Below are 262,635 nucleotides of genomic sequence, written 5' to 3' on the forward strand. Positions count from 1 at the left end.
GAAGAAAAATGAGATTTGGAATGGTATGTGTTTCGTGCACGCATTCAACAGCCTGGTGAGAGTTTTGATGCATTTTTGACGGACTTAAAATTGAAAGCTAAAACGTGCAACTTTGGTGTCCTGCAAGATTCATTAATCCGGGACCAAGTTGTATTTGGGATCAGTGACAAAAAAGTGAGAGAGAGGTTGCTAAGAGAGACTGAACTAACCTTAGCTGGGACCTTGAAGATATGCCACCCCAGTGAATTAGCCCTGCAGCATGCTAAAACATTCAGCGACGGTGTGAGGGATGCTGCAGCAGTTGCTGCAGTATATCCTCGGACGGATAAGCGGAGAAAATGGCAGCCTAAAGGGCCGAAGGAAGCTGAGACTTTTAACTGTAAAAGATGTGGCACCCGGCATGCGCCAAAACAATGTCCAGCTTATGGTAAAGTGTGCAACAAGTACAAAGGACAAAATCACTTTGCAAAACAATGTTTTTCTAAAGGCAAACAAAGCAGAGGGAGGAAACCGCCCTCTGTGACACTTTTTTTGTGGGCATGGTAATGCAGGAGGAGGTCATGTTGAAGAAGGATGAAAATCAAGTGTAAACATGGTGGAGCAGGACAAGTGGACAGTGCCACTGCTTGTAAATGGAACTGTTATTCCTCTCAAACTTGATACAGGAGCCAAGGCTAATTTAATAAGCAACCGGGACATCAGTGCCATGAAGGTAAAGCCATGCATTCATCCAGAGGCCAGCTCACTTAAAGCCTACAATGGACAGCCCATCACCACCAAAGGCAAGTGCAAACTTAAAGTGAGTGTTAAAGGAAAAGAACACAGTCTCATGTTTGTAGTTGTTCCGAGGAACCATGATTCACTGTTAGGTGATGAGGCATGTGAAAAGTTGGGCCTGGTCAAAAGGGTTTACTGCATTAATATAAATCCACGTGACAAGGTAGAGACAATAGTGGATCATTATCCGGACAATGGAGCACATTATAGAGGGCATTGAAGGTGTACGTGTGTATGTGGACGACATCATGCTCTGGGGATCCACACTGGAGCAGCATAATGAGCGGCTCATCAGAGTACTACAGAGGATCCAGAGGTATGGACTGAAGTTGAACAGAGCAAAATGCCAGTTTGGTGTGAATGAAATCATATATACTGTTTTTAATTGTTTGATGATTTGTTTAAAGCACCTTGAGATGCATTTCATGTATGAAAGGCGCTATATAAATAAAATTATTATTATTATTATTATTATTATCTTTTTGGGGGATAAGCTGTCGGCTGGAGGTGTGGGGCCGGACAAGAGCAAAGTCAAAGCAATTCTGGAGATGCCTCGTCCTGCAGATAAAAAAGGTGTGCTGCGAGCTCTAGGTATGATTAATTTCATTGGGAAGTTCATACCAAACCTGTCCTCAAAAACATTGCACCTGCGGCAGCTGTTACAAGAGAAAGGTGAATTCAAGTGGAGTGGTGACCATGAAGAGGAATGGGCTTAACTCAAAACCACTCTCACAAATGAACCAGTGTTGGTGTTCTTTGACCCGTCCAGAGAGACAAAGATATCCACTGATTCATCAAAGAATGGGATTGGAGCAGTGCTTCTACAGTCTGATGGAGAAGATTGGAGGCCGGTTGCATATGCCTCAAGGACAATGACCTCAGCTGAATGTCGGTACGCACAAATTGAAAAGGAGTGCTTGGGACTTGTGTATGGATTCGAGAAATTCCACAGCTATGTTTTTGGTCTACCGAGGTTTGTGGCAGAAAGAGACCAGAGGTGTAGTCCAGGGTATACGCGGGTATACGGCGTATACCCACTTATTTTTCAGTCAGCATTGCGTATACCCACTTCTAAATCCCCCCTGTGTTTCCCCTACCGTTGTATAGGGGGGGGCGCCCCGCCCACCGGGACCCCCCTGAAAGTCAAGTTAATTTCATTTCCACGTTTTTAACGCACTCAAAGTGATTATGGCGAGGCAAACGTTAGCTCTGCTGCTAGTAGTAGCAGCATGGCAGTACGATTGTGAGATCAATGTAGATCTGAGGAAAACTGTTGGCTGATGTTTATCGACAGATTGTCACACTCTACAGCCAATGGTATCGTTAACAGTGTGTGCTCGCCTGACCAATGACAGTGTAGAGACCCACACGGGGTGGGATCTCAACACGGAGCGGCGCTAAAGTTTAGCTGCTTAGCTAGCAAGGACTCGTCGCGCTGCTACGTTATCAGCTGAGTTTAGTCAGCACGTGAGAAGTCGTCTGACACGGAGAGTCTCCTGTTGTGTGCTACATGTGTGAAACAACAACTATAGTCTGGACTTTGTCTGCAGTGTATCTGTGTAAACGGCTTCATTCAGCATCTCTCCCTCCCTCTGGCACCGTGAGTTACCATGGTTACAGGACCGCCCTGAAACTTTATAATGATGATCAATAAGAAGTGTTTGGTTAGTTTGACTGTACGGAGTCATGAATGTTGCCTGATTGTAGCTCAATGCTGAAATCTTGTATTATAAAGTACAGAGCAAAGCCTCAGAGCTTCTTTGATTATTAACATGTTAGTGATGACAGAAAGTGATAACTCGCCATCAGACTGACAAGGCTGCAAAAGTTACTGTTTGTATGATGTATTTTTCTGTTAAACGACAAGAGGCTCACTTTAAACAATATTATTTTTTTATAATAATAATGATGATGAGAAGAAGTAGAAAAATAGCTACTGGAAAGCTCTGTAGATGGTTGATTATTTGAAAGAGTGAAACTTGAGAGAAGCTTGGCAAAAATAAAGAAACAGATTGATTTCATAGATTGAAAATTTCATTGAAAAGACAAAAAACATTTTAAGTGCAAATAGAACAGCTGTTCAGATCATCCTCCTGGCTGAAGACGTCAACTACCTTCCTTGTGTGGATGGACTAAGGAATAAGGAATAGTTCACTCAAAATGCATAGTTGTCTCTCACTAGTCTGTGGGCCAGTATTGGTTAAGTAATTTCATAATCCTTCCTCCCTGAGATCAAGCAGCAGAAATTGTGACAATAAGCAAATACTACTGATGGATTTTGGGGTAAACTAAATAGAGTAGTCTTACATGTCACTGTTGCTAAAACAGGCCGTTTTTCTGGGCTGCGTTAAAAAAAGGGAAAAAATTGAGAGTATACCCACTTCTCCAGTGACCTCTACACCACTGAAAGAGACCAATAAGCAATTAATAGCCATCATCAAGAAAAACCTCAGCGAGATGTCACCTCGAATTCAGAGACTGATGATGAAGCTACAACGCTATGATTTTGACCTGATCTATATACTAGGCAAGTACATTGTGCTGGCTGATGGTTTGTCCAGAGCGACAACATTGACTGAAACATGCAGCCAAAGCTCCACGGAGGCTGATGTGAAACTCCATGTGAATCTGGTAAAGGAGGCACTGCCAGTGTCAGACATGAAATTCAAGCAGATCACAGTGGAAACAGCAAAAGACACGGTCCTGCAGGGCATAATAAAAAATCTACAGGAAGGCTGGCCCAGAGGGGACTATCAACAGTATGACAGCATCAGAGCAGAGCTGAGTGTAGTCAACGGCCTTCTACTCAGAGGGAGTAGAATCATCATCCCACAGTCCCTGCGACCAGAACTGCTGAAAAGGCTGCACGAGGGGAACCTTGGGATGGAGAAATGCAAGAGGAGGGCCAGAACAGCCATCTACTGGCCAGGGATTAATGCAGATATTGAAAAGATGGTGTCGAGATGTGAGACTGAGGTCTGAGTGTCTGAGGTATCAAGTGAATCAACAAAAAGAGCCTATGGTGATCATGGAGTTACCTGAAGAGCCATGGCAGAAGGTTGGGACAGACCTGTTTCATTTGGAAGGCAAGAATTACTTGCTGGTGATTGATTATTTGTCAAACTATCCTGAAATAGCACTTTTACCGAGCATGTCTGCATCCTGTGTGATAGGACATATGAAATCCATCTTTGCCAGACATGGTATTCCGCAGACAGTCTGCAGTGATAATGGACCATGTTACAGCTGCAGAGAGTTCCAGGGCTTTGCTGATGAGTATGGCTTTCAACATGTGACTTCAAGCCCCCTGTATGCCCAGTCGAATGGTAAGGCAGAGAAAGGAGTTCACATTGTTAAACAGCTGCTTAGGAAAGCACAAGACAGCAACTCAGACCTGTATCTGTCCCTGCTAAGTTACAGAGCTTCGCCGCTGGAACACGGAATGTCTCCTGCTGAGTTTCTGATGGGGCGGAAACTGCGCACCACTCTGCCTCACATGGTAGAGCCAGAGAAGTACAAGCAGGTGAGACAGAAACAAAAGCATCTTCAGAGGAGACAAAAAATCAATTCTGATAAGTCATCTAGGAGTCTTGTACCACTAGCACCACATGACATTGTGAGACTTGAGGACTCAAATAGCTGGAGCAGGAAAGCCACTGTCATGGAGGAAGTGATTCCAAGATCCTACACCATCAGGACAGAGGATGGACAAATCCTGAGGAGAAATCGTCGGAGTTTATTGAAAACAAATGAGACACTTCAGGAGCAGGTGGAGGATGAAAGTCATCAGCAGATGTTACATCAGCAGCTGAAGCACCGCCAGTGCTTGAGGATAGCGGAGCCGCTGAGCAGTTGCACATAACACCCCATGCAGCACCCGTGCTGAGGAGATCCACACGTAACATCAAAGCACCTGGCAGGCTTAATCTGTGAAGCCAATACAGGTAGCCTTGATTGGAAGAACTGGACACTTTAGGGTGTTAGGGCTAAAGTGCATTAACAGTTTTGTGTTGTGTTCTAGTAATGTGTGTTTTTATCTTAAGGAAAGGGGGATGTGGTGATCGGTGCAACCTCCCGCCACCAGAGGGCAGCTACATGGGTAAAAGGGGTTTGGCACAGTGAGGAAGTAGATATTCACGTTGGTGTGCTTAGTCAGTGACTGTGTTTTGTATAATGCATCGATGCAGGAATAAAGTTGCTTACAGTGAACCCAGGTTTCTTCATTGGATTAACAAAGTCTTCATAACCCTTTTAGTCATGTCATTGAACACTAGGTCTTTGTGATAAAGTGAAGTCTTCTCACTCTGTGATTGGGTGGAGATTCTACAATCAGCCATTGACTAAATAAACATTATCTGAAATATGGAGATAAATTAGTGTTCTGTTACCCTCCCTGACTGCCTGCCTGAGGCAGCGCTTATCAATGGATATCTTCCATCTCGCACACGTTGTTACCAAGATCAGTTTCCATAATTGTGCAACTTGTATGGCTCCTCTTCAATCTGAAAACGAACATGACTTTTGCCCCTCTTGTCTTGGCCTCAAGCATTTGAGGGAGGTCCTCTCGATGGACCAGTGCATGAATTGTAGCTCATGCCCCGCAGAGGAAGGGCTGCTAGGCTGGCCAATGTGGAGGGCCGCCTCTTCTCAGAGCAACTGACTTCAGCCCAACCTGTCCAACCCAGGCACCGTGCAGCGGAGGCTGCAGGTTCTCTCTCCAGAACGAAGGCGACGTCTGACAAGCTGTCTTCTAAGGTGGATTGGCTAACCGCTGAGCTGACCCAGATGAAGTCTCTCCTCCTGTCCCTCCATCATGGTGCTGCTGCAGGGGATGCTGGTTCGTCCACTCCACCCATGCCTGAGCTGGTGCTGGACAAAAATGTCAGGTCATTAGCACCTTCAGCAGCCCCTGCCGCTGAACCTGGTTCACGTTCTTGGGGTTCTACAGAAGGTTCAGAGGATGGCTCTATGGACTGTCATTCGCAATGCACTGGCTCAACTGCAGCTCGATTTGCAACAGCCAGCACCTGCTAGTGTTTTTTTCACTTCGGCCCTTGCTACTTTTCCCATTCCTCCTTTTGAAGAATATCTGAAGGAGCTGCATGCATGCTGGAGGGACACTAAGGCGCTCTCCTGCCCTGGACAGCATGGACAGCCATGCAGGATGCTGCAAAGTTTGGCCTTGGTTGCATGCCAGCTATTGAACCTACCATCGCTTCCCTAATAATTTCCCCAGATGTGGCTCTGAGGCCAGATGCCAGGTGTCCTTGACCCCAATGTTGGGTCACAGATGACCTCCTCTCTAAGGCACATGATGCAGGGCCATATTGGCAAATCCCTCTCTCACCTCATGTATACCCTCTCAGCTTCCTTGCAGCAGACAGTAGTTAAAGCATCCGCCATTAGCCTGAGTGATGCCTCATTGCAGGCCTTTGCTCTTATGTTGAGGCGTCTAATGTCCAATCTGGTTCAGACTTGCCGCCAGGTTTGAGCACAGCAGAGGTCCTTTGTGCCTTTGCTGAGGGGGAATGGTTCATGTCCATAGATTTGAAGGATGCTTATTTTCATGTACCAATTGTGCCTCAGCACAGATGCTTTCTTCGCTTTGACTTCCAGGGCTGCCATTTTCAGGTCAGAGTGCTCCCGTTTGGACTCCTTGCTCTGTCCCCATGGGGGTAGAGGTTGCTTCTTTTAAGAGGCATGCCCATGGGCGGATGCCTGCCTCTCAGGATGGGATGCAGTATGGCAGAACATGACGGCTCAGGGGCAGTGGTCTGCCCAGGACAGCACAGAGCACATCAAGAACAAAAAGACTTGGTTAGGTTTATGAAAACATGATTTAAGTTAATGTAAAATCTTTCAAAATGTTCAACATGTGTAAGAAAGGGTAACGTCTCCTATTTGCATATTTTTCTGGCAAATGAGTGCTGACGAAGATGAAACTGAATAAAAAAGAGCAGGTCAGCTCACCAGTATGACTATTCTTATATATTATTTCTTAAGTATTTCTTATTAATTTGTGTGTTTTTCATTGTTGTGTTAACATAATTATAACCTGTGTGCACTCTTTAAAAATGATAAAAATAGGACAGGTCGTACAGCCCGATCACCCAGGCCTACCCACACCTAAGAGAGGGTTCATATGACATCTGACGTTACCCATTTTTTTTCCTTTTTCACACTGGAAGTATCACCCATCATTTCCCTAGTAACCTGCCCAGGAAAGTCTTGGATATGAGGTTAGAGCAAAAAGTAGCAGCTGGTGCCTCATTGATTCTCAACACATTCATTTGACATGTGAGCATAAAACTGAAATAATGACAGCAGCGAAACCTGGTTTTGACAGAGACCTTTAAACAGGGCTCACTTTCTGGTCTGTATAGTGTCAGTTGATATTGCACTTCAGTGGTGTATAACCCCTAACCCTAAACAGAATTTGAAGTAAATTAGCCTAAACCAGCTGACACACAGCTTGCCCAGAGCTTCGTGGGCTCTTGGAATTCCGGGGCCCCAGCTGGTAATCCAGCCTTTCTAAATTCTATTTTAATTAGATGTACTCTTTCCTTCTAACACAGTTGGCTCAGAGCAAGAAGGTCCTGGGTTCAAATCCCGCTGAGGCACGACCTTTCTGTGCGGAGTTTGCATGTTCTTCTCGTGCTTGCGCGGGTTTGCTCCGGGTGCTCTGGTTTCCCCCACCATCAAAACATGCACAGTAGGTTGATTCTCCAGTCAGTGCCCTTGACCAAAGGCACTGGCTAGGATCTGGAGTTGGTTCCTAGGTGTGAGGGTTAATCCGTGCCCACTGCTCCCTCGGGATGGGTTAAACATAAAGAATGTCACTATGTTGTACATTGTATGATATGTCATCAAATAAATGTTATTCTTCTTCTGGACTACAATGTTTCTTTCTCCTGATTTGAATCCCTGTTGCTCTTTGCCAAACCTTTCATCCTTTAATCATTTCCTCATTTCCTCATTTCCTCTTTCTCCAGACACACAAGCAGAGACATGACCAGGTGCAAACTGAGACGACAGGTTTAATATCAAACTTTTATTTTGTTACAGAGACACCACTGGCAAACAGATACTTTAGGATGTCTGTCATTATCAGTACACTGTCACTGTTGTACGTGTTCACAGAGTCAGTTCAAATGGAACAGTTCAGTCTATTAGTCACACAGTTCACACTGCAGTTAGCCCTCAACACAGTCCTGCCAGCCCACATATAATGGCACTCTGAAAAAATCCTTGTCCAAGTCAACAGTTCTGTTGTCCACACCTTTGTCCGCTTTGGGAAAGAGGAGTTGACTGTGTGTTCATGTAGTGTAGAGTGTTACAGTCACAGGATGGACTCCTTCTCAGTAGCTATCTTTACATGTACACATTATTTGGATACAGACTTCCATTCCCACTTACAGTAAGGTCTTCGTGTCATGTTAAAGCACAGACTGCATGTTCTGACGGTCACTTACATGGTGATGTGATTTATCTAGCTCGCATGAGATTACCGAGCAGAGGAAATGTAAAAACAACACTAAAAACTGATTGGACAAAAGAATTTTAAGGGATTTTTCTAGCTGGCTCATGCTGAGCGGAGTCACTGATTTTGGTTGGTCGACTGTGTCGCCAGTAAGTACACACCAGATGTGATCATTTTTGGAGCATGGTGTCACCCTGAATGCTTCCTGGAATGACTACTAGGATACAGTGGGTACAGTGTTTGATAGAATCAGTTCTGTATAATATGTTGTAGACACTCATTTTGAATCTTACTGGACTTAAATGACATAAATCTATAATAGCACTGTTGGTTACAGTCTGGACTGTAAGACTGTTATGTTGTGTTGAGAGTCATGGCAATCGACCTGTTCAGTGGTTCAGGTGTGAGGATGTCTTGCTCTAATAGGATATGGTGTGTATGTACAGGCCAACAATTCAAGTGTGAGTATTCAAGTAAATGTACATGTAAACTTAACCACCAAGAGTGAGCACACACATACTGAGTTCTATCAACACTCACTGAATAAAGTTGTGACATCGTTTCCTCTCTGCTTTTTGCCTCTTTTACCGATCATGCTAATCGCTGCAGAAAACATTAAAACCGACATAAATTGAAATTGAAACCATTGAGTCATTTCTTAGTCTTGCAGCAGGCAGACCAGATGTCAGCTCTATTGAAGATGATAACAGCAGTTTGTGCAGATGTTAATTTTTCTCACAACTATCAGCATGACCTGTAACTGAACTGTCAGCTCTGTCAACATCCCAAACTTCATACTTCCAAAAAATAGAACTTCTCAGGACTAAAGTAGACAGCTGGCCTTCTGGATCAAAAGGTGGGCTTTTATACAAAAAGACATTTTCAAATTAAACACAGTGAAAAATTACAACTACGCTGGAGCTCCAAGGTATTCACGTGACAAGCTTTTTTCATAACCACTCTATTCAAATGTCTTGTAGTGTGCCCAACAGACAATCTGTTCAGATCTAGAAATTAAGTTTAAAATGTAATTACAGTAACATTCTGGCACCAGACGGTCTTCCAGCCAGTACAAGACGATCATTGGGCTGTAGACTGAACCCGGGGGTCTGGTCAGATTGTGAATTGGCTCCAGGCCTGGTTGTCTTTCAGTCTATGCTAAACATTAGCATTTCCAATGAGCTAACAACCCAAAGCATCAGTCTGGGTTCATACACAGGATATACTGATGAGTATAAAGATACAAATGTCTATTTACAGCAATAGAAACAGCTAAACGTTACTGTTGTTGATGTTATAAACAGCTAGTAGCTCAAGTCAACTGATTACTGTATAAATCTGATAGAAAAACAACAAACCGAAAACCCAGACCAACAATCCAACAGTCCAACAGAATCACTGCTGGGTCTTGTTGGACTGACGGACAGAATATAATAGCATTGTCTTACATTTCAGTTATACCGTCACAGTCTTCACTGCCTGGATCATAGTGAAGAAATACTTCAACATTGTGGAAAATATGCTTTCTTTGTTCAAGCAAGAACCTCTCACAAAGACTATGTTAACATTTGTGTTTGTGTTAAGTCAGGTCGTCAGCTTTACAGGTGCCCATAGGTCTTTATTTAAAGGTAGGGTAATCACCACCTGACTTCAGCTCTGAGAGAGATCATCAGTCTCCTTTCTCAAACAGAAAGCAAAGAGTATCTCTCAAAATCTTTAACAATTCTGTCATTTTATTTACATATACAGTACAGACCAAAAGTTTGGACACACCTTCTCATTCAATGAGTTTCCTTTCTTTTCATGACTATTGACATTGTAGATTCACACTGAAGGCATCAAAACTATGAATTAACACATGTGGAAATATGTACTTAACAAAAAAGTGTAAAACAACTGAAAATACGCCTTATATTCTAGTTTCTTCAAAGTAGCCACCTTTTGCTCTGATTACTGCTTTGCACACACTCTGCATTCTCTTGATGAGCTTCAAGAGGAAGTCACCTGAAATGGTTTTCACTTCACAGGTGTGCCCTGTCAGGTTTAATAAGTGGGATTTCTTGCCTTATAAATGGGGTTGGGACCATCAGTTGTGTTGTGCAGAAGTCAGGTGGATACACAGCTGATAGTCCTAGTGAATAGACTGTTAGAATTTGTACTATGGCAAGAAAAAAGCAGCTAAGTAAAGAAAAACGAGTGGCCATCATTACTTTAAGAAATGAAGGTCAGTCAGTCCGAAAAATTGGGAAAACTTTGAAAGTGTCCCCAAGTGCAGTCGCAAAAACCATCAAGCGCTACAAAGAAACTGGCTCACATGAGGACCGCCCCAGGAAAGGAAGACCAAGAGTCACCTCTGCTGCGGAGGATAAGTTCATCCGAGTCACCAGCCTCAGAAATCGCAGGTTAACAGCAGCTCAGATTAGAGACCAGGTCAGTGCCACACAGAGTTCTAGCAGCAGACACATCTCTAGAACAACTGTTAAGAGGAGACTGTGTGAATCAGGCCTTCATGGTAGAATAGCTGCTAGGAAACCACTGCTAAGGACAGGCAACAAGCAGAAGAGACTTGTTTGGGCTAAAGAACACAAGGAATGGACATCAGACCAGTGGAAATCTGTGCTTTGGTCTGATGAGTCCAAATTTGAGATCTTTGGTTCCAACCACCGTGTCTTTGTGCGACGCAGAAAAGGTGAACGGATGGACTCTACATGCCTGGTTCCCACCGTGAAGCATGGAGGAGGAGGTGTGATGGTGTGGGGGTGCTTTGCTGGTGACACTGTTGGGGATTTATTCAAAATTGAAGGCATACTGAACCAGCATGGCTACCACAGCATCTTGCAGCGGCATGCTATTCCATCCAGTTTGCGTTTAGTTGGACCATCATTTATTTTTCAACAGGACAATGACCCCAAACACACCTCCAGGCTGTGTAAGGGCTATTTGACCAAGAAGGAGAGTGATGGGGTGCTGCGCCAGATGACCTGGCCTCCACAGTCACCGGACCTGAACCCAATCGAGATGGTTTGGGGTGAGCTGGACCGCAGAGTGAAGGCAAAAGGGCCAACAAGTGCTAAGCATCTCTGGGAACTCCTTCAAGACTGTTGGAAGACCATTTCAGGTGACTACCTCTTGAAGCTCATCAAGAGAATGCCAAGAGTGTGCGAAGCAGTAATCAAAGCAAAAGGTGGCTACTTTGAAGAACCTAGAATATAAGACATATTTTCAGTTGTTTCACACTTTTTTGTTAAGTATATAATTCCACATGTGTTAATTCATAGTTTTGATGCCTTCAGTGTGAATCTACAATTTTCATAGTCATGAAAATAAAGAAAACTCTTTGAATGAGAAGGTGTGTCCAAACTTTTGGTCTGTACTGTATCTTATTCTGTTATTGAGTGAGCAGTCAGTCCACTCACAGTCATTTCATTGCGTCTTTTGTCTGATGATGGATACGAACTGCTTCCTGTTGTTGTCACAGAGACACTGACCTGACCTGACCTGACCTGACCTGTCTGCCCTCTGAGTCACAGAGAGTCAAAGAAAATGACCTGAAGCCCAGCAGCTGCTCCAAGTGACAGTAACACTTTATAATAACCATAAATGGTACATTTACAGTTCATTAAACGTTAGTTATTTCACTGTTGCTGAACAATGTAAAGCTTTATTAACCATCTATTAAACATATTTTTCGTAAAGTTACACCTGATGTTTAAATGGTTAATAAAGACTGTGTAGTTCATCTATAAACATTAACAAACAAGTTTCATTTTATAACAGCCACACAAATAATAACTATTAAGTAAAGTTTATTTAACTCTATGTTTACCATATATTAATAATGGTTATTATGAAGTGTTACCCAGTGTCATATCTGACTGCCTCCAGGATCCTCATGTGACGGCACAGAACACTACCATCAGTATTAGTATAAGATTTCCCCTTGGCTGGCTATATATGTATATATAAGGTGTAGTAACCATACACTCATGAGTGCAGACAGTTGCCATGGCAATTAGCAACATATTTGACAAGCAGGTATAAAACGTTCTCTTTCACATTGACTAATCAAAAATATCTATCTATCTATATATATATCATATTAATATCCAAGATCCAATGAAAGAATAGACAAAAATAACATATTATTAGAAGCTCATTAGTTCTCATTCACATTCACCAGCTGGTTCAATCTCTGAAGTATAAGTGCTGTAACCAGGAGGCCATTCATTGTGTAACATTAGGTAGTATAAGGGCTATCCCTGTAGCTGCTAGCATAACACCAACCTAGCTATCCTTTGTGTGCAAGTAAGCTGGCAAACTAACTGTAGCCCACATTTGAACTAGTTTATTACTGATCCTCCCCAAACCTAAGGCTCAGCTACGTCTACCTGTTTTTATATACCAATAGTAATTTCATATCATAGAATGAAGGGCTAAAACAAAATCTGATTGTTAAGACAAGTTAAGCTCGAGTGTTTCAGGGTTTACAGTCTGAAGTGAATACAGCAGCCAGCTGACGGCGACGTGAGAAGCGCTTCAGCGATGTCTAAATATCATCCAACTTACTTCTGCAAATCATACAACTAAAGCATCTCATCACTATACAGTCAAAAGCCAAAGTTACACAATGCATAAAGAGAAAGCAGCTTCAGCTCTGACTGCAGCTGTTGGGCCCTACTGTCACAGCAGTAATGATTAGGTGCACTGACATTCATCCACAAAATGCTCATTCACTCATTCACCATGACAAAGTAGGCAGATTAAAGGGGAGTGTCAATGTAATGACTTGGCAAAACTCCACTGAGGTGTCCACAGATTACTTGGACACTGGAATTAAAACGTACATCCTGTAATTCAAACAGACTTCAGAACAGATCCAGGCCGACTGGCTTCAGTTCCCATTCTCTTCAATCTCATCACAATACTTTTCAGTTGGAAATGGAAACATAATCAGTATGTCAGAATGCTAAATTCAGATGAGAACCACTTAAGAAGTTTAGATGTGAACATAAACTTGCTGTGAGGTTTCTCTGCCAATGCTATGACTATTGATTAATCCCAACATTTCAAACACAAGTCACTACTTTTTCGTTTCCAGTACACCTTCTCTGACAGAGCTCACTGAACGCTCTGATCCTTTCAATCAAAACATATTTCTTGCTAAAAGAACACAAAACTATACTCAAATGTACATTTTTGAAACTATATATTCACCTTAAATATTTGTACTGTACGTTGAAATGAACTCCATTGACATGCCTTTTACATCAGATTAAAACACTTTGTGTTTGATTATTAAATCACATTCCACAACATCTATATCAAAATATACTTCTCTGTCTCCAGGACTATATACAGGAATAACAAATTAATATTTGTGATTAGTCACTTTTTTAGGGACTGTATTCAGTATTCATGTTAGAGACATACTCAGTAAAATTAATGAAGTGAGCATGCCAGAAATCTGTAATTTAAACCAACAAATGTATGCAAAAATAATGAACAATTTAGTACATTCCATCTACAATAACAACACAAGTGTATCCTGTCATTGACGTGTGGTTGTCAGGAGAGAATATTTGTAAAGCAGCATTGGTGAGGGGGGTGGATGATGTGTAAAACGGTTTCATGGTTAAATAATAATAACAATAATAATAGTAATTATTATTATTATAAAGACTTCCTCTCTGTACAGGAAAACAAAACAACGATACTCTTACTCAGCAAGTTTGCATTCCTGTGCTAAACTCCTGCCTAGATGTGCTTCCTCTTCACATCTATCAACGATTTGTTGATGAAGGTTCTCAGTCATCCAGGTCATGGTAACTCGTATTGTAGGAAACTAGACATTTCACCTCTCATCCAAGAGGCTTCTTCAGTTCTAACTAACCGGAGGGGAGTTGGCAGGCTTTTAAACTCTGTCTGGGAGTGTCCTTACAGAGTTGTTAAGGACACGTGTGAGATCTGAGTTTCAGAGTCGTTAAGAACATCTGAGAAACTCAGGAGGATCTTTAATAAACATCATATCCCGGTTCACTTTAAACCTACCAACACACTGAGGCAGAAACTTGTCCGTCCTAAGGACAAAACACCCAGGCATAAACAGAGTAATGTAGTTGATGCTGTTCAATGCAGCCAGGACTGCACAGATTTGTACATTGGGGAGACAAAACAACCTCTCCATAAACGAATGGCACAACACAGGAGGGCCAACTCCTCAGGTCAAGACTCTGCTGTCGACTTACATCTGAAGGAGACAAATTGTTCCTTTGAGGACAACAATGTAAACATCTTGTCCAGAGAAGACAGATGGTTTGAAAGAGGAGTAAAAGAATCCATCTATGTCAAAGTGGAACATCTGTCTTTGAACAGAGGAGGAGGCCTAAGACATTACTTATCACCTACGTACAATGCTGTACTGAGTTCCCTCCCCAGACAGTTTAACAACCATTCATACCTGGGCTCACCTAGCCCTAGAAACCCACATGAAGGCCGGTTAGGTCAATGACCCACAAGAGGCCCTAAAGAGTCTAAAACTCAGAGCTCACACGTGTCCTTAATGACTCTGTGAGGACACTCCCATACTTTGTAAGGACACTCCCACACATAGTTTAAAAACCTGCAACTGTGATTCAAATTTCAGACATAATCATAAACATATCTTGTGTTGACATGATAATAAGCAGATAATACGAGGCTCCTTCAGCTTCTAAATTAAATTTGCTCGTTTTCTGGAAAGATTTAGCTCATATTTAAAAAGATATGACATTGTCTACTAATCATTCTGGCAAACTGCTGTCACATCTCACAGCGTTACTAAAAGTATACAGATATATAGCAAGCAAGCTGCTAGCTACCTTTCTGAAAATGAAATGAAGAGACTGTCGTGTGACAGACACAACACTGTGTTGGTCCTTTAAACAGCAATTAGTCACACTGCAGCCTTTTCAACAGCAAACTGGGAGCGCTGTGCATATTAACCAGGAAACAGACGGAAATGTCATTTATGTAGCTGAGTACAGGCTGAGTAAATCCTGCTTTACAAAGAACCATTTCTGCTTTACCTCACAGGTGCTGTGGCATCAAACTCATAATCAAAAGGAGTCTTTTGTAATAAATGGGCAGAAATTCGAAGGTAGTTCTAGAACTATAGGGGGCAGCATAACCACTAACTGCTGCACACTGCACACTCTGTGCTGGAGCTAATTCTGACTGTAGCAACTAGCTGCTGTGAACAAGTAACTCAGTTAGCCTTGGAGCTAAGCAGCACTATGAGCTTGCAGGAGTCTGTCCACACTGTAACCACGGATGACAGAGGAGTCACTGTGGTCAACAGGGCTCAGCTCGACACTGTGAACACATCTGGACGGCAGACTGAACACAGCCTCTGAGAAACGGCATGTGGAGCCGGAATATTTCACCATCTTACTCTGAATTTAGGATTTATTTGGACCAAACCAGAGGTGATTGTGGAAGGAAGGTAAATTCAGACTGTGTATGGTTGTATTTTTCGGTTTAGTACAGAAAATAGGAGTTTATTTTGACTTATTAGACTAAGTAGTGAACTGGCTACTTTTACATCTCCCAGCTGAAACTACAGGAGCTGTCGGACTATCACCTCTTAAGCTACAGAGTGCTGTTAGCATGCTAGCCAGCTAGCCCCGGCCTGTCCTGTCTCCTAACTTCAGTAGACATCTCTGTAATACAGAACAGAGACGTCTCTGACAGAACGTCAACACTGTTGTTTCTTCACTCTGTTCATAATGTTTGTTCCTTTTGAAAATGTTTACCATTTCTTACAAATTGTCCCTTTAAGCTACTTCAGTCTTAGGATTGATCAACAATAGCTCCCTTCTGTTATGAAAGATTTTTTATCTCTAGTTCAATTTTACTTTACTAAAACAGCTTTTAATAGAAGTAAAATGTTACATCGACAAAACTAAACATCTTTTTCATGAAATTCTTATAATATATATTCTGTTTATAGAAGCCAGCAGTGTATACAGGTGACGTGATGATGTGGCTCAAACCCTCACAAACTCTTAAATAACTCTTGATGGTCACACCCTCTATTGCCTGTTCGACCCAAACATCTGGCTAAACTGATTCATGACAGCAACAAAGACCCAACCAAAGTGGATCACTGGTTACCGTGACAACTGGCACAGAACCCCTAAATCTTTTCATCAAACTGTGTTCTTGTTAACAAAATAGGTTATGATAGCAAATAGTAAAATCTACATCTCATTTAACTGCCCATTCTTTACTGTTCAGTGGAAAAGAGTCTAAACACACAAACACATGTAAAGGAGTGGAGCAGCAATTCAAAAGCAACTATCACATACAACCACACACTCCATCCATCCATGTACTGTATCAGTGTGTTTAACTACAATAGTTCCTGGTGCAATAAGAGAAGTCCATCAACACATGAGTCCATCAACACATGAAAAGCTCTTTACAACGCCATCAGCAGCAGCAGCTGCATCATCAACTAAACCTTCATCAAGGCCCTGCATCTACAAATGCAATAAGCAAAGAGATATGTGAGCACAAGTGACATACATATGTACAAAGCTTTAAATACACACTCTTATCCAACTGCAGTAATTGTGCTTTTCAAACTTATTTCCAAAGGTTCTTTGTGTTCCAGGCAGATTTCCATCCAAATACTCACCTGTCCTGTAATCCAAACACTTACCTGTCCTGTAATCCAAACACTCACCTGTCCTGTAATCTAAACACTCACCTGTCCTGTAATCCAAACACTCACCTGTCCTTTAATCTAAACACTTGCCTGTCCTGTAATCTAAACACTCACCTGTCCTGTAATCCAAACACTCACCTGTCCTGTTATCCAAACACTACATGTATGTGACTTTTCTTTGGATGTCACTTGGTCAGTCAGTGAAATACAGAATGTAAACACTGGGCTAAATGATCATAATTCATGTGTCCAAATGTTGTATTGTGTCTGGTAATCAGTACAGAACATTTGAAAGGTCATTTTTCTAGAAAGTATGAAATATCAGAATGTTTTCTACTTTATGAAAATAACCCCACTGCTCAGCAGGAAATAACTCATTTCACAAAGAAAGGAGTATAAAGAAAAGTCATGATGCGATAAGAAGAAAGTTTGAGCGTACAAGAACAAAGCCAGTGACACTTTTTAATGACCAAACTTTAGTTAATAGTTATTTAACTGTTAATCAACAATAAAATGCTTCATAAACCACTTATTAATCAAGTGCTTTTAAACAGTTGCAGCTGATGTTTCTATACCTCTACGTTCACTTAATAAATTATTTATAAAGCATTTCACTGTTAACAATGAAACAACTATTAACTAACTAAAATGAATTATAAATGTACCATTTAATTAATTATAAAGTTAATTATAAAGTGTTACCAAAAGTCCTAACAGTACGAGCATTACGTTGTAATTTCATGAAAAAGCTCAAACATTCGAATAAAGTGGAAGTTTCACTAGAAAAGAATAAAAATTCTTATTAAAATAAGGCTGTAATTTTCTACATGGTAATATTTACAGAAAAAAAATGTTAAATTCTTTGTTACATTTTTATGGATACTGTACTGTGTTGAGATCAGCCTGTCAGCCTGCATGTCAGAAGGGAGCTGTTTGTTATTATAGATTTTAGGACGGATAATTCTTCTGAAACTGTATGCACAGCTGGACGATACTGAAACTTGCAAACAGCATTTTGTTGCTTTCATTTCTTTAAATTATGACTTTCTTGTATATGATTGAGCTTCTTGTGCAATTACAACTTTGTTCTTGCAATATTATGACTTCTTCTGGTAATATTAAGACATTAATCTTGTGATATTATGACTTTTTATTGTAAAATTAGAACTTAGATTAGTAATACTTTCTTGTATAATTACACTCTACTCTCATAAATTTATTCAAAATTGTTATTAAAATGAAAACTGTTTTCCCGTCATGTTAATATGGTCTTGTAAAATTGTACTGTGTTGTAAATTCCTGTAAAAATGTTGGATTTAATCTCAGAATCACAATGTTTTTGTAATGTAATGACCTTTTATAAATGTAGGACTTTATTATTTTAATATAGTACTTTTACATTCTACTCTTGTGAATTATACGATTTTCTTTCTTGTAGCGTTAATACTGTTTTTACAATTGTATTTAAAATTCTTTACAAAAAATGTAACTTTAATCTCAAAATGCTAACCTTTTTACATTGAATAATCTTTTTGTAATGTAGGACTTTATTATTTTAATATTGCACTCACTTTTACAAATGCAATTTATATTCTAATATTATGCCCTTGTCTCTTAAAATTACAGACCTTCTCGCTGACTTTGATATTGTAAAATGACAACTTTCTTAACTATTCTTAACCGTGTATTGTGTTGTTAATTGATTTATTATTGTAATTTTCCCCCTTTCTTGTAATCTTTTTCTCCAAAAATTCTGACTTTGTTCTTGAAATATCAGATTTCTTTGCCCCAACAGCTGCCCTTAAACTCAACTGTAATCACAAGCACACTGGGAGCCATGATGAGATTATAAGATGAACCAAAGAAAACCAAATGTTTGACTTCCTTCTATCTTAGGACTAGTATCTGAGTTTTGAGATGATTTACAGGCTGCATGTGTACAGTACAGCTACTACACAGTAAGATAATTTAGATACTGCACATCATTAAAACACAGCATGTTAAAAAGAAAATATATATTTAAACACGATGTTTGCCCCATCATATTGTTCTTATCCAACACAAACACAATACCACCATGAACTAAGAGATGCTGTTATTGCCCCAGAGGGACTCGGTGTAGCCCAGACACAATGAAGAGCCACTGTGGCCACCCACATTCATATGTACAAACACAGCAGAGTTATGGGCTCTGAATGCAAATGTATACACCATTACGTTTATTTACCATTACCTGTGTTTGACCACAGAATGAGAATATACTGTATGTATAAATATTGTGATAAGAGTGTGAACCCATTTACAGCTGACCCAGCAGTCAGAGGACAGGGAGCTGTGGGACATATTGAGGAGACTGAGTCTCTCCCTCTGATTGCGTCAGCAGTTTATTTAGCCTATTATCTTTGTGCGCTCAGTTTATTACATTTACAAAAAAATGACTGGTGTATCCAGCAGAACAAGATAATAAAAAAAAACAAGGAAAAAAGTTGAATCAAACTCACCCTCACATGCTGGACCATGACTATAGTCCTTTCTTATTGACCAGTTGGAGGTGGTGGGGCAGGGCTAGTTGTGTTTGTACTCTCTATGGCTTGTGACCCAAAGTGGATCATGAACCTATTGCTGGTAGGTTTTAAAAAGCCTACAGTACGCCTCTTAATAAGACACAATATTTATCTGGTTGGTAACTAAACCAGCTGGGATGCTCTGGATACACAGTTAGCTATATTGTGTCAGGGCTGTCTGTGGCCATCCTCTAATTACTGACCCTGGGTGGTAGACAGATTTTCCTTTCATTTTTGTCCCTGTCTGATGTTCTGTTTGGACCAAGCAGCATCTCCAGTGAAGGTAGCGGACATTTGTACCACAGGTGTTGATGGATGAACTGAACACCAAGTGCATCATTCTTTATAGGCCAACCCAAGAGTAGGAGGTGGAGTGTGAGTCAGGATGGGGCGGGGTAAGGTAGGGGGAGGGGTTGGGCTGGGACGGCCAAACATCACCTGCCTGTTGGGGTGCATGGGGTGGATGGGGTTTTCTTGAAAACTTCGAAGGTTTTCGTGGAAGCGGTTGCTGCTTTCATTGTCGAGGCGGTTGCTGTCGTCACACAGGCGGTGGTTGTTGTCGAGCTCAGGGGTGGGCCCTCGATCGGGGATGTGGACCATGTGGGAGCCACTCTTCCTCCTTAGCGTTGACTCACGGCTGGACGAGGCGACAGACTGGCAGTCTGAGCCGCCATCACTGCTGGCAGCTGTTCCCTCTACTGGCGTGACCCTTATGGTGGTAATGGCCTGAGGGTGGGGGTGGAAGGGAGGAGCAAAGGTGACAGTGGGGGCGAATGGCATGTTGGAGTTAGCAGAGTTGGGGTTGAAGTTAACATGAGCGTTGTTAAAGTTGGGGTTATTGGGATTGTTGGGGTTAAAGTTGGGGTGCTGGAAGTTGTTGGGGTTAAAGTTGGGGTGCTGGAAGTTGTTAGGGTTATTGGGATTGTTGGGGTTAAGGTTGGGATGCTGGAAGTTGTTGGGGTTATTGGGATTGTTGGGGTTAAAGTTGGGGTGCTGGAAGTTGTTGGGGTTATTGGGATGTAAGGGATGTAAAGGGTGTATAACATGTGGATGGTTTGTGTATACACCCCCCCCTCCCCCTCCCATTCCTCCACCCCCTCCATCTCCCCCTTCACTCTCTGTTTCGGTCCCTGTCACGCTCCTCCGCCCATCCACTGAACCTCCATCCCTCAGCGAATCACAGCTGTCTGTGTGTCTGTTCAGGTCGTTGAGGGTGAAAGTTGACTGTCGGAGTGAAGCTCGTTGATCTGGTGGTTTCCATCTCCAGGAGCCGCTCCCGTCGGTGCTAGGAGGTTTCACCACAGGTTTATGTGATCTGGACTCTGGGTGGGCTTCAACACGGACTATACTGCCACTTCTCTCCAAACCTCCTTTCAAAAGACCAAGACAAAGGAATGACTCAATAATCGCCTTCTCCTCACAATTATAATCATAACCTAAAATGTGTAAATCCATAAAAATCAATCTCAAATCTTCCCATCCTTCATACTGTCCACACTAGAGCTGTATAATCAAAATCACCATATGGCCAAGTGCAATATCCAAAACACAAGAGGCTGTAATTATTTGATAAAGGTCAACTGTGTGACCAACAGCATTATAATGAAGTAGCTGCAGAGATGTCTACAGATCTTCTTCTGCAGATGTAAGAAAACATGTTTGTTTGGTTCAGACCCCAACAAATGTCACATCATCAGGATTTTTTCAGAGAAAATGAAAATTGTGATGCAAAAATGATCATTCCTACTCATCATGAATCGCATCCCAATATCTGTCAAAATAACCATAAAATGAATTTTGACCATATGGCACAGCCCACGTCCAAACTGTATACAGTTTGATACTAGGAAGGATGTAAGCCAGCTTGTTTCCCATCTCCCAGTCTGATATATATCTATTTTAGAGGTACAGACCTCCTCCCACGACTCCAGTGGTGGAGGCCGGTGGTGAAGGATCCTGGTCTGTGAGAGCTCGGTACCGAATGGATCCCGTGCAGCTGACAGTGCTGCCACCATCCTCTGACCGAGGAGAGTGAAGCAAACCCTGCTGTTTGGATAAGGCTATCACCTGCAACAGGAGAAAAACAGTGAAATGTGAGTTATTCCAAATGTTGGTGCTGAGATACTTACTCATTTACAAGTAAACCTGCCCTTTCACCACCCTGATTTAAAAAAGCACAGAAAAGGCACTATTTCCTACAGAAAATTAGGAAGGCTAAACTCTGGTGCCAAGTTCTGGTCAACTTTTACAGAGAAGCAATAGAAAGCATCCTGATGGGAAACATCACAAACTGGCATGGTCCATCACGGCCCAGGACAGGAAGGCTCTACAGCAGGTGATTAAAACCACCAGAACATCACTGGTACCATCTACAGAGCATCAGTGTCATCAGTGAAGTGAGACATCTGCACAGAGCCCAAAGATACTAATACTTTGAAACTATTGATCTCATCAACTCTCCATCATGAAATAAAGTTTTCTTGTGTAGCATAAAGGGACTACAGCTTGCATTTAGTTGTAAAACCCTGTGTTGTTGAATGACAATAAAATGAACCTCGACAGGCTGAGACGGCAGCTGTCCACAAAAGTCTCCATTGAAATTATCTGATCACAATACACGATTGTTGGATAAGCTTGTGAAGCAAATTGATTCCAGTGGTTCAAGAATCTGGGTGATATCTTGAGTCACTTCAGCACTAAAGCCCTTTGTTTTCTTGCACTAGTCCGTTTGGAGCAAACTCAGACCATCACAGTGAGATCAGAGCATTAGCAACACTCAATCTTCCATGTATTTAGCCCTGTAAATATCTTTGTATCAGTTTTCACACGTTTCTGTTTCTCATTTAAGCACAATGGGCTTATTTTTCTCAAGTCTTTTCAAATATGTTTTAACTACTGTGCATTACTGAGGACAGCTTCAAAATGAGTTATAGCTTTTAACTCATGTGTTTGTTTGCAAGATCAAGTTTTGCTCATGGCTGTGCACTTGGTGTAACTAACATTTATTTTTATATCAACTGAAGTCGCCGGTTCAGTGACTGAGCAAAACTGTGAAGCTGTTTTTAAAAGTTCACCTTTAGTTGAGATTATCTGGTAACACTTGAAGACCTCATGAAGACCACAGCAATATAGCATTATGGGGGCCTTCATAATAAACTATAATGTATTAATAATGCTGACTCATTTACACACATAATGCATTCGGATACACTACATCAACAGTCATAAAACATATGTGTGACTTTTTTTCTTGACTTTTAATACATTATGAATACCTTTCTTCCATTTACCTCGCTCCAACACTCTTCATGCTTTATTGCAGTTCTATGAATAAAGTTTATTATCATTACACATTTTTTACTTTTGTTTTTAGCTTTTAGGGCTCACACACACCAAAGAACCAGCAGCGATGAAAGCCAGTAATTGAGCTGGTGGTATGACAGTGAGTTGGACTGGTGTAAAATGGAGTCCCTCTCCTGCCACACCTCTTCACTTGTGGCTCTGACATGCTCCCCTTTGCCACTTTCAGTTTCAAATTATACCTCAAATCCTGTAATCTTGTCAACTTTGAAAATATGGACTCAGTTTCGCAAACATCTCAAGCTAAACAATCTTGTCCTTCTAGGTCCGTTATGCAATAATCATATTTTTTTACCTTCTAAACTTGACTCTGCATTTACACTTTGGAAAGAGAAAGGTATCATATTATTCCGAGACCCGTTTTTAGATGGTACATTCGTTGATTTTGAAAGTCTGTCCCATAAGCATGACTTGCCCCGGACCAGCTTCTTTCGTTACCTCCAGGTTCGCAGTTTTATTAAAGATCATTGCAGTACATTTCCACGTTTACCGGCAGATTTACCTAAAATTCTTGACAAACCAGAAACTTGGATAAAAATGATATCAAAGCTGTATACAGGTATTCTCCAGGCTAACCCCTCTCCACAGATCCCAGCAAAACAGGGGTGGGAAAAAGAACTAGGAATCCAACTCCAGGATCCTTGGTGGGAGAGAGCCAAATTACAAGTGAATAGCTCCTCATCCTGTGCCCGTCTTAACTTAATACAATTCAAAGTACTGCATAGAATGCATTTCAGCAAAGCAAAACTAGCAAAGATTTTTCCTGGCAGTAGTGAAGCTTGCAATAGATGTGCCTTTGTCCCAGCTGACTTAGCCCATACTTTCTGGTCATGCTCGAAGCTAACAGGGTTCTGGAAGAGCTTTTTCAAGATTATGTCAGAGGTTCTAGGTATAGCTATTACTCCCTGTCCACTCATTGCTATTTTTGGAGTTCCCTCAAATTATTCAGAATTCAGTAAGCAGACATTAAATGTTTTAGCATTTGCCTCTCTGATTGTCCGCAGGCGTATCCTTCTACACTGGAAGTTACCTAAACCCCCAGCAGAACAATCTTGGCAGACTGACCTAATGTCATTCCTTAAATTAGAAAAAATCAAATTTTCACTCCGAGGGTCAACTGAGAAATTCTATACTACATGGCAGCCTCTTATCTCACATTTCGATAATATAGCTACAACTCCTACGGTGTAGGAGTGAACAATACATTGTTGTTGTTTTTTTTGTGTGTGTGTTTGTTTTTTCTGTCCAGCTGTGCACTTACATCAATATGAATGTACAAATGTAAGGTGGTTGATGAGATATTCTGTTTGAAAAGGGAAGACCAACTGAGGTGGGGGGTGGGATAATGCTTTGTATGTTTTTTTACTTGTTTGTTTGTTTGTATGTTTGTTTATTTGAAAAAAAATAAAATAATCACACATCTATTTGTAAAGGTCATGTAACATGATGTGATGTGTTTCAATAAACAGATTTATGAAAAAAAAAAGAAAGCCAATAATTGAGTCGCCACACGTTGCCTGTGTCTCAGACAAAAAGTTGCACTTAAACACACCGCAAAGACTACAGCCGACAGACAACTAGCTTGTTCGTTCTGCAGCTGTGTGACAGGAAAAACTCTGCATACCACCAGGTGGCGGCAGTCTGTGTTCGTTATAAAGAGGGAACTGGAGGACTGAGGACTGCAGCTATACAAACTGGTGTTATGATAGAACAGCCTTTGCTTGTCATTCTCACACCACTCTTGCTTATATAGCCACTTCAGATCAAGACCTTCTCTGATCAAAAGTTGCTAACGGCACTTCTGAATATGCAGAGGTGAAAAATAAGAAACCACACTAAATGGGCGAAATCGTGGATTCTACAGCAACAGGCTCGAAGGGCTTTCCCTTATTTTTTCGCTTTGTCTTCTCATACACTGATTTGCTTAGCTGAACAGCCAATCAGAGCGATCCCTCCCACCGGGACCAGTGCCAACGGTGCAGGAAACAACTAAATCCACAGACGCTCACCGACCGCCCCAACATTAGATGACAGCCAACTGCCAGCCTGGTGTGTCAGGGTCCTCGGTGGAGAGCTGCTAGGACAAAGACAGACATAACAACGAGGCGAGACGGAGAGGTCTAACATCAAACAAGAATCCCCCGGCAGAACTGAAGTAGGACGCAGTTGTGTGATATTCATCCTAACCTGCATCAGTCGGGGCTGTCCTCCTGCACTGAGCGGCCTGCAGGGGATGGTCGTCTTCTCAGCCACTCTCAGCCACTTTTCTCTCACTGACCCGCCCCCGTCCATAATGCTGTCCTCTGATTCGCTCTCCTGATCCCTGCTGGTGAGGTTCTCCTCCTCAGGAATGTGAACCAGCTGGGAGGATCCAGGCCGGGATTGGATAGACACTCTGGCCCCACCAGCCAATCCGGTGCTGCCATTAAGGGCCAGGTGATTAAGACTGGCCATGGGAACAGAGCTTGCTGCCAGCTTCATGTACTGAACTGGGATGGGGACCCCAGAACGCAGCTCTGTTTCCTGACAGGTGACTGAAGGCAGATGTGTTCCTCCGCGGAGCTCTACCTCCAGGCCCATTGCAGAAGGCTCAGAGGAGCAGCGCAGCTCCATGTTCCTCTGCGGAGATGAGGAAGACGTTGGTCTTATTCCATCCATCACCTGCAGGGACAGCTTCCTGTTGTCATTCTTATTCTTCCATTGGCTGAGCAGCTGTTTGGATCGGGTTGAGTCCATTGATGCGTGGATGGAGGCGTGACGCCGCGGAATTCGGCCCTCGTCAAATGATGAGCCTCCGTGGGACCTAAAGTAAGAGGCAACCACAATGTGTTTAGCTGAAATTAACAAAAAGCACAACAGAAGATTAGTACAGAGCCAAGCGGGTGTCATGGGGAAAACTTAATCAATCATTTGTGCACATATATTAATAGTGGAACTATCAAATAAATAATATGTTCTCTCAGGTTCATGATCTGAGAGCACAAATGACTCATTTGATGACTCAAATAAACAAATTGCTTCTTAAGTTGATAAACTGTGCACACAAATAACCATTTTGTGAACTCCTTCGAAGCAGAGGAGGGCTTTCAGGCACAACTTTTACCAAAGTGCATGGAGGAAAGAAACAGACTTCACTGTTCACCTCACTGGCCTTCATCATGGTCATCATTAAACACATCAACAGGATAAATATTAAAAAAAGGTGAAAAAAAGAATAAATACGACAACCAATCATACACATCCACACACATATCAGCCAGTACAGATGTGGTGAGGCCAATTGTTGTCCTGGACTGACAGAGAGCGTCAGATAAGTTACATGTTATTTATGATGTTCTTTATACTGTAAGTGTTGCTGGAGTTTTGACCTCTTTAGACCTTTATTTCCTGAAACATATGAGAAATTGTTAAAAATACTGATTAAAGTTATGTTATTGGAATTACTGGGCTTAATAATCTAATTTTCTGAATCTTTACTGACTACTGGCAATTTTGAAGCTAATGGTAATTATAACACAGGCATACGGAGCCCGTAAAGGGACATGGGGAAAGAAAAAAAAAAGTTAAACGTTTCTTAGGCTCACGAGAAAAGTTTCTTGTGCTCACAGGATACTTTCTTGTGAGCACGAGAAAGTATCTTGTGCGCACCAGAAAGTTTCCCATGCGCACAAGAAATGTTTACGTTTTTTTTTTTCCCCCCATGTCCCTTTACGGGCTCCGTACAGGCAGAACGAGGAAGACAAATCAGTCTCCTGGCCTCTCTTTCAAAAGCACTTCAGACTTGGTGAGGGAGAAAATGGGCATTTTCCTCTTATTACATTCTCTCTAAAGAACAGAGTCACTTTGAGCTAATGAAAAGTTTTATGATTAAATTAGAGCCCAGATTCCCAAAAAGTTGAGACACTGCAAAACAAATAAAACACAATGCAATCGTTTGCAAACAAACATGTGTTTACTGACAACAGTTTAAGTTCATACAATCGTGTTCGCAAAGTGGTGAACCTCGCCTCATCCTTGCTTGTGAATGACTGTCTTCCATGGATGCTCCTTTCATACCCCATCATGATACTCTCACCCAGGGCCAGTTCTTGGCATCAGCCATATAAGTGGTCGCCTAGAGCGCCACATGCTGGATTAACGCATTAACACATTAACGCCCTTCCCTCATGTTCTGCCTTGAAAAAAACAAATGCACAAAGAAAGAAAGAAAGAAAGAAAGAAAGAAAGATGGAATAATAAACTTTGCATCCCCGTTGTTCCTCATCATTTGACCTGGCCATGACCCTGGCCTGCACTTGGGATGCCGTGTCAAGTGAGCACTGACTGTGCTGCACATTGAAAGTGGGGGATGGGTTACCAATGCCCATCTCAGGTCAGAGTGAGAGAGCGACAGGCCTGACTGACAGATCACAAGAGGCAGGTTACAGGCTATTTTTACATTTCATTTTTTTCATTGTGAAAAGGTCCAAGCTGTCAGGTGCACAATTTAGAAAACGGAAAAAAGAGGGGGAGGCAAAAAAAATGTCAATATAGAGGTATGTTGTCTTTTAAATAATTTTAAAAAAAGCTGCGTTGAATAAAGATGTTTCATTTGTACTGGCCAACATAAATTAAAATAAAGCAAAACTAGCTAATAATGCTAGATAATGAAGCTATGGTAGCTGCTAAGGATATTTATGAATCATCTGAATGTCAACCCTGTTAACTTATTTAGCTGCTGCTGCTGCTGCTGCTGGCTGTTCAAATTAAATAAATCTTATTTGTACAGTGCCTACGTTATTTGAAGTAGAATGACAAAACAGACTTAATGCAGCGGTAACAGTATGTATGGATGTACTGTATATTTGAATACAGCTGCAGGTCAGGCAACAAGCAACAAGCAGCAGCAGCACCACATCCAGCATGCCACCTACCTCCAGCGAAACCTTCACTGGACCTTTTATATTCTATTTTCATTGCACTGTTTTGTATTGTTTGACCATAACTTTTTAATGCATGTTGTGGAAGCTGTCAATAGGACGTTTTAAATAGTTGTGTAAAACCTGCACTGGTACTTTGATTTGACATCGTATTGTTAGGTTCCAGATCCTAATCTGGCCTAGGCCACCAAAATGGCTAGAGCCGGCCCTGCTGTCACCTGGTACCAGTGAACCTGTTTACCTATAATCTGTAGGGGTTTTTGGAGCATTCCATCACTTCCACAGCCTTTTGTTGCTTCTGTCACAACTTGTTTGAAAAGTGATGCTGACATCAACTCACAATATGAATATATTTACAAAAATTTATTTAAGTTGATGAGGCTGTTTTCTATCGAGTGCAGGTCAGAAAAGGTCAGTAAATTGTCAGATTCTGTTTTATTTATGTTTTCCACAGCGACCCACCTTCACCTGGCTTGGTGAATAGTTAATATGTTTGTTTTCTGTGCAGCTCTTTCCCATTTCAACTCTATTTTAAAAAAAAAAAGAATTGGACGAGGAGCCAAACAGGACCATGGGACAATTAGTCAGACATGACCTCCACCCACCAGTCACCACTGACATGTCAGGCAGGTTTCAAGGATCAAGCCACTTGAACAACTCTCATTTTACAATATGTGTAATAGCACATACAATCATTACTTATATCCCCTTTTGTCCTGTTTTGTACCACAGACACAGACGACAGGTGAGCAGACAGATTGCTCACTGTGATAGAAGCGCTGAAAATGATGGAGGTTAAACACAGGCAGTAATATTTTCTCCATGATTTGACCACAGAGTGACAGACAGCCGTGATGAGACTTGTTAAGAGACAAACATGAACTAAACCTGTCAGTCACACTTTCTAACTCTGCTGGAGCCGATACTGGTTGACTCAGACACTGTGTGGGATATTGCTACTAAATGAAGGGGTGGGCTGAAGGACTCATCATCAGTTAGCTTGTCACATGTCACACTACTTTCTCTACAACACCTGCAGTGGTTTTGTCTACTTACTTTTCATGCTAAAATGTCATCCACAAGGTAAAATAGAGCAGTTAGCCTGAAAGCAAAGCAGCATTCAACAGCACCTTGTTTTCTCTCCCAAACCAAACCTGTGAATGAAGTCTGTATCAGAGAAATCTACCTGGGCAGTGTGCTGCTGCTGAAGGTCATGTTGTCATGGTTACCCAGAGGACTGGATGGAGTTATCGCCTCCACCTCAGCACTGGCTCTCTTCATAGACATAGAGGGCTCTCGGTAGGAGGAGCTTCGCGTCAGTATGGGCTCTGGTCGGTTGGGGGAGAGGGTGTGAGAGGAGGTCCTCGTGATGATGGGCTCTGGTTGGCTGGGAGCCAGGGTGTGGTGACCTATAATTGGACAAAAGGGAGAGGTCAAACTAATAATCCATCCATCCATCCATCCATCCATCCATCCATCCACCCTCTCACGTATCCATCCATCCATCCATTTTTCCACTGATTCAGCATAGGTTTAGCAAGGCAGTCCAGACATCCCTCTCCTCAGCAACTTTTTCCAGCTCTTCCTGGGGGATCCTGAGGTGTTCCCAGGTCCAGTGAGATATATAAACCCTCTAAGGTCTTTACTGGGGTCTCTTGGGCATGCCCAGAAAACCTCGAAAGGAAGGTGCCCACAGCACATCCTGATCAGATGCACAAACCACCTTAACTGGCTCATTTCAGCGCAAAGCAGCAGTGACTCTACTCTGAGCTCCTCACCCTCCTCAAACTCCTCCTCTCTAAGGATGAGCCCAGCCACCCTGTGGAAGAAACTCATTTCAGCCACTTCTATCCCCGATCTCATTCTTAATATCTGTTTGAATTCTGAAAAGGTGGTTTCATTCAAGTATTCTTCTTATGCAACAAGGTATATTTAGTTACAAGTTAAAGCGGTACTGCACTACTTGTACACCTCAGAATCAGTATAGTATGACTCAACATGACAGTCGGGTCATGACTTCTGTGGCTCTGGAGGAGCTTTCGAAAAGTAATCCTGAACATGTCATCAGGTCCTCGTTTGGAGATTACAATTTTTCTACAAACAAAAAGCCTGCCTTACAAACTGAGGATGTGGAATTTAGACATACCAAGTGTGGAGTGTCAAAGAAAGACACTATTTGATTTGCATTGTGGGAAATGCAGGATCCACCAGTTTTAGAGCCTGATCCTTAAGGGACTAAAAGTCAGGATATTTTGGCCTCTACTGCTTCGATTTAGACTATTCTTTTTTTTGTTGTAACATAAATCTTCAGATGCACTGGGACACATCATCACTGAAGAAACTTGATGTCAATAGGTGATACGGGTCTCAGACATCCTATACGACCACCTGCACTCCATAGCTCGCTTTGTTTGATCCATAGTCATCTGGACGATCTTTGTCTACCTGTGTACCACATCTGACAGCTTTTGTTTTCATAGTCATCCCCAGTAGACTGAGCACTTTGCTAAGGGACTAGCCACCTTCCACCAGCGAGCACTGGGCACTCCACCCCTGCCCTGGTTTTCATACTTGGCCCCGTTCCTCACATTGCCATTTTCCATCCAGTCTTGGTCTAGGAACACTGATCTCCAGCATGACCTTATTTAACTTTAACCACAGGACAATGCCAGGTCAGGACATCAAAGGCTGCAGGATGCCATATTGACAGGTCCAGGCTTTGAACTTTCCAGGTAAATTTTTTTTTTCCAACCAATTTTGTTTTACTTACTTTATCTTACTTATTGTTTTACCATCTAGCTATGATCAGTGGTCATATTGAGTGAAATGTATTACAAATAATGTCATAGTCCATCTCAAAAAGACATCATTGCCTTTTTCCAAAAATCACAACCCCCTCTTTTTTGATGGATGTGGTCTCTTCCGCCCTGACGCACACACACGCACGTTGCCTGCATCAGTCTGCGCTTGGGGAGGGGAGCTGTACCTTCCATGGATATGTGAGAGCAGTGTAACATTAAACGGTGAGTAGAGAGAGAAATCCTCTTTCAAACATATGAAATAAGTTTTTTGAAGTGCATCCACCTTATTGTTTGACATTGTTAGCCAAGATAACGTTTCTGAAATTCAGTTTACCAACTTTTCGGTCCCCAGCACTAGCGTTAGCTAGCTAACAAGGTTTAGATGCGTTAAGTGTGTGTGTCCGGACGGAAGTGCCCAAAATAAGTGATTTGAGGTCATCCCCAAAAAAATGTTTGCGCATGCTATGTGCGCAATAGCACATTCATATTCACTGTGCCCCCTCCGATTTTTGAGTTGCATGACGCCCCTGATCCTGTTGCACTGAAAATAAATATGGCCAATAAGCATAGTTTAAAATGAGCAGTTCAACACTAAATGAGCCAACCTCTGTGGATGTTGACATTATTCTCTTACCAGCGGCACAGCAAGCGAGAGACAACAGTTTAACTATTGTCAAGTGTGTCATACTTTTCTAGCCCACTCCTGCCATGACTGGCTGTTTGTTTTAGTCAGAATAAATGATTCAAATGTCTGAGGTCGTGGATTAATACAAAACAATTTTGTCCCACAGAAAGGACCCACAATTTTATGTCCTGCTCTCTGTGTAGATTAATGACAGGACAAATGTATTTTCTCCTTTGATTTGGTAATTACGACACTTTATTTCCTTGCTTAAAGTCAAATCGGTACACAGTGTGACTGTGCTCATGAGCATTAGTGAAGCTGACCAGTAAGGGTGATGTCTAGCATTTTTTCTGAAAATGAATTTTAGTGGTTGACATGTCAGGGTGATGTAATCTGTAACTCAAAGAATCATCTGGCAGGCAGGCTTTTACCTTGGTGACTGTTGCTAATTGCTGATTGGCTGACATTGGGTAGGGAGGAGAGGGGGGGCTCTCTCAGGGTTGGGGGAGGTGGTCGACTTCTGGACCGATCCTCACTGGGCTGGAAATTCCCCACTGCATACACACCCTGCATATAAACACACACAAAAACACACACACACAGTGAAACACAGAGGAACACACAGCAAAGGCACAAGCATAAAAAGAGTTAGGCAAATCCAGTTTCAGGTGGCAGCCATGTCAGCCAGGAAGTCCTGCACCAATGCCTTTTTAACGTCACAGTGAAATGGCTGTTAAAGCATCTTTATGTTCAGTCATGAGATGTACGTCCATGTGAAATAGAATATGTGGGCAGATTTAAATCATATCCCTTTGGAATTAGACCTCAACAACATTCTTTGTTTTCAGTTTTACAAGCTGAAATCCAAACAGTCGCCTCCTCCTACTATGTTGATGAAGGTCGTGGTAATTCTAGGTGCTATATCGTAGTCAACTGGACGTGTTTCAGTTTCTTGAAGACATTTCACCTCTCATCCAAGAGGCTCCTTCAGTTCTAACTAACAGGAGGAGTTGCGGGCTTTTAAACTATGTGTGGGAGTGTCCTTACATGGGGCGGGAGTGTCCTTACATAGTGTGGGACTGTCCTTAAAGAGTTGTTAAGGATACGTGTGAGCTCTGAGTTTCAGACTCGTTAGGGCCACTTGTGTGTCGTTGACCCAACCGGCCTTCATGTGGGTTTCTTAAGGCTAGGTGAGCCCAGGCTTAACAACCATTCACACCTGGTGTTACGGACCCTCTATTAGGAAAAACTCGTAAAGAGTGTGCAGCATTTTCAAAGGGGTACTTGGACAAACAAATCAATATATAAGCCAAATTTTATTCATAAACCAAGAAAAAGTAAAACTACGTACCAACAGAAAAGGTTGGAGAACCCAGCCAAAATAAACAAAAAGGGGAAAATCGCTGGGCAGGCCACGCATTGGGCCATTGCACCCAGCTTTCCCCTCTAAACTAAACAAAAAGGAGGAAATTATCCTAACCCTAAATTAACCAAAGAAGAAACGAAAAAACTGGACGGCTGGTGATCTCCAAAACAAAACTACAAATTGATTAACAAACAAAAACCCCCAACACTAAAAACATTTGGGGAAAAGTAACAAAGGAGACAAAGTGAAAAGATCTCCTTTTGATGTCAGGTGGGCATTGACTTCCGTCCCGTGGCTTCCACTCGCTCCTCCTTAAATGCCCTCAGGTTAATTGACCCTCCCTGAAAGAAAAATAGACACAAACAGGAAAGGAGGGTGCCAGAGTGCACCAGAGAGAGAGAGAGAGAGAGAGAGAGAGAGAGAGGACGCAACCAGTCGGGCACCTGGGCTCATCTAGCCTTAGCTTACTTCAGCAAGCAATCAGCTGTTCTTACTGTATCATAGGCATACAGTATTTGACGTGTGAGAGAGTGTGATTCCCACACAGAGCATATTTAATAATTAATAGGCTGCCATATTATGAGGTCATCAATATTATGCTTCACCTTTTAGTTGTTCAACAGTACTGCATGAAAGTGAAAGTAATATGCATTTAGATTTACCATGACCTGGATGACTGAGAACCTTCATCAACATTGTCTGTATAATTTTTCTGATATTTTTATCAGAATGCAGTGGCGGATAATAAAAGAAATGCAATGAGTTCATAAAAGTGTGTTCACAAACATCCTCTGCTTATCTTGGGAGGTGACAGAGGCCAAACACATCATTAGCATTACAGTGCATCTCTTTGTTCTTATTCAATAGACAACAACAGGTCTCCCAGCCCCCACGCTCACCTGGTGGCTGCAGGGCTGTACAGAATTTTGTCACACGTTTTGTCAGCGTGCTTCCACAGACACAAAGAGCTCAGGAAGATCTCGAGAGCAAGAGCTGCCACACTCTCTAAACTCGGTTCAAACTGTCTAACCTTGGCTGTGCTGATAACACATAAAGCAAGAATCTGTTACTACACGGCTTTTTAATCCCCTAATATGCTATGAGGGACATTTTTCATCTAGTACTTAGCTAAATAGAGAAAGCTTGTGAACTGGAAGTTCCCACCATTTTTTTTATGAAACAAAGGGCTAAAAAAACTGATGAAACTGTAAAACAAGTCGGTGGGGGAAGATATGTTTCACTTCTCTTGGCGGAGCAGCTTGGGAGATGATGGGAGGAAGGGTGATAATACGCAGCAAAAGACCACAGGTCTTTGTCAGGCTGTCTGTACAGAGGTTGCACACTCTACCAACTGAGCTACTGGGGTGCATCAATGAGAGACACTTTAATCAGAACAGAAAGATCTTCATTGACTGATTTCATGTGCTTAAACACACTTAATAAACACACGGTCTTCAGTTTCATGACTGAAAAAAACTGAATAAACAAATGGTCCATTTCAGAATAACATACATATAGTATATTCTCGAATTATAACTATTTTTTTGTGATCAATTTTTTATTGAAAAATGTACAATATATATATATTCACATCATATAGAAAGTTTTTTTTTTTTCACTTGTACAAGTCACTTGTACATTTTCAGGGAGATAACAATATTAGAACCCCTATATATATTATATATAGAATAACGCCTTCTGGGGGTGAGGTACATCCTATGAACATACTTATAGAGTATTAACTGATGATGGCGGTTTTTGGATGTACCACTGAGATTTTTCCACACTGTGTCCCAGCAAATCTCTCTATCATTTACTTCATTTAAATCTCTATTCGAAATACCCTCTACAGGTAAGGGTTTATAGGGTCCAGAAATGAATTTGTAAAGTTTAGAAACCATCCCCCGTGTCGGTCCTACTGAGGCAAGTAACTTACGTAGAGGGTGTGTGGGTAGAGCTGTTCCCCAAGGGACCCCGTATGCCTGCATAGCTGAACTTAACTGCATAAAGAAGAAAAAAGATGAACTTGGAAGATCAAGTTCAGCTTGTAGATTCTTAAAAGCTCGTAAACCATGGGCACTATACAGATCTTTTAGTACATTCACTCCCCTATTCTACAATGTGGAAACGAAAAGGGCATATTACCAGTAAGAAGTGAGCTATTTATAATCTGTGCCAACATGCTTCATTACAGTACAGTAAGATGTGAGTAGAAATGAAATAACAGGGCCTAAACATAATTTGGCTTTTTTCAATGGTATATTAGCATACACCAGGTCTTGCAACCTGTGAGGTAGTGCAATATTCTCCTCAATTGGTCTCCAAGAAACAGAGGAACTAGGGTTGAACCATGTAGATAGAGGACGTAGCACATAAGACCAGAAGTAGATTTTAAAATCTGGCAGAGCTAGCCCCCCTAACGTCTTGTCTCGCTGGAGAGGGGGTCATGCCTATGTTCCCACAGCCCAATGGTCCCACAGCCCTATGTTCCCACACTTCTAAGAATTTTGGGTTAGGGAAGGGGAAGAGGTTAGAGTTAGGGTTAGAGAAAGGGTAGGGTTGGGTTTAGGGAATGGGGAAGAGGTTAAGTTTAGGGTTAGAGAAAGGGAAGGCTTGGGTTTAGGGAAGGGGAAGTGGTTGGGGTGAGGGAAGGGGAAGTGGTTAGGGTAGCAACATAGGGCTGTGGGAACATACGCATGCTCCCGCTGGAGAGTTGTGAGTTTTAGGCGCGGTCTCTTTCCTTTCCATATGAATTTAGAAACTAATGACTGAAGTTTATCCCAATATCCCAAAGGGGAGCAAGAGCGATAGTAGAAGAGTAAAAATTAACATGAGGAAGTATATCCATTTTAACTATTGCTATCCGGGCTTGAGGTGAATTTGGAAGATTCGACCAGCGCTCAAAGTCCTTCTCTATCTGACTGTATATACCTTGAAAATGTTTTATTGCAATGGACGACGTGGAGGGAAAAATTTCAACTCCAAAATATCTAAAGCTTTTATCTACTGGTATATGGGAGGGCAGGGGAACTTGAAGTGCTGAGTTTAAATGCATCAGCGCTGCCTTTGTCCAGTTAATTTTGTATCCAGAGAGTGAGCTGAATGTATCAAATGAGGAAAGCAAATGTGGGATTGAGGAACCAGCACTGCCTACATAAAGAAGGATGTCATCAGTGTACAAGGATATACGATGCTCCATGTTACAGAAAGTGATGGGATGTACTGATGGGATGTTGTCTTACTTTCTGCGCCAGTGGCTCAAGGGAAAGAGCAAAAAGTAGGGGTGAAAGGGGGCAGCCCTGGCGAGTGCCCCTTGAAATTGGAAACTGGGCAGAGCAGATGTGGCCTGTGCAGACCATTGCTGAGGGATTTGCGTATAAAACCTTAATCATATTAATTAAATGCATACCTAGCCCAAATTTGTCCAACGTTGTCCAGAGATATTCCCATTCTAACTGGTCAAATGCTTTTTCAGCGTCCAACGATAGAACCGAGCAAGGGGGATCAATACTACTAGCTGCATGAATGATGTGTAACAGACAACGCACATTATCAGATGCTAGGCAAGTTCTAATAAAACCAGTTTGGTAAGATGTATGGATGTATGTAAGATGTATCTCCAACCGGGTTGCAAGTACTTTAGCATATAGTTTAACATCCCCATTCAGGAGGGAGAGAGGTCTTTAATTAGCACATTTAGTTAAATCTTTATTTGGTTTGGGCAGGACTGTAATTATAGCTGTGTTAGTGCAAGAATTAAATGCACCCTTATCAATGGCTGTATTAATCATATCCAATAGTGGCTTGCCCAGTACATCCCAGAAAATAAGGTATAGCTCAGGTACAATTCCATCCCACCCTGGGGATTTGCCCTTTTTCATATTAACAAGAGCCTTCCTCAACTCTTCTAGAGAAATGGGGGTATTGAGTAATTCTGATTCGTTGTCAGACAGAGAAGGTAGATTGAGATCCTGAAAAAAATCTGCACACGCCTCTGTATCAAAGGAAATTTCAGAGTTGTAAAGAGATGAGTAGAAAGATTTAAATTCAGAATTGATATCAAGTGGATTGCTCAGGGTGCGAAGATGTGTTTTAATGGCTGTAATATTTGAATATTTTTCATGGTTTTTCAGTCTTACAGCTAAAAGATGACTTGGTCTGGCGCCATTGAAATAATATGTTCTTCTGGTCCTGTGCATTAAGAACTCCGCCCTACAACTTAACAAAGAGTTAAACTCAGTTCTTGTCACAGCTATTCTGCCTTGTAATGCCTCAGAATATTTGGCTTGCTGTTGCGCCTCTAGCTGAGTGAGAGTATTCACCACTTCGGTTATCTTATTTAGTCTACTCTTATTAAGGTGGGATGAGAATGAGATTGAGGAGTCCCTAATACAACCCTTTATAGCATCCCATAAAAATCTAGGATCATCTACTGAGCCTGCGTTAACGTCTATAAGAGTGTTTAACTTTTCTTTGAGAAAAGTGCAAAAATCTCCATTTTTGAAAAGTTAGGCATTGAACCGCCAATGTGGAGCACTAATGGATGTACCTAGGAGTGTGAAGTGTGCTGCGACAATGCTATGATCTGATAAAGAACAAGGCTTGATAACAACATCATGTATTTCAGAAAGGGAAGTAGCTGAAGTTAATATATAATCTATTCTGGAGAAGCTCTGATGTCTTGCTGAATAAAAAGTGTATTGTTTAGATGTGGGGTTGATAGTGCGGTAAAGGTCTGTTAAGCTAAGTACTGACAGAAAGTTCTGAAAGTCTTTTGATGCTTGCTAGCTGTGTGGCCGTGGAGCGCTGAGCAGATTTGTCCAATATCACATTTACATTACAGTTCATGTCTGCACCAAGGATAAGCGAGAAGTCCAGGTGCAATAAGACTTCTGTTAAGCTGGGAAAGAACTCTGGTTCATATTGGGATGGAGCATAAACTGAAATAAAAGCAAATTTGCATCCAGATATAATAGTCTTAATATAAGAAATCCTACCATCCTCACTACCAAATTGTCCAAGTATAGTTATTGCGAGGTTACGTCTCAGTACTACTAGTGACCCCCTAGTTTTGGTGTCCAGTGATGCTGAAGTGGCCACATAATAGTGTCTGTTTGAAAATCGGCGGACATCTATAGTTCTTAAGTGGGACTCCTGTATAAAGGCAATGTCCCCATTTTGTCTGCGTTGGAGGTCTAAGCAGGCTATATGCTTAATTTGACCATTCAGCCCATTTACATTCCGGCTGATTACATGCATACTACTCATAATAACTAATAGAGGCTAGTATTGTGATACATACAAGATGCAGGGTGGAGAACCAACTTACAGTGCAGTTGACCAACCAAAATGTGAAATTAAAGTGCTGAGAGAGATTGATTAAATCCTTTACCTCCCGTGGGGTGTTGAAAAGATGGTTCACTCCTCCTCGCGTCACCTTAAGTTTTGCAGAAAAGAGGAGAAAGGTGTGAAAAGGTCTGCAGAGCGTCCATTGCCTCGGAGAAGGCCAGCCTTCACTTGAAAGTGTGCGGGCCGTAGTCCGGGGTGAAGCAGATGGTCCTTCCCTCCAACTCCATGGCCGCACACTTGGCCAAAATGGACAAAATGGCCTCACTGCGCGCCGCTTTCAGGATCTTATCTCTGTCAGTGAAGTGCAGCAGCTTGAATATGATGGTGCGAAGCACAGGTCTGCCATTTGTGTCTTCTTTCGGGGCGCCTACGCAGTGTGTGCGCATAATTTCAACAGAGCCCAGGTTAGGAAACCACCGTGGTATGGCATCCGGCAAGAAAGCAAGAACATGCATTGTCTCTGCATTTTCAGGGACTGTGCGACCTGTCCTCCATGTCGGCAATTCTGTCCTCCAGCTGGACGTGCTTTGTTGCCAGTTTACTCACCGATGAAGAGAGACGGCTGCCCACCTCCGCTAACGGTTCTCGTCCTTCTTCATATAGTCCATACACTTAGAAATATCAGCCTGCGTGGCAACTATCTCACCACGGAATACTGCGACCTGTGCATCCACCAGAGCCTGTGTCTTGTTTGTCAGCTGAGAGACCACATCCTCCACGAGTGCGGGGATAGCCTGCTTGATAGCTTCTGCAACTGCTAGCTTAACTAGCTTGGCGAGCTCCATGTTGTCAGCTAAACGAGCTGTTGTCTGCTGTTTGTTTGTCATTTTTTTCGAACTTGCTGCCATCTCGGTATGCACAAAGCTTCCACAAAAAAATTAACCGAGAGCTTAAAAAGTGGCGTTGGGTATGAAAGTAATGCTTAAATATTGGGGGGTTCTGAGAAGCATCTACATCTACATCCCTCGCGACGGTCATGTGACTCTCGAATTATAACTATTGATACATTAATGTGTTCAGAACTTTCAGGCTGCAGCAGGTAAAGGATGAACTAATTATATAACTGTATATACTGCTGGCTGGCTTAACCGGAAATAATACAACCTAGCTAGAAATTTTAATTATTGATAAAATATAAATAAAAAAGTAAGTAAAGTAACCCATTGGGCTAATGCTAACTAAACTAAACTAAATAAAGTTTTAAAATAAATGTAGTGGGATAAAAGTGTAATATTTGCTACTGAGATGTAATGGGGTATGAACTTCGAAGATACCATGGACTATGCAAAGGTGAAGAGTGCAATTTTGGACAAACTTGAGATAAGCAGAGAGACATACCGATTAAGGTTCCGCACCACTTCAGCAGAGGAAGAGGAGAGCCCCAAAGAGGTCCAAACATGCCTAAAAGACCTGTATGACTAGGGTGCCAAAATAAAAAACAAAGGAGCAAATCCATCCACATCAAAACAAGCTGCAGAGTTGACAGAAGCCTTCCTCACTGCTCGTCGCCAAATTAAAAGCTCCCCCGCTCTCAGACCAAGTCCACCCTCTCCATCATTTGGTAAGACAGTGGATTGGAAGGGGTATACTGTCAGGAATTGAATGCAAGGCCCCCCTAATACGACCAGTAGCTGAGCTAGATAATTTAAGCACAGAGGTCCCTTATCTTGTCACTCATGTGGTTGAACAGGTCATCTTTGGACCAGAGTCCGTTGAGGGTCATCACGAGGAAGATGAAATGTTAGCACCCCCTAGCAAACGAGAGCACACCACTTGCATTTTTATAGGGGGAAACCCTTACGTTGCCCTCATAGATTCAGGTAGCACCCACTCTGTCATCAGAGAGGAATATCTTCCTAGGGAGATGGCAGTTACCAAGTCTGACCGCAGCGGACACCACTCTGAGCCGAGTCTAGGTTGGAGTGAATTACCTTTTGTAGACAGCGAAGGTCCTGATGTTGAGGGATCTAGACAGGGCTTTGCAAGGAAGAGCAGAGCTCAGAAGAGACAGGACAAAGTGAGAGGAACTAATAGGATTGTTAAGCCAGTACCAGAGCCACAATGTGATGAGGTAATGGTAATTACAAAGGACATTGCCAAGCTTAAAAGACAGGACCCCTCTCTAGCAGCCCTATTTTCAAAGTGTGTCCCTAACTCAACTGAGGTCACAGACAGGGTCAGAGAGGCCTTTCTCTTAAAGGGTGAGCAACTCTATCGTCGCAGCAAGGTGGGAGACCAGTTGGTTGTTACTGAGAGCTTGAGGCTGATAGCTTGTCAGCTGTAAGCTCCCGGTAGAAAGAGTGACAGAGCTCCACTTATCACCATGCCAGTGATAGACACTCCTTTCTCCTGCATCACCATGGACATTGCGGGCCAACTGGAGAGGAGCAGTGCAGGTCACAGGTATATTTAGGTAGTGTGTGACTATGCTACAAGATTTCCTGAGGCATTTCCCATATGAAAGATTAAGTCTCGCCGGATTGTAAACTGACTGGTACATGGGTTCGAGGGTTGGGATCCCAAAAGAGATCATCACGGACCAGAGTTCCAACTTCACCTCAAACTTCTTGAAAGATGCATACAAATTGCTAGGAAGCAGAGGAATCAAAACCAGCCCCTATCACCCACAACGGCCTGGTGGAACGCTTCAACAAAACCCTCATATTGAGTGTCGTTTTGAGTGCCTCAAAAGTTTGACGAAGTCTCAGGGGTGGGCTGGGATCAATGGCTTCCCTTTCTGCTTTTTGTATACAGAGAGGTGCCTCAAGCATCAACGGGATTTTCTCCATTGCAACTCCTTTATGGTCATGCAGTACGAGGACCACTGGATGTTCTTAAAGGATAAGTACCGTTTTTTACAACCTGGACCTTATTTCTGGCAAAAGATATGGTCATTTACTCACCCAGATAACTTTGGTGTCATTCGGCGTCGTTCGGACGAAATTAGATCCAGTGTAGCGGCGATATATCCATATAATGGGAGAGACGGGGCAGCGACACACAGCCTCTATATAACACATTATCTGCCACGAAACTAGTTAATTTCATCAATATTTTGTTACGATATGCTCAGAGACGACATCTTCCAGGTCAGAGGTAGTAGATCAGCCTACAGACCCCGGATGTTGACAATAGACGAGCCCGGACTCAGAGGCTAATAGCGCTAGCATTTCATAACAAAATATTGATGAAATGAACTAGTTTCGTGGCAGATAATGTGTTATATAGAGGCTGTGTGTCGCTGCCCCGTTACTCCCATTATATGGATATATCGCCGCTACACTGGATCTAATTTCGTCCGAACGACGCCGAATGACACCAAAGTTATCTGGGTGAGTAAATGACCATATCTTTTGCCAGAAATAAGGTCCAGGTTGTAAAAAACGGTACTTATCCTTTAAGGGGGCTTGGGAGGGACCCTCTCTTATGTATTGAAGATGACAGACAAGCTTGAACAGTTCCAGGAGCTGGCCAACACTCATCTGGTCAGTGCTCAGCTGCATCAAAATCAGGAGGTTCTTCCAAGAGGGCCAGAAAGTTCTGCTTCTTCTTCCAACATCAGAGAGTGGGCTTGTAGCATGGGCCCTATGCGATCAACAGAAAAGTAGGTCCCGTTAACTATGAACTGGTCATGCCAGATCGCCGCAGGAAGCATCAGGTATGTCATGTTAACTTGTTAAAGGAATGGCTGGACAGACCTACATCATCGCTACAGTTGTGGGCTCAGGCTGTGACTAAAAAAGAGGAACCACTAGAGCAGTTTTTTCCTTCTGCAAATGAAATGCAGTCAGTCCCTGACCTGAGTCATTTGGCAGCAGGCCAGCAGGAGAAGCTAATGGTCATCATGCCTATGGAGATCTTTGACACCAAGCCAGGTTGAACACATCTCATACAGCATGAAATTCGGCTCCGTTGTCCCAACCAGCAAACCAACAGAGGGGCTAAGCCTAACCCTATCCCGGGTTTGTCTGCAGTAGCATTATGTTACAGTCTACATCAAAGCACACGAGTAAGTTAAAGTAAACACATAGCCATAAGTTAGTTTAATTTATTTTTATTGTGTTGCAAGTTTGAATACTGTTAATTGTTTGTTGCTTTGTTCATACTTACATTTGTTTGTTCCTTTGTTTAGAGCCACCATGCAGGAAAAGGGAGGGCTGCACGCATTTCCTGGGATATATGGGGTTGGTGATGTCATCAATGACATCATTGAGTTCAAGTGAAGGGGTTTCTATTTAGCAGGATTTTATAATAATTAAATAATTTGGTAGTTTATTATATGTCGACACAATGTGTGAAGATTCTTCTTCTTCTGTAGAGCTTATTAGTAATGTAATGAGCTGGAAAGTAGTTAAAAACACGATAGGTAATTTCCCTGAAATATAGGGTTTTGATTATAGCCTCCCTCAGGAATCATGGTAGGGACTGAAGCAGTCTACGTGTTAATTGGGACTGAAGCAGTCTATGTGTTAATTGAACACCCTATATAAGCAGACTGGTTTTGGTTAACCCATTTTCAAAATTACAGCATGATTGTACTTGTGTGTCATCATCCACAATGTGCCTGGCATTTTGAAGTCTGGATTCTCAAATGACAATAATTATACTGTGTATGATGGACTGGTGCTAATTAGAATTAAGTAGATCAACTGTAATGTACTAGCACATTCTTCCTTTTAAAAATAAAAAGCTGAATTAATACAAGATAAAATACACCCTTACTTACTTTGTTGCTACAGCCTTACTTGGCCTGGTATTACCAGGAACGTATCGGGGTTAAAGGAGGCTAATGGTAACCAACATATACAATATAAAAATGTAAGAAGCTAAAATCATATACATCATATATTGTATGTTAAATAATATGATATGCAATACTTAATGTTGGCTAGCATTATATACAATATTAAATGTTAGCAACAACATTATATAAAATATCAAATCTTAGTTAGCATTATATAAAATATTAAAAGGTTAGCTAGCATTATATACAATATTAAATATTAGCTAGCATTATATACAATATTAAATATTAGCTAACAACATTATATACATTGTCAAATCTTAGCTAGCATTATATACAATATTAAATGTTAGCTAATAATTATTCTCTACTTGTCCAAATATTTGACTATGTTTTAACATGCACCTGTACATTACTTCATTATTTCAAGTAGATTTTATACTTCTACTGTGTTTATTTCACAGCTAGTAACATAATATGAGAAAGACCATTCTGCCTTTGGCACATCTACATAATTTCAATTGTCTTACCAATTCCCTCCTCACTCTTCCCTACCTCATCACAGCCAGAGCAGAAACACAACCAACATTATAAGATTTACATGTAGTTTTAAACATGCTATTGGAACAGTGTAACTGCAAAAACAACAACTTCTTTACTCACAGAGAAGAAAGTAAGTATATAAGTCCAGTACTGATGCACTGCAGCACAGAAACAAGTTTGTGCCGACAATCTGCCGCAATATATCTAGTTTTCTTTTCATATCTTCTCTGATGATTGATGATACAATTCCAAACAAAGAGCCTTAAAATAGCCCAATGAGGCATGTACTGTGAAAAATGATTGCCTTGAGAACAAATCTGAGTGATCATCCTCTCTACAAACTACATAAAGGGATGATAAAAATCTTGTAACTTCAGGGTTTGACAGGGATCATTTCCCAGGTCAAACATTCTCTATTTTCATTGAAATAAGGCTGGTGAGATGTACCTAGTTTAAACTGTGTTAAGTAACTGGTGATTGTGAATTGTTGGGACCCACAGATGAAGTCATTCATTGCGGATTTCAAAATGGACTCTGAACTGAACTCAGTGTCCCAGAATTCCCCTTTCTTCACACCTAGGTGCAAAATTCAGCTTTGAGCTAATATTGGTCAGGGTGACAGACCCCCCTCTGATCAGAGAGTCAAAACTCCAGCGCCTTCCTTTGTTCTCTCTCTTCTCCTCAAGCCTCTCTTCTCCTCCAACTTCTTATCCTCAAGGGCTCCTCTCCATCTCCCCCCCCCCCAAGGCCCAAAGAACTTCTCCTCACTGCAGAGGCACCAGGTCCTGCCAGTATTCCTGATCAGTTAGCACCTGCAGCTGCGACGCAAAGCTTGCCAGCTAACTTCACAATCTAAGGAACACCAAGCAAGTTAGCACTGAGCTGCTATCCCTGCAAAGGAACGGAGCGAACCGTTTCCTCCTCTGCCGACTTTCATCAGTCCTTGCACAGCAAGAACAGCATTCAACATTGGAATCCCAACGTTCTCCTGCAACCACCAGCACCTTTTCTTCAAAGACTGGTAACGTTGAACTGGGCTTAGATAGCATAGCATAGCACGGCTAAGCACAGGACTTTAAACTCTGGTTGATGTAATGCATATGTGTTCAATTTATGTGTGTCCACTGTTTGAGTGTTATTGTGATCTCAGGTCAGGTTATTGGTAGTTTGCTTTCCTAGATGGCTTATACGACGTTAGTCAAATGATGCTTCACACAGACTCAGGGTCTTTGCATGCAACCAACCATCTTCTATAACCTGGCATCACGTCACACACACACACACACACACACACACACACACACACACACAGTCCTTAAGCCTGGAGCATATCACACCCACATGTGATATCAGTGACCACCATTGTTTCTTTGTTCTGCCAGACACACTCACACACACACACACATACACATACACACACCTGTATATAGTACATGTTAGTTAGTGTGTTTTCATCTTTGTGTTGAATAAAATACTTTTTAACCCACATGTTGTCTATTTAATATTGTACAAGAACGAATGTTGCCAACCTCTACTCTGTCAAGAGCTCCAAAATCCTTCGACCATTACTAGCTGTTATGGTAATATTGGTTGTAGTTATTAAGTTAATTATTAATCAGAGTTACAAACAGTTTAGTACCTTTCCTGAGACTGATTTGGTGAATTGGCTATATTTTCCCTTCTTCAAGGGTGGTGCCCCAAGGTGATCTAATGTAAATTGGATCTTATTAGTAATCAGAATTAATAATTATCCCTGATAATCATTAATTATTATTGATAGCCAAATTTAACCCAAAACTCTTGCATGAAGCACTACATTATGGTGCCTCGTGTGATGTGAGCACAACAGAATCATGTGATGGAGAGTTGATGTTTCAGAGCACAACCGCACATCTGTAGCCGACATTTCTTCCTGTGAGAGAAGGCAGAACAACCAAAGTGTAGGCAGTTGAAGAGGACTGTGTTGGTGTGTCTGCCTTCCTGCTCATCTCTGTGTGTGTGTGCTGGACATGTCTATACGAGTGTCTGTGGGCTGGAGGGTGATGGTGTGTGGGAGGTATTCTGTGCGAATATCCACCAGTTTGGAGAATTGAACGTCCATGTCTTCTTTCAGCCCTTTAGACTGTACTGAATGTTATACTGAACCACATGTACCACACTGTATAGTACATATCATCTGCCAGTAGGTTGTCTGCCTCATCCATGCAAGGTAAATGTACACTATAGAGAACTGTAGCAGCTGAAGACACAGTATCACTGCTGAGATTATGAGTTAAACTGACTACAAACAAATGGTTCATAGTTAAACATACTCTAGCCTTTCTGTTTTCTCATGCTGGTATGTGGCCATCATTTGAGAGTAAGATGAGTGTGCCATTATAGAAAATAACAGACTAACTTTCTTTAACACACATACCTTTTCATTCATCACACTTGAAGCATCTGTTTGGGTTATTTATTGTACATTTTTGACTTTTGAAGCAAAATATCACAACGCAGTCAATGACAAAATGGACCAATCTTAAGCCTTCCACTCTTCTTCTATTACAGCTGGCATGTGTCATGGCCAAGAAAGCTGGCGGTGTTTAAATGTCTTGTGTCAATGTTGTCTTGTGGTTTCCTGTTTTATTTTGAAATTCTACTATTCTAGTCTGATTGTCTGATTGTCTTCCCTGCCCTGATTGTTTCCACCTGTTCCCCATTACCCTGTGTATATATGGTCTGCGTCTCCCTTTGTCTGTTGCCAGTTCGTCTTGTCTTTGTGCCAGTGAACCAGCGCCATACCATCATTGCGTCAAGAATTGTCAGCCTTTGTTCCATGCCCGTCTTGTCAGGTTTTGTACTTTTATTTGCTACTTTGTCAAGCCTTTGGTTTTGTTAGTAGATTTCCTGTTTATTAGCTGTCTTAGTGACTTTTCCTCCTTGTGAGTGATTTTCTGTTGTACTTTAATAGTGACTTTTTTCCTCCTTGTGAGTGATTTTCTGTTGCACTTTAAATAATAAAAGATGTGTTTATTTTTTAACTTTGCCTCCTGAGTCGTGCATTTGGGTTCAAGTCCTTGTTCAGTTGTGACAGCATGAGCTTGAACAACTAAAACTTTTCTATCCTAGCCGAATGCCTCTGTGCAGTGTGCCACAGTTAGCATAATATTAAAAAAAAAAAAAAAAGAAGCCAAGTGAGTTTGACATATTTAGTTAACACTAGTAGCATGCTAGCTGTGTAACCTGAAATGAACATACTTCTTCTCACTCCAAGTGTTCCCCATTAAGTACCTCGACTGTGGCAGGCCACTCAAGTCTAACTTCTCCTGCTTCCTCTTTCTCCTGTTTCTTAATGATCCCAAAATATTTTTCATTTCTCATAATAGCAATGAAGAGCTCTAACGTTTTGCATCGTCTTTCACACTAAGTCATTCAAGCCCCCCTTCTCTCTCTCTCTCTCTCTCTCTCTCTCTCTCTCTCATTAGCCCTTTTCACACAGAGATTCTACATTTTCACCACCACGAAGGCTCGCCTTCACACCACCTTTGTTTGTTCACAGTGAACCAAGCAGCGCTGGCATAAAGCCGCTCCAGTGTGTCATTTCATCAGTCTGTGTTTTATTTGTCATCCACTTCCAGCACTGCCTTAAAAACGTGACACTGAAACACATCACGTTATGTCTTAGGTTTGATACACGCATATACGGCAGGCAGCTGTGTTTATGAACTGCAGCTCAGCAAGATAATGGGTCACACGAGAACAACGGTTCATCTGTGTGTGCACAATCGAAACTTGTGTTTTCCAGCAGCAACCTGATGTGAACCTGATATAGATGTGAGGGTAGTTCTCACATACCTTTAAAACAAGACATGATTATCTGGTCTCTCAGTCAAGATTTAGTTCCAACTCTGGACTATAGTACGATGGAAAGCAATGGATTTATATTCACTATTGACAATGGGCTTCAGCTGACATTGTGTATAGCTGTATAGTTTAGATAATTGTGAGGACTGGACTAATCACCAGGCTGCAGAGCCAAAGCTTAGCATAATATTTCATCATTTTCTACAGTTTATATTTTCTACAGTTTCTTATTAATGTTCATGTTAATTATCATATAGCCTCTTATCTCGTGCACCAGATTCATGCAGTTAGTTTCAAAATGTGCAAAATGTTCTTCAGGGATGCATGCTCTCAGACCCTCCAAGAGGGTCCAAGTCCTGCCTACCATATTCTCACGAAATCCTGTGGGAAACACTGACTTGACGGGTCAAACTCCTCACTTATCTTTCACCATTGTTGGTCCTGTTTTTGTCTCGATAATGCTCATTGCACATATAAGAACAAAGAAAATTTGCTTCTCTCTTGTGTTAGCGGTGTATCCATAAAGTAGTGCATTTCCTTGTGTTGAACACTACACCTGTACACCTGTACACCTGTTATTATGGACAGCCATAAAATAAGACATAAAACTGTAGCGAAACCCACAGATTTTATGTTCAATGAATATTGAGGTGAAATGTACTGCAATGTGCCTGAGGGTTGGGAAGCTAAGATGGTTATCCAGAAACATTAACAAAAATGTCTACTTCTATATCTTTGCCACAATAAAAAAACTTAGACAGAAGCAGACAGGTTTTACCCGAGCTACAAGAGTGTTCAAGCCCCTGTGTGACTCTGAAATAACAACTTTTCATGGCATGATGATTTCAATTTGGTGATAAAGGGACAGATCCAGGAGTTTTTTCTCACTTTCTTTAACTTTGCAAGATTTTTTATTCTTGTCTAAGGTAATAACACCTGGATGTTGATGAAAGACATCAGGTTGCTGGTGTCTGTGAGTGAGTACAGTTTGATGCAGATCTAAGATCTGCTGACTTTAAATTCTAGTTAATCAGTTATGGCTGCTTTAAATGTCCAGTGGTACAGGGCTAACCACTTTGATACTGGATTAGACTTCATTTAATTAAAGGACTGTTGGGCCCTGGTGAAGGTATGCACTCTACTGAGTGCCACTCTAGTTCACAATTGGATATTCCTCTGTTTCCTCAGCATGACATTACAAGCTACACAAGAAACTTTCAAGAATAGGAAAATGCTTGTGACTGGTTGACTATGTTACCAGATAAATGGCGATGGCAGCTCCCAGTAACCATCCACAGTAGACGTCAACAGGATGGTTTCTGAACTGAATGATCCTGGTTAACCCAGCCAGGATGGCCAGCATGACAAAAGAGAAGACCAGGAGAGGTTTCAGCAGCTTGGCCGAGTCTGTCAGCACTGTGTTGAAGTACATCTGAAACACACAATGTCACATGAGCCAATATAAAAACAGATAATCCCTCACCTGTGGTAGTCAGCCCAGATAAGTAATAACAGAATCAATTCACACATGTGATTCTATTCTTTTTGTTTTAGTATTTAACTGTCTACAACTACAACTGCCAACAACTTTAGTTTCTGTGGCAAGATTTTAGGTGACATCTTCAGCTACAAGTCTCATTCAACATGTGAGTGTGTACATCATCCACTTACTGAGATGTAGACAGCAGCAAAGGCAGCCAGAGTTGCATGCTGGGAGGGGAAAGACTTCCTGTAAAGACAGAAAGAAAGACTGAGTGTTCTTTGTGCTAACTATCATGTTCAGACCAAAAGGACAATGTTGAATATTCATCAGCTTGTTGTTGATGAATATTCAACATTGTCCTTTTTGTGGGTGACTTTCAAAGAAACTTGGATTAGTGTGTGTGTGTGTATGTGTGTGTGTATCTGGTGGTAGATTCTCTGGCAGGTGTTTAATCAATGCAGTATATGAAGCAGACAGGGAGGCGGACACCACAGGATCTCTGTGAGAAGAAGAACAAGTCATGTTACCTTGTCTAAAATCTGATGCCTTAAAACAGACAGTAATTCATTCCCCCGCTGTATACTGTACATCAATCTAATAATCCTCATTCAAATACCATATAAGAATGCATTACTCAGCAGCTGGTGCACAGTCCAGTGTTGGTCATGTAGTGTCTGTCCTTGTTCCTATGAAACCTAACTAGTCCAGAGATCCCCGAGGGGATTCTGTGACTGATGCTTTCAGTCACTGGGTAAGAAGAGTTAGATTTGGATGCTAGAATGAATGTTTGAAGTAAATTCTGTAATAATATTTTGATGTACCACAATCATGATGAATACAATGTAACACAATGTTACAATGTTCATTGTAAATAGGATGTACAGCCAGTACATCCTATTTACACCCCAGGAAGACCAGCTGGTGCCAAGGGCATTCAGCTAATGGGGTTCCTTTTAAATAAATAAATGCATTGATCGAATTATTAATGATAATAAGGCATGAATTAATAGCAGATTATACATTTCAATATGGGCTTTTTTGAGAGAACTACCACAACAAACAGTAGTAATGAAACTCATACAGTAACCAGTTAATTAGGTATCTGTACAGTGCAATACAATACACTGTGGTACAAAATGACGGAACAACCGAGGCAACTGTCCACCTCCAAAGGTTTTCAACACACGACAATCACCATATGGATGAACAGAGGACACTGTCAGTGTTCCACTGAAAGTAAGCCGAATCAGGTCTTAGTAGTTCCTGTTGGCAATGTATCCATGGGTGTACAGACAACTACACATAAACTAAAAAACAGGATTATTCTAAAGTAAGTTCTGTAGCATCGTCTGTCTTCGATTTCTTAACTGATTAACGGGTGTTGACTCACAATGGACATGGGCCATAATGACATCCTCAGGGATTTTAAGTCACACTGAATTAAAAAATATGTTTATCATGTCACTGTGTTGTGACGTGAGATTTTTGACACAAATAGCAGCAAACAGATGCAGAATTTCCTTTTGCAAATGTTATTATAATATTACAGCTATATGTCACAGGTCTGTGTGCATGTTTAATCCCTTGGTGCACATTTGCAAAGGATGGTAGACTGAAAACCTCCATTTGGTGGTATTTCTACTTGGCTTTCCAGTTTAGCCTTAAACACACAGTATGTCATTCTTGCTGCTAACCCTAACCCTGGCAATCAAAACAAAGCAAAATACATGAGAAGTTGGAGTCTTAATTGTTAATCACCACCATTACTGATGAAAATCTATCTTGGTGAGTCAGACAGAAATGTTTACGGACAAGCTAATGTATCAAAGTTTTATTCATGTTATTTTTAGTGTCATTTGCCATCGTTTTTACTCTCTGATGTATCATCTGATGTTTTCCCGAAAGTGATGGCAACAGGCAACCAAATGTTAGAAACATTTGGGGTAGTGTAAGCACAAAAATCCACATAATATATAACAAGTTGTTTTGAGGTACTTTAATGCAGAAACGTTTCATATTATATCGTTAACATTGCAACAACAAGAAGTGAATTTCTCATTTCTTGTTTCAAGAGTCTAGTCTTCACCTTGGACAAACTGTTCTTCTCTTGGAGGTGCCATTAATTTGTCCTCATATACTCAGATAACCTTGCAATCGTTGACATAATCAACAAAGGTTGCTCCAACGTTCATCAATCATGCCAGTCATGCGACGTCTGACCTGGCTAACCTTGCCTTCTAGTCTCAGCGCAGCTCACGTTCCAGATAATCTTAATGCCATCGCTGACTCTCTTTCTTGCTTCTTTCCAGCAGTTCAGAGGCTTGGCCCCTCTTGGAGACACTGACACCATTTCTTCCATATTCAGCTCTGACATTCAATCTGTAAACGCTGCTCTAAAACCTCTGGAACGGCTTTCGCTACTTCCATGACCAGCACAACATTACCTTTCTATTGTTCAATCTTGTCACCATGACTTGCTTCATCATCTACGCCCATTCAGCTATGGGCAATTAAAACCCATACTATTAAAGTCTACCTCGGTGGTGTTAGCTTATTTCCCAAACTCATGACTGGCAGCCTAGGCCCAGTTCACAGTCATCCTCAGATATCCTCACTCCTCAGTGGCCTTACACACCAGCCCAAAATCCTCGCTGCCTTCCAATTACCGCAGACCTGCTGTCAGTCTGTGTCTGTACCATCCACTCCAGATAAAGCAACCCTAACATTGCTCGAACCTCAGACGAGGCTTTTTTCCCAGATGACACCATGGTCTAATACTCAAAACGAAGAAAAAACAACCAATCTGGTCCCCCCACTCCTGTCTTCTTCTTTAACGTCCAATCATTACTGAACTCTTTCATGACCTATGACTACCTGCAGTTCTGGAAATCTCAGAGTATAACCTTGGAAGATCCTCTCTTCATTTCTGAGATGGACAGGTGGTTACTCATTTCTGGTTCCTCTGACACTTCCTCCATGTTCTCTCCTTGTCTGGCATCTCTCCTGTCCCTTATTGTGGACATTCCTTCAGAATCGCAGCCACTACCTTGGCCCGCAATGGCATCCCAGAACACTTAATACAAATCATGGGCCAATGGTCCTCTCAAGCATATCACCATTACATCCGTTCAGATCTCAAAGAGCTCAAATCGTGTCTTATAAAATGTGCATTTTTGGGGGTCCGTCATGCAACACAACAGAGTTGCAACAATACAACTCCATCATCAGAAACTACAATCACCCAGCCTCACTCACATCAAGCATACGCTGGTGTACTACCAGTCTACAGAGCAGCTTCTTTCCTCTGACTGTGAGACCCCTGATCCTCCCATCCTCAACACACCATAAAAATAGTTTTTATAGCATAAAGGGACTACAACTTGCAATTTGTTGTGCAATCCTGTGTTGTAAAATGCAGGACACACAGACAAGTTACTTTGGAAGACAAGGATAGGTTTAGTTAGGCTACGAGTACAGTAACTTGTATCGCAATAACGAAATGATTAAATAGGTAACATTTAGTCAGTCATATTAATGATATGTGCACAATAATGTCACAACTGCAAACAGCAAATATTGAGAGAAAAGAACTGCAATCTGTTTACATTTGCAGAAATAGAGCTCCCCCTCATAATACCATTTACATGGCAAAGTAATACTTATAATTATGGAGAGGACATAAATTTGAGACTTAAAGGATAACTACCGTTTTTTACAACCTGGACCTTATTTCTAGCAAAATATATGATCATTTACTCACCCAGATAACTTTGGTGTCATTTGGCGTCGTTCGGACGAAATTAGATCCAGTGTAGCGCCGATATATCCATATAATGCGAGTGACGGGGCATCGACACACAGCCTCTATATAACACATTATCTGCCACGAAACTAGTTCATTTCACCAATATTTTGTAACGATATGCTAGTGCTATTCCCCTCTGAGTCCGGGCTCGTCTATTGTCAACATCCGGGGTCTGTAGGTTGACCTACTACCTCTGACCTGGAAGATGTCGTCTCTGAGCTGCGCGCTCACCCGCGACAGCCCGGCTTGTTTACCTGTAGCTGCTACTGCTAGTTTGACCCCGGATGTTGATAACAGATGAGCCCGGACTCAGAGGGGAATAGCACTAGCATATCGTAACAAAATATTGGTGAAATGAACTAGTTTCGTGGCAGATAATGTGTTATATAGAGGCTGTGTGTCGATGCCCCGTCACTTGCATTATATGGATATATCGGCGCTACACTGGATCTAATTTCGTCCGAACGACGCCAAAGGACACCAAAGTTATCTGGGTGAGTAAATGACCATATATTTTGCTAGAAATAAGGTCCAGGTTGTAAAAAACGGTAGTTATCCTTTAATAGAAATTTCTCCCGAGATTTTTGAGGAGCTCAGCATGTATCCTGTGGATGCCTACTATCCTCCAGACAATTTCATTTCACACTTTGAATAGAACAGGTCACCAGTCGGGCGTTTAGAGAAGCTCCTGCGATCCAGGAGCTCGGGGCATCTAACAGGCTGAGTGGTAGCCGGATCGGGGAGCCAGGAACGAGCTACAGCCAATGAGAGCTGCTCTCCTCTCTCCCTCTGTCCTCCACTGTCATCTGCAACTCTTTCAACCCAGCCTCATCATGCATCTATGTGTATGGAGAGAGCACTAAAATAGCCTATAGTTTCTATCAGAAAACGTACACGAGGGGCGTGGTTATGGCGCTGGACTAGGCAGACGTCTTTTTGTGATCTCCTGGCAATATCTAAGTAATATCCTGTAAATTATCCTTAAACCTCACTAACAGTGATACTTAACGTTGGTGGCGACTTATTACAGTATACCAGCGACAATATGCAGACGAAGAAAGTACAAAACAAGCTTAAAGCAAACTCTTCTCTGACTGAGGAGGATGCCGTTTCAGATGCTAACAGCCTAGCTAACTCAACAGGCGATGCTAGCCCTGTGCTTCAAGCAGAGGACGTGGATACGGGAATGGCCCATAACATGGATGTTATTCAGAAACTAGATGGGATCAGAAATGACTTTGTCACAAAGATTGATGTGGTCTTGAAAGCAATTCAAGACATTAAGAGGGATGTGAAGGACTTCTCGGCACGCATGGATGAAGCAGAAGTGTGCATTAGCAACGTGGAGGACACAGTTAACTCAGAGAAAGGTAAGTGTGATGCGCTAGTTAAACAAGTGACTCTCCTCATGAACAAACTTGACGAGCTCAAAAAATGCTCTCGCCAATCCAACCTGCGACTAGTTAAAGTGCCGGAGAAAATGGAAGGGAATGATGCGGTTGCTTTCCTGGAGAAGTGGCGACCTGAAGCACTGGGACCTGCTACATTCCTGACAACACTTTTCTTTGAAAGAGCGCACAGGCTGCCCGGCCACACACAGCCTAATCGATCCACCACACCGAGAGTCCTCATTGTGAAGTTTTTAAACTCCTCACAATGTTTTGCTTTTTACTGGTGCACTCCCAACATGACACATAGAGAAAATCAGCAGGTTTACCCACGACTAACAGATGACACTATGCTGCACAATCTGACATATTATTAAATTTAGATGACTTCAAATAAGAATTTTAAATTCGGTAACAGACTGTTTAACAATATTGCATTGTAGGAGAAGAGACTCGACTGAGAGCTACAGTCTAGTTAAAAACGTTAGTGACACTGGGACTGGGGGATGGAGGTGTACTGTATATGCTTACAGTGTCTGGGAGCAAAAACTATATGTCACCTGTTGTTTTCTTGTGGCTGACTCCCCCCTCTCGATTAAGACTGAGCCCCATTTGTTTTTGTTTTGTTTTTTCTCTCCATTTCTCATTTTCATTTAATACACAACTACCAGCTCTTAATTTCATGTGGGGCTAAACTTTTGATTTAGTACTGTGTGGGATCGCCCTTAGCCCATAGAATGAATATAGTTGACCGACATTTATGGGAAAGAGATTGGATCTTGACGAACTTAGTGCACGAATATACCCTTGGAGCAGGGATATTACAGGTTGCACTGAAGGGGGGCTCTGGTGGTTCACTAGACTACTCCCCCGACTTTAAGAAGTGTTGTTCTACTTCAAAATGGAGGTCTACCTGAGTTTTTTAATTTATTGGCTTGTTTTATCTTCCAATATTTCAGGTTTGTTTTATAGTTCAAAAACAGTTCAAGTTTGGTCACCAATAACACGTCATTCACCTACCTGTGTTCACTGGGATTAAATGCAATGTCAGGAATATAGGGTAGTTACCCTTAATGTAAAAGGCTTACACAATCCGATTAAGAGGGGCAAGGTTATTGCAAAGATGAAAAGGGAGAAACTGCATGTTATATTCTGGCAGGAGACCCATCTTAACCAAATTGAACATGAAAAGTAAAAAAAATATGGTTTTAGAAATACATTTTACTCATGTAATAAGAAAGGGAGAAAAAGAGGGGTAGCAATACTGATTCCTAATAGAGTGAATTTCGAAGTGGTTTCTGAACTCTGTGACAAAGAAGGTTAGTATGTATTTGTTAAGGGGTTCCTTGAACAGAAAGAAGTTACACTAGTTAATGTGTACACACCTGGCCAGGATAATTCCTGTATCAGAGACATTTTTAATTTGATTGCTTCTGAAGCCACTGGGGTTTTAATATGTGGAGGAGACTGGAATATCCAGCTACAGTGTAAGATAGACTCCTCTAACACATTAAAGAGACCTGCTCCCAACGCTAGAGTAATTAAGAATATGTTGACAGAGCTCGGGATGATTGATGTATGGAGGGAGCTCCACCCAACAGATAGACAGTACACATTTTATTCAGCAAGTCACAGAGTGCACTCAAGAATTGACTATTTTTTTAAAATATAACTCAGACAGGCACAGACTCAGGGAATGCAGTATAGGGATTCGAGATGTCTCTGACCATTCGCCTGTTTATCTAACCCTGCACCTAGACAATAAAAAGAAAAACACGTTTTGGCGACTTAATAAAAGTATCTTAAATGATAACACATGTAAGAACTATGTACAAAAGGATACTACATGGATAACAACTATAATGGGGAAGTATTGCCAAGTGTTTTGTGGGACGCTGCTAAATCAGTGATCAGAGGAAAGCTTATTGCCTACATGTAACCCAGGTTAAAAATCTGTATTAAAATAGTTCATTGTATATTAAAAAGAGACATAATTGAATTAAAAACAGTGAAATTCATAGTGGAAAAATCTATTCATTAAATATAATGTTTTGTTAATGATTAAAAACAGATATTCACTTAAAAAGAGAAATAGAACTGTAACAAAATAAGTTATATAGATTTTTAATCTGAAAGTGCTGGGTTGGAGACGGTCTTTCATCCAATCAGAAGAGAAGCTCCCGCCCATTGACCCGATCGGAGCAAGTTCACTTCCTCTGAAGGTGCTAGGAGAGAGAGAGCAAGCATTGAACTCGAGTCATGATACACACACACTTTTGGACAGTGAAACAATAAGAAACGTGGATAAAACTCAGAGAAAACTGTTGGAGAAATCCCCCGGCCGACCTGGACCTGTGTGAGCGCAGTTGGAGGAGCCGCTCGGGAGGAGAAACGCATCGGTGAGCAACCGGTTTGAAATGCTAAATGCTAAATCGCTAATGCTAATGGCGACGCGAGCTAACTGTTAGCATACGAGCTAATGTCGGAGCGCTAGCTCCCGGTGCTAATTCGCTCCGTGCACAATATGGCGACCGCTGACCTTCGAACTTGAGTGTGTGGGCCAGTACTTCCGGTCAAAACGTCCAGTACTTCCGGTCAAAACTTCCGGTGATTTGACAGCGAGAGCGGGAGACGGCGAGAGCGAGAGAGAACAGCGACTGAGTTACATTACCAGAGATCATTTTAAACAATGAGTGTTTTTAGGATTCAGGAGAGGCGACTTGCCTTTCAGAGGGTTGGAGCCTCAGCACTTCATTGTTGTGTGCCGTTATGTACCGTTTCGTCACGTTACAACAAAGAAGTCAGCTTTCATGCATTCCCCGTTGACGGGGCGGTACGGGCTGAGTGGATGCAGAAGATCCGGAGAGATGACTTCAACCCGACCAAAAACACCCGGGTCTGTAGTCGGCATTTTAAGCAGACTGATTTTAATGTGACTGCCGGGGGGCTGAGAAGGCTGAAGAAGGGAGCCGTACCAGTTTACTTTTCTTGGAATGGGTACAAACTACCTGCGCCCAGACCGAGCATCTGGGAACGGCGTCCGCGGGCCGAGAGTCCCGCCCCAGAGTCAGACTCGGACTCGGAGATGGAGACGGAAATGGCGCCAGATCATGATTACTGTGTAGTCCCTCAAACAGGAGCGAGGGCGAGTAATTTGGCCGACGAGAACGAAGCCCTACGTCGCCAGATTAGGGAGCTACAACAGCAGTTGGAAGACCTCCATCTTCGCCACCGTTTTGGGATAGAGCGCCTGTCTGCATCAGATGAGGATGTGCGCTTTTATACCAGATTTGCGTCCTACAGGAGTTTCATGGCATTTTGGAGATTAATTGAACCTGCTGTGATCCACAAGATGGTGCGCATAACCAGCGCGAAGACAGCTTCTGCCAACATCAGCACAGTCCATCACCCAACAACGGTAGGTAACAAATGTGGTCAACAAGTTGACATTTCAGCCATTTTAGGGCCTTGTGCTCACTGCAGACCTCAGACCTGTCACCATATGACTTTGATCAACTTGTGTTTTTATACACTTAATCTGCATATTTGTAAATATAACATCTAATGCAAGTTCACGTGAGCAAGTTGATAACACAGTTGACAATGAATTAATCTACTCTATGTGCACACCATAATATTGATAAAATATTGAAGAGGAGAAGTAGAGGGCAAAACCTAACATTTAGCAAATCGGACAGCAAAAGAACAACAAATTCGAGTTTAGTATATGCATTTGTTGCTAAATAAATGGTGGGATCTGTTGACTTTTTGTATTAAATAAAAGAGAAATGTGCCCTGATGTAAAATTGATCATTACTTGAAGTGAATAAATAATTAAATTGATAAATACAGTCTATGGACATGACATGTACCCCTAATTAGGGAATGACTCCCTAAGAGTTGTAGGCCTAATGTTACTAATGATACAAACTGTTTTACTTCGTAATTGCCCCTGTTGGTTTGAGGAGTTAACTACATCTAACTAAAAAGTAAAAGCCAACCAGCTGATATTGGTATTATTTTGTGATTTATACTTTGTAATAACAATGTCAATGTCAAGGTAACTAAACAGATGCTTTTGTTTTTCTATCTCAACAGAAACTGAGACCCATTGACGAGTTTCTGCTGTTCCTGATGTACCTGTCAGTGGGTTTTCCTCTCAGGGACCTTGCAGAGAGGTTCAGCATTCACCGCACTACTGCAAGTCGGATCATCTCCACATGGACTCATTTCCTTGTACTGCCTGCTGGATGCAAGCGCCTCTGGATTCCTCCAGAGATGGTGAGAGCTCACCTGCCACCTAAGTTTGCAGCTTTTCCTGACACACAGGTGGTCCTTGATTGTACAGAGATATTCTGTCAGACGCCATCCTCTCTGCTCCTTCAGAGTGAGGTTTTCTCTACATACAAATCCCACACTACATTCAAGGCCATGATTGGCATGGCACCCCACGGTGCTTTCACCTTTGTGTCTGGACTGTATGCAGGCTCTATGAGTGATCGCGAGATCTTCAAGCTGTCTGGGATTGTGAAGCTGCTGAAGCCAGGTATGGCGATCATGGTGGACAAAGGGTTTGTTGTGGACAACCTTGCTCCTTGTAAGGTGTACTGGCCTGCCTTTCTCAGCAACAAACAACAAATGAGTCGAGAGGATGTCAGACAGACACAGTCGATTGCACGTCTGAGAGTGCATGTGGAGAGGTGCATAAGGAGAGTGAAAGAGAACAAACTGTTCGACAAGGCCATACCACTGTCTATATGCGGGAACATTGATGAATTGTTCAATGTGGCCTGCTTCCTGGTCAACTATCAGAATGGGCCGTTAGTGAAGGCATGGGCAACTCGGCAATGAATTAAAGATCAAAAAACATTCTTTGTGTCATTGTCATTATTACACTAGCTTTGGGTTTTTAATGACTTGAAATGAAAATGAAAACACACCAGAGATGACATTAAAACATGTAGAATTTAATAAGGAAATAATGAACAACACTTATTCAATGATCCAATATCAACAATCCACATAGCTTTTTACACTCGGGCTCTCATTTCAATCAGTACAAAAGGTATGGTCTCAGGTCAATTGTAGGCCTGCATTAGTGACATTAGCTCTGGTTTTGTAGAGATTTGTTAAACTGAACAATGAAATCTCAACACCAATTGAACAATTATCACTTCTGGGTTTGTATAGATTTGTAAAGATGAACAACAAAACCAGAACAAGAACATTTATCAACTGATTGAAACAGAACTGATTGAATGAACCATTGATTTTTAAAAGATCAGATCAAGTAATGATAGAAAAAGAAATAATCCCCCCTCTCCCTTATAACCCTAGCGACCTTCGCATCCTTATAAATTCTTTGTACAAGAAGGTCCTCCTCTGCAAAAACCACAAAATCGCACCACTGCATTCCGGTGATAAGCAGTTGGCCTTGCACCTGTCAATAGTAGCTGTGGCCTGGCTTCAGGCGCAAGGCACCACTCTGCATGTGTAGGTACCCGCAGTCCACATAGCTCTTCACGTTTGGGCACTTCACCTCCACCAGCCCGAATGGTGGTGCCTCCGTCGGATCAAAAACGACACCATCTGGAGAGGATCCGAGCCAGGGAGCATCCGGATGGATGACAAATCCTGATGGCCAGTAGTTGACGTTTTTAATGTGGGCGTATTCCTGAATAGCTTCTGGCTCCAGTGCCAGCCCCCTCTTCATCAAGGCTGTCTGAACCCCACCTTTGTGGATGCGTTCTGCAAGGTTCTCTGCAGAGCTGTGACCTCGGACATGACACACCTCCCGGAACCTGGAGGAGGTGAGCCTCATCTTCCTCAGGCTGTGCCACTCTGCGCTGCCACTCTGTTCCATCGTGGCCATCTCGACGGATCTTGCCATGTCGAAAGTGATGTTAAGCGACATTACATTTAGGTGTTGTTGGTGAGTGCACACAAAGGAACATGTGGTTGGGTCCAGCCTGTGACCATCTAACGGCAGCGGTGGTGGGGGGGGTGCGTCTGGGTGGTGGATGATCATCCTACTCACTGGCACTGGGTGCTGGTACGAAATAGGGCTGCCTTCTTGAACGGTCCCAAAGGCTGAATCGACGAGGGGGACATCACTACTTATGGAGAGTGTGGTAATTAGCGGAGCAAGGTCTGCCGTGAAGTCCTGGTATGCCTCGTCGACCTTCAGGACATCTGGGTCTGGCAAGTCCCCCCGGACTGCTTTGTAGCGCTTGCTCCTTTGAAAACAGTTATGTCATAATTAGAAAAAAAGAAACAATAACTCAAAACAAAAAGAATCTGACAATGACTGACAGTGAATATTACCTTACACCATCAGCAGCTGTGTACTGTCTTGACTTGGGTTTTGTTGAAATGAAGACCATGTTATTCACTCTGCCTGGTTTCACACCCTATCAAGTAAACAAACAAATAAACAAACAAAACTTAAGGACAGAAGTTGGTTTAGAATTTGGTTTAGAATTTGTGATTAGCCTAAGTACTTACCAGTCTTCGTGGTTTATGCCATTGCTGCTCAGTTTCTGTGCAGCTGAGGACAGGCGGTACTGCTTTCAGTTGCAACGTAGAGTACTTCGTGGTCTGATACAGTAGTGCAACACTGTGGTTGCAGAGAGCGGTTCCAGCCACACAGGAGCACTCAGCCACTGCAATTTCAATTGGTGAGCAGTCCTCAAAAGTAATCTATGAATAAAACATGATTTTAGTATTACAATTAGACTAAGTCATTACATGACAACTATAAAAAAACAATAAAGGTGAAAGGTGAGAGCAGGCTAACTGTTCAAGCACATAGTAGCGGTATGATTTATTAGGCTACCAGAACAAATAAGCCTGCCTCACTAATCTTAAAATATTTTCTTGGTATTATAATACAGTTAGAACAACAGTGTTAGTAATGTGTTGAACAGGTGAGTATAGCCTAGACCGAGGGTACAAAATCAGCTCTTACCTCACGCTGACTAATGTACCCATCATGAACAGGCCTACTTAAACTTATGCTCCAAAGAACGGGAGCAGTACAGAATTGAACAGGTGAGTATAGCCTAGACTGAGGGTACAAAATCAGCTCTTACCTTACACTGACTAATGTACCCTTCATGAACAGGCCTACTTAAACTTATGCTCCAAAGAACGGGAGCAGTAACAACCAGTTTATGGGGTGTCCATGAAAGTATAGTTCAGGTTTAATTCAAATAAACAGACTTAAGTTTTATTATTGTGATTCTACATCCACATCACCAACTATAGCCACAAAAATACCCCAGAATCTGACTTGAACTGGTTAAACACGTGTTCCTCCCTACTCTGAGGTCGTGAGGCTTCTCATGCTTTCTCATGGACCTATGACATACAGCCCTGACGGTCACCCTCCCTGCACGGTCTTTGTTTGAAACTGTGGGAATTCAACATCATTCATGTAATGTTAGACAAAACACACTTTTCAGCTGACACGAACTCAAAATAATGACTGTATTTCCAGCAAGAACACGCGCATCTCTCTCCTCCCTCCATTGTTGTTTGTGTCGCTGCGTGGTGTTACACGTGAGTTGTCCTCATGCTGAAAACGTGACTTGTCGTATACGTGACATCACTCCCCGAGAAGCAAGAAGAAAGCAAAGATATATATTTTGACTAAGGAAAATGACAAAAATAATAGTAACGCACAGTGACTTTGAGTAACTTTAATCTGATTACTGGCTTGGAAATATTAACGCGTTAGATTACTCGTTACTGAAAAAGGTGGTCAGATTAAATCTCTAGACTAAGTAACGCTTTACCGGCATCACTGGAACCAATACATTACAACACGAACCAAAAAGAAATACTCCAACCACTATTAGGTAGGCCCACCTATGACAATCTCATACTAAAACTAACTTGACAGCTGTCAAAGCGTAGTGTCCGATAGCAATAGGTTATGTTTTCTCTGCGCCCGATTGAATCGTTTCTTCTGGTTCTGAAAAGTTAGCGCTTTTTCAGGGTGCTGTGTTTTTGTTTAGGTCGTATGCACCTCAACTATAAAACGTTAAATGTTTTGACAGCTTAAAGACAATTGATAATTCTACAAATCTAAAATCTCTACAGGACAACTGACCTAAATGTTAGCTACATAGCTACTGCTAGCTAGTTAGCGATACCACAATGTGAATGTGTTTTGCTGTCAATTTCAAACTTACCTTCATAGTTGTCAATAAAACTTGAAAGGTACATCTTGTACCCTTTTTCCCGTTTACTCCGGGGGGCAGAGCATCCCTTTCGGACAAGTCTGTGGACGTCTGATATGGTTAGCTTGGGCAGGTCTTGGAGACATCTGGTGTAAAACATCGCCATCCTACCGGAAGTACAGACGCACACACTCGAGAGAGCGGAAGTAGAACGGAAGTAGAGTCTTGCACCGAGCAAATTAGCATCAGGGCAGACACACTAGATACATTAATGCTGAAGCATTAATCCGCCATTTTAAAGCTGCATATGAGACGTTAATTTTCTCTTTTGTTTACTCTTTTTCTATGCACACTGACCTGTATAATGTGTGTTTAGCACTTTATATATATATATTTATATATATTTAAAGCACATTTAGCCATAATTTACCAACTGTGCACATTATATATTTTTCTTTCTTAATGGCTGATGTTTGTGTGCTAATTACCATGTAAAGAGTACAGAATATTTATACTGTTGATTTTGAGAAGTTATTTCAATAACATGAATAACATAATCTGATTATTTGAATGTTGTTTATTTTGATACTGAGAATTGTATATATATTATGTATGTTGTTATATTACAACAGTTATTCAGTAAAAATAACTATTCTCTATTGAAGTTGAATTTGTGTAGATTTAACATGATTTATGTTCTATAATTCATTAAGAGTTGAGAAAATTAAAATGAATTCTCTGATCCTACTTAGGACCCTGAATCCTTTTACACTGTTACACATACACACACCACCCACACACAAGTGAGGTGGGACTGATTTTCCACCTATACGGTGTTGACTGAACTGAACTTTAGGGAAAAAAACTGCTGCAAACCCTTTATTTTATTTTTTATTTTCTATACTTACCCGGGTAAGAGTTGTAATACACTGTGTTATTAATGTGGTCTTCCCATCCTGTAATAAATAGGGAAGCATTATTGTTTCTTAAAGAGTACACTGTGTTTGTGTTGTTCCTGTGCATCGGTTGGTCAATCCTGGGCTTTGTAGTCGATCTTAGAGCTTCTGATACTTCTGGCCATTGAACCTATTAACTATTCTTCCTTCTTTAAAGGGTTACGTGTTACATACACATCACATAAGAAAAAAGAAAGAGATAAAAAGCTGTCTGATTTACAAGAAAATCTCAAAGTGTTAGAGGGGGAACATGTTGAAGGGAAGGATCCCCACATCCTAAATGAAATCAACACCATCAAAAAGGAATTAAATGGACTCTATGAGGAGGAATTAGAGAAAAAAGCCAAGTTTGTTAAGCAGATATATTATGAGAATGGCCCTAGCGCGCTAAAACTCCTGGCATGGAGGCAAAGGAAGCAACAGGCAGAGCTCCATATTTGAAATTAGAGACCCTAGAACCAAAAAAGTGTGCCACACATTAAAGGACATACAGCACATTTTTGAGAACTATACAGGGAACCAAATACAACTAGCCCTCAGGAAATAAATACATTTCTGGAATCACTAGATTTACCCTCCATAGGTGAAGAACAAAATAAAGCCTTAATGGCAGATATCACAAAGGAGGAAATAGAAAAGGCAATTTCTAAGTTGAAGGCCAATAAAGCACCGGGAACAGACGGCTTTCCGGCCAAATGGTATAAGGCCTTTAAAGAGCAAATAGTACCTATACTTTTGGACTGTTTTAACCACACACTTTAAGAAGGTGATCCACCAAGAACATGGAGGGAAGCAATAATTTCAGTTATTCATAAGGAGAGGAAGGATAAAAAAAGAGTGTAGTGCATATAGACCAATTTCTTTACTGAATATTGATTATAAGTTGTATGCGTCAATACTGACTAAAAGACTAGAACATATAATACCAGAACTAGTGGATCCAGATCAAACAGGCTTTGTGCGTGATAGACAGACGCAAGACAATATTAGACGAGTGCAGCATGTACTTGATCATGTGACTAAGGGGAATAACAGAGCTGTAGTACTCAGTCTAGATGCCGAAAAGGCGTTTGACTCGGTTCGCTGGGAGTACCCTCATCTGACGCTGAGAAGATTTGGATTTAAAGACGACTCTATTAGATGTTTTAAAACCCTATACTTTGCTCCAGATGCCAGAATAAAAATCAACGGACATCACTCACAGCCCATTGAGCTGGAGCGAGGCTGCCGTCAAGGATGTCCTCTCAGCCCAGCTGTTTTTTCCCTATTTATCGAACCCTTAGCACAGTTAATTAGAGATGACCCGGTAATAAAAGGAATAATGGTCAGAGGCTTGGAGCAAAAGATTTGTCTATACGGGATGACGTGTTACTGCTTATTTTATTTATTTTCAAAATGTTACTTCTTATAACAGCGCCAGAGGTTCGCATCCCTAGGTTGATGTCTACACTAAAAGACTTTGGAACCTATTCTGGATATAAATTAAATGTGCAAAATCCCCAAATTTTAAGCTATAACTACACTCCTCAAGAAGTACCTGGGGATTCGAATACCTAAAGATCTATCTAAAATATATGAAAGCAACTATGGTGGCTAGTGGCCTGAATCAATGGTCTAAAGTTTGCCTTCGAATTTGGTTTAAGGAATGTAAATCACCATTACTTGAAAGACAGTCTAAACTGCTGAGATGGGTTGCTTTTGACCCCGAATTCAAGCCCCCAAGGATTGACGGGAGGTTTAAACATTGGTTTAGAAGGGGAATCACTTCTTATTGTTCAATTTCGTCGAAGGGAGAATTTGATAGTTTTCAGAAAATTTCGGATACATATGGGTTAGAAAAATTGGATTTCTTTAGGTATCTTCAAATCAGGTCTTATTTTAATGATGAGGTAAAAACAACAGAGGAATGTGAGACCAACTTAATTGACATATTTATTGACGTGTACAAAAATAAGGACAAGAAGAAACTTGTTTCAAAACTGTACTCCCGTATTCGATCTCATAAGAAACACTCAACAGATAAGGTTAGATTAAAGTGGGAGAAAGAATTTGGAACTGTCATCATAGAAGAAGAGTGGTTGAATATATGCTCTGTGCAGTCAACTTCCACTTGTTCTGGTCTTTGGAGAGATATTTTGCTGGCGGAATCTGGTTAGATATTTCACAACTCCTAAGTTAAAATGTGTGCAGACAGGGGAGACGGTCAGAGGTCCATGTTGGAGGAACTGTGGAGAACAGCAAGCAGACCATTTTCATATATTTTGGAGCTGCCCAGCTATTCAGCCATACTGGCAATAGATTATACGGGTAATAAAAAATATTTTTGGTGATGAAATTTACTGCCCTTTTTCCACAATCTATTTGGGCAATATTGCACCCCAAAATTGGCTAAGCTAAAGCAGGTTATTACCAGGCTTAAGCAGTTTAAGTCATCGATAGTTTTTATCCAGGAGACTCATTTACTCAGAGAGGACTTGGTGAAAGTACGAAGGAGATGGCCAGGCAAAGTGCTGGCGTCCAGTTTCCCTTCCCACTCTAGAGGGGTTATGGTGTTAATTCACAATTTGGTGCCTTCCAAGTTAACAACACTATATATGATAAAGCTGGTAGATTTGTGGTGGTTCAGGGAACGCTCTTGAGAGAAAATATCAATTTGGTTAATGTGTACGGCCCTTTTTGAGAATTTGGTTTTGCTGTTGGCCACCCTCCCTGGTAAAATAATATTGGCGGGTGACTTTAATTGTACTTTAGACCCAAGTTTTATCGTTCGTCAGGGATGGATACCTCCCATCCTCAAACTAGAAAGAAAATACAACAATATATAAAAGACCTGAATTTATGTGACCCATAGAGAACTCAAAACCCCAGCAAAAGGGAATACTCACATGGGCGGAGGTGTCGATAACGTGCACTGTTGTACGACCCGCAGCCGGGAGTTTTAAAACCAGGAAACAGCTGATCACAGCAGTCAGTTCATCACTTCATCCGCGGATGTCAAGATGAGCAACTGGAAAGCCGCTGAGATCCGGGAGATGCTACCGTCTCCTCGGTCTCTGTAGCTGACAGCTAGCGGACACAACCAAACAGCTAGTAGCTGCTGACTGTCAGCTGTTGTGTAGCGGCAAGCTACGAACGGTCGCTACTTTCAAATTAAAAGCCCCCCGCTAAGAACCCAGTTCTAAAATCCAATGGGGTGCAATGTAAAGCTCTTATTTTGAAGACAACTTTGTTGTCACTGATCACTGCCCAACTTCGTGCTTCACGCCACGTCACGTCACATGTTTACGCCTCATTAAATCCAGGGCTTGACTGTTTTCAGTGTTTTCCGCCAATAGAGGGAGCTCTCCTGCAAGTGGAGCTTTCCCTGCTCAAAGTTAAGTAGGTCAAAGTGCAAATGTTTACATAGTCATGTAAATGTTCAAAAAACCTTGTTATTTACTTTAGGAGTGTAGTTTTAGAGGAACTGAGTTAATTGATAGGCTATTTATTTACAAATATAGCCACAGATGAAGACAAAATCAATCTTGTATGGAAAAAAGCATTACAAATTGCAATAATCGAAGAATCGTGGCCAATAATCGAATTGAAGCTCCCATAATCGAAATCGAATCGAATCGTGAGGTACCCTTGTTGGAACACCCCTAATCAACACCCGACTGAGAATGATACAATTTAACTGGATAATGCGAACGTATATCCCCCCTGTACAATGAAGTAAATTCGATCCTAATATACTTGACCTATGTTACAAGTGTAACAGTCACCAGGGTTCATTATATCACTGTCTGTGGAAGTGTAAGGAGATTCAAAAATTTTGGAGCTCAGTGTTAAAATATGTCTCTCAGATCACATCTTCCACAGGGGAAGATGTGATCTGAGAGATATATTTACTTATGTCCTAAGTTATATATTTTAGGCATTTATCCAGATGACTGTTCTTTAGGAAAGACAAATGGTTGACCTTTGTTTACTCCAAGCCAAACGTTCTATTGCATTATGTTGGAAGAATGTTGGTTGCCCTTCTCTTGACCACTGGTAAAATAACTTATCATCAAGTATGGCTCTTGAGAAACTGACCTACAGTATATTGTTAGAAAGAAGGCTTCTGAATTTTATCCACGTTATTCCTGGGGTCGTTGCTGTAGAAACGATTATGGGTGCAACTTCCAGTTCTCACTGGAAGTAGCAGTGAGCCATTGTTTGCTAGCGGTTTTCGTTTCCCGTAGCGGTTTATTTGAAAGCTGTTTTCTTTTCTAAACGATGATCAGCTCCGGTGGCATTTAAAAATGTCCTTGCGCCATTCGCGGTTGTACTAAAAACCATACGAAGTTGAATCTGTGGCTACAAGAGCAATGTTTTGAGCATGCACCCCGGACTAAGAGAGAATGTTGTTGTGAGAATCGGTACAGTTTCCACCGCCTACCGAAGGATGAGGAACCCAGAAGGATGTGGCTGAAAAAACTTAACTTGAAAAGACCACCTAAAACGTTATACATGTGCTCTTTTCACTTTGTTGACAAAAAATATTACTGCTTACTTACTTATAAAATTATTATATTATATATTATATTATAATATTATAGTATATATTATATTATATTATATTATATTATATATAATATTATAGTATATATTATACTATATTATATTATATTATTATGAATTATTAATACTTACTTATTACTGTGCAGGCACTGATACGCCTCAGAGCTTTTCAGATTATTCATTGCCCCCCCGTCCGAAGCGACAGAGTTAAGAAAGTCGCTAAAAATGCAGCTGTATGTTATCTTAGGCCACTTCTTCATGTCATCCTCCCACCCCTCTATATGAGTAGGCAATGGGATTGTAATGTTGTCTCATTTAAGCTCTGACAGCTGATGTTCCCACATGTTTTACCTCTCTAACCCTCATGAAAACTGTATTAGCGTCTACCGTTACCATGTAAACAAACGCGACCGGAAGTCGCGGCCATAATTCACGCAAGGCATCATGGGGGCTAGGAATAAGGTGGATAACATTTGGAAGTTGTTTATGGAACTGAAGAATGGTGATATTGAAGAGGCACTGAGAGAGTGACGTAATGGGAAAGAAAATGAATGTGTGTGTATATATATATATATATGTATATACATATATATGTGTGTGTATGTATATATATATATGTATATATATATATATATATATATATATATACATATTTTTTTTATTTGTCGTGGGGAACGTACGTACGCTGTACCCTATACTGTGTTTATGTATTTTATTTTTTTTTTAACTTTATATAGTTATTTGTTTTTATTTAAAGCTATGGTCTACGATCTGAGAAAGATTTTTAAAAAAAGCATCCCCCCCACACACACACCCCTCCCCTCTGTGCTCCTTAATCCCTCCCTTCCGAGCTCGTATCGCTCTCCCCTTGGAGCCTCCTGCGACACACCCCCTCCCGCAACAAGCAACAAGAGCAACAAGCCGCTCAGCAGAAACCAAATACGCCGCCAGCTTTGAATGCGGAGTAAAGATGTCGGATTCATAGGTAAAGTTATTACAATGCACGTTGAAACTAACGTAAATCTTGTAAGTCATTACAATTTCCACAGCTAAGCTCCACAACCAAGCTAGCGTAACGTCATTAGCATGTTACAGCTACGTAATAAGTTACTTTTTATCAACAGCTAAGTTAGCCACTTCTGAAAGTTATTAAGGGCCAAGAGACTAAGGGTCAGTCCCAATAGACCCCCTCGCCCTACTTTTTAGCCCTATCCATAAATTTTGCGCGTTCCCGTGAGGGTAGTGGTGTCCCAATTACTCTTTGCATATAGGGGTAGTGGGCATAACGAGGGGTAGGGGGTATGAATCTAGCCCTTCAGAGCGAGGGATTTCAGATGCTGACTCGTCCAGGGAGGGCCAGAGGAAATTTCCCAGAATGCTTTACGTCCTGTTAACGTTACTCGTTAGCTCTCATATTTCCTGCAAATTTGTCGGATATTTCACATTAGTATGATAATAAGCAGCAAGTAAGGTTATCTATGTTACTGCGTACCGACCGTTACAACCGCGGCCGTTACGAACGTTAGCTAGCTAACGTTAGCTAGCAGGGGAGCATGCCTATGTTCCCACAGCCCTATGTTTCCACAGCCCTATGTTCCTACCCTAACCTCTTCCCCTTCCCTAAACCCAACCCTTCCCCTTCCCTAACCCTAACCACTCCCTCTTCCCTAACCCTAACCTCTTTCCCTTCCCTAAACCCAACTCTTCCCCTTCCCTAACCCAAAATTCTTAGAAGTGTGGGAACATAGGGCTGTGGGACCATTGGGCTGTGGGAACATAGGCATGACCCCGCTCCCAAGGTCCCAGTCATTAACGTTAGCACAGCGCTATGGTAGCAAGCAAAGGGTGTTTATGCCTTCCAGTAATCACACACCACTTGCAACCGTTAACTCCATTGCTGCCGGGTTTGTTGTTATAGTGGGACGTATGTGAAAAAGTAACTATATAGTCGCTTACGTGCCCGAACGTAAACTATGCAGTGACGTAGCAAGTGGTGTCTCAATTCCTAGGGAAGATTACAAAGCTCTACCCCTTGTTGCTTCATTTCCAGGGTGTAGTGGTAGTGGGTGAGGGCTAGTGGTAGTGAGTGAGGGCTAGTGGTAGTGAGTAGGGTGAACATTGGGATTCAGCCAAACAGATGCTGCCGTCAGCTATAATCATAATGATTGCTTCCACATTGTGGCTGAAAACTTAACCTGCATGAGCCTCAGACCCAGCTGTGTCCCAGCTGTTGTCTGAGTAGCACCACGACCGCGACACAAACGTGCCCCGTAAACCGTAATCTCTTGTTTATGACAGATAAGACCACACAAATACACACATCGTAACGCGTATATGATAATCCATCATATTGATTTAGCAAAGGTTTCGTTGAAAACAAATGGACAAAACCAGGAGGAGGGTTAGCAAAACTGTTGAGTAGTGACCGGGCAAGAGGTTGTTATGGAGAATTAAATCCGAACAGGATGAATGAAACCCCAACGCGATGCGGAGAGGTTTCATTCATCCATTCATTCATCTTACTTGCATTACTTGCTGCTTAATTAAACTGCCACGAGCAAATAAATAGGCTGATTTGGTGTAAATATGATAGCAATTTTAGCTTACAATGCTAACATAGAGGCTAACGTCTCTGTCAAACAAGTAAACAAGCGCTGACAATATTGCAGAGACAGAAATTTTTTCGACACCGTCTAATAACAGAAAAAAACTAACAGCAGCTTTCACAGTCATAAGCCAGCATCTGCATAAAAGTTATGTGTCACAACATCCACAATAAAGACGAAAGATTACCTGTTCAACAAAAACTCCGCTGTAGCAGCATCACGTCCATATCTTCACGGAGCTTTCGACACCGTTTAAAGGATGACCCAATGTTTATTAGGGTTTGAGCCCTCATTTTTTCGCATCTCCGCTTTGTGTCTCCCTTTTCAGTGACAGACTTGTTTTCTTTCAGCCTTTGCCGGTGGGGCAAGCAGAGGTCGCTTGCTGTTGCTCTGCTTTCCCTCCATACCTGAACTGCTCGGGGCCAACAAACCTCTTGCAAATGCGGAAGTGGGTTGGGACGAGGCGTGACCAGGAGCAGGAGAGTGAGCGAGGGGATTGGATGGAAAAATTGACCAGTCCGCATGGCTGCTATTGGTCAAATTTTTTTCAGTTTTGCAGGCACTAGAGAGAATAGATTTATTTGGTTCCTTTTGCTCTTCACATTGTGTGGGTCATACTATTGGGCCATAACCACCATCTAAATAATGTTAATAATAATGATCAATCTTTCAAATCGTAGACCATAGCTTTAATCCTTCTTTAGTGGTATTATAATCATTAGTATTTTCATTTCTGCCATATGTTCAAGATGTTCAGTTTTGGATGTAAATGTATAATTATAAAAACCAATAATTATATGTTTAAAAAAAAAAGCAAACCTACACACAAGCTGCTCAGTATTTTTGTCGTGTTGCTGAACAACAATACAAGCAAGGCAAAGCAAGGCAAGTTCATTTGTATGGCACAATTCAGAAAAAAGGCAACTCAAAGTGCTTTACAGGGGCATTAAATTACATTAAAAGACATTAAAAACAAGTAGGAATTTGTCAAGAAACAAAACATTAGAACAAGTTAATAAATAGGAAAATAAGCTAGAATAGGTTTTAAAAGAGACAAGACTAAATAATAAAAGTCACAGTGCAGTTCAAAACCTTAAAATTGCTTCAATGAAAGGCTGTGGCAAACAGAAAGGTCTTCAGCCTTGATTTAAAAGAGGTGAGAGTTGGTTCCAGATATGTGGCGCATAATCACTGAACACTACTTCTCCATGTTTAGTTTTGACTGTAGGGACTGAAAGCAGACCTGTACCTGATGACCTCAGAGGTCTGGATGGTTCATAACATAGCAGCAGATCAGAAATGTATTTTGGCCATAAACTATTCAGTGCCTTATAAACCAACAGCAGGATTTTGAAATCTATTCTTTGACATACAGGAAGCCAGTGTAAAGATCCAAGAACTGGAGTGATGTGATCTACTTTTTTTGGTTCTTGTTCTTTGTTGGGACCCACAGATGAAGTTGTTCACTGTGGATTTCAAAGTGGACTCTGAACTGAATTCAGATTCCCAGAATTCTCCAGTCTTTACACCTAGGTGCAAATTCAGCTTTGAGCTACTATTGGTAGACCAGATTGGTAGACCAGATAGTCAAAACTCCAGCTCCTTCCTTTTTTCTCTCTCTTCTCCACCTCTCTCCCCATGGGGCTACCTGCCCTCAAGTTCTCTTCTCCTGGATTCTTCTGGGACTAACAGCTGCTGAGAGCAACAAGCTACATTTCCAGCAGGCCCAAAGAACTTCTCCTCACAGCAGTGACACAAGGTCCTGCTAGTATTCCAGATAAGTTAGCACCAGCAGCTGCAACGCAAAGCTTGACAGCTAACTCCACAATCTGAGGATCACAAAGAAAGTTAGCACCGAGCTACTATCCCTGAAAAGGAGTGACCAGTTTCCGCCATGTGCTGTATTTCATCAGACCTTGCACGGCAAGAACAGCATTGTTCAATATTGGAATTTCAACCTTCTCCTGCTTGGTTCATCAGCCAAGAAACCACCAGCACATTTTCTTCAAAGACTTGTAACGTTGAACTGGGCCTAGATAGCACACAGCATAGCATAGCAAGGCTAAGCACAGGACTTTTAACTCTGGTTGATGTAATGCACATCTGTGTGTTGTTCACTGTTTTGGTGTTATTGTGATCTCAGGTCAGGTTATTGGTAGTTTGCTTTGCTACACGGCTAATTTTGATGTTGGTTGAATTATGCTTCACACAGACTCAGGGTCTTTGCATGCAACTAACCATCTTCTATAACCTGGCATCACGTCACACGCACACATACTCCTTCAGCCTGGAGCATATCACACCCTATCATCCCCCTTAAGACTTTTTGAACCTTCATGCTTTCCATGTAATATTGTACAGAGTGAATGTTGCCAACCTCTACTCTGTCAAGGACTCCAAAATCAATCAACCAGTACAAGCTGTTATGGTAATATTGGTTGTAGTTATTAAGTTAATTATTATAGTTACAAACTGACAGTTTAGTACCTTTTTCTGAGTGATTTGGTGAATCGGCTAACTATTCCCTTCTTCAAGGATGGTGGTAGGGTTAGGGTTATGAACCTTATTTATGAAAATTGGATCTTAGTATTTATCATAATTAATAATTATCCCTGATAATCATTAATTATTATTGATAGCCAAATGTAACCCCAAACTCCCTATTAATGTTGCATGAAGCACTACAAATGGTGCCCCATGTGAGGCAGTGCAGTGTTGGCAATCATTCCTAAATGTGCAATCTTAATTTCAGCATAATTTGGACAGTGCTAAAATTTGAGATTAATATCTTGAACCCTTTAGCCAGAAGTCTTTACATTTAACCCCACTAGTCTACTACAGGAGTAGACGTTGATTTGTACTTACAAACCATTGCAGTGTGGTGAGAATTGATTTATCAATCAAATTTGATTGCCCAAAATATTTAGGTTAGTAACTGCCACTTTGAGCCATTTGCTATTGCTGCTATCAATTCAAGTTGAAAGTGCTCTGTAGAAACTGTAATAATTTCAGTTCAGTATTTGAATATCCTGTATTTGTTGCATTCTAGTCAAGCTGTCATAATTTGATGACAATTTAAGTGTTCCTCCGGCCCTGTGATATAAAGAAGTTTTAATGTGGCTGTTACTGCCTTGCATTTCAGCCTGAGTAAGACGTAGAGCCAGAGATAGAGCCACAATGTGCTACCAGCCCTGTCAAACTGAAGTTTTGTACTCGCGTTTTTGTGTTTCTACCACGTGTTTCAACCAGAACCAGCCTCAAACAGGCCACCTGGATTTATTTTGTTGTTTTGGCTGTAAAAATGTCAGAAAATGTGCCATGAGTAAATGCTTTTGCCCCTTTTCCAGGATTACTTCAACTTTCAAAATCTGGCAATTATTTGACATTACTGTATGTTTTGAGTGTGTAATAACAGTTTAAAGGGGAAGAAAACACATAACGATTTGATGGGTTTTTAGTACTGTAGAAACTGTATTTACACATAGACAAAAATATAACACATGTTCATTTGACATTTTAACTATAAAACATCTGTCCAAGAACGTTTGTGAAAGTTTGCCTCATAGTTTTTATTTTTTGGTCTGTTTTGCCTAAAAATGTCCAGGCGTTTTTTGGCCTTTGTGGTACTCCCTGAAGCAGCTCCTCTCCAGCTGCAGACACAGGCCCACATCACACTTCTCACACTTCAGGGAGTGCAACTTTTGCACAGAGTGCACTGTCGTCGCCCCATGCTGGCTCTCTGTGATTTGCCCTGTCTGTTGCTTGCGGGGACAGGGGAGTGGTCGTGACTGGTGGTCTTGGGCTAGACATCCAGTGGAACTCCTAGGAGCTGCACAGAGAGCTCTTCCTGGAAGGCCTGGCAACTCGTGTTTCTGCTGCTGGCTGGCACATAATTCTTTGTGGATTATGTAACTGTTTGTCATTGAAATGTTCAGAAAATGCTGGAAAAACAGTAATGTACCACTTCTTTGTCTTGCGATGGACTGAATTGGTACCCAGCATTTGACCAGATGTGTCCACTCCTCCCATGTACTTGTTATACTCTGCCACTGCTGTGGGTCTGAGGACAGGGACCCTCTGATGTTTTCCATCATCTGTGTCCATCCACTTCACAAATAAAAGGTCACCGTCCCGAATCCAGCGAATTGAGCCTCTAGGTGACTTTTTATGCAAAGCATTTTCCTGAGTGGATGGAACACCGACTCTTCCCTGCCTGTACGTCCCACAAGCTCCAAATACCTGCTGGTCCAAGTGTCGGAAGAGGAGGGGACTTGTGTAGAAGTTGTCACAGTAAATGATGTAGCCAGATCCCAGGAAGTCTTTGTTGACTAGTGATGCCACCACATCATAGGAGAGCCCCTTCCCTGATGCAAACTTTGACTTCCCTGTGTACAGCTTGTAGTCAATGGTGTAGCCGTTTACATCAGCAAGTACAAAATTTTTTAGCCCCCACTTAGTAGGCTTGGCCTTTATGTACTGCTTGATAGCCAATCTGGCCTTGGTAGCAACCACCCTCTCATCGACTGAAATGTGCTGCTTTGGATGATAGATGGTCATGCAGCGGTTCCTCATCATGTCAAGAAGAGGTCTGACCCGATGGAGACAGTCATAGTCTTCTGTGCCCTTTTTTTTCATTCTTTGGGTCTTCTGATGGATCACTGATGTGCAAGTTGGAATAAATTGCCAGGAACCGGTCCCTGGGCATAACAGTGGAAGGAAAGGCCACATGATTAATTGTTTTCCTCCTCCAGAAGTCTGTCACCTTTGGGAAGTCCATCACTGCCATGTACAGCAACAAGCCCAGGTACTTTTGCAATTCAGGTGTGGTTAGTTCTTTCCAGGTGAATTTCTTCCCATTCTCCAGATTTCTTGCTGCATTTTTTTTTCTTGTTCTTGCTGCAAGACTTTGAGGACTTCTGAATCAAAAAAATGACCGAATATTTCAATTGGTGATGGCTTTCCACCATTGAGAGGGGGTTGAACACCAGGCTTTCACTTCGGGGTAAACCTTATTGCTTGAGTGACAACATCAGGATCCGTCTCTGTCTTCCATGCACTAATTGGTGAGCGGCTTCTGATGGCATCACCAGCACCTCCACGGCGACGACCACGGCCCTGGCCACGGCTGGGACTGCGACCACAACTGGAACTCTCTGGCACTGATGGATGGCCCTTCAGCAGAAGGCATCCTAAAAATAATGGAGACATAAGATAGAACTTTATTTATAGGTGAATAAAATACTTTATTTATCCCAAAGGAATTCTTGTGCCAGATGTTGCTCAAAAAAATTCAAACTAATAACACCAGTGCCTACTAGAGTAATTATTGCAAATTATATTGAAAAGATAAGACATCCACTGTATATTTGCTAAAACTTATTAGACATTTACATTTAGGGCATTTAGCAGATGCTTTTGTCCACAGTGACTTACAGTAAGTACATGCGTCATGAAAATGTTAGCTTATTAGCTAGCTTGTACAAAGTTTACTACATACTCTGGTTCAGATGAAGTTCCTTCGTCATGGTCACTGTGATCCTCAATGAACCTCTGCGGAGGTTTTGTCACCCTTGATGACTTTCTTGACATGTCTTGCGCTCACAATTATGCTCATATGCCACACAATTGTCATAAAAAACTGCTGAAAATGTCCGCATCTGCCGTCCTTCTCTCCTCTCAGTCTTCCTCTCCGTCTTCCTCCTCTCTGTGTGCTTTTGTCTCTCCGCGGGCACAGAAAAGTGTTACCGTAATAACCCATATATGAGTGAAAAGGCCAGAGTCTCTTCTTTCAGGAACCGTTTAAATGCTTTCGATTGCACAAACGGTCAAGGAATTACGGTAATGAGAACCACGTGCATAAAATCTTGTTGGCTCGCCTGTGTGTGCCCGGCGATATCTCGCGATACCTACAGCCTACCATAATAAGCTCTATATGGGTGCAGAGGCCAGAGTCTCAGCTTTCAGGAACCGTTGATTTTGTCAATAGCACAACCGTCTAGGAATTTATGGCAATGAGAGCAACGCATGTAAAATCCTACCGGTGACCGGCGGTGTTAAAGGGTTAAGAGACAATCCTCTGACTGTTACTGCCCTGCATTCCAGTTAGTGCAAGTTTAAAGTTTGGTAAGCAAAGTTACGCTTGTAAACTGTGTTTATCTTTATTGGCCCCAGTCTGTATTGCCCACAAGAGCCACTAGATTGTGCCATAGCCACCCCTCCTCCACAGGAAGCTACCCCCTATAGTGTAGGCCATAACACAGTTTGGTTAGGCTAGTGTACTCCCCCCATGCTACACTACAGAGTGTCTGCCAAAGCAACACCATAGCCAACCACACTGATTGTTGTTGGACAACTTGTTTAACAATGGAGAACCCCTGTGTAGAGCGATTTATTTCTTCCCTGGCACAGAGTGTAAAACCTGGCTGCCCTTAAGTTATTAGCAGGGTAAATCTCAGTGAGTGCAATGAAGAGATAGAGTCCCTACTTAATGTAGCCCTGTGGTCCTTAATTTCATTCATTTCTATGCATAAATTAAAATGTTTATTTTGTTAAGAAATAACTGTGTAAATGTGTTTAAAATGTGTTGGATTATAACATGTTAAAACATTCATTCTATATACAGTTAAAAGTCAGAGAAGAAAAAGAGTGGTGTTCTAAAAGTCATTCATAGTTGGTTGTCTGCACAGATACCAGAAACCATGTTTGTTTGTGGGGCCGTGAAGCATATTTTATTCTCTCATCTCTGTTGGTATGTCTGTAGTCCTTAGCCAATCCTGTCCTCACCTTGTTCAAGGAGGAGGTGCTTAGTGTCACCTACATGCGCAGCAAGGTTAGCGACAGCAGAAGTGGCTTGATTGGCGTCCGAGCAGGATAGCTGTAAACTGTAAAAGTAACATAACAACACTCCTAACTTCTAAGACTGATGGAGAATCGTCCTGTGGTCGATGTGTGTGAACTCTGAGAAGCTGCCCGAGGTAAATACATGTGTTTTGATGTACTCGGGGGTGTTGTTTAATTGTAATGTGTAAAAGACGAGCTGAATTGCTAATCGCTGCTAGCCTTTAGCTTAGCCTGCTCACAGACTTTCACACTGTTAATTATGCATTGCAGCTAGCAATTGCTCATTTGTTTAAGACGTACTGTGGGTTTTTCGCCATGAATTAGCCTGTAGCTTAGTTATTAAGAAGAATTATGTGATTCAGGACCGGACATTTGCCATAAGAGGAGTGAGGACCGGGAGAGCCCTGGACCATTGGAGAGAGACTGTAGCTGCTGTACTTTAACATTGGTGAACGTTCACCGCCCTGTGTTGCTGCACGCCCCATTCCCTTGCCGCTGGAACTGCACCTTGCCTTTTGCCCCCCCAATCTTCATCTCTGACTGTTGTTGGACTTGTGAGTACACCTATAACACTTTGCACGTGCCTTTTTGTTTATGCTGGTTAAACCCAGTGAAGCGGCCATTTGTTTCTGGCCTCCACGATCACAAGCCTCGACCAGGCCTGCAACGTTTTTCTTTATTTACATGCCCTGTGTGAATGTGTGTATGAGTGTGGGCTGTGGACACTTGAGTTTTCCTGGTCATTTTGATTTTACCTTTTCTCTTTGGGTTCATCAGGAGTCATTTGTGGGTCAAACCTCCCAGAGCACGGTATGAGTTTTGAATACTGTTATCAGTGCATACTTAAAGGTCAACAGTGAACCGTTAACTAATTTCCAAATGATTAATTTGTAACTTTGTAATAAACAAATCCTGTTGTTCAACTAAATCCTGTGTTGTAATTGCAAAGGTGATACTTTCTGGATAAATAAGTGATAAACAGGTTAAAGGGAACTTTTAATTTTAAAGAGGAAGTACCAAATTTTGTGTTTACTTCTTAAAAAGTATTGGAGGCACCGCCAAGTTATTTTACAACACTATCCGTTATCACAGGTACATAGCGCCATTGTTAGACGAACTCAGGCCCCGTCCCATTGTACTATAACACCCTAATTATTTGTCAGTCAATATTTACTAGCTACATGGGACTGGGGTTACATTAAGGACAGGTGTGATGCGCAGACCGCATCCCAAGATCCCAAGATGTCTGCTTCTGATATTCCACACGCAAACCAGCCTTGCTGTTCAGAGCAAAACAACTCTAGAACAGGAGGTAGAACTCCTTAGAGCGCATAATTCTAGTCTCCTCCATGAAGTTCAGATGGCTAATAAGAAGGCCATGCGCTATTTAGATTTTCCATATTGATCAGCGTGGCATTTCTCCAGCAGATTCTTTCTCACCAGAGACCACCTTCACTTCAGTTGGTGCAATGGCATCAATGACATTTGTAATTTTAGAACTGAAATGATCTACAAGGTATTGACAGAGAATGTGGAGATGGGAGGTGTGGAAGAGAAAGCCTGAACGTTACTGGTGTTTTCAGTGATGTAGCGCTTTGAGACGACCTCAGTTTGAACATTTGTGTACACAGATATATCACTCTCAAAGAAAACACAGTAATGATCACAGAGAGCAACATCAGATACCAGAACCTTGTTCCATGAACCATATTCAGACCCTTGGAGATAACCAAGTCTGGGTGTAGCCCCTGTTGTGTGTGGGCTGTGTCACATGCCGAGTCAGTCCAAAGTTATCAAGAACACAAGACAGTTCTTTAGTCCCTAGACCTGTCCTCAGGTTTGTCAACATGGATGTTAAAGTCACCAACAATTTACACACAAAGTCAGTGCAGTTAAGAGACTGTAACTCAACAAAGTCATTAAAAGAATGTGTACAGTATTTAGGAGGCCTGTAGATGTTTAGAAATATAGCCCGAGAAGATGAGTTTAACTGAAGAGCCACATACTCAAAAGAAGAAAAATTTACATAAAACATCTGCTTTCATTTGGGTAACTCATTAAACAGAATACTAACACCTCCTCCTTTTTATGCTTTCTAGTCTCACTTATGAAAGAGAAGTTTGGAAGGCTTCATTCAATGTGAACAGCTGCTCTTATCGTGGGGTAACCAAGTTTGTTAAAAACATAAAACTAACATTGTGTTCAGAATCATGCATTAAAAAGAATTTCCTGCCAGACACCTGATGTTTAATAAAGCTAAATTTAGTGAGTCAAAACCAACTGTGCAATTTTTTGTGACAGTTTGCATTGACAAGGAATGGGAGCTAAATTTAGTATATTGGCAGACAGTTTCATGTCTTCAGTGTGAAAATAATCCTTGCTGCAAATCAGCAAACAAACAACTTTAACTGTTTGGACGGCGTCATTCCCGTGCCATGTCTCACATGTGATCTTGTGGTGTGTGAGCCCCTGTCACTGATCACTCATGTAGTGTCGAAACCACTATAAATGTAAAACTCCTGATTACAAGACAGAAAGTTGTGAAAATCAAACAACACATTCACCTGAATTTTAAGTTGTTAAGTGTGGCCAAGGCATAAGGGTCCATTGAACCACCTCTAACTGGACCAGGCTTACAAACTTCTGTTGGTGCAAAAATAGGCCAAAATCTATTTTTTTGGTGTTTTTGTTGTTGAAATGTTTTTTGAATATGTCAATCAAAACAAGTGAACACACTTGCAGAGTGTACAGGCTGTTACCGTTCTACGCCAAAGTGAACTAGAATGAGCCCAAGTGGAGGTCACAACAGCTTTAAGGGTGGACTGTTTTCTAGTGTGTGGATAAGTTGAATCAGTCAACTTTGACCATGAAGGTCGGCTGCTCTGTGGGCATATTAACTGACAACTGCGCGTCTTGATAGGAAAAAAAGGGAAACACTAAATCTCGTCATGGTAGAAGAGCTATGTTGTCACCAATCCATGTTATAGCACATGACCTTGGCGTGCGTGGTGCATAGTGTGCTACTATCTAGCTCATCAATCCTGTGTTTTAGTCCATGTCCTGAGAGCAGATTTGTAACCATAACAACAGCAGAGAACTAGTCTAGGCCTGCAGGCTACAGGAAGATTATAGCCTGTGTGTGTGTTTGTGTGTGTGTGTGCGTGCGTGTGTGTGTGTGTGTGTGTGTGTGTGTGTGTGTGTGTGTGTGTGTGCTAAAACAAAACATCAAAAATGACTCCATAAACACACACTTACAAACACCCACACACATCCTCTGACACACTCACTGGTTCACTCCCACACTGACTGCAGCCTCCCTTACCTCCCAGCATTGATGAGCCCAGTGTCCTGTCCAGAGCAGATATCCTCCAGAATAAAAGCTTCATCACAAGTGGACATGTTAATGTGGGTCAAATTGGGTTTACACACATCCAACCAGTAGGGGGTGTGCTGACCAGTGGACAGCTGGAGAATATCAGTGATCAGTGCTGTTACACACAAGCCAAAGATGTGGACACCTGTGAAAAACAACACATTTCAAAACCGCAGCCACTGGATCAGAGGTCATGAGTATTTTATTTCATTGTATTCTGTATCCACCAATATTCTCAGACTACATGTTTGTTACAGTTATGTTGCTGTTACAGTTGTGGGTTGTTTCAGTCATGAAATACATGCGCATAATAATTGGTGGTAATAATGCATGTGTCCTCCTACCTATGAAGCGTACAGCTCTGCGAATGTAGGAGTTGAAATTACAGCCTGCAGCATTGATGTTGGCCTCAGTGGTTGATGACCTCCTGGATAGATAGCAGTACAGAATGGCCTCTCCTATCAGAATCTGCACACAGACAAGGACAAAGAAAAGATTGTGAGTGCTGCGGATATCACCAGATACATTCCTGTCACTGATCACTGATCATGAACTTACATCAAGGCTAATAACTCAGTTAGTCGTTTTGTTTGTTTATTCATACAATAAATAGAAGGTAAATTGTAAAACAACCCTGAACTTTTGATCAAAAGTTGCATGTGCTACGCAAAAATCTGACTGTGCCATGAATGAAATCGCATGTAGCACATGTGCAATACAGTGCTGCGCTGCATGTGAGACAGAGCCGCATGACTGTGTCATGCAATGTGCATAAATAATAATAATAAATAAGTAAAGATATTCAATGTCTGCATTTTTCAGTACTACATTCATTTGAAAAGCGATAGAAGGTCTCAAACATCATACTTTTATCCTCATGCCAGTTTCTGTAGCTCCAGCACTACATGTTAAACAGTTATTGTAACCTGCTATTTATTTACCATCATTTTTCATTTACATGTTGTGAGCTGTATATTTTCTAACAGGGAAGAAAACCCTGTCTGTTTTTTTTTTTTTTTTTATCACAGTCTGTTTTAATACATGTGTTTGTGACATCTCAAATATGGCTTTGACTTACAGCTGAAAGCCGTAAAAACACATTACAGTAGAATCTAGTACACACAGAAACACACCTGGATCACAGTGTAACGTGTTTGTCTCTCCAGCAGGGTTTTCGTAATCTGGTGCTTATCAGTTTTATACAGGGAAAATTTGTTAAAGCTAAAAATGTTTAAATCTCTGTGATCATAATGTTCCTGTTCAACACAATCTGAACTGTGCTAAAGGTGGAGTAAGAATGACAGTTGAGTCTTATTCCCAGGTTGTCAAATACTGACGCCTCAGGTTGATGATGCACGCCATCGGCTGACTCCATCAATTGTTTTTAAGCTCAATAAACACAGATAATGTTTGACCCTTGAATTTCTCCCATTTGTCTGGGACATTGAGATCTTCAACCCTGCTGTCCAGACTGCAATTACGTAACCAAAACAGGAAGAGGCATTGTTTTCCCCGGCCACTATCCCCAGGTAACGGTGGAACAACTGTAATTACTGTGGAAACTCTACACTGCAAAAGAAAAAGAAGCCACTGATGAAGGACGCAGAGAAGGTGAAGAGGGAGAGTGATAAAAACCGAGGTAAAACAAGAGTGAACTCGATGGAGAGGGCTGTTGTGCCAAAGTCTGTTCCCTCCCTGATCTGTGTTAAAAAAACAAAGAAAAAGATGGCACATTTACTATATATTGCACACGTCATGTCCATCAAGGACAGTTACTGTATATAGTATGTTTATCTTTATTCTAGGGCCGGGACTTTAACGTGTTAATTAAGATTAATTAATTACACAAAAATTAACGTGTTAAAAAAATTAACGCATTTAATCGCACTTATTTTTGCATCACAGAACGTTTCTCACTGGATGAGTTTCAGGCGTACCGATTATACTGGAGCACAATTATTTAACGAGTTAAAAAGCCACCAACACTGGCGCCCTGGCAATAGCAACATAAGCAATACAGCACCGCTGTCCAGCTCCTCTCTCAGGCCGGCCTTGAAAGTCGTCAGATCATGTCTGTGACTGGACACATGAGAGCAGCTAGGGACGGCGCTCTGATCCGCCCTGGCAACATATAGCAACATAAGCAAGACAGCTGGACTTTCAACGCGTTACACCAACCACAACACGCTGTCCAGCTCCTCTCTCAGGCCGGCCTTGAAAGTGAAAGTGAAAGTTAAAACTTTACCGAGCAATCCTTGTCGCTGCTGAATCATTGTGGGTGATTATTTATTATTTATTTCACTCGTAAGGCCGTGTAATAAGCGGGATAATGTATAGTTACATTACATTATCCCTTACTTACATCAGGCTGAGTTCAACAAATCAGTTTATGCTACTGTGATTTAAGTAGTTAAATACAGTAATCATCATAGTGTAGTGGCAGGAAAGACCATTTACCAAATAACGTGTTACTTAAACATTTTTCATTGTGCTGTGCTCTCAAAATAAACTAACAAACTAGTGTAGAGTCCTGTATAAGGAATGTTCAGCTTAAATTTTCCCCTTAAATTTAGGTTCTCAGGAAAATCGCATCTTATCAGGTAATCGTTCATCGATTGATAAGGTCCATCAACTAACGATTAATGAATTAATCGATAATTTGCATCCCTAGTCTGTTGGTCTTGGTTAAGTACCACCTTGAAAAAAAAAGAAACAATGTTTTGTTGCTTAAGCTTATGTATTCAGTCATTATTCAATGGTATACTAAAACCCATATGAATAAAATTGCTTCTCACTGTTCTCAGGTCAAATATTTATATGCGATTAAAAATGCGATTAATTTCGATTAATTAATTACAAAGCCTCTAATTAATTAGATTAATTTTTTTAATCGAGTCCCGGCCCTACTTTATTCTAATAATTTTTATTATATGTTGTATTCAAATTGTTATTTTATTCTTCCAATATCTCTTTACTATTGTCTATTATTTTAGACTCTTGTGCTGCTACTTATTTCCCTCTGTACTGCTGTGTTACCTGCAAATTTCTCCCAAGGGGATCAATAAAGGAACATCTTATCATCTTATCTTATCCATGAACTTTACCAGCAAAATAACCACATGATGCCTACTTATTAATCATGTGATACATTGTACAAAGAAAGACTATTTGCCATTCACACGTCTTTACAAAAATAGAAGCTGTGGGGGGCGCTAGAGAGCAAGACATGGCGTAACACGCCTTTTCCAGAGCTCCAGTGGAGCGGCTATTAATTTAGAATATAAACAGCACCTTCTGTATGAACAACTTTTAAAAGATTAGAATTGACATACACATTAGTGTGCAGAAAACCCATTTTTGATGACGACGAAACTCCAGAAATTCAAGTTCAACAGGTCCTCCAGCAACAGGCCTGGTGCATCCACGGAGAAAAGTGCATCAGATGACCCCAGTCAAACATCACCTACCCGGCAACAACACGCAGCGATGGAGGTTGACGCGCTGAAATCAGAAATCCTCTCCTCCCTGCGAGCTGACATAGGCTCAATAATACCTGAAGAAATGAAGAACGTATTCTCTGAAGATTGAGGCAATGAGAGCAGAATTACCTAACATCACAATATTGATACGCTCTGGAATGGACCAAATGAAAATCAACATCAAAGAGGTGGAAGGTGGGTTATCTACATGGTCGGACGAAGCTAGAGATGCAAAACACAGTGAGTAAATTCAATACTCAGGTTGAAGAATTGAAAGAGAGATGCGAGGATTTGGAGGGAAGGATTAGGAGAGGAAACATCCACATCGCATGAGTGGCAGAAAAGCCAAGCTCAAGTTCCGCCACAGCGGTCTCTAAACTACTGAGAGAGGTGCTGCAGATGAACAGTGTCTTTAAAGTGGACTGATCACATCGCAGTCTTGCACCAAAAAGACCGGATGGGAGACCACGGGTTATAATCACGAAAATGCACTTCTACCAGGACTGCATGGACATTTTAAAATAATAATAATAATAATAGTACATTTTATTTATAATGCACTTTACATTTAAGTAATCTCAAAGTGCTACAGTACAAGCTTAATTTAAAGGGACACAGGTTAAGAAAAGTTAAAAAAGACAGTGAAAAGTGTACAAAAATTATAAGTATGTCTTTAGGTTTCGTTTAAAAACATCAGTGGTCTGTGGGGCCCTCAGGTGGTCTGGGAGGGCGTTCCACAGCCTTGGAGCTGCAGAGCAAAAAGCCCGGTCACCCATAGTGCGGAGCTTGGTTCTGGGGGTTTTGAGGGTGTTTGTATTTGTGGATCGGAGGGTGCGTGTAGGGGAGTGGGGGGTTAGGAGTTCTTTGAGATATTGGGGGGCATGTCCATGAATGCACTGGTGGGTGAGGAGGGAGACCTTGTACTCAATTCTGAGTGGGACAGGTTACCAGTGGAGAGATTTGAGGATGGGGCTGATGTGATCATACTTGCGCACCCTCATCAGGATCCTGGCAGCGCTGTTCTGGATGTACTGCAGTCTCTGTAAGTTCCTGCCAGAGATCCCGATGAGGAGTGCATTACAGTAATCCAGCCTGGAGGAGACGAAGGCGTGGACGAGCTTCTCTGCATCAGCCAGGGTGATTTTAAAATAATAATAATAATAATAGTACATTTTATTTATAATGCACTTTACATTTAAGTAATCTCAAAGTGCTACAGTACAAGCTTAATTTAAAGGGACACAGGTTAAGAAAAGTTAAAAAAGACAGTGAAAAGTGTACAAAAATTATAAGTATGTCTTTAGGTTTCGTTTAAAAACATCAGTGGTCTGTGGGGCCCTCAGGTGGTCTGGGAGGGCGTTCCACAGCCTTGGAGCTGCAGAGCAAAAAGCCCGGTCACCCATAGTGCGGAGCTTGGTTCTGGGGGTTTTGAGGGTGTTTGTATTTGTGGATCGGAGGGTGCGTGTAGGGGAGTGGGGGGTTAGGAGTTCTTTGAGATATTGGGGGGCATGTCCATGAATGCACTGGTGGGTGAGGAGGGAGACCTTGTACTCAATTCTGAGTGGGACAGGTTACCAATGGAGAGATTTGAGGATGGGGCTGATGTGATCATACTTGCGCACCCTCATCAGGATCCTGGCAGCGCTGTTCTGGATGTACTGCAGTCTCTGTAAGTTCCTGCCAGAGATCCCGATGAGGAGTGCATTACAGTAATCCAGCCTGGAGGAGACGAAGGCGTGGACGAGCTTCTCTGCATCAGCCAGGGTGAGAGTTGGACGGAGTTTGGCAATGTTCCTGAGGTGATAGAATGATGTTTTACAAAGATGTTTGATGTGGGTGTCAAAAGTGAGTTGTGGGTCAATTTTGACACCTAGGTTGGTGACAGAAGTGAAACAGTAAAACAACAACAACTGTTCTCCGACTCGATGGAGAACAGATATCCATCTACCCGGACTTCACAGCCAGCATCGCGAAGGCCAGGGCGGCATTCAACGATGTGAAAAAAGTACTTTGTGGCCACCAGGGTGTCCGCTATGGCCTTCTATTTCCTGCTAAGCTCCGCATCACATTCAAGAACCGGGAATTCATGGACCCAGCCAAGGCCATGGAATATGACAACAGAAATATCACTTCAGCTTCAGCTGCAGAAGATGGAGAGTGACACCATCCCGTCCATACACTGAAAGGATCCAGTATTCAGCCAAGAGACAGTACTTCTATATCCATGACAATTTATTGAAAAAACGGAAGCACTGAGATAAAGCCTATGTAACCACGGCGCAAATGAAGGTAACGCTATTTCCTTTTTTTACTGCCTCTTTTAACCCCTTATAAGACATTGAGAGCATTTTCTTTTAAGAGTACAGCATGGGGGTTAACATATCTGATCAGAGACATATAGATATGATATGCTGTGGGAAGATACCTTAACATAGTATCTCAGACGTAGTTTAATTTGCTTTTATTTCACTATTTAGGAAATGCATATCACATAACATGTATAAGGTTCTACAGGAGCTCAACCTGAAACTGTTAAAAAGCAGTAGTCTTACTTAGTAGAGAACAGTGAACAGTGGTGGTTTGCACAGCTGCCTGTTAACCAGCTTAGGCCTGGGAGCCAATAGGGCCGGCCCGGAAACTCCTAACCTTAGTTATCGGTTGGTCTGTGTTTCTACATGACTGTTAAAAGATTGTTTTGCCTGAAAGTTCAGATCCCGTGTTCCCCTGGGATCCCACTGCTCCAGAAGAGCACATATGCTAATATGTTTTACAATGCTTCACTCTCAGTAACTGCAGTGACAATGTCCTTTTCTTTTAGCTGTTTTTTTTCTCTTTTGTTTATTTGTTTATTTTTCTCTTTCTTTCCCTCCTCATGTCTACCTTCCCCCCTATTGTATATCAAACACACCTTAAATTATGGGATCACTTAAAATAGTAAGTTATAATGTCAGAGGACTCCACAGTCCTTAAACCAGTTGAGACAAGCCAGATGCAAAATTGCATTTTTACAGGAGACCCACCTCCCAGATATAGAGCATGAAAAGTTAAAAAGATCCTGGGCAGACAAAGTCTACTACTCTTCACACAGGTCAGGGAGAAAGAGAGGAGTGTCCATCTTAGTGCACAGATCAATAGGTTTTACAGTCACAGCAACTAATAAGGACACTGAAGGCAGATGTATTCTAGTAAATGGAACCATTGATGGGACTGAGATATCCCTAATGAATGTATATGCTCCAAATGAGGATTACATTTACATTTACATTTAGGGCATTTAGCAGACTGTGAGGAGGGCCGTCTCAGTGGAGTGAGCAGTCCTGAAGCCTGACTGATTAGGGTCAAGGAGGTCATTTTGCAAAAGGTAGGAAGACAGTTGGTTGTAGACAGCACGTTCCAGGGTTTTAGAGAGAAATGAGAGAAGAGATACAGGTCTGTAGTTTCGGATGTCAGCCGAGTCTAGAGTGGAGAGAATACGGAGAATAGTTTCCTGGGGTTGGAGGCAGAGTTGATCTTAGACAGGTAGAAGGCAGATTTGGCTGCTGAAACAGTTGATAAGAAGTCAGACAGGAGGTGGTGGTAGTGAGTAAGGTCATCAGGATGATTTTCTCCATTTTCTCTCTGCCGCTCGTAGCACCGATCTGTTGGTTCGCAGCGATTCAGACAGCCGGGGGGGATGATCGTGCTGGTCGGGAGGTGAGAGGACAGGGAACGTTTAAAGAGGGGGAGAGGGAGGACAACAGAGTGGAGGAGGCTTCCTCGGTGGACAGTAGAGAGAATTGATCCGAGGATGGTAGTGAGGAGAGAACAGTTGAGGAGAGAGTGGAGGGAGAGAGGGATTTCAGGTTGCGGCGGGTGGTGACCATGCGAGGTGTAGGGGCAAGGAAAGCGGAGGACTTCAAGGGGAGAGAGAAAGCGACAAAGTGATAGTCGGACACAGTGAGCGGGGTAACAGTGCCGAGGTATTACAGGACCTTGTGAAGACAAGGTCAAGTTGGTAACCGGCCCAGTGGGTGGGTGGAGAGGGAGAGAGTGTGAGGTCAAAAGAGGAGAAGAAGCTGATGAATTCAGATGAGCGCAGCTTCTCTGGGGGGATGTTGAAGTCACCCAGGATGACGAGCAGTGTGCCAAAGTCTGGGCAGCAGCTTAGGAGGGCGTCCATGTCATCATAGAAGTCGCAGAGAGGACCAGGGGGGCGATAGATCACCACAATGGTAATTTTGAAAGGAAGGGTGACAGAGACAGCGTGGAATTCAAATGCAGATCTGGGTAGGTGGTCGAGGGTAAGGACCTGGTAGGACCACGTGGGTGAGATGAGGAGTCCAGTTTCTCCTCCTCAACCTGTTTGTCTCGGGGAGTGTGAGAATGAGTAGGCGGTTGAGAGGGCAGCTAGAGTGGCAGTGTTTTCTGGAGTGATTCAGGTCTCTGTGAGGGCCAGGAAGTGGAGAATCTGCAGAGAGGCATAGACTGAAATAGTATCCGCCTTCTTGACTACAGACTGGCAGTTCCATAGCCCTAGTTCAGTACCGGTGGAGAATGTTAGGTAGCAGAGATTGGCTGGGTTACAGCCTCGAGCAATGGGTCTCCGGTGAAATCTCCTCCGGTTAGATGTCCTGACTGGGATTGGCAGGGACCCATGGCTGCGAATGGTGGTGGAAAGTGAGTTACTTAGACTTCCTCGACAGACTCCCGCAGAGAGACTCCCTAAATCTTCGTTTGACTGTCCTGACGCTGCAGCTGACACTGTAGTGACTAGCCTTTATGGGCTAGATTTACCTCATGCGGACTTAGCTCCGCACAGCAATCAAACCTATTCAACACACCTGGCTTGACAGAAACTCACTTGATAGCTACTTAACTTCAATGGTCTCACAACAACTGACACAAAAAGTATCTAGACAAGATTAAATATTTCACTTAACTTTCTTCACAGAATGCCTAAACACTGAGTCTACAAATTCTCCTTACTCACCAGCAGCAGTTCAGCTTCCTTCACCTGGACAAAATGTATCTGGATGACCCGGTCTTTATAAAAACTGTTTTCAACTTTCTATAACAGCAAAGTACTGGACTCCTCCAGACTTTAACTGTGTCATGTCACAGACTCTGGAAAGACCCCACTCTCAAGAATGAGCAAGATGTTAAATGGTAGAGAGTATATAATATACCTTTCGTCAAAGTGACAGGTCAATTATGCAAACCACGCCCCCATCCATGCCTCCGACGTTGAGCCAATGAGAGTGTTTGACGTCACAAGCTAGAGCATCTGATGTTGAGCCAATGAGAGAGGGGGGTGATGTCATCAGTGCTATGGTTTTTAAGAAAGTAAAGTTTTCAAGACAGCAAGAAGTATTTTTTAATAAAATAAAAAATGTTGACAAGACACATTGCAACTCAAACGGAGGGAAAAGAGATAAAACAGGAAAATATCCAGCCGGCTGACACGATGTGTGAAGATTCTACAGCTTTGCATTGGAAACAGAAAATGCAAAAAAGATACGCAAAAACACCTGCGACGATGAAATTGGAAGTTGATGCTACAAGCGGAGATTCTACATCACCAGAGCAATGGAAACTGGATCTTGTAAAACGCCGTACTCTGAACGTGGTGCTCTCTGAAACACCGTTGACATGCTTTCGGGAAGTATGGGGAGCACCAAAGAAGCGACTATCACATCTGCGTCGCATTCAGATGCCCGCGCCGGAGGCTCTCCACAAAGAATGGCCGTTGCAGGACGGTGGTTTTTGGGGTTACGGGTTCAACTACAGTGCAAAGGAAGCGTGTTTCTACCAGCTTAAAAAAGGCGAGAGTTATAACCCTTCTGGGTTCAAGGTCACACTCACCTCCATAGACTGGTCTGTCTTGAGCCTGTTGGGTTCAACCACTCTGAAACCAGAAGCCCTTCAAAATGGACAGAGCGAGGAGAGAAAAAGAGCCGGGAACACAATTGTATCCAACATGGTGTGGGAGACCAAAAGTTCAGCCTCTAGCAGATGGTACCTTAGAGCTAGCCATCAGGAGCGCGTGGAAGCAGAGAAGATTCAGGATGATTTTGTCCTGGAGTACTTTAGCAGCGAATGTGGTGTATTTCAGACAGCATTGCGCATTCCTCTCAGGGAATGGTTGAAAGTGATGGAGGAAAATGGGGAGAAGCTTAGACTACTGTTTGTAGCCAGCCGGGCCTTTACAGACATCATGTGGGTGAAAAGGGTTTTGTAAAACGTAGACACTCCTTCTTTTTCTACAGCACCCAATCAAGAGTCCCTCCCTCCCTCCCTCCTCACCATCTAACATGTTTAAAAGACGCTAGATCTTGCATCTGTTTCACTACTGCCTCAAGATGACCTCTCAGGAAACCCTGCTGGTGCTGCCGTCTCCTCCTCCTTCACCACCTCCTTCTCCTTCATCGCCTCCTCCTCCTCCTCCTCCTCCACCACCACCTTCTCCTTCGTCGCCTCCTTCTGACCTCGGAGTCAGAAGGAATCCACCGAGTCCACCGGGTGGGGTGCGTAAACCCAGGCGTACAGCTCTATCACAACGGAGGAGGGTTAGTAGTCCGTTTCCAAAGTACCACAAAAGGTTGTTTAGATGTTTGTCGGCCCCTGCAGTACTGTGCAGATCTTATTCTTCTTTATCATCAACCATTCAGGAAGAGAGCGGTCCAGAGCCTTTGACTGACTCTCAAACGTTGGCGGCTCCAGCACAATCACCGGCATCACCACCACCGACACCACCACCACCACCATCACCCGAGCAACGAGAGGACGACTCCGAGGAAGAGGATGACTCTGAGGACTCGGGTATGGTAGAGGAAGTCTCAGAGTACTCGGATGAGGACCTGACTGAAGGGTATCTGACCGCCATTCTCATGAACACTGTGAAATCTGTGGTGGTGTATGTGTTGGAGCATGTTCTGCTGTCGTATCGAAAGGAAAAATGCAATGGTTGTGTGGTGAATCATCCTAGCCAGCACCAGCACCCGTGTTTGGATGAAGAGGCCGACTACTTTTACCTGTCACATTTTGAACAAGTGAACAAAAGACTTTTGAAAACTACAATCATCCCCGCCATCACGTACGCTTTGGCGACACATCAGCTTTACGTCTCTGAATGCAGAATCTACGGGATCGTGGAAGCTTTTCTGTATGATCTGAAATTTGCCACTTGCATTAGTGAGAAAATAAAAACTCTACTTGAGCAAATGGTGGGTGACAACAAAGCTAAGCAATTCATGTTAGCAAGGTCCCTTGAGATATGGGAAAACAAACCAGTGGAGCAGGAGGTGGAGGATGACCTGATGATACCATGCTAGCACCTAGGGTAATGTTTAAGTAAATGTTGTAACTCTGCTGAAAACAAGTAAAAAAAAAAAAAAATGGGGAATTTTCCTCAAAGAATGCTGACCTGTGTAGAAGAACACATGATTGTTAATCGTTTAGTCTCTGTTTTGAATCATGTTATCAAAAACAAAACAAATTGCTCTCTGTTTAGAGACACGGAGGTTATTCAAATGGAAAAGATGTTGGAGTTGGCCCGATCTCACTCTGTGCAGACACCTTGGGAAACGCTTGTAGACAGCGCCTTGACGCTAGTTGACGACTGTATACTTTCGTCAACATTTAACCAAATATTTTAGAGAGACAAACGCCACGCACTTGGGACATTTATTTACATTGTATGCTTTGTTTGTAGATTTAGTAAGTCAGCGTGTACAAAACAACATCCCAACAGATGTCTTGGCAGAATTGAGAAAGGTACACATTACTCTCGGAGACACCTTTGATAGCTCTGTACTGAGGAGAGCCCTGGCTGTCATTCAATCTGACTGTTTTTAATTTTTTTTTCAATATGTTACTTTTATTGCATAGTTTTAGCTCTTGTAATGCATAGATTTTTTTAGTTCATTTAATGCATATATTTTCTAAAATGCTTAATTTTTTTTTTTACTCTTGTTACTTGGTTTTGCTAACGTCAGTTGCTTAGATTTTTTAAAACTCTTGATAGTTGATTTTCTAATGTAGTTTAATGCACAGATTTTTTAGTTCATGTAATGCATATATTTTCTAAAATGCTTAGATTTTTTAACTCTTGTTACTTGGTTTTGCTAACGTCACTTGTTTTGCTTAGATTTTTTAACTCTTGTTTTTTCTAATGTCACTTGTTTAGATTTTTTTTAACTCTTGTTAGTTGATTTTGGTACGGTCACTTGTATTGCTTTTGATATCTATTTTGATACAATGTGAATAAAAAATATATAAACGGGTCAACACGTTTGTTGTTTTTTCATAAACTTTCAAGAGGCATGGAGTAAACATGTCTGAGAAACGTGTCATGAAAAAAGTGTATTATAACCCCTCTCACCCGGGGAGTTTTGTTGGGGTGAGACTACACAAGGCTGTGCAGGATGAAACTGGTAAAAAAGTAAAGATTGAAAAAGTCAAAGAATTCCTCTCAGAGCAGGACACTTATACTCTCCATAAACCGGCCAGAGTACATTTTGCCCGGAATAGAGTGTTTGTACCCCGACCTCTGGTTCAATTCCAGGCAGACCTTTGCGATATGCAGGCTTTGGTAAAGCACAACGACGGTTACAATTATCTCTTGACCGTTATAGATGTATTTTCAAAAAAGGCCTACGTAAGGGCTCTAAAGAGAAAATCAACCCCTTAGGTCGTCAGGGCCTTTGAATCTGTTTTGCTAGAGAGTCAGAGCCCTGAAAAGTTACAGACAGACGCCGGTAAAGAGTTTTTCAACAGAAATTTTAAGAGCCTGATGAAGAAACACGGCATTATTCACTTTGCCACAGGATGCGATCTGAAAGCCACGGTGGTGGAGAGATTTAACCGCACGTTGAAAACGAGAATGTGGAGGTATTTTACAGCCAAAAATACACTCAGGTACTCGGACGTTTTGCAGGATCTGGTCAAAAGTTACAACAACAGCTACCACAAGAGTATAAAAATGACCCCTCTGCAGGTCACGGTTGAAAATACACCTCAAGTTTTCCAAAACCTGTACGGTTCTTTTCCTCTCAGATACAAAGAAAAGTTTAAGCTTAATTTTAAGCAGGGGGATCTGGTGAGAATATCTAAACTGAGAGGCGTATTTGATAAAAAGTACGAGCAGAGCTTTTCCGACGAGCTCTTTAACGTATCTGAATGCATTCCGCGTCTACCCCGTTTACAAACTCAAAGATTTTGACGGGGAACCTATAGAGGGGAATTTTTTACGAAGCAGAGTTGCAAAAAGTACAGGTACCTCCTGACAAGCTCTATCGAGTGGATGAAATTTTAAAAAGGAGAGTAGTGCGAGGTGAAAAGCAGGCGTTGGTACGGTGGAAAAATTGGCCCGAAAAGTTTAACAGCTGGGTCAAAGTCAAGGATCTGAAAAATGCATAAAACCCCCTCTCTACCTTGCCTCAAACTTCACTCTGTTACTACCTGTACTCTGTCATGGACCACCGGCTCAAGGAGGGTTTTTACATCACCCTGCCCTCTAACGCGAGCCTCGACATGTTTAAAAATAACACAGCCTATAAATTTCAGGTGGATTTAGCCCAACATATAAATTTAGAGGGTCCCTGGCAGGTAGCGTTGACGGAAATCTCTTATCCTCATACCTGGTTTAACATACCTATAGACAAGGGGTTCTTTGAATGGAGAATACAACCTTACGAGGGTGACCCTGCAGAACCCCTAGTCAATCGTCAAAGGATTAGAGGAGGTTATTACAATGACCTGGGTCAATTTACAACCGAGATGAACGCCTTTCTAAAAAAAATTGCGGCAGATATCCAGCTACACTATGTGAACGTTCAAAAGAGATATGAATATCTCGCAGGGGGCGTATATCAGCTGCGTTTTTCTCCACCCGTGGCTTACATTATAGGGGCAAATCCCGGGGAATGGATTACTTTCAAGGACAGGATAGCTACCCACCCAGCCAATATAAAGGCAGGATTCTATCACCTCTTTTGTTACAGTGACATAGTGAGGCATCAGGCACCGTTTTTACTCATTTATTTCAAGATGTAAGAGGCGTTTTTTCGATCCCGCTGGGGAAGGTTTTGTATTACTTCATCGACTGTTTCATCAGCCTTTTGTTGTTCTTGTTGTTGTTCTTCTTCTTCTTCTTCTCGTTCTTTAAACAGACTAGTGTGACTTTTCTCCTCTTTAACGCCTTGTTTGATAAAGGCGAGATATCTTTGCAACAGCGAATTGTATTTTTTAATTTTTTCACAAGGATTTAATACCGGGTCATCTAATACAGCCCTCATTTTTTCATCCAAATCACTTTCGGCCGTGCGTCTCATGGTTTGAGTCTGAGTTTCACCGATCGCTGGCAAAGGGTTTGAATGAGTCAGATGACTCATTTGCTGTGCATTCAACAGATACATTTTTTGAGTTGCTTTTTGTTGACTCGTCATATATCGCCCCACAAATTTTTATCCTCTATTCATCAGACCTCCTAGAAGCTGTCCAAATATAGGTACCACGGCAGAGAGCAGCGGTAAAAGGAAACCTCCCGACTGTCTCACCAAAGCCGTACGTCTGTTTTTCTGAGATGTTTTTTTATCCGCCAGCAGTCTGATTGTTTTTTTCTGCTTTTTCAGTTTATTATATTGACAGGGTGTGAGAGGGACGTTTCCCTTCAGCAGATTTAAACAGATTTCACAGAGACACTGAAGAAAGTCTGAAGAGCAGTGGCGGAGAATCTCTCTCCGCTTCCGAGGTGTACAGTGACATAAAGCGCTCAGCAGAGGAGCGTTTCTTTTTATGCGCTCACTCATGGTTGTGTGCGTGTGTGTGTGTGTGTCTTGCTAGTTGGCTTTAGGTAGATAAACCACGGGCCAATGGTGAGGAAGTATTCCGGCCCTTAGTCTGTAGCGCTCTGGACAACCCGGCGTGAGATCTACTACTAAATATGAAAAGGGGCTCTGAGTGGCGTCTTCAAAACTCTGAAGAAAAAAGCTTTTTCTCCCAGGAAATATCTGCTGAGCCAGCACGTTGATTTGCAGTTTGTCTCGTGGGTTGTTAAAGAGCACCAGGTAGTTGGTGTTCAAGCTGATGGTGCGACTGTATTTACCTTTATAAAAAAGATTTTGCGTGAGCAACATCACGCTCATATTTTTATGATGCCTGTATTGCGTGAAAATTCTTGCCACTTCAGGGTGCTCGGCTGCTTGTAATAACACATCGTCCAGTATAACAAGGTGGGAATGATGAGGTGGAAACAAATCAGGGTCATCAAAAGAATCTGGTAGTCCTTCGATGAATTTAATATTTTTATTATTTTGTTGCAGTTCATCAAACATCGACAAGAAGTATAAATCCATACAATATTGTCAGGCACTCGTTGCATTACATCTTTACAATTTTCTTAAACATTTTTTACAAAATGCGTCTTCCCACATCCACTAGGTCCTACAATCTGACATGAAAAGGGCACACACAATCTAGGATCAAACTCTATTTCTTCAGCAAGCTGCGACATTTTTGCCCTCAAAAACCAAAAGGTAAAGTATGACCGGTAGGCAGCAGCCTTCTCTTGTCAAACACTACACGAAACCTTTTTTGAAATGAAGTGTTTTTGAGAAGGAAACCTTTCTTATCGCGTTTAATTCCTTGCTGAGGGGTCTCAAGAAAAAAAAAGCCCCCCTCCTCCTCCTCCTCCTCCTCCTCCACCGTCTCCTCCACTCTCTCTGCACCCTGTCTGCGTGAGCGTTTCACAAAACCGTCCACCAGTTTTTTTACACTGTCAAAGTTGATTTTTTTCGCAGCAGGCATGCGTCTGTGTAATACCCTTCACTTTCAACACCACTTTGTTGTTTTTTGTCTGATAGGCATAACTTTTAGGACCCGCGGCTGCAAATTCCCTAATGGTGTCTCCCTCCAGCTCGTCCGTCAAGTCCCCCAGATAATTACCCAGTTCGAGCGTATTCTCTCCTGGTTTCGTGGTGTAAATGAGGCTGTCTGTGTCAAAATAAAGCACTCTCTCCTGCATCTGTTGTAAGTAGCCGTACAGTTTTAGACGCCCGTACGCCGTCGTGAAAGCGGCGATGAACACGTTGTCTACTTTATTAGGAGGGGCTATGTACCGGTCGCCGTAGACCCACTGGACCAGGGCCACCCTGTCGTTTATGAATGAAAAGTATTTAATGCAGTGTTTTTCAGAAAACATTAACGAAAAAAACTCTTCGGGGTTCTGTAACGAGTTGCGTCTGGCAGAGGTTGCTTCTCTGCGCAAACTTGCCCCAGAAGCTGTTGAGACACAATTTAGACACTTGTCTTTTAGCCGGATTTGGTTTAATTTTGTCAGCGTCCAGCAAGATGCCCTGATGTTCTCGATATTCTCTGATGTATTTTTCTCTGCTCTCCTGATCTACAGCCTCGGGAGGGTAACCCGTAGCCTCTTGTTTTCCTTTCAAAAACGTTTGCATGTACTTTAAAAAGATTGAATCGTCCTTACGTTCAAAATGCCACACCTCTGTGATTTTCGACAGGCGATAGCCCATCTCCAGAGCCTTGTTAAATTCAGGAGTGACCCAAACCCCCTTTAAAGCTCTGGCCTCGTCGTCATGACTACAGGGTCCATTCTGAGCATTCAGCTCCGCGCAGGTGCGGCACAGTGTAAACACCAGTTTACCCGCTTGTGTTCTGTAAGGTAAAACGGGAAAATACAAACCCCTCGGCGGATACACAACGGCTCTGATTAACCCAAAGTAGGAGCGCAGATCTTTAAAATCTTTGTGAATTATTTCGGGGTGACCGAGGGGATAAGGGTAATTGCAGTTGACGTACGGGTAGAGCGACGTCACGTCTACATAACGCACGCTCTCATCCTGTTCGGCTGTGTGTCTCAGCCTCACTGCGCATGTCCTCCCCCCGTACAAAGCTTCCCGGGGGAGGAGGGGTTGTGGGGGGTCGTAGCGCTCGAGGAACTTTTTTACGCACGCGTCATTCTTTTTCATCTCGTTCCATCTATGCTCCCTCATAACTATCACTTTTACCCCGTACGCGGATTGTAGCGTATCTAATCTCCTCATGGTGCTCGAATGAAGCTCTTCGAATGTGGTGTTGGTGAGCGGACAGCGGTCCTGAGGCTGGAAACACATCGGCAGCCGTGATAAAAATACCCCAGAAATTCCCAAACATATTTATCATTTCCCTTCTCTGCGTAACCGTCCACCCAGTACGTGTCAAACTGTTTTTCACCCTTGTTAAGCGCGTGGCGAATAAAAAGGCCCTCTCGGTGAGACAACCATTCTAGCCATTGTATGCTGCTGTGAGAGAATGATTTGTACTTTCTTTTGTAATGGTCGGGAGGGGGGATGGCGAGCGTGTTTGGAGGAAGAAAACGGGTGACGTACACTTTCATACAGGCCGAAGCTATGGTGGAGCGGCTGAAGGGGTCTACCCCCGTCTCCTCTATGAAGCCGTTTCTAAAAGTCGTGCATGCTTGTGCGAGAATGTCCACATCATTTTCACAATAAAGGAGCGACTCTTTTGCAAAGTTAAACACTCCGTGACGCACCTTCTCGTACCACGTCTCAAAATTATTTTTTCCTTCTACCGTCATGCGCTCTGTGTCGTAAGCTCGGGGCGGAGGAAAAGGACCCACGTACTTTAAAGCTGCCTTTGAGCTAAATCGGTGAGGAAAATAACCTTTAACTTTATCTTCAAAACCCAGAGCCCTGGGCATTGCAGAGAGACGCATGGTTAAAAAACACAGAGAATCTATGTATTTTTGCTGAAAATCCGGTTCTGAAAAACAAACCACTTTACTCCGCTGCATAATAATTGAAGGTTTTACTCCTAGAGCTATCATAGCGTTGAGAACTAGATACCCGTCAAATCCTTTTGAACTGTGCGCTATAAATACAGCTTTGCGATAGGATGGTTTTCTGAAATACAGAACAAAATCGGTGGCGCACGGTGCGCCCCAAGTGCTCCATTTGTCTCCATTCAAGGTTTTTACGCACACCAGAAAGGGCTTGTGCACAGAACTCTGGTCTGTGTACGTTTCAAAGTCGTAAAAAAACAATGTTTTGGTTGTGATCTGTGTCGGGATTTAGCGGTTGAATGTAACAAAGGTGATTTTTTTTTTTTTCTCGTCGCCCACCCCAAGTACTTGTCCACATATTTTACATTTAAATTTTTCGCACACGTGAGGTTTACAATCACCGTGTATTCCTCTGTACCATAACCTGAAGCAATCTCTGCAATGTTTATACAAATCGCACTGGCTACGGGTGGTGGGGGCTTGTTGCGGATTCGTACTTGCTCTCTCCACCTGCTCTTTACGCTTCCTCATACAGTAATCTGAACGACACGTACGGTGACAGTCTGCGCATGAAATGGGCTGAAATTTTATTTTACATCTGGAGTCTAAGCACACAGAGCAGTGATCCCAACAGCGATGACTGCTAACGCTGTCGTATCCTGTGTAGCAATGGTGACAGATGTAAGGAGTGCCCAAGAAAGATTTTAGATTTTTTATACCGTAGTAATGATTTTCATGGAGAAAAAGATACACTGTTTTGTCTTTTTTAGGAGTTGCCGTGTGAAATTTAGCGAGAGTGCGGGTGTCTTTGACTCTGTAAAACACCACAATCTTACAGTTCAAAGAATTTTCATAGCGAGTTATGTCACTGAAACTAACGTCCCTAGAATCTGTGAATCCTACACTGTTTTGAATCTCCTTCCCTATTCTCTCGGCCTCTTTATGATTGATGGAGGGGTTCAACAGCAGGGCCAGATTGATAGCGAAACACATACTGTGGTGGGGGTTTTCATGCTCATTACAGCTTTTAACCCAGAAAAAGGGTGGTGACCTTTGGCCTAGCAGATGATAAGGACAAAATCATCAGTCAGGAGCCATTTTCCTCATTCAAGTTTGCTTTTTGATCAATGCTCATTACAACTTGTGACCAAAAAAAGGGTGGTGACCTTTGACCTAGCAGATGATAAGGACAAAATCATCCCTCAGGGTCTATTTCCCCGTCTGAGTTTCCCTATTGTTCATTGCTCATTACAACTTGTAATACTTGTAATCCCGGGCTCGTGGGTTTTTACCTAGCAGGTAATTAGGACAAAATCAGCTCTCTCTCAGAGAGAGAGAGAGCTTGCTGTCTTGAAAACTTTACTTTCCTAAAAACCATAGCACTGATGACATCACCCCCCTCTCTCATTGGCTCAACATCAGATGTGAACTTGTGACGTCAACTTTTTAACAGTTTCTGTTTCCAATGCAAAGCTGTAGAATCTTCACACATCGTGTCAGCCGGCTGGATATTTTCCTGGATATTTTCCTGTTTTATCTCTTTTCCCTCCGTTTGAGTTGCAATGTGTCTTGTCGACATTTTTTATTTTATTAAAAAATACTTCTTGCTGTCTTGAAAACTTTACTTTCTTAAAAACCATAGCACTGATGACATCACCCCCCTCTCTCATTGGCTCAACATCAGATGCTCTAACTTGTGACGTCAACCCCTCTCATTGGCTCAAAGCCGGAGGCGTGGATGGGGGCGTGGTTTGCATAATTGACCTGTCACTTTGACGAAAGGTATATTATATACTGTCTAATGGTCAATCCATAGAGTCCGGTATAGTAGACAAAAATTGCCAAACCGTAAAGACATTACATATTATTCAAGTAGGCATCAATCTTATTCTAGAATTGACTATTTCTTTACTCCCAAATCTGAGATCCATAGAGTAGTCGATATAAAAATACTAACTGAATTAAAGTTCTACCTAGAAATAACTCCACTCATGAAGTATTGGCACTTATTTTATGGGATTGTGCCAAAGCCTATATTAGGGGCCGTATTATTGCTTTTTTGAGTGCCAAAAAAAAAGGAAAAGAAGCCAGACAAAAAGAGCCAGGAGGACACGATCAAACGGTTAAAACAACACAAACAGGCACCATCCGCCAGTCTATTGACCCCTCTCAAAGAGGCGCAAAGCACTAAATAACCTAATTTCTGACAAAATTGAGGGCAATCTACGATTTGCAAAGCAAAAATTCTACAAACATGGAAACAGAGCAAGCAGATTGCTGGCATTTCGTTTAAGGAAACAGCAATCGTCAAATATTGTACAAAAGTTAAAATCTAAAAATCCAACTACTTTTCTCACAAAGCCAGATGAAATTACTGAATCATTCGCTGATTTCTGTAAGGCTTTATACCAAAACAAGGATACCAAGGAGGATTGGTAATTTTATTTATACTTGATTACGTTTTGAGTGAAGTATTGTACTTCGCTTCATTAAAAATACCATCTGTTACTGAGTAAAAAAAATCCTAATGGAAAAAAAAATCACGCCCGGAACTACGTAGTGACTATTGATCAGCATGTATCAAGCTGGCACAAAGTCTTATTCAAAGAGATGGCGATGGAGGCTGATCATGAGACAGGCACTGGCAGTAATGACGGTTCAGAGACAGTGGACCTAGAAATGTTAGCTGTACCTGAAACATCGAATTCTGCTGAACTCATAAATGACGGAAATGCTTGGCCACATTTAAAAGAGTGTTTTTCTTTCAAATACAAGAGGGCCAACAGCATCATCATGCAGTGCAAGATGTGCCTGCCAAGGGTGACGGAACTGGCTGCTTTCAACAACTCCACTTCAAATCTGCGGAAGCATGTTTTGGTAAGTACTTGAGATCTTGCATTGGTAGCTAGTTTTTTTAATGGCTAATAGCACATTGTCAATTTGCAAACTACCCTGTTACATGACATTGCTAATTTTGATTAGCACTATCAACCTGTAGGACAACGTTTGTAGGGCACTAATGTGTAGAGGCTCTCTAGCTGCTAGTCTGACCATCTGGGCTGTGAACATTAGCCTCGGTGGAACAAATAGGCTATGCCCCACCGAAATTGCCACCGGTTTGAATCTTAATGGGCCTTTGAATTTACAGTCACATCAAATGTATTAGCAGTGTGAATGGTAAAGAGCTTAGTATTTTTGGAGAGGATTGTAGTGTGAGGCTCTTTGCCTGATTTGACAGTAATTATTGTAGGATAGCATTTTAGGGCACTCAGCACTCTTCCAGTTTCCAAGAGCAGAGTGTAGTCAGTGGAGGGACAGACACAGAGAAATTTGACTGTGTTGAGGATGGGAGCAACAATGGGGCAACAAATGAGACAGAAGTTTTTGTTGTTGTTGCTGCTGCTTTGCTACCCCAGAGCAGTGTCTACTGTAGATGTCACTACGAGTAGGCTAAGAGAGTAGGCATAAAAATATCTCAGACTACAAACTGATGTTTAAGAATATGTACCTTCAACTGTTTTAATGGTTATTTTCATATGTTCAGGAATCTCTGTTAGCAAGAATAGTGTTTTATGAAATGCAAAAGACAAAATGTTTGACAATGTTTGAATTTCATTGTTTTTAATGAATACCACATTGATTGATTTACTGATGAAAACCTTTTCTTTCTTCTCAGAGGAAACATACATCTAAGCTGATGGCTTTCAATCAAGCAAAAAGAGTCCATCCAACCCCAAATCCACCAGCACCAAACCCAAGCAAGCAGGCAAAATTAACAGACGCAATGTCAGTGGGAGGCAACTGCCGTGTGTCACAGGGAAAGGTCGACAAGCTTGTTGTCAACTTAATTTGTGAGGGTTTTCATCCATTTTCTTTTGTCAAACGATCTGCTTTCAAAGAACTAGTCATGACACTCAATCCCCAAATCAAGGTCATTTTTAGACACACAGTCCGGAGCAGAATAGAGGGAACTGCTAATCAAATGAGGAAGAATGTGGTATTGCAACTTAGTAAAGTCAGCTATGTTGCCACCACCACAGATTGTTGGACCGCGCACCAGCAAAGTTTCATTGTGGTAACAGCTCATTGGATAGATGAGGGAACCTTAGAGAGGAGATCCGCTGCACTTACATGCAAGAGGCTAAAAGGGTCTCACACCTTTGATGTTGTTGCAGGTGCTCTTGATGACATACACTGTCAATATAGAATAAGGGGGAAAGTGATAAGAACCACCACGGATAGTGGCTCGAACTTCGTTAAAGCATTCAGTGTGTTTGGTGAGCAGAGCCAGTCTGAGGATGCAGAGTCAGAGTCAGACCAAGAGTCTTCTGAGGAGGCCCATGCCAACTACCTGGCATCCTGGAGAAAGATAATGGCTTGGAGTACCAGCTTCCCACACACCAAAGGTGTGCATGCCACTTGTTAAACTTAGTTGCCACAACAGATGCTGACATGGCAGAAAAGAAGAACGATACATACAAGAGGCTATCAGGTGCAGCCTTTGGGAAATGCCAAGCCATGTGGAATAAGACGTGTCGTTCATACACAATAATTGCCAGCTCCAGCTCATTCTGCAAAATCAAATGTGGTGGAATTCAACATTCATGGCTGTGGAGAGAATCATACGGATCATACAAGAGAAAGGGGAGGAGGCAATCAGGAATGTTTGTGAAGAATTCAAATTGAAAATTTGAGTTTTAATTTGCATTTTAACAGTATGGAATGTTTATAAGAAATGACAAATTAATTACAAGTGAATAACAGTGCATGAAGCTACCTTGTATATTTCCGTATTTTCCACACTTGTATGGAATTGTTTAATTACAGTTTCATACTTGGCTACACATTTCAAACTATTCCTACTTGATTTGCCAACAATTGTATGTATCTGATCTATGTTATACAGGCTGAGTCAAGCAGAAATTGCTTTCCCGACTGAGTACTGCTCAGTGATGAAATCTGTGGTAAAGGCCTTGAACATTCTTCAGTCGGAGACCAACACACACTTAGGGTGGCTTCTTCCAGTGATCGTTCAACTGCAAGCAAAACTCAGAAGGCAGGAAACATCCTCCAAGATGAGCCATTCAGGATGGTGTCCAAAAGTGTTTTGGTGAGATGATGGAGGACCCAGAACTGATCGCTGCAGCAATACTTCTACCGAAATTCAAAACCACCTGGACTGAGAGGCCTGATATAATTGAAAGAGGTGTGATATTATTATATAATATAGTACTGTGATATATAATTGTGTATTGCAGTTGTTTTTACTCAATACAATGTTATAAGTGCTATTCTGTAAGTCTCTCAGCTCAAATTGTAATTGTTTTTGCTATTTTTTTTAATCTCTGCATTTAATTGTCTGAAATATTGTTGTTTGTCACTCAACAGGTCTGGTCCATGTCAGACAACACCTTGACCAGATGGCAGAGGCTGGGGTGGAGCAAGTTGGACAACATTCATCAGATAAAGATGATTTCTTCTCCTCAATGAAGTCCAGAAAGTCAGAAGGTACAGGGGAGTTAGAAGGGTACCTAGCCTGTGCCTCAGACAAAATAGATCTGCTGAACTCCTTTCCAAATATCAAACAACTCTCTCTGAAACTCAACATGGGCCTGCCTGCCTCAGCTGCTTGTGAGCAGCTTTTCAGTTGTGCTGGATTACTGTTCACTGCAAAGCGAGCAAGGATGAGCGCAACTAACTTTGAAAATCAACTGCTGCTCAAACTTAAGAAGTTTGTAGACTAATGCTCTTAAGCAAATATCTTTTATGCAGACATACAGTGGGACAGGGCCATTTTAAGTTTTTAAGTTTATAGCAGCTGCCATTGAGTTCATAACAAGTTAGAAGTTTATTTAAACATGTTTTATCACTAGATATTAAGCGCACAGCCTGCCATCAGAATATGTCCCTGACAAATAGATTTTATTTTTATTTTGGTAATTTATGATGACTTGATTTGGCCTTGATTTGTATTAATGTTGTTGATGTGTTTGAAGAAAAGAAGGATGGCACTCAGAACTAACAATTTATGGCACTTTCAATTGATGTATTGTTTGAAAACGTTTTATGGGATGGTCTGAACTAAAAGTTGCACATTATACCTTTCCAAGGGTCTTAAATGTCCTGTGTTGACAACTTGACATGTTTTATGTTGTTATTGCACTTACATGTGTATCGATTTTTCTTTAATTAAAAACAAAATAGTTTTGGATTTATGGCCCCTTGTCCTGTTTTCACTACATGCCCTGATTTTATCGTTTTTTAAATGTAATTAAGTAACTTTTACTTAAAGTAGATTTTAAATGAACTACTTTTTACTTTTACTTGAGCAGATTTTCAGACAGGTAATTTGACTTGTACTTGAGTAATATTTCAAGTATTGGTACTTTTACTTAAGTACAATATTTGAAGACTTTTTCCACCTCTGCCCATAATACACATCCGGATCAAACCACATTTATTAACGGAAGGTATTATGGAGATAATATCCGTAAGCTGCTAAATTTAATAACACATTCACAGGGGAAGAAGCAAGAGGCAATGATTCTATCACTGGATGCACATAAGGCTTTTGACCGTGTATCTTGGCAGTTCCTCATTTAAACAATTGAAAAAAGTTAAATTTGGCCCCAACTTTCTGAAATGGATTCAAACACTATACTCAAGCCCACAGGCATCAGTTAAAGTAAATGGATACAGGTCGGAAGCCTTTACATTACAACGTAGAAGCAGGCAGGGATGTGCATTGTCTCCACTCCTATTTGCGATCAGTATAGAACCATTGGCTCAGCTCATCAGGGAAGATAAGAATATAAAGGGCATGATAATTAAAGGTATAATTTGTAATCCTGTTCAGAAACACTTTTTGTTATACTGGGTGAAATGGTCTTTCCAACCTGAGAGTAGTCAATACCTAATGTGTTCAGAAAAAGGAATGAAATAAATCAGACCTCTGTGGCAGCTGCAGGCCTGTAAAAACTCTGACCAATCCCTGCCATTCGGTCCGAATGGAAAGAACCAATCAGATGCCTTATGTCTCGTCCTGCCTGCACCCCCCTCTGTCCCCCACCCTCCTCCCTGCGCGCACTCATCTCGTGTCACCGTTGCCGGATATATTCAGCACACTCCATATGGAGTTAGCAGGAGATCCACACTCCAGGTCAGAAGGTGGCGGTAATGCACACCTAAAAGTTGTTTGCAGCTCAGAGATGACATCTTCCAGGTCAGAGGTAGTAGGTCAACCTACAGACCCCGGATGTTGATAACAGACAAGCCTGGACTCAGAGGGGAATAGCACTAGCGTATCATGACAAAATATTGGTGACATGAACTAGTTTTGTGGTAGATAATGCTCATAGAGGCTGTGCTTCGGTGCCCGGATCACTTGCATGGATATACGCGGCGCTCCACTGGATCTAACTTTGTCCGAACAACGCCAAATGACACCAAAGTTATCTGGGTGAGTAAATGATCGTATTTTATGCTAGAAATAAGGTCCAGGTTGTAAATTATAAAAAGATTATTTCTAAATTTGGATTCTACTCAGGATATAAAGTGAACCTAGATAAAACTGAGGCTCTGAGTATAGAAAGCAAAATCTCACAGAAGTTCATAAATGGAAGTGGCTGTAAATGGCCCAAAGAAGGTATTAAGTATCTTGGGATATATATCCCTCCATCATTGCAAAAAATGTATTATGCCAATTATAAGAAAATAATTAAAAGTATTAGCAATGATTTGGACAGATGGACAGCCCTCCCTTTATGGTAAATGGTAAATGGACTTGCATTTCTATAGCGTTTTTCCAGTCTACAAACAGCTCAAAGCGCTTCACAATACTTACCACATTCACCCATTCACACACACATTCATACACTGTTGGCAGAGGCTGCCATGCAAAGCGCCAACAGAGTTATTATAACTAAGGTTAAGGAACTGGACCACGCCACTCCTTACAACCCTCCCCCCAGACCCTCTCCTTCTCCACTATCCTCTCTCACAGGATCACCAGCAGCCCAGTCTTCGACATCGCCATTCCATGGCAAGAAGATCCTCCAGAACAGGGACCCAGGCCATTCCAGCACTGGAACCACGGGGGGGATGATGAAGCTACGCCGACCAAGACGTGCGCCCATCGAGACGTACCCCCACTCAGAGTCTCAACCTCCCTGGTTCCTAGATGGTCCAGCCAATCCGAAACCCTACTCAAACCCCCCTCTTCATGTACCAACCTCGAAGCCCTTTCGTTCATCCACCAAACTCGAATCCCCTCTTCCTTCATCCACAAACCTCGAACCCCCTTTTCCTTCCTCCAACAACCTCGACCCCCTTTTCCTATCCTTTCTAAAATCTTCTACAAATTTTAATAAACTACCTTAACGTTAAACTGTGGCGTGGTCTTGTTAGTGAAATACGTACTAGGACACAGAGAGCATACGGATGAATGTACTGCCCAGGTTTCTTTATCCAATACAAATGCTACCATTAGAGATACCTAAATGCAAATTTGACTTGGCTTGGGGACTCGAAGGTGGCCGGTTCGAGTCCCACTTGGACCAAAAAAAAAAGTGTGATGTGGACTAGTAATGGAGAATGCTAGTTCACATCCTGGGCATTGCCGAGGTGCCCTTGAGCAAAGCACTGACCCCTAACACTGCTCGTTGGGCGCCGTGCATGTGGCAGCCCCTTCACTCATCTCCTCTACACACTGTGTGTGTAGGTGTGCATGTGAAAAAGAGAATTTTAAAGATTAAAGATTAAAAATAGTGTAATAAAAAAAATATTTAATTAAGGATATGGAGAGAAATACAATCCTTGTTTAAACTACCCAGATCGATTTCTCCTCTGACAAGCATTGGCTCAATTAGAAATGACACACCTGCCCAATTAGATATGGGATTTAAGACTTCCGGTTTCTGCTTGATGGAGTAGGCAGCAGAAGAGATGAGCTCCGACACATAAACCCTTATTAAACGAAAAACCTCCAAAAAACAAGAAAACGGAGTACAACTTTAATCTTTTACCACTTGAAAACAAACTGTTGATATGAGGAAGAGCTCACGCAGATCGAAACAGCAAGGAAAGCAGGTACAGAAAACGATAACTCCATTCACACGAGGCAGCCCAAAAATGGCCGAATACACAGGAGAAAACACCTGATACCACGCCCGAGACCACGCTTTCCCTGCGGATGCTTCGAGAAGAGTTACAGACATCCAGAGAAACAGTGCTGGTCCAGATAAAAGCTGAGATCGCGACATCGTTTAAAGAAATTAAAACGGACATTGTTTCACTCCGTGAAGAAACAAAAGCCGACATACGACCATACGAGACAAGCTAGCAGGCGAGCTAACACGACTCCACTCGGCACAGGCTGAGACAGCTCACAAATGTAAAGAGATGGGAACCGCGCTCAGTGAAACGATGGACAGAGTAACTGCGCTGGAGAAGTCACAACAATTAATCAGTAAGGAATGCAAGAAAATGCTGGACAAATGCCAAGATCTAGAAAACAGAAGCAGGAGACAAAATCTACGGCTGGTCGGCATTACAGAGGGAGCCGAGGGAGGCAACATGATCAAATTCCTCGCGGATTTCTTCCCCACTGTGCTTGGAGCCGACAACTTCAGATCCCCGGTGGTTATAGACCGGGCTCACCGCACACTTGCCCCGTGGCCGACCAACGGAGAGAGACCCCGGGCCATTGTCGTCCGCCTTCACTATTACACAGACAGACAGAAGATACTGGATCTGGGCAAAGCTAAAGGGCGACTGACATACAAAGGAGACCAAGTGTACATCTTCCCAGACATGAGTCCGGAGGTCAGCATACAGCGCGCCGCTTTCAATCCAGTGAAGAGAAAGCTCCGGGAGGCCAACGTCACGTACAGCTTGTTCTACCCAGCCAGGCTCGCTATCAGTTTGGACGGGATTAGACACTCCTTTGACTCCCCGAAAGCTGCTGAGGATTTCTACAACCAGAAGATCGCCAAAGTGGACTGATCCCCATAAACGCAAGTAATAGTAGAGATCTGAGTTTGATATCCTTTATGTTAAAACTTGTGGTATCAATAATTATTGTGAATGACTCAGGATTTATATGGAAATACTCAAAGTAACTGGTTTTGTATTTGATTTGTTTATCATTTTTTTCCCCTTCATCCCTCTCTCTTATCAACACTGTACATCACTGTGTGTCCGCTTTTTACTTAGGCTATGGATGTATACATTCTTAAACCTATAATATAATTTAACAAGGTGGACAACTAACGACACAAATTATATGGTCATTTGAGAGATGAATATGAGTCACTTCACTTACAGATCTATTTTTTGTTACTAGTGTTATTTGCTCCTCTTTTGGGTTAAGCAACAAAAACTAGATTTTGGAGGTTTAAAACAGAAACGTAGTTAAATGCAGCTTAGAGACCAAGTCTATTTTTTTTTCTTTTCTTTTCTCTCCCTCTTTTGAGGTGTGTTAAATGGCAAGGTGCCTTTGGACCTTAATAAGCTATTTTATCCCCCACCACTTGTTTGGGAAGGGTCGGGGGGTGGGTTGGGTAGATGTAAAGTTCAAAAGTTTAGATGATGTGAGATTGTTAGAAGTTACTACACGTACATGTCTTGTGGTTTTTTGTTTGTTTGTTTTTGTCCTTTTTTGTTTCTCTCTTCCCTCTGTATGGATGCAGGATCATCTATGCTGCCATCATAAATTTTTCTAGATTAGACCATTGATAGGAACCCAAAGAGATCCTTCATGAATGATGAGGAAGGAGTGGTGAAGCTAATTACCTGGAACTGCAAAGGGATGAATGGAGCTGTAAAATGGGGTAATGTACTAGCACATCTGCAGAGATTGGGAGCCGGTATTGCTTTCTTACAAGAAACGCATCTCAACAACCACGCACATAAACATTTACATAGGAACTGTGTGGGACATGTGTTTCACTCTAGCTTTAATTTCAAATCACGTGGGACTGCTATTATAATTAATAAAAATATTCCCTTTATTACATCAGATATAATCTCTGACTCAAATGGCAGATATGTAATAGTTACTGGGGAAATTTATAACACTCCAATAATTCTAGCGAACGTTTATGCCCCCAACTTTGATGACGAGAGGTTTATAAGCTCAGTACTAGCTTCCTTTCCATCTTCACACCCACAACCTGATTCTAGCTGGCGATTTTAACTTTGTAATGGATCCAGTGCTCGATAGATCATCGAACAAACAACATTCTTTGTCTAAATCAGCTGTTACAAAATGTTTTAAAGTCAGTTAATGTAATAGATGTATGGAGATATATGAACCAGGGCCAACGGAAATATTCATTTTTCTCTCAGCCACACAAATCCTTCTCCAGGATTGACTACTTTTTTATAGACTCGAAACTACTTACACTAGTAAAATACATAGATTATGAGGCCATTGTCTTATCAGACCATGCCCCACTAAGATTGCAACTAAACTTTCCCTGTAGATATTCAGCCAAAACGTGGCTTATGGATAACGGTTTACTAGCTAACGAAACCCATGTAGAGTTTATCAGATCCCATATTGCTTTATATATGCAAACCAACGAGACTCCAGATGTCTCGAAAAGTATTTTATGGGAGGCCCTAAAAGCATATGTTCGAGGACAGATTATTTCCTACTCTGCACAGTTGATCAAAACAAAAAATGAGAGAAGAAGGAATATAACAGGACAACTTGTTGATTTGGATAAACAGTATGCAGTGTCTCCCACTCCTGACCTGCTTGCTAAGCGGACAAGTCTGCATACCGAGTTCAATCTCCTATCCACAGCTGAGACAACTAAATTAATAAATCGTTCCAGGCATAAATATTATGAACACGGGGAGAAGATAGGAAGGCAACTGGCTCATCAGATAAGAATATCTGAGGCATCTAGACATATTACTGAAATTCGCACCGGTTCTAGAAATACAACAAAAGACCAATCAGAAATAAATCTAGAATTCAAACAATTTTATTCTAAACTATATACAAGAGAAACAGCAGTTGATTCTGGAACTATACAAGAGTTTTTTGATAACTTGGAGATCCCTTCCATCTGTCAGGAGGATAGGAGTTTGTTGGAGGAGCCTATAACTCTAGAGGAGGTTACCTCAGCAATACGCAGCTTACAAAGCTCGAAAGCAACAGGCCCAGATGGGTATACACCTTCTGTCACGGAGGTTGCACCTCTTCTCTTGAAAGTTTTTAATGAATCATCTGAGACAGGGTTGCTTCCAACGACATTTTATCAGGAAACAATCTCTCTAATAGACAAAAAAGGGAAAGACCCACTGGAAGCAGCATCTTACAGACCAGTGAGTTTGTTGAACATAGACACCAAAATTCTAGCTAAAATATTGGCAATTAGACTAGAAAATGTACTCCCAACAATAATTAACGAAGATCAAACAGGTTTTATTAAAAACAGGCAATTGACCCATAATATCTGCAGATTATTCAATATTATATATACATCTAACTCCAACTCACTCTCTGAAATATTATTATCACTGGACGGCCTTTGACAGGGTCAAGTGGGGTTATCTCTTCTCGGCCCTGTCAAGGTTTGGTTTTGGTTCAAAGTATATTTCATGGATCAAACTCCTTTATGCATCTCCAATGGCTTCAGTACAGACAAATAAGATTAAATCGGAGTACTTTAGGTTAACACATTCCACTAGGCAGGGATGTCCCCTATCTCCGCTGCTTTTTGCACTGGCAATAGAACCTCTTGCAGTCTCTTTGCGAGCTTCAAAAGAATATAGTGGGATTCATCGAGGAGGCAAGGAGCACAAGGTCTCATTGTTCGCCGATGATTTATTAGTATACATCTCGGACCCTTCTAAATCAATCTCTGCAATAATGTCAATTTTGAACAAATTTGGACAACTATCGGGATATAAAGTAAATATTAGCAAAAGTATATTATTCCCAATAAAGACCATAAAAGACCAACAACTCCTTGATAAATTACCCTTTAGGATCTCAACTCAGTTTAAGTATTTAGGTATTAACATTACCAAAACATTTGCAGATCTATACAAGGAGAATTTCCAAAAATTACTAGACATTACAACAGAAGACCTGCAGAGATGGTCCCATATTCCCATAACATTAGCAGGTCGAATTAACATAATCAAAATGACCATCCTCCCCAAATTTCTTTTTTTTATATCAGTGTATTCCCATATATATCAAAAAAGTTTTTTTTCAAAGCATAGATAAAATAATCTCAGAATTGATCTGAAATAAGACAAAACGTAGATTAAGGATGAGCTTTTTACAGAGACCAAAATCAGTAGGTATTATTATTAGTATATAGTATTATTGGGCAAGCAACATTAAAATGATGACCTACTGGCTACAAAAAAGCCTCCGCTATGGTTAAGTATAGAAAACGCCTGTTGTCACCCTTCTTCTCTCCCAGCCATGCTGCTCTCAGCTCTACCCACTGTAGACCCTGGCTCGCTAAATAATCCAATTGTCTCCCATTCACTCAAGATTTGGTCCCAAATTCGAAAATCTTAGGATTGGCAGTCTTGTTCACTTCAAAGCCCTCTTATCAAAAACCACGCCTTCGCACCTTCATTTACTAATACATTATTTAAGGATTGGTTCGAAAAAGGAACGTTCCAACGTTTGAACAGGTGCAGGAAAAATATAATATTCCAAGGTCACAGTTTTATAAATATTTGCAGCTAAGGAGCTTTGTTATAAAGAATAATCCATCATATCCAAATATTCCCAACCGATCCTCAATGGATTTGATACTTATGCAAGATCCTTCTAGAAAGGGAGGAATATCCAAGATATACAAAAATATGTCAAACCTGGCTGGCAAAGATACTATGGATCATCTGAGGTTGGCATGGCAGGATGACCTAGGCAGGGGGATCACGGAAGATCAATGGCAGAGAGCCCTAACGCAGACTCATAGCTCTTCAATATGTGCAAGACATGGCCTCCTGCAATTTAAAATAATACATCGACTACATTGGTCAAAACAAAAGCTTCATAGAATATTTATATATATATGGACTCAGACCAGCAACACTGGGTCATATGTTTTGGAGTTGCCCTAAGTTATCAAATTATTGGGACAATATTTTTCAGACTCTATCAAATATCTTACATAGACCTATTAATGTAGATCCACTGGTGGCAGTTCTAGGAATTATTGATTCAAGCATAACGAAAAGCAACAGGGAGCATAACATGGTTTCGTTTGTCAGCCTACTTGCACGTAGGTTGATATTAATTCATTGGAAACAAAAGGCGGCTCCGGCTTATTCAAATCTTATGACAGATGTTATGAGACATTTAGAACTGGAGAAAATCAGATTCTCACTGAAAAATCAGGAAAGAAAGTTCTATAGTATTTGGCAACCGTTTATTGATTATTTTAACCACAACATAGTCTGAGGGCAAGCTATAGAAGTGCTCTTCATAGAAGGAAAGTATTTTATTATTATTATAAAGTAATTACCTTGTAATTTATTTATTTTTTTAATTCTATTTTTTTTATATATACATTCTTTCCTTTTGTATTTTTTTTAATTAATCCCCTTCCTTCATTTGTCTATTTTTCATCTTGAGATACATAAGTTAATACAATTTAAATGACTCTTTTTATGTAAACGTGTACGTGTAAATGTGTAAGGTGTCTGTTGTGTCTGATGTGTTCTATGTTCAATATGAGAAAAATCAATAAAGAGAGTTGAGGGAAAAAAAACAAAGATATGGGATTTAAAAGATGGTCAGAATATGAACTTAAATACATCCACCAATTATATGATAAGGGCACTATGAAGCCATTTGAAAAATTAGGAAATAAGCCGAAAAACCGACTTTTTTAGGTATCTACAATTGAGACACCTTCTAACAAAAAACAAATATTGAGACAAAACTGTAATTCCCACAGGAGCAGAGCGATTTTTGATGCATTTACAATTGGGGAATGATGAGGGAAAAGTACTTTCCAGATTATATCAGGAACTTTTACTTCTGTTCCCACATAAGTCAGTATAGGGGTGGGCGATATGGCAAAAATATCATATCACGATTTTTTAAAAATAAAATCACGATTTCGATTTTATCACGATCTTAAATTGAAAAAAGAAAAACAGACAATTTAGGCCAAATTCTTAACAGATTTTATTTTAAATAGTTGCAGTTTTGCCTGCATGTGCAAACAACGTAAAGTTTAAGGTAAACAACAACATTCTAATAAAGTGCACTCTTGCAACCGTAGTAACAAAAAGTAAAATATCAATCAAAGACATTACTGACAGTCATTTAAACAGGATTTATATATTAAAACACTAAATAGCTTATTGAAAAGCAAAAATACAAACTAAAGTGACTGGTTATCTCTTTTAGTGCAACAATTTTGAACAAAAATTATCAAACTGCAATGTGTATAGCCTGAATATTAAAGATCCAGCAGTTTTAGAACATATTGCTGTTAACATATCTTCTTGGAGTATTTATCTCCTTCTAAAAAGGAGACATCATGACAGATTCCTATTACAGATTTTTAGCCAGGAAAACCATTTTGTCAACTTTATCTGGCTTGAGAGTAGCCCTTTGGCAAGTTACTATGTTGCCACCTGTGCTGAAGACTCGTTCTGAGGGAGCACTTGTTGCTGGAATGCACAGATACTTTTGAGCTAGTTGGCTAACTCGTGGAAAGTTTCCCTCATGGAGTTTCCACCATTCGAGAGGATCCATCTCACTGTCTGCATTTGGTGTGGAAAGATAAGCCTTCATTTCCCCGTCTATTGCCTCTCTTAGAGATGGGAGGGAAGCTGATGTGCCAGCTGCAGATACAGCACCTGAGATTTTTAAAAAGCTGGCTAATGTTTTCTTCTTTGCTTTCTTTGGTGGTGTTTGTTCTTTTGCCTCAGGACTCTGTGATGTGGACGGGAGCGGATGCTGTGCTTGTTCATTCAACATGGACTCCAGCTCAGACACAGCTCTGGCTTGTACTTCCTCTTTCTTGACACTGTCAATGTACTGGGTTTTGAACCTCGGATCCAGAAGCGAAGCCATGTCCAGCAGGGCATCAGTGGTGGGATACTGGTACTTTTCAGTGAGGTAGTTGAGGATAGTAGTCTTGATTGTGTTTGTTAGCTCACTGTCATCATCACTGAGGTTAAGGAGGTCGACTCTCAGCAGGTGCAGGACTGGCTTGACATATGAGACGCTCACATAGTCCTCCCCTGAAAGTGCATCAGTGAAATCTCTCAGTGGACCAAGGGCCTTCTTAACGCACTCCATTACATCAAGATCTTGCCATAATGGTACCAAGTGCCTTGTCTTCTTGTCGGCCTTCAGGACTTGTGAAATGGCCTTTTCTTGGTCCAACACTCTCTCAATCATGGCAAGTTTGGAACCCCATCTAGTTGGCGACTCTGTTATGAGTTTTTGTTGAGGTAGTTTAAGTTCTGTTGAGCTTGACTCAAATCCCTTTTCTTCTTCCAGCTGAAGGAGAATGCACTCACCCCTTTCTTGCAGACAGATGTCATGCGATGTTGATGTTTGTGCTCCATGATGATGGAGCACAAATAGGTAATTTTTTTCATATATTCTGGTCATGCTCCACCGTAAGACGATTCTGGGATGAGGTATATCGAGCTCTCAGAGAGGTTATCCATGCTAACATCCCTGAAGACCCATGGCTGGCTGTATTAGGGGTAAAACCCAAAGGAATAGAGGGAAGAGCTGCAAACTATTAACTGCAGCAATTAAATGCATTACAATTAATTGGTTAGAGTCGGAGCCACCTACATACCATCTCTGGACCCAAAAGATCCTGGAAATTTCCGAGATGAAGCCAATAGCCCACCTGCTAAGGCTACAAAGGTATAAATCTGACAGAAGATGGAGTCCTGTATTAAGTTTATTAATGCAATGATAACCTCAAATCACCTATCCCCAGTAGGCGATTTGAGGGGGGATGAGGGGGGATGCTGTCCCCCTTGTTAGCAAAATTACCAAAAAGCATCCCCCTTGTTAACCTGCCATCACTCTCCATCCCCTAGTAGCAGATAGTGTGTTACAAATCACAAGTGGCCGCGATCAGCTCTGGCGCACAGTAGAGTCAAGCCGTGCATGGCTGCTTTGCGTTCTGGCTGCCTGGTCTATTTTGACGGAAGCCGCAACAAGCTGCAAAGAGCAGATCACGCCGGCAGGAAGTCAGAGACACAGGAACGGCATAGAGCATCCGGTCAATTTTCAAAATAAAACACCCTGTGCAGACTCCCAAATGTATAAAAATGAAAAATGACCAGAGCAACAAAATCTGAGCAAGTCAACAAAATCATGCAGGCAAAAGGCTTGGCTTCTGAAACTTTCCCGCTGGGTTCTCTCAAATGGTTTTCACAGAGAACACAGACTTGTTCTTTATTCATAGACTCCACTCCCTTTGCTGGTTATATCAGGGGTGCAAATATTTCATGTTTATTTTCAGTAATTTTCAAGTTTTTTCAGAGATAAGTTTTTTCTGACAGTTTAATATCAATAGTAAGTTTGCTATTTATGTTCTAAAACTAAAATGTTACTTTTTGTAAGTGTTTTTAGTGTGTCTGTTCAGAACATGATGGCTTATGATATGTTGGTAATTGTCATTTTTGTGCTGGTTTATAGTTTAACCATTAGTGAGGTAGCTGTTACATTTCCTGACACCAGCTTTTTTGACAATAAAGGCTCAGATTCCCCAGGAAGGCTCTGAAAGCTCAAGTGAGGAAGAATATGCTGTGTGGATATGTAGACCAAGTCAAAACACTCATCATAACCTGCAAGCTCCAGTTGTCAGACCCACAGCAAAACAACCTCTTAGAGTAGGAACTCAGGCTGAAGGACTCATTCAGAAAGAAAGGAACCAGCCACAATATGAGGAGGACACTGTTCAAGACAGGGGTCAGGTGGTGGAGACAAGACAGCAGGAGCAGGAGATGGGCCAGAATCAAGATCCGGAAGTTCAAGAACCAGAGCCTCAGTTGTCTGAGGAAGTGGCGGGGTCTCCCAAAGACTATCATGAATCTGAGGGAGTCAGACATTCCATGAGAGCACGCCAACCAAGACGTATCCTGACATAAGCTGAACTAGGAGAACCTAGTATTACACCCCTAAGAAAGTAGAGACTGATATAAAATAGTAGTTGTTTGAGTTTATAACCAGTAACACAGCTAATGTTAATTTAGAAGTTCATATTTGGATGAATATTTGTTAATACAGTTACAGTACCGTACTAGTCATGTTTCAGAAACTTATTTCTTGAGATGAAACAAAAACAAGAGACTACACATAAGATAAATAGGTTTATTGACAGAAATTAAGGTGTTACAGTATAACGTGGTGACGCAAAGTGTATTCTGTAATAAATAGCACTACACATTATGCATGTATAATGTATAGTTACATTAAGAAATGTTGGAGTGGTAGATATTGCCACATGTGACTTAATGGACTTGGGAGGCCTACCAATGTACCGATGGATTAAGACGACACAACTACACAGGAAAAGAAAGAGTTAACTATTTATCCTGTATTCATGCTGTGGTAGTCACCAGATGTGTAGTTATTGATGTTTGGATGATTATATAACTGTATACTAGTCATAATTCATCTAAAGATGTTCAGATGTCTTATTTTGATGTTCTATAAGTGCATATTTGGTTACCTATAGAAAAATGTTTTGCCACCATTTTATTTTTTTTAGTAGGGGAGGGTGTAGCGCACTGAAATAATATTCTTTATTTCTTTCTCTTTTCATATCCAGTTATGTCCAGTTAAAAAATATGTCTAAATAAGTGCTTTAATTCATTCATTGTGTTTTTATCACCATGGTTACAAGCATCATTTGTTTATACTTACCTGTGAGGAAGTTGGCGTACTTACCCTTTAAGAAGGGAGCGCAATCCCTTTAAGAGGGAGAGACTCAGAGAAAGCGGTGTTGAAGCAGTAGAGCATATTGAGGCTAAGTTGTAGTGCTTGATTTTGAACCGTGGACAATGTTAATAAACGTTCATAAAAAGCAGAAGAATGTGTTGTCGGCCTGTCATTTTTGAGGGTGCAACATCAGCTTGCACGTTTTCATGTAGTGACGGTGGACAATGACTAACTTACTAAAACACTATGAACGACTTGTCTTGAAAAGTTGCGGATTCCTTAGTTCATGCAGATAATCAACGTAATAGTTGAACAGTGTGATCGGGAGGTAACGTTAGCATGCTACTTAGCTACTGTTGTACCGAGTTGGTTGTAGTTATTACGCCGAACACAACGTCAGCTTGCACGTTTTCATGTAGTGACTGTGGACGATGACTAACTTACTAAAACACTATGAACGTCTTGTCTTGAAAAGTTGCGGATTCCTTAGTTCATGCAGGTAATCAACGTAATTGTTGAACAGTGTGATCGGGATCGGGAGGTAACGTTAGCATGCTACTTACTGTTGTCATACCTGTTGTCATACCGAGTTGGTTGTAGTTATTACGCCGAACAAAACGTCAACTTGCGATTGTACTTAGTAACTCCCGAAAACGTAGTTATATTTTCAGACGTTACTAAACACATTCACGCCCAAGCGTCGTGTTTTGGAAGTAACTTAGTCGGTGCAATCACTACAACCAACTTGGTATGAGAATAATTCTAGCATGCTAATGTGCTGTGCAGCCTATATGCTAACAAACTACCAGCTGCTATCTCTGAATCTAGCTTGTTGTTGGCACTCGGTTGAGGTTTTTTCAGACGATTTCGTGATTCGCCGGCTCTTTCAACAAATTCACATGTATTCATTTTCCCCAGGGATGCTCATACAGGGACAGTATTTACGACTCTAGTGACAGATAATTGCGCTTCTCAACCAGCCGGGGGTAGTAATGAGTCCAAACTACCTAATGTTGCTTTAATTTGACCTTTTCAATGCTGTTTGCATTGGCTGAGAACTAAAGGGATGCAGGCGATTAGCAGTGACAGCAAGTGGGTGAAGAGGGATCAGTTATCCGGCCACCCTGACTTGCTTGAGGCACTGAATTGAATTGAACGTGCGAAGCATTTGGCTAGGAGGGGCAGGTGGGCGAGGGTGTTAAAATGTAGGGCTCTGATTGGCCAAAAGCTTTTCACTCCACTTGCACGCAGATTGTTGTGGGTCAGCGGCAGAATCAACTTCATAGATTGGAATTGCATAGAAACTGAAACCGGCGAACTGCGAGATGCAACAAATGCGTACCTGGAGAGCAGCAATTCGTACAAGTACGAGTACAAGTACGAAAAATGCGTACATGTTGGCAGGTCTGCAAATAGAGCTATTCAAGTTTTATGGTGAACATTCCTGTATATTTTCATATTACATTATATATCGTAGAAAAACAAAATATCACAATGTCAGTTTTTTTTCCAATATTGTGCAGCCCTGCTTAAAAACATCCAGTAATGTCCGCTGTCACAGTCTCAAACTGCAGTCACTGGCTTGGCAGCCTTCTCTCCTGTAACTCCATCGCCTCCCCTCCACCTCCCAATATGAAAGTCAGGTCATCAACATGTAATGTGAACACAATGTGAACCATATGTCAATATGGTACATGTGATGACATGTACAAATGTGAACATATCAGTGGTTTGAAAAAACGTCAACTGTCCACATTTACTTTTTGCAACTGGGCTGCAGAGAAACACAAGTTCACAGAAACACACCTTTGCCTTAGGCTGCTGTAAGCGTTGTGGTTGTTTTAGCTAATTTCCTCTCTGATTAGCAGTTAGCTGTCCCCACCATCCTCTCCAGGTCATCTCACTTGCAAGACTCCTTTCTTTTTTTCGAGGCAGCTCTCTTTGCTTCTTACTTTTCTTCAAGCGTTTTTCATCACCTGGTCTGTTTGGCATTCTGAGCCATCACCAGCAGTGCTGGAATCAGTAGCTTTCCCTGTTCCACCATCGCAGGTGTAGGTACGAGAACAGGAGGATCCTGCTCTTTGTGTGTTCATTAAGCAGACAGGACCACCTTTATATGGAGGTCTCTGTCCTGATTGGATAAGGTGGGCAGGGATACCAGAAAAGGTCTTTTCTCTGTTAATGCATGAGCAGGAGGAGAAGAGACATGGGTTATCGACCAAAGAATCTATAACAGTGAATACTGTTGGATTATAGAGAGAAAATAACGCTTACAGCAGCTTTAAGGTGAACAACAGCTGGGTGGCTCCTGTTTAATATAGTTAATCACAGTCCCTGAAACCAATATGTGTGTTAGCCTCGTGAAGATATTACTGAGAGGTCCAGTGCTGAGACTATAGACTATAGAGGTGGAGGTTTACTTACAGTTGCAGTGGGAGCAGCGAATGCCAAGCTGAAGAGCAGAGGCAGTGGGCAGACTTCCTGCCTGGGCAGGATGTAGGGCAGAGACAGACTGCGGTCATTACAAGTGTACCCAGAATGCACCGGTTGGAAAATATCAGTCAGCTCCAGGAAATAAAGACTGACAACAGAAGAGGCCAGGATAGGGAGCTGCAGGGAAGAAACAACAACACAAAAGAATTTAGAAAATGTTCATCAAAAGGAAATACTAAGAAAATAAAAGTCAGACGATCACCAAAATGATTATTGACTCAAATTTCACGGTAATCCATCCAGTACATATTGAGATAAGTCATTCTTGTTTTTGCTGCCTCCATTGTCAGTAGTCAGTGTTTGTCTCTCCTCAATATGTTCATCCTGTTACGTCTCCAAATGTTTCCAGTTATGTCTTCTTTCAGTAAAAAAAAAAAAAAAAAAAAGAGAGATTTTACATTTGGATATTTGAGGTTTTTCCAGTTCACTTCAACACATTCAAAGTGTTTGTGGAGAAAAGAGCCACTAGTGGTCATGAGAATAAGTGCAGCTTGGAGCATCAACATGTTACATGATGATCAAATCAAAATGTCCTCATTAGAGCAAGTGAAGGATTATCCATACAGTATACAGCTACAGTTTAACTACACAATATACAGTATACAGCTACAGTTTAACTACACTATATACAGTATACAGTTTAGCTACACAATATACAGTATACAGCTACAGTTTAACTTCACAATATACAATATACAGCTACAGTTTAGCTACAAAATATACAGTACACAGCTACAGTTTAACTACACAATATACAGCTACAGTTTAGCTACAAAATATACAGTACACAGCTACAGTTTAACTACATAATATGCAGTATACAGCTACAGTTTAACTACACAATATACAGTATTCAGCTACAGTTTAACTACACAATATATATTGTGTATACACAGTACATTTCTTTCTCAACAGAAGGGACATATTAACCTCAGCTGAGCCCGGTCACGGTGAGACACACAGATACATACACAGAGCAGAGATACATGGTGTGTGTGAAGGTCAGCGATCTGAGGAATAGCAGACCTCTGTCTGCTTCTGTTAATCTGATACTTGTGAGGTAAACAGCACACACACACACACACACACACTGCCGATAGAGGATTATGAAAACCAAATTGAACGGAGAAGGTTGAAGACTCAAGACTCTCAACACAAGACCAAATATTGTCAGAGCAAATATTCATACTACAAACTTCACAGAGCAGAAAGAGTTTTACTTCCTGCTCTTTAATCTGTGTTACAGTACAGATTGAAGATGATGCCAATCCAGCGTGAAGCATCAGCATCAAATGCACGTGGGCCCAAGTTGGCAAGGAGAAACTTACTAAATCTTGATCAGGAGACCTCGCTTGCACTGAATGTGAGTTTAAAAGATATTTTGAAAAACTGGCTCCTGGAAAATAAATCAAACTGATAGACAGATGTTCACTTACAATAGAAGGACAAACACAAGGGTACGTAATGGATCTTCTACTGTGTATACAATTAAATGTTATACAATTACACTGTCAGTGGAGGCCAAAAACAACTATGTTTCTCAAATTCATTTACAGTACACACTAATAAAGCTGCCTACAGGTTGTATGTACTGATACCAGCTATAGAATTATTCTGATGGCACAAGTTTGTGTTGCTGTTTGGGTTTTTTGTTTCAGCCCAATCATCTCAGTGTACCAGGATCAGATCCATGGGGTGCGCTGTCTTTATTTAATCTACCACTGTGGATGACACAGTCAAAAATTTTGTAGTATCAGTATATGGTGACTTACTGTGTGTACATCACATCTATAAAAATATGTGTGAGAGACATAACTGGACATATACTGTACACTATATTTGTAGTTCATATGTTTTGTCATATATCAGTTTATATGCTGTGTCACTTGCGACAGGGGCGCATGAGGCCCACAGGCCTCTAATTGAATAGACTGGCCTTAATTTTCTCATTTGAAAAGTGTTTGCTTTATAATCCAACAGTGTTCATTGTTATAGATTCTTTGGTCGGTAACCCATGTCTCTCCTCCTCCTGCTCATGCAGTAACAGAGAAAAGACATTTTCTGGTATCCCTGCCCACCTTATCCAATCAGGACAGAGACCTCCAAATAAAGGTGATCCTGTCTGCTTGATGAACACACAAAGAGCAGGATCCTCCTGTTCTTGTACCTACACCTGCGATGGTGGAACAGGGAAAGCTACCGATTCCAGCACTGCTGGTGATGGCTCAGAATGCCAAACAGACCAAGTGATGAAAAACGCTTGAAGAAAAGAAAGAAGCAAAGAGAGCTGCTTCGAAAAAAAGAAAGGAGTCTTGCAAGTGAGATGACCTGGAGAGGAGGTTGGGGACCGCTAACTGCTAAACAGAGAGGAAGTTAGCTAAAACAAGTAATTTTCATTGAGGAAGAACAGGTGGATGAAATATAAGAATTTAACAAGGTAATTGAGCTTTTCAGTAGTTGCGTTTCCATCCACCTTTTCTTATTCGCATTTTCAAAAATTGCGAATAAATACTTGGATGGAAACGCCAGAAATTCGAAAAAAGGCAGTAAATTCGCAAAAAAGTTTTTACGCTTGGAGGGGGTGGATTTGTCAGCGTATCGATAAAAGGAAAATGCGACTTTTTGTTATGGAAACAGGTTTGGTCGTGGTACGACGTCCCAAAAGTCCTTCACCCGGCGACGTTCCCAAACAAATGGAGAACGACGCGGTCTCCCTCCAGCAAATAATAATAATAATAATAATACATAGGTTTTATATAGCGCTTTTCAGGGTACCCAAAGACGCTTTACAAATACAAACAAACAGACAATACATACATACACATACAGGGAGCAAACTCTGACAGCACTCATAACATTAAAATCTTCTTTTCCTTCTCCTCTTCAGGAGGGTTTTGTAGGCTGTGAACGCTGACAAAATTGTAGCTAATGTTCTCCCAAGAGCCGACAGGTTCACCAGTAAATTGTCCATGATGTTGAGTGTCAGCTGAGTGTCAACTGTCAGCTGAGTGTCAACTGTTGTCATGGATACATTCACGCTCTTTCATGACGTAATCTCATGGTGCACTCCTCCTCTCCCAATAATCGCAAAACAATAACGAATGGAAACGGGCATAAATTTGCATTTGCTCTTAAATTCAATACATTTGGATGGAAACCCAGTTACTGATAAAGCTACATCAGACAAAAAATATGTTCAAAGGAGAATATTGTCTATAAATCTTAAAATACACATTTCTGGAAGGAATCTTTACTGAAACTAAACTGAACAATTCTGATCACCAATTTTAGCTCTAATGAGTCGACAATACAAGCTGCAGTCAACAAGCTGCTAATATAAAAAACATTATTTAGTGTAACATGCTGTTGTGTAGTTACACACAGCATGATATCAGGTCTATTGCTATTCAGCTCCATTTGTACCTTTATCCTAAAGCACTTTGTCCTTACACAAGTTAATTACGACTTCATCCCAACAACCTTGTGTGACAATCTTTAGGCGATTATGCAAAGTTTTTAATTTGCTGCTTTAAATGCAGTAATGTCACATCTACCCTTGAAAAGTAAGTCATCTAAACTTTCTACAAGTAGTAGAGCTGAAAAGATTAAATTAGTTAATTAACAGAAAATTAATCAGCAATCTTAACAATAGATAATTAAGACAAGCAAAAGTGTTCTGATTCCAGCACCTCAAATTATATAGACTAATACATTAAAAATGAAATTATTGTAGTATTTTATTTTGGGCAACTAAAATACTAGTCAACAAAAGTAAACCGAGTATTTTTGTTTCGTAACCCTAAACAAATGTATTTGAGGAAATTTTTGATTTCAGAAACCTGAAAACAAACAGACATGTAACAAGTGAATTTAGCTCAAAAATAATAACTGGATAGTATAATAATATTTTGCAGGCTCAATACAAACTCCAGTATTGTGAGTGAGAGTATGTACTCAGCCCATTCAGGATCAGATAGAGACTTTGTGGCTCTTTAATAAGTAAAAGTGATGGTTGTGGCTATATTTAGGCACAGCAATGCTTTGAGTTAAATGCTAACATCAGCATGGCTAAATGCTAACAGTGACAATGCTAACATACTGATGTTTACCAGGAATAATGTTCAATATTTCACTTTACTGAGGTGAGATTAATATGCTGGTCCATTAGTACTGATTTTTTATTTCTATAAATTGTAACTCTCATAATTTTGACATTTCTGTATTTTTTCCACAAATCATTCAAGTGTAGCAGGGTTTACAAAACAGTCTACAACCTAAGTCTAGCTTGTGGGTAGGAGACGTCAACGCAATGCTAAACATGGTGTGTTGATCAGGTTTAAACTTCAGTGGGAAAATCTGTACAGCTTATGGTGCCGCTAATTAAAAGTAATTAGCTGTGGATATTTAGTCGACTTTATAAACAGGACGAAAAAAAGAATAATAAATAATCCTTACAGATACAATAGGTCCTCGCACGAGATTCGTGATCGTGCCCGAGCATCTCGACCTATTGTATCTGTAAGGATTATTATTATTCTCCTTCATCCTTCCAGTTGACTGCATATTTTTAGCGGCCTGAACATACCCCAAAACTCACCAAACTCAGAACATATGTCACATCTGCGCGCCCACATCTGAATTCAAAATGATTCGAGGTGAGTGTTGCCAGGGGGCTCCATAGTGCCACCTAACGTCGGGTCAGGCCGCGAAAAAGTGTGTGTATATAATACATTTAACTTTGTTCTTCCAGTGTTTTGTTCTTTTATATTTAACTATTTATATGTATACCTTTTTATTTATATGTATACTTTCTACTGTGTGTGAAACAGTGCTATAAGTGACATGGAGCTTCAATTTCCTTGAGGGAACCTCCCAAAAGAATTAATATAGTTGTCTGAGTCTGAGTTGTCTGAGTCTGAGTCTAAAACTTACTGCTGACAAAAAAAGCCAATAATGTTGCTGTAGGAGAGAAAACAGAAAGAAGAGAGAAACAGAAAGGGGGGGCAGCAAGTGTGTGTGTGTGTGTGTGTGTGTGTGTGTGTGTGTGTGTGTGTGCGTGCGTGTGTACGTGCGTGCGTGTGCGTGCGTGCACTAAGGTGGTCAATTAAAGTTACACTATGTAGGAACAGTCCCGGCGGCATGGGCGGGCATTGGCGGGCCGTGCCCGCCCACAGAGTCAGCCGTGCCCGCCCTGGGCTGGAAGCTGTTTATTTTATTTGGGTTTTGTTTATTACCTCGGAGTGGCCAACGCTCTATTATTCCTATCTCGGTTTGTCGATCATACAATTCAACCAACGAACGAAGGAAACGTGCTGGCCAATTACAGGTGCTGGGGGGGCGGGTCACTGAGTCATACTCATGAGAGGGTAACGCTGTTAGTACTTGACGTTCATGGTCGCAGTTGCTCATAGACTCGCTAGTTAGCTGTGGCGTTCGCATGGATTAAAGTTCTCCGTCGCTACGACGGACTTCCGTCATTCAAACTTAACAGAGGCGACTTGTGAGATCAATGTAGATCTGAGGAAAACTGTTGGCTGATGTTTATTGACAGATTGCCACACTCTACAGCCAATGGTATCGTTAACAGTGTGCTCGCCTGACCAATGACAATGCAGTGACCCACACAGGGCGGGATCTCAACACGGAGCGGCGCTAAAGTTTAGCTGCTTAGCTAGCAAGGACTCGTCGCGCTGCTACGTTATCAGCTGAGTTTAGTCAGCACGTGAGAACTCGTCTGACACGGAGAGTCTCCTGTTGTGTGCTACATGTGTGAAATAACAACTATAGTCTGGACTTTGTCTGCAGTGTGTCTGTGTAAACGGCTTCATTCAGCGTCTCTCCCTCCCCTCTGGCACCGTGAGTTACCATGGTTACAGCCCTGAAACTTTATACTGATGATCAATAATAAGTTTTTGGTTAGTTTGACTGTACAGAGTCATGAATGTAGCCTGATTGTAGCTCAATGCTGAAATCTTGTATTATAACATATAGAACAAAGCCTCAGAGCTTCTTTGATTATTAACATGTTAGTGATGACAGAAAGTGAGAACTCGCCATCAGACTGACAAGGCTGCAAAAGTTGCTGCTTGTATGATGTATTTTTCTGTTAAACGATAAGATGCTCACTTTAAACAATATTATTAATAATAATAATTAATGATAATGATGATGATGAGAAGAAGTAGAAAAATAGCGTACTGACAAGTTCTGTAGATGGTTGATTATTTGAAAGAGTAAAACTTGAGAGAAGCTTGGCAAAAAAAGGCACAGATTGATTTCATAGATTGAAAATTACATTGAAAAGACAAAGAAAAATGTAAGTGTGAATAGAACAGCTGTTCAGATCATCCTCCTGTAAAACACTTGGTCAAATATTTAAACTTGATGTCTGCATTAGAGAACATGGTGTGGGGTGAGGCTGTAAATCTTATCTTATTTTTTTAGCACGTGTCAAGTAAAATGCCCTGTAACATGTTTCACAAATTACAAATTGGAATATGACTTGGCTACAGCTCGAAAAAACATTTCAGTCAAAAGATTTTTTTTTTGTTTTAATCCATGCGTTACGCATGGACACAGCACTACACTATTTTGTTTGTTTGTTTTTTATATTTTGGGATGAACTGCCCCTTTTTAGTAAGAGGAAAATTATTTCTCCGCACTGTAGGAGTGGTCACAGAGCCATTGTTCAGCCTGAAGCAAATAAAATGTAGGTTGAAAAAGTTTGCCCCCCTGAAAAAATGTAATGCCCCCCCTTAAATTGTTTTCTGCAGCCGGGTCTGTGTAGGAATAATGTTGGAAAACTAAGTTATTCTGAAGAAAGTTTATTTTTGAGTCACACTCTCAGGTTGTCAATTACAAATAATTTTTATGTAAATCAAAACCAATGAGGTTTAGATAATAATAATAATAATAGTAATAATAATAATAACAATAATAATAATAATAGTAATAATAATAACAATAATAATACTAGCTTGTATTCATATAGCGTATTTCATGAGACCCAAGGATGCTTCACACAGTACGATGCATATGATTAAAAGTTGTGGAAGCTGTAGTATTTGCATGCTAACAATGGCTTTGTTCTTTAGCTTGGTGATGCTAAAAGATGCCCATATAGTTCAGACTATAGATAGAAAACATCAGTATCATGTTTCAGCTTTTTTCTAAAGATCAGAAACCCTTTCTGCATTGAAAACTGAAAGCTAGCGGGAAGCTACCCAGGAAGCGGGCCAGTACATTGGCTCTGTATTTCACTACTTCAGTTCAACACATGCCAAACAGATGTTTGCACCAACAAGCCAACAGAAGAGCATGAATTATTACAACAGACTTCCCTGCTGTAATCAAGGACATTAATGGGACTCACAGTTCTCAGTCTTACTCTATAACCACCATTGCACAGGCTAACCTTGTAGGCTAACCACTACTTGAGAAATAATTTTTTTTGCCTCTTAATACCAGAGGAAAAGGAAGCAACAGTAGTGCATCCAAACAAATGCACCATTAATCATCAGCGTCTGAGCACTGAGCACTGGACAGGGTTTTGTTTGAATCAGTAGATGCTGTACATAAGAAATCTGAAAGTTTTCTAACATTTTGTCAGCATTATCAGGATGCTCTCAATATTACCTGGAAAGGTATTTAACTGTGTGAAGAACAGAAGACATTTTAAATACATCCACAACTGAATGTTTAACACCGAATCCTCAAGCTGAGCAAAGAGGACTGAATCATTAGTGTCACTGAGCAAACCATCCTCACAGGTCACTCAAAGTGTCTTTGTCAGCTTAGCTGTGCTGTACAGCATGTTGCACACTATTTAACATTATTACACGGCTCTATTGAATGCTGCTCTCCATTGGTCCATCGCTGTGTTCTACGGTCCGTTATTTCTGTATAATGACCGTCGTCAAGTATAACAGACCATTGCTAGGGACGACACTCTGATCCGCCCTGGCAATATATAGCAACATAAGCAAGACAGCTGGATTTCAACGCTTTACACCAACCACAGCATAAGAAGCACCACTGTCCAGCTCCTCTCTCAGGCCGACCTTGAAAGTGAAAGTGAAAGTGAAAACTTCACCGACCAAACCTTGTCGCTGCTGAATCATTGTGGGTGATTATTTATTATTTATTTCACTCGTGAGCCGTGTAATAAGCGGGATAATGTAAAGTTAGATAAACCCCGACAGGTTGTATGGAACCCCTCCGCGTTTCCCAGATTCGTTAAGAAGCTCTTAAGTGCTAAGATCTTCTTAGGAGCGCTCTTAAGAACGCTGTGAAAGAAGGATGTGTTTCCCAGAGTCGCTCTTAGCTTAAGAAGATCTTTCACTAAGAAGGAAATGTAAGATCGAGCTGACCCACTCTTAACAGCCTTCTTAGCGACCAAATGCTCAGTGATCAAGCCGCGTCAGGGAAATTTATATCCTCCACTTTTCGGAATAATAAAACAATGCTCAATGTTGAACTGGCGCAAGAAACATAGGCTAATAGTAGATGAAAAAAAAACAACTTTTTATTGAATTACACGTTTAAGTTTTCCACACACATCTGCATATATGAGTTTATAGTACTACACATTAAAAAAACAACCCTGTGGCATTTCACAGATATCAAGGAAACAGATGTAATTAAACTCAGCTGAACCTCATCCAGAGAGGCTTCACCTGCTACTCTATCGGCTATATATGCGTTGCCAAAGTCCGCGCGTGTGAGAAACCATGGTTGCAATACAGCACATTCTCGCTGCGAACCAACAGCGTTGCCGTGCGCGAAGCCAGACGGTTTACATAAATGCATACGTGCGTCAACACTTCTCCGCACCGGACGTGCTGTCAGGCAAAGTACTGGCTGCCCCGTGCGGAGATCCAACGGCTGATCACACTCCACACATCCAGAGAGCAACCCGCTGCAATTTTGCCCTCAGCGCGGGGGTGCAGCCTCCTGGCTGCGCTGCGTTTTTACGCAGTGGGGAGCTTCCTGGAGGTGGTCGGGGATGGCACCGGCCTCAGCAAGGCATCGGTGTCACGGAGTGTGGCAGCTGTGACACCGATTCTCCTGCCCCAATGCCCGGACCCACATAAAGCTGCCCACCACACTGGACGAGGTCCGCCAGGTCCACCAAGGGTTCCACGCAGTGGCTGGGACCCCCCGGGTGATCGGTGTGGTGGATGGCACCCTCATTCCAATCCACAATCCCTCCCTGGTGGATCCGTGCTGGATCGGTAGAAAGCACTACGCGGCCATCAACAAACCCCCCCCCCCCCACACACACACACGATACATGCGTAGCCTAATTGCACCTGTAGGGGGACCACGGGGCGCTGTGTGTGACTTATGCGCTGATAAAGTGGTGGGTGATCGATTTGCCTGGCATCGATTGATTCAGTTTCAGCAGCACCGCGGTGGACAGCTCCCACTAAGAGCTTCTTAAGAAGCTTCTTTGGCTTGATCTTAAGGTTCTCCTAAGAAGGAAATTAAGAACGCATCTGGGAAACACCCGTATCTTAGCGCTCCTTCTTAGCCGAACCCTTCTTAAGAGCCTTCTTAAGTCCTTAAGAACGATCGAATCTGGGAAACGCGGCCAATGTTGGCAGAGGTGTAGCAATGCCCCTGTCAGCCCATCCTAAACCTGAAAGTCCTTTTTGAGCATTTAATGATGGACTTTATTGAACCTTCGCCATGTAGGGGGTATAAATATTACCTTAGTATTGTTGACATGCTTCCAAAATGGATTGAGGGCTTCCCATGCAAACATGCTACAGTTGCTCCAGTTTGCTCTCAGTAGCAAAAGCATTGTTGAGAAGTAATTCCATGTTGAGAGCCTTCGATCTAAATTAACTAGCGATAATGGGTCTCATTTTATGAATAATGTAATTTAAAGCTTCTCCGATAGCCTGTAGATAAACCTAAAAAAAAACATTGTGCCTACCATCCAGCTAGTGGAGGTGCAGTGGATTAGGCTAACCAGACCCTGAAAACAAAACAAAAAAATTAGTGGCAGAAACAAATGTATTAATAGTTGAGGTTTTACCTCTTGCATTAATGTTTATGAGAGACCGCCCACATAAGACAACTCGATTGTCTCCTTATGAGGTACTGACTGGCCATCCTATGAGAATGATTAATAGCCCGTTTCCTCAAAACAGGTTAACTCTGACGGGAATGGATGATGACATGTTAAGATATTGTTGTGAGCTTAACTATGTCTTGAAGCTTCTCTTCCCTCAGGTAAAAGCTGCCCCATCTGAGCCTGACTCCACATCTAGCCGGGAGACCTGTGCATGACTCCAACCGTGTCTGGATAGCTGAGGGAGAGACGTGAATCCAGATCCAGGAATCCGAGTGCAAACCTTCTCCAGCGATTATTCTTCTGAGAAAAAGACAACTTAACCTGTGGGGAAAGTGATGAGGACTTCTGGTGGACGATCGTGGCTACAGTTTTCATCGTTGGGTTGGTCACCAAAAGCGTTGTAGATCAATCCTGGTCTTCAGCTTAACAGCAAGATGAGAGCTGTTTCCTGCAAATTCAGAAGCTTGCAACAACTGGACTCCAAACGTCCACATATATTCATACCTATCACACCACCGCTGATTCACTTGCAATCACCAGTCAAACTGATGTCATTATACTGATACTTAGACACCCATCCATCACAGAAGGATGGCAATGGACTGTTATCAACGAGGGTGAAAGAAGACACAGAGGAGAAAAAGTGACATTGGCATGCCGACTACACAGAATCAAGTGACCCCAGAAGAAGATGGCATCAGAACAACCACAATAGCGCAGCTGATCAAGGAATACAACAAAAAAGCAGCACTAGTTTGAACAAAATGATTACATATTTTTGAGTTCAATGCTGATGAAGTAATTGATTTATTTTAATGCTGTTGTTGTATTTTCTATGTACTGTAACGGAGTCATAATTTCTTTAGTTCAAATTAAGTTTGTTGTTGCTGGTTGTTGTTAATGGTTTTGTTTTATTTGAATTTTGATTGTAATTCTCAGAAATGTTGTGTTGACACTTTGTGTCAAAAGGGAGAAATGTGAGAAATTAAATAGTATTCCATTCAGTAATCAATGTACTGTAAAGACCATATCAGGATGTGAGAGGAGGAGGGGATAATCCTCCTTAGGTGTAAGGGTCATAAAGTCACGTGAAGGGCAATTCTCTCTGTCTGAGGTGTTTACAGGAAGGATTATAAGATGACATTTACATTTCAATAAAACAGCAAATGGTCAATGCCCTGGAAAAGACATGATCAAAACAAACACCAGGGGGTCATTGTTTTGGGAAGAAGTAATTCATGACTGCCGTAAAGTATGCAACCACTGTATTTAAGGCAGAAACATTTGGAAGACTAGAGAGAACACTTTGGGTCTTCTCTCCATGCAGCATGTATTAAAGAGATCTGATTCATGATACTGATTCTAAAGTTCTTCAGAGAATTAGCAACTCTCTACTTCAACAAGGAGAATTTCCCTTACAGAGGTCTCAGACTTTGGGCCCTATTTAAACACACAAAGCATGGCCTAGTGCATTCAGGCCCTGTCCAAGTCCATTTTGCTTGTTAAGATAATCTTGGCACAAAGTAAGGTGCACGGTACAAAGGGGTTGTATTTAGACTCATTAGTCATGGGTGAGTTTTGGGTGTGACATAAATTAAACTAGACCTGTGATGAACTGGCGACTTGTCCATGGTGTACCATTGCACCGGTACCACTGTGGTTATAGATAACTGATGAATGGAGAAACTGAACCAATCAGAGAGTCATCTGCCATTCCCTTTCAGAGCCAGCCAGACCAGGACCTGGAGCATTGCTATTTAATAGTGGCACTCGTCTTCACAGAGGGACAGGGATGTGGTCCTCTGCTGCTGGACCCTCTGCCTCAACAGCTCTGTTTGACTGCATCTGAAAAAACACACTGATATTTAACTGAGGAGGAGGAGAGCTGCTGCTCGTCCCTCTGTGTGTAAAAGTGATGCATAGATCTCAGTCCGTGGATCAGACGGGACGGGTCAAAATATTAATGACATTACCTGCAGTGATCCTCCAGCAGCAGAAACCAGACGTGTATCTCTACATTAACATGCACATTTGTGCACGAGGAACAGCTGATTAACTTGATTGATTTTTTAAAACTCCTGACAGGATCAGATAGCGTTTCATGTTATTAATGGCAGTCGCTTTCTGTTGCCTCAAGATAACAATCCTCCATCAGTGCACCTGACCACACCTCACTTTAAGACCAACACGCCCAGGGGAGCACAGGTGGGTGTAAGTACGTTTGCTATTTACACAACGTGACGATCTGAAACTAGCAATGACTAGCGATGTGTGTCGCCTTGTGCCGAGCATAAATAGAACCCTTTAAGTTTTATCAAGATCGATCAAATATCAATATTGGTATCTGCCTCAAAAATGCAGTCTAGGTTGGGCTCAAGTCAACAAAAGACTGCAACACAGAAACAATCACGACAGATGTGTGGTTGTATGGTTGCCGCAGTGAGGAATTTCCCCACCGACGAAAAAGCTCATGACAACACTGGTCTTACGCAGTGCGCCGGCTTTTTACAAAAAAGAGACGTTCGCTATCTGGAGAGTGCTGTATGGCTAATGCAAACCGAACATTTCCTACTGCTGCAGCTTTACATTGAAAGCATTTAACTGGTAAAATACAAGTCGACTTTTATTTTGAAATAGGCTAGACGCAGGAAATGTAATGTATAAGATTGGCATCTTTCAGCGCTGTCGTTCATCATAATGCGTCTACAGACAAACAATGGCCGTATTTGTCATTTGTCTGTTTGAAATATGCCAGGGAGTCTGTGGGAGAGTTGTTAGAGGAAGAACTTCTCAGTAAAGTAACCAACTCATTTTTACATCCTAATTACCATTATTAGGATTCCTGTTAGCATTGTGTTTAAAACCAACATATTGCCAAATACGTGCTTTTGCTTTTTGCCTTTACAGCAAATCCTCCGCCATCACCTTGTCAGTCAACTCTCCTTACTCTGGTCACATTATGAGAGTGTGGACAGTGAGCAGGTCATCTAATCTGTGCATGCCCGACCACTGTGTAACACCGGGGACATAGTCTACCGTGGCAGGCCTTGGTGGTCTTTGATCAACAAAACAAAAAAGAAACACTTTCGCCTTTGTTTTTTTAGTAGGCCTGCTGTCATAAAGAGTGGGGAGATAAGATGAGGCATGTGGCACTGCGTGTCATGTTGTACTCACAAAAAGAGTCTGGAGAAGTGTGACCATGAAATCCTGTCTTACTTTACCCCTCCGTCCAGTTGTTGTGTAAAATGGGTGAGACTTATTACACTTTTTTTGGAAAGTTAGCAATATTGGTGGACAAAAGAGGTCCTAGACGCTGTTAGATGATCTGACATGGACTTTGCCTGAAGCCCTCTATCATTTTGAGTCATAGAAATAATAAAAAGTCAAATTAAAAGGCAAAATACATTCAAACCTGAGTCAAACCTAGTCAGTATCTAACCCATGATTGGGGCAACACTTAGCTCTTGACGTTACAATCTCAATCTCTGCCACGATCAACAGATGTGTTTGTTCTGAAGATTGTATGAAAGAGCAGGTGATTTGAGTGGATCTAGCCACTAGGGGCGCTGCCGCGCTCAATCAGGCAGAGCGCCGCTGATTGTAAGAGAGAGAGAGAAGAAGAGACTGACAACGGTGAGACATGTGTATAGCGGGTGGATGAAGTTGAGTTTGCTACTTTGCATTGGTTGATCCGCCGTTTGTGGTTCAGTGTGCGTCCAGAGAAACGTAAGTTATATTGTTTATTTACTGGATGCATTTTTCTCACTGTTGTTATATCTCATCAGTCTGCTAGTTGAGATTGTATCTGGTACTTAAGTGTGTATTTCTAGCAGTGTTAGCTATCACCGCTGATGGTTTAAATGGTCATTTATGTTATATTAATGCCACTGACTATTTGTGTTTGTTGTCAGTTACATATATGTGATATTATATCATGTATGTTACTTCTGATTACTTCTGTTTATGATGTTTCCTATATTTTCATGCTAATGATAATTAGATTATTATTTCGGATTGTGTGCTATGGTGAAGCATATTGTGAGCTGTTTATTGATGGTTGTTATTGTTTTTGGTTTATTCCAGAACCACACCCCTTAACCACACAACACATCATTTCTGTAAGTGTACGCTGTTTACACTGGATTAAAGTGCCATAAAAGGGATCAACTGTTTCCTGCTTCATTCTTTATTTAAGTCTTGGGGGAACATTATAGACTGTGTTCTAACAGACACACACTTCGCGATTACAACCCAGAGAAGCCAGTCTATAACCATTAAACCATCACATATGGTCCTTCGAGCCGGATAAGGTAATTGCGAAGTGAAAATGTCTCATGTTCCCATAAGTGAAGATGCATGTCCACGCCGACAAGCGCGCCAACCAAGATGGATGGAAGATTATGAAGGGTACACCCTCCCACAGGCTGGGAGTTACCCACCATGCACCTCCGCTGCGACAGATGAGACTGACTGGAGCAGAAATAGAGAGGGATTTGCCAAGATGACACCCCTCACCCAGCGCCCACTACAGCACACTCGTTATCCTGCTGAGTTCGTAGAGACATCTCCCAGCCACATTGGCGTTGCAGCACCGGTGTATGTGAGTATGCCACGGCCATATCAGGGCCCACCTGCAATGGTGGATGTGTTGCCGCAAATGCAAGAGGATAACAGGAAGTTGCAGCTGATGACGTCAGATGGGCAGGAGCGATGCAGCACCTCCCAGTTTACAGCCTGCACAGCTGGACCATCCACAAGAGAGTCACCCCCCTGTCAGACGAGAGGGCACCAGGCCCCCACCATCACAACCCCCCATGCTGCATCCACCACCTGGATACGTCATCCACAACCAGGAGACCAGGACAGCCGGCCAATGCCACCACCCCCCTTGCAGCCTGCACCACCGCCTTCACCAAGGGAGCTGCACTGCCTGGCCGCAGTACAGGACAGGTATTTAGCAGACGATGATTGGCCGCTGCCTCCCCCACCTGTAGCCTTCTCCGATGACGATTATGAGCCACCAAGAGCCCAGCCTATACCTCTAGGGCAACCTGCTGATATTGTAGAGAACCTTAGAGAACGTCTGCAGCAGCTGGAAGCACGACTGTCACCAGCCCCATCCATGATGTCAGAACCACCATATGATAGTGTGCTGCCGTCAGTTGCACCCCTATTACCCCCCCAACGGCTAACCTCGAGAGCGAGAGGACATAAAGGGGACTGATGCCGTCTATCCCTAAGTTCACACGGGGTGACCCCAGAGAGTTTTCCAGACTGAAGCTTGCCCTTGACAATATTCTTCCCGCTGATGCGACGGAGATGTTCAAGTACCAAGTGCTCTGTGACCACCTCAAGTTTGAAGAGGCTCTCCTGATAGCTGATTCCTATAGCAACTCCTTATTCCCCTTCTCCGACGCTATGGCTTCCTTGACCAAACACTACGGTCAGCCCCACCAGCTGTCTCTACAGCAGATTGCAGAGTACATGGAGGAGCCCACTATCCAAGCTGGTGACACTGTAGCATTCAGAAGGTTTGCTCTGAGAGTCTGAGCTCTAGTCGGGATGTTGGAGCAGCTAGGTGAAGATGGGCACATAGAGTTAAAGTGTGGGTCTCACGTGGCCAGATTAATGAGAAAGCTTCCCCAGGTTCTCCGTGCCACCTTCCGGCGTCACCTTCACTCTTGGAAGGCGGGAATCCCATCATTGATGGACACTGCGGAGTGGCTTGACTATGAGCTGGAAATCCAGGAGGACGGAGATCGGTTCGACAAGATAGAGGAATTCCAGAGAGGGAGAAGTGGGGCGAGGAAGGAGTGCGACATGGATAAGAGAGCCACTAGGAAGACCATGAACATGCTGCATGGTACTGCCCATGACACAACCCTCCAAGCAGGGCAAACTGAAGTCTCACCAAGAGACCATGGATAAGCTTCACTTCCTGGACCAGTGCTTGAACTTCAAGCAATTAACCAAGGAGCAGAAGATGACCTTGGTGAAGTCCAATAATTGCTGCTGGCATTGTGGACGGCACCATCAGGCCGCCCAGTGTAGGTTGAGAGTCCTATGCAAGACGTGCAAGGCGAAGCACCTTGAGGCCTTGCATGAGGTGAATCTCCGGCCTGGCAAGAATGAGCGCACTGCAGGGAACGGCCCTGGTGCAGAGTTGAAGTCAGCAACAGATGTTTGTACCTGGATCGCCGTGCTGGCTGCAATCAGGTCCTTTTGAAGGTCAGTAAGGTGCTACTGCGTAACGGCGACCACACCCTGGAGACATACGCAATCCTAGATGATGGCTCAGAGAGGATGATCCTCCTCCAGGAGGCCGTCCAGAGGCTGCAGCTGCAGGGAACTCCAGAGAGCCTCACCCTGAGAACAGTTCGGTAAGATGCGAGAACACTACATGGCTCATCAGTGACGTTCAAAATCTCTCCGACTGGTCAGTCAACAAAGACATTTACGATTGAGATTCAGCGCAGATATAAGCACCTCAAGACACTCCCCCTGCAGCTGTTCACAGACGTTCACCCACTCCTTTTGATAGGTTCCGACTGTCCGCACCTGGTGACGCCTATTGAACCTGTTCATCTCGGCCCGCCTGGGGGCCCAGCTGCGGTGAAGACCAGGCTTGGCTGGACACTGCAAGGGCCAGTCAAGTCTCTCCAACAGTGCAACCGCCCACAGCAGTGTCCGTGTCCTCTACCTCCCCTGCAGCTGAACTCTTTAATCAGGTAGAGAAGCTCTGGCAACTGGACACCCCGCCATACCGAAATGAGAAGCTGGTGACTAGGTCACGGAGAGACCAAGAGACCATGAACCTTCTAGAGGCAAAGACTAGGAGAGTGGAGGTGGATGGAATCCTCAGATATGCCACCCCACTCTTACGGGTGAGTAACATACCTATACTCACAGCGCCACCTGAAGCGGTACTCCCGAGCCTACGCAGCACGGAGAAGCGTCTTGGCAGAGACCCGGTGAAGGTACAGGCATATCAGGCAGAGATCATGAAGCTGAAGAAAGCAGGCTATGCCTCCAGGATTAGTCAGGAGCAGGTGACCACTTCCAAGGAGTCATGGTTTATTCCCCATCACCTGGTGACACACAACGGGAAAAATCATTTTGTGCTCAACGTGCGTATGGCAGTGTGGGATATCTACGCACAGAAGACACAGAGGGGCATGTGGAAGTAGCATTCCTGACAGCCCGGTCCAGAGTGGCCCCCAAGTGTCAGCTCTCCATGCCACGGTTGGAGCTGTGTGCTGCGCTCACGGGCGCACAGCTTGCAGACGTGCTAACCCGAGAGCTCACAGTAGAGAGTTCTGCTGCAAAGTTCGGGACCGCACCTATGTCCGACCTGTGAGCCGTCTTATCAGACTCCCTGCTGTACCAGAAGAAAATTGACAGTGATAGACTGAATACTACAAATTTGCTGGAGCAAATTTGGGGGCGGCTGTTCTGAAGATTGTATGACAGAGCAGGTAATTTGAGTGGATCTAGCCCATAGGGGCGCTGCCACGCTCAATCAGGCAGAACGCCGCTGATTGTGAGAGAGAGAGAGAAGAAGAGACTGACGACGGTGAGACGTGTTGTCACGATACTAAAATTTTCAACTCGATACCGATACTCAGGAAAATATTCGATACTCGATACCATTTTCGATACCACAAGGATAAAAAAAGACCCCAAAATTTAAAAGAAATACTTTTATTAACGAGAAAAAATGCAAAAATAACCTCTGTTACAACATGTAACAATTAACAGAACCACACGTTAAATATTCTGGGGACTTGGCATCATATTTTCGTTGTTGGTCAAACACAGATGGTAGAGTCGGCTGTGTTTGTTGCAGGTCGACTTTTCTCTGCTTCATTCTGGGACTTTAACAGAGAAAATAACACTTTTCAGTCACCAACATCTATGTAAATTTAGTATACTGACACTGTGTCTATTAACGTAATATGGGCATGCCCGATTCATTTTTTTTTTTTTTACGTTGTTTATAATCATTAACGTGACGTCAGCCTTTACATTGTGTGTGTCACACCGTTGTGTGTGTGAAGGCAGAGAGGGCGAAGGACGCAGTGTCGGCGGCTCGGCGTCGGGGAGGGGGGGGGTGGGGTGGCATCGATACTTTTGAAATTGAGTATCGTATCCGGATACAACATTTTAGTATCGATACTTTTTTGAATTTCGATACTTTTGACAACCCTAGTATAGCGGGTGGATGAAGTTGAGTTTGCTACTTTGTATTGGTTGATCTGCCGTTTGTGGTTCAGTGTGCATCCAGAGAAACGTAAGTTATATTGCTTATTTACTGCATGCATTTTTCTCACTGTTGTTATATCTCATCTTTTTTTTTATCAGTCTGCTAGTTGAGATTGTATTTGGTACTAAAGTGTGTATTTCTAGCAGTGTTAGCTATCACTACTGATGGTTTAAATGGTCATTTATGTTATATTAATTAGTGTTGTTCCGATACCATTTTTGGCCCCCCGATACCGATTCCGATACCTGGCTGTGCAGTATCGGCCGATACCGTACCGATACAACGCCATTTGAAATATATATATATAAGAGCTTTTTTTCTTCTAATACTAAAGAACTGCATACTCACTTGGATGTACAATCATTGCTATCATGGCTTGGTCAGGCACTGTTTAAAAACCTTTGTGAAACAGGAAAAAAGACTAATACAGAGTGAATCCAGTAGAACTTTTTTATTGCCTACCTGGTGTGGGTGACAATATTTGAATAAACTCTTCTAAAACCTGAGAGTTTTGGCTCTCAAAGGCCAAAATAGTGCAATATCCATATAATTACAACATACAAAAAGTAAACGTAAAATTAAAATAAGAAATAATATACATATGAGGTATCTTTGAGAGAGAGCATGGCATTAAGGCCTATCTGAGGTAAGAACAAATCAGATTAATCAGAATTGCTATAAGAAATTATTTCCTCCTGTAAACCTAGGTCTAGGCTGATGTGCGCTCCTCTAAGTGCAGCTAGAATTTGGTAAAATAAATAAAAGGCCATTTTAAATGTTAGTGTCCTATCACAACAAGTTCCAACTCCAACATCCACATTGAAAAAACTAAAACGAGCAGTGGCAAAATAAAGTTCACATTAGTGACAGACATGTCACAAGGTAGCAATACCTAGTAGTGTTTACTCAGTCCTCCTGAGGATTCAAGTCTTTGGGGTTCAAGTTCAAGTACATTGGCAGGTTTTTCTTTAAGAAGATGAGTGTTTCTACTTTCTCTCCTAACAGCCTATTCCTCTTGTCATCAAGTATGTTGGAAGCTGTGCTGAAAGTCTCTCGCTATCTACACTAGTAGAGGGAGCACAGAGAAACTTGGCAGCAGTGGCAGCCAGGGACGGGAACCGTTCTTTATTCTTTCCCCAGTACTCGAATGGGCTCTCCATGCGGTGGATTGTTTTCTCAGCCAGATATGTCTCTATCTGTACCTGTGTAGCTGTGCTGCTGGCCCCACCTTGTTCAGCATCATACTCTTGCAGGACTTCCTCATACAGCCCCTTAAAGCAGCTCTTGCTACTTGTGTTGGGCTCTGTTTCCATCCGTGGGGCCTTACTGGCTGGGTCTGCCGCCTCAGTGGTGGTTGTCTGCAGTGATCTAAACTCCTCATTCTTCTCCACCTCTTGGGTCAGTGCACTCTTTGCAAGCTTGCTGCTTTCTGCACTTGTGAAGTATCTGCAGTAACATAGTAAACAGAATACATGTGTTGAATAAACAGCCTATTTCCATAGTTCTTCATGCCGGTGAGTGAGACAAGGGCTAGTTAATCACATGAATGTGCATTAATAATAATAATATGTGCATTTGTAATAAAGCAAGGTGCAACATTTGGATATCTAAAATATTATATTCTGTGATTCTAATTCATATAATTCAAGAAGAATTAGCCTACTCTAATCGGTTGTTGTGATTGCAAGTGTCGCACACACAGTGATGTCATTAACCAGAGTCACAGTACAGTCCACAGGCAACAGAGGCTAGCATAACATAGCCGTTAGCTCATATGCTATTGTATTTAGCGCTGCATTTACTTCCACACTAACACAAAATGTTTAACTTTACACTAAACAGCACACAATTAGACATACCTGTCTTTGTAACGCGGGTCTAAGATGGTTGCAACTGCGTACAAGGGCTCCGCCTCAATGGTCTGGAATCTTGTGTCCACAGCTGCTAGAAGCGTCGCCTTCATTGTTTTTATCCCGCTGTCCTCCGTGGTCTCTTTGGCCAACAGTCGCTTCAGTACCACGACCGAGGGGATTACCTCTGAGGTGGTGGAGGTGGCAAAGCTGATCTGCTTTGTGATCTCCTCAAATGGAGCCAGGAGTGTGTTGACTTTCTCCAGCAAGGTCTAGTCGTTTGCAGTCAGGGTCGCTGGCAGCTGGTGGTCAGCCGCGTAGACTGAGATAGCACTCTTTTGCTCCAGCAGGCTTGCTATCATATAGAACGTGCTATTCCAGTGGGTGGGGATGTCTTCTATTAGTCGTTTGACTGGCATTCCCAGTTCCGTCTGGACGGTTTCCAGCCGTGATGTGGCAAGTGGGGAATGCTTAAGGTGCCCGATAATCTTTCTCCCAGCGCGTCACCTACACTCCGCTGTGACAGCAATCCTTCATGCACCACTAGCTGGATAAAGTGGGAAAAACATCCCAAGCTCGACATCCCCAGGTCCCTCATCGCCTTCTTCATATTGCTGGCATTGTCACGAAGAATGGCATGGACCTTCAATAATAATAATAATAATAATAATAATAATACATTATAAAATTTGTATTTTGTACAGCGCTTTTGAAACAGGTCTCAAATTGCTGCAGTATTTTTTTTCCAGTAAAAGACAAGTGAAAAAACAAGAGAAAATAGCAAATTCTAGACAAGAGTAGGCTAACGTTACCTTTGACTTGGTGATGTTCCAGTTAAGCAGCATATTCTCTATTGCTCCTGCAATTGCTTCACCAGTGTGGGATCCTTTGAATTCGTTTGCATGCAGCACCACGCTTTCCAGATTGAACGTTTCAATGTCCACCCAGTGAGCAGTTAAACTAAGCAGGGAAAGTGGGGAGATGTGGCTGCTCCAGATATCAGTCGTAAAGCTTATGACCTGCACCTTTTCTAGCTTCCTTGAAACATGCTCCGTCGCCTTCTTTTTGAGTGCAGGGACAGCCGTCTCTGTGATGCATTTGCGGCTTGGGACCTTGTATTTTGGTACTGCGTGAGCCATAAAAAGCCGGAATCCCACGTTGTCAACAAAGGAGAGGGGCAGGTTACAGAGCACAGTCATTTCGGTAATTTTCTCGGACATCTTTCTTGCTGCTTCACTCTTCTCGTCCCACTGGTCCTTCCTCTGAAGTGAACTGACCAGGGTTTGTTGCTGTGGTCCATCCCCCTTTCTCTTGCTCGCAGTTGCCGCCGCCTCAAACTCTTTGTGTTCGTTCACATGTTTCGTTCTCAAATGTTTTATCAGGTTTGAGGTATTGAAACTGACCATTTTAGTTCCACCTCTCGCAACTTTCAGACCGCAAATCTTGCATGTAGCTGTTGTACTCGCTGGAGTTTCTATGTTGAAATATTTCCAAATCGCCAACATTTTCTCTCCCGTGGCACGCTGGTTTGTTTTTTCTCAACATGAAAAAGCTGCCCCGCCATTGGTTAAGAGCGGCCCGCTCCCATTGGCCCGGAGCAGGCCAATAGCGATAGCTGCTTGGCACGGCATGCACTGAACACGTGTGATCACACAGCAGTGAGTGTCGGGCGAGAGAAGACACAAGGCGCTGCGTTCAAGGTTCCATACTAGTATCGGTAAATGGCATCGGCGCGTTATTTGTTAGTACTTGCCGATACCGATGCCAGCATTTTAGTGCCGTATCGGGGCCCCTTCCGATACTAGTATCGGTATCGGTACAACACTAATATTAATGCCACTGACTATTTCCTTTGCTGTCAGTTACATATATGTGATATTATATCATGTATATTACTTCTGATTACTTCCGTTTATGATGTTTCCTATATTTTCATGCTAATTATAATTAGATTATTATTTCGGATTGTGTGCTATGGTGAAGCATATTGTGAGCTGTTTATTGATGGCTGTTATTGTTTTTGGTTTATTCCAGAACCACACCCCTTAACCACACAACACATCATTTCTGTAACTGTACGCTGTTTACACTGGATTAAAGTGCCATAAAAGGGATCGACTGTTTCCTGCTTCATTCTTTATTTAAGTCTTGGGGGAACATTATAGACTGTGTTCTAACAGACACACACTTCGCGATTACAAACCAGAGAAGCCAGTCGGCAACCTTTAAACCTCCATCACAGTGTTAGAAGTATAAGACTGAAGTCAACCAGGAGCAAGGAAGGGATGTCACAGCATTGATAGTAGTATAATAAATAAATAAATATCAGTGATGGGGTTGCTGGTGTGCTTATTGATGTATGTTTGAATGGTACAAACAAATGTGCAAACCTTTAATTATAAACTTCCCGGTTGTAAATCCTCCAGGGTACCATATCATGCATACCCGCTGAAGTGAATACACAATCTGAAGACATATCAACCAAAACCTCAGAGGCCACTGTGCACACAGAGGAAACTAGGCTGCAGCAGGGATGTTTTTCTCCTCTTAACGTCTCTAGCCCTGAACACACAGATATAAAAATACACCCCATTCAGAGGACCATGTTGCCTAGCAGCCAGTTAGTGGGTAGGATGATGTGACAGTGTGTGAAATAGAAAATGTAGGAGACACAGAACAGCTCTGTCAGGAAGAGAAAGAAGAAACAAGCAATAATTATGATAGATTAAGAATGTTTTTGACCTAAAGCAAAGAAAATTCAGTCCTATCAGCCAACACTAACAGATACTGATGTGCTATCTGTGTGTTCTCACTAGAGTTCACAACATTGTTGATTTTAGAGAAAGATGCCAAGATGAAACTATCCTTAATCACACACTCTGTTTACAGTTAACACTGCAACATTTTGAGAAAAGCATAAAATCAGCAAAAACTAACAGTGCCGGCAGGCTTTCCCCTCATTAGTCCCTCATCCATTATTTAATGCTTAAGTTAATGCCAACACATAATGTACAACACCGCCTATAGCTTGGTGGGAGTCAAACAAAGAAGCAAACAAGCTCGACTCAAACTCAAACTATAGAGGTGTTCTGCCCCGACCAGAGCCCGATGCAGTTAATGTAAGCTGAAGCAATGAGTCTGTGCATGGTTACGACTTGCATGTTTACCCCGATTACAGACATGTACTGTGAAAAAGTGTTGTTCTACGCACGTAGATATTAAATAGAAATTATGTATATTTTAAATCTATGGTTACACATAAACTCATACACAGCTGGCGTTACATCCCGACCCCACTGCAAACAGTATTTCTCCATCATCAAGACTCCATAATTTTTTACAACACATGCAGCTGAAATAAATAAACTACATATCACACAAGTGGTACAGAGTTGGAGCGCCACTGAGCGTGTTCCCAGCTGTTACTGCAAACAATGGCTATTACTTGAAATAACAACTGTGTATGTGACAGCTCAGTCTGATTTCCAAAATCACCAAAAACTCCAGTTCCACTTATTTTCCCCAAAAACCTCCCTACTTCTCCAGTTTCTGCACATTGACGGATACAACAGGACAGCCACACATTTTGACCCCAGCAGGTGTGTGTTGAGTTGCTAGCACAGTAACAACCACTACTGCCTCACTTCTTACCTGATAATGTTAGCATACATGGTCAGCCTTTTGACAACCTGTCCCTCTCCATGTCATGAGTATTATCTGCATGTGCTGACACATTTTGACTGTTCATTCATTTCATTTAGCAGAGTTCAGATCATCTAAGATCAGCTTAACCCTCACCATGCTAATAACTGCTGAATTACGGTTAGAATAATTGCTATGTATTTTACTAGAGGTGTAGAAGTTCCTTGATGCTACGATGCATCTGGATGCAGACGTGGTGGATTCGGCATCGCTGCAGAGACAGAAAATCACTGGGAGTTTGCAGCCTACTCAAAATAATACTGTCTCTTGCACTGAACTGTGGGCAGACATTAGGCTAACATGACTTTTCTATGTTGGGAGACGTGTCAAAGGGAGGCAGGGAGAAATAAAAAAAACACCCAGTATTTTGAAAGCAGACATCTGGCCACATTTCAGATTGATGAACTTACTGGGAGGCACAGACTGGATAAGACGCATGCTGTGTATAAAATCTGCTTCACAACAAGGACTTACTTTGGTAAGATGACAAATCTGAAGAACCACATTAGTTTTCACCCTGAACTAATGTCTGCAGTCTTAAAGAATACAGCAAGCATAGCTATTCAGCCACTGTGAGGAGGTGCTGCAGACTTTGCTGTCCAGCTCTGAGAGAGGTATGCAGCAGAGTGCCCTGTCTCAGAGCTGCTATGTAAAAACCTTGTTTTTATTTTAGATAACAGCACACTTGTACTGACCTGCAGGTGGATTCATGTGGGTCACAGATACTGTTCAGCCTGGTGGTGCTCTATATGACCTAAAATGTACTGTGTATATATTTGTTTATTTTTTCCAGTGATGGTATTATATCACAGTATGACAAAAATAACAGTGACACTCAGTCAAACATGATTCTACCTCGTATCACTCTGTTGGCAATAAAGGGAACATACACAGATCAGCCACAACATTAAAACCACTGACAAGTGAGGTGAATAACATTGATCATCTCATCACAATGCGATGTTCTGCTGGGAAACCTTGGGTGCTGGTATTCATGTGAATGCCACTTGACACACACCACCCATCCAAACACTGTTGCGGACCAAGTACACCACCTCATCACAACAACACTACCCGATGGCACATTGCCCCCCCAGCAGGACAATGTGCCCTGACACACTGCAAACACTGCTCAGGTGTTGACCAGGCCTCCAAATTCCCCAGATCCCAATCTGATCGAGCATCTGTAAGACGTGCTGGAGCAGGTCTGATCCATGGAGGCCCTACCCCCCAACATACAGGACCCAGAGGATCCACTATAAAATGCCCTTGTGCCAGACACCTCAGGACACCCTCAGAGGTCTTAAGTCCATGTCTTGACAGGTCAGAGCTGTTTTGGCTGCACAAGGGGAACCTTCACAATGTTAGGCAGGTGGTCATTATGTTATGCCTGATTAGTGTATGTTAACAAAGAAAAGACATCATGCTGCCTTAAAGCTATGGTCCGGATGGCTCCTATTGGATCAATTTTCAGATCCAATCCCCTTGCTCACTCTCCTGCTCCTGCTCACGTCTGGTCCCGACCCACTTCCGCATTTGAAACTACAAGCGGACAAGAGGTTTGTTTTGCCCTGAGCAGTTCAGCTGCCTCCGCTTGCCCCACCAACAAAGAGTCAAAGAAAGAAAGTCTGTCACTGAAAAGACACAAAGCGGAGATGTGAAACAAAGAGGGCTCAAACCCGAATAAACATCGGGTCATCATTTGAACGGTGGCGAAAGGTCCGTGAAGATATGGACCTGATGCTGATACAGCCGAGTTTCCGTTGCACAGGTAATCTTCGTCTTTATTGTGGAGGTTGTGACACAGATAACTTTCATGCCGGTGCTGGCTTATGACTGTGAAAGCTGCCGTTAGTTTGTTTCTGTGTTATTAGACGGTGTCGAGACAATTTCTGTCTCTGCAGTATTGTCAACACTTGTTTACTTCGACGGAGACGTTAGCCTCTATGCTAGCATTGTAAGCTAACAACAAGCTAACATTGCTATCATGTTTACACCAAATCAGCTATCTATTTGCTCGTGGCAGCTAAATGAAGCAGCAAGTAATGCAAGTAAGATGAATGAATGGATGACTGAAACCCCAACGCGAAGCGGAGGGGTTTCGGATTTATTTCCGGATTTTTATGTTATTTGTCCGGATTTATTTCTCCATAACAACCTCTCGCCCGGTCACTACTCAACTGTTTCGCTAACCCTCCTCCTGGTCTTGTCTGTTTGTTTTCAACGAAGCCTTTGCTAAATCATTATGATGGATTGTCATATAGGCGCTACGATGTGTGTATTTGTGTGTCTTATCTGTTATAAACAAGAGATTACGGTTTACGGGCATGTTTGTGTCGCGGTCTGGTGCTACTCAGACAACAGCTGGAACACAGCTGGTCCGAGGCTCATGAAGGTTTATTTTTCAGCCACAATGTGGAAGCGATCGTTGTGATTAAAGCTGACGGCAGCATCTGTTAGTCTCTTGGCCTGTTGATAAGTAGTAACTCATGACCTAGCTGTAACGTAACGTAGCTGTAACATGCTAATGACGTTAGGCTAGCTTGGCTGTGGAGCTTAGCTGTGGACATTGTAATGACTTACAAGATTTACGTGAGTTTCAACGTGCATTGTAATAACTTTACCTGTGAATCCGACATTGTTACTCCGCATTCAAAGCTGGGCTTTATTTGGTTTCTGCCGGCTTGTTGCTCTTGGTGCTTGTTGCAGGAGGGGGTGTGTCGCGGGAGGCTCCGAGGGGAGAGTGATATGAGCTCGGAGGGGAGGGATTAAGGAGCACAGAGGGGAGGGGTGTGTGTGGGGGGGGATGCTTTTTTCAAACCTTTCTCGGATCGTAGACCAGAGCTTTAAGTTAATAAATAATTTCAATAAGTTAAAGATTATAAAAGCTTAAAAAAGTGGGCTTCATAAGTTAAAAGGTCAAAAACAATTGATTTATCTGTATTAGTTCATGTTCTGTGCTGCCACCTACTGGTCATAGGTTGATGCAGTCATGCATACTCTGCAACACATGCTTCAGTTGAGCTCAGGCAGGCAAGATGAACACTGCTCGGTGCATGAATCTGTTGGAGGCTTCTCTGTCACGCTTCTGCTTTGGAAATCATGTCTGTGAGTAGTGTAGATTATCGCTATATTCTTGTATTCTTAAAGTTTTTACATGTTGTAGATTTCTTTTATCGGGTTAGCTAAACATGCTCTGCTAATTAGCAGCAGCTAGCTCTGTTCTGCAATTGGCTTGTAACTTGTAGTTATTGTGTTAGTTAAGCAATGTTTTACAAAGTACAGTGTTTGCTTTGACATAGATAAAGCGTGTGTGTATAATATGTAATTTCTACATGTACATGGAAAGTTTTGTGTACTGATTTATGTTTTATCTCTGTAATGTTTCAGTTTTACAATAAAAGCAAATGTGGAAACAAGTCTTTCAGTAAAACCAAGAAAAGTCAAGCCTTGTGTGTTTATTGGAGGCTGTTTAGCTTTGCCAAGTGAACGCGCTGCAAGGGCAGTACAATAAAAAGACACTGGTACAGCGGGCTTAAGCACCAGAGAATCTATATTCAGCAAACATGAGTCTACGCTCAGGGAAAATGTATAAGAAGGAAAATACCACTGCACAGAAAAAGGAAGCAAGTGGACATCAAGAAGATGACATAAATCAAACAACAGAGAAGCAGAAGTCTCAACAAGCATTTGATGTTAAGTCACATTCATCAAGAGCATCCTCTAAGAGATCAGCATCTACAGCCTCAAAAGCCTATGCCAAGGCGAAAGCTGCCCAGGTTTAATTAGCTTGAAAAGGAAGTGGACATGATGAAGCAGAGACCAGAGCTTGAAGCAAACATGTTGAAACTGTATTGTAATATAACCATATAACCATAAGTAAGTAGTTAGTGGTTAATGACAACTGGTAACAAGTACTGAGATATTAAAGAATCTAATCAAAATATGAATGAATCATAAATTAATGGTTAAAACATGTATTGCTCTGCACTAGTTGATTGAACATGCACCTATTGATTGAATTGATGATTGAACTACTGAATTGTGTTAACTTGGAGTAAAATATAACCACAAATGTAAGAGTGAAATGATGTAACTAAAATATACCACACTTTATGTTATTGTTGTTAAAAGAGATGCAGTCAGTAGGTCAATAGAGCACATTATGGAGGAGAGAAAAAGCGTCTCACAGTAGCTGCACAGGGGAGGCAAGGTCACGTAGATAAGATATGCTTGGGAAAGTCTGGGATGGCAGCTGCACAAAAACATCAAGGGGCATCCCAATGTAGAGGTTTGTCGTGCAAGGAAGATCAAAGGAAATGCCCAACGTCGACAAAGGCAGGCATGGAGGTGGCACATGTAGAGCTTGTGTTGACCAATGTAGAGTCACCAAAACCTCTGTGTGATTATGTTAACGGTTTTAAAAGACGTCTATATGAGGCAGTTCGTTTGGCGCGTGTACATTTGACTGTCAATCAGGCTAAGATGAAGCAGCGCTACGATCAGAAAGCTCAGGGCCGTGTATTTGCATTGGGTGATAAGGTGCTGGCTCTTTTGCCAGTGACCTCCTCACCATTTCATGCAAGGTTTGCTGGTCCGTACACTGTGATCAGAAAGGTGTCAGATGTTAATTATATGATTGCCACTCCTGACAGGAGGAAAAGCTCGCAGTTGTGTCATGTGAACCTGCTTAAGCCATATCACAAACGTTCTGATACGCCTGTAGGTGGTGCGGTTGCACAACCTGTGGCCTAAGTGATAATGTAATGTCTCCTGTCTCTCCTTTTGATCCTTCGGTGGCAGCGCAGGAACAGGAGGAGATCAGGGCTCCTGACGACGGTGTTTTGCGTGCACGTCTTAATAACTCTGAGACCTTGAAGCAACTTCCACAGTTGTTGCAGCACTTGTCTGAGGACAAGCGTGCGGAGTTAATTAATTTGATTCACGAGTTTCCAATGCTGTTTTCGGACACTCCAACTCAGACCCATTTGTTGACATAGATGACATCCATGACATAGATGTTGGTGATGTTTCCCCAATCAGAAAGTGTTTTTATCGTGTTTCTCAGGAAAAACGTAGACAAATCGTCACAGAGGTGCAGTACCTCCGTAACAATGGACTGGCTGAACCTTCTTCGTCAGCCTGGGCTTCACCATGTCTTCTTGTTGGCAAGCCAGACGGTACGTTCCGGTTCTGCACAGACTATCGAAAACTCAATGCTGTCACAAAGCCTGACAGTTTTCCACTTCCAAGGATTGAAGACTGTGTAGACCAGGTGGGGGCTGCCAGGTTTGTTAGCAAGTTTGACCTCCTCAGGGGTTACTGGCAAGTGCCCTTGACTTACCGGGCGAGAGAGGTTTCTTCTTTTATTACATCACAGGGGTTGTTCTCCTATAAAGTCATGAGTTTTGGTTTGAGAAATGCACCGGCCACTTTCCAGCGCCTCATGAACACTGTTGTTGCTGGTCTGGAGGGCTGTGCGGTCTACTTAGATGATATGGTGGTCCATACCAATAGCGGGGGGGCACACTTAGAAGTTATTAGAGCTCTTTTCCATCGCCTTTCTGACGCCCAGTTGACCATCAACCTCGCAAAGTGTGAGTTTGCGAGGGCGACAGTCACTTACTTGGGAAAGGTGGTGGGTCAAGGACAAGTGCGTCCTGTTCGGGCTAAAACTTTGGCCATTGACCGGTACCCCTCTCCCATGAGTAAAAAAGAGCTGATGCGCTTTTTGGGCATGGTAGGGTTTTACCACAGTTTTTGCCCAAACTTTTCTTCAGTGGTTGCGCCGTTGACTGACCTCTTGAAGTCCTCTGTGAAGTTTGACTGGACTCCGGTCTGCCAGTCTGCTTTTGAGAGAGTAAAGGCCCTCCTCACTTCCTCTCCGGTCTTGGCCGCGCCGCAGCTGGACCGGCCGTTCAAACTGCAAGTTGATGCTAGTCAGAACGGAGCTGGTGCTATGTTGCTCCAGGAGAATGAATAGGGCGTTGACTGCCCAGTCAGTTTCTTTTCCAGGAAGTTTGCTTCCTATCAGTCCAGCTACTCAGTTATTGAAAAAGAAGCGTTAGGGTTAATTTGGGCGCTTCAGCATTTCAATGTTTATGTTGGGGGTGCTGTTTCTCTTGTGATCTATTGTGATCATAACCCTCTGACGTTTCTGCAGTCGCTCCAAAATCCAAACCAGCGGTTAATGCGCTGGGCTCTGTTTCTACGGCCGTTCAACTTAGAGATACGTCACATTAAAGGCTCAGACAATGTGATAGCTGATGCTTTGTCCCGTGCTCCCACGGAGTAATGGTTCATGTTTATTACCCCATGCTTCCCTCTCTGTCTTCTTTGTTTTCCAGGGCCTGGATTACAGAGGTTACGGCAGTTGGGAAGTGATTTTGGGGAAATAGCGGTTCATTGGGGGTATATTTGGGAATTTAAATGGACATTTATTTAAAGGGGACATATTATGCAAAACTGACTTTTTCCTTGCTTTAGTATGTATATTTGCGTATCCGGAGTGCCTCCCCACCCCCTAAGCATGAGTTTTGACAACTAAGTCAATATTTTGTACCTGGCAGAGTCAGGAATTGAGTCTCTAAACGAGCCGTTTGGATTTCACCCGGATTGTGACGTAACAGTCCGGGTGATTTGCATACTCTTTGCGTATCTCCTCCCACATTACGCCAGCTACCTGAACGAGGATCCGCCATTTTTTTCCCCTCGCTAACTTGTACGCGACAGCCTGACCGCTACCATGTACAACCCGAAAGCCAAGCACTGCTGCTCTGTCGTCGGATGCACGGATCCTCATGTTTCGCTACATCGCCTCCCTACCAAAGAGGATATCAGAGCGAAGAGGCTACTTTTTATTTATCAGGGTCCCAGCTTCAGTGAGCAGAAGCGTTACGGTCTGTGCCAGTCACTTCACCCCGGACTGTTTCAGCAGCCAGGGTCAGTACAACGCTGGACTGGCAACGAGATTGTCCCTTAAAAGATGGATCCATACCCACTGTCAATGATGGAACTGTAAGTATTTAAAAAACAGTGTAGTTTTTTGTTACTTTGGCCGTTTAGCACATGAGCTAACGCTAACCGTGGGTGTAAATATGAGGCTGAGCCAATATTACATGTGAAGTTATCAACGTTGGGCTTACTGGCCGTAGGATTCACGATAATGTTAATGATACGAAACGTTTATTATCTGTGCTCAATCCTTCGGTTTTTTCGACCAAAGCATGTTACTATCAGTCCATTTAGACATCAAGGACCCATGTCAACAAGCAGAAATGAGCATAATATGTCTCCTTTAAAGTCTGTGATTTTTTAAAATTTTTTGGTGTCCCTTTAATCACTTGGTTGCTCAAAAGGCACATTTGGTGTAGTTTAAATTGGTGATTTATGGTATAATGGTTGTGGGCAAAATGACTTGTGATAGCCTACAAGCCTCTTGTTAAGGGGGAGGGTGTTACGGCCCCTTGGGCCTCTCATCCATGTTCTGCAGTAACATGTTCTTGCGTCTTGTAGGCCTGGTCCTGTGTGTTCCTGAATGGGGATGTGCCAGCGCACGGGGCGTCTCCAGCCGAGGACATAAAATGGGGCTGGCCTTTGAAATGAGGCGGCAGGAGCTTTGCCTTGTCTTTTGTTGTTCTGTTTGATATGAGGTTGTTCTAAAAACCTATATGCTTTCTTCACGGAATTAAACCATTGTTGTGAAACTGTGGCCAAGCCTCGCCTGCCGTTTGTTTTGTTACCTTGAGCTGGTAACAGTTGTGAACTTGAATGTCATCTTCTGTGAAGAAGACTGCAGTTACAAAAGAGAAACTAGATGGCAGGTTGTTTTGTTTAAGTTTCCAATTGGCTGAAGATATAAGTTATTGTTACATTATGTTGTTAATTAATGTTTTAAATTTGACAATGTAGTGTGGTACATTGCGAACAAAGGTCAGATATTATATTGCATAAAAGTCTAGTCTAAAAATGGCATAGCAACCTGTGCTTTAAAAAAAAAAAAAAGTAAAAATCGAGAATCGATATTTGAATCGAATCAAGGATTTGGAGAATCGTGACACCCCTAACAGGCACTCAGTCCACTGTACAGGCACTCAGTCCAAGACATGTACAGGCACTCAGTCCACTGTACAGGCACTCAGTCCAAGACATGTACAGGCACTCAGTCCACTGTACAGACACTCAGTCCACTGTACAGGCACTCAGTCCAAGACATGTACAGGCACTCAGTCCACTGTACATGCAGTCAGTCCAAGACGTACAGGCACTCAGTCCACTGTACAGACACTCAGTCCATTGTACAGGCACTCAGTCCAAGACATGTACAGACACTCAGTCCACTGTACAGGCACTCAGTCCAAGACATGTACAGGCACTCAGTCCACTGTACAGACACTTAGTCCACTGTACAGACACTCAGTCCACTGTACAGGCACTCAGTCCAAGACATGTACAGGCACTCAGTCCAAGACATGTACAGACACTCAGTCCACTGTACAGGCACTCAGTCCACTGTACAGACACTTAGTCCACTGTACAGACACTCAGTCCACTGTACAGGCACTCAGTCCAAGACATGTACAGGCACTCAGTCCACTGTACAGACAATCAGTCCACTGTACAGGCACTTAGTCCACTGTACAGACACTCAGTCCACTGTACAGACACTCAGTCCAAGACATGTACAGGCATTCAGTCCACTGTACAGACACTCAGTCCACTGTACAGGCTCTCAGTCCACTGTACAGACACTCAGTCCACTGTACAGGCTCTCAGTTCACTGTACAGGCACTCAGTCCACTGTACAGACACTCAGTCCAAGACATGTACAGGCATTCAGTCCACTGTACAGACACTCAGTCCACTGTACAGGCTCTCAGTCCACTGTACAGACACTCAGTCCACTGTACAGGCTCTCAGTTCACTGTACAGGCACTCAGTCCACTGTGCATGCACTCAGTCCAAGACATGTACAGACACTCAGTCCACTATACAGGCACTCAGTCCAAGACATGTAGGCAGACAGTCCACTGTACAGACTAGAGCTTAGATCAGGCCCAAAAATCAAGCCCGACCCTACCCGAGCCCGTGTACGTTGTGTCTGAGCCCGGGCCGGGCCGGGTCGGGCCGGGCCATTAACTGTAATTATGAGCCCGAGCTCGATTTAAACCCGACAATTTTTTGGCGCCTCCTTTTGTTTAGTGGGTAATGTAACCTGCACGATGAAGAAGAGCAGGTGTACTTCCGCTCCCCGTGAGAAAGGGTACTGCCGACAGAGTGAAGACTCCCCATTTTATTTTGTCTTTATTTTGTAAAGTGTTGGTGCAAGAACCTCGGCCTGGATCGTTTGCATGTATGCCTGTAACATCTAGTGCCGCAGAGACCTGGCATGGTATGGTCAGTATTATGAATAAGAGTGCCGTGCGGAAACCCACACATGTTGCCTGCCGTCTCTTGAGTAACCAGAGGCACCCGCACTTAAGTGGACCATCACCTTCCCCTTCACAGTGGGCTGTTATAACTGACGCTCTAAAATACAACTCCGAGTTGTATCCGCATGTAAACAGAGTTGTTTGTTTATTCAGAACGGAATGGTTCGCAAATGAATAAAGTAATGATTCAAAAAACAAACAAACACAAACACAAATGCTTGATCAAGGGCCCGGCCTGGTCCGGCCCGAGGATAGTGGCAGGAAATATCGACCGGCTCGGGCTTGGGCAGAGAATCTAAACTGTACAAGCACTCAGTCCACTATACAGGCACTCAGTCCAAGACTACAGGAAAGTAGACTGATCCTTGTTCAAATGTTTTTATATGCTGTATAATATGTAACATTTCTGCATTAAAATGTCTAAAAACAACTAGACATTTGTTTATATCAGAGGTCAAGTTAGAGAACATCATAATGTCTACAATTACGGACATTAGGGCTGCACAATAAAAATGATCATTTTGTGATTATTTTGACAGATATTGCAATTGCAATGTGATTTATAATTAGTGGGAATGAACATTTTTGCATCACAATTTTCCTTTTTTCTCTGAAAAAAACTATTAAAACCCTGAAGATGTGACATTTGTTGGGGTCTGAACCAAACAAACATGTTTTCTTATATCTGGAGGAGACCTGTAGTCCAGGATGTCTCTGCAGCTACTTCATCATAATGCTGTTGGTCACACAGTTGACATTTATCAAACAACTGCAGCTTCTTCTCATTTGGACATTGCGCTTAGTCATAGTACGATTTGATTATTTCGCAATTTATTGTGCAGCCCAACAGTATATTGAAGTAGACTAGAATTAGCAGTAGCTAACCCTCGTAGTAAACAACTGACTGTCAAATAAAAAAAACTACAATTCTATAATATTTCAACAATATTTATAGTCTGTTTACACATTGAACTGGGAGAGTTATGAGAAGCATTCTGATAATAAATAAATGTTCATATCACATTTCAAGTAAAAAAGGGCTGCACTTGAAAATAACACACCACAGAGAGATTGAGTAATGTGCCTCTTTTAAAATAAGATAAATAAATAACTCACACGCTGTTGGGCAGTGATTGACATGTGACGATTCTGGTGGATCGATCATAGATCATTTATTTCCTGTGCCCTTAGTTTGGACTGTTTGTTATAAAGACTTGTGCTTCATCTCATAGTGGCACTTCACATTGCTGCTTTTAATAATCAGCCCTCTCTAAACATGACACATATGGTGTTGAACTGCCTTTGAGAAGAATGAACATCAGAGTCCATTCTGTATTAACAGCTATGTCTTGTTGTCCACATATCTCTTTTTAAAGCATGCTGAGTCCTACCTCTTCTCTGACTCACTTATTCACCCCACTGTCTCAAGTCGTCATGGGTGTCAGAAAGCACAGATTTGATTTGAAGGGCTGTATAACATCACGCAAGATAACTTATATCACACGCAACTGGTCTGTGAGTTTCGTCGGCTGTTAGGCTTGAAAAGTTGTGACAGTTAAAACAGAAAGGCTCCGTCAAAATATATTTGTTCTCAATAATATATTGTTTATAGGTCTGGGTCCAGATAGGACAGTGGCTGGGTCCAGCCCGGACCGCGGTCCGCCTATCAGTGATCATGGTTCTATATCTTGTTATAGTATCCCAAATTCTTCTGTATTTACTCAAGGTAACAGTGCGTTTCACTTGTCACCTGTTGTTATAACTTCCAGAGAGTCAGAGGCCACTGAGACCTAACATGAAGGAAATTAACAAATGAGATGAGGTTAAACAGCACCTGGCCTGTGAACATCTGTCACGGCAGATGTTCGCGGCCGCGCCCGGGTCGTGGATCGTGGATGCGCCTACTGCTATGGCCCTGCCTGATCGTGGATGCGCCTACTGCCATGGCCCTGCCTGATCGTGGATGCGCCTACTGCCATGGCCCTGCCTGACACCCACCACTACTGTTGCTAATATTAGTCATATCTCTGTTACATACGTCCCACCACTATTATTGTAATGCATTACTACATACTATCCTTACCGTTAACCACTGCTACTGTTATCACTAGTAATCGCATTTCCATGTGCATTTCATTATTATTGCTGTAATACCTCTTTATGTACTTTCATTCCTGTCAACCATCCATTATAATTGTATACATTGTGATCTCGTTGATCTGCTCTGTACATGCGACATCTATTGCACGTCTGTCCGTCCTGGGAGAGGGATCCCTCCTCTGTGGCTCCTCCTGAGGTTTCTTCCGCATTTTTCCCTGTTAAAAGGGCTTTTTTTGGGGGGCAAATTTTTCCTCACTCGAATCGAGGGTCGAAGGACAGAGGGTGTCGTCTCTGTACAGATTGTAAAGCCCTCTGAGGCAAACTGTGATTTGTGAGTTTGGGCTATACAAATAAAATTTGATTTGATTTGATTTGATTTGATGTTCATCATCAGTGGTGGATGTTTAACAAGAAAGACAACAACTCCCATGATCCCACATGTATCCGCTGTTTGTTTAGTTTTGACTAAGGGGCCTTTAGCAGCAGAGATAACATGTGCTGCATTTCAATAGCACAGAATGGGAGTGATTATAACACAAGTGACTTTCTCTCATATGGCAGAGATCATTTCATCAATCTGAGGCTCTCACTCAGCAGCAAGGCGCTGACTCTGCTGCTGTGATAATACTTCAATGTGATGCTACCATGACAGGCTACTGGGTATTTAGGTTATGTCCAAACAAAGGGGATTGTAACAGGCCACTACTACTACTATCACCACCACGACTACCACTAAAGTATAATGATAATCCTAATCTTTAAATGCTGACAGAGGGGCACATCGTGGTGCCTACAGGATGGTTCTTCCAGGCTGCGGGCGGATGAACTAAATGCAGCAGCATCACTGGAGGCTTCAGTCCTCGGCGAGGAACAATTACTGTGAGCGTCTGTGGAACGCACTGATCTGATGGGGATGGACTGAACAGGGGCCATCTTAATACTGATGATTCAATGGAATGTGTCAAAAAAACTGCAGCACAGTTTCGATAGTTGTTGTCATCACAGTGGTTTGACTAATGAGTCACAAACGATGAGGCACTTCAGATAATCCCAAATATTGAATTGGACAGCTGTGTAAATGTTTGAATCCAGCCCCAAAAACTGTCACACACACAAGGAATCACACTATGGTCTGTGGAGACTGCAGTGTCACTGGCTGCAGAGAGACCAGGCTGAACAGGGACGAGGTGAATACAGATTCTCTGGACCAGTGCTGTTACAGCCAGTCTGGCTGCATGTGAGGTTCTGCACTATCTTCTTATGCTCGAGGAACCAGAAGGTTTATTTGTTCAACCTGATTGTGGGATTCAGTGTGGTTGCTCGCCTCCTTAGACAACAGCCCCAGTGAGTTTACAACTCATGTTCATGAGAGAGCTGCCAGAGGCCCGGTCTGTCAGCACCATCCACCCCAAAACCAGACGCACCACAAACACATACAGCCTGACTGACAGACAGACAGCGTCCATCCATCGGCTCTCATACAAAGACATTTGGTTCCAGACCATCAGTCCACCCAGCAGTCAGTCAGCTGGTCAGAGTCACTGTCAAACTAGATATCAGCCAACCAAACCAGTCACACAGCAGCCTGTCAGCCATCACCTGCATTATCATCATAGGCCTCATGATAGACAGACAGGTAGACACAGATAGATAGATAGATAGATATATAGATAGATATATAGATAGATAGACACAGATCAATAGACAGACAGATCAATAGATAGATAGATAGATAGACAGACAGATGCTTCACCTCTACAAAATAAAAGCACGGCAGCAGAGTGACGCTGTCCTTGGTCTCATTCCCGCCTTTCAGCCGCTCCTTGGCACGAGACATGACGAGCGGCCGGTGGTCTGCCCCGTTGCCGGGAGACAGGCAGCTGTACTTGATTCCCGTCGTAATTTTGGCGAAATTCGGGCCGAGTCCGGTTACCCCGAGCCCTTAACGGCGGACCTCCATCTCCAGGCGAGGTGAGCTGGAAGTGTCGACGCCTGTTACTGTGGTTGGTCCGCTGTCGCCCCTAAATTGCGGTTTTTGGGCTTCATAAAATTGTGTCAGCGCAGGACTGACCCGGTGTCGGTGAAAGAGTTCGCTCTGCGTGCTGACATTAAACGTTAATGTGGTCCTGTAGTGTGGTCGGAGGAGAGGATGGGTCCAGTGAGCCCGGCCGGTACCTCAGAACTGTCCACTGTGCTATCTCCTCTCCTCTCTGCTCTGCTGCAGCAGGTGATGCCCACAAGTCAGACACAATCATCACACTTCCTGTCACGATTTTCAAAATAAACACATGGACTATTTCTCTGCACTTCAGTTTCCCACTGAACACGTCAGTCTATGAGGCTGTGACTCTATGAGGTTGTGAGTCTGTGAGGTTGTAGCATTCCTTCTGGCAAACGTGGTGGTGTTAACAAAAAAATAAAAAAACACCTTCGTCTCTTCCGGTTACATGTTGTTGCTTGACGTATATCAGCAGGTGCCGGAAAAGATAGGCCGAAACGTAACGACGTCTCACTCTGTACATGTTTCGGTTTTACACAGAGCCGACATCACACGCCTCCCGGTTTGCCCCATGTATAGTGGAGAGAGACAGATAATGTATTGATCCTGTTTGAATGGTGTCATGAATCACACATATGATCTAGGTGCTCCACACAGATGATGTTTGTCAGTTTGTTGTAATTAAAGTCAAACCTCATGTAGTTTTGTGTTAAAGCACTCAGTGAACTACGTTCGTCTCACTCAACACATGTCACCAACATCAACATGGAGCCAACTGGGCTCAGAAAAGCTCGTAAAAAAGATCAACATCACAATAAATCTGCTGACATTGACAACTTCAGTTCTGTGAAAGGAGAGTTGGTTCTTGTTCAGTTCTGTGAGCTGCTAATATACAGGAGCAGCTCTACAATGTTTAAGTTAGGAGATGATGTCACTAACGACACTGTTGGCTGTGTCATCTTTATAATGACGTATTTTCACAGTCTGATGTTTCATTAGTTTGATGACAAACTGACAAACATCATCTGTGTGATTCATGACACAATGCAATAAATTATTCGTCTCTCACCAAACAAAGTTTATCTGAAATCAGGTCCCTCGAGGGACAATGAGAGGGACGGGGCCTCGGCTCTCTATAGATCAGCTGTTTATGGTCCACAGGCATAGTCTTTAATCATTTTGTTGTTAACTGAAATGAAGGAAACAGTTATTGCTCGCTGTAGTTTATGTAGAGGTTGAGTGTTGAGACAAAAGATAACATCTGAGTCTTCTTTTGAAGAATTAGGCCTAAATTTATCTAATAAACACAAACAATAAAATAAACCATGAAAGCTAGAATACAATAGAAATATGTAATCATCCCGATCAAGGTCCGTAGTTGAGCCGAGCATATTATTCACATTTTAAACACTTCCTTTAACACCCACCTCTTTGACCCAGTATTAAGGTCTGGATTTTATCTACAGAGTGATTCATCCTCTTGATAAACAACCAAACAAGGAAAACCAAACTGATCGAAGGGCGTGATGTCAGAAGCGTGCTAAAAACCTATTTTCTGCACGGGTAGCGCGCATGAGTGTGTGTGTGTGTGAACACCGCCTCCAGCACAGAAAGCTTTACTTGTGATAGTACAGTATGTAGGACACACAGGCCTGCAGATACACTGTGCCATGGTCCCCCCTCCAGCACCGCCTGCAATATGTTGTCAAGTCAGTGTGTGAAAAGCTGCTATACTGTACATGTGATCAGTCCTATGGATCAGCTACTACATACTGTACATGTGATCAGTCCTATAGATCAGCTGCTACATACTGTCCATGTGATCAGTCCTATGGATCAGCTGCTACATACTGTACATGTGATCAGTCCTATAGATCAGCTGCTACATACTGTCCATGTGATCAGTCCTATGGATCAGCTGCTACATACTGTACATGTGATCAGTCCTATGGATCAGCTACTACATACTGTACATGTGATCAGTCCTATGGATCAGCTGCTACATACTGTCCATGTGATCAATCCTATGGATCTGCTGCTACATACTGTACATGTGATCAGTCCTATGGATCAGCTACTACATACTGTACATGTGATCAGTCCTATGGATCAGCTGCTACATACTGTCCATGTGATCAGTCCTCTGGATCTGCTGCTACATACTGTACATGTGATCAGTCCTATGGATCAGCTGCTACATACTGTACATGTTATCATCCCTATGGATCAGCTGCTACATAATGTCCATGTGATCAGTCCTATGGATCAGCTGCTACCTACTGGCACCTCCTAATTATTATTAATCATCAGAAATGAAGAAATTCTTTCTGGCAACAAAGTGACAGCTTTTCACCAGCTGGACGATATGCACCATGTTGTCAGACTAATTTTCCTTCTGATGTCACTTTGTTTTATCACACATTTATACATGTGGGTCAGTTATGAAGAGCAGATGGAGATGGACAGTCAGAGGAGCAGGTTTGTGTGAGACATTTTAACTTCACATGCTTTAGTTTAAACTAAGTAATCTAAAACATGTGAGTAATATCTGAGCACTAGTATTAGATATGTTGCATCCATACTTCAATTCATTGTAAATCAGTAATGATGCTCATCCATAATTCTTATATTATATCATCAAACTTTGATGGTTATGGAGTATTTTGTCAGGTCAGATGTTGTTCTCTTCTAACAGTTTGATTTATTGAAATGATTAAGATTAGAATAACATTACCATGAACACCCTGCAGTTTATTTTGACTCAACACCGTCCAGCTGCCCTGAAGACTCAGCAGAACACCAAATGTGTATTAATCCGCCTCTGAAAATAGTCCCCAACAAATGTCCTCCTGTTTGAGTAATGTTTGTTAAAATCTACAGTGACCAGCTGTTTGAGGAAGTAACTAAAACTTTCTGACAACCATCATTTATATATGGTTAATTAACAGTTATTAAAAGTTATTTGACTGAGTTTCAACTGATGTATATAATATTTTATAAATGGTTAATAAATACTGTGTAGTTCATCTATCAACAGTATTTAGATGGTCACTATGAAGATGGAAGCCATGTTTACATCTTTACAATAATAATACATTGTTTAAAAGTATTTCATTGTTTAACAGTTAAGTTTCATTAACTATTCATTCACCATTTACCAATGATGCTGAAGTATTACTAAAAATGAATTTGTATCTTCGAGATGCAGTGTCAGAACGAGCTCTCAGAACCTTTTCACCTCTCTCAGGATTGGACTGTAACATTGTCTCATTTAAAATGACAAAGACTGTCACAAACGGTCCGTGCATAAAGTATAAATGAATCTCAATTGTTTACGTTGTATAATGAAACATCCCATTTTGGGGGTATTTCCTATTTCATTGTCTTAAGACGTGTAATGCAGCTTGTTTATGAAGGTGGATTTGTGTCTTTATTATTCAATCAAAAAAAAGGTTGCTTCAATCAAAATATATAGTTATATATAGTATATAGTTGATGGGGAGAGCCTTTTGAAGTTTACACTTTGTTATAGCGCCCCCATTAGGCTGATTGGGATCAAATGTTTTGAGCAGCATTTGGACATCATTTATACTCAACGTACCAAGTTTCATGTCTCTAGGTCCTCCAAACTCGCCATAAATGATTAAAATGCTAACAAAGACGATAAATGACGAACAGGCCACGCCCACTTTCACCTATCAACATGGCAGTCAAGACATTAGTTAATAGTCACCCCTAGAGCATGCATACCTAATTTGGTTAAATTCCGTCCAATGGTCTTTTAGGTACGCATGTGTGGCATTTATAGCGCCCCCTATGGGTTGAGCTCAAAATGCTTTGGTAGGCAGATTCCCAGTCCCGTTGTGGACCTGCCCACCAAGTTTTGTGATGATAGGGCAAAGGGTGTAAGAGTTATGGCCAATCATTTCTAAGCTCCGCCCATTGCGGATAGTAATTGGTCCGTGGCGGCCATGTTTTTTGACCAATCTGGCTCATTTATAATAGAAACTTGTCTTTTCATCCCCCGAGGCTGTATACCAAATGTGGTGTTGATAGGGTCAATTTTGCAAAAGTTTTATTCACTTTACTGTTTTTCACATTATGCAAATTAGCAAAAAATCTAGTTAGGCGGACCTTTATGGTTCTAGAGGCTTTTTTGTAGAGCACATTGAGCTGGACATGTGTGTCAAATTTCAAGTCAATCAGACTTACGGTGTGAGGGGCGTGGCCTTCTGAAAAACGCATTTTCAAGCCTTTATTACAGCGCCACCATCTGGCCGACTGGGCTCATATTTTAATAAAAGTTGATGCACATCATTTCCAATCATTGGGCCAAGTTTCAAGTTTCTGGGCCATTCCAGCTCACGGGAATTTGAGCTCAAGCGGCAGAAAACAAATAATAAATATAGCCGCAAGCGGCAATCCGCGGGTTCTAACCTTTTTCGTCCCAAACCAGCCACCCTGAAGCCACCCTGAAGAGGCTTTATTTGTAGAGTACTATCAGGAGGACATGTACAAGAAATTTCGAGTCAATAGCACTCATAGGTTCGTGGGGAGAGCCTTTTGAAGCTTACACTCTTATGTTATAGCGCCCCCATTAGGCCGATTGTGATCAAATGTTTTAAGCAGCATTTGGACATCATTTACACTAGACCTACCAAGTTTCATGTCTGTAGGTCCTTCTGGCTCACCATAAATGATTAAAAAGCAAACAATGGCGGTTAATGAGGAATAGGCCACGCCCACTTTCACCTATCAACATGGCGGTCAAGATATTAGTTAATAGTCACCCCTAGAGCATGCATACCAAATTTGGTGAAATTCCGTCCAATGGTCTTTGAGATACGCATGTGTGGCATTTATGGCGCCCCCTATGGGTTGAGCTCAAAATGCTTCGGTAGGCAGATTCCCAGTCCCGTTGTGGACCTGCCCACCAAGTTTTGTGATGATAGGTCAAAGGGTGTAGGAGTTATGGCCAATTATGTCTAAGCTCCGCCCATTGCGGATATTAATTGGTCCATGGCGGCCATGTTTTTTGACCAATCTGGCTCAGTTATAATAGAAACTTGTCTTTTCATCCCCCGTGGCCGTATACCAAATTTGGTGTTGATAGGGTCAATTTTGCAAAAGTTTTATTCACTTTACTGTTTTTCACATTATGCAAATTAGCCAAAAATCTAGTTAGGCAGACCTTTATGGTTCTAGAGGCTTTTTTGTAGAGCACATTGAGCTGGACATGTGTGTCAAATTTCAAGTCAATCGGACTTACGGTGTGAGGGGCGTGGCCTTCTGAAAAACGCATTTTCAAGCCTTTATTACAGCGCCACCATCTGGCCGACTGGGCTCATATTTTAATAAAAGTTGATGCACATCATTTCCAATCATTGGGCCAAGTTTCAAGTTTCTGGGCCATTCCAGCTCACGGGAATTTGAGCTCAAGCGGCAGAAAACAAATAATAATAATAGTAATAATAATAATAATAACCGCAAGCGGCAATCCGCGGGTTCTAACCTTTTTCGTCCCAAACCAGCCACCCTGAAGCCACCCTGAAGAGGCTTTATTTGTAGAGTACTATCAGGAGGACATGTACGAGAAATTTCAAGTCAATAGCACTCATAGGTTCGTGGGGAGAGCCTTTTGAAGCTTACACTCTTATGTCATAGCGCCCCCATTAGGCCGATTCGCGTCAAATGTTTTGAGCAGCATTTGGACGTCATTTATACTCGACCTACCAAGTTTCATGTCTCTAAGTCTTTCTAGTTCGCCATAAATGATTAAAAAGCAAACAATGACGGTTAATGAGGAACAGGCCACGCCCACTTTCACCTATCAACATGGCGGTCAAGATATTAGTTAATAGTCACCCCTAGAACATGCATACCAAATTTGGTGAAATTCCGTCCAATGGTCTTTGAGATATGCATGTGTGGCATTTATGGCGCCCCCTATAGGTTGAGCTCAAAATGCTTTGGTAGGCAGATTCCCAGTCCCGTTGTGGACCTGCCCACCAAGTTTTGTGATGATAGGGCAAAGGGTGTAAGAGTTATGGCCAATCATTTCTAAGCTCCGCCCATTGCGAACATTAATTGGTCCGTGGCGGCCATGTTTTTTGACCAATCTGGCTCATTTATAAGAGAAACTTGTCTTGTCATCCCCCGAGGCCGTATACCAAATTTGGTGTTGATAGGGTCAATTTTGCAAAAGTTTTATTCACTTTACTGTTTTTCACATTATGCAAATTAGCAAAAAATCTGTAATATCGGCTTTCATGGTGCAAAAGGCTTTTTTGTAGATGACTATCAGCAGTGCGTGTAGAAAAAATTTCAAGTCAATAGCACTTATGGCTTGGTGAGGAGCGCCTTTCGAAGTTTACACTCTATGTTATAGCGCCCCCATTAGGCCGATTGGCATCAAATGTTTTGAGCAGCATTTGGACGTCATTTATATTCGATGTACCAAGTTTCATGTCTCTAAGTCTTTCCAGTTCGCCATAAATGATTAAAAAGCAAACAATGATGGTTAATGAGGAACAGGCCACGCCCACTTTCACCTATCAACATGGCGGTCAAGATATTAGTTAATAGTCACCCCTAGAGCATGCATGCCAAATTTGGTGAAATTCCGTCCAATGGTCTTTGAGATATGCATGTGTGGCATTTATGGCGCCCCCTATAGGTTGAGCTCAAAATGCTTTGGTAGGCAGATTCCCAGTCCCGTTGTGGACCTGCCCACCAAGTTTTGTGATGATAGGTCAAAGGGTGTAAGAGTTATGGCCAATCATTTCTAAGCTCCGCCCATTGCGAACATTAATTGGTCCGTGGCGGCCATGTTTTTTGACCAATCTGGCTCATTTATAATAGAAACTTGTCTCGTCATCCCCCGAGGCTGTATACCAAATTTGGTGTTGATAGGGTCAATTTTGCAAAAGTTTTATTCACTTTACTGTTTTTCACATTATGCAAATTAGCAAAAAATCTAGTTAGGCGGACCTATATGGTCCAATGATATTTTTTGTAGAGCACATCGAGCTGGACTTGTGTGTCAAATTTCAAGTCAATCGGACTTACGGTGTGAGAGTGGTGAATTTCTGAAAAATGCCTTTTAAAACCTTAATTACAGCGCCACCATCTGGCCGACTGCGCTCATATTTTAATAAAAGTTGATGCACATCATTTCCAATCATTGGGCCAAGTTTCAAGTTTCTGGGCCATTCCAGCTCACGGGAATTTGAGCTCAAGCGGCAGAAAACAAATAATAATAATAATAAATATAGCCGCAAGCGGCAATCCGCGGGTTCTAACCTCTTTCGTCCCAAACCAGCCACCCTAAAGAGGCTTTCTTTTGTAGAGGACTATTAGGAAGATGTGTAGGAAAAATTTCAAGTCAATAGCACTTATGGCTTGGTGAGGAGCGCCTTTCGAAGTTTGCACTCTATGTTATAGCGCCCCCATTAGGCCGATTGGCATCAAATGTATTGAGCAGCATTTGGACGTCATTTATATTCAATGTACCAAGTTTCATGTCTCTAAGTCTTTCCAGTTCGCCATAAATAACTAAAAAGCAAACAATGACGATTAATGAGGAACAGGCCACGCCCACTTTCACCTATCAACATGGCGGTCAAGATATTAGTTAATAGTCACCCCTAGAGCATGCATACCAAATTTGGTGAAATTCCGTCCAATGGTCTTTGAGATATGCATGTGTGGCATTTATGGCGCCCCCTATAGGTTGAGCTCAAAATGCTTTGGTAGGCACATTCCCAGTCCCGTTGTGGACCTGCCCACCAAGTTTTGTGATGATAGGGCAAAGGGTGTAAGAGTTATGGCCAATCATTTCTAAGCTCCGCCCATTGCGAACATTAATTGGTCCGTGGCGGCCATGTTTTTTGACCAATCTGGCTCATTTATAAGAGAAACTTGTCTTGTCATCCCCCGAGGCCGTATACCAAATTTGGTGTTGATAGGGTCAATTTTGCAAAAGTTTTATTCACTTTACTGTTTTTCACATTATGCAAATTAGCAAAAAATCTGTAATATCGGCTTTCATGGTGCAAAAGGCTTTTTTGTAGATGACTATCAGCAGTGCGTGTAGAAAAAAATTCAAGTCAATAGCACTTATGGCTTGGTGAGGAGCGCCTTTCGAAGTTTACACTCTATGTTATAGCGCCCCCATTAGGCCGATTGGCATCAAATGTTTTGAGCAGCATTTGGACGTCATTTATATTCGATGTACCAAGTTTCATGTCTCTAAGTCTTTCCAGTTCGCCATAAATGATTAAAAAGCAAACAATGATGGTTAATGAGGAACAGGCCACGCCCACTTTCACCTATCAACATGGCGGTCAAGATATTAGTTAGTAGTCACCCCTAGAGCATGCATGCCAAATTTGGTGAAATTCCGTCCAATGGTCTTTGAGATATGCATGTGTGGCATTTATGGCGCCCCCTATAGGTTGAGCTCAAAATGCTTTGGTAGGCAGATTCCCAGTCCCGTTGTGGACCTGCCCACCAAGTTTTGTGATGATAGGTCAAAGGGTGTAAGAGTTATGGCCAATCATTTCTAAGCTCCGCCCATTGCGAACATTAATTGGTCCGTGGCGGCCATGTTTTTTGACCAATCTGGCTCATTTATAATAGAAACTTGTCTCGTCATCCCCCGAGGCTGTATACCAAATTTGGTGTTGATAGGGTCAATTTTGCAAAAGTTTTATTCACTTTACTGTTTTTCACATTATGCAAATTAGCAAAAAATCTAGTTAGGCGGACCTATATGGTCCAATGATATTTTTTGTAGAGCACATCGAGCTGGACTTGTGTGTCAAATTTCAAGTCAATCGGACTTACGGTGTGAGAGTGGTGAATTTCTGAAAAATGCCTTTTAAAACCTTAATTACAGCGCCACCATCTGGCCGACTGCGCTCATATTTTAATAAAAGTTGATGCACATCATTTCCAATCATTGGGCCAAGTTTCAAGTTTCTGGGCCATTCCAGCTCACGGGAATTTGAGCTCAAGCGGCAGAAAACAAATAATAATAATAATAAATATAGCCGCAAGCGGCAATCCGCGGGTTCTAACCTCTTTCGTCCCAAACCAGCCACCCTAAAGAGGCTTTCTTTTGTAGAGGACTATTAGGAAGATGTGTAGGAAAAATTTCAAGTCAATAGCACTTATGGCTTGGTGAGGAGCGCCTTTCGAAGTTTGCACTCTATGTTATAGCGCCCCCATTAGGCCGATTGGCATCAAATGTATTGAGCAGCATTTGGACGTCATTTATATTCAATGTACCAAGTTTCATGTCTGTAAGTCTTTCCAGTTCGCCATAAATAACTAAAAAGCAAACAATGACGATTAATGAGGAACAGGCCACGCCCACTTTCACCTATCAACATGGCGGTCAAGATATTAGTTAATAGTCACCCCTAGAGCATGCATACCAAATTTGGTGAAATTCCGTCCAATGGTCTTTGAGATATGCATGTGTGGCATTTATGGCGCCCCCTATAGGTTGAGCTCAAAATGCTTTGGTAGGCACATTCCCAGTCCCGTTGTGGACCTGCCCACCAAGTTTTGTGATGATAGGTCAAAGGGTGTAAGAGTTATGGCCAATCATTTCTAAGCTCCGCCCATTGCGAACATTAATTGGTCCGTGGCGGCCATGTTTTTTGAGCAATCTGGCTCATTTATAATAGAAACTTGTCTTTTCATCCCCCGAGGCTGTATGCCAAATTTCGTGTTGATAGGGTCAATTTTGCAAAGGTTTTATTCACTTTACTGTTTTTCACATTATGCAAATTTGCAAAAAGTCTGTAATATCGGTTGTCATGGTGCAAGAGGCTTTTTTGTAGAGGACTATCAGGAAGATGTGTAGGAAAAATTTCAAGTCAATAGCACTTACGGCTTGGCAGGGAGAGCCTTTCGAAGTTTACACTTTGTTATAGCGCCCCCATTAGGCCGATTGGGATCAAATGTTTTGAGCAGCATTTGGACATCATTTATACTCAACGTAACAAGTTTCGTGTCTCTAGGTCCTCCAAACTCGCCATAAATGATTAAAAAGCATACAATGGCGGTTAATGAGGAACAGGCCACGCCCACTTTCACCTATCAACATGGCGGTCAAGATATTAGTTAATAGTCACCCCTAGAGCATGCATACCAAATTTGGTGAAATTCCGTCCAATGGTCTTTGAGATACGCATGTGTGGCATTTATGGCGCCCCCTATGGGTTGAGCTCAAAATGCTTTGGTAGGCAGATTCCCAGTCCCGTTGTGGACCTGCCCACCAAGTTTTGTGATGATAGGTCAAAGGGTGTAAGAGTTATGGCCAATAATTTGTAAGCTCCGCCCATTGCGAACATTAATTGGTCCGTGGCGGCCATGTTTTTTGACCAATCTGGCTCATTTATAATAGAAACTTGTCTTGTCATCCCCCGAGGCTGTATACCAAATTTGGTGTTGATAGGGTCAATTTTGCAAAAGTTTTATTCACTTTACTGTTTTTCACATTATGCAAATTAGCAAAAAATCTAGTTAGGCGGACCTTTATGGTTCTAGAGGCTTTTTTGTAGAGCACATCGAGCTGGACATGTGTGTCAAATTTCAAGTCAATCGGACTTACGGTGTGAGGGGCGTGGCCTTCTGAAAAACGCATTTTCAAGCCTTTATTACAGCACCACCATCTGGCCGACTGGGCTCATATTTTAATAAAAGTTGATGCACATCATTTCCAATCATTGGGCCAAGTTTCAAGTTTCTGGCCCATTCCAGCTCACGGGAATTTGAGCTCAAGCGGCAGAAAACAAATAATAATAATAATAAATATAACAGCAAGCGGCAATCCGCGGGTTCTAACCTTTTTCGTCCCAAACCAGCCACCCTGAAGAGGCTTTTTTTTGTAGAGGACTATCAGGAGGACATGTACGAAAAATTTCAAGTCAATAGCACATATGGCTTGGTGGGGAGAGCCTTTCGAAGCCTACACTCTTATGTTATAGCGCCCCCCATTAGGCCAATTGGGATCAAATGTTTTGAGCAGCATTTGGACATCATTTACACTCGACCTACCAAGTTTCATGTCTGTAGGTCCTTGTTGCTCACCATAAATTATTAAAACGCAAACAATGGCGGTTAATGACGAACAGGCCACGCCCACTTTAACCTATCAACATGGCAGTGAATATATTAGGTAATAGTCACCCCTAGAGCATTCGTGCCAAATTTGGTGAAATTCCGTCCAGTGGTCTTTGAGATACACGTGTGGCATTTATAGCGCCCCCTATAGGTTGAGCTCAAAATGCTTTGGTAGGCAGATTCCCAGTCCCGTTGTGGACCTGCCCACCAAGTTTTGTGATGATAGGGCAAAGGGTGTAAGAGTTATGGCCAATCATTTCTAAGCTCCGCCCATTGCAAACATTCATTGGTCCGTGGCGGCCATGTTTTTTGACCAATCTGGCTCATTTATAATAGAAACTTGTCTTGTCATCCCCCGAGGCCGTATACCAAATTTGGTGTTGATAGGGTCAATTTTGCAAAAGTTTTATTCGCTTTACTGTTTTTCACATTATGCAAATTAGCAAAACATCTGTAATATCAGCTTTCATGGTGCAGAAGGCTTTTTTGTAGAGGACTATCAGCAGGGCGTGTAGAAAAAATTTCAAGTCAATAGCACTTATGGCTTGGTGAGGAGCGCCTTTCCAAGTTTACACTCTATGTTATAGGGCCCCCATTAGGCCGATTGGCATCAAATGTTTTAAGCAGCATTTGCACATCATTTACACTAGACCTACCAAGTTTCATGTCTGTAGGTCCTTCTGGCTCACCATAAATGATTAAAAAGCAAACAATGGCGGTTAATGAGGAACAGGCCACGCCCACTTTCACCTATCAACATGGCGGTCAAGATATTAGTTAATAATCACCCCTAGAGCATGCATACCAAATTTGGTGAAATTCCGTCCAATGGTCTTTGAGATACGCATGTGTGGCATTCATGGCGCCCCGTATGGGTTGACCTCAAAATGCTTTGGTAGGCAGATTCCCAGTCCCGTTGTGGACCTGCCCACCAAGTTTTGTGATGATAGGTCAAAGGGTGTAGGAGTTATGGCCAATCATTTCTAAGCTCCGCCCATTGCGGATATTAATTGGTCCGTGGCGGCCATGTTTTTTGACCAATCTGGCTCATTTATAATAGAAACTTGTCTTTTCATCCCCCGAGGCTGTATACCAAATTTGGTGTTGATAGGGTCAATTTTGCAAAAGTTTTATTCACTTTACTGTTTATCACATTATGCAAATTAGCAAAAAATCTAGTTAGGCGGACCTTTATGGTTCTAGAGGCTTTTTTGTAGAGCACATTGAGCTGGACATGTGTGTCAAATTTCAAGTCAATCGGACTTACGGTGTGAGGGGCGTGGCCTTCTGAAAAACGCATTTTCAAGCCTTTGTTACAGCGCCACCATCTGGCCGACTGGGCTCATATTTTGATAAAAGTTGATGCACATCATTTCCAATCATTGGGCCAAGTTTCAAGTTTCTGGGCCATTCCAGCTCACGGGAATATGAGCTCAAGCGGCAGAAAACAAATAATAATAATAATAATAATAATAATAAATATAGCCGCAAGCGGCAATCCGCGGGTTCTAACCTCTTTCGTCCCAAACCAGACACCCTGAAGAGGCTTTTTTTGGTAGAGGACTATCAGGAGGACATGTACGAAAAATTTCAAGTCAATAGCACATATGGCTTGGTGGGGAGAGCCTTTCGAAGCTTACACTCTTATGTTATAGCGCCCCCATTAGGCCGATTGGGATCAAATGTTTTGAGCAGCATTTGGACATAATTTACACTCGACCTACCAAGTTTCATGTCTGTAGGTCCTTGTTGCTCACCATAAATTATTAAAACGCAAGCAAGGGTGGTTAATGATGAACAGGCCACGCCCACTTTCACCTATCAACATGGCAGTGAATATATTAGGTAATACTCACCCCTAGAGCATTCATGCCAAATTTGGTGAAATTCCGTCCAGTGGTCTTTGAGATACACATGTGTGGCATTTATAGCGCCCCCTATAGGTTGAGCTCAAAATGCTTTGGTAGGCAGATTCCCAGTCCCGTTGTGGACCTGCCCACCAAGTTTTGTGATGATAGGGCAAAGGGTGTAAGAGTTATGGCCAATCATTTCTAAGCTCCGCCCATTGCGAACATTAATTGGTCCGTGGCGGCCATGTTTTTTGACCAATCTGGCTCATTTATAATAGAAACTTGTCTTGTCATCCCCCGAGGCTGTATACCAAATTTGGTGTTGATAGGGTCAATTTTGCAAAAGTTTTATTCACTTTACTGTTTTTCACATTATGCAAATTAGCAAAAAATCTAGTTAGGCGGACCTATATGGTTCTAGAGGCTTTTTTGTAGAGCACATTGAGCTGGACATGTGTGTCAAATTTCAAGTCAATCGGACTTACGGTGTGAGGGGCGTGGCCTTCTGAAAAACGCATTTTCAAGCCTTTGTTACAGCGCCACCATCTGGCCGACTGGGCTCATATTTTAATAAAAGTTGATGCACATCATTTCCAATCATTGGGCCAAGTTTCAAGTTTCTGGGCCATTCCAGCTCACGGGAATTTGAGCTCAAGCGGCAGAAAACAAATAATAATAATAATAATAATAATAATAATAAATATAGCCGCAAGCGGCAATCCGCGGGTTCTAACCTTTTTCGTCCCAAACCAGCCACCCTGAAGCCACCCTGAAGAGGCTTTATTTGCAGAGTACTATCAGGAGGACATGTACAAGAAATTTCAAGTCAATAGCACTCATAGGTTCGTGGTGAGAGCCTTTTGAAGCTTACACTCTTATGTTATAGCGCCCCCATTAGGCCGATTGTGATCAAATGTTTTAAGCAGCATTTGGACATCATTTACACTAGACCTACCAAGTTTCATGTCTGTAGGTCCTTCTGGTTCACCATAAATGATTAAAAAGCAAACAATGGCGGTTAATGAGGAACAGGCCACGCCCACTTTCACCTATCAACATGGCGGTCAAGATATTAGTTAATAGTCACCCCTAGAGCATGCATACCAAATTTGGTGAATTTCCGTCCAATGGTCTCTGAGATACGCATGTGTGGCATTTATGGCGCCCCCTATGGGTTGAGCTCAAAATGCTTTGGTCGGCAGATTCCCAGTCCCGTTGTGGACCTGCCCACCAAGTTTTGTGATGATAGGTCAAAGGGTGTAGGAGTTATGGCCAATCATTTCTAAGCTCCGCCCATTGCGGATATTGATTGGACCATGGCGGCCATGTTTTTTGACCAATCTGGCTCATTTATAATAGAAACTTGTCTTTTCATCCCCTGAGGCTGTATACCAAATTTGGTGTTGATAGGGTCAATTTTGCAAAGGTTTTATTCACTTTACTGTTTTTCACATCATGCAAATTTGCAGAAAGTCTGTAACATCGGTTGTCATGGTGCAAAAGGCTTTTTTGTAGAGGACTATCAGGAAGATGTGTAGGAAAAATTTCAAGTCAATAGCACTTATGGATTGGCAGGGAGAGCCTTTCGAAGTTTACACTTTGTTATAGTGCCCCCATTAGGCCGATTGGGATCAAATGTTTTGAGCAGCATTTGGACATCATTTACACTCGACCTACCAAGTTTCATGTCTGTAGGTCCTTGTTGCTCACCATAAATCATTAAAACACAAACAATGGCGGTTAATGACAAACAGGCCACGCCCACTTTCACCTATCAACATGGCAGTGAATATATTAGGTAATAGTCACCCCTAGAGCATTCATACCAAATTTGGTGAAATTCCGTCCAGTGGTCTTTGAGATACACATGTGTGGCATTTATAGCGCCCCCTATAGGTTGAGCTCAAAATGCTTTGGTAGGCAGATTCCCAGACCCGTTGTGGACCTGCCTACCAAGTTTTGTGATGATAGGGCAAAGGGTTTAAGAGTTATGGCCAATCATTTCTAAGCTCCGCCCATTGCGAACATTAATTGGTCCGTGGCGGCCATGTTTTGTGACCAATCTGGCTCATTTGTAATAGAAACTTGTCTTGTCATCCCCCGAGGCCGTATACCAAATTTGGTGTTGATAGGGTCAATTTTGCAAAAGTTTTATTCACTTTACTGTTTTTCACATTATGCAAATTAGCAAAAAATCTGTAATGTCGGCTTTCATGATGCAAAGGCTTTTTTGTAGAGGACTATCAGCAGGGCGTGTAGAAAAAATTTCAAGTCAATAGCACTTATGGCTTGGTAATGAGCGCCTTTCGAAGTTTACACTCTATGTTATAGCGCCCCCATTAGGCCGATTGGCATCAAATGTTTTTAGCAGCATTTGGACGTCATTTATATTCGATGTACCAAGTTTCATGTCTCTAAGTCTTTCCAGTTCGCCATAAATGATTAAAAAGCAAACAATGATGGTTAATGAGGAACAGGCCACGCCCACTTTCACCTATCAACATGGCGGTCAAGATATTACTTAATAGTCACCCCTAGAGCATGCATGCCAAATTTGGTGAAATTCCGTCCAATGGTCTTTGAGATATGCATGTGTGGCATTTATGGCGCCCCCTATAGGTTGAGCTCAAAATGCTTTGGTAGGCAGATTCCCAGTCCCGTTGTGGACCTGCCCACCAAGTTTTGTGATTTCGCGGATAATTCGTTGTTCTGTCGTTAGTCAAAAGCAACACTGACGTCCATGTTGACAAGGGAGCCACATATTACAAACAGTACGGCATCAACAGCCGCTGTTGTGTTGTGATGTGTCGGTCGGGTGAGCGGTAGTGTACTCCGTGGCTTCCGGCAACAACAACCACGCGAGAGGTTACGTGACATCACCGGCTGTTGATGCCGTACTGTTTGTAATATGTGGCTCCCTTGTCAACATGGACGTCAGTGTTGCTTTTGACTAACGACAGAACAACGAATTATCCGCGAATTCATCTGGAAATAAGCCCGAGGAGCGTCCCACCGTTACTCTCCGTCATGATGGCCGCACTCGGAGATCGACACTTTTTGCCTGGAATGGCGGCGGCGCGCCGGAGTCCCAGTAGCTAAGCGTAAGTAGTTCAAAACCGTCTTTTTCACACACTTTGTGTACACAAACAATGTTCTTACTGCTCGTGTCATGAGTAGGGACCCTGGTGATGCTACCAGTAAAGTTTCATGATGTGTGGAGCCTTCTTAGTGGTCTAAAAATAGACATTTTGATGCCGTCGTGGTATGCCCTATGTACTCCCGTTCAAAATGAGCTTGCCCCAAAACGAAACTACGGTAAATCTTAAAAGTGCCTCTTTGGTCATGAGTGTGCTTGTACGTGAAGGTTTGACTCATACCCAATCATAAATAAAGCCTCGGTTGCTTTTTGGCGAGAGTTTCACTTTAACTTATAGCACTTTGTAGAAGGAGCGTGAATGAAGTTCACACTGCATGAAAAGTGGGATTTTCGTCAGTATGCGGCACTGTAAATTGACCTGGAAGTTCAGGTTTACGGCTGCACACGGCAATTTACAGGCAACACCGAAAACTGCCGTGAATTGTCAGAAATTGAGGAGGAAGGGCAAGTGGGGGGAGTTGCGTGAGAGCATGGATCTATAATATAACCTGGATATGACGAAGCCTCTCAGCAGGCACGCCGATTTTTTCCAGTGGCCACTCGCGGTATTGCAACAAAAAATCCCATGGGGCCCAGAAAGCATTTTTCCCATAACCCGTAATAGTAAAAGAGAAGCCTGTAAAACTGTTCTCAGGACACCTCCAGCTGTCACCACTGTTAAATGCTAATCTTTGTATTCCATATTTTTAAGTCATGGACTTTTAAACCGTCAAAAAGTTTTCTAAAGGCCAGAAAAGCCCCCCCAAAGTCTCATTTTCCATGGTGACGTCACAGCTGTGTGCGTGAACTCCCAAGCGCGGTCGTGCTGTGTCTCGGGAGCGAGGATGCCTGTTGGCTTAATGACAGCTCTGAACGGGGCTAAACGTGGTCGGAAAAGTGAATTAAATGACTCCAGGGTGAGTCTTTTTCGAGACAGAGTTGTGATACAAGTTTGATATTTTAATGGCATGTATTTTTAAATGCAATTCTAAAGGTATTTTGGCGTTAAATTACCCGCTTAATGACCGCATTTTCACTTACTGCCAGTGCCACTGCTGTGGAAAAGTCGAAAAGTTATTTACCATGCACGTGATAGTTTCGGTGATGTGTGTCACCAGGGTCTGATGACTGTTTAATATCCTTTTCATCCTATCATAACGACCTTTTATTACGGTTTGAACCGTCTCAGTCTGATGGCCTGGAATTATGCAGTCTGCAGCAGAGCATACTGATGATGATGCAAGTATAAACGACAACGCAATAAATAGTAAAGCTGAATAAAATAGAAAAAAAAGATAAAATGAATTAAGAAATGCACATTTTACTTACGTAATTTCAAAGCATTCTCTATTTAAAGAAAGTAAAAAACAACAGTCAGCATGCAGTTACATCTGTACTCTCACTTGGCTCTTACAAACTATTTTTCTGTTTTGCAGACTGTAATCCAAATTAAACAATTTTTACTTGGGACAGATTTGTTTGAGCCTTGGAAATATTTTACAATTATTTTTTATACATATATGCACAATCAACTTAACAATGCACATGAATAATGGCACTTGCACTTCGGTAGATATTTGCACTTTATTGGATTCGCACACAACATTGTTTACACATCACAGCAGCTCCGCCTGAAAGGGAGAGTCAGGATCCTGAATAGAGGGAGATTGGACATGCTGTATCACTTTGTTAGTATTTGGTGGAACATGTGCCATCATTACTGTGGCTCACATGTGTACAATATAGTGCCATAAGTATGTGCATTTAGTTGAGTCATTGTGTACAGTATGAAACACTAAACAGACAGTCGCTCTGGCCACAGGCTCAGCTCTCTCGTCTCGGTGAAAAAAAAAAAAAGGCTCCCATCTCTGTGGCACTGTGAGTCCGCGACACGTTACGCGCCCCGTAACATGTAATCTGTTGTTTATGACAGATCGGACTACACAAATACACACAACATAACATGTATATGATAATCCATCGATCCACCGATTGACTTCGCTGAAAACAAATGCATACGACCGGGAGGAGGGTTAGGAAAACGGCGGAGAACAACGTTTTATCCTTACTTAAAAAAATAAAACAACACAAATTAACCACGTATAGTCTATAACCATGACTTTGAGAACATCATCGGTTGATGTGCGCTATAAATCCATCATTTGATTGTGTAGATCTGTCGTTACAGCTCAAACTCATCCACAAGCACTCATGAGCGCGCAGCGCTTGTCCAGAACGCAATTTGCTCGTTCTCATTGCCCCAGGGCATGATGGGAGGCCCCAGAGCATCATGGGGGGTGACTCAACTGCGCATGCTCTATGACACCGACAGGTCCCATAACGCGGAAGTAAACCCGGAAGTCAGAAACTTTTTCGGCGTATGCGCCAGGCGAGCAACTCCGTTGAAATCAACGGCGGCCATTTTCCGGTCCTGTATCCACTAATAATACATCCATGCGTGAGAGGGACGAGCGGAGGAAGACGACAGATGCAGGTTACAGTAAAGTGGAAACACGAACTTTTTAATTAAGAAACTATATATTTTGATTGAAACAACCTTTTTTTTGATTGAATAATAAAGACACAAATTTACCTTCATACTTGTTCCTTTATCCAACTTGTACAACGAACATTGAAAAAGGAAGTCGAGTGTCGGAAACAGCCTTCAAAGTAAAAGTTGGGCGTTTTGAAGCGTGTTGGCTGGAGCTGTCAGTTTAAGGAGGGCGAAATGAAATAAATACAACCTAACAACAAATTGCCTAAATAATTTAGATAACTCATAACTGTTAAACAGTGATATTTCCGCCACTGAGAGAGATAATCTCTCAGGATTTTCAAAGTAAACACACCGTGTTTGAGACGGAGACTGAGCCGCAGCTGCTGCAGTCGTCATGAAGTCAAACTTTTTTTTGTTGACCGTATCCACCAAACGTCTCCAACTAAACACTGTTTAAATGTGTTGACCTGCCAGGAACGTAGTTAGCTGTTAACTTCAGAACATAGCCAATGCTAACAATGCTATTTTGTTTGCAGGTAAAGTTGCTAGCTGTTGTAGCTAAACAGCTGTTGTAACGTTATGCTAACGTTACTCATTTGTTATTATCAGCTGTTTTGCACGTCATTTTAATATTTGTCCATCTGTGTGAAATGCCTACAATTATGCTAGAAATGAGTTGAGTTGACTGGACCCTGCCCAGTCATATAAGTAAGACTTAGGGGTGTTTTGATATTCATTTTGATGTATTAAAGTGTGGTGTGGTCTGTGTTCACAAATGAATGTTACCAGCAGTGTTTGTGCATGCAGACAGACTGCAAAGTAAAGAAATATTATAAATAATATAATTAATGTCATGTATCCCTATAATTAGTGAGTAAAAGCTAAAGCTACAATTAATACACTGTTCATCTGTGGATGTACAGTTGACACCATCAAAATAAAGAGGAAAGATGAACCTCGGCCATATATTTTCTTTATGCAGTCTTTATGTAAGACATCTGTTTTTAAACCTAACAAAATATTACCTTTTATTGCAGAGTTTCCAGAGGACCAGAGTAGAGAGCTTATGAGACCCTTGGAGAGGCAGATGTCTGAAAACTGCCACCATAATCCCTGTACCCAAAACCTCAGCCATCACAAGCCTGAATGATTACCCTCAAAACCTCGACCAACATCAAGTGTTTGTAGTTTGTCAGTCAGTTTTCTGTGTAGTGGATCTATTGGTCCTGTATGCAAATTGGTGTTGGTCGAGGTCAGGAGGGATGCATGCCTTAATGTGGGGCAGTAGTCTCTCGAAGCATTTTCATAATCAACGTGAGGGCAATCATTTAGGCTTGTGCTGGCTGAGGTTTCGGGTACGGGGATTATGGTGGCAGTTTTCAGACATCTGCCTCTCTAAGGGTCTCATAAGCAGTGTTGTTTTTGGCAACCATTTTAGATTTAGTCTTAGTCTTAGTCTTTTGGACTAAAATGCTTATTAGTTTTAGTCTAATTTTAGTCATTTCTATATGTGATAGTTTTAGTCCAGTTCTAGTCGACGAAAACTCAAACAGGTTTTAGTCTAGTTTTAGTCAGTTTTAGTTAAAAAAACAAAAGAAGCATAGTCTTTTAACAAATTAATTGAGGTCAATAAGTATTGGAGAGTGCTGTTGGACAGAAACCTTTTATCTCCATATTATTGCGCCCCCTCCATGTTACAGGGCGTTTTACTTGACACATGCTAAAAAAATAAGATTTACAGCCTCACCCCACACCATGTTCTCTAATGTAGACATCAAGTTTAAATATTTGACCAACAGTGTTTTACAGGAGGATGATCTGAACAGCTGTTCTATTCACACTTATTTGTCTTTTCAATGTAATTTTCAATCTATGAAATCAATCTGTGCCTTTTTTTGCCAAGCTTCTCTCAAGTTTTACTCTTTCAAATAGTCAACCATCTATAGAAATTTTCAGTACGCTATTTTTCTACTTCTTCTTCTCATCATCATTATCATTAATTATTATTATTAATAATATTGTTTAAAGTGAGCCTCTTATCATTTAACAGAAATATACATCATACAAACAGCAACTTTTGCAGCCTTTTCAGTCTGATGGCGAGTTATCACTTTCTGTCATCACTAACATACTGTTAGTAATCAAAGAAGCTCTGAGGCCTTGTTCTATATGTTATAATACAAGATTTCAGCATTGAGCTACAATCAGGCAACATTCATGATTGTGTACAGTCCAACTAACCAAAACCTTCTTATTGATCATCATTATAAAGTTTCAGGGCGGTCCTGTAACCATGGTAACTCACGGTGCCAGAGGGGAGGGAGAGACGCTGAATGAAGCCGTTTACACAGATACACTGCAGACAAAGTCCAGACTATAGTTGTTATTTCACACATGTAGCACACAACAGGAGACTCTCCGTGTCAGACGAGTTCTCACGTGCTGACTAAACTCAATTGATAACGTAGCAGCGCGACGAGTCCTTGCTTAGCTAAACAGCTAAACTAGGGTGACCAAACGTCCTGTTTTCCCAGGACATGTCATGTTTTCACGTCCTGTCCTGGCCGTCCCGGGAGATTTTTATAAAATGGTGAAATGTCCTGTTTTTCATTGGGCCATTAAATTGACGCTCACAACGAGCGAGCAGACAGCCATAGCACTCCTGCCTGCATCATCATGCCGAAGCGTAAATGCACATTTAACGATGAGCTACAAAAGAAATTCCCCACTTACCGTCCCGGTCGGGGCAAGTGGGAGGCTTCGTGCACTGTGTGCAAACCCAGTACATATGTTTCGGTGTCCAATGGGGGTGCCAGGGACCTCAAAGCCCACATGGACACCGAAAAACATAAAAAAAAAAGTGTGCGAGGTGAGTGTAGTAGTTGGATTGATGCAGAGGTATTTTTCAGTTATTTATTATTATTTATTTTTCTAATACAGAAGAGACATTATTTCTATCATTATTTCATGTGTTGTTTTTGAAACAATAAATATAAATAATAAATAATATAATAAAACATGTTAAGTAACCTCTGAGAAGCATGTCTGAATGTGTGTCTTTGGTTATAGATAGTATTTTGTTTGTAATATATACATTTTCTATCCATACAGAGGAGGCATACTTTAAATGTACAGTATGTTCATTTTAAGGCATCTTTGAGTGGATTTTGAGTATCATATCTCGTCGCTGGGCCGAGTGTCCTGGTTTTTGGAAATCAAAATATGGTCACCCTAAGCTAAACTTTAGCACCGCTCCGTTTATATTTATGTTGTCGACCCCTGACTGCATGCCGGGTGGTGGGCGTGACCAAACAAGGATAGGATGCAGCAGCATTGCAGATACTTTTTAGGTTTTGATTGACAGATTACACGCACATTAAGCAGAAATGTCATGCATTTTGAACGTCTGACAGACCATCCACTAACATTTACGTCCGTTCTCGTCTCGTCAACGAAAACTCACACACGTCTCGTCATGTTTTAGTCATCAAAGAGCCATGTTTATCTCGTCACCGTCTCGTTATCATCAAGAAAAAAAGTGGCATCAACGAAATAATTTCGTCATCGTTGACGAAAACAACACTGGTTTAAAAACGGATGTCTTACATAAAGACTGCATAGAGAAAATATATGGCCGAGGTTCATCTTTCCTCTTTATTTTGATGGTGTCAACTGTACATCCACAGATGAACAGTATATTAATTGTAGCTTTAGTTTTTTGCTCACTAATTATAGGGATACGTGACATTAATTATATTATTTAGAATATTTCTGCTGGTAACATACATTTGTGAACACAGACCACACCACACTTTAATACATCAAATTGAATATCAAAACACCCCTAAGCCTTACTTATATGACTGGGCAGGGTCCAGTTAACTCACTTCTAGCATAATTGAAGGCATTTCACACAGACTTAGATGGACAAATATTAAAATGACGTGCACAACAGCTGATAGTAACAAACGAGTAACGTTAGAATAAAGTTACAACAGCTGTTTAGCTACAACAGCTAGCAACTTTACCTGCAAACAAAATAGCATTGTTAGCATTGGCTATGTTCTGAAGTTAACAGCTAACTACGTTCCTGGCAGGTCAACAAATTTAAACAGTTTGGAGTTGGTATCCACCAAACCGGGATTTTCAAAGTAAACACACCGTGTTTGAGACAGAGACTGAGCCGCTGCTGCTGCAATCGTCATGAAGTAAGTCAAACTTTTTTGTTGTTCACCTTATCCAAATCCCGGTGATTATCCCTCTCAGTTGTGGGAAAGTGGCGGAAATATCACTGTATAACAGTTATGAATTATCTAAATTATTTAGGCAATTTGTTGTTAAGTTGTATTTATTTCATTTCGCTCTCCTTAAACTGACAGCTCCGGCCAACACGCTTCAAAACGCTCAACTTTTACTTTGAAGGCTGTTTCCGACACTCGACTTCCTTTTCCAATGTTGACTGTACAAGTTGGATAAAGGAACAAGCTGCATTACACGTCTTACGACAATGAAATAGGAAATACCCCCAAAATGGGATGTTACATTATGCAACGTAAACAATGGAGATTCATTTATACTTCATGCATGGACCACAAACAGCTATGATAACTAACCTTAGCTTTACAGACATCAAACAAGTTAGTAGAAATAATAAAATTGAACAATAGGTAGAAGAAATCCATCTAACACCACATCTATTCTATCTATTCACTATCTATCTGAGTGTCAAAGTTTAGCCTTTATGCCATATTTACAGCACTGAGGTCAGATCTAACCCCACTAGCAGGACAGTTAGCAAGACTGTTAGCAGGACAGTTAGCAGAACTGTTAGCAGGACAGTTAGCAGGACTGTTAGTAAACTGTGTACATCTGAACCTTCCTGTCTTCAAACACAGACATATTCCATGTATCAGAACGCTGAGGGTTCTGTTGTTGGACTCACTGTGGGTGGCAGCCTTCATAGTCTCCTTCAGTAACAAATAACAGAGACACAATGACGTGCCTCCAGTCTGTCTCTGTCGTCCTGCTCTGATCTGTCTCCTAACACTTGTCTCTTGTCTGACCTCCTGTGATCTGTGACTGAGTTCCTGATGGAGGCTCTGAGGGTCATAAGAATGTGTAGAGTGAGAGGAGGAGAGTGACACTGACCTGAGGTCTGATCTTCATAATGTCTTCATGGCAGAGATCCTGAACTCGTTCTGTGTCTGTACTCTGATCAACATGTCTGCCTGACTGCTGCTCTCTGCTCTGCTGTCACTTCTATTAGACTGCAGCTTCTGGGCCAGCGAAACCATGCCAGTCCTGCAGGGGATGACACACACACACACACACACACACACACACACACACACACACACACACACACACTCACGCACGCACTCACTCACTCACTCACTCACTCACTCTCACACACACACACACACACACACACACACACACACACACACACACACACACTCACACACTCTCTCTCTCTCTCACACACACACACACACACACACACACACACACACACATATAACTGAATTTCAGGAATTCTATTATGCTGTTTTAGTTTATAGGCTAGTTGAGAACTACAACAAAGAGTTAAGGAATCACCTCCTGATATACTTTTGTTTCTTATTTTATATTTTATGTTACCAATTATCTGATGTGCATTGACTCTTACTGGTATAGTTTGACCTGTGTGCTGCCTCAGTCCTCTGTGGTGATGAGGTGCATATGGGAAAAACATTCTTCTTCTTCAGTCTGTCAGACTGGAGACATTTATGCAAATTTTTTAAAAATCCATTGAACCTGAATTTAAGACAATTTAAGGACTTTTACAGTTTTTTGCAATTGCTAACACACTAAAATGACATGCATAGCACAAATATTTAAACTGACACACAGAGAGCAAAACCTCTTCTCAAGTCTCCAAAACTTTAAACACATTTTCTGCTTTACACACATTTTGCAATTCAAAATGGCACTTTTTAAATGCACTGAACATGGTTCTCTGCATAAGACACAACAATTTGACAAAAAGTCACATGTTTGCTATTTCAAAGCACTGCCATTCAAAATGACAGTACATGAGCTAATATGTGCCACCTGGCCAAACAATTGTTAATTGTTACCACTTCAGTCAGGAAGTAAGCACTAAAAGACCACAGGTGAGCACCTTTTTTTTGACAACAACAATGGAAGACGTTGCAGAGAGAGGAAGAGGAAGAGGGAGGGTGAGAATGAGAGGGGGAGGAAGAGTGAGAGGTAGGGGTAGAGCTGGTAGAGGAGGTCATGGCCAAAGAAGACAACAACTTTCAAATTAAATCAGAGCAACCTTAGTTGATCATGTCATCAACCATGGGCTGACAATGCGAGAGGCTGGACAGAGAGTGCAGCCCAACTTGAGCCGTTTTACTGTTGCCTCTGTAATCCGGACATTTAGACTGGCGTACATGTATGTAACCAAAATTTCTTTCACACTATGTAGTACACCCCATGTCATAGTGTATCAGTTGGGTGACACCTGTTTACTTTATGAATGGCTGATGTCATACAGTAACTGTACAAGTTTCCTGTACAATTTGGGGGAAATATCTTTAGGCTGCATTGTCCAAGCCCTATATTTTGGTTTTTTGGTTTTTCTAAAGGACTGAGAGACACAACCATGGTGGAGGAAGGGGCCAAATGTTCACTGGGGTACAGGAAGCTGCCATTGTAAACTTGGTTTTGGAAAATAATTAAATCAGATTACGAGAAATTCAAAGCCACATCATCCAAGACAACACCATATTCAACGAGTCAGTCTGTCCACATTGGCTCGCATTCTCAAGCGAAACCAAATCAGAATGAAACAACTTTATAAGGTGCCTTTTGAGAGAAACTCTCAAAGAAACAAAGAGCTCAGATGAGCATATGTGGATGTAAGTACAGTATTGACTGCAGTACACTACACGCAACATTGTTTCCCAGTGTACTGGATACTGTAACACCATTTTGACTGATTTCTGTTCTTTGTTTTCAGAGAGTACTGGAAATGGATGTTCATGCAATCCCACATGAGTTCATCTTTATAGATGAGGCTGGGTTCAACCTAGCAAAGACCAGAAGAATCATTGGCCACAGTGCCATTATAGATGTTCCTGGCCAACGTGGTCGGGAACATCACAATGTGCACTGCCATATCCAATAGGCATGGTGTCCTCCACCATCATGCCAACCATACATACAACCATACCATTGGACCATACAACACAGCCCATATTCTCACATTTCTGGACAGACTCCACAACATTCTCATACCACCAGCGATGTGAATGATGTAGACCATCAAAGAAACCGGTATGTTGTAGTATGGGACAACGTGAGCTTTCATCGTGCAGCCCCAGTCCAAAACTGGTTTGCTGACCACCCACCATTTCTCGTGCAATACCTCCCACCATACTCACCATTTCTGAACCCCATAGAAGAGTTCTTTTTTGGCATGGTGGTGGAAGGTATACGACCAGCAGCCCTTTGTGCGCATGCCTCTTGTGCAGGCTATGGTAGAGGCATGTGATGAAATTGATGTGGGTGCGATTCAGGGATGGATAAGGCACTCAAGGCGCTTCTTCCCTCGATGTCTGGCAAGGGAAGATATTGCCTGTGATGTGGACGAGGCGTTGTGGCCAGACCCAGCTGTCCGGCAAGATGCTGCCTAATTATTTTCTTGCCTCTTTTTTTCTATATTTTTTCTGCACATTTTTTCTGCAATTTTCTTTTTCAGTTTACTGTTTTGTGAACATATTTGTGTTCACTCCAATGTAAATATATCTGCTGTGCATATGTTGCACTGACTTGTTTGCTGTTGAAAAATAAATGTTTCAACAGCATGTGTGTGTGTCTGCAAATATTTCTGTGCATGTGAACAATCTGAAGAATTCTCTACAATTTGAACTATTTTAGTATTATGGCAGAGCATACTAAAGATGAAAGTGTTTTTCATTATGCCCAACAGTGTGTAGTTGATTAGAAAAAAATTCTGGTAATATGAATGAAGTGTGTGCCATTTGGTGCAAAAGTTTAATTTTGACAATGCTATATGTAGTTTTGGTTGCAGTGCTTCATTTTGCAGGATATATGAGGTATTTTGCAGTTTGGGTGTGTGGTTTTGTGAATTGTGTTAAGTATTTTGCAAAATTGTGTTTTAGCAATTGGAAAAAACTGTAAGGCCTTTTATTTGAAAAACTTTATTTTTTCGACTTTTTCAGGACCCTGAAAGAAATAAATATATTGTAAGGAACAAAACATTTGCTGGGACCAAAGCTACCCTACACTGGCCTCCAGAGAGACCCTCCGGCCCTGACCAATTTGGTGCCCTATAGGCAAGATTTCAGCTGGTGCCCTTATCATATTAGACAGTTACCATTGCACACCAATCATGTTCAAATAATCAATGTAGAAATAACACAGTATAACACACATTCTCAATCAGAATTTTGTCACATTTTGTATTCTGTGCATCTCAAATTTAAATGAATACTCAAAGCGATATTATTATTACAGTTTTTGCCTAATGCTTAAACACTAAAAGTGGTTGCTATGCCCAAAGCATCACAACCTCTAACTTTGGTGACCATGCCCTAAACAAAAGCACCAACCCTGCAAACACAATATATGCTTTGCACTCTGTTTGAAATTCTCCAACAACACTTTTTTACATAAGACACATTGTTCAAAAAGGAAATCTCATGCAATCATGGGGAAAACACATCTATTTAAAATACAAAACACAACTAAAATTGGAAAAGTACACAGATTCACACACATGAAAACATTTAAAATCTCATTGTAGACCAATCAGTCTAAGCCACTACAAATACACCTGATGTGAGCTCAGCTCCTTTGTGCCAACTTTGGAAACATGGAGGCAGAAAGAGGAAGAGGAAGAGTAAGTGCAGTAGCAGGACGAGGAAGAGGACGAAGAAGGGGAGCAGGCAACAGAAGGAGACAAATATCTGATGCAGGGGTGCAGATCCGATGTCAGGATTGGGGGGGACACAAAAATGATTTTTTTTTTTTGCCCGTATGCAACTCATACCGTGCCACCATAAATCACAACTTCGTAGAGGCTTGCCATATCATTCAAAAAGTACTGCATTTCTTTTTAGATGTGAATCTAAAATGTGAAGAATGTGAAGTCTGAAAATACATTTGTTGGATAATTTAGGGCATTTTTATTGGGGGGGACATGCCTATGTGTGTTTATTGGGGGGGACATGGCCATCTCTGTGTTGTTGCTGCTAGGAAAGAGTAATTCAAAGGTGCATGTGTTTAACGTTTTGATGCTAAAAACAGTTTTGAAATGGGATTGTTAGGTTTTGTTTCAAGAGTTTCATTTTGCTGTAGGCCTATAAGTTAGGAGTTTATCTTCATGTGCTGTGTCTTACGTGGCCTGTGTGTTAAGTTATGACACAGTGAGCCAAAGTCTGTAACATGTGTCAAAGCATTCGGCAAAAACTGTAATAACTCAAAAGTAGAACAAAATAACTTTCATCTCCCGCTGTGTGTGAATGACTCCTATCGGTGTGGCCTCCGTACACACGGTGGCGCTGTCCGCCACAGGCTTGTTTCTCGGCCGCCATCTTGACTGCAGAAGAAGAAACAACAGTGTTGCGTAGCATGTTTGGCTAGCAGCTAGCAGACGTGCTCAGAGCAGAGCCTGCTAAGATGCTTCCTTTATAGTGTGAGTGTGTACGGTAGTGAGTGTGAACACTGAGCTGCTCCGGGACTCATTACAGAAGTAGCGATGGACAAAACGTTCCTCCAGTGGAAGAGACAGTGTCTTAACAAGCTGGACCTGAGTAAGAAGGCCAGTGTGGACGAACACATTGAACATGTCGTGTCTCTGCTCAACAGCTGTGAGGAGTACTTCACCACCAGCTCCTGCTCGGGTCGGATCATCCTCATCGACGGGGTGAGAGAGGCTTCACTCGGGCCTGACATGTCCCCTGGTCTCACACGGTCCTAACCTGTCTCCTGGTCTCACACGGTCCTGACATGTCCCCTGGTCTCACACGGTCCAGCTGATGTTCTGTCTCACAGCTTGTCTCACTGCTGTGACCACTTCTTCTGACAGTCATTTAAAAAAAGGATTTCAAGAGATGTAATATCACCACAACATTTTGTAGTCTCTAGTTTCTTTAACCCTCACTGTCTTGTCTCCTGTCCTCTAGGCTCCTGAGAGAAGTGATGTCCAGAAACAGAACTGTGTTTGGCTTTTTGTCTCACACAAGAAATGCAACTGTGATGATGTGGTGAGAAACGGTGGACTTGTGCACTATTTATATTTAATCTAATAATGTAGATGTAATATGAAGAGGAGTCCACTGTGTGTCCCTCAGGTGTGTGCTGTGGCCCGGTCCAGTGGAGACGCAGTGTTGAAGTTTGAGCCCTTTGTGCTCCATGTTCAGTGTCAACGTCTGGATGATGCCCAGCTGCTGGTGGGTGACAGTTCATGTGTGTGTATGTGGTGTTGAACAGTGACACGCCCCCGGCCCCTTTTGGGTGAAAACAGCTCCTTTAATTTGACTGGCAGGAAATGCAAATTCGGACAGATTTGCCAATTTAATAGAATAAAATAAGAAAACCATTTGGATTTTTAGCTATTAGGAGCAGCCCTTTGGCTGCCCTAGGCGAACTCCATAAAGTGCAAAGGTGCTCATAAATAAAAGGATATTTAACATGAAATTGACTCTATTAACTCTGGAAATAAAAGTGCTTTTAAGGACACTGAAGAAATAAGCAAATTATGACTGAAAAGAGTCACCTCTAATGACTTGTATACAAAAATACTATAAAGGCTACTCAAGAATATTTAGCAAATTACAACTCAAAGAATGGATGAACTCCAAAAACTATACAAACAAAAATGTTCTGATAGTCACTCCAACAGGCAAATTATGACTTGAATGATACACTCTAATAAATTGCTCATACAAAAATGCTACAGAGAACGTTCAAGGATATTTAACAAATTATGACTCAAACAATGGATGAACAAACAAAAATGCTCTATAAAAGTAATAATTGCTAATAATAATACTAAACAATAACAAAAGCAGCAACAATAGTACTAGTTGTACTTACAAAGTTCAGAGAGAGGCGAACATGAAGGATCAGGCGTCCTTTCTCCAGCAGGTGCCGGCCTCTGCAAATATTGCCTGAGTGCATCTGGCCAAGTAAAAAAAAACCCACATATATATTAGTATATTCCTGGAGGGGAACTTTACAGAAGTGTGAACAAACACCACTATCACCAAAATGGTTACACTGTGTATGCACTTGGTAGTTGTGAACTCACTAAACAGTAGTGCTGCAGGATTTGATGAAAATATTGCGATTTGCGATGGCGATTATGATATTATAAATGAATGGTGTCATAAGTCTACTTGCTTGAATATCAAGGACAACACAGAGAATTACAATAGTTTGTATATTTCTCAACTCAAAACATACAAATATGACACAAAAAATACAAAACCTGAAGTTTACAGTACTGTATTTTTTCCCCAAATAACTTATGGAGTCAGTGATTTCCTTGTGTCTTTTCGAGGTATTTTCGTATGGTGTGACACTTGCAAATGTATCTGTAATTGTGCGTTGTTGTGGTCGTTTCAGGCGTTTTTCAGTTGTTCAGTTTTCAATCTATGAAATCAATCTGTGCCTTTTTTTTGCCAAGCTTCTCTCAAATTTTGCTCTGTCAAATAATCAACCATCTACAGAACTTTTCAGTACGCTATTTTTCTACTTCTTCTTCTCATCATCATTATCATTTATTATTATTAATAATAATATTGTTTAAAGTGAGCCTCTTATCGTTTAACAGAAAAATACATCATACAAGCAGCAACTTTTGCAGCCTTGTCAGTCTGATGGCGAGTTATCACCTGTCTGCAATCACTAACATACTGTTAATAATCAAAGAAGCTCTGAGGCTTTGTTCTATACAGTAGGTACTACTTCAAAGTGGCCATTTCACTCGCGGGGAGTGAGATTCACGCAACGCGTGAAATGTAAGTGACAACTGTAGCCACTAGGTGGAAGCATAGTACTGAATTGCAGCTCAAACGATTTTGGGACAATTCCACATTTGACCACAATGTAGCTGCAATGGAGAGTGGCGCTGTTTTAGGCTACAGGTAGAGTGAATGGAGAGGGGGACTGCTAAACCGTATCAGATTGATTCAGACTGATTGTTTCACAGCGATGGGACACCTCAATTATCTGGGTGACCTTGGATAATCACTTGTGCTTTCTTTGTTTTACAGTAGAGCTAAAATATGGACATTAGTTGTTTTTTAAGGAACATTTGTTTACTGGTAAAATTGCCGACCTGAATTATTGTCCCAGTCCGCCCCCGTGAGCCTATATCACGGCCTGACTGGATGTTGCTTAAATATAAGAATAGCCTATAATAATATCTGATACCCTAAAGACATCTGAGGTTGTGATTTCGCTCGCTCGCTCACTGCAGCCACGGCTAATAAGCGGAGGCAGAAACAATTACGCACAGCCTACAGAAGTTTCTACGTCCATATAAGCATTTAAGAAATGATTCTTATCAGTTCCATAATTCAGAGAGGATTTTTACTCAACGAAAAAATGTATAAAGATCAATTTTTAGGTTGAAGACACGACAGCAGCACGTATGTCCAGACGCTGATGTGTGTTATGACTGATGTATAGCTCCCCTGGTAGAGCAGCTCCCTCAGTAAGCAGAATCTTCTGCTAGTATGAGTTCGAAGCTCAGTATAGGCAGTACCTTTAGTTAATGTGTTTTCTTTTCTCATCATCATTATGATCACATATGGCTCCAAGTTTGAGCAAATAAATGAGCAAATGAGCATTAATTCTCCGCCGGGCCGCGGCACCAGCTTTCCTGCTTGTGTACATAAAATACATTCAATTCTGACACCACAACTGTAGCGTACCGAATATCAATAGATGATAACCAGAAAAAAACAAAACGTTCTATTGATCTGATTCACCGGCTGCTTTCTTTCTTTCAGTTGTGGTGTCAGAATTTAACACAAATATTTGTGCTTTCTATTCCTTATATTTTCTACAACAGGCTTATAGAAAGAAGAACGACAACACGTCATGTCAGACAGTTTTCTCTAGCTTTATTAAAATACATAATCAGCAGCTTTACAGTAGTCGGATAAACAGAAGGTTATTTAAAGTGGAGTGAGTCCCTGAAGCAGTCTCCCTGCAGGAGGAGATCCCTTGGCCAAGTGATCAATGTATTTGTTGCAGACCTCTTTGCTGTCCTCAGCGCGCGGGGGTGGGGGCACTGGCGTAGCAAGCTTTTCAAAAGTGTGGGGGATGGATGGGGTCTTTCCAGTTAAGCGAACTTGTTCCAGATGCCTTAACATTTGCATTCCCCCATACTGAGGAATGTGTGTAGGGGACGAGAACTAAGCACCATCCAGGATGTGTCCATCCTGCATTCGGAGGTGGAGAAGCTCATTAAGCTGTGTCTGGCCCTGCCAATGGCCGGGTTTCCCAGATTCGTTAAGAAGCTCTTAAGTGCTAAGATCTTCTTAGGAGCGCTCTTAAGAACGTTGTGAAAGAAGGATGTGTTTCCCAGAGTCGCTCTTAGCTTAAGAAGATCTTTCACTAAGAAGGAAATGTAAGATCGAGCTGACCCACTCTTAACAGCCTTCTTAGCGACCAAATGCTCAGTGATCAAGCCACGTCAGGGAAATTTACATCCTCCACTTTTCGAAATAATAAAACAATGCTCAATGTTGAAATGCGCTCATAGCTGCGGACCACTGGCGCAAGAAACATAGGTTAATAGAAGAAGAAAAAAAAATTTTTTTTATTGAATTACACGTTTAAGTTTTCCACACACATCTGCATATATGAGTTTATAGTACTACACATAAAAATACAACAACCCTGTGGCATATCAAGGAAACAGATGTAATTAAACTCAGCTGAACCTCATCCAGAGAGGCTTCACCTGCTACTTTATATAAATGCGTTGCCAAAGTCCGCGCTTGTGATAAACCATGGCTGCAATACAGCACATTCTCGCTGCGAACCAACAGCGTCGCCGTGCGCGAAGCCAGATGGTTTACATAAATGCATACGTGCGTCAGCACTTCTCCCCACTGGACGTGCTGTCAGACCGGGCTGTCCAGGCAAAGTACCGGCTGCCCCGTGCGGAGATCCAACGGCTGATCTCTCGGTGTCTCCACACATCCAGAGAGCAACCCGCTGCAATTTTGGCCTCAGCCCGGAGGTGCGGCTCCTGGCTGCCCTGCGTTTTTACGCAGTGGGGAGCTTCCTGGAGGTGGTGGGGGATGGCACTGGCCTCAGCAAGGCATCGGTGTCACGGAGTGTGGCAGCTGTGACACCGATTCTCCTGCGCCATGCCATGGATGGCACCCTCATTCCAATCCACAATCCCTCCCTGGTGGATCCATGCTGGATCGGTAGAAAGCACTACGCGGCCGTCAACACACCCACACCCCGCCCACACACACACACACGATACGTTAAGAACGCGTCTGGGAAACACCCGTATCTTAGCGGTCCTTCTTAGCCGAACCCTTCTTAAGAGCCTTCTTAAGTCCTTAAGAACGATCGAATCTGGGAAACGCCGCCAATGCTGTTATGTTCCTTAAATGGCTTGATTTAGTGATCAAAGTTTCATTTTCTTAACAATAAAGATGCCGTGTTCATCCATCTAGTTATCTTATAACTGCACGCCATTATAAAATAACTTCAAATCAAATCCTTAATCATTGATAAAAGTGCGTGCTTCCCCCGCCCCCCCTCTCAGAAAATAGTTCCGACGTCCATGAAGCCGGTGAATCAGATCAATAGAACGTTTTTTTTCTGGTTATCATCTATTGATATTCGGTACGCTACAGTTGTGGTGTCATTGTGTGTACATTTTTTCGTTGAGTAAAAATCCTCTCTGAATTATGGAACTGATAAGAATCATTTCTTAAATGCTTATATGGACGTTGAAACTTCTGTAGGCTGTGCGTAATTGTTTCTGCCTCCGCTTATTAGCCGTGGCTGCAGCAACGAGCGAGCAAAATCACAACCTCAGATGTCTTTAGGGTCTTTGACGTGTGCACAAAAAAAGACCACAGTTAAACATAAAAGCAAAACGAAAACAGATAAACATAAAATGGGAATATCACCGATAAATACAAAATACAAAGGATAAAACCTTAAAAGACATTTAAAAGGCTTCATAATGAGTTGTTGATGATGTTGATGGCGGATGAGATGAATGATTTTTTTCACTAAGTTTGTCCTTGCTAGAGGGACCCTGTAGCGACAGGCTGAAGGAAGGAGTTGGAATGAGGTGTGGAATGGGTGAGGTATTATTAGCTACATTCTTGTATTTAAGCAACAACGAACAGAAACATAAATCAGGCAACTCTGTCCATTCCCGTTCATGGTCACTGCTCCCTGCTGCTGCATGTTGTCGTCCTCCTGCTCACAGATGCCACCTGGTGGTTGTTTGGGCACATTGCCGCTTCTCATGAAAACACAATTGATCCTCCACTAAAAAGGTGCGTGATTCTCGCGTGAACTCGGCCACAACGAAGTAGTACCTACTGTATGTTATAATACAAGATTTCAGCATTGCGCTACAATCAGGCTACATTCATGATTTTGTACATTCAAACTAACCAAAAACTTCTTATTGATCATCATTATAAAGTTTCAGGGCGTTCCTGTAACCATGGTAACTCACGGTGCCAGAGGGGAGGGAGAGACGCTGAATGAAGCGTGCGCACACCCTGCTAAAGATACAATTGGCTGTAGAGTGTGACAATCTGTCAATAAAAATCAGCCAACAGTTCTCCTCCGATCTACATTGACCTTACAAGTCGCCTCTGTTAAGTTTGAATGATGGATATCCGTCGTAGCGACGGACAACTTTAAAAACAGCTGCACACAGTGTGGATGTGGCGTCACCTTGCTCCACACCGCATGGGAGATAGTCCCATTCATTGTAATATTTGTACTGACATGACTCTATCTTCATGTAGGCTACATGTTGAATGTCTGTATTTTTTCAAAATGTTAGATAAAGATTTTAATTAAAAAAGAGAGAGAGAGAGTCCTGTTCACAGGCACACACATTAAATTGCAAATCGCAGTCTTTTATGCGATTACATAATTGCACAGCATGACATCGCGATTGCGATTGCTATTAGATCAATCGTGCAGCACTGCTAAACAGAACTTATGCCTTTTAGCTATAATGAATGTAGAGAGCAACTGTACTTTTCATAACTATTCTGAGTAGGGATGCACATGGTTAACCGTTTAACCGTTAACCGATAACAGGAACTTTGACCGATTAATACTATAGGTTAATTTTTTATTTATTTATTTTTTTTAGCTACTTGTCAATCAACTCATACGTGCTTTCCGCCACAGCCCACTTCACAGCAAAAATGAAGCGTGGTCAGTGGCGACGGGTTTCAAGAGCTACTGGGCTATGTCGAGCCTAATTACCAAATTCCATCAAGACCTACATTACCCGTCGATTAGAGGCTCGTTTTGAGGAGAGGAAAAACGAACTGAAAAAGTCAACTTGCAAGTACAAAGTTCGTGGCTATTACAACGGACTGCTGGACCGCGCTCACAACAGAGAGGTTTGTGACAATTACATGTCACTATATCGATGAGGACTGGAAAGTTAATTCTGCCGTCCTGCTAATGCAGAGTATGCCAGGTAGACACACAGCTGATAACATCACAGCTAAACTAGTTGATGCGGTGGAGACGTGGGGACTTAGTAGGAAAGTGTCTGCATGCGTCCACGACAACGCGCGCAGCATCGTGGCAGCCAACTCTCCCGGACGGGTCAGCTGGGACTCGATCCCCTGTTTTGCACATACACTGCAGCTGGCGGTAAATGACGGATTTAACGTGTTTGTGCATCGGGTTATTGTTGCCGGGGGGCGGCTTGTTAGGCACTTCAACCACAGCACACCTGCATGCAGGGCACTGGAGGCCAAACAGGACCAAATGCGTCTTCCGAAGCAACGGTTATTAATCGGTTAATGAGCGTCGGTTATCGGTCATAAAAAAAATTTAAAATGTGCATCCCTAATTCTGAGGGTTTTCGAAACCAGAAGGCTGGGCAAATGCAAAATGAAGAAAGGGGTCGAAGCACTGGAGATATTACTGACAGCACAGTAGCTGGCGATCTAGGCTATGATAATTTTTTTATTTGTTGCACAGATGGAATATTCTTGGGCAGACAAGTTGTGGAAGAAGCTATGTAGACCACTGCCCAGAACCATGGCTAAACTCTGAAACATCCTATATGTAAGAGATAATTAAAATTATCGTTACAATGCAACCTCTCTAATGACAACCTGCACTATTCAAGCTGAATCAGGTTGAACAGTGCAGGTTGTCATTAGAGAGCTAGCTGCTAACGGTGGCTGCTAACGGTAAACAGAGTATCAGGTTGTCTGATACTCTATGTACTAGGGGTGTCACGATTCTCCAAATCCTCGATTTGATTCAATTTTCGATTCTAAGGTCACGATTCGATTCGATTCTCGATTCTCGATTTTTACATTTTTTTTTTTTTTAAAGCACAGGTTGCTATGCCATTTTTAGACTAGACTTTTATGCAATATATCTGACCTTTGTTCGCAATGTACCACACTACATTGTCAAATTTAAAACATTTATTAACAACATAATGTAACAACAACTTATATCTTCAGTCAATTGGAAACTTAAACAAAATAACCTGCCATCTAGTTTCTCTTTTGTAACTGCAGTCTTCTTCACCAAAGATGACATTCAAGTTCACAACAAAACAAACAAAAAAATAAAACTGCCATGTCCATAGTCTTCTCTGAACAATTAAGTGTGTTAACAAACTATTTCCGAACAGTTGGACATAAGGTGCGTAAGGTGTAAGTGGGCGAGCGAGAGTGAGCGAGTGTGCGTACGTGCGGACAGTGAATGAATGGGAGAGGAAGGAGAAGCGAAAGGAGCAGCAGTAGTAGCGACAGCAATAAAGTGTACAATATAGGCTGCAGTTTGGCTGTGAATAAAGGCGACGGCTCCTCAAGATACAGCAAAGCTCCTTGTTATTATTTCCCGACCAGCTTAACACGTGAAAGGGGGTTCACCTCGAAGGTAAACAGAAACTTCGGCCCTGGAGGAAATCATCTCCCCTGTGCTTCCCGACCATGGTCCGGGAGCCGAACAGGAGTGGTGTAACACCATGCTATGGTTTGACTGGCTGTAGCTAATAGCTACTGGCTTAGCTAGTAGCTAAGTTAGAGGAGGTAACAGTCGCTAGCTAGCCATAGCTTAGTGACAGCAATGACGTCCAATATTAGCTAATGCACAATAGTAAATTTATTTCGTTTGACACTTTAATGGCTGAGAAGAGAAGACTTACCTCTATACTTGGCTTTTTCTTTTCTTTCTCTTTTTCCGTTTTCGACCCTGTGCACCAGAGGGTTTAGACCGCTTCATTTTGGGAATCAGGTGAAGCTTGATCAAGGCAGCAGCTGAGCGCTTGCCTAACGTAACGCAACACAACTAGAGCGGGCGCGCGAACGAACCTCCCCCCCATTAGGTAATGATCGACAATAAACATCAATTCAATCTAATAATCAGATTGACAAGTAAATGTGTGGCTGAGGGGGCGCTCTAGGATGATCATGTTTAATAAACATGTTTTATTTTGCTTGTCGTTCTAATTCCATGATTAATGGGTAAGGGCGACAAAAAGAAAGGGCAACACTAGAGGGCGCCCCCAACACATTTGTCGCCCTAGGCAATCACCTAGTTCGCCTATAGCAATCGCCGGCCCTGATTAGGAGCACAAGTCTGACGATCAGACAAGCAAACAATCATGTTATGTTGTAGTTGATCTGCGTTCCGTGTCAAACAGTGGCTGATGAGTCCTTTCAGTCCCAGTGTCCATCAGAGTGGACAAACCTGACTCACACAACTACCTAAATAGATGTCCAGGTCATTTTTCTGTCATCATTCGTCTTTTCTGTCATTAATAATCTGTCCAATGTGATGTTACTGTTATCTGATTACATCGCTGTGGTGAAGCAGAACTGCAGTCATTTGTGCTTAATAATGATAGCGTTGACTTGGAGCTGAGAGGAGGTGAACACAGGTCGGTTTTCTCCACTTCCAATGTTACTGTATGCTGTTTACAAGCTTCATTATTAGAAGGCAGGTGTCACGACTCTCTGATTCACTTTGATCTACAACCACAAGCAGCACATTTTTTTTATACACACATTTTACCAATTAATTCTCTGCCACACAGCTTTTCTTTTACTGTCTTTCGCTCTTTGGGGAAGTAAAGAAAGTTGTACACTGAAGTGGTTCTTATGGTTTGATGTGCTACACAGGAATGCTGCTACTAGTTTTTTAAATCTGACGCCGGCACTTTCGTTGTGTTTACTTTGTGTTCGTTCTGGTGACAGAAAACTGACATATGCCTGCTTTTATGTATATCTGTTTTGGGTGCTGATATGTAATTCACTCATCAGATATTGGACTGAAGTCATCGATCCACTCAGCCATCCAGTCTCCTTCGTCTTAAACCCAAAGCCAACTGAACGGTTCTATAAAGATCTCTGCTCACCTCCCAGATTTCTATGAATAAGACGTACAGCTGGAGGTAGTGCTGGACTGTTAACCTGCTGTTATGTAATGAAACAACTGAGTGACCTAGTAACATTGGCTCCACATGTCCTTAGTTTGGACAACAACTTGTATCAGTATCGCCACATATCCAAATTCAGGAGCAGGATCAGAACTAAAATACACTGGATCTGTTCTTCATCTGTATAAGGATCTTATTCATTTAAATTAAAGCACCACACCGGCCATTTATACATGTTTAATGCAATCATTGCACACACTTAAAAAAGGGTCAGGTATGTTACAAAGTGTACTGCCCTATATGTCTTTCGATTGATGTCCTGCTGAGCCTGCAGAGACTCATTAGTGACTACAGTATTGAAGAGTGGCACACAGTGTCATCAGCCACTTTTCAGTCTCAGTGTTGAGACACGTGTATCCCAGTGAGCTCTTAGTCGCCTACAGTGTTTTGTCCATGACATGGCGATGCATAGTCTCTCTCTGTTGTCTATACAAGCCTGTGGACCACATTTTGAAGTTGTTTAATGCTGCTGGACTGTTGATGTCTCTGTGAAGGACTCGGGTGGGATTTTCCACAACAGTCAAAGTAGGGGTGGGTAAAAAAATCGATTCACATAAGTATCAAGATTCTTGTATGCTACGGTTTCGAATCTATTCACAAATGTCAAAAATCGATTTTTTTGCGTGATGCTGATGGATCAAAAAAAATTGGAACTAAACTGTGAGGGTAGTGCAGCACCCGGACAATTTACAGCGCACACAAGCTAGAGGAACAAAGGGAGTATTACTGTGAAGTGTGAAGACACTGTTAGATGTGTCTGAATGGTAAGCCAGACTCTAGATATGTGCTTAATGACTGGACTATCAGAGCCATTCTTCACAGTATGGTAAGGGTGTCACGATTTTTGATTTAAAATCGAAATCGATCGAAATTAAATCACAATCTCGAACTTGGAATGAAAAAAATAGAATCATTGATGCTGCCACGCCCCCATGTCACATCCGGTCGGCTTGCCAAGGGGAAAAAAACACGTGTTAAAGTGCTGCAAGTCAACCTCCTCTAACTTAGCTACTAGCTAAGCCAATAGCTATTAGCTACAGCCAGTCAAACCATAGAATGGTGTTACACCATTCCTGTTCGGCTCCTGGACCGTGGTCGGGAAGCACAGGGGAGATGATTTCCTCCAGGTCCGAAGTTTATGTTTACCTTCGGGGCGAATCCCCTTTCACGTGTTAAGCTGGTCGGGAAATAATACCAGAGAGCTTTGCTGTATCTTGAGGAGCCGTCGCCTTTATTCACAGCCAAACTGCAGCCTATATTGTACACTTTATTGCTGTCGCTACTACTGCTACTCCTTTCGCTTCTCCTTCCTCTCCCATTCATTCACTCTCCACACGTACGCACGCTCCCTCCCTCTCGCTCGCCCACTCACACCTTACGCACCTTGTGTCCAACTGTTCGGGAATAGTTTGTTAAGACACTTAATTGTTCAGAGAAGACTATCGACATGTGTGTGCTGTTTTATTTTTTTGTTTGTTTTGTTGTGAACTTGAATGTCATCTTCTGTGAAGAAGACTGCAGTTACAAAAAAGAAACTAGATGGCAGGTTATTTTGTTTAAGTTTCCAATTAACTGAAGATATAAGTTGTTGTTACATTATGTTGTTAATAAATGTTTTAAATTTGACAATGTAATGTGTACATTGCGAACAAAGGTCAGATATTATATTGCATAAAAGTCTAGTCTAAAAATGGCATAGCAACTTGTTCCTTAAAAAAAATAAATGTAAAAATCGAGACTCGAATCGAACCGTGACCTTAGAATCGAAAATTGAATTGAATCGAGGATTTGGAGAATCGTGCACCCTTACAGTATGGTATGACTTAGGGCTGAACAATTTATCGCTTTCTGATCGAAATTGCGATTTCAGACAACGCGATCATGTGATCGCCAAAGCTGCGGTTTTTGCAGCGCTCCTGACTGACCCAGGATCTGTTGTGTCAACTATTTTACACATACATGCCATCTCCCTACCATCCTGCCATGCTCACCAATCAGAAGCGGCATGCTACTCGTGGACAGGTCACGCTAACCAATCAGTATTAACCTGCTCCTTAGCGTGTTCTGAAATGGCTTCAGCTGGACCAGGAGCGGAGTTAGGTGATTTAATCCCCAAGAAAAACAGCACGTCGGTCATTTGGGAGTATTTCGGGTTTGAGGCTGCAGACGTGCACCAGAAACGGGTACTGTGAAAAACCTGTCGCTCTAAAGTTGCAACATCCAGCGGAAACACAACCAATTTATACCGGCACTTGAAAAATCACCACAGGTATTGCATGACGAGTGCATGACGAAAAAGTCCAGTGAAAAGTTTGGTGAAAATGATACTCAGGCCCACTGTAGCAAACAGACTACAATTACAGCATCTTTTGCCATAAATAAATATCCGTATATAAATATCTAATATATAATATATCCGTTAATAAATACATTTGGAAGCAATTTCTAACCAAGTTTTCATCCTTGCATTAGAGTAATAACATTTAATGTTTAATGTTACTGTACAGTGTGAATATTGCACTGAAGCTTGATTTGAAGGAAATCGTGAATCAAATTGAAATCACAATATCTGCCAGAAAAATCGCAATGAGATCTTTTCCTAAAATTGTTCAGCCCTAGTATGACTGCCAGCCACTGGCACAGCTGATGTGTGTCACAATTGACTTAATTTCCTGATTCAATTGGACGGTCCATTTTGAGATTTGATCAGATTGTTTATTTAAACTTTGTTTTTTCACCCCTGACGACTCCTTGACTCATTCCACCTTAATTTGGGACCATGTTTCAGCATAATACTATCATATAGTTCATCAAGTAAATTGACCTGTCTGTCATTAATGATCTCGTCTTTCCTCCAGCACTCGGTGGCCATCAACTCAGGCTTCAGGAACTCTGGTCTCACCGTCAGCAAGACAGGAAAAATCATCACGGTAGGCCTCGTAATATTTCCAGCATTTCCAAAACGTCCGTCCCTTACATTAAACAGTAAATCTAACTTTGCTTTGCTGCATGTGTTGCTCCGATAGACTGTATAAAAGGTTTAAATGTATCCCTACTGTATTTTGTCCCTTAAGGCTGTCCGTTGTACCCACGGCCTGGAGGTTCCTCTGAGCCATGAAGGAAAGCTCCTGGTTGAACATGAATACATCAATTTCCTAACTCAGATAGCCAATCAGAAGATGGAGGAGAATCTTAGACGGATCCACAGGTCAGTTTGCTAATTGGCTCTTTCCGATTCAGTCATTGGTCAAAGTAACTGTGGCTGTTAGCCTCTACACAGTCTCACTAATTATTAGAGGTGTCACGATTCTCCAAATCCTCGATTCGATTTTTAATTTTAAGGTCACGATTCGATTCTTGATCTTTTTTTTTTCTTTTAGTACAGATGGCTGTGCCATTTTAAAAGAGTCTAGTCTAGGATCATTGTTTTTTTGCCATGATAACTCTTAATTTTTTATTTTTATTTCAAAAGATGGTCCATATGGTGTATTGAGTGATATAATCTCCATTATTCATTTGCAATGTACCACACTAAGGCCTTATTGTCAAATTTAAATAATTTATTACCAATCTAAATGTAACTATAACTTGCTTCACCAGTCAATTAGAAACTAACTGTAAAGAAAAGAAGGCAGAGAGGGAACCTGCCATCTAGTGACTCTTTGTTGTAACAGCAGATGAAGAGTGAACATTTAATGTAGTGTGCTGTGATGGTCACGTAGCTCTGTGTTGCTCTGGAGGTCCAGCAGTCTGTTGTTAAAGCCACTAAATCTGCACTGCTAAGACCTCCAATAACTTTTCTTCACATTACCACACATGGAGGGCAACACCTTTGTGGTAAAATGCAACCGGCTTGGCATTTCGTAGCGTGGTTCCAGTACGCTAATTAACTGCTTACATCCAAGGTTTTCCACCACTGAATAGGGTTGCATGTCTGATGCGATGATGTCTGTTGACTGTGGACGTGTATGCTAAACTCACATAGCATAGCTTACAAACTGTGGTTTTCTTGTCGACAATGAGAGCGTTGTCATTAACTTGCCGCACCAGGACATGCTGTGTGTGGTTTTTTTGTCCCTTCTTGGCACGTCTGCCGTACGTGATGCTGGGGCTGTGGCCAAATCCTCGATTCCACCTTTGAATTCGAAGGTCGAGATTGTGACTTAATTTCATCGATATCCGACTCACAATTAAGATCGTGATACCCGTATTAATTATATTAATCACAACTCAATTTAAACATGCAAATGTTAACCCAGCTGCTGGGAGATTTTATTTTTTATTGTTTTGGTCATCTCCAGGTTCTACCATAATCTCCAGACAGCCCTATCTACAAAGAAACTACAAGAACTACAAATCCCAGATCCTCCCAGCTCCCAGAAACTACAAGATTCCCCTCACAGACCGGAGACAGAAAAGGGAGAAGCAGAAGAAAAGGACAAGATAAAAACAAGTGTATATAGAAGGAGGCGGAAGAGACAACAGCACCATCAGACTGACTGTTGCCATGGTGACGGGTCCAGCAGTGGGCCAGAGCTGGACAACTGTGTGGATCTGTTCACATGAAGAAGATGGTGTCACTGTGTTGTAGATGAGTTGGTGCTGATAGATAGTGATTGATTTGATCTGAGACGATCACTCTGCACCACTGACCTGCTCTGAGGCAGCTTCAAGTCAACAGAACATTTAAAAGGACCAATCAGCTCACCTGATGCCTTACATGGACCCAAGTATTGAATTTACAATAAAATGACAATAATAAAGACATTTTGATAAGCCAGGAGAATCTCTTTGAGAGAAATATGAGGAGAGAGAAAACACATTGTCTTGCAGAGGCGAGTGGAACAGAGCACAGCTCAAAGAGGAGGAGGAACTTCAGACTGTCATACACACCTGAAACAATTCAAGTCATAGTAGAAGGATGCATGTATTTGTATGTCCCCTTGTGAACAATGAAACTTGTGGACATGGCTGTAAAATTAAAGGCATACTATGCAGGATTTGTGGTTTGCTGTTTGTAAAATGACTGTTCACCAGTGCAGTAAGCAACTCTGGAGAAAGATAGTCGATGAGTGTCCTTCTCAGGTTGTCATTGTCTGTATTTGACAACCTGGAAATCAGCCTCTTCAGATTATCTTTCTACAGAACCGCTGAAAAATGTACTGAACACAGCAGACTGAGGACTCACAGCAGAGGGCAGGTCTCTGAAGGTACAGACACCACCACACATGTCAGCGGAGAAGAGAGAGAACAGAGAGGGAGCTCCAGTTTTGGTAACGTGGTCGGGGCGGCTGTTGCTCCCACTGACCAATCACAGTTCAAAGCTGGGTCTCTGGGCAGTCTTTGCACCTAGGTGTGAAGACTGGAGGATTGTGGGGGGCTGAGTTCAGTTGAAATCCCACAATGAACAACTTCATCTGCCGATCCCAACATGTGCATATAAATACAGTGTCTCTCACTCCCAACACTTCAAACACAGCAGCTGGTCAGTGTCTCTGCCCTGCTTAGTTGGATGCTGTAGTTACCCTCGTAGCGTCACTTGTTGAAGCACCCCTCTGGTATAAAGAGGGAGAACAGTCTAAGTTGGGGGTGGTTGGGGTGGGTCAGATGCAACATAAACCACCGGGGACCAGGGTTGGTTTGTGATGTTGATGATGTTACGTCAGTGAGTGTTTGTAAGTTGTGTAAGTGATGTGACTAAACTGGTTATTTTAAGCCATATGCTTACCAAGTAAGTTTGTGTCCAAACGTAATTACCTAACTGCAAAAACGTAACTGAATTTTTCACATTGTCAGTCAAAATGAACATTTGTCAGGCTGACAGGGATGCAGGCTGGAGGACTGCTGGCCCAAGGACACCTGACGGGGACAGGCCAGCATAAGGTTACTGGACTGCAGAACAGAGGGCCAGCAAACGAGGGTGTAGTAGTCTTTAGTGGTGGCCAACAGGTGTGGCTCAACAATCATACAACATCACAGATGGGTGACTGATTGTGCATGGCTTAATGGCAGGGGTGGCTGCACAGGCCAAGACAAAGGTGCTGGTGGGGAGCAATGGGCAAGTGAGAGGCTGCTGGAGCTGTGGGGCTGAGGATCTCACTGGGCGTTGGTGGAAGTGGTCACTGGTCAGCTAAATGGCAGAGGTAGCTGGGTAGGCTCTATTGCTCTGGGCAGCTGAATGGTCGAGGTGCTGGCCAGTGAAAGACAGAGGCACTGGGAAGATGAGACTGATAACAAAATTGTGTCTACAGCTCAAAACAACTGTAACTGTTGGCCTTTTAGACAGCGGCTCAGTTTTATTCAGTCTGGAGGAGTAATGAACAAGCAGAAGCTGTTTGATGAAGAACTGCAGGCTACAGGCTGCACACCTCCAACCTCTCAGTAAGGTAAACGACTCCTTTCCTTCATTAACATTATCTGCTTGCTTTTTTAGCATTGGGTTTTGATCCTGAATGTGGCAAAATAGGCACTTGTCTGCTGCACAGTCTGAGACACAAGGTTCCTCAAGGCTTTGTGTGTGCCTACAGTCTGACTGAAAGCACGTCTTCATAGGGGACTCGTATACCATGTGTAGAAGCTGTTTCTTGTTGTTTAACTTATGTTACAGTATTACCACTAGAGGGCAGCAGTGCTCATTGTTGCTTGGCTACTTAGTGAGTTTGTATTTCATGATGTCCACTGGGATTAAACTGATCCTGACTGGAGTTGTAGAGTGAAGGAGGGAGACTTGTGGTAGTCGTACATTGTGGTAACAATGTGCTGATGGACCCTTATTGGCCTGTCCCACCTCAATCCACCCATCTCCCAACCATGATGCATACTGTACACCTTGTTGCAGGCTATACCTTACAGATCAAATAATACCAGAACCAGCACTGTAATGTTGGCTTGTAGAATTTGCAACACATCTAACCAAATCACTAAAAACAAATTAACATGCAGTGTGTAGTGTTCTTGTGCAGTGTGTCGAAACTCTGACTAAACACCAAGTTAAAGCTATGGTCTACGATCTGAGAAAGATTTGAAAAAAGCCCCCCCCCCCCCCTCGTATCGCTCTCCCCTCGGAGCCTCCCACGACACACCCCCTCCAGCAACAAGAACAAGAGCGACAGTGGCCGGCAGAAACCAAATACGGCGCCAGCTTTGAATGTGGAGTAACGATGCTGGATTCACAGGTAAAGTTATTACAATGCACGTTGAAACAAACATCAAATCTTGTAAGTCATTACAATGTCCACAGCTAGGCTCCACAGCCAAGCTAGCGTAACCTTATTATGTTACAGCTATGTTACACGTTACAGCTACGTAAGTTACTATTTATCAACAGCTAAGTTAGCCACTTCTAAAAGTTATTGAGAGCCAAGAGACTAACAGATGCTGCCGTTAGCTTTAAACATAACGATCGCTTCCACATTGTGGCTGAAAACTAAACCTGCATGAGCCTCGGACCCAGCTGTGTCCCAGCTGTTGTCTGAGTAGCACCACGACCGCGACACAAACATGCCCCGTAAACCGTAATCTCTTGTTTATGACAGATAGGACACACAAATACACACATCGTAACGCGTATATGATAATCCATCATATTGATTTAGCAAAGGCTTCGTTGAAAACAAATGGACAAGACCGGGAGGAGGGTTAGCAAAACATTTGAGTGATGACCGGGCAAGAGGTTTTTATGGAGAAATAAATCTGGACAGGATGAATGAAACCCCAACACGAAGCAGAGGGGTTTCATTCATCCATTCATTTATCTTACTTGCATTACTTGCTGCTTCATTTAGCTGCCACGAGCAAATAAATAGGCTGATTTGGTGTAAACATGATAGCAATTTTTGCTTACAATGCTAACATAGAGGCTAACGTCTCCATCAAACAAGTAAACAAGTGTTGACAATATTGCAGAGAGAAATTGTTTTGACGCTAGTGCTGCACGATTTGATGAAAATATGCGATTGCGATTATTGTGGACTATATTGCGATTGTGATTATGATATTATAAATGAATGGTGTCATGAGTCTACTTGCTTGAATATCAAGGACAATGTTAAAATAATTCTGCGTTAATTTAGAACTGGAGGAAGGAGATCGGAGTCAGCTCAAAGTTCAAACAATCTTGTACAAGAGGAGCATTCACAGAGCAACACGCAGATCAGTTACAAAGTGAAGACTCACTTTCTACGGAGGAAATCAGGGTATTTATCTCTCTCTCTCTCTGGGTGTGTCATCACTATAACAGATGCTGATTCAAGCCTTCCTACAGAAAGGAGGATGTTTACCATTAGTGTCGGTTCCTTACTTAGGTCATAAGACAAGTCACAAAACAAGTAATAAAACAAGGTCATAGAAGAGGTCACAAGTCACAGGTCACAGTTCACATTTAACAGTCCCTCACAAGGGGGCTGTGTCATAGACATATATACATAGACGCCTCATTGAGCGCTGGACCGTACGTCGACGTCGCCGCCATATTGGAGGAGGCAGATCTGCCCCGTGAACTAATACAAGTGAATGGAGTGAACTTTATAAAGCTCCTTCTGCAAAGTGCTGTAAGTTGATGCCTCTCATTTACACATTCACACACGTACGAATATATTCAGGAAACAGATAGGAACCAAAAACAACGTCTGTAACGTGTAAAATAACTCCATAAGTTATTTTCCCAAATAACTTATGGAGTCAGTGATTTCCTTGTGTCTTTTCGAGGTATTTTCGTATGGTGTGACACTTGCAAATGTATCCGTAATTGTGCGTTGTTGTGGTCGTTTCAGGCGTTTTTTAGTTGTTCAGTTTTCAATCTATGAAATCAATCTGTGCCTTTTTTTTGCCAAGCTTCTCTCAAATTTTGCTCTTTCAAATAATCAACCATCTACAGAACTTTTCAGTACGCTATTTTTCTACTTCTTCTCATCATCATTATTATTAATTATTATTATTAATAATATTGTTTAAAGTGAGCCTCTTATCGTTTAACAGAAAAATACATCATACAAGCAGCAACTTTTGCAGCCTTGTCAGTCTGATGGAGAGTTATCACTTTCTGTCATTACTAACATACTGTTAATAATCAAAGAAGCTCTGAGGCTTTGTTCTATATGTTATAATACAAGATTTCAGCATTGAGCTACAATCAGGCTACATTCATGATTTTGTACAGTCAAACTAACCAAAAACTTCTTATTGATCATCATTATAAAGTTTCAGGGCGTTCTTGTAACCATGGTAACTCATGGTGCCAGAGGGGAGGGAGAGACGCTGAATGAAGCCGTTTACACAGATACACTGCAGACAAAGTCCAGACTATAGTTGTTATTTCACACATGTAGCACACAACAGGAGACTCTCCGTGTCAGATGAGTTCTCACGTGCTGACTAAACTCAACTGATAACATGGCAGCGCGTGTTGAGATCCCGCCCTGTGTGGGTCACTACACTGTCATTGGTCAGGCGCGCACACGCTGCTAGCGATACAATAGGTCGCTTTCACGTGACGTCACATTGCTGCATTGCGAGAGCGCGAAATTCAGATGGAGGGCAGGAAGTGAAGTAGCTTAATTACTGAGGATCTGCCGTCTGAGAAAATGCCTACGTTTTGTATAGTTTACAGCTGCTCCAATCGTTCTAACCAAGAAAAGGAAAAGGGGTTTTACAGAGTACGAAAGATTGTCGTTCATAAAGGTGAGAAATGTAAAATGCTCACAGAACAACGCCGTAAAAAGTGGATTTTAAACCTACGTCTGCGGTCGGGAGGAGCAGAGTCTGCTAATGCCCGTGTCTGCAGCGACCACTTCGTCAGAGGTAAGTTAGCTCGCTAACTTGGTTTTTGTGCCTGTGTTTATAGCATTAGTTTGTCGTTAAAGGAATAGTTCACTCTAAAACAAAATTCAGTCATTATCGACTCACCCACATGCTGCACTTTGAGGAATAAAAAACTACACCGGACTTCTCATCAGCATGTGGGTGAGTCGATAATGACTGAATTTTGTTTTAGAGTGAACTATTCCTTTAAATGCCCATTTACTTAGTAATGATTATGATTAAGTTACCGGTAGTCTAATATGGACTTCATTGGGACTTTTTAGGCTGCCCTAGGCTAACGTCATCGTTAAGATGTGTTGCGTGTTTGTTGACATTATAGCCGCTACTGCTAGCTGCTAGCATCTTAACACACAATATAAGAACAAACACTCACCCTGGCGAAGACCAAATGATTATCGTCATGGAGCCGTTTGGTACCGAGGTTGTGGACCCACCCGCTGACAAAAAAGTGATAGGCCTCCAGACTTTTATAGGCTTTCATTTGCTGTTTGGTTTAGTAGGATGTCTGAAGGACCAGATAGTTTGTGATATCAACAGCCTTGATTTTCGGCAAATCTTTAGGTTCTGTCGAAAACTCACTTATCTTCATGAGATACGGGTCAAATCAAATCAAATCAAATCAAATTTTATTTGTATAGCCCAAATTCACAAATCACAGTTTGCCTCAGAGGGCTTTACAATCTGTACAGAGACGACACCCTCTGTCCTTCGACCCTCAATTCGAGTGAGGAAAAACTTGCCCCAAAAAAGGCCCTTTTAACAGGGGAAAAAAAATGCGGAAGAAACCTCAGGGAGAGCCACAGAGGAGGGATCCCTCTCCCAGGACGGACAGACGTGCAATAGATGGTGCATGTACAGAGCAGATCAACGAGATCACAATGTATTCAATTATAAGCGATGGTTGACAGGAGTGAAAGTACATAAAGATGTATTACAGCAATAATAATGAAATGCACATGGAAATGTGATTACTAGTGATAACAGTAGTAGTGATTAATGGTAAGGATGGTATGTAGTAATGCATTACAATAATAGTAGTGGAACGTATGTAACAGAGATGTGACTAATATTAGCGACAGTAGTGGTGGGTGTCAGGCAGGGTCATGGCAGTAGGCGCATCCACGATCAGGCAGGGCCATAGCAGTAGGCGCATCCACGATCAGGCAGGGCCATAGCAGTGGGCGCATCCACGATCAGGCAGGGCCATAGCAGTGGGCGCATCCACGATCCACGACCCGGGCGCGGCCAGGATCCATGGGAGCCTGTAGGACTAGAAAGCACAAGGACTCCGGGGAAGAAGTAAGTCAGTGACATGCAGAGATGGGGCATGTATACAGGCATAATGTATACAGATGGAGAGGAGAGGAGAGGGGAGGAGAGAGAAGCTCAGTGTGTCATTGTCCCCCGGACTAGGCCTATAGCAGCATAACTAAGAGCTGGTGGCCCAGCCCTAACTATAAGCTCTATTGAAGAGGAAGGTCTTAAGTCTACTCTTAAAGGTAGAGAGGGTGTCCGCCTCCCGGACCAAAACAGGAAGATGGTTCCACAGAAGAGGAGCTTGATAGCTGAAGGCTCTGGCTCCCATTCTACTTTTGGAGACTTTAGGAACTACAAGTAATCCTGCGTTCTGGGAGCGTAATGCTCTAGTTGGGTGATAGGGTAGTATGAGCTCCTGGAGATATGATGGTGCCTGACCATTAACAGCTTTGTAAGTGAGGAGAAGGATTTTAAACTCTATTCTTGATTTTACAGGGAGCCAGTGCAGAGAGGCCAATACAGGAGTAATATGATCTCTTTTCTTAGTTCCTGTCAGTACACGTGCTACAGCATTCTGGACCAGCTGGAGACTCTTTAGAGACTTGTTAGGGCAGCCTGATAATAGAGAATTACAATAGTCCAGCCTGGAAGTAACAAATGCATAGACTAGCTTTTCTGCGTCTTTTTGAGACAGGATGGGCCTGATTTTTGCAATGTTACGTAGATGAAAAAATGCAGACCTTGAAATTTGTTTTATGTGGGAGTTGAAGGACATATCTTGATCAAAGATAACTCCCAGATTCCTGACGGCGGTGCTGGAGGCCAAGTTAATGCCATCCAAACTCGCTATATCATTAGATAATGCATCTCTAAGGTGTTTAGGACCAAGTACTATAACTTCGGTTTTATCTGAGTTTAACAGCAGAAAATTGCAGGTCATCCAGGTCTTAATGTCCTTGAGACATGCATGGAGTTTAGTAAGCTGATTAGTTTCATTTGGCTTTATTGATAGGTATAACTGTGTATCATCTGCATAACAATGAAAGTTTATGGAGTGTTTCCGAATTATATTTCCTAGAGGGAGCATATATAAGGTGAATAGTATGGGTCCAAGCACGGAGCCTTGAGGAACACCATGACTAACCTTGGTATACAGGGATGACTCATGATTAACATGTACAAACTGAAATCGATCCGATAAATAGGACTTAAACCAGTTTAATGCGGGTCCTTTAATGCCAATTAAGTGTTCCAGTCTCTGTAGTAGAATGTGATGATCAATGGTATCAAATGCAGCACTAAGGTCTAGTAAGACCAGGACAGAGACAAGTCCTTTGTCAGAAGCGATTAGGAGGTCATTTGTAACTTTCACCAGTGCTATGATGTGCTCTAAAACCTGATTGAAAATCCTCATATAAACTATTTTTATGAAGAAAGTCACATAGCTGGTTGGCGACTGCTTTCTCAAGGATCTTGGAGAGGAAGGGAGGTTAGATATAGGTCTATAGTTGGCTAAAGCTTCTGGATCAAGATTAGGCTTTTTAAGGAGCGGTCTAATTACAGCTAGTTTAAAGGATTGTGGTACGTATCCTGTTAATAGAGACAGGTTGATAATTTCTAGTAGAGATGTGCTAATTAAAGGTAAAGTTTCTTTCAGCAACCTAGTTGGGATGGGGTCTAGGAGACAAGTTGTTGGTCTAGATGAAGAAACCATCGAAGTTAGTTGGTGGAGGTCGATGGGAGAGAAGCAGTCTAAATATAAGTCAGAATATACAACTGTTTCTGAGGTTCCTGTGTTTAAAGATACAATAGTGCCAGTTGAGGGCAAGCGATGATGGATTTTGTCTCTAATAGTTAAAATTTTATCATTAAAGAAGCTCATGAAGTCATTACTACTGAGCGTTGTAGGAATACATGGTTCAGTAGAGCTGTGACTTTCTGTCAGCCTGGCTACAGTGCTGAAAAGAAACTTGGTGTTGTTTTTGTTTTCCTCTATTAATGACGAGTAATAGCTTGCTCTGGCATTGCGGAGGGCCTTCCTATATATTTTAAGGCTATCTTTCCAGGCTAAGCGGGATTCTTCCAAGTTGGTGGAACGCCATTTCCTTTCAAATTTCCGTGATGTTTGCTTCAATTTGCGGGTATCCGAGTTATACCAGGGTGCTAACCTCCTGTGCTTTATAGGTTTCCTTTTCAGGGGGGCAATAGAGTCCAGTGTTGTTCGCAATGAGCCTGCAGTGCTATCAACAAGATGATCGATTTGTGAGGAACTGAGGTTAGCGGAGGAGTCCTCTATTATATTAAGACATGGCATTGAATTTAGTGCCAGCGGTATAATTTCCTTAAATTTAGCTACAGCACTATCAGATAGACATCTAGTGAAGGAGTTTTTGCCTAATGGTGTGTAGTCCAGTAATAGAACTTCAAAAGTTATTAAGTGATGGTCTGATAAAAGAGGATTCTGTGGAGAAACTGTTAGATTTTCAATCTCGATACCATAAGCTAGAACAAGGTCAAGGGTGTGGTCAAAACAGTGAGTTGGTTTATGTACACACTGAGAGAAGCCAATAGAGTCTAATAATGAGATAAATGCAGTACTAAGGCTATCATTAACGACATCCACATGAATATTAAAATCACCTACAATAATTACTTTATCTGATTTGAGGACTAGACTTGATAAAAACTCAGAGAATTCAGATAAAAATTCTGAGTAAGGACCAGGTGCTCGATACACTACAAGCCATTATGCTTCCTTCGTTCAGTCACCCAGCCGCCCTGCTGTCCCGGCTGCTCGGGAGTTGCCGAGGGACGGCTAGCTGAAGCTACGGGTCACGTCCAACATATTTGTTAATTGATTGCTTGTATCTTTGTCTTGGATCTGGATCTAAATCCGTACAATACAGACTCTCTGCAACGGTTTCCTCCATAGACATATTCTCCGTGTTTACTTCCTGCCCTCCATCTGAAATCGCGCCGCCTTCGCGCGTCATCATAATCACGTGACTGAAACCCAGCTATTGGCTGTAGAGTGTGACAATCTGTCAATAAAAATCAGCCAACAGTTCTCCTCCGATTTAAAATTGATCTCACAAGTCGCCTCTGTTATGTTTGAATGACGGAAATCCGTCGTAGCGACGGACAACTTCAATCCATGAGTTCTTCTTCGGCGTCCATGTCGGCTGCTCTGAAGAGGAACCAAGATGGCGGAGTGAGAGGCAGCACCTTGCAGGCTCTGATAAAAAAAAAAGAATCGTTTTGCCCTCAAATCGCGAAATTCTACGCAACAACCCACAAACTTGACTGGTTTTTAACCCTGTGAAGCAAACATGTCCGACCACAACTACAATTTAACTGACCTCCAAGAGGCTTGTGGAGACAGTGACATTGAAGACATCGAGGCGGAAGAGATTTCTTCTAAAACAAGTAAGATTAACCCAACTCATACGCCAATTAAAAGCCCAAACCCCAAGAAAATGAAGGGGAACAACAGCACAGAGAAATCTGAAAACGTTGGCGCCGCCATTCTCCATGCAGTCCAAGCTCTGACCGCAAAAGTTGATGAACAAACTGTACTGCTAAAAAGGCTTGACAAGCGCATTGAAGCAAATGCTACTGCCACAAAAGAAAATAAACAAGAAATCATCCTACTCAAGAAAAAGATTGATGAGCTCCAAAAAGAAAACAGCACACTAAAAACCTCAACGGAAGAACAGGCTCGTTATAAAAGGAGATGGAACCTGAGATTGACCGGTCTGCCAGAAAAAGAAGGTGAGAACACAAGAGAAATCGTCATCGGGATACTCACAAGAGTTGTGCCTCTGTCTGTGGATCGGCTGCGGGACACCGTGGATACAGTCCATCACCTGGGTAAACCTAATACCGCGGCCACCTCCAACAACACGCCGAGGGCAATCATCATCCAGTTCGGGATGAGAACCATACGGGATGAAGTTTGGAAAAGATCAAAGGAAGCGCGTGTGTGCAGCGAGTTGCATATTCGCTTCAAAGAAGATTTCTCCAAAGAAGATCGGGAGGCTCGCTCCAAGCTGTGGCCACTGGTCCAGGAAGCCAGAAAGAAGGGCAAGAGAGCATTTCTGAAGGAAGGATACGCTCTCATTGACAACCGCCGTGTGGATCCAGATTGAACAAGTTTATATTGCTTCTATGGTCCATAACAGGTACTGTGACTTAGTTGGACAATCATATAAATATTCAGTTACCTCAAGGGTTGTTGTAATAAATGCTAAAGCTGGTAATTGATAGGGGCATACCTGCTACTCATCCCTGCGCATCGTTCTCTTAGCGCACACTTGCTATTTAGCAAATGTTATCTTTTTTTTCACTAAATAATAGGGGATTAAAGAACAATGTTAAACGTAAGGCAACATTTCTTTTTTGCAAGGAGCAGAAGAGCAATATTATTTTTTTGCAATAGACTCATTCAGTGGAGGCGGACACTAATTTTTGGAAACAACAATGGGGTGACTGTATTTTCTTCAGTCATGGGACTTCACATTCAGCTGGAGTAATGATCCTGTTCAACAGATTTTCTGGGAATGTAATTAACCACTCAAGTGACATCAATGGTCATTGGTTAATGATGGTAATTGAATTTAATGATGTCAACTATATTTTGATTTGTGTTTATGGCTTTAACAGAAGAACACAAAACAAACAACTTTATTCTTCTTTGAGCAAGATGCTGGAGTTCTGGAAAGTTACGTATAATACTGGCAAAGTTATAGTTGGAGGAGACTTTAATTTGGTCCCCGACCTATGGATGGATCGTCTCCCTCCTAGAGGGCAAAGTTTCTTTTATGAGGAAATCATAAGTAAATTTATTACCAAAGGAAATTTAATTGATTTTTGGAGAATGAAAAACCCCAGTACTAATCAATACACATGGTTTAATTTGGCTAATAATGGTCAATGTTCTAGATTAGATTTTTGGTTAATCTCTACAAATCTGATTTATGAGGCCCTGAAATGTGAAATTTCAGCATCACCCCTTATTGACCACTGTGCTGTTTCAATTTTCTTTCAACTAGGGGCCAAGTCTATCCCTAACTCTTCATGGAAATGTAATATTAACCTTTTAGACAGTAAGGATTTTTGCTGCAAAACCAAAAACTTGTTATATGAAATTAATCAAATAGAAATGTCACCCTTGGGTAAATGGGAGTGGTTTAAATTTAAAATTAAAGAAGTTGCTATTGAAACAAGTAAATGCATCTCTAAAGAAAAAAAACAAAGACATTATTAATGACATGAATAGATTATGTCAAAAATCAGATCTATCTTTATCTGAACAAATTGAATTAAATAAGTTACAAAATCAATTAGACACTCTATATATAGAAAAAGCAAAGGGTGCATTTATTCGTTCAAGAGCTCGCTGGCTTGAGGAGGGTGAAAAAAATACTTCCTATTTTTTTGGTCTTGAAAAACAAAGGCAAACAAAAAAGAAAATTAATAAGTTACTTATAAAGGACGAGCTCAGAATTGAAGCGTTGGATTTAGCAATTGGGCGAATGTCAAAGGGAAAGTCGCCAGGACTGGATGGGTTGACAGTAGAGTTTTATGTCCATTTTTGGAGTGATAATAGAGTACTGCTTTATAATGGTCTTTTGGAATGCATTTCATCTGGTCATTTGTCCCCTACCATGAAAAGGGGTGTTATCACTTTAATTCCAAAACCTAAGAAGGATAAATTATTGTTGGATAATTGGAGACCCATTACCTTATTATGTAATGACTACAAGTTGCTTGCTCATGTATACTCAAATAGATTGGATACGGGATTATCAAAACTAGTCGATGAGTGTCAGTCAGCCTTTATGAAAGGTAGAAGCATACACAATCATACTAGACTGATTCTTGATTTGGTGGATTATAGAGAGTATATCACAACTGAAAGTTATGTTTTGTTTTTAGACTTCTTTAAGGCCTTTGACTCTATTGAACACTCTTTTTTGTTGAAAACGTTACAGTTCTTGGGATTTGGGAGTAAATTTTGTGACATCGTTAAAATGCTATACACTGACATCAGTAGCATGGTCTCCTTGAACCCAGGAATGACTCCGAGTTTTGAAGTGCTACGTGGAATTCGACAGGGTTGCCCTATTTCCCCAAAACTTTTTATTTTGGCAATGCAACTGTTGACATTATTAATCAATAATTCAAATGACATAAAAGGAATAACAATTTTTAACAAAGAGTTTAAAATAAGTAAATTTGCGGATGATACATCCATCTTCCTAAAAGATAAATCGATGCTAGACAAAACACTCAGCATCATCTCATCCTTTTCTAAAGCATCAGGATTATCTCTCAATATCAAAAAATGTGAACTATTTCCTATTCACACAAGCTCTGACTCATCTATTGCCTCAATTAGAGTTGAATCAGAAGTTAAATATCTAGGGATTATGATATCAAAAAATTTAATCAGAAGAGAAGACACCAATATTTCTAACCGTATTATGGACATGAAGAAATCACTCAGCCACTGGTTAACCAGAGACCTTACTATTTTTGGTAGAACCATTCTATCTAAAGCTGAAGGTATTTCAAAACTGATCTATCCCTGCTACTCCCTTTACATTTCCTCGAAAAACTTGAATAATGCGAACACAGTTATTTTCTAATTTTTATGGAGAAATAAAACCCACTACATTAAAAGGTCTCAACTTGTGAAGGAGTATGACAAAGGTGACATCAAAGCTCCAGAATTTGAATCAATGGTTGGTACTTTTAGAATTAATTGGATAAAATCTTGCCTGTCTCAGCCGGACTCCATGTGGTTTCACATTCCTATGTCCTTGTTTGAAAAAATAGGAGGTTAAGACTTTGTTTTGAAATTTGAGGTGAATAGGATCCCGATTAAGCTTTCTAATTTTCACAAGCAAATGCTGCACTTTTGGAAAATGATATTTACCCACAACTTCTCCCCCCATAACTCAACTTTATGGAACAACAGAGTAATAACACTGACTCGAAAATCAATCTTTAAAAGTGATTGGTTCAAGAAAGACATTATGTATATAACTGATCTAATGGACGATAATGGTGTCATTTTAAGCTACACAGACTTTACAGAAAAATACAACTTAAACTGTTCTCAAAGAGAATATTCCAAGTTATGTAATATTATTCCACTGCCTCTGATTGACTTGATTAAAAATTTTATGATGTACAATAATTCCCCATCAGTTCTACCAAAGTTATTTTTAGGACTTTGTAATCTGACTGAAAAGAAATGTAAAAACAAATTTATTACAAGTTTTCTGAAAGCTAAAATGTTTCACGACTATGACAGAAGGGTCTTTTGGCAGGGATCTGATTCTGTTAATTCAAACACATTAGACAAAGCACACTCCAAATTTATCAAATGGCCTATTCCACCTAAAGTTAAAGAAACACACTTTAAAGTTATAAACAAAATTTATCCAGTGGCAGAATTTCTTAAGAAAAGATTTGGTTATGAGGTGGATAAATGTGCTTTCTGTAATGAAGAAGATGAAACCCTAGAGCATATGTTTTTTCTTTGTCCCACTTCACATCTTTTTTGGTGTGACATATATAATTGGATTGCTTTAAAAATTAAAGATGTACTGCCTCTTAAATTATATGATATTCTCTTTTATTTAGATCATCTAACCGTGGCTGTTTCTGACACTATTAATGTTATTATACTCTTCGGTAAATATCATATCCATTGTGCAAAATGGAGGAACTCCAAACCTTCCTTTGCATTTTTCATAAATGAGTTTAAGTTATTCTTTTCATCCCTAAAAAAACCAAACAACAAGTATGCCACAAAATTAAGTCTAAATATTTCTCGTCTCCTTCTCTTCTAAACTTTATTTAATTTTAACTTATCTTCTGCTGCTCTGTTTTTATGTTGAACGTGTATGCCTGGGAAATTGTACTTTATTTATTTGTCTTGCTTTATTTATTATTTACCTTTTTGTTTCATGATTCCCCTACTGTTATGTTTGCACTCTACACCGTGCCTGTTTTTTCATGTGTATTACTGTTGCTGTTGTCCTCATCGAGAGTTTGTATTTTCAATACTAAATAATAAATAAATAAATAAATAAATAAATAAATTTTTAAAAAAATGTCCTCTGCTCTGCTGAAAGCTGGGTAGTCACGTGACTATACCTGCAGCTGCAGCTGCACACAGTGTGGATGTGGCGTCACCGTGCTCCACACCGCACGGGAGATAGTCCCGTTCATTGTAATATTTGTACTGATATGACTCTATTTTCATGTAGGCTACATGTTGAATGTATTTTTTCAAAATGTTAGATAAAGATTTTAATTAAAAAAGAGAGAGAGAGAAAGTCCTGTTCACAGGCACACACATGCACATTTGTTTACATTAAATCGCAAATCGCAGTCTTTTATGCGATTACATAATTGCACAGCATGACATCGCGATTGCGATTAGATTAATCGTGCAGCACTATTTGACGCCGTCTGATAACAGAAAAAAACTAACAGCAGCTTTCACAGTCATAAAAGTTATAAAAGTCATAAAAAGTCAGGAAAGTTATCTGTGTCACAACATCCACAATAAAGACGAAAGATTACCTGTTCAACAAAAACTCTGCTGTATCAGCATCGCTTTTCAGGTCCATATCTTCACGGAGCTTTCGCCACCGTTGCATCTGCCTTTTCAGTGACAGATTTTAGCTTTCTTTCAGCCTTTCCAGCCGCTTGCTACATAATTATTATCTCTATGGTGACCAGGAGCAGGGGAGTGAGCGAGGTGATTGGCTGGAGGGTCCGAGAGAGAGAGTGCAAATTTGAGCAAGGGGAAACTCCCATTCAGACTGGATGGCTGCTATTAGTCAATTTCTTTGCAGTTTTGCAGGCGCTAGAGAGAATGGATTTATTTGGTTCCTTTTGCTCTTCACATTGTGTAGGTCGTACTATTGGGCCATAACCACCATTTAAATAATGTTTATAATAATGATCAATCTTTCAAATTGTAGACCATAGCTTTAAACCATCGGCAATGAAGACAAAGTCGTAGTAAGGTCAACCATTTACTGTCACACCTCTTCGTTAAAATTGCTGATGAAAACTGTGAACAAACATACAAAATATTCAGCATCCGTGTTTTTAACTAAATATGACATTGCACATGACCATAAACATGAATTAACATCACTGTATGCACTTTAAGTAGAAGTTAAAATGTCTACTAGAATGTGTCTTAGCTTGTAAATAAACTCTCATTTTTAACTACTTATCAAATGTATTTTTATCAAAATATTAGTATTTATCTCTTTCTATCATCCTTAAGATTAAATAAATGAACTTACGGCATTGCTTCTATGATGCTTTTTAGTGGATAGAGGCGGATTACATTCAGAGCATGCACAAAATGGCTGTGTCCAAATTCAGGGGCTGCAGCCCACGAAGTACGCATTTGAAGGCCAATTACATCACAACGCTGCGCGAAGGCTGTCCAAATTCAGAGGCTCCTCCAAACGCAGCCCACAAATGCAGCCTGGCCTTCCCTCTTTTCAGAGGACGCACCGCAACTATCCTTCGCGGCCTCCCATATCCCAAGATTCTTTGCGCACTGCTGCTCAGTCCCGAAACAGAAGAGGAAGCAAGAGAAAATGGCGACATCAAGTGGCGCAGACATGACATTCAAATTTAAGTAATGGGTCTATACTCGGTTTTTAGTCATGTAAACATCCAACGCCAGATATGTTAAACTTCAAAACCTCCAAATTTCAACTTTCAGTTAAAATACTTGACGCTGGTAATGCTATGGTAAATATAGTTGTTATTCACCAATGGGTTAATGTTTATTTTGTAATGTTAATGATTCAATTATAACTGAACTTATAACTCCCTCGTGGACCGCAAAGGCTAGGTCATTGAAGGCTGCAGCCCCTGAATTTGGACACAGCCAATGTCTTCCTTGCTTTTCTGCATGACCAGGAAGAGAACATAAACAGGAAATGAGCTAACAGGAAGCAACTTGACAGGATGTGATCATCAGTAACCAAATTTCAAAATATAACTTTCTTAAAGACAAGTTAAACTTAAAGGATAACTACCGTTTTTTACAACCTGGACCTTATTTCTAGCAAAATATATGGTCATTTACTCACCCAGATAACTTTGGTGTCATTTGGAGTCGTTCGGACGAAATTAGATCCAGCGTAGCGCCGATATATCCATATAATGCGAGTGACGGGGCAGCAACACACAGCCTCTATATAACGCATTATCTGCTACGAAACTAGTTCATTTCACTAATATTTTGTCATGATACGCTAGCGCTATTCCCCTCTGAGTCCGGGCTCGTCCGTTATCAACATCCAGGGTCAAACTAGCAGTAGCAGCTACAGGTTGTCGTGGGTGCGCGCGCAGCTCAGAGACGACATCCTCCAGGTCAGAGGTAGTAGGTCAACCTACAGACCCCGGATGTTGACAATAGATGAGCCCGGACTCAGAGGGGAATAGCGCTAGCATATCATAACAAAATATTGGTGAAATGAACTAGTTTCGTGGCAGATAATGCTCATAAAGGCTACGCTTCGGTGCCCCGTCACTCGCATTATATGGATATATCGGCGCTACACTGGATCTAACTTCGTCCGAACAACTTCAAATGACACCAAAGTTATCTGGGTGAGTAAATGACCATATATTTAGCTAGAGATAAGGTCCAGGTTGTAAAAAACGGTAGTTATCCTTTAAGAGAAGATATCAGTGTATCATTTTAACTGAAACAAGTCGCAAATAATTATTTAAAGGAGAAATTTGTAAAAAACAAAAGAATGCCTGAGAGGCAGCACACAGTGACTACTTGGTTCAGGCCATAGAAAGATAAAAAGAGAATACTGGTCATGAGGTGTGTAGCAACTAATAATGTAATAATGGCTCATAATGTAATAATCGGCTCAATGTAATAAAATCACGGACGCATAACGTAATAAGGGCTTTGCGCATAATGTTATAATGTAATAACATATTACATTAAGAGCCTTATTGATACCGCTGATAATGTAATAACAGCTCATAATGTAATAATAGCTCATATAGTGAGAAAAGTGTTGCATTATCATCATTTTACTTCTTAAATAAAGCTGCAAGTAAAGTAAAAGGCATAGGCTTCAGTGCATTAGTTAACTAAATTAGTGAAACCAAGTATTATTTAATAGTAATTGCATTCTCACATTTTATTGATTGACAATGCCGTGCTCACTTCTACTGTGTCTCTTGCAGGTAAGCAGCACTATTTGTGACCTTTAAAGTTCAATTAATATCTTTGTTAAACCAAGCCATCCACCTTATCTGTTTAAATATTCTGTGTATTAAGATGTTTGTTAGGATAATGTTGTATGTTTTAGCTAGCGGCTATTTTTTGTGTTTTAGCTAGCAGCTATTTCTTATGTATTAAGATGTTTGTTAGGATTAGGGGTGTGCAGAGCAGCCGATATTTGTATCTGTATTTGTATTTGTTGAGGGGGGAAAAGTATTTGTATTTGTATTTGTATTCGAGTAAAATTCAAAATAGGCGGAAATTTTTTTTTTTTTTGAGTTACACTTCTAATTTTCGTTATAGTGTAAGTATTCTTTAATTATCCATTATAATAATTATGGATATGCAATATTGGTTGATGTTTTTCCATAAATCCAGCAATGAACATGTAACAAGGAATGTCATTGAAAAGAAAATAACATAACAGCCATTACCTCATCCATGGTTAAACCAACAACTAATAAAATATCATTGTGAACATTATGAACCCCACCACCACCCGTCCTTGTTGGAGGACGTTGAACAGACAGAATAAAAACAAATAATACTTAAGAGAACTGTTCTTTCTAATGCACAGAGCTCCAAGAACTAAACTTGATCTGTAAATAATATGATATAGTAGCCTATGGCTAACGGTCATTATGCTTCTGGCCTCTACCTGGTCTTTTTACTAAACTTAACCAACTCCTTTCTTCATTGCCTAAAACCCAACCAAAGCACCGAGCAAAGAATTTTTTTCTCTCCCCCGGTCTGCTGTCAGCAGGGTCGCCGGCTGCAGCAGCCTCGCGCCCGTGAAGTGGGCTCAAGCCGCGTTCAGCCGCGCTCGAGCAGAGCGGGGGAGAGAAACAATATGTATTTCTTTTACTCTGTGGAAGATCTCCCAACGGAGTGAGGGACAAAGCAAGTGGGACAGATCTGCCCAGTCCCTGAGCAGCGCGCGTTTCACAGACAAGCCACAACGCAGAGTGTAAACAACGTCACCTGGTTCAGCAGCACCATGGACAGCTGCAGGGGCGGGGGGTCGGAACAGCGGTGTTTTGACGCCCCCGCCCCCGACTCCTGAACGTCACTCACTCACTCATCCGGGCATGTACTGCGGTCTCATGAGGAAACGTAGCTTTTTTTGTTCCTGAATACAAATATTTTTTAAAGTATTTGTTCGAAATAAGTATTTGTAAAAAACACGTTATTTGTGCCTTTCCGAATACCGTATTCAGGTTCGGCTCCACCCCTAGTTAGGATAATAGTGTATGTTTTAGCTAGCGGCTATTTTTTGTGTTTTAGCTAGCAGCTATTTCTTGTGTATTAAGATGTTTGTTAGAATAATGTTGTATGTTTTAGCTGCAATTGCAATTCAACTGTAATTTGCCTATATATTATCATCCATCACCTATATTATTTATATTTTTCGTGTGTCAACACAAAATGTTATCAGCCATTTTTGTTGTATAAAGAGCCAAAAGTCTGGGATAGGGGTGATTGGTCGGGCCCGATGGTGGGTATACACCTTATCATCAAGCAAGTTTTCTCTGCTCTACCTTTTCAGTCTGCCATCTGCCATCAACCAGCAACACGTAGAGGTACATTAAGGACCTTTGGCTGAGAAGACTCTTTGTTATCAAATTATTTGTAGGGGTGCACAACATCCTAAAATGTATGTACATAAAATATTTGTTAAAAATAAATATTTACATTAATCTAGTGATGCTGAATATAAAAACATTCAGACATAAAGACATTCATTGGAAGAAATAAAGTGATCTGAGTGATCACTGGCACAGTCACTGACAAATGGAGCCCCCTTGACTTTATTTTTACTATAATTTATGATCATGTATTATCTATGCATATTGTTTAGTTAAATTTATTTGGACTTGTGTTTTTCCTTGGGTGTCCTGACAGGCTGTGTTTACATTTGAAGAGCTTTTGAGCTGGTTCATGTTTTCTATGACCCCCCTATGTCTGTTCTAGACTCACACACTGTATATAGCAGGTAGATATTGTGAGACTAATTTGATGTTCAGATCTCTAATGCTTTTGATTACTTTTTTGTTATTGTATGGTTCTAAAGTGCTCTTCTCAGTCTTGCACAAGTTCTAAAATAAAATAAGTTTGAATGAACATGTTATGCAGCTTGTATCATGTATTTAACGTAAGTAGTAGGAAAATAATGATTAAAAGCCTTTATTAAATTGGCATTAAAGACCAACAATAAAAAACGGCAACATTTTGACTGGAAGGTCTTTGTCAGGTTGTATGGAAGGAAAGAGTGTTCACTTACTTAACTGAAAAGAACAATTTTGAATGTGTTTTTATTGCAGAAGTTATTATTAGTTATTGTAGCAAAGAAAATGCTCTTTTAAACTACATGAACTACAGTCCCCCTCCTTCTTCCCTAATCCAACCTCTTCTCCTGCCAGCTTTTGAGTTGGTTACTGTAGCGCCACCTATGTACAAATCATAGTCAAACACAAAAACAGACCTCTGCCCATAAGTGCATTCTAGTTGTCAGTGTGTGCAGTTGTGGCATTTATACCATGGATTTGACCTATGGAGGATGATACGTTAAACAATTCTTCCTTTTTATGAGGCCTGCAGCTTTATGGGGAGAGTAGGTACAGTATATGGCATCTAAGTTGGCTAATGCTCCACCATGTTTGCAGAAATGTGTGATCTTGCTAATAGACAGACACAGGTGAAAGCGTTTCCTTCCACCCCTGCAGGGATGGCAGAAGTAAAAATTATGATAATGAAACACTTTTCTCACAATATGAGCTATTATTACATTATGAGCTGTTATTACATTATGAGTGGCATCAGTAAGGCTCATAATTTATATATTTGTTGTTTTTTGTATTCCCTATATGTGCTACCAATCTTGGCCAGGTCTCTCTTGTAAAAGAGATCTTTGATCTCAATGGGACAAACCTGGTTAAATAAAGGTTAAATAAAAATAATAATAATAATAATGTAATAAGTTATTACATTATTACATTATGCGCAAAGCCCTTATTACGTTATGCGTCCGTGATTTTATTACATTATGAGCCGATTATTACATTATGTACTTTTATTACATTTAAATTATTACATTATGAGCCGTTATTACATTATTAGTTGCTACAAGATGACACAAACAGCTCCAAATAAAAGCTCCTGCTGCTCTGTGTCCTGTTTACACTCAACCATATGAACTTTGTATGGTGATAATGTCAGTGCTGTCTTTAGCTTGTATTGCTGCCTGAACACATTAAAACAGAAATTTAAATATACAATATGTAATTTCTTATCTCATGTGACTCAGACACACATGTTCCCAGACGAGCTGATGTTTTCAAGTTTCAGTCACGTTATGTGCCGTCTGATCTGCAGACTTCCTCCCTCACAGTCTGACTCTCCTGAAAGGTATACTGTAGCGACAGGTGACCGAATGAAATGCACCGTTACCTCCAGTATACTGGTGGATTTCTCTGGTTTCTGAACCTTATTAGAAACATTTGGGAAAAGAACGTACATCCAGTACACAACTCAACACAGCATGTAACAAAGCTCTTGTCATTTTTAGACATTTGAACGCAGAATTCTTACATATCTGTAATAATGTACAACTTGAGGTCAATACTTGTGTTTAACCCTTTTTAACATCTTGATCCAACCTGCAAAATCAGTCCAGAAACTTTCTTAGCGTCCGCCCTCCACTTTCTCTTTTTTCACCAATTCTGCAGAGCACTGAAGTGACTTTGTGTTCAGCTGACTGTAAGTGGCTCTTTAGAGATTGTTCAGTGAAACGGAAAGAGTTCCCTGGTTGGCTGCTGTCAGATGATTCAGAATATTCACAGGAGCGGAAGGACAAGGTTTCCCTCCCACAGATTCACAAAACAGGCAAAGAACGACTTTCTCTGTCTCTGCGGGGCAAATCATCATTACCATCACCATCTTCAGCACAGTCACCATCATCATCGCCATCTTCAGCACAGTTACAATCATCATCATCATCATCATCATCATCATCATCCTCAGCACAGTCACCATCATCATTTGCACTGGATCACTCTCAGAGAATTGTTCAGCTCGGTTGTACATGTTAACTGTTTGGAAATTTGGATAATAAAGGATCATGGTGAGACACATTTACAAGGAAAGATTCAAACTGGATTATTCACAATGGTGACACAAACTAGAGACTGAATGTTGGACAACATAACAACATTTATTGGAAGTCATCGGTTGGATTCTTCATCGCTGTCTAACTGTGTTCAGGACGCTGTAACATCAGGTCATTGGAGGCTCGGTCCACCATGCTCTACTTCCAGGTGGTGATTTTGGCTGCGACAGTGATGCTGGTTTACTACTGTGAGTTCACCGACACCTTCAGTCCGGCAGAGCAGGGCTTCATTTGCAGAGATCCAGCTTTGACTAAACCAGATCCTGGACCAGAACAGGACAGTCGTGTACAACCTATCATCCTGTACTCTGTGGTGGGTGGACTGCCTGTTGTACTGGTGAGTCGTACTGTGATTAAAACACAGTCAGCTGAAGGTACTGCTTCTCTTTGTTGTGATGAAGATATTGATGCTATCAGAAGAAGAGCTACAGAGAGGCACAGGTGTTGAAAGTGTGTTTTGTGACATTACTTCATGTTTAACATGTTTTTATTTTTAGTTTAAGTTCAGACATTCACATTTCAACCTGGCTGCTGTCATTAAAGCTGTTGACTCTGCGCTGTAATAAGCGAGGTTTCACCTCCCTACAATATTCATAGATAACTCTATGACCCTTTTAGATTAATGTGTGACCCAGTCTGCACAAGAAACATACACAACATAGTTTAAAGACAAAGAGGGTCAGAGGTGTGAAAGAGAAAGAGGCTCATTTTACATAAAAAACTGGCCAATTACAGCTGCTACAGCAAAAGATCAATAGAATATACTAAATAAACTGTCTGATAAATGTGATCAGGTATTTAGTACAAGCGGTGTATGAAAAAGTATTGATTACAGAATGAATGTGCTTTACAGTTTGCAAAAGAAAGAGATGAAACAATCAATACTTTCATATTACATTTACAGGGCTTTAAATGACTGTCAGTATTGGGACAGAGGTTCCTCTTTTTATCAGCACCTCTGCACTTCCCCTCAGCTCTACAGAGGCTTTCAGTGTCTGTCAGCTCGCGTTCAACTGTGTTTTGGTCATTCTGTGTCACGCCAGGTTCAGACAGGATGCTGAAGCACCGCGCTCGGAAATTCTCGCGCGAGCCACGGCCCTTCTGTTTACACCAGACACGAATTTCTCCGCGCCGGTCGGCAAATGGCTCTGCTCGTCAGATGTTCTGTAGTCACACTTGGAGCTGTTTTTTCACCATAGGAAAGTAAATAACCGCATAAAATTACAACGCCATGTTTTCGTGACAACTGTAAGTGTATGTCCACTTCATAGTAATGAGTAGTTTTCTGTCAATCGAAAATAGTTTTATTTTGAAATTTGTTTTATTTTGAAAATTGACCGGATTCTCTCGTTGTTGCTTTGTTTGACTTCCTGCCTGGCTTGACATATTTGGCTGCGGCACGCGAAAAAATTAGACCAGACACCGAAACGATCGCTGCACAGCACGCCGGCAGTGGAGCAGAGTGCTGCGGTGCTTCCTATGTGAACGACAACATTGGTTAACATGGGCACCGAAGCGAAAATGGCTCGCTTCGGTGTCCTGTCTGAACCCAGCGTCAGCACTCTCATTAATTTAAATAGCTTTATTGGCATGACAAGGCAGTCTCATTAACTGTTTCCAGTAGCAGCCAGCTGTTTTCAGTAGCAGAGCTCTATTGAGACTCTGATGAGACTTTGGTGAGACTCTATTGAGACTCTGGTGAGACTCTATTGAGACTCTATTGAGACAATGGTGAGACTCTATTGAGGCTCTGATGCGACTCTATTGAGACTCTATTGAGACTGATGAGACTGGTGAGACTATTGAGACTCTGATGAGACTCTGGTGAGACTCTGATGAGAATCTGGTGAGACTGGTGAGACTCTGATGAGACTATTGAGAATCTGGTGAGACTGGTGAGACTCTGATGAGACTCTATTGAGACTCTGGTGAGACTATTGAGAATCTGGTGAGACTGGTGAGACTCTGATGAGACTCTATTGAGACTCTGGTGAGACTGGTGAGACTCTGGTGAGACTCTATTGAGACTCTGATGAGACTGGTGAGACTCTGGTGAGACTATTGAGACTGGTGAGACTCTGGTGAGAATTTATTGAGACTCTGATGAGACTCTGGTGAGACTCTGGTGAGACTCTGAGACTGGTGAGACTATTGAGACTCTGATGAGACTGATGAGACTGATGAGACTCTGGTGAGACTATTGAGACTCTATTGAGACTGATGAGACTGGTGAGACTATGGTGAGACTGGTGAGACTCTGGTGAGACTCTGATGAGTCTGATGAGACTCTGGTGAGACTCTGGTGAGACTCTGAAGAGACTGGTGAGACTCTATTAAGACTCTGATGAGAATCTGATGAGACTCTGGTGAGACTCTATTGAGACTCTGGTGAGCCTCTGGTGAGACTTGTGAGACTATAGAGACTCTGATGAGTCTGGTGACACTCTGGTGAGAATCTGGTGAGATTCTGTTGAGACTCTGATGGGACTCTGGTGAAGCTCTGGTGAGACTCTGATGATACTCTATTGAGACTCTGATGAGACTGGTGAGACTCTATTGAGACTGATGAGACTGCTGAGAATTTATTGAGACTGGTGAGACTCTGGTGATAATTTATTGAGACTTTGGTGAGACTGGTGAGACACTGATGAGTCTGATGAGACTCTGGTGAGACTCTGATGAGACTGGTGAGACTCTGGTGAGAGTCTGATGAGACTGGTGAGACTCTGGTAAGAGTCTGGTGAGACTCTGGTGAGACTGGTGAGACTCTGATGAAGCTCTGATGAAACTCTGGTGAGACTATTGAAACTCTGGTGAGACTCTGATGAGTCTGATGAGGAAAGTAAATAACCGCATAAAATTACAACGCCATGTTTTCGTGACAACTGTAAGTGTATGTCCACTTCATAGTAATGAGTAGTTTTCTGTCAATCGAAAATAGTTTTATTTTGAAATTTGTTTTATTTTGAAAATTGACCGGATTCTCTCGTTGTTGCTTTGTTTAACTTCCTGCCTGGCTTGACATATTTGGCTGCGGCACGCGAAAAAATTAGACCAGACACCGAAACGATCGCTGCACAGCACGCCGGCAGTGGAGCAGAGTGCTGCGGTGCTTCCTATGTGAACGACAACATTGGTTAACATGGGCACCGAAGCGAAAATGGCTCGCTTCGGTGTCCTGTCTGAACCCAGCGTCAGCACTCTCATTAATTTAAATAGCTTTATTGGCATGACAAGGCAGTCTCATTAACTGTTTCCAGTAGCAGCCAGCTGTTTTCAGTAGCAGAGCTCTATTGAGACTCTGATGAGACTTTGGTGAGACTCTATTGAGACTCTGGTGAGACTCTGGTGAGACTCTATTGAGACTCTATTGAGACAATGGTGAGACTCTATTGAGGCTCTGATGCGACTCTATTGAGACTCTATTGAGACTGATGAGACTGGTGAGACTATTGAGACTCTGATGAGACTCTGGTGAGACTCTGATGAGAATCTGGTGAGACTGGTGAGACTCTGATGAGACTATTGAGAATCTGGTGAGACTGGTGAGACTCTGATGAGACTCTATTGAGACTCTGGTGAGACTATTGAGAATCTGGTGAGACTGGTGAGACTCTGATGAGACTCTATTGAGACTCTGGTGAGACTGGTGAGACTCTGGTGAGACTCTATTGAGACTCTGATGAGACTGGTGAGACTCTGGTGAGACTATTGAGACTGGTGAGACTGGTGAGACTCTGGTGAGAATTTATTGAGACTCTGATGAGACTCTGGTGAGACTCTGGTGAGACTCTGAGACTGGTGAGACTATTGAGACTCTGATGAGACTGATGAGACTGATGAGACTCTGGTGAGACTATTGAGACTCTATTGAGACTGATGAGACTGGTGAGACTATGGTGAGACTGGTGAGACTCTGGTGAGACTCTGATGAGTCTGATGAGACTCTGGTGAGACTCTGGTGAGACTCTGAAGAGACTGGTGAGACTCTGGTGAGACTCTATTAAGACTCTGATGAGAATCTGATGAGACTCTGGTGAGACTCTATTGAGACTCTGGTGAGCCTCTGGTGAGACTTGTGAGACTATAGAGACTCTGATGAGTCTGGTGACACTCTGGTGAGAATCTGGTGAGATTCTGTTGAGACTCTGATGGGACTCTGGTGAAGCTCTGGTGAGACTCTGATGATACTCTATTGAGACTCTGATGAGACTGGTGAGACTCTATTGAGACTGATGAGACTGCTGAGAATTTATTGAGACTGGTGAGACTCTGGTGATAATTTATTGAGACTTTGGTGAGACTGGTGAGACACTGATGAGTCTGATGAGACTCTGGTGAGACTCTGATGAGACTGGTGAGACTCTGGTGAGAGTCTGATGAGACTGGTGAGACTCTGGTAAGAGTCTGGTGAGACTCTGGTGAGACTGGTGAGACTCTGATGAAGCTCTGATGAAACTCTGGTGAGACTATTGAAACTCTGGTGAGACTCTGATGAGTCTGATGAGACTCTGGTGAGACTCTGGTGAGACTCTGATGAGTCTGGTGAGACTAAGGTGAAAGTCTGGTGAGAGTCTGCTAAGACTCTGATGAGAATGGTGACTCTGATGAGACTCTGGTGAGACTGCTCAGACTGATGAAGCCCTGATGAAACTCTGGTGAGACTCTGAAGAGACTGGTGAGACTCTGGTGAGACTCTGAAGAGACTGGTGAGACTCTATTGAGACTCTGATGAGAGTGATGAGACTCTGGTGAGACTCTATTGAGACTCTGGTGAGACTGGTGAGACTGATGAGTCTGGTGAGACTCTGGTGAGACTCTATTGAGACTATGATGAGACTATTGAGACTGTAGAGACTCTGGTGAGACTCTTTTGAGACTCTGATGAGACTGGTGAGAATCTGGTGAGACTGATGAGACTAATGAGAATCTGGTGAAACTCTGATTAGAATCTGGTGAGACTGATGAGACTCTGATGAGACTGGTGAGACTCTGGCGACAGTCTGGTGAGACACTGATGAGACTGGTGAGACCCTATTGAGACTCTGATGAGACTCTGGTGAGACTCTGATGAGAATCTGGTGAGTCTCTGTTGAGACTCTGATGAGACTCTGATGGGAGTCTGGTGAGACTGATGAGACTCTGGTGAGACTGGTGCGACTCTGATGAGACTCTGGTGATAATTTATTAAGACTTTGGTGAGACTGGTGCGACTGATGAGACACTGATGAGTCTGATGAGACTCTGGTGAGACTCTGATGAGACTGGTGAGACTCTGGTGAGACTCTGAAGAGACTGGTGAGACTCTGTTGAGACTCTGTTGAGACTGATGAGAATGTGATGAGACTGGTGAGACTCTATTGAGACTCTGGTGAGACTGGTGAGACTCTGATGAGTCTGATGAGACTAAGGTGAAAGTCTGGTGAGAGTCTGGTAAGACTCTGATGAGAATGGTGACTCTGATGAGACTCTGGTGAGACTGGTCAGACTGATGAAGCTCTGATGAAACTCTGGTGAGACTGGTGAGACTCTGAAGAGACTGGTGAGACTCTGGTGAGACTCTATTGAGACTCTGATGAGAGTCTGATGAGACTCTGGTGAGACTCTGGTGAGGCTCTATTGAGACTCTATTGAGACTCTGGTGAGACTCTGATGAGTCTGGTGAGACTCTATTGAGACTATGATGAGACTCTATTGAGACTGATGAGACTGTAGAGACTCTGGTGAGACTCTGGTGAGACTCTTTTGAGACTCTGATGAGACTCTGGTGAGAATCTGGTGAGACTGATGAGACTAATGAGAATCTGGTGAGACTGGTGAAACTCTGATTAGAATCTGCTGAGACTGATGAGACTCTGATGAGACTGGTGAGACTCTGGCGACAGTCTGGTGAGACACTGATGAGACTGGTGAGACCTTATTGAGACTCTGATAAGACTCTGGTGAGACTCTGATGAGAATCTGGTGAGACGGGTGAGACTGGTGAGAATCTGGTGAGACTGTTGAGACTCTGATGAGACTCTGATGGGACTCTTATGGGACTTATATATGCTCCCTCTAGGAAATATAATTCGGAAACACTCCATAAACTTTCATTGTTACGCAGATGATACCCAGTTATACTTATCAATAAAGCCAGATGAAACTAATCAGCTAACTAAACTCCATGCATGTCTCAAGGACATTAAGACCTGGATGACCTGCAATTTTCTGCTGTTAAATTCAGATAAAACCGAAGTTATAGTACTTGGTCCTAAACACCTTAGAGATGCATTATCTAATGATATAGCTAGTTCGGATGGCATTAACTTGGCCTCCAGCACCACCGTCAGGAATCTGGGAGATATCTTTGATCAAGATATGTCCTTCAACTCCCACATAAAACAAATTTCAAGGTCTGCATTTTTTCATCTACATAACATTGCAAAAATCAGGCCCATCCTGTCCCAAAAAGACGCAGAAAAGCTAGTCCATGCATTTGTTACTTCGAGGCTGGACTATTGTAATTCTCTATTATCAGGCTGCCCTAACAAGTGTCTAAAGCATCTCTAGCTGGTCCAGAATGCTGCAGCACGTGTACTGACAGGAACTAAGAAAAGAGATCATATTACTCCTGTATTGGCCTCTCTGCACTGGCTCCCTGTAAAATCAAGAATAGAGTTTAAAATGTCACTGACTTCACTTCTTCCCCGGAGTCCTTGTGCTTTCTAGTCCTACAGGCTCTCATGGATCCTGGCCACGCCCGGGTTGTGGATCGTGGATGCGCCTACTGCCATGGCCCTGCCTGACACCCACCACTACTGTTGCTAATATTAGTCATATCTCTGTTACATACGTTTCACTACTATTATTGTAATGCATTACTACATACCATCCTTACCGTTAACCAGTACTACTGTTACTACTAGTAGTCACATTTCCATTATGTGCATTTCATTATTATTGCTTTAATACCTCTTTATGTACTTTCATTCCTGTCAACCCATCTATTATAATTGTATACATTGTGATGTCGTTGATCCGCTCTGTACATGCGACATCTATTGCACGTCTGTCCGTCCTGGGAGAGGGATCCCTCCTCTGTGGCTCTTCCTGAGGTTTCTTCCGCATTTTTTTTTCCCTGTTAAAAGGGATTTTTTTGGGGGCAAGTTTTTCCTCACTCGAATCGAGGGTCGAAGGACAGAGGGTGTCGTCTCTGTACAGACTGTAAAGCCCTCTGAGGCAAACTGTGATTTGTGAATTTGGGCTATACAAATAAAATTTGATTTGATTTGATTTGACTCTGGTGAGAATCTGGTGAGACTGATGAGACTCTGGTGAGACTGGTGCGACTCTGATGAGACTCTGGTGATAATTTATTAAGACTTTGGTGAGACTGGTGAGACTGATGAGACGCTGATGAGTCTGATGAGACTCTGGTGAGACTCTGAAGAGACTGGTGAGACTATTGAGACTCTGATGAGAATGTGATGAGACTGGTGAGACTCTATTGAGACTATTGAGACTCTGGTGAGACTGGTGAGACTCTGATGAGTCTGATGAGACTCTGGTGAGACTCTGATGAGACTGGTGAGACTAAGGTGAAAGTCTGGTGAGAGTCTGCTAAGACTCTGATGAGAATGGTGACTCTGATGAGACTCTGGTGAGAGTGGTCAGACTGATGAAGCTCTGATGAAACTCTGGTGAGACTCTGAAGGGACTGGTGAGACTCTGGTGAGACTGAAGAGACTGGTGAGACTCTGGTGAGACTCTATTGAGACTCTGGTGAGAGTCTGATGAGACTCTGGTGAGACTCTATTGAGACTCTATTGAGACTCTGGTGAGACGCTGATGAGTCTGGTGAGACTCTGGTGAGACTATTGAGACTCTGGTGAGACTCTGATGAGTCTGGTGAGACTCTGGTGAGACTCTATTGAGACTCTATTGAGGCTCTGGTGAGACTGGTGAGACTCTGATGAGTCTGATGAGACTCTGGTGAGACTCTGATGAGACTGGTGAGACTAAGGTGAAAGTCTGGTGAGAGTCTGGTAAGACTCTGATGAGAATGGTGACTCTGATGAGACTCTGGTGAGACTGGTCAGACTGATGAAGCTCTGATGAAACTCTGGTGAGACTCTGAAGAGACTGGTGAGACTCTGGTGAGACTCTGTTGAGACTCTGGTGAGAGTCTGATGAGACTCTGGTGAGACTCTATTGAGACTCTATTGATACTCTGGTGAGACTCTGATGAGTCTGGTGAGACTCTGGTGAGACTCTATTGAGACTATGATGAGACTATTGAGACTGATGAGACTGTAGAGACTCTGGTGAGACTCTTTTGAGACTCTGATGAGACACTGGTGAGAATCTGGTGAGACTGATGAGACTGGTGAGAATCTGGTGAGACTGGTGAAACTCTGATTAGAATCTGGTGAGACTGGTGAGACTGATGAGACTAATGAGAATCTGGTGAGACTGGTGAAACTGATGAGACTCTGATGAGACTGGTAAGACTCTGGCGACAGTTGGGTGAGACACTGATGAGACTGGTGAGACTATTGAGACTCTGATGAGACTCTGGTGAGACTCTGATAAGAATCTGGTGAGACGGGTGAGACTCTGGTGAGACTGGTGCGACTCTGATGAGACTCTGATGAGTCTGATGAGACTCTGATGAGACTGGTGAGACTCTGGTGAACCACTGATGAGACTGGTGAGACTCTGGTGAGACTCTGATGAGAATCTGGTGAGACTGGTGAAGCTCTGGTGAGACTCTGGTGAAACTCTGATGAGAATCTGGTGAGACTGATGAGACTCTGATGAGACTGGTGAGACTGGCGACAGTCTGGCAAGACACTGATGAGAACCTAGTGAGATTGGTGAAGCTCTGGTGAGACTCTGGTGAGACTCTGATGAGAATCTGGTGAGACTGGTGAGACTCTGGTGAGAATCTGGTGAGACTATTGAGACTGGTGAGAATTTAGTGAGACTCTGATGAGACTCTGATGAGACTAGTGAGACTGATGAGAGTCTGGTGAGACTTTGATGAAGTTCTGATGAAGTTCTGATGAAACTCTGGTGAGACTCTGTTGAGACTCTGGAGAGACTGGTGAGACTATTGAGACTGATGAGAATCTGATGAGACTTTGGTGAGACTATTGAGAATCTGATGAGAATCTGGTGAGACTATTGAGACTCTGATGAGACTATTGAGACTCTATTGAGACTGATGAGACTCTGGGTAGACGCTATTGAGACTCTGGTGAGACTGGTGAGACTCTGAGAATCAGGTGAAACTGGTGAGACTCTGATGAGACTCTGATGAGACTGGTGAGACTCTGGTGAGACTCTGATGAGACTGGTGAGACTCTGGTGAGAGTCTGGTGAGACTCTGATGAAACTCTGATGAAACTCTGGTGAGACTCTGGTGAGACTCTATTGACACTGATGAGAATCTGATGAGAGTCTGGTGAGACTCTGGTGAGACTATTGAGACTCTGGTGAGACTCTATTGAGACTCTGGTGAGCCTCTGGTGAGACTGGTGAGACTCTGGTGAGACTATTGAGACTCTCATGAGACTGGAGAGACTCTGGTGAGACTCTATTGAGACTCTGGTGAGACTGGTGAGACTCTGGTGAGATTATTGAGAGTCTGATGAGACTCTGGTGAGACTCTGGTGACACTGTATTGAGACTCGGGTGAGACTGATGAGACTCTGGTGAGACTCTATTGAGACTGTATTGAGACACTGGTGAGACTGATGAGACTCTGATGAGAATCTGATGAGACTCTGGTGAGACTCTGGTGAGACTCTATTAAGACTCTGGTGAGACTCTATTGACACTCTGATGAGACTCCGGTGAGACTCTATTGAGACTCTGGTGAGACTGGTGAGACTCTGGTGAGATTATTGAGAGTCTGATGACACTGGTGAGACTGTGATGAGACTGCATTGAGACTCGGGTGAGACTGATGAGACTCTGGTGAGACTCTATTGAGACTGTATTGAGACTCTGGTGAGACTGATGAGACTCTGATGAGAATCTGATGAGACTCTGGTGAGACTCTATTAAGACTCTGGTGAGACTCTATTGAGACTCTGGTGAGACTGATGAGACTCTGGTGAGACTATTGAGACTCTATTGAGACTGGTGAGACTATTGAGACTGATGAGACTGGTGAGACTCTTGTGAGACTCTATTGAGACTCTGATGAGACTGGTGAGACTGATGAGAATCTGGTTAGACTGGTGACACTCTGATGAGACCCTGATGAGTCTGATGAGACTCTGGTGAGACTCTGATGAGTCTGATGAGACTCTGGTGAGACTCTGATGAGACTGGTGAGACTCTGGTGAGACTCTGATGAGACTGATGAAGCTCTGATGAGACTCTGGTGAGACTGTGATGAGACTGTGATGAGACTCTGGTGAGACTGTGATGAGACTGTGATGAGACTCTGGTGAGACTGTGATGAGACTCTGATGAGACTCTGGTGAGACTGTGATGAGACTGTGATGAGACTCTGGTGAGACTCTCATGAGAATCTGGGAAGACTGGGGAGACTGGTGAGACTCTGGAGAGACTTTCGTGAGACTCTTTTGAGACTCTATTGAGAATCTGGTGAGACTTGGATGGTGATGGTGATGGTGAGACTGATGAGACTGGTGAGTCTGATGAAAGTGGTGAGACTCTGGTGAGAGTCTTGTGAGACTCCGATGAAGCTCAGATGAGACTGTGGTGAGACTGTGGTCAGACTCTGGTGAGACTCATGTTCACTCCCTGCCCAGCACCAGACAGCAGGCAGACAAAGTTAGAGACTAGCTGGTGAGCATTGTGCAGCATTTAGCAGCTACAGAACAGTATATTTCCTCAGGAGTTTGTGAAGATCAAAACAACTAATAGTTGATTGATTTTTACTCTGCTGGATGTCTAACGTGTGCTAACATGTTTGAACAGTAGAGCCCAACTGAGACCCATTTTAAACTTTGATTTCTATCAAAAGCAGCTGAGAAAGCTGTCAGCGTACAGCCTGTAGAGAGTGTTGGACTCGGCCTGCTCATGATCTAATGTGTCGTTAGCATAGCGCTAAGAGAATGAAGTCAACCTTCAACAGCTGACTGCAGTGATTTCTCCTCGAACTGTTTCTCTTGGTTGCCATGTGTCATAATTCTTATGAACTGAACTGTGTTTTGTACTTAAATGATTACATACATTACTGTGAGTTCACTGCATGTCTGAATAGCAAACAAACAGAAAAACCTGTAGATCTCCTGTGTATAGGTTGAGGTTTCTATTTCCTGTTATGGTATGAATGCTGTTGTAGGGGATTTTCACACTGGTTAGATATTGTGGAATACAGGTTGAATAAATGGAACAGGTGGGGTGTGAAAAGAAGCATGTGTGTGACAGTTCGGACTTCTACAATACAACCCTGAGAAACATTCTGGATTTCCATGCACCCATCAAAGTCAGGACAGCAACATTCTCCTGCTCTGCTCCCTGGTATACAAGGGAGCTGCGGAAAATGAAGGCAGCTGGACGTGCCCTTGAGCGCCGATACAAGGCTTCTGGACTTACTGTCCACAAGCTGGCGTATCGGGACCACCAAAAGACTTACTCCTAGGGCCGGATCTACTAAGATCCCAAATTGCTTGTACTAATCTGAGTTCGCAATCTAGAAATTTGCGTGTGGGGTTGAACCACGGTTTGCGGGCGATTTACTAAGAGTGATTGCGTTAATGACAACAGGTGCAAACGTGTTGGAGACACGCATATTTAAATGAAGGTTTAGCGTGTTTCATGGCTTTCAGCATGGCGAGTTTGAGAGAGCGAAAGCGCAAATTCCCCCTCAAATCCCCCCAAAGGAGCTGCCACCCCTGAAGAGCCTCAAAAGGGTCCAGAGGACATTGATCTGGAGTTGCTGCGAGAACAAAGGAAACAGTCTGCAGCCCTTCAGACAATTGCACGGGAGATGCGAGCGGCGTCATTGTCGGCACGAGTGGTCAGGCGCGACACTCAAGCCATTGCCACGCACTGCAGACAGCTGGTCAGCGCAGTATCTGTCCTGATGACGGCCGTCAATTCTGTGACAAGTGGACTACAGGCCGGTGTACAGGCAATGACTGCCTTCCATCCAGGTGTAGAAGTGGGCCGGCCAAGTCCTACAGAGACAGCCAGGCAGCAAGGGACCAAAGAGGGAGGAGAGGCGCACAAGGCGGGCAAGTTCCACTTGCATAAAAGGTAGCCAGCAGGCCTTTTAAAGAAAAGAGGGAAATAAAACACACACTTGTCACGTTGAAGTTTTCTTACATTGCTGTGAATATTTATTTTGTGTAAAATAGGCTACAGCTACGATAACGAGATGTTGTCGTTTTGTTTTCTTTTTTGTTATTGTTTTATGTCACATGAATGAGCTATAGTCTTATATATTTTGTGACTGAGGCAATGTTTCTTTGATATGATTTTGCGGGGCTTAACATAATCGGATGTTAATTAGACTGAGCATTTTGTCTGATATGTTTGGACGACTTTGATTTTCATTTGTGCATAGCTATAATTTAATAGAACATTGAAGTCCACCAGTCTGACTTTTCCTAAAATGTTGGGCAGCACCCCCTTTTGTTAAAAACAATAAATATTATTCACACAAAATATCATTCATCTGTTCTTATTTTTACCTGTAACCTCCACATTCTGAACGATTGATGACCAGAGAATTCATCGATTTACTCCTACATTATTGGGCTTGCTGCGCTCGTGTGTGTGCGCAGATGCACGCTCACGTCAGCGCTTTACATGAACAGCACAGCGAGTCTGTTTGTTCTCTGTTGTGCATTTTTTTACATATGTCCATAGTTTGCTCCTAAAAAGGCCTACTGGCTTTATAAAACGAATTTCGTTTTCTTTTGATATCATAGTATTGATATTTTTCCCCTGCATGTACACCTCTTCCATAATATTTTTACCAGTCTGTAGAGGAAAAATAAATGCATACCCCAAACAGCTCATGAGAAGTGACTTCGAATGAGACTGTTGCATGTCTGCATCCCCGCAGCATTGGGTTGTTGCTCCATAAGGGGGGGCAGGTCGGCGTTCTCCTCCGGCATGGCATCCTGCTCTAGCCCGTGTTGCTTTGCAACGTTATGTAGCATGCAGCAGGTCACTACAATCTGGGCCACTTTGCCTGGCCTGTACAGCAGTGCTCCGCCAGTGCGATCCAAACAACGGAACCTGCTCTTCAGGATTCCGAAGGTGCGCTCCATAATATTCCTGGTGCGGATATGGGCCTCGTTGTACCTGTTCTCTCCAGCAGTGGTCGGGTTGAGAACAGGTGTCAGGAGGAAGGGGTGTAGGGGGTATGCACTATCACCTTAAAAAAAAAAAAGAATCAATCTGAAACAAACTTGTTTTTAATGTAAATGATTATTGTATAAACGTATTATTTTGCAAAGGATTTTAATTGACTCACCAACAAGCCAGCCATCTCCAAACTCGCCATCTCGCAACTTGGAAAACAGAACACTGTTTCTCAGAATAACAGAATCGGTTACTGACCCGGGATATTTTGCCACAACGTTGGTTATGATGCCTTTGGCATCACAAAAGGCCTGCACATTCAATGAATGCGTGTGTTTTTGATTTCTGTACACATGCTCAGTGTCTGCGGGGAGCACAAGCTGTACATGGGTGCAGTCAATCGCTCCTATAACTCTGGGGAATCCAGCTGCTGCAAAGAAGCCGTGTTTGGTCTCATTCAAGGAGTCCCGAGTGCGTGGAAACCTAATAAACCTGGCCATCTGGCGCGTCATGGCATTTAGGACTTCAGACAGCACATCTGAAAAACGGGATTGGGAGATCCCAGCTGTAATACCTACCGTACGCTGGAATGACCCAGATGCAAAGAAATGTAAACTTGCAAGGAGTTTTGTTATTGCAGGTATTGCGTGACTCCTTCTCGTAGCTGGCTCCAAATCCGCTCTGAGTTCCTCCAACAGCTCCAAAATGGCAAGGCTGGATAGGCGATATGTTCTAATGATAGTTTCCTCATTCATCCCAAAAATTTTCACACGAGGGTGAAAAATGCGTTCTCGGCGTCTCCTTCCATTGTTTCGGCATCTCCTTCTTGCAACAATAACGGCAGCCATGTGTGCGCAATTACGCATACAAACCGTTTGCACCTCCCTTTGAGACGTGTTAAATATAGACGCAGTTTCTATTGGCAAAATTGCTTTCAGGTTTGATAAATCACTTTGCGTGTGCTAAATTAATATATTTACATTTTCTCCCCCCACAACACGCACAATTGCGTGTAAACGCCCCACGTTGCATATTCATTTCTGCAAACGTACTAACTGAATGCAGACGCACTATTTTGCACCTTTGACAGATGCAACCCTTTTTGCGCACTGTTACTAAATCAGTTTGTAAATTTTTTTGTGTGTGCAAGGAGTTTAAACGCGTTTTAATACACGCAAACCTTTAGTAGACCCGGCCCCAAGTCCCTTAAAGACGCTCGGTCACAGTTCTACTCTAACATCATCCAAAGCAGTCCTGGAAATTCCAAGCAATTGTTCTCCACTATAAGCCACCTCCTTCAACCTCAAAACCCTCCACTTACAGGAATTACAGAAGATCACTGTAATAACTTCATGGACTTTTTCACAACCGAAATTGATACTATTCGCTCATCCCTCTCCGTTCGTTCCCCCTTGTCTGTTCCAGCTGCCAACCCTCAGACTGGTATCATGTCGCCCCTCTGCTCCTTTCCAGGAATCACTAAACTTGAGGTGCAAGACACCATTAAAGGGATGAAACCCTCCACTTGTGCCCTCGACCCCTTTCCCACTGCCCTGGTGAAAGTGCACAGCTCTGCCCTCTGTCTTCTGATTACCGCAGTTATAAACCAATCTCTTCAGACTGGCCATATACCATCTGCACTAAAAACAGCCATTATCAAACCACTTCTCAAGAAACCCACCCTTGACCCTCAGGTACTTGCAAGCTACAGGCCCATATCCAATTTGCCATTTCTCTCCAAATTTCTTGAGAAAGTAGTTACCGGCCACCTACAGGATCACCTCCAACACAACAACATCTTTGAAAAGTTTCAATCTGGCTTCCGCTCCGCCCACAGCACGGAAACAGCTTTATTGAGAGTCACAAATGACCTGCTGATGACTGCTGATTCTGGTTCACCATCCCTCCTCATCCTCCTCGACCTATCTGCAGCATTTGATACGGTCGACCATCACATACTGCTCTAGCGTTTACATGACTCTGTTGGCCTCAGAGGCACAGCATTGAGCTGGTTTGAGTCCTACCTCACTGGCAGGTCAGAATACGTTGCCATGGGAGGATCAAGGTCTCGCTCACATGCTGTTGGCTGCGGGGTTCCACAAGGGTCGGTGCTTGGACCCATCCTGTTTATCCTCTACATGCTCCCCCTCGGTAAAATCATCAGACGCTTTGGGATATCTTTTCACTGCTACGCAGATGACACGCAATTATACATTAGAACGGACACTCAGTGCTCCGCCATCAGCAGCATCACCTCTCCCCATGCTTACTGGATGTCTGGAAGAGATAAGGGCATGGATGAGACATAATTTTCTGCAGCTGAACAGCTCGAAAACTGAAGCCATCCTCATTGGTTCCCCTCATCAGATTCAAAACTCTTCCATAACCTGCATTACTTTCTCTGGCAAGGACATCCCTCTATCATCAACAGTCACTAACCTTGGTGTCAGGTTTGACCCCCAGCTAACCTTTGAGGCCCACATCAATCACCTCTGCAAAATTTAATTTTTCCACCTAAGGAATATAGCCAGACTTCGTCCCACACTCAACTTAAGAGATGCAGAGAAGCTCGTCCACGCCTTTGTCTCCTCCAGACTTGATTACTGTGACGCACTTCTCAGCGGGATTCCCAGCAAGAGCATACAGAAATTACAACACATTCAAAACAGCGCCACTAGAATCCTGCTGAGAGTATGCAAATATGAGCACATCACACCCATTCTTCACTCACTACACTGGCTACCCATCTCCGCTCGGATCGACTACAAAGTCTCCCTCCTCACATTCCAGTGCATCCATGGAAATGCCCCGCAGTACCTCAAAGAACTCCTCACCCCCCAGACCTCAGCATGCTCACTCCGCTCCACCAACAGCCACAGACTTCTCCCCTCAAGGACTAAGAGCCGCACACTGGGAGATCGAGCCTTCTGCTCCTCTGCTCCTCGACTGTGGAACACCCTCCCAGAACACCTGAGGGTTCCGCAGTCGATTGATTGTTTTAAAAATGGCCTTAAAACGTACCTTTTTAAAAAATCTTTTAATCTGTAATTTTTGCTTGTGTTACTTTGATAAATGCTTTTAACTCTTGTTTTAACTTATTTTTCTTTTTGGTTTCTGTTGTAGCACTTTGAGATTTTTTGTTAAATATGAAGTGCGTTACAAATAAAATGTATCATTATTATTATTATTACAGTTCACATCATTACTGGTAACTTTATTCCAACAATTTAACAACCTCCAACAGTAACGTCCTGTTTTCATTGTGTGTCACAGATCTCAGGAGTAGAGCTTGTCATCTTCCTCCTTCACTGCAACTCAAACAACCTGTATGACCAAGAGAAGGTGCTTATCATGGGGGACTGCTGCTATGTGAACCCCATGGTGCGCAGGACCTTCCGTTTCCTTGGTAATCTAATTACTGCAGTAAAATAATTCAAGTGTGTACAGACTTAGCTATAAATTCATCATTTTACAGCTTATGTGGTTAAATCAAAAGTTCTTCATGCTGAATATCATTTTCGACCATTAATCAGTCATCACTGTCGTTCAGTGTTGTGGCAGTTCAGGTTTTATTTCATGGATTAATAGGTGAATGGTACAGAGCCCCTGAGGGACAGAAATATACTGCTTTATTAAAAAAAAAAAAAAATGCCTAAAAATGTTACAACTTGAATTGCAATTTCAGACATTTCAGGCCACAACAATCACAAAAAACGCAAAATCCTGGAGGAAGTGTAAAATGACCAAACTCATTATATAAGACTGTTTTATTTATAACAAACACTCTCTGACGGATACATTGTGCACATAACTGTGTTATTCACAAAAAACATTTTCTCTTATTATGAGATGCCTTCTCATTACAGTAAGACAGCCACATTAAAGATGACTGCGTTCTATGTTATATTAAGATTAGGGCCGGGACTTTAACGCGTTAATTAAGATTAATTAATTACACAAAAATTAACGCGTTAAAAAAATTAACGCATTTTAATCGCACTTATTATTGCACCGCGGAACGTTTCTAACTGGATGACTTTCAGGCGTACTGATTATACTGGAGCACAATTATTTAACAAGTTAAAAAGCCGCCGACACTGATCACTGCCCATGGATCTATAAAGTTTTAATGTAGTCTGAACGCAGCTCAAACCGACCCGGTGCCTCAGCACTGCCGGTTTACAGTATCCTTCCGTAGTTCAGCCGGTCGCTACTGTTTAAAAAGCGCTCGTCGCAGTGGAGCTGAGAACAGCGGAGTTTCCTCTGCTGCAGCTGAACAGCTGACATGTGGTCAAGACGTAGGTAGCCTACAGACCTGTCACTGTCTCACAGTGCACATCACACAGGGAAAACATAGCGCTGCCTGTGTTTTATTAATGTTTACATCAGGCTGAGTTCAACAAATCAGTTTATGCTATCGTGATTTAAGTAGTTAAATACAGTAATCAACATAGTGTAGTGGCAGGAAAGACCATTTACCAAATAACGTGTTTCATTGTGCTGTGCTCTAAAAATAAACTAACAAACTAGTGTAGAGTCCTGTATAAGGAATGTTCAGCTGAAATTTCCCCCTTAAATTTAGGTTCTCAGGAAAATCGCATCTTATCAGGTAATCGTTAATCGATCGATAAGGTCCATCAACTAATGATTAATGAATTAATCGATAATTTGCATCCCTTGTCTGTTGGTCTTGGTTAATTACCACCTTGAAAAAAAACAAACAATGTTTTGTTGCTTAAGGTTATGTATTCAGTCATTATTCAATGGTATACTAAAACCCATATGAAAAAAATTGCTTCTCACTGTTCTCAGGTCAAATATTTATATGTGATTAAAAATGCGATTAATTTCGATTAATTAATTACAAAGCCTCTAATTAATTAGATTAATTTTTTTAATCGAGTCCCGGCCCTAATTAAGATGTGTTAAAAAACAAACAAGCACAATAAGTGATTAACTGTGTAACAAGGAGTTAAGTTGAGTTGAATTTTTTAATGTTACTTTTGACCAGATTTACAGCAATATTTGTGAACTTTGTGATACTTACTTCTCTTGTAATAATCTAAAGTTAAATATTAAATCTAAATGTTAAATCTAAAGTTAAATATTAAATCTAAATGTTAAATCTAAATCTAAATGTTAAATCTAAATGTTAAATTTAAATCTAACTGTTAAATCTAAATCTAAATGCTAAATGTTAAATCTAAATGTTAAATTTAAATCTAAATGTTAAATCTAAATCTAAATATTAATTCAATATTAATTCATTCATTTAGATTTAACATTTAGCAATTAGAGTTATATTTAACATTTAGATTTAACATTTAATATGTAGCATTTAGATTAAGATTTTTTTTTTAGATTTAACATTGACATTATATTTTTACAAGAGAAGTAAATATCACAAAGTTCACAAATATTCCTGGAAATCTGGTCAAAAGTAACAAAAAAATTGTATACGTTTTTTTGAACGTGGTTTGTTGCTAAATGTGGTGAAAAGTTGCTGTTTATTTAAATATTTAAATTTAACATTTAGATTTAGATTTTTTTCTCTCAAAGATATTTTTATTGAGTTCTTACACAAATATGAGGTACAGGTATAAAATGTGTACAGGGAGTTTATAAAGTGCACAGTTAACACATAGGTCGAGAGAGATGATCCTGTACATCCACAGTAGGGCGAAAAAACATAACAACACAGAACAAGAGCACAAAACAAGGAACCTTATCTAGCCCCTCTCCACCCCCTCCCCCCCACACATCATTACCTAGCCAGACTCATACATTAAGAAATAAATAGGACAAATAGACCAATTGTGCTTAATTCCTGGAGTGGTACAGGTAACAGCTGGAAGTCGGGTTTTACTCTAAGAAAGTAATAAAATAAAGTAAAACAAGATAAAGAAGTAAATATATATATACATTATGAACCCACAGATGGGCCAAAAGCAGGCATCAGAGAGAGGGCCAATTTGTACACTTAGTATTGCTGACATAGAAGCAGAAAACAAAATGTGAGTGAGGGGTCAAGTCTCTAGCTAGTTTGAGAATTATGAAAGTATTCGAGAAAAGGTCCCCACACTTTTTGAAACTTTTCTTTGGAATTATGGATTGAGTAATGTATTTTTTCAAGGTTTAAACAGGACATGACATCTCTCAACCACTGAGCGTGGGTGGGCGGGGTAGCATCTCTCCACATAAGCAATATTGCGCGCCTGGCCAAGAGAGAAGCGAAAGACAGAGTTCGCTGTTTAGCTGGGGTCAGGCGCACATCAACCTCACCCGTGGTTCCAAAAAGAGCGACTAGAGGGTTGGGTTCTATGTCCAAATTGACAATTAGGGATAAGGTCTGGAAAACTTACCTCCAGTACCTCTCAAGGCTAGGACATGTCCAAAACATGTGGATAAGTGAAGCCTCCTCTCTCTTACATTTGTCGCAACAGGGATCCACATCTGGGTAAAAACGAGATAATTTGGTTTTGGATATATGGGTCCTATGTACAACTTTGAACTGCAACAAGCAGTGATGGGCACAAAGAGAAGTTGAGTTAATCAATTTAAAAATTGTGTCCCACATTTCCTCTGACAAAGATAGATTCAGATCTTGCTCCCATGCAATTTTAATGTTGTTGAGTGGGGCCTGCCTTATGCCTAGCAGTTTATTATAGATAATGGAGATCAAACCCCTGCGAGATGGCTGTAAATTGAGAAGTGCATCAGCAATGTTCACATCAGGTGTCTTAGGGAAGCTAGGTATCTGACAGCGAAGAAAGTGTCTTATTTGTAGATACCTGAAAAAGTGAGACTTTGGGAGATTGAACTTCTCAGTTAGTTGCTCAAATGATACAAAACTATTATCCATGAAAAGATCCCTGAAACGCTCAATACCCAATCTCCGCCATTCCTGGAATGCTGGGTCCAGTAAGGAAGGTTGAAAAAGATGATTGGCAGAAATGGGACTCGAGAGACAAAAATCGGAGAAGCCAAAGTGTCTCCCTAACTGAGCCCACACCCTCAACGTGTGCCGGACAACTGGATTCTCTATGGGGTTATTTGGTGGAAGAGGAAGTTTATATCCAAAAAGTGCTGGAACTGAAAGGTTTTTAGCAGAACCCAACTCCATTGCCACCCATGAAGGGCAGTCAGATCGATTGTGAAAACATGACCAAAACGTAAGACAGCGAAAAAAACGAAAATTAGGCAGCGCCATTTGTTCAAGTTTAATTTGTATCCTGAGAACTGGCTAAAATCATTCAGTAGAGACAGCATGGTGGGTAGAGAGATATCTGGACGTGAGATAAAACTTAACAAGTCGTCTGCATATAGAGCCACCTTATGTTCTACTCCATTCCTCCATATACCAGAAATATTCTCGCAACTGCGGATTGCTATCGCCAATGGCTCTATGGCCAGGTCAAATAATAGAGGGCTTAGAGGATACCCTTGTCGGGTTCCCCGATAAAGGTTAAAGGGTTGTGACAGCTGAGAGTTGGTAAGGACCGAAGCAGTGGGGCTTGAGTATAGTAATTTTATCCAGGTGATAAAATTCGGACTGAAACCAAATTTTTTTAAAGTCTCAAATAAATATGCCCACTCTATCCGGTCAAACGCTTTCTCGGCGTCTAAAGAAAGGACACATTCAGGAGTTTCACCAGAGGGGAGATATAAAATGTCAAATAGCCGAAGTATGTTGAAATAGGAGTATCGATTTTTGACAAAGCCAGTTTGGTCTTCAGTGACGGACGGTAAAATATTCTCCAATCTTCGGGCCAAAACTTTGGCCAGAATTTTAACATCAACATTTCATAGAGAGATTGGCCTATAAGAACACTCCGTCGGATCCTTGTCTTTCTTTGCAATAAGGGTGATACATGCTTCATAGAATGATGTCGGAAGTTTACTCTGCTTGAATGAGTCAGACAGCACTGTGCTTAGCTGTGACGAAAGTAGTGAGGAAAATGTCTTAAAGAATTCTGCGGGAAACCCGTCGGGTCCCGGGGATTTTCCTGACTGCAACAAGGAAATAGCTGCATCTATCTCCTCTTTCGTTATGGGTTCATCTAATCTAATTTTACTGTCGGGGGGGAGCGTGGGAATGTTTAGTTGATTCAAAAAATTATCCATTAATATAGCATTATTTGAAAATTCAGAGGTGTAGAGTTGGGAGTAGTAACTCCTGAATGTGTCATTAATCTTTGCATGATCCGAAGTAGCCTTACCATCCTCCATTTTGATATTCATAATATGACCCTTTGCTTTGAGTTCTCTCAGCTGATTAGCTAACAATTTCCCAGATTTTTCACCGTGGATATAGAACAAACTCTTACTCCTCGAGAGTTGCCGTTCAACAAGATAAGTTGAGGCCAGATCAAATTTGGTTTGAAGCTCTACTCGCGTTTTATATAGGTCAGGGTTTTTAACTTGAGCATATTGTTTATCTATTTCCTTGATTTGATCAGCTAACTCTAATCGTTCTCGGTGGGCCTTTTTTTTAATACCTACAGTGTAGGAAATAATTTGCCCCCAAAGGTACGCCTTAAGAGTATCCCAAACTACTAGACTGGATGTATGCGGGGAGGTATTCGTCTGAAAGAAGAAGGATATATGTTCTTTCATAAAGTTTACAAAATCATTGTCTGAGAGGAGCGTTGAATTAAAGCGCCAGTGTTTTTTAACTTGAGGAAGGTCAGGCAGTGCCAAAGATAGCACAACAGGAGCATGATCTGATATCACTATGCCCTGGTAAGTACAGGAGCGTGCCAATGGTATCAGTTCATTATCAATGAAAAAGTAGTCAATCCTAGTGAAAGTATGATGAACGTGCGAGAAGAAAGAGTACTCTCTCTTATTTGGATGGAGGGAACGCCATACATCAGAGACACCGAAATTGGATAAAAAGGACTGAATGAATGAGGCAGAACTTCTAATTGAGTCAGGGTTGGGAGAAGAATGGTCCAGCACGGGATCTAACCAACAATTGAAATCCCCACCAAGTATAAGAGAGTATGAGCTCAAATCCGGGAGAGAAGAAAAAAAGCGTTCCAAAAAACCCACATCGTCGACATTTGGAGCATAAACATTGGCGAGCACCATCATTGTATTGTATAATTTCCCTGAGACAATGATAAAACGACCGTTAGTATCCGATATAACATTGTGATGCACAAAGGGGATGTTTTGATCAACGAGGATTGAAACCCCCATGGCCTTTGCCTGGAATGAGGAATGGAAGTGCTGCCCCGCCCACCGCGACATCAGGCGGGTGCTCTCAGAACCTCGAATATGTGTCTCTTGCAAAAAAACAAATGCTGGTTTAAATTGTTTAATATGTGAAAATACCCTCCTCCTTTTAACAGGGTGGTTTAAACCCTTGACATTCCAACTAACAAAGTTTAACGATCTATCCACTGTCTCCGACTGAATTGCAGAATGATAAATACAAATGATATCAAAACTCCAGGAACATAAAGGACATAACAAACCAAGAATGAGCTGTACATGGCTTGTGTAGGTTAATAAGCTAGTACTGGCATAGGAAAAGCCACCCCATACCCACCCACCCCACAACAAGACAGCTGCCAAAGAAAATAGCAGCAAGCTCTTCAAAACACACATTATTTACCCCCCAAAAAATCTTCCTGTCACTTACACCCAATATCTTCAGCTCCTTATTCTAGTGTTAGAATGCACTCCACACTCCTAGGACCACATTTGAACTATTCTAGGAGTACGAACATGAGAAAAAAAAACAAAGAAAAACACTCCTTTTAAAATCTCTTATGTACCATTAACACTATAAAGTCATATAGCAAAATAAAAAAGAAATATGGTGCTTCAAAGGATTAGCATGGACTCTGGCGGGTTTTCCTCACACTCGCATGTAGCAGTTCACTAAGTTGAAGGCTGGGGGATATACTCACATACCTACAGCCAGGATGAGTGTGATGTCAATGGTGAAGTAAACTGTTCCATACCAGCCGTGGTCTGATCGCCGAAATCGTATACAGCAGTGGCCAGAGTAAAGGATAGCATGTTAGCGGTTGTAAACAGTCAGGCATAGTCATCAAGCAGTCGTTTACGGTGGAAGAGATGGAGAAGGAAGGCCATCGATGTATTTCCGCGCCTCATCGACTTTAGCCGTTAGCTTGGAGTTGCTTTCCCATAGGCTACAGCAGACATTTTCCAGCTCACCGACACGCTGGCTCAGGTCCTCCGCGGTGAGCTCGAGAGATGAAAGGCGCTGGCCATGCTCGTCAACCGTGGAGCAGACCTGGTCGAATTTGTTTTCCAGCTGGTTGAAAGAAGTTTTAAAGTCGTCGGCTAGCACCTGTCTGTGCTGGTCAAGTAGCTCAGAAATAGCCTCCATGGTCAAGCTAGTGGCTTGGTCGTCTTTTTTCCCCGACTTGCGAAGACATTTCGAAGCAAACGTTGGTTAAAGAAAAGTTAATAACTCAATATGAATTGTCCAGTTTGCAAAACAAAGGAGTGAATGAGTGAAAAAAAAGCAGAGTAGGCAGGAGCTCTCGCGTGTTGCGTCTACTCCACGCGGCAGCCGACCGGAAGTCCCCTGATTTAGATTTAACATTTAGATTTAGATTTAACATTTAACATTTAGATTTAGATTGAACATTTAGCATTTAAATTTAACATTTAGCATTTACATTTAACATTTAGATTTAGAGTTAACATTTAGATTTAACATTTGGATTTAGATTTAACATTTAGATTTAACATTGACATTATGTTTTTACAAGAGAAGTAAATATCACAAAGTTCACAAATATTGCTGTAAGTCTGGTCAAAAGTTCACATACGTTTTTTAAACCAAAGAGGTCACATGACACATTGGATCCATATTTTGCTCCACTGATTGTTTCAGCAAATGAATTAAACAGACAGAAACCAACTGCTAATGTAAGAATCACAAAATGGTGCAGGCGTCACACATTAAAGCAGTTGGCACCACTGATCGTACAAACAGGATAATTATGGATCATCAGAACATGATGCTCAACATGCTGCTTTATTGTGCGTTAACAAATGTAAATCATCTAACATGTGCGTCTTTCTCTGTAGGCGTGTACGTTTTTGGTCTCTTTACAACAGACATCTTTGTCAACGCTGGTCAGCTTATCACAGGAAGTCTGGCTCCTCACTTCCTGTCTGTTTGCCAGCCCAATTACACTGCCCTTGGTTGCCACGACATGGGCAATTTTGTCAGCCAATCAGATGCTTGTACTGGTGACCCTGATGACATCATGAGAGCCAGGAAGACTTTCCCCTCCAAAGAGGCTGCATTGAGTCTGTACACAGCTGTTTACCTGGCAGTGAGTGTCTGATGTGCACAGACCTGCAGTAATAACAGCTCTGAAACAGTGTCACACACACAAATCCTCTTCCTTTTCAGATGTACATCATGTGCTGCGTCGGTTCAGCTGGAGGTCGTCTGAGTGGCCCCGTCCTCAGCCTCTCATTGGTCAGTCTGGCTGCGCTAACAGGCATCAACAGAGTGGTTGAGTACAGAAACCACTGGAGTGATGTCATTGCAGGACAAGCCATCGGGGGAGCTATTGCTGTGTTTCTGGTCAGTCGTAACTCAGCTGCAGGAGCACATGATAGACCTACATAAACAGTGCTAATACATGTGATTATTAAAGGGATGTGATCAGTTTAATGTCATTAAATAACTGCCAGTGATGAAATGTAACTAAGTTAATTTACTCAAGTACTGTACTTATGTAGAAATACAAGATACTTTTACTTTACCTGAGTATTTCTGTGTTATGCTTCTTTATACTGCTTGTTTACTCTATACTATGTCTCAGAGGCAGCTTTGGTTACTTGTTACTTTTAATGTTTACGTTTCACCCATCTTGCCCCGTGAAAACCACGTATCTCCAAATGTGGTCATTTTGAATATTGATTTTATATTTTAAATGAAGTGGTCTTTTAGTAGAGAAACAGTTCACCCAAACAGCAACCCAGTCATCATCTCCTCCCTCCTGATGATATAAAGTCAGGTGAAGTCTAGTAGTCCACAAGACATTTCTGGAGCTTCACAGTAAAACAGAGTTGCAGCATTCTGCTAAACAACTGAAGTAGCTGGAGACTTGATTTAAAATGGAAAAACAACCAAAAAAATCGTTTTTAACTTTTGCTTTATCGAGCACAGCTTAAAATCAGCCCACTTAACTGAAGTTTGGTTGTTTTATCTGTATTTATTTCCATTTATTAAAATATATTCTCTTCCAAGATTCTTGTTTACAACGAGCAATTTGTATGATATGACCAGAATTTGTTTAAAAATTCAAAAAATGAACTAAGAGTGTGAAGAAACAGCAGTGTTGATGTTCTGTCTTGCTGAAGCTAACATGCTAATGTTGTCTCCTAATACCACTCTGTAGCTGAAGAGGTGATGGTCTGACAGCTCCTGTAGTTTCAGCGGGGAGATGTATGCCAGCTGTTAGTGTAACAAATGTCAAGAAATGAAATATTCTAATTTCTATTTTCCTTACTGAACAGAAAAATACAACCATACTGAATTCAAGTTTCTCTCTTTTGGTTTGTGGTGGTTCTTCATCTAACCAGAGAATCTTTCATGGAGTCTGAGCAGCACTCTGCCGCTGTATATTATCCAGAGCAGAACAGCATCTAATGGACTCGCTCGCTGCAGGACACACATACACAAAGCACACGAGCTGCTGCTGCTTCAATGAACTTGAATGTGTCTTCTGTCTAACACGCCATGCACCAAAGCTGGGTCACATCTGAGCTAACATGATAAAGCTCCGTCTCCCTGCAGCACAACATAACACATCTCCGTAAAAAAGTCTCCACACACAGGCCTTCATGCTGGACTCACTCTGTTCTTCTATCCTTCTGTGTTTGTATACCGCAAACATCACATTTAAAATGACTGTGACTCATTTCTTTCTTTCTTTCTTTCTTTCTTTCTCTTTCTTTTCCTTCCTTCCTTCCTTCCTCCTCCCTCCCCCTCCCTCCCTCCCTCCCTCCCTCTCTCCTTCCTTCCTCCTTCCTTCCTTCCAGGTGGTGTTTGTGGTTCAGTATTTTAAAAAGCGACCTGTGATTCCTCAGAGTCCCTCTGATGCAGGCACAGCTAACACTGACGAGGCTTCACCTCAAACTAATCACACCATGGACATCAGTGACAAATACACTGTTGCACAGGTAAAACATACATAAAACACTTTTACACATGCCTGGTTTTGTTTTCATTTTCTAAAGAACACATGAGTGCGTAATTTACCTTATTGCATAGGAAAACCACTGTGGCATGACATGAATTGCATGTGCACATACCTAAAGTAAAGGGAGAGAGGCACTCAACTGTTTTTCATAATGAGGACATCTGCTCAATAATCTGCTCAATGTACAATTAATATTTGAGAGGCAATTTTGAATTTAAATGTTTTTATTTGTGCTCCTATAGAGCCCAGGATCCTGCACAGAGGTCACATGACTATGACCCCCTCCCCACATGACCGAGGGGAGATGGAAGTCATCCATTCTAGATTAAACTCTGTGTCTATGAAGCCCTCATAGTTTAGGATTTAAAGCTCGTTTGTTCAGCATTTGATTATCATAATGAATCAGTTGTTACGTGTCGTAAATGATGGTACATGTAGCATCTTTACAGTATCCAGAGGAAACAAACTACAGACATAAACATCTTCATGTCTAATATGTTATGTAGTTAAATGGTACATCCATACTATTCATCATAATCTATAGGTTATAGGGTCTTTAAAGGTAAAACTGTGTGTGATAATGTAATGATATTCATGTAGATATGTGGTTGGTGGTCGTACTGTTGTTCATGACTCAAGGCAACAGCAAAGTTCAACAAGGCTTCTTCTCCACCAACACAATGAGTTGATCCAGAGCTGAAGCTGAACTCAGGATGGTGTCGCCTGTCATCTCTACGTTGTAGTTTGGTGCATTAAAAAACAAGGTTGTTGTTTTGGTTTTGTAATTTATTTGCATGTCTTTTTTTTTATTTTGTTCAATAGTGAAAAGACTTGTTATGGTGGAAAAACACACCCTTATTACCAAAGATACTTTACTTCCTGCTTGTTTCCTTTGTTTGTTCCTGTTCATGTAAATCTATTACTGTGAGTACTTGTTATGTTTGAAAGTAAAGTGTTGTGTGTTACTTTAAACTCACAGGCCAGAAAAGAGATTATTTATTTTTCATACACTTGTGCTTTGACCATCATGCTTCTCATTGTACTGCTCCAATCAGTTCTACTGTGTATCCAACATGACATGAGACATGAGATCTGATATAGCCGTGCTGGTGATGATCCTGGACCATCATTGGAATTGACCAGTCACTTTTTTTCAAACTGTAGTTTTGTGACTCGGGGGGGGGGGGGGGGAAACTGATCTTTTCTCACACTTGTTGAGCATCGTGAAAAGGTCTATTTGAACCCAAACTGTTTTCCCTAAACCAACCAAACAGCAACAGAAAACTGACAAGAAATGGAAAATAACAAGTGGACTGTATAGAGATATGATCTGAACAGGATACATACCTCAGTCTTTACGACGTTTAGCTCCAGATGAAGAAGAAGTGACATTAAACATTAAACATAATTATGTTCTTCCAGGACCAACACCAACGTGGCCGTATCAAAGACACCGTATCCAAACAGAGCCAGAGAGCTCCTAAAAGGAGTATTGCAGATACTATTGATCACAGTTATAATGAAACCTGGATACACACATCATGAGAGGGCCACTGGTATCATAGCCTGATATACTCCATATATTAACGCATATCTGTCTCTTCTGAATTAGCTCTGTGTATGCTGATGTAAATAAACAACTTTTTTATTGTCAAATTTTTACTTTAGTTGCCATGTAGCTGTTTCAAGGTATTCATTTTTCTTTCTCGTTTGTCCTGCGATGTGTCTGCTCTGTGGATCAGAAAACAAGAGTAGGGAAGCAATAAAATGGTCAGACAGGTTACTAGTTAAGCAAATGGGTCAAAAGGAGATGTTATTTACGTTTTAATTATCTTGATTCTACATTTATCACATCATAATTTCAGATATAGCTGCTTCCTGTAAGAAAGGACCATTTGAATAATGATAAGAATAATCTACAACAACAATCTATAATTACTTTAACCCTGATACTTGCACAAATAAGACTAACGGAAGTCACTTAAAGAACAGTGAGTGATTCAGATTAGGTCATTTTTTTGGTTTCGTCTGGACTGTAAACACAAGCATTCAAAATATTGTGAACCAGTCAGTTATGAAATGATGCAAGACTCCCATCTGCTGCAGACTGACTGAACTGCAGTGGACTAATAAAGTCAGCGATGCCAATAGATAAGAGATTATTGAAATATCAGTTCATTACCTGGCATGTGCCAACAGAACACATTTTATATGATTTTCTTGGTCCAGTTATCAAAATATCATCATAACAAATACTGAATACTATGAAAAAAAAACATTCGGCAGTCACATGACCACCAGTGCTTTATGCTTCTAAGTGCTGTATCACAGGACGTGTTTCAGTTTCTTGCAGACGTTTCACCTCTCGTCCAAGAGGCTTCTTCACTTCTAACGGACGGGGGAGTTTGCAGGCTTTTAAACTCTGTGTGGGAGTCGTTGAACCAACCGGCCTTCATGTGGGTTTCTAGGGCTAGGTGAGCCCAGGTGTGAATGGTTGTTAAGCTGTCTGGAGAGGGAACTCAGTACAGCATTGTAGGTAGGTGATAAGTAATGTCTTAGGCCTCCTCCGCGTGGATTAAAGGCGGTTGCAGTGTCCTGCATTGGCTGTTAAGACAGCGTAGTCGACGTGGTCAATAAAGCCAGATGAAACTAATCAGCTAACTAAACTCCATGCATGTCTCAAGGACATTAAGACCTGGATGACCTGCAATTTTCTGCTGTTAAATTCAGATAAAACCGAAGTTATAGTACTTGGTCCTAAACACCTTAGAGATGCATTATCTAATGATATAGCTAGTTTGGATGGCATTAACTTGGCCTCCAGCACCACCGTCAGGAATCTGGGAGTTATCTTTGATCAAGATATGTCCTTCAACTCCCACATAAAACAAATTTCAAGGTCTGCATTTTTTCATCTGCGTAACATTGCAAAAATCAGGCCTATCTTGTCTCAAAAAGACGCAGAAAAGCTAGTCCATGCATGTGTTACTTCCAGGCTGGACTATTGTAATTCTCTATTATCAGGCTGCCCTAACAAGTCTCTAAAGAGTCTCCAGCTGGTCCAGAATGCTGCAGCACGTGTACTGACAGGAACTAAGAAAAGAGATCATATTACTCCTGTATTGCCTCTCTGCACTGGCTCCCTGTAAAATCAAGAATAGAGTTTAAAATCCTTCTCCTCACTTACAAAGCTGTTAATGGTCAGGCACCATCATATCTCCAGGAGCTCATACTACCCTATCACCCAACTAGAGCATTACGCTCCCAGAACGCAGGATTACTTGTAGTTTCTAAAGTCTCCAAAAGCAGAATGGGAGCCAGAGCCTTCAGTTATCAAGCTCCTCTTCTGTTTTGGTCCGGGAGGCGGACACCCTCTCTACCTTTAAGAGTAGGCTTAAGACCTTCCTTTTTGATATAGCTTATAGTTAGGGCTGGCCTTGGACCAGCTCTTAGTTATGCTGCTATAGGCCCAGTCCAGGGGACAAATGATACACCAAGCTTCTCTCTCCTCCTCTCCTCTCCATCTGTATACATTATGCCTGTATACATGCCCCATCTCTGCATGTCACTGACTTCACTTCTTCCCCGGAGTCCTTGTGCTTTCTAGTCCTACAGGCTCTCATGGATCCTGGTCGCGCCCGGGTCGTGGATCGTGGATGCGCCTACTGCCATGGCCCTGCCTGATCGTGGATGCGCCTACTGCCATGGCCCTGCCTGACACCCACCACTACTGTTGCTAATATTAGTCATATCTCTGTTACATACGTTCGACTACTATTATTGTAATGCATTACTACATACTATCCTTACCGTTAACCACTACTACTGTTATTACTAGTAATCACATTTCCATTATGTGCATTTCATTTATTGCTGTAATACCTCTTTATGTACTTTCATTCCTGTCAACCATCCATTATAATTGTATACATTGTGATCTCGTTGATCTGCTCTGTACATGCGACATCTATTGCAAGTCTGTCCGTCCTGGGAGAGGGATCCCTCCTCTGTGGCTCTTCCTGAGGTTTCTTCCGCATTTTTTTTTTTTCCCTGTTAAAAGGGATTTTTTTTGGGGCAAGTTTTTCCTCACTCGAATCGAGGGTCGAAGGACAGAGGGTGTCGTCTCTGTACAGATTGTAAAGCCCTCTGAGGCAAACTGTGATTTGTGAATTTGGGCTATACAAATAAAATTAGATTTGCATCCAAAGCCTATGCTTCCAGCCAGGGCCGGCAATTTCTATAGGAGAACTAGTCAGTTGCCTAGATTGAATTGAGGATTATTGTTGGTCATTACGGGGGGCGGGGGTGTTCAGAGGCCAGTTCACACGCATGTGCTCTAGTTGCGTTATGTTTTGCATCCGAAGATGAAGCGGTCTAAACTCTTCGGCGCACAGGGCCATAACAGAGAAAGGAAGAAGATGAAAAGAAAGCCAAGTGTTCTCTTCTCAGCCATTAAAGTGTCAAACGAAATAAATATAGTATTGTGCATCACCGACGTTTCATTGCTGTCACTAAGCTATAGCTAGCTAGCGACTGCTACTTTGCTAGCTTGCTACGTATTACTAGCATAGCAAACATAACTTCACTGTTAACCTACATTAGATGTAAATGTCATTAGACCAGTATCTGGTGTAACCATTTTGGTGATAGTGGTGTTTGTTCACACTTCTGTAAAGTTCCCCTCCAGGAATATACTAATATATATGTATATATATTAATATATAATATATGTTTGTTTTTTGTTTTTTTATTGGCCAGATACACTCAGGCAATATTTGCAGAGGCCGGCACCTGCTGGAGAAGGGACACCTGATCCTTCATGTAAGTACAACTAGTACTATTGTTGCTGTTTTTGTTATTGTTTAGTATTATTATTAGCAATTATAACTTTTATAATCACATTAACACTACTAATTGTAATCAGTAGTATTATTTCGCCTTTTAACAGCCTAATAGTAATAATAGTAGTGGTGGTAGTAATTGTAATTTATCTACTACAAGTTACATGGTCATATAAAATGTATATGTACAATGCAACTATGTGATAGGATGATAGAAATGACGAAATGCAATTGTGTAACAAACAGCATGGATGAACTCTGTGTTTAAATACAGCTGCAGGAGAAGGGACATCCAGTAGTAGTAATCCAGGGACCAGTTACACACAGGCCAGGAACATACAGCCCACATCAGGCGAGTCTATTTAACAGTATTTATTCAAGCCACATCCATACTTTAAAGTACAATAGAAAAAAGTTAGCAAGTATTAAAATACAATAGCTTGTTTTCTTAAAGACTTTTGAAGTGTATGGGCTGTCGTCCTCCAAAGGTGCCGGCGTGTAGTATGTTGATAAAAGAATTCTGCGGAGGCAAGCTGGGTGAAATGATAGAGCAATCTTTATTGAAACAGATGTCAAGCCAGCGTCCGAACCAGAGTGTGCACTCCCTGATATTCTCAAATCTCAGCAAAGTGATGCCCAAAATGCTTTGCCCTCTGCTCTATCAGAACTCCTCTCGGACCCTCAGTCTTAGGAGATCAACCAAAATTCACCCCCTTTCTCTGCCTGTGCAGGCCTTTTTTAGATCCCTTTCTCCTGCACCTACATACTTCTTCTAATTGGTCGCTTTGGTGGATTGATGGTCCATCTATCCAATAGGCGAAAGATGAGTTGATCTGCCTCTGGCCCCTTTGGGCTGTCTCATCTTCTATAAGTTACCTAACTCCATTGATGTCACTTCTTGACCTTACAACCTCAAGCTGGCCGGACTGTCCCTATATGGACATGTTTACATTGAGGCAGCTCCACACATCTGGAACAAGAATTAAACTTGGTTGAGTACCTTACCCTCAAGCTAACCTTTAGTGCACAAACAGAACTGATTAACGACTCTGTGTCTTCTCACAGATTTCCTCAACATCAGCCGCCTTCCTTAAGCCCCCACATACAGGAGCAACATGTCACCGTTAAATCATCACTCAGAATGTTTTGTTGCACAGATACCACACGTTCAACCACATTCATGATCATTTCACTTATTATATTAAACACCACTTGTATGGCTATAAAATATGCTTGAATACAGGTGAAGGTGAAGGAACATCCAGGACCACATCAAGCTCTCAATTTTGAAGTAGTACGTACAGTATCCATAAAATCACTTTTCTTCGTAGAGGGTATGGTTAATCCAGTTGATGGGTCTTGGTCATAATTTGCTTAAGCGTCAGTGTGTTTAAGAGTGTTTTGAGTGTGTAATAAACCATTCAAAATAATAAAAAAGTAAATGTTCTGAAACTATTCTGGTGTTTGTTGTCCATGCATCACATATTCTTTTTTTTGCAATGTGGAATGGTAGAATTCTAAGTGGGTTAAAAAAACTGCTATGCAAAGTAAACCGGGCGCCCAACTCAATCTCGCCTAGGGCACCCAAAGAGCTAGAGCTGGCCCTGATTCCAGCAACACGTAACTGAATGATTAAATGAGTCTGCAGCTGTATTTATCTCCTCCGGTGGTGGCGCAACCGATGGTTCAGGGGCACTCACAGACAATGGGAGAAGTCCACACAGTTCAACAGTTCATTGTGAAAGGCTTTTGTGTCTGGGCACTAGTACATTCACACTGAGGCACGTCTGGGCAGATGATTTCTAACTACGTCTAGTTATAAACATCATACAATCATTATCAACCATTAACCTTTGTTTATTCCTTTGCTGCTTTCAAAACCACCAAAACAAAAACATCAAAATGAAACGGAAAGAACCAAAGAGAAGGAAAGGAGGGTGGTTAGAGGAAAGGTTAGTAGGCTTCTCCTCTTTCCCGAGAGGATTAGAGCTAGCCACTGATATGGTTGTGGACTGTGTGCAGAATGTGCACAAGGTCATAATGTGAAATGCACATGTGCTGACTCAAAAGAAAAACAAAACAAAAGTCAAACCAACACCTAACAGACTTGCAAGTCTGTGTACCTTCTACCTGTTTATGATAAATGGGTTAATTCTGAAGATTACAAAATTTGTTATTGCATTGCCAGGACCTGATGTATCTGAAGATTGTACAATAGTGGTAGTAGCAGATCTAAGGGTTGCTCCATTGGGGCAAAGGGGACTATTGTTCAGGTTGTTGACCTAGAAGCTGGTATTCCCTAAGGGGTCCTACAGAAGATCTCTAAAGCTACTTGTACTTAAGCTACATCTTCTCATAACTGCTGACTGGATCTCTAAAGCATGCAAAAATGTTAAGGCATGTCTATCATTCTAGGGAGGAGGAAGGGTGTTAGTACATGCCGGTATGGTGAGTTGGCATGCGGATATCCTCATGTTGTTACTGGCAGTTGCCAATGAGGAGGCCAGCTTGTGCTGACAAGCTGGGGTGACCATTGTGGTCCAGAAAACTGTAGATCACATCAGCTCAAGAAGAGAGCACAAGAAAGACCTGGTGTGGTCAAAAGATTTCTGGCTGCCAGCCGGTGGAGGCTGTGTGCTCACAGGCAGTACTGAAAGATCAGAGCTGGAATCAGACTCTGAAAGAGACAAGGACCTTAGTGGGAGCCCTCTGGACTCCTGGGCAAGGTGACTGGTCCGTCTGGGACTAGCAGACCGACATCAAGAATAAAGGTGCTAACACACCCCCCTACCACTGCTGAGGTGTGTGGCAGGTGCTGACTTCAAGAAAGCGGTCAAGAGGGGAAGAAGACTGTGTGGAACTGTCGTGTATCAACTTCTTAATCTTTGTTTGTCCAAAAAGGTGTTTCAGAGTTTCAAAAAGTCACCAATAAAAAGGAAATAATCTCCAGGAGTCTTCCAAAGCTGAGTGCAGTAATGTTTAATTGTCGACAATTAAAATATGAGATCATACAGGCAAAAGTTCATCTGATAAGACCCAACTTCCCAATACAAAACATACTCCTTATATTCACTAATTCGGGGGTTGGGCCCCATGGTTTGTCCAATCCTGGCTCGTCCTTTTGTTTACATCCAAATTTTGCTGATTCGGGTACTTTCCTTCTCGAGGCAAAAACACGTGCCCCCTCCCCTTTCTGCTTGTGCCCGTCTTGCAACCTCTCTACGAAATTCTCTGCTCAGCAAAACTCTACCATGGCGGCGCCGTCAGATCATGGAGGCCGGGAAAGGCGGAGCTGGCTGGCTGCCCTATTCTCATTTGACCTTGGCTACTCTGTGCTTGTGCTTGTGACTGTGAGACTTGTACTACTGCCCCACTGACTCCATCTCTTTTAACAACAATAATAAAAAATGTGGTATATTTGATTACATGATTTCACTCTTTTATTTGTGGTTATATTTCACTCCAAAGTAACACAATTCAGTAGTTTAATCATCAATTCAATCAATAGGTGCATGTTCAATCAACTAGTGCAGAGCAATACATGTTTTAAACATTCATTTATGATTCATTCACATTTTGATTAGATTATTTAATATCCCAGTACTTGTTACCAGTTGTCATTAACCACTAACTACTTATTTATGGTTATATAGTTATATTACACTACAGAACGAGGAGGGGAGGTGTTCCCTTCTTGGACGAGAGCAGTTCTGTAGCCTTTGTCTTACCTGCTTCTGGGGTTGGTTTGAGTTTCTAATGCTTCAATCACCAAACTCTAGCACTGTCCACAGGCTCTCTGGCTGGGCCCACATGTATCTCTCATACTACCTGTGCATACTTACAGATTTCCTGCATGTTGAGGTTTCTCGGTTTGCAGTGCACGCTGACGTCATAGCATATGGTTTCCTGGAGGTTGTGTAGGAACAACGACTTGAAAGCGGGTCCCTCCTCCAGCTCTGGTGCATTATATCCTTGGAAATATGCGGCCCTCAGGCCTGATGTAAGAACCATGTGGACGGTCCCAACACTCCTTTTTCAAACCATCTGTCTTCTCTTGACAAGATGTTTACATTGTTGTTCCTGCGACATAAGAAATACCACCATTTTCTCGTCTCCTCCTCTCTGTCTGCTCTGGATCTTTTAGAGGTTTTGACAAAGGTCCAGTTTGGTTAGCCACAGGTTTTAAGTGCTTCCCTGATGTGCTTCTGTTCCTTCTCCTTCCCCTCTGTCTTTGTGGGCACAGTCTAAGCCAGATGGTTTATGGTTCTGATGACCCCCAGCTTGTGTTCCAGTAGGTGATGAGAGTCGAACAGCAAGTATTGAACTGTGTGTGTAGGTTTTCTGTACACCTCAGTTTTGAGGCTTTGATTTCTTCAATGTGTACTGCACAGTCCAAGAAGGGCAGATCGTCTCCTCTGACATCTTCCCGTGTGAACTTGATGTTATTGTCCACAGCATTTATATGTTCTGTGAAGGCTTCCACTTCCCTTGTTCTGATTCTGACCCAAGTGTCGTCCACATACCTAAACCAGTGGCTTGGAGCAGTTCCTGTGAAGGTAATCAGGGCTCTGCTCTCAACTTCTTCCACATAGAGGTTGGACACTATTGGGGACACCGGTGAGCCCATGGCACAGCTGTGCATCTGTCTGTAGAAACCTTCAGTGTATTGTAAGTAGGTGGTAGTCAGACAGAGGTCCTGTAAGGCACAAAGGTGGTCTGGGGTGAAGTTGGTTCTTCTTGAGTGGGAATGCTTGTAAAAAATGATGTGACATCGTAAGAAAGAAAGTTATTTTTCTCACCTTTTTGGCAAACTCCGGTGAGTTTTTAATACTGACCAAAGGAGCTAGGACACTGGCTAAGTGCTTGGATATGTTCTAGGTAACTAAGTTAATGCTGCTGGGGATGTGTCTGAGTGGTGCTCCTTCCTTGTGTATCTCGGGGAGTCCACAGATACATGGGATGTCTTCCCTGGGGTACAGTCTGTAATATAATAGCCTGTCAATGGCTTTGTCCTTTTCCTGTTTTTGCAGATATTCTATAACCATCTTTTTGTAGCTACTGTTAGGATCTCGCCTCGGAGTCTCATAGTTGTTAGTATCACTAAGCAGATCAGTGATTTTGGTGTGGTAATCCACTGTGTTTAGCACTACAATGCATCTCCCTTTGTCCGCCGGCAAGATGGTGATGTTCTGGTGTATTTTGAGTGATGCCGGGCCTTCCTCTCCTCAGTAGTAAGGTTGGAAGGGGGTGCTTTTGCATTAGCAAGAGTGGCTGCTACCTTCAACCGTAGCTGTTCTGCCTCTGTGTCTGCCAGCATGTTGTTTTTGATGGCTGACTCTGTTGCTGTGATGAGATTTACCACCAGTATCTCTTCTGGAATTACTGCAGTCACCTAGCCTTAGCAACCAACATGAAGGCCGGTTGGGTCAACGACCCACAAGTGGCCCTAATGACTCTGAAAGTCAGAGCTCACGTGTCCTTAACGACTCTGTAAGGACACTCCCACACTATGTAAGGACACTCCCACACATAGTTTGAAAGCCTGCAGCTCCTCCAGTTAGTTAGAATTGAAGAAACCTCTTGGATGAGAGGTGTAACATCTTCAAGAAACTGAAACAAGTCCAGTTGACTACGATACAGCACTTAGAGGTACCAGGACCTGGATGACTGAGAACCTTCATCAACATACTTTATGCTTCTTATAAACATAATTCATGATAAACCATTTGTCAGTTTATTACCATACTCAGATATACCAAAATAAACATAATTGCACTTACTTCCACACCAATGTTACCTGATTATATTGTTTGATTGCTGTTGTGTTATGTGTGTCTTGTAAGGTGTCCTTGAGTGCTTTGAAAGGCGCCTTTAAATAAAATGCATTATTATTATTATTATTATTTTGACATGTTGTAAGACAGCAGCCACTCATTTCAAGTTCGATACCTACAGTTTTCCATGTGAACATGAGATGTTTCTGTAAATGCAGGTGCCTGTACATAGAGCACTTTATAGAACAAGTGACTCCACATCCACAACTAAAGCAAGGAACTACTGCTGTCTGTTGTTCATGTTGTTCCGAGGACTGATACTGAAAGACTTTAGAAATGAATCATGAACTTAGTCTCGTTACCTCCTTTCCATTGTCACCGGTACTGAACTGGACAGTGTTAAGGAGAAGTGAACTAGATGTAATTAAACTGCATTCATACCTGTGTAGTGACTCATGTTGTTAAATGTCTTTTTTGTGAGGTAAACTACTAAAACTACAAACAATTTCAACACAAAGTGAAGGTATGACTCTGATTTTAATATCTGTTGTCATTCAGAGTTGACATTTCTTGCACGCTACTGTGAGCAGTGAATGAGTGTGGCTTTTCTTTTTGCTGGCATGTGACTTTTTGTATTATATGTTGTTTTAATTTCTTGTCACATTCACATTGTCAATCTGATTAATTGAAAAATGCTTGAACTACTTTTTTAAATCAGTTTTGGTTAACAAAGGATTTCTCCATCTAGTGTGATGTAAGTGGTGGCATCAAAACACTTGAGTAAAAGTAAAGAGATCATGTTGAAATACTACTACTCTGCCCATTAATAGAATTAAGTAGCCTGTCAAAAGTACGTGTGTGTGTGCGCGCGCCTGTGTGTGTGTGTGTGTGTGTGTGTGTGTGTGTGTGTGTGTGTGTGTGTGTGTGTGTGTGTGTGATGCGGCAGTGTAACACTTGGAAACCATAATGACTAATGATGACATCATGTAGCGGGATCTTTATGAGTGTGAACTTGTGATGTGGATCAGAACTGAAGGCACTGAGCCCAGTTACACAGCAGTCAGCTGGAGGTTTGTCAGCGGACAGTTTGTCTCTGGTCCAGAGACCCAGAGGGTCCTCCTTCTTGTCTCGGCGCGTCGCAGCAGGACTCCCCAGTGGCAACACGTCTGTCATTGTTATTGGCTGGCAGGAGGACAGCCACGTGTCAGTCAACTGTAACACACAACGATATGCACACATAGCCCCGCCCACGCCCCGCTACACCTGCGGCCGGGTGGTCTCGAGCTCCACGCGGGACAGACGCACAACCGGCCAGCACGAGAGAAGTGGTCTGCTGTCAGGTAGGCTCAGTGTGTGTCTCCACAGTGTGAGTGTGTGTGTGAAGGGTTAGTTCCTTTAGTTTAGATCCTATGTTGTTGTGTTGAAGAAGGTGACCCGTCAGTGACTGTGTAAACAGACTCCTGTCAGCAGCAGCAGCAGCGGCAGGGCTTCGTAGCTCCATCAGCTGCTCTCACTTCAGGTTCAGAGGCAGGCAGCAGAGGAGTCAGACACACTGGAGCCACACAGACAGTCAGTAAAGGTTTCAAACAGGAGGACACACAAAGACAAACAGAGAGGTGCAGATAATTCCTTAATGCTGCTTAAGCTTCAGTTTCTCCTCAGTGCTCAGCTGCTGTAACACTGCTGCCTCCAGTCAGGCAGACAACCAGTAGTCTCTGTTTTTATGTACAACTACAGTCTTATTTTAAAGGTGAAAACATTGTCTATACTCAAATTGAGTAGTTCAAGTATTCAGGAAATATAGTGCAGACACTTGAGCCGTTGTGTAGTCCTGTAACCCTAACCCTCCTCTGGAGGGTTCAGGTTTGCAGCTCTGAGCACGGGTCTGAAAACTTCAAGCTTTCATTAGCTTGACTTCACACATGGTTTGTAGTCCTTGCACAGACTGTACATAACAGCATCCTTCGTCTTTATTTATCTGATAAGCCGATCTGAATCATAAGGAATTTATTTAATGTATTTGTTTGTTTTGATACATTTCATAGGTAAATTCTGAATTGGTTAATCATAATTCATTAACATCCCTAATTCATGTTGCTGATTTGATTCTTTACATTTGGCCACAGAACCAGGATCAGCACCTCTGTCTACCCTGTACGACATGTTTCTACACTGGGTAAGTAATATGTATGAATGTGAGTGTTTAATGCTTTAGGAAGTGATGTGTCCATGTTATTTTGTGGAATAACAACATTTTGAACTATATTTTTTCACTGTGAAATGATCACTGACACACAGTCAAAGCTTTTCACAGCACTTGCCGTGCAGTGTTGTTAGATTGTCAGATAGATACTGAGCACATGCTACTGTGTCATAATGATGATCAGCCCACATGGTTGTTCTGTCTGCAGTAGAGCTGGTAAGCAGATGGTTTACACAGATTAACAGCCTCATGAGCAGATTAGCTGCTCATGAGGCTACCCAAGAGTACCGACTGCTTTACTGACCAGTTATCTGCCTGACTGACTGACTGACTGATAGAAACTCTACTCAGCTTTTATTTTGTAGGAATGAGAAAAAGTCAGTCACCCTAATGTATGAAAGCCGAGCTGGTTGGTAAATGTGTTTTCCCTTCATGTAGATGATGATGGTGTGACAGCTGAGGACTGTGTGACTGACAGTGTGCATGTGACTGACAGTGTGTGTGACTTGGGGGGGGCGGGGCAGATTAAACCCCCTCCTAAGGCTGACAGGCACAACGCCTTGTTTGAAAGAGTTACGGCAGAATAACATGGCCCCTCTCCTTCAGTGGCATGGACTGGTTTGTTAAGATGACTTAGAGCAAAATTAATCTGAGAGCCTTTTCTCCTGGCTGACCTGAGGCACTGGGTCAATGTGGGCTGTACTGCTGACCTTACATGCAAGGGCCTCAGGGGCCACTGGTGAAATACCTGCATAATGCAGCTGACTGTGCAGGCTGGTGTGTTCCATTTTATCTTTTATTTGTGCTCAGCTGGAGTTCTAAAGAGTAGCCTGCTGTTGGTGCTGCCGGCCCTCGTTGAGAAAGCAGTCTGAAGTAAAACGGTTGGTGCACACATGTCAGAGTTTCCAGTTGTTGTGGTGACAGAACCTGACACTGTTGATGGTGATGAAAGCGGTATTTAGTCGTTAATGTTAGGGAAACATCTGGATTCAGGTTAAAATGACTGCTGCGTTAAGGTTTGGAGAGCTTTGTCATCATGGTTATAATCATTATGTGGTTAAGGCTAGAGAATTATTATTTTATTATTTATATATATTTATATATATATATATAATTTTATTATTTTTTATTATTATCGTCAGGCTTTAAAAGGAAACAACACTGACTATTGGTTTGAAACAGGAAGTGAACAGTGGTCTCTCTCTTTAACTGCGCGTCTGCATCAGAAAAACGACCATATGGGTCGACTCCAAGAGCACTTTTTACCACTTCTTTTATGTTTCCTGTGAGGTGGCACCCTCTAGTGGCTGTATTATTACAGCAGCATGAAGACGTGAGGAGAAGAGCAATAAGGTCTTCACAGGGAGGAGGTCAGGGATGGACAGTCGAGTTAAACAAGCACAGGAGACTGCTGTTTGTGTCACTTGTCAACAGTGAGTGTCAATTATTAATGCTGTTACGTAAGTTACGTATGTAACGTAGGTATGTTCGTAACTAAAGTTACATTAGTAACATAGTTACTTTAAGCCAAAGATGATGTTTTCCTAAACCTCACCAAACTTTGAGCATATGACGAAGCTTCAGTTCACCTGTCGGTGGTACGCTGCAGTGGTCATGTAGTTATGGAAATGGTAATCTATGTCGTTTCAGAGGTCATGTGACAATCCTAACCTATTGAGTCGTTTAGGTCTGAGGATGTGTTGGATTTATACACATATATGATCAAAGAATGAGAGAACAACACCAAGGATCTGAGCATTTAATACCAGATCCCAGGAGGAACAAAGAATGAGAGAACATTTGACATTAGAAGTGATATTAGATAGATATTATTTTGTTTAGACCATAGAAGGCTGAAAAAACAACATGAGGCGTGACACACTGTGGACAACTGGGCCAGCAGACACCAACACTGACCCTCTGGACAGAAATGAAAGATTTGACCCCACAGTATATAAAAAGCCAGAGTGTTGTATTTCTGAATTGGAAGTCACAGATTTAGTCCATGTAGGGACGGCCCTACTGCAGCAGCTGTTGTAGACTGTTAATTTATACAGAGACAAATACAAAGCATGGACCAGTGCCACAT

At 41.9% G+C, this 262,635-nt stretch overlaps 3 protein-coding genes and 1 long non-coding RNA gene across 5 annotated transcripts; 2 read left to right on the plus strand and 2 right to left on the minus strand.

Annotated features, from left to right (window-relative positions):
• Positions 1-19,330: 19,330 nt before the first annotated feature.
• LOC311266480 (phospholipid phosphatase-related protein type 4-like) lies at positions 19,331-180,185 on the minus strand. 2 transcript variants are annotated; one of them, XM_084368855.1, is made up of 11 exons: positions 180,119-180,185; positions 118,857-119,042; positions 80,605-80,728; positions 80,210-80,405; positions 48,753-48,810; positions 48,340-48,513; positions 31,665-31,800; positions 28,994-29,216; positions 25,076-25,691; positions 21,442-21,595; positions 19,331-20,898 (listed from the first exon to the last, which is right to left on the minus strand). In XM_084368855.1, exons 1-11 carry the CDS (start codon positions 180,134-180,136, stop codon positions 19,865-19,867), a joined length of 2,919 nt encoding a protein of 972 aa, XP_084224981.1. In that variant the 5' UTR covers positions 180,137-180,185; the 3' UTR covers positions 19,331-19,864. The 2 variants fall into 2 exon arrangements, with proteins under 2 accessions (XP_084224981.1, XP_084224980.1); XM_084368854.1 differs by lacking the exon at positions 180,119-180,185 and adding an exon at positions 156,106-156,778.
• Positions 59,747-60,371, minus strand: LOC311266481. The gene is made up of 3 exons (XR_014623720.1): positions 60,262-60,371; positions 60,082-60,167; positions 59,747-59,993 (listed from the first exon to the last, which is right to left on the minus strand). It is a non-coding gene; the product is annotated as an uncharacterized lncRNA (long non-coding RNA).
• Positions 180,186-184,596: 4,411 nt separating the features above from the next.
• tyw3 (tRNA-yW synthesizing protein 3 homolog) lies at positions 184,597-199,702 on the plus strand. Its single transcript, XM_084368922.1, has 6 exons — positions 184,597-184,910; positions 185,170-185,250; positions 185,338-185,436; positions 197,561-197,632; positions 197,777-197,910; positions 199,004-199,702. The coding sequence occupies exons 1-6, from the start codon at positions 184,743-184,745 to the stop codon at positions 199,266-199,268; spliced, it is 819 nt and encodes a 272-aa protein (XP_084225048.1). The 5' UTR covers positions 184,597-184,742; the 3' UTR covers positions 199,269-199,702.
• Positions 199,703-221,375: 21,673 nt separating this feature from the next.
• On the plus strand, positions 221,376-248,055 carry LOC311266145 (phospholipid phosphatase-related protein type 5-like; the record flags this gene model as incomplete). Its single annotated transcript, XM_084368345.1, has 6 exons — positions 221,376-221,579; positions 237,794-237,926; positions 245,597-245,847; positions 245,928-246,104; positions 247,568-247,708; positions 247,971-248,055. The coding sequence occupies 6 exons, from the start codon at positions 221,376-221,378 to the stop codon at positions 247,998-248,000; spliced, it is 936 nt and encodes a 311-aa protein (XP_084224471.1). The 3' UTR covers positions 248,001-248,055.
• Positions 248,056-262,635: the final 14,580 nt, after the last annotated feature.

Source organism: Pagrus pagrus (genome assembly GCF_965226575.1).
Source record: "Pagrus pagrus genome assembly, chromosome: 12".
Taxonomy (NCBI): domain Eukaryota; kingdom Metazoa; phylum Chordata; class Actinopteri; order Spariformes; family Sparidae; genus Pagrus; species Pagrus pagrus.

Coding starts and splice junctions, on each gene's coding strand:
- LOC311266480 (XM_084368854.1), bottom strand. CDS start 156,189: ATGTCTCGTGCCAAGGAGCGGCTGAAAGGCGGGAATGAGACCAAGGAC. Junction 48,514..48,752: donor TTGCTGCTGTCTACATCTCA/GTAAGTGGATGA, acceptor TGTGTGTTTCAG/ATGTACTTCAACACAGTGCT. Junction 29,217..31,664: donor AATTAGCAACAGTCACCAAG/GTAAAAGCCTGC, acceptor GTCCAATTATAG/GTCACCACACCCTGGCTCCC.
- tyw3 (XM_084368922.1), top strand. CDS start 184,743: ATGGACAAAACGTTCCTCCAGTGGAAGAGACAGTGTCTTAACAAGCTG. Junction 185,437..197,560: donor TGGATGATGCCCAGCTGCTG/GTGGGTGACAGT, acceptor TCTTTCCTCCAG/CACTCGGTGGCCATCAACTC. Junction 197,911..199,003: donor AATCTTAGACGGATCCACAG/GTCAGTTTGCTA, acceptor GGTCATCTCCAG/GTTCTACCATAATCTCCAGA.